The sequence below is a fragment of the Myxocyprinus asiaticus genome, chromosome 4, assembly GCF_019703515.2.
Source record: "Myxocyprinus asiaticus isolate MX2 ecotype Aquarium Trade chromosome 4, UBuf_Myxa_2, whole genome shotgun sequence".
Classification (NCBI taxonomy): Eukaryota; Metazoa; Chordata; class Actinopteri; order Cypriniformes; family Catostomidae; genus Myxocyprinus; species Myxocyprinus asiaticus.
In genome coordinates, this window is record NC_059347.1 from 30,514,376 (window position 1) to 30,732,126 (window position 217,751).

At 37.6% G+C, this 217,751-nt stretch overlaps 3 protein-coding genes and 2 pseudogenes across 4 annotated transcripts; 3 read left to right on the forward strand and 2 right to left on the reverse strand.

Annotated features, from left to right (window-relative positions):
- Positions 1-340: 340 nt before the first annotated feature.
- On the reverse strand, positions 341-35,106 carry LOC127438168 (chondroitin sulfate proteoglycan 4-like; annotated as a pseudogene).
- Positions 20,515-25,423, forward strand: LOC127439738 (uncharacterized; annotated as a pseudogene).
- On the forward strand, positions 28,324-153,215 carry LOC127438155 (WD repeat and FYVE domain-containing protein 3-like). Of its 2 annotated transcripts, XM_051693505.1 has the most exons (65): positions 28,324-30,345; positions 54,406-54,616; positions 56,157-56,280; positions 59,354-59,463; positions 68,259-68,420; positions 70,078-70,270; positions 70,864-71,050; positions 71,740-71,906; positions 75,235-75,702; positions 76,183-76,281; positions 78,481-78,674; positions 80,909-81,366; positions 81,827-81,910; positions 83,714-83,885; positions 84,163-84,377; positions 88,169-88,281; positions 90,597-90,831; positions 92,436-92,536; positions 94,580-94,798; positions 95,583-95,764; positions 98,000-98,231; positions 98,472-98,632; positions 99,501-99,612; positions 99,787-99,977; positions 100,422-100,574; positions 100,966-101,039; positions 101,402-101,563; positions 101,849-101,943; positions 102,156-102,276; positions 102,631-102,848; positions 103,233-103,423; positions 104,737-104,871; positions 105,149-105,328; positions 105,497-105,730; positions 105,955-106,054; positions 107,757-107,917; positions 108,560-108,789; positions 111,312-111,421; positions 111,597-111,779; positions 112,254-112,411; positions 112,545-112,622; positions 113,927-114,154; positions 116,054-116,222; positions 116,635-116,795; positions 117,044-117,192; positions 117,480-117,600; positions 117,716-117,801; positions 117,897-117,977; positions 118,080-118,134; positions 118,214-118,333; positions 118,511-118,628; positions 118,712-118,818; positions 125,170-125,323; positions 125,541-125,632; positions 126,227-126,439; positions 126,558-126,705; positions 127,117-127,271; positions 128,092-128,250; positions 129,389-129,568; positions 131,359-131,541; positions 131,667-131,757; positions 133,487-133,852; positions 147,054-147,165; positions 147,349-147,546; positions 150,254-153,215. In XM_051693505.1, exons 1-65 carry the CDS (start codon positions 30,278-30,280, stop codon positions 150,372-150,374), a joined length of 10,608 nt encoding a protein of 3,535 aa, XP_051549465.1. In that variant the 5' UTR covers positions 28,324-30,277; the 3' UTR covers positions 150,375-153,215. The 2 variants fall into 2 exon arrangements, with proteins under 2 accessions (XP_051549465.1, XP_051549473.1); XM_051693513.1 differs by lacking the exons at positions 28,324-30,345; positions 54,406-54,616; positions 56,157-56,280; ... (6 more) ...; positions 76,183-76,281; positions 78,481-78,674 and adding an exon at positions 80,382-80,653 and having other exon boundaries at positions 103,233-103,429.
- A 1,180-nt stretch (positions 153,216-154,395) lies between these two features.
- On the forward strand, positions 154,396-185,328 carry cds1 (CDP-diacylglycerol synthase (phosphatidate cytidylyltransferase) 1). Its single transcript, XM_051696252.1, has 13 exons — positions 154,396-154,693; positions 174,187-174,335; positions 175,364-175,460; positions 175,855-175,952; positions 177,902-178,041; positions 178,554-178,612; positions 179,429-179,511; positions 180,113-180,200; positions 180,395-180,463; positions 180,597-180,749; positions 181,240-181,359; positions 181,766-181,869; positions 182,087-185,328. The coding sequence occupies exons 1-13, from the start codon at positions 154,631-154,633 to the stop codon at positions 182,220-182,222; spliced, it is 1,359 nt and encodes a 452-aa protein (XP_051552212.1). The 5' UTR covers positions 154,396-154,630; the 3' UTR covers positions 182,223-185,328.
- A 68-nt stretch (positions 185,329-185,396) lies between these two features.
- On the reverse strand, positions 185,397-193,189 carry tmem175 (transmembrane protein 175). Its single transcript, XM_051696564.1, has 10 exons — positions 192,936-193,189; positions 192,665-192,703; positions 192,455-192,552; positions 192,291-192,342; positions 192,133-192,168; positions 191,828-191,911; positions 191,519-191,683; positions 189,108-189,189; positions 188,844-188,979; positions 185,397-187,538 (listed from the first exon to the last, which is right to left on the reverse strand). Exons 1-10 carry the CDS (start codon positions 193,134-193,136, stop codon positions 186,869-186,871), a joined length of 1,563 nt encoding a protein of 520 aa, XP_051552524.1. The 5' UTR covers positions 193,137-193,189; the 3' UTR covers positions 185,397-186,868.
- Positions 193,190-217,751: the final 24,562 nt, after the last annotated feature.

Below are 217,751 nucleotides of genomic sequence, written 5' to 3' on the forward strand. Positions count from 1 at the left end.
AATAAACTGAGCACAGCTCTTATCTTGTCTTTAAAGTGATTCAGAATGACATTTGTATTAACTGAGTATCACAGCCATTACATCCTCAAGAGGCACCTTACTGTTTTTCATCTTTGTGTGCCTTATTAACTTCCAAAAAGCGGTGAGAGACTCTAAAGGCAAAAAACACAGGAAAAAGACACAAACACAATCTTAAAAAGGAAAAAAAAAAATCCCAAATGTCTAAAATCAATGTATTTCATTTGATTGCTTTATATAAAATGAGTCAAAACATTGAACACAGAATATATCTCAATATGATAAAATTTTGAAGATTTGAAAAGGAGTCAAGATCTGCAGTACATGCGCAGTTTATTGCCAAATAGAACTATTCAGTGCATCATACAAAGGATATATACATGAGGAAAAATAAAAAACATTTCATTTTTGAAAAAACGTTGAACTTTGCTGAAAGAGCAGAAAGATACATACTGTAAATAGAGTATATTTAGTTTCAGCACCAACCTCATATTATGTAAATCTGTTCCATGAAACTTGACTTACAGGTTGTTCGAAATCCAAGTTGCATGATTTGCACAATATGGGGGTCACAGCGGGCATAAAAATACATGTTGCATTTTTAATAACTAAGCTATAAATACACACCACCACATGCCTAAATGTAGTGAAATACAACAATAAATGCACTCTGACTTTGATCACAGCTGCTAAAATTAATTACTGTAATATAACACAAATGGATTTATTCATTTGGACACTTTATGTAGTTCAAAAGTAAAACACAGTCTTTTATTAACCACAAAATAAGAAAAATCAGTGGCAGGAATCCAGTGGTGTTATCACATTACATAATTATTCAAAGAGTTACAACCTCCATGCATGGTATTACTTTTGTAATATTTCCTGATATAACAAAAAAACATTTACATAAACATTAAATTATAACACAGAACAATTAAGTAAAACACACCCAAAATACAGTATATGCATTACCGTTCCATTAAAATGTGCACACTGCTCATTTTCACTTATTTTCTCTTAGTGTCAGTATAAATGTAATTATAATATTTAACAAAATCTATAAATAAATATCCTTGAAGGTTTAAATATTTTCAGTATACAAAGATATATGTACCACATAATGTTATCCCATTTAAATGGTTTCAGTGTCATATCATCACAGTGTATTTTAATTGCTTTTCTGATCTGAGATAGACACAAAATCTACTTTAAACGCCTAGTCTCTCTTGTGTCTTGACTTTGTGTATTCAGCAAGCAAACAAAAATCCAATATAACGGTCTGCCAATGATTATAAAAATAAAGGTAACACTTTACAAAAATTGTTTTCATTAACATTAATTTTACAACTTCAGTTAACATGAAATTACAATAAACAATATGTTTACAGCATTTATTAATCTAGGTTCTTGTAAATTTCAACATATGCTAATATATTTTTTCAAATTAAAAGTTGTATAGTGTACGTTAATGCATTATGACCTAAAAATTAACTTAAAAAAAAAAACATTTAATCAAGATTAATAAATGTTAACAAATACAATATTATTGTAAAGTGTAACCAAATTAAAATCAGTTAAAATACTGCGTCTTCAGCTGGCCAATGTTTTCTCCATTAGTAGTAGTTGGTTTCATGTGGAAATATTAATTGTGTACAATATTTGCAAAACATAATGGTTGATATCAATATGTAAATACATGTATAAGCTTATACATGAATAAGCAAAAACCATTTAGATATACTGTATATACAGTATGATATATATAATGTATATACTGTAAATTCCACTATTCATGGACATGTGGTCATTTTTACACAAATGTAAATTCCCTATGGAATTAGCATTTCATTTCATTTCATTAGCAGAGAAAACAGAGAATGATGAATCTGAAGCTTTGAGAGGTCTGTACTCTAACCAAGGTCATAGGTCATACCCAGTACTGATTATTTCACAGGGTGGGGTTGGTGGTCCTGTAAAGCTGTGAAACTTCAGGCTCCAGGTCTCCAAAAGAGCACAGAGATGAGGGCTGACCATACAGGGAGTTTCCAGCTCTGGTTTGCAGTCTGGTTATGGTAGAACTCCCAGAGGTGCTTGGGTTGAGAGGAGTGACAGTTATAGTGGGGACTGTTGCATTCCACTTTGGCTGATCCTGATAGGATGGGTCAACTGGCTCAGGTACTGATGTACTCTTTAAAGGCTTTTTCCTCCAGTTCCGCCTTAAGAGCAGCAGAAAAGCAAGTAGAGGCAATAGGAGGATCAATGAGTTTGAGAAGCCCGTCTGGGTTACTGATTCCACTTTCACTGGGGTATTATTTACAGGATAAACCTCCTCTATCCCTTGTGTTGGTTTTGGGATAGCGGTATCAATATCACTGCTGTCTGAGTTACCCCATCGGTTCCGACCCTTGAATCTTGATTTGGTCACCCGTCATGTCGATTGCACAGAGCGAAATGTTGAAGATGGAGCAGAGCCCATCACAGTGGTTTAGATAAGAAACACAGGTCTGATTGTGGATACTGGGATTATTGTTGACATCACAAAAGTAGGAAGATAGGGTATGATGTCGAAGGTGAAAACCCCCTGGCAGGTTGGACATTATTAGCTTTAAGCACAAATCCAAGAGAGTCATTTACTTCCTGGACTCCTGTCAGATTCGCCCTCAACTCAATGGCCAGTCTTTCCTGCTGTAGCTCACTGAAAGTGAAAGACTTCACAGATTCAGCTTTCTTCCCATTGCTGCCAGTTGCCCGGACAATCCTGGGGATGACATAATTTCAAACAACGGGTCACTGCCACTCAACAAAGCCAGTTCAGACACATTCAGAAAGTGCGGCTTCAGCTTAATTCGAATTCCATTTGGAATTTTTGCTCCTTCTGTGTACTTAATTAGGGGTTTCACAGTAATATTCACTACTTGATTAGTTAGGTTTGCCTCTGTTGTGAAGGCAGTGAACTCAAAGTTATCATGAGAAGACACAAGGTTGACCATGTGGTAACTCAACTTCTGCAACTGGAGATCTTCTTGACTGAAAACATTGACCTCTTCGTTGTCCAGTAGAAGTTTACCGTACTGTGGTGGTACTGTAATTTTATAATGGACAGTAGAGTTTTTACCATTGGTCATGGCAGTTAAGTGTGACTGTGTGAGTACCACAGAGGTGTGTCCTTGGTCCAGTAGCACCTCTGTGTTGTTTGCAAGCGAAACTATGATCTCCATTACTTCCAGGTTGAAGAGTTTATACAACGGACGATGATGGCCATCAGTGACGCTGAAGTAGAACGCTCCAGATGCAAGACTGCCATCATGGACAAAGTACAACTCTCCATTATCGATCTGAGCCTGAGAGAAGGAATCCACTGACTCATTTAAGCACTCTGCGATGGCAAGGAAACCATTACTAGTTTTACTTATGACAGTGTACTGGATTTCATTGGGTAGATTATCCGAGTCTATCACATGCAAGTTGTTGGATCCGATAGCCACGGTGTTGCCCTGGACAACTTTAAGGCTGGGGGCTTTGGCCTTCAGAACAGGTGGCTGATCATTTACAGGGGTAACAGTGATGTTGAAAGATTCTGACACTACCTCTGAGTCATCTAGGGGGCCTGTTGGTGGTTTGCTCTTCAGAGATACACATCAAATTCAAAATGGTCATGGGTGGTCTCAGAGTTGTCATGATGGTACTTGATTCCATACTTGTTGAGAATGAACTGAGAGAAATTTGTTTTTTCTTTTGTGAGATTTCATTCTCCAACAGTGATGACACCATGCTGTGGTAGAGTTGTGACCTGGTACCAAATCTCATAAGAACTGCACTTTGATTCATGCTGCTTAGTTATGAGATTGGACGCATCCAGCATTGATTTGTCAATCAGCACGTTATCCCCCTCAGTTACACCCACACCTGTATATATATATATATATATATATATATATATATATATATATATATATATATATATATATATATTTAAAGAAAGATGAATTGTTATTTTCTTAGACAAATGCTTACATTTAACTGGTGCAAAGATCATTTTTGGTGGATGGATGAGGTGCGAAAATCACAAGTTCACGCAGATTTTTCTTGCAGAGTAACTGCAGTTGAAGTTCCTCACATAAATTTTGGTTATGTCCTACTAAATCTGACTACCAGAAAGTGTCCAAATACTTATATATATAAAAAAAAAATGTATCACTTGAAACTTAAAACTTATTTTTGTTAAATGTTTTGCTTGAAAAGTGTGTTTGTGCTCTGTTTCTTTAAAATAAATGCCACCTGGTTTGATATTTTGTTGTATAATGCAAAGTCCATATACTTTTGGGGGGCACTATATTATGTTTTGTCCAGCAATTCATTTTTAGTTTTTACTTGTCTACTAAATTACAATGAAAATAGATGGGTTCTTCTTACAGTTTGGGCTCTTTAAGCACTGTGAACTTCTAGAACATAAATTCTTGTTAAAAAAAACATTTCACACTATTTCCAGCAATATACATCAAAAGAGATTGTAATTTTTGTCAGTTTTTTCTCAAAGTCATGAAAATTCCCACCACAGTTTAATTTTCACCACATCTCAAATTCTATAGTGTGTCTAATAAAATTCAGTATCGCAAATGACAATGATGGAAATTACATTTTTAATGTTTTTGGAATAAATCTCATTTATAAATAATAAAGAATAAAGACTCCTTTGTCTTGCTAGGGCTAATTTCATAGCTAACATTTGATGTATCCTAAATACACATTATTAAATAATATTTTCACACTTTTTGCATCATTTGGCAAAATTACATCTTAATTAGAAATGATGCCTAATGAAAATATCCTCCTCACAAGTGATATTTACTTTGTTTTTTTCTTCTTTTTTTCTTCAAACATCACTTCCAAAAATATTTTTCAAACATGTAACAGTTTATATTTTTATAATGAATTTTCAAAGTTTTAAAACTGTAAAATCTATAAATAAAATTAATTTGAAAAGTATCAAAAATAAATGATTGATGCCTGGTAAAAAGTTTACATGTTTTAATGTGAACTTCATGTTAAAAAAAATTACAAATATTGAAATTTGTTTGTTTGAATAAAAATCAACCCATGAGACATGAAATCTTGGAAAGAAACACCACATAGAATTTAAATAAATGGCTGGATTGTTACTTTCTTTATGCTTTGGAACTGGACTTTGTTTACCATCAACCAGATAAGATTGTCAGACTGTACCTTTGTTTTTGAGGAGCACAGAACTTTGTTCAGGTCCAGCATTTTTGTATGAAATGTCAATGTCAAATGTCTGCATTTCAAGCGTAGCAGGAGGGGATGACATAGTAAATGTGAACTTGTCTATTGTTGTCCATCCCAAAGAGGTCACATGACTCTGCTCATATGCCACTTCGCCCTCATCCACCTGTAATGATGACAGTTTGAGTGAAATAGATTTTCTCCAAAAGCATGCAAAGCACAAGTAAACATGCCCTCTAATTCCTGGAATAAGAAATGACTGTAAAATATTATTTCCCGGTGTTTTCCACATACCAACACAGTGTCATAACCACATTTGGAGAGTCAGCACAAGCATACCCATACCTATTGCCTTACTAACTAGGACATGCAACATTTGCTTTGAAGTTTGATGTGCTCTCAGACTATGCTCATAGTAAATGTATAATTTATTGCCCTGCACTCTGCTATGCATGGCATAGATTTAGAAAGAGGAGTTGGCAGCACTCACCATTTGTTGTGTAAAGGATGAGATATCTACTGTGGACTTGTCTGCCTGTACATTAACTAGTTTTCCAAATTTTGGAAAATTGATTACAGTAAAATAAATGGTTCGATTTGAGATGCTGTTATTGTCATTAGTTACTGCCTGAAGAATCTCTTTTGAAATCAGGGATAGGGAGCCTAGATGAAAAAAGAACATAAGAATTACCCTGGATGAAACTTGGCAACTGGAAACTTCCAAAACAACAGCAATTGTCTGGCTTGTGCTATAAACAAAACCACTTTTTTGGTGCATGGTAGCTTAGATGCTTTGAAATTTGAATCTTTAGCTTTTTTGCTGCAAGTTTTACAAAAGTGAATCTAAGTGTTTCTAAGTGTGCAGATGAACCAGAAATTACAAGCAATTAAAAATGGCAAGTTACTTCTATATTTGCTAAACACAGGCAGAAAGGTATTTCAAGATCCTATTTCAGATCACTTTTAGGTTTAAAGCACAGTAGAGGTACTGCTTTGAGATGAATTTGAACTATAAAAACAGGATTTTGCTAAAATACACTACTGATTCTGTAATAAGAATTTCAATAATGGAAAGTCATTCGTTCTGAATGAAATGTATTGACATTTTCCTGTTGTGTTTTACCAATCAACTGAGGCCATGACAACTCACTCAGCACAGTACCACAAGAATAGCTTACAGAATGTGGCATTGAGAAGCACTTGTGCTCACACACATGGACATCAACAATTCTATACAGAATAATGAGTCTTTTGGGCAAACTATAAATAAACAGAATTGTTTAACATTTTCTGTGAATGCTATTTTATTTTTAATTTCTGGAACTATTCCAAATTCCTGCCTGTGTTAAACAACAAAAGCAAATGAGGAATAAAGGCCCCCCTCCCCCCCCCAAAAAAACAAACACACACAAGAGAATAACTTCAGGGAAAAACGGAAAATAAACCGTAATGAACTCCATGAACACATACATTTAGTTCATTAAAAGTTGAGCACTTTTGTGAACATGACTTTTGTGATGCTACCTTTTAGTTCAACGTTGCTACAGTTAGCCACAATTGAGAACAGACGCAGCAGCTGTTAGTGAAACTGTCTCAGACAAAGCAACGTGTGGAAACTTTTTTAGCTCTAGTATTAAATCGGGCATATGACTAAGTGTTTCTAAATTAAGGAAATGACTGTAGTCTAATAACTTTAAGGACTTTTTACTGAGATCTGTTCTACCACTGAGCTATTTATACCTTGACAGTTAAAGTAGTTTTGTTATTACATGGATTGGTTGCACAAGGATTAAGAAACCATTAAACGATATGTTGATGGTCAGACAGAGACAAAGAAGTCTTTACTGGCTACAAGTGGTTGGAGAGTCATGTTTGTTGACTTTATACTGAGCAGAAGGGAGGTGTCATATATAGTGCACTGACTTGGCACGCAAATGAGCCATTTCTCCAGATGCTAAACTCACTACTGTGAAGAACATGAAATGTTATTTTACCCTTAAATCCATAAAAAGGGATGCAGGAGCTAATATGTTCTAATAGATCAAAACTGACCAGGACTAAATATAAACCTTGGAATAAAAACATGGAGGCCTATTTGTTTTGTCATGAGATTGATTTCTGCTTTCATTCTTATATCATCCACAATTTGATATTATAGATATATTAAAGGTGCACTCAGTAAGATTAGTTGAAGTTGTGCGGATACCTAGCGGCATAGATGCAACATCACACAAAAGCTTTCAGTTACTGATGTCATTGTAAAAAATGCTCTATTTGCAGTCAGCCTTCATTAATTTATTCTGTGAGTGACAGCATCCAGTAACAAGGGATTATTTAAATAAAATTAGCAATATTCGGCTGATCATATGATCTCAACATGGCGGCACTCATGAATGTGTGTTCAGCACCATATAGAAGGCAGCTACCTATTCTCTAACACTGAAATGGCTAGAGTCTTCTTCTCATGTGTGTATATATTATTTTAAACATATTTTTCTTTTTTAACATATTTTTCAACAATGAGGTTCTACTATTACTATTTCTTTCTTATTACAATTTTAGTAATATGCAAAAAAAATAAAAAAATAAATCTCCATAAATCTGGTCACTGTGTGTGACAGAATAGTTCAATTTAGTGCTTAAACATAATTTACTGTGTGCTTGCAAGAGTTAATCAGTGTTACCTGGAACCACCTTGAGAGGTCCAGCCTTCTCTAGAGTAAGAACCAGGGCACGAGCTGTAATACTGAATATCTGCCTGGAAGCAAAGTTCATACCATCATTCACTTGGAAGTTAAAGCCTCCAGACATAGGACCTGAGAAGCAGAACAGAGCAAACACTTGTCAGGAATTTAAATAGTTTACAGTGCACTGCACCATGAGTATAAACTAAAACCTTGTCACAAAATGTAATGACTCATTATAATTTGATAACATCTCATGTTGCCCACATCTTTAAAACAGCAGTTTAACATGCAGTCAGAAGGATCATTCGAACTAACTCTAATTTTCCTTCATACCTACCTTCTCTAGGTCAAAAATACCTACATTTAGTATTACCCTCATTTAGTAAGTAAACAACAGACTGCATAAACCAAATCTGATTGGTGTAAGGATCACTAAAAGATCACTGCACAAGTCATAATTATGACTATTTTATTTATTTATTTATTTATTTTTGTTTTTGTAATTAAATTTTTTTATTAAATCTTACAATAATAAAGAAAAGCAAAAACATATATATATATATATATATATATATATATATATATATATATATATATATACACACACACACAAACAAAATTGACTATTCCCCACATCGATGACCGCCCCATCACCCAAAACACAAAGTTTGAGGCAAAATGAAACCCGAGTGCCCAACACGTCACACACAAAATTCTGAACCATCAACCAGAATTTCTTGATCTCATTACACCACCAAAAAACATGGGCCATGTCTCCATCCTCCGATTGGCATCGCCAGCAGTGTCTTTAATACCAAGCCTATACAATCTAGAGGGGGTCCGATAAAATCTATGTAAAATCTGAATTGCATAAGACACACCCTTTGCATCTCTAGATGCAGACTTGATGTTTTTAAGAATCCTAGCCCACACTCCCTCCTCCAATACCAAGTTGAAATCTTTCTCCCGTAATCTCTTGATAGAAGTTAAAGCTCCGCCCCCCCAGACACTGAATTAGCAGGGAGTAATACACTGATGCCTCATGACCTTTTCCAAAAGCAGTAATCAGCACTCCCAGAGTATCTGCCGCTTTAGGGGGGTGTATGCTACTCCCAAAAATAGTACAGAGTAGGTGGCACAATTGTAAATACCTATACAGAGATCTGGGGATCCCAAAATGTTGAACCAAATTTTTAAAAGATCTCAACACCCCATTCTCATATAGGTCACCGAATGTATTAACCTCCCTCACAATCCACTCTGACCAGCAGAAAGGGGACTTTTATTAATACATAATTTTGGGTTCTGCCATATGCTCAAGGCAACAGTTAAATAAATGTCCGAATTAAACACTCTGGACACGTCTGTCCATACCGAGTGCAAATGCGAAATAACGGGGTGTACCTTAACTTCTCTGATTAGATTGACAGAGAGGCTTTGCAATGGCGAAATAGGGGCAAGAACTTCCTGTTCAATACCAAACTAGGGAGGGGCTCTCTCAGGTGGAATTGACTAATGAGCCAAATGTCTGAGACCGAATGCATAATAATAAAACAAAATCTTGGGTAGGCCTAGCCCACCATTGTCAATTGGCCTTTGTAACTTATTGAAATGTAATCTGAGACACTTACCATTCCAAATGAAGGACTTTGCTATGCAATCAAATAGCTTGCAATAAGAGAGGGGTCATCTACAGGGAGAGATTGTAGCAGGAGGTTACATTTTGGAATACAATTCATTTTAATAACATTAACCTTCCCAATCATAGATAAATGTAATGAAGCCCACCTGCCCACATCGCTTGAAAACCTTTTTATTAGGGGATCAAAATTAACTAACTAAATCAGACAAATTAGCTGGGAATAAAATGCCCAAATACTTAATACCCTGTTTGGGCCACTGGAAGGTGCCCGGCTGGAAAGCCATTACTGGGCAGTATGCTGTCAGAGCCAAAGCTTCGGATTTAAACCAATTAACTCTGTATCCTGAGAAATTAGAAAAGGAATTAATAATTCTGTGGAGGCAAGGCATAGATCTAGTGGGGTCGGAGACGAATAAAAAGCTTATGTGCCACACCTCCCGCCACCACCCCTGGAAAATCATCTTCCCTTCTTATTGCGGCTGCTAATGGATCCAGGGCAAGACAGAACAATAATGGGGAAAGAGGGCAACCCTGCCGGGTGCCCCTATCCAGAGTAAAATAATCTGAAATTAATCCATTTGTTTGTACCACCGCTACAGAGTGTCTATATAGTAACTTAATCCATCTAATAAAAGTATTCCCAAACCTGTATATTTCTAAAATCTTAAAAAGATAATCCCATTCTACCATATCAAACGCCTTTTTGACTCTGGCAGCAACCAGAGTCTGATCATTCACCACTGACCACATAACATTGATGAAACGCATAATGTTATCAGAAGAGCTGTGGCCCAGAATAAACCCCACCTGATCTATATGTATAAGAGATGTCATAACCTTACTTAATCGATTAGCCAAAATTTTTGACAACATTTTTACATCTAGTTGGATCAGGGAGATTGCACGGTTTTACACTCGCTTGGATCTTTGTCCTTTTTAAGAATCAGACTGATCCGGGCTTGTGTCATGGTTGGCGGAAGCTTTCCATTATTTAATGATTCAGTATAAACTTCTAACGAAAGTGGAGCCAGTTCTGTAGCATAAAATCGAAAAAATTCAGCGGTAAAGCCATCTGGCCCCGGAGCCTTGCCTGTAGGCAGGGCCTTAATTACCTCGTCAAGCTCCTCCAAGTTTATCTCAGAATCAAGATCATTTTTTTGCTCAGTCGTCAGTTTAGGGAGATCTAATGGTTCCACAAAGTTTCTAATATCTTCATCAGTAGACAAAGACTTGGAACTATAAAGATGAAGATAGAATTCTTTAAAAGCATTATTAATATCAATAGCTGAGGTAAAAATTTCACCACCAGCAGATTTCACTGAGGGAATGGTAGAAAAAGACTCTCTCTGCTATATATATCTAGCCAAAAGCTTTCCTGCTTTGTCCCCCGACTCAAAGTATGACTGTCTTGCACTGAATAGCCAAAACTCCACCTTCCATGACAAAATAGTATTATATATGTATTTCAATCGAGTCAATTCTCTGAGGCCATCAGACGACATTCGGCACTTCAGTTCTGTCTTGGTACTTTTAATATTCTGTTCCAACTCCACGAGTTCTCGTGCTTTGGATTTTTTGATGAATGAGGCATACTGAATGATCCGACCCCTAAGAACAGCCTTAAGTGCCTCCCAAGCCATGCCCACAGAGAATACTGAGGACCAGTTGGTCTCCATATAAACACTGATTTCAGCCTTTAACATTTGTTGGAAATCAGGATTTTGAAAAAAGGGATACATAAAAGCATCAACTACATGATTTCTTTTTCTCCATATGTGGCAACACCTTTTAAACTCACCAGGGCGTAATCTGAGACTAAGATGTTTCCAATTGAGCAATCAACAACCGATGAAATGAGGAACTTAGATATAAAAAAAAAAAAAAAATCTATTCTAGAATAAATCTTATGGACTGATGAAAATTTTTTATAGTCCCTAACAGATGGGTTGAAAAGTCTCCAAATATCTGTAAGACCAAGATTTTTACACATCCTGTGAGGTGTCAGTTTTGCTCTAGGGGACTTGCACACTTTTGCTTCACTATGATCAAGGACTGAGTCCATCAAAAGATTAAAGTCTCCTCCCAATATTATATCATGAGGGGTGCCAGCAGCTTGCAACTTCCCTTCAAGATCTATAAAAAAGCCCTGATCATCAGTGTTAGGTGTGTAAATATTAGCCAAAATCAACCTTTGCCCCTGAATTTCTGCTAAAACTATAATGACTCTTCCTAATTTATCTTTAATCTGTTTGAGACATTTGAATTGTTGATGCTTACTTATCAGTGTAATGACTCCCCTGCTCTTACTTGAGCCAGCACTAAAGAAAACATGTCCACCCCATATCTTCCCAAATTTTTCAGCTTCCTGCAGGGAAAGATGCATTTCTTGAAGAAATACAATATCATATTTCTTACGTTTAAGAAAATAAATAACCTTCCTTCTTTTTATGGGGTGCCCCAACCCATTTACACTCAACATGGAGAGAGACAATCCACTCATATTAACATCTGACATTTTGACATATTAGAAAAAAATAGATTGTGTGTCAAAAATAAAATTATAAAGACCACATTCCAACATTAGTGCCACAGTCAAACCTCGAACTTTCCCCAAAACAAAACAAACAGAAAAAAGAAAACGTGAGCATTAATCCCACGCACGACAGACCAACGGTGGCCATCCCACTATACTCAAACAGTCCATGTATGCCTGCAAGAGCCCCCGCGACAACTTTGCCATTGGATTGCTCAAGTCCGGTGCTTCTGTACAAATTTTGGGAGACAGAATTACATAACAGAAAATCACAAAACTGTCTCAAAGGTGTGTTCCTCCACAAAAAAAAAAAAACAAAAAAAACATTCCAGCTACTAGTGGGACCAGCACACAAATAAATAAATAAATAAATAATAAAGCCGTTCAGTTTCCTCGAATGTTTAGTGAGCCGGCTGTTCATGAGTGCAGGAGATGACCTAATCATTCCAATGTCAAAACAAAACAAACTCCATCCAATAGGAGGCATAAGCACAAAGAACGAGCAGATTCATCCACAACTGTCCCGAAGGAGTGTTATTCCACAAAACAAACTCCAGCCGCTAGGTGGAACCAGCACAAAAAGAAACCAAAAAGGCACCCAGCTTCCTCGGACGGTCAAATGTATGTTCAGTGAGACAAGCCCACTTGGAGGCACGTGAGAAACACACCATGACTTCCTCAGTCCATTGATTTTATGAAAGACATCGCTTGTTGTGGGCATGTAAATATTTTGTGGCCATCCTTAGTGTTTATTCTCAATTTGGCCAGGAACTTCAGTGTAAAAGTGACCCTTCATCGATGCAAAAGTTTCTTGAAGTTGTGTTACTACACAAAACAAACTCCAGCCGCTAGGTGGAACCAACACAAAAAGAAACAAAATGGCACCCAGCTTCCTCAGACAGTCGAGTGTATGTACAGCGAGTCAAGCTCACTTGGGGGCCACATGAGAAACATCAAATGGTTTACTCACCCATTGTTTCTATGAAAGACAATGCTTGCTGTGGGTATGTAAATATTTTGCAGCCATCCTTAGTATCTATTCTCAATTTGGCCGGAACCATCAGAGCAAAAGCCATCTTCCCTTAATGTAAGAGTTTCTTGCATTCCTTCGATCACGTGTCTCTCTTGTCGAATTCACAATATCTGGGAACAAGAAAATGCTGTGATTCTTCCAAGAAAGCTTTCCTTTGATCCTCGCCTTGCGCAACATGAGATCTTTATTGGATGATCTCAGAAATTTGGCCAGAATTCATCGGGGCCTGTCTCCCTCAGCCGATCTCCGAGCCGGGACTCTGTGAGCTCGCTCAATTTCCAGCTTATGGCCTGTTATGTCGAGCAGACTCAGGAAGAGCTCGTCTAGGAATTTCACCATATCTCTGCCTTCTTCATGCTCAGGAATTCCAACAATTCGGACACTGTTTCGCCGATTACGATTCTCAAGGTCTTCCAACTTTTCCCAAACATGCTGCAAATCTACTTTGGTCGCTAGCGGATTAGCAGCTAATTCCCTCTCTGATGACTCCAGACAATCGATCCGTCTCTCGATGTCCCTGATTCTTGTAACCAACTCAGAGAATTTATTTTCCATCACAGTAATCGATCGATGTATTACTGCAAGATCCTCTAAGTCAGCAACAACTTTCATCAGCATCACAGACATGCTCGCCAGTTGCCGTTGAATTTCTACCGCCGCACTTTCCAAACCAAGTCCCTGGTCTGCGGGCCCAACAGAGGCACCAGCTTGAGCATGTAAGTGTCTTTTAATGTCTCCAGAGCCCAAGGATTTTGAATTCTTTGCCATGTTGACTTCAAAGAACAGATATGTAGCAGGGTGTATCGAATCTCACTGGTTTATGACATAAAAATAATTAAAAACTAGCAAAGTGCGCAGAGCTATCCATGATTATGACTATTAAAATTAGACCTCCAATAAACCAAAAAGTCAGTTTTGGGCCTTCTAGAGTGCCATCAGCTTGCTTTAAAGAAAAGTTTATCTATAATAGTAAGACAAAGCACTCATGGCCTTTTCAAGTACCTTTTTGTATAAATACAGTTTACAAACTCTGACCATTAGAAGAGGTTGAAATTCCATTTTCACTGCTTTCATTAATAAATACTTAAATTTTATTCTGTACGGAGCATGTGGAATAAAGTATATGTAAGTATATCTATATTTATGTCTAAAATGCATAAACTAGTTATTCTGTGCCACTGTTACACTTTTCCCTCTTTTCTCAAAAAAAGGACAATTCTGTATAATGATTTGATGCGCACTGCTAAACACTGTTTCTAGTGGTTAGAGGTGTCATACTATAACACAGACCATGTCAAAACATAGGACATAAGGTTGTTTTTATATATCTTAAGAAGGCTGCGTATGATATCTCTCACCACTATGCATGAAAAGCAGCTTCCGCTGGTCAATGTGAGCTTGAGTAAAGTTCATAACTGGCCTGTTGGGCGCACTCTTCACAGCCAGATGCCCATTGCTGGGTTGGGTAATGATGTACTCCAGTTGCTCAGGGGGTGTGTCCTCATCTTCTGCATTCAGATCCTCGGGGGTGATCTCTGTGACTGACTCAACCCACACCTGAATTGATCATACAAATAATGAAGCACATTTTAGTGTCGGAAAGGTTGGTGGTTGATACAAATACCCTGAAATGTAACTGGCATATTGTTAGATCAAGAGGAAAATGTAAAGTTTAATATGTTAAATACAAAGTTTGAAACCCCTGAATAACATGCTTCAACTGGGACACTCTTCTAATCTTAGAGGTTTATGCCACTTTATTCATGTGAAGTCATGTACTGATTGAATCTTACACCAACCATTCACAGTTTAGGGAAAACAACCCTCATTCAACTAATCATATTTTTATCTCCATATATGACTATATATGACTTTCGTTTACAAAGAGGAATGAGATAAGCCTTTTTAAATATTTAAATACAGTTAAAAAGAAACATTCGTTCTTGAATGCATGTTTGGATGTAATCTGGTCAATTAAAATGGGTTTGTATGATTAATTGAAAAAAGTACAAAAACAACTTTTAGTAGATTTTGATTTTGCAAATTCAATTTCATTCTTTTTTTCATACAATATAATTTAACCAGGGACCTTCATTAGTCATGAGGGGTGTAATATTCTAAACCCCTTTTGAGCATTACAGTAAGTAATTAAATAAAATATATCTGATTGTCATCATTCCTAATAAAACTGAGCACACTGTACCTGCATTTCAAAAGTAGCAGTAGTGAGCCACCTTGTGGGCATTATAAATATTTAAATGCAATTGCATTTTAAAGCATTTCTTATAGCATTTAATGATTTCAGTTCTTTTTTCGAGTCAGACTAGGCTAGATTAACCTACTATAAGCACACTGTTTTAGCTTTAGCTTTAAACTATTTCTAAGGGTCTTTCAGCAGACAAATCTCTTAAGTTCAAAACCATGACACTGAAATTTCTTGAGGAATGTGAAGCATTTGTGGCAGCCATTCTGGAGTCCTGCGTACTGTCTGTGACAAGAGTCTTTAAGTTAAAGCCAATTATTTACATGTATAGAAGTAGTGGCATGGCCTTATGGGTCTCAGAAACAACTGTGTACTTGTCTCCATTCCTCTATGACCAAAGATCAACAACATGGAGACCAATGAAAAAAAAAAATCAATTTGTGGGCCACTTTACAAAGACAAACACTAAAGTATTGAATAATTACACAAATTGTGTACATTTAGTGCTCCACAGTTAACTTACTCCATAACATGTTCTTAGGATTGGAACCTTTGCTGACCTCAGTATGGGAATATAAAAAGAGCGAGGTTTATATATAGTAATCTCACCCTGAGGACGCTGTAGGCTGTAATGACTGGAGGCTCATCATTTACAGCTGTGACTTGAACATACACAGTCCATGGTGCACTGTGTTTTCGCAGGTCTGTGTCATTTGCTGTGACTGTGAAGTGGTCTTCTAAGGTCTCTGTGTTGTCATGGACATAATAAATAAACTTCTGCTCCACCTAAATCAGTGCCATGTAAGAAATAAGAAGACATTACATAAGTAAATCTTTAAAGGCTTGTTGTTAAGAAAAACTGACTAACTCACTCGCTCGCTCGCTCACTCACTCACTCACTCACTAACTAACTAACTTTATCTTCCCTGCTGAAAAAAACAGCTAAGACCAGTATGAATTACCATATTGGTCCAGCCTGGTTTATACTGTTTAGTGCTAGTCTGGTGCTGGTACAGCTGATGGATCTGCTGTTCACAGATAAACTTATAAAGCTGATAAAGCTGACTGACCAGCACGATCTCTCTGCTGAAGATGGCTGACCAAGAAAGTCTTGCTGGACACCTAATTAGGCGAGGACACCAGCATCCAAAACACAATATACAGTATGCTGGTAGTGTTGTTGGGTAGTAATGGACTACATGTAATCTGGATTATATAATCATGTTTAAAAAATCAATGTACTCATAATTAGAATACATTCAATTTTCAAATGTGCTTAATCAGATTACAGTTACTTTTTCATAACAGTACCTACCAGTTTTGACTTACAAAGCATTACCAATGGAATTCAGGGACTGACAAATTGCAAAAATCTTTTTTGATGTTTAATGAAAGTGTTTAAAGGATGTTAAATTGGTACTTAATATGCTAATCAAGTTTTTTGACCTTTTAAATTAATTACTAATCACCATTTTCACAACTAAGAAATAAATGTTTATTGTGAATGCAATTAACTATAAATTACTATAAGAATGATTACAAATGAGAACATGTGTACTTATAATATTGTTTATGAGTTTTGAGTGATTGTTTGTCTCTTTTCATAGCCCATTTTTCGATACAGGATGTTCAGTTTGGGGAAAATGTTACCTGTTTCCTTGTAAAGTAGGTTGTAGGTATCCCTCTAAAACGTGAATTCTCAATGCGGCCATGCATGGGACACTCTGAGATATAGTAAACAAAATTGAGGCCAGAGAAATGTGGGTTGCTTATTCTGATGATCTCCTCTGTGAGTGTTTTAGATGCTCCTTCCTTCAGAGTGATATTAGACACCTCAATGGGTATGAGGCGTGGGATGATATCCACAGACATGATGATGTCACTGACCTCAGCGACCCCGTTGCTGGCCTCCAGAGTGAGTGAATCACTCATTTGGCCAGGCTCCACCTGGACATAATGAATGTTGCCAGCATTAACATCCTGTTGGGAAAAGGTAACCAATGGGTCCTCTTGTGTTCCTTGGTACTGGTCTTCAAAAGAACGATGCAGATATCCATTAGATGGAGCAACTGTGACGGTGAAGGTTATTTCCGAGGGTGAACTAGCCTCATGAGTGACCTGAAGAGAAACAGACAGTACAATATTTATATATAAATATTTATATATAAATATATATGTCTATATACTGTATTTCCAGCAATATAACAGCTCACAAACAGTAAAACCTATAACAGAATTCCCTTTATGCAGCAATATAAATCATTATGACCAAATTCTCCACTATAAAGGCTAGGGTATACTTAGTTTTTCTGCGTGCTGTTTATTCTCGTACATGGTCAAGCGCTCAGCCTTTCAAACTACTCTTTTGACCGTAAGCCCATACAGATTTCTTTTAAAGTATATGCACTATGACTGCTTTGTGATATTTTTAGTACAGTCAATGGCAGGCACATGTGCAGGACTGTCCACATGTCTGAAAAAACTAATCTCCATATTGACAGTCCACAGATACTGTGCTGATGACGAAATTTGCGTCTTGTGCACTGTGCGAGGCATACCGGCACACAGAAAACGAAAGTATACTTTGGCCTTTAGACATCTATTTTGTACAATAATGGCACAAAAAAAAAATGTCAAATAACAGCTGTAATTGAAATTGACAATTACCTTTAATCTACTGCTCTCAATCTTTACTGGTTTCCCCTCCTCCACCAGTAATGTTTTGTTACGAATGATGACAGGTGGCCTTTGATAACTTTCCAGGTACACCTTAACATGGATTTATCATCATGCTGAAGGTCCTTTGCTTCTACTAGCAGTGTAAAAAAGTCAGCCAGGTTCTTACTGTTGTCATGGTGATACGCCAAGTAGCCATTCCTCAGGTCATGCTGGGTGAATGACTCAGTTTGGCTGTCTTTTAAATATAGCCGTCCATGTTTTGGAGCCTCTTGAATCCTGAGTATGATTTAATTGTCATTGCTGATGTCAAGATTTGTATCCACTCTTAAGTTAGCATGACTAAGTGTTTTGGCTTGTCCTTTCTGAACCAATAAGCCTGTGTTGTTGCCAAGTTTTAAATAAGCATCCTGTGCGCTAATATCCAACAGAGAGGAGACATAGTGCTTGCTGTCGGACACAAAGAGGACAAATCGGCCAAAGTCCATCCCATGGTGAACAAACAACACTCGTATATGTTCCAAGTCCTCTTGACGAAACTGATACAGTTTATGTGAAATGTCATTTGCAAAAACCAAATCCCCTATTGGGATGCCATGCCTGGTGTAGACAAGCTGCCCATCACTGATGTCTGAGTCTGCGTCATGGTAACACAGGTCATCGAGGGTCAATAATCTTTGTCCATTTTTGGCAACATGGAACACTTTATCTACAATACGCATGGGTTTTTCATCATTCACCAATTGTATAGAAATGTTTAATATGCCTTCCTTGGAGCCAGTGTCATTCTCTGTCATAGAAATCTTTGTTATGGGACTTGCAGAGGCTCTGAAGGTAAAATTATCGAGAGCTGTTTCACTGTCGTCGTGAACATACATAATGCGCTCCTCCAGAATATCCTGATTGGTAAATGACAGAATATTGTCAAACTCTTTGGTAGAGTTAGACAAGTTGATTCGTGTTAGCTTGCCATTTTCTGGAGCCTTTGTGATGGTGTAGTACATTTATTTAGTGCTAAGAGTTTCGGCAAACAATTCGTCTTTTGTGATGAGTTTTCTCTCACCTTTGAGAAGTGACAGCCCAATTACATCATAACGAATGTCAACTACCTGCTTCACTGCATTCGTCCAGACTGCCAGTTGGTTGGTGCTTAACAGAAACATCTCTCCTTGAGTGACTTCCAGACCAGTGTTATTGGAAATTTTATACTCCAGTCCCAAAGCCATGATTCTAAGCACCACTGTGTTACTCACCTTCTCTCCATCACTGACTCTCAGAACAATCCTGGAGTTCCTCACTCCTGTGTGGACATAATTGATCCTACCCTCTACGAGAGCTGAGTGGGAGAAAGAGATTACCGCAGCACCCGGATTGTCTTCATTTTCCAAACGCCCAGCATCAGCATTAAGATTCCCTAACACAGAGTAGATAAGGTCTGTATAATTGCTGTCAATGTCTATGGCCTTCAGCACATCAGTGGTCAGCATCTTCCTGGAGTTCTCGAGAAGAATCAATAAATTCCCCTCAGGCAGACTTAGTTCAGGGGCATCGTTGGTTGGTGTAACAGTCACATTAAACCGATACAACTTGTGTCGCTTTAGATAGTTTGGGACCTCCTTTCTGCTACTGGAGAACACAGACAACATGAAGAAGTCCTGTGGATCTTCAGATCCACCATGGATGTACAGCACTCTGCCGTGCCACAAATCCAGTATGCTGAAAGTATGCTCCGCCTGCTCCTGGTCCACATCAAGCCTAAGCTGACCATGCACAGGCTGCTCTTCAATCCTAAAGAAAATCTGAGATTGGCGGATACCAAGCTTGTTGAAATCAAGGTTTACTTTTATATGCTTTGAATCCAAGGATGCCCGACCACCTTCAGGGACAACAAGGTACCTAAGCTGAAGAAAATTATGTCAATACTTTTTCACAAGACCCTTAGCTAGAGTGGACACATCAGTGGGGGGCAGCTGAGTGACAGAGCCAACAATGGTCATGGTAATGTTTGCTGGGCTTACTGTAGCACTGACCTCTAGCTCCTTTTTAGGTTCACAGCAGCCAGAGATGTCTTTAGTTACCACAGCATTTGGGAGACCCATTTTAACATAATTTACTTTAATGTTCTTGAAGCATCCTTTAAAGGAACCACCTTTAACACGTTTCCCTGCTACCGAGGAAAGGCCCACCTTTCTTACTTCAGAGTGTGTGCTATCATCAATTCCACCAAGAAAAAGGAAACCTTTCAGATGAAACATTTTTGATCTGGAGCTAATGTTGGACTTCACAGTCTCGCCGTCTACTGTGAGCTGGAGGCTTTTCAGGGTAAAGTAGAGCTTAATGTCTTGCCATTTATTGTCACTGATGAAGGTGAGAGAATGTAGCTCTGTTTTAAGTCCATCTTTACCTAACACAGCAACAAGCAGACCTTTCTGGATCTCCATTGTGACAAAATCTCCCTGCCATGCTGAGTTGTACATAATGATCCCCTCCTCGGCTGAGGTGTGGACAGAGCATTCAAGAGCCCACTCATGCTGTGCTATCCAAGGTGGAAGGGATATGTAAGCTTTTGAGCTGAAAAAACTGATCAGGTCATCCTCATTTGCAAAAAACTGAGGGCTGCATCCAAGGGAAACCTCATAGACATTCTTAAACCCAGAGTAGGGCCTTAGTGATGAGAGGAGGTTGTGCTTCATCAAGGCAACCACGGAAGCCGTGGAGATCACTGGCTAGATAATCCTTATCCAAACCAGCTGTGTCACCCACATATAGACCATCATTGATGTGCAGCTCCTGTTCTGGGCCTGGCATTCAAAGGCTGCTTTGGGAATGGTGGTCTACGGTCAGTTTTACATTGTAGAACTCGTGGAGAAGCTCTGCAGTGTGCCAGGCCAGATCATTCAGCTGGGTTCCACTTTCTGAGAGAAGGACCTGCTCTCCAGAGCCAAGATCCAACCTTACCTGTGGATGAAAATAATAAATAAAAAACAACTGTCCATAATTCTATAGATAACACAAGATTTTTTTTTTTTTTTTATAAATTTGCTACATTAATCAAATAACTTAATTTAAATTTCTTCATTTAATTTATGTTCAGTATAAATTACACTACTACATGCCCACTATAACTGCAGTTCTTATGAGGTTACCTGAATAGTAAAGAGAATGCTTACAAGCACTTTTATTCATATCCATTTAATTATCTTCCTTGATGATAACAGAGAGTTGCAACCACTAAGATTTTTGTGGACAGCAATTTAATTCTGCCCTTAAAGGGAAAGTTCACCAAAAAATTAAAATTCTGTCATCATTTGCTTATTTTGTTCCAAACCCATAGTTATATATATAAATTTTTAAGTTTAATTGCATGTTACATTGAAATATATACACACACACACACATACATATATATATATATATATATATATATATATATATATATATATATATATATACGTTTAGAAGGGAAATACATTTACAGTGCAAATTATGGTTACTCCAGAGATGCTTGCTTGTGCATCAGACGCTGGTAATGTCCCACCCTTTACTGAAACGGAAAATATTATTGGTTAGCAAATATCCAATCGCGTCTGAAATGATCGTTCTGATTGATGGATCAGCTTAGTCGGGCTGTCTGTCATGCCAGTACCATCAGTTGCATTCCCGCAGCTCCGTGCGCGTTTAGAGAGAATCTCTGTACACTTTAAAATAAATAAATAAATAAATACACAATTCACTCAACGGTGCTGCGGCATCGCGTTAGTAGATTGAAAAATGTCCCGGTCAAAAGACGGCCATACGTATCACTTATTTCAGGGCATACGCAAAATCCTAAAATAGATGGACATGTGTTTTGATTGGACATCAGGTAAATCCTTTTAAATGGCAAACGCTTACACCAATGAGAGAGAGATGGTATGTTGAGATATGGGCGAGCAACCTATAAAAATAATACATGTTTAAAATATATATTAATGAACAGTTAGTTCCTATATGTCCATAGTACGGTAATAAACGCGGACTTCAGGTTTATTTATTTATTTATTAATTATTATTATTATTATTATTAGTTTAGCTGCAGTTGCGTTAAAGTCCGGTTGAACGTGCATATCTGTCCTGCCCAAGTGAACCAACGAGCCAATCGGAGAAGACCGTAAACTGTCATCTGTGCATGCAGGAAGTCCATCAATCATGCAGCGTATGCACCCGATCTTGGGATACAGGACACTGATATGTTATCTTTCAGGTGATGTACCTTTACATAATGCACTCTTTCCACCACTGATGTTCTGATATATGTAAATATATTATTATCTGCCCTTTTTATACGTAGATAATCGGGGAAACAATAATTCCTTAATAGACGCAATGTCAACTTTGTAAATGTTTTTCCCTGCCTGCACTTTTGCTGATACTTTTGTACAGCCTTGCTTGCCAACTTTTAGTTTTTTTACTTCCTTATGGAAAATTACCTGATATAGACCGCAAACGTACCTTCACGAGTTAAAAACGTTAAATTACGCACTTTGTAATTTTAAACTTTGATATCGCCAGGTCTTTACAAATCTTTACTTTAATGCAGTTTTGATATTTTAAACGTCATTGAGCAGGGTTCCCGCGGGTCCTTAAAAAGACTGAAATTCAGTTTTCCCAAATTTAAGGTCTTAAAAATCTTAAATGATACAACAAAAGTCTTAATTTTGATTTAAAGATGTCTTAAATTTGGGGGCGGACAGACTAATGTGATTATCAGACTTCAAAAGAATATGATTTAATTAAATAAATGCATGCGCTGTGTTCCTCGGAGTGAAAGCATAGCACTGTTGTATTTTCTGCAAGCACACGGCGGCTTGTGAGTATTTTCAGCTGTTGCAGTTCACAATCATTAAGCCATATCGGACATTTCTGTTGATCAACTGTTGATGATGATGAAATATGACTATACTTAATTTTTATATTTTATATCCCTCATTTGTTTAAATGAGCAGCTGGAAGCAGTGAACCGCAAACATTTCAAAATAAGAGTCCCCAGTGTATTTCAAAGTTAAAGTCCTTTAAAGTTAATAGTTCCACGCTACGAATCAAATCTGCAACCCTCTTGGAATGCATCTGGAATTTAATTTAATTAAATGTGGACTCTTGTAGCTTCTGTCTGGCCCTCCCCATCACAGAAAGATAAGACTAAGAACATTCAATATAGGCTACCAATAAAAAATTTTTTTAAAAAAAAATATATTGGCCGATAGTGTGAGATCCTGCACACTGTTTCAAGTACTGAATCAATCCTATTTCCAGTAGGCGGTGTGATATCTAAATAAATACATCATAAAAATAATAGTTGTAATAATAATAGTAGTAATAATAATAACCTAATATTATGTAAATAGATTTGTCCATTAGTATCTGCACATATACATTAGGTAAATGTTTTTATATCTTGTTATTTTTTATTTTTACTTTTTCTAATTGCTTTAGGTATCAAGTCTGACAACCAGCCGGCATAAAAAATATGTCAGTAGACTATCATAAACAGTGCACCTAAATAATAAATATAATTAACGGACATTATACTGTAATATTACAGCCTAAACAACATACGCAATGGCAGATATACTGTGTACTGAAATAGCTTTCTGTTTGTTTTCAGGATCGGGTTGAAGTGTTATCTCTCTTTTCCAGTGGCAGCAGGGGCATTATTTGTGGGCCTCACTTAAAGTATCTCTCTGGCTCTATGGCTAGCCCAATAAACCAGGGTACAAAAAATATATAGAGGCTCTCAAACCAAGGTGCCGTAGCAATAACAGTTTGACCTATGTTACTTTTAATATAATTTTGTTTGTGGGTTTTTTAATGATTTGGATGTCTCGACTTCCATGCAGGTGCATATACTGCTTGACAAGAGCTGTGCTTGAGATGCTGAAGTATATGCAGTATGGCAAATTGTATTTTCAGTGGAAACTGTGATACAGTAACGACAAAAATAACAAGCATTATGTGAAAGTTAGTTCTGTTTTTGTATTTATGTTACATATTGACACAACATGTGGTTTACTTTGCCACAAAGAATACAGAGTGCTTTGCACTTACACAGAAACCATTTTATCATACAAAGCTACAAATAAGATAAAAATACTTATTATAAATTTAGAACATTGGTGATGAAACATAGACATATCTGTAATAGAATATTTTGATCATTCAGGCATTCCTTTCTGTTGTGCTGGATTACAACATACAGTATCTGTCCTTTTTTAGGACACCACCTTTGGTCGCAGAGGTAATAAGCTAGATTTGTACTACTCGCCAAGCACGCATAATTCAAATGCAGCTCCTGTGCCGGTAGTTGTTTTTGTGTATGGAGGTGTTTGGGGTCAGGAGAAAGATCCATTTACTGTCTGTTAGCCCTACAAATGGCAAAAGAGTTTAATGCCTCTGTAATTTGTCCAGATTATTCCATATATCCAAAGGTGAGCCACTTAATTTATATTTCTATTTACTTTTATTGTCTACATATGGCATTTTTAATATACTGTATATAAGAAAAACCTGTGTTGTGTTTTTAGGTAAATGTTTCAAATATGGTTCAAAACATTAGTGACAGTTTGCTGTGGGTGAGAGAAACAGGCCATGCATTCAATCTTGACCAAGTACATTTTAAACTTCAGTCCACTATCAACTTCATCTGTTACAAAGTGTAAAAACTGTTAAAGTGGCATCACAAATTCCACAATAACAGTTCAGCATTACTTTTACTAATGTACTGCAAAATACTTGGTAAATAAATGTGTTTCAATGTATTTTCTAAACATTATAATTGAGACAAAACAATTTCACTTAGGTTAAATCTATGTATATGAAAATATATATAGGTGAAAAAGCATTTTAATCCTGAATTTTTTTTAATATACAGGACGACATAGTTTTAATAGGTCATTCTGCAGGGGCTTATCTGTGTGCTCTTACCACACTGTTTCTGGTGAACAGTGTTGAAGAGCTGTTCATTGAGGCTTACAAACAGAGAGATCTTACATCTGCCATTAAAGGAATTGTAGGTAAATGCTATATGTTTATTGCTATTATATATCTTGTATTCTTTTAATAGGTCTGAGTGGAGTATACAGTATAATGGATCATTAAAAGCATGAGGAAATGTGGGCTGTTGAATATGTGTCCACTATGCACAAAGCTATGGATGGCATGGAGAACTTTGATTATTACTCAAGAAATTGAATGAAGATCAGTTGAAACGGTATGAAATTGTTATTGCTTATTCCTGTTTAGTCAAACATTATCTAAATTTCCTTCTGAGATCACCATTACATTGAGGCCAGACATAGTGTAATGGTCGGCATCAGCAAGGAAAGTTATAATGATTGAACTTACTGTCCCATGGGAAGATGGACTGGAAGCAGCCTATGAGATGAAGAAGCCAAAATATGCTGATCTGGCTGCCGAGTGCAGGGAAAATGGCTGGAGGGCTGCCATTTACCCTGTAGAGATCTGGTGTCAAGGGTTTATGGGAACATTAATGCTGCACCTGTTGAAAGACATTGGTATCTTTGGATCAGCGTTGAAGAAGTCTCTGAAGAAAATGGCAGAAGAGTCAAAAAAAAAGGGAGCTTCTGGCTATGGTTAAGAAGAAAGGATGAAAGGTGGGGTGTGCAGAAATTAGGAATACGGAACAATTGTGAATTGGGTGTGTTGAACCCTGGTTGCATGGTTTGTCTCGACAAGAAAGAAGGAATGTCTCGATGGGAAAGCAGGAACGATCGGTGTGCAGCTGCCGGGGGTGGCAGTGAGATGTCCCTGACCGCTGCCCCACCACCAGGAGATATTCCGGGATTAATGGGGTAAAACATCCACGATAGGTGGCTCCCGGCTGATGACTCCGTAGCTGGATGACTGAAGGCACTAGCGGAGGTGCGGCAGGCAGTAATGCCCAGCAGGTTTAGACATCTACCTGTGCATCTGATTAAGATGCAGTGTACAATTGGCGTAGCAGCAAAACATCACATTGTTATTTATAATAAAGTCGCTTAGTTGACTTTTGTACTGCCTCTATTGACCTGCAAGTTGTAGTGGTTGCCATTTGCTTGTTAGAATACAAATGCAGTTTACCAAGTTAAAGTCACTACAGTACAGAAAGGAGCACAGTGCTCTCTTGTTTAAAACTGAGCTACTATGGAACAGAACAATGAATTTCCTTGACTGGGACTGCCATGAAGAAAATGTGCACACATGAATTACAGTGAGTAATAATAACACTGTCAGTAGCATTTCTTAACAATTTTAAAATTAGGAGTAAGCTATTTTTATATTTGTACAGAGTTCCTCCAGTGGCGTTACTCCATGGAAACAATGATATCATAGTTCCGGTGGAATCATCAGTTAGATTCTCTGATCTCGTCCCTTCATCTAATACCCAGAAATGAACCATACTGAGATGGTCACTGATCTTATGGCACCAGACAGGCACTTTGTGGCCAAGTGACCATGCTGAAAAAAACATGCTGTTTATGGCTGTATTAAACAGGAGTACAGTAAATTTCAGGGTTGTTGATTCATACTTTATCTTCATTCACTTGAAAATATGACAGTCAACATCCCTCAGTATTGTATTTTTACTAATGTTATTGTAATGTAAGTTTACATTCCAATTCTAATTCTCCTGAAATGTTGATGCAGAACTTGCTTCATTTCGAAAAATGTGTTTAGTATCCCATTGTACAAGATAGTGAAAGCTCTTTGCTTGTTGTGTTGAATAATAATTTTAAAAATACATATTTTACTGTTTAATTCTATGTAAAGAAAGAAAAGATTGTGTTACAATTAAGACAGGAAGAAAATGAATAAATAGCTACACAATTATGTCTCCTTCATGCAAATGTAATATGAGAGAAGATTGTATTGTTACCTATGTTACAGTTCCAGCATTATCTTTAAGTGTAACATTTATTGATTTATATAATGCCTGCATGTTAATCCAGTATCAAGAATAAGTGAGCATAAACCTTATGTAGCATTCAATTGAACATAAATATACTTTGATTTTTTGTTTGTTTTGTTTTTTTTGGCAGTACTCACAAACTTGTTTTCCATTCTGGCATATTTATTTTTTCTTTTTAATACAGCTTTTTTTCTTCCGATTAACAGTTTTTAATGATTCACATATTAAACACAGGAAAACAAAACAAATATACACAGAATCAACAATTAACCCCCACTATTACCCCAACCCCACCCTGGCCCCCAACAACATCCCAGTGGTCATACATGATTATAGACACACACACACACACAAAAATATATAATAACCACACATATTGACAGCTACACCTCTCTCTCCATTGCCCCTCCCCAAGAGCCCTCCAAAAACACCAGATATCTGCCCCATTTCCCCACAAACAAGTCCAATTTTCCCAGTCTTCTAAATGACCCTTCTTCAAAGGCTGCCACCATCCCCACCTCCGAGCACCACTTCTGGAATGAGGGTGCTCCAGCTGACCTCCATCCCCTTTACTCCTATGATTGTTGAATGCTTTTACCCTAAAAAGGGCAAGAATATAAAGGCATCTCAGAAAATCAATTAATTGCTATTTTTCAAACACAATAAAGAAATTGTTCACCCAAAAATGAAAACTCTCTCATCATTTACTCACCCTCATGCCATCCCAGATGTCTTTCTTTCTTCTGTTGAACACAAATTAAGATTTTTAGAAGAATATCTCAACTCTGTTGGTCCTTAAAAGTTTTACAAGTGAATGGGTACCAAAATTTTGAAGCTCAAAAAGCAAATCTATTTCTACAGAAGCGATATAAGTATGGTTGACAAACAGATCGATATTTAAGTCTTTTTTTTCCCTTTTTTTTTACTATAAATTCTCCTCCCTGCCCAGAAGGTGGCAATATGCACAAAAAATGTGAATCACCAAAAACAAAAGAAGAATGTCAAAGTGAAAGTGGAGATTGATAGTAAAATATATATATACTGTGTATAGATATATAGATATAGATATAGATATAGATATATTGATCTGCTTCTCACACACCCCTATCATATAGCTTCTGAAGACATGGATTAAACCACTGGAGTCATGTGGATTACTTTTATGCTGCCTTTCTGTGCTTTTTGAGCTTAACATTTTTGGTACCCAAAATTGTGAGGACCAACAGAGCTGAAATATTCTTCTAAAATTCTTTGTTTGTTCCCTTTCATGTGTTGAAAAAATAGCAATGAATCGATTTTCAGAGATGCCTTTATATTCTTGCCCTGTCTGGGGTAAAAGCATTCAACAATCAAAGGATTATATTTGTCATTGTAACTAAATGCTACATACAGTTGAAGCCAGAAGTTCACATACACCATAGCCAAATACATTTAAACTCAGTTTTTCACAATTCCTGACATTTAATCGTAGAAAACATTCCCTGTCTTAGGTCAGTTAGGATCACTATTTTATGAGTGTGAAATGTCAGAATAATAGTAGAGAGAATGATTTATTTCAGCTTTCATTTGTCATTTATGTTTACATACAATTTTAGTATTTGGTAGCATTGCCTTTAAATTATTTAACTTGGGTCAAACGCTTTCATTAGCCTTCCACAAGCTTCACACAATAAGTTGCTGGAAATTTGGTCCATTCCTAAAGACAGAACTGGTGTAACAGAGTCAGGTTTTTTGGCCTTTGTAGGCTGATTTCTTTTGATTTTCCCATGATGTCAAGCAAAGTAGGACAGAGTTCAAAGGTAGGCCTTAAAATATATCCACAAATACACTTCCAATTCAGTACACCTCCTATCAGAAGCTAATTGTCTAAAGGCTTAACATCATTTTCTGGAATTTTCCAAGCTGCTTAAAAGCACAGTTAACTTAGTGTATGTAAACTTCTGACCCACTGGAATTGTGATATAGTCAATTTAAAGTGAAACAATCTGTCTGTAAACAATTGTTGGAAAAATTACTCGTGTCATGCACAAAGTAGATGTCCTGAAAGACTGGTCAAAACTATAGTTTGCTAATATGAAATCTGTGGAGTGATTAAAGTTAGTTTTAATGACTTCAGCCTAAGTGTATTGCTCCCTTATTCTTGATATTGGATTAACATACAGGCATTATAAACTCAGCAAAAAAAAAAAAAAAAAAAAAGTCCTCACTTTCAACTGCTTTTATTTTCAGCAAAAATAACATGTGTAAATAATTGTATGAACATAAAAAGATTCAACAACTAAGACATAAACTGAACAAGTTTCACAGACATGGAGGGATTGTGCGTTCCTGGTGTAACTTGGGCAGTTGTTGTTGCTGTTGCCATCCTGTACCGGTCTTGCAGGTGTGATATTCGGATGTACTGATCCTGTGCAGGTGTTGTTACACGTGGTCTACCACTGCGAGGACAATCAGCTGTCCTTCCTGTCTCCCTGTAGCGCTGTCTTATGCGTCTCACAGTATGGGCATTGCAATTTATTGCCCTGGCCACATCTGCAGTCCTCATGCAGCATGCCTAAAGCACGTTCACGCAGATGAGCAGGGACCCTGGGCATATTTCTTTTGGTGTTTTTCAGAGTCAGTAGAAAGGTCTCGTTAGTGTCCTAAGTTTTTATAACTGTGACCTTAATTGCCAACCGTCTGTAAGCTGTTAGTGTCTTAATGACCATAACACAGGTGCATTTTCTTTAATTGTTTATGGTTCATTGAACAAGCATGAAAAACATTGTTTAAACCCTTTACGATAAAGATCTGTAAAGTTATTTGGATTTTTACAAAATTATCTTTAAAATACATTGTCCTGAAAAAGGGACGTTTCTTTTTTTTGCTGAGTTTACAAATCAATAAATGTTACACTTAAAGATAACGCTGGAACTGTAACGTCCACATAATAAAACATTGATCTATGTCTTATTATTTTTCGGGTCTGTAAATTAGATTAAACCAATGCTAAACACTGCCTGATTAGATCCCGAATATTATTAGCTTTCTGAGCAGAGTAAAAAGATATCCTTTAAATCAAAGCGTGTCGCTGGATGTATCAAACTGTCTTTGAATCGGTATGGCCAGCAGGTGTCGCTGTTTCCCGTGTAATTGACGCACTATAGCGCGCACTGAGAGGCAGCGTCTCGCTGAAAAGTAGCGCTGGAGCTGGGACGAGCTCAAACCTGTGTTGTTTGGGATGTCGGGATTAAATATGGCCACTAGCAAGCTGCTCTTACAGTAACAGTAACCACTTCAGAAAGCCGTGACATATGGATGGAAAGGGCGCAGGAGGATCTCTTTAGAGCTGTTCTCACTGAAGCCGAAACACATAGGCTGCCCTGGTGAGTTCTCATGGATATGCGATTACACTGGAGACATGCAAAACACACACATCCACACACACTGCCCACTGGCGCTAGCTTCCTCCAAAATGCAGCTCCCTTTCCTCATAATTACATTTATCTTAAAATGTAAAGATATTATTCAGTTTATATAAGTGATATTGAACGTGAAATGCTCAGTCAGAATTGTATTTGTGTGTAGCCGGGCTAGCTGTGGCTAGGATAGACGAGGACTCCGTTAGCCTGTTAGCTGCAGACGTAAAATCAGAAAAATGGGATGCAAATCATAAATGTCATCGTTTATTGCTATAGTTTAAGAGTTAACTCATATTTGTGAATATTATGTCTTATCTAAACGACGGTTGCTCAGCTGTAATGTCATTGTTAGTTTATTCTGTCACTGAAGAAATCGCTTCATCCTCGACTGTGCTGGATTTGTTTGTGGTTCCTGTCAGTTTGTAAACACATGTACCGGGAATATTATACTTATATTTTCTGGCTGGTCTGTTTCGTGTGTGTTTTCCTCGTTTCCCCCTTTTTTTAGGTCATTGGTCATTTTACCTGGTCATTTGTAAAGCAGCACCCCCATGACTAAATAAAGCCTTTATAGACGTTTCGTGAATAACACTACAAATGAACACCAACTGAAGGCTGAATCTAATCCCAGTAACGTCATAATGATATAGAGACACTGGTGATTGATTAGGATACAGTGTGATGGTGATGTATTGGGCAGGTGTGTGTGCGCGTGCGTGCGTGTGTGTGTGTGCGTGTGTGTGTGTGTGTGTGTGTGTGCGTGTGCGTGTGTGCGCGCGCGCGCGTGGCCTCATCACCTTCAGACTGCTCATTTGTACTCTGTTTAAATCGCCTTGTGTATTTTTATAAGGATATACAGGACTTATTTTTGGAAAAAAGATTAGAGACCAAGTATGAATGTGGTTTTATCCCTTAGGGTTGCAGCGGTATACCGGTTTCACGGTATACCACGGTATGAAAATTGACGGTTTTCATACCATGTACATTTGCTTATCTACGGTATTGAGAATAAAAATGCAACCGGACGGAGAATCTCACCTGCGTGTGCGCATCTCCTTTCCTCCTGGACTGTCTGACTGACTGTGTCGCGGACAGCAGGGAAAGAACAATGGCATGGTTCTCCCATTGAAGATACACTATATTGCCAAAAGTATGCGCTCATCTGCCTTTAGACGCATATGAACTTAAGTGACATCCCATTCTTAATCCATAGGGTTTAATATGACGTCGGCCCACCCTTTGCAGCTATAACAGCTTCAACTCTTCTGGGAAGGCTTTCCACAAGGTTTAGGAGTGTGTTTATGGGAATTTTTGACCATTTTTCCAGAAGCGCATTTGTGAGGTCAGACACTGATGTTGGACGAGAAGGCCTGGCTCGCAGTCTTCGTTCTAATTCATCCCAAAGGTGCTCTATCGGGTTGAGGTCAGGACTCTGTGTAGGCCAGTCAAGTTCTTCCACACCAAACTCGCTCATCCATGTCTTTATGGACCTTGCTTTGTGCACTGGTGCGCAGTCATGTTGGAACAGGAAGGGGCCATCCCCAAACTGTTCCCACAAAGTTGGGAGCATGGAATTGTCCAAAATCTCTTGGTATGCTGAAGCATTCAGAGTTCCTTTCACTGGAACTAAGGGGCCAAGCCCAGCTCCTCAGAAACAACCCCACACCATAATCCCTCCTCCACCAAACTTCACAGTTGGCACAATGCAGTCAGACAAGTACCGTTCTCCTGGCAACCGCCAAACCCATACTCGTCCATCAGATTGCCAGATGGAGAAGCGTGATTCGTCACTCCAGAGAACGCGTCTCCACTGCTCTAGAATCCAGTGGCGGCGTGCTTTACACTACTGCATCCGACGCTTTGCATTGCACTTGGTGATGTATGGCTTAGATGCAGCTGCTCGGCCATGGAAACCCATTCCATGAAGCTCTCTATGCACTGTTCTTGAGCTAATCTGAAGGCCACGTGAACTTTGGAGGTCTGTAGCGATTGACTCTGCAGAAAGTTGGCGACCTCTGCGCACTATGCGCCTCAGCATCCGCTGACCCCACTCTGTCATTTTACGTGGCCTACCACTTCGTGGCTGAGTTGCTGTCATTCCCAATCGCTTCCACTTTGTTAATACCACTGACAGTTGACTGTGGAATATTTAGTAGCGAGGAAATTTCACGACTGGACTTGTTGCACAGGTGGCATCCTATCACAGTACCACGCTGGAATTCACTGAGCTCCTGAGAGCAGCCCATTCTTTCACAAATGTTTGTAGAAGCAGTCTGCATGCCTAGGTGCTTCATTTTATACACCTGTGGCCATGGAAGTGATTGGAACACCTGAATTCAGTTATTTGGATGGGTGAGCGAATACTTTTGGCAATATAGTGTATTTCGGCGGTCGCCCAAGTGATAGCCTATTTAGGACTGCAGATTTAATGATAATCTCGCAATCAGCTAAATGCTTTTCATCAGGGGCCGGTTGCACCAGCTATACATAAGTTACAACTTAGCCTAGTTGTGGCGTAAATGGGCACTAAGTCACAATTTACGCACTACTAAATATGAGCGTTGCACCATTAAACTTATGTAGGACGTAACTGTATGTACTAATATTTACGGCAGACTCTGACCAGGATTAACTGATGGAATAAAAAAGCAGACTCATTTAATGACATCAATGAGCTCATGTTTTGCGTGACAGGCATCAGTCCTTTCGACATATATGATGATGTTGGCATTTACACTCGTTTACATTTATGAGAGAGAGAAAAAACATACTTTTAAGCAGCTCTTCAGCATGAAACCGATCTAATGGTGCAGTGTCAACATATACGAAATATATATGATATTTAAATGAATAAATGTATATTTTTCCAGCCTGTTGTTTTAGTATTTATTTATCAACCCTTATTTATTTTAGATACAGTTCCTATTTATTGTTATTTACACAGGGCAAATATACTATTTATCAAATGTAATTTTTATTACGTATTGTATTTTAATGGGGATATAATTTATTACAGCTGACAATTACGTGAGCAGACAAGGTTTGAACATCAACCGTAATGAGATAAAACTGAAATTCACAGCTTTTTAATACTTCTGTGTACAAATTTGAAGGCTGCTTATTGGATAAATACGGGTAAACGTCATTATGCGACTACTCATCACTTTACGGAGAGCTTATGACCTACTAGTTAAGTCTTGCCTTAACAACAGGTGGTGCAACCAAATTAAGCACTGACTTAGTTACAAACTAACTTGTAGTTACTAAGCCCTTGGTGTGAACTTTATATCCTAACTTACGTGAGAACTTACGCACAGCTGGTGCAACCCTACCCTGGACTTTTGCACGAGCGTAACGGAACCAGCTCGTGATCATGATCTGCTGTTCTCTCTGGCGCGCGCGGGCAACAACTGGGCTTCCCTCGATATTGCGGAGCACAGACCTCAAAACTGATGTGACCAGTTTAAATTCTAGTGAGACTTTTCTAGTTTAAAGCATTACGGAGGAAGTCAAGTCAAGTCAAACCTCTTAAACAGTAGGCAGCCCTGACATGCCAAACAGCACTGAGGAGGAAAAGAGCAACACTGAGCTATGCGCTATTTTTTTTTTTTTTCATTATACATCACCTTTACAGAATTGTTTCACGATTGTACATGAGTAAAAGTAACTGTTATATTTCGACAAAATGTTATAGTTTTATATGAAATAATTTAATGGCAGAATCTATTAGACCTCATTTTATATCAACAGTGGCAGTTGTAGTTAAAGTTTCAAGATGTGTTTCAGCTAGTACTTATTTTTTCATAAATAATATAATTTGTTATTATTATTACTATTATTTAAGACTAGCTACACTGACCTAACCATGGCAATGAGGAGCCTTTCCTCCTGTGTAATATGCATGTTCTGTTTGAATTATGTTTGAAATTAGGAAACAAACGGGATAATAATGGGCTCATATAAGTAAATATGCTCTTCAATTTTTTAAAAGGGGGGAGAGAAAACTTCCTGTAGCTTTTGTTGTTGACGTCAACAACACAAATAATGTCACTTGATGCATGCCCTTGTACTTGAAAACCATGAACAAATCTATACAACATAAATAATTCGGTTTATTATAATTCTGTTAGCTTTATTATTTAGTCTCTTTATTTTATTTTCAAAAGGGAGACTTTTGTTTTTACACATACTTCCATTAAAAAAATGGTTTCAAGTTTCTATTATAATAGTGTTTGTTCAACCAAAAAAAAAAAAAAAAAAAACCCTTCTGTTTTCACTCCTTTAAGGTTTAATTGTAACTGGTAATAATAATTGTGTAATACAGTATACCGTGAAACCGTGATATTTTCTGAGACAGTTATCGTACCGTGAAAATCTCATACCGTTGCAACCCTAATATAAACCCTATACAATCCCTATATAAACAACCCAACGGTTGTATTGTGCAAGTCGTTGAACCCATGTGATTTGATTCCAGCGTCATCATAACACTGGCCTGGGTCCATAGCAGCCAGACATTACCTAAATCACCCCCTTTTAAAGGCTATTTGTCCTTTTACCTTTGTTTGGTGTACACATTTAAAAGATTAAAAGTGTTGACTTACTTGTTTTAGGTCAAGCTTGTTTGCAGAACTGTAATTTTCTTTGTGTGCTGCAGTTATGATCTGTTCCCTCGTGTGTTCTCTATTCTAGAAAATTCCATGTTGATGCAACTTCAGTGTCATTGTTTTTAGTGTCATTGGAATATTCCGGGTTCAGTACATGTTGAGCTCAATCGACAGCATTTTTGGCATAATGTTGATTACCACAAAAAATAATTCACACTCGCTACTCCTTTTCTTTAAAAAAAAAAAAGAAAAAGAAGAAGAAGCAAAAATCGAGGTTACTGTGTAACATTTACAATGGAAGTGAATGGGGATAATGAAAGTGACTGTGGCCAGTTTTTGAAGGGGTTTAAACAGAAATGTTAAGCTTATAATTTTACAAAAGCACTTGCATGAATTCTTCTGTTAAAACTCATGTATTATTTGAGCTGTAAAGTTGTTTAAATCAGAATTTTTACAGTCATTTTAGGGTTTAAGGTTTTGTTGACATTAAATCGTCATGGTAACGAAGTTGTAAGATTGGCTCTAACTTTCCACAAAGTTAGCAAGTGATTTAATCACACTAAAATCATGTTTACACACTGTTGTGGCTATACTTTTGAAACAGTGAGTATTTTAACGTTTATGGATTGACCCCCTTTCACTTACTCATTGTAAGTGCCTCACTGTAACAGATTTTTTTTAAAAGAAAAGGAGGAACGAGTCCAAATAAATTTTTGTGGTAATCAACATTATGCCACAAATGCTGTCGATTGAGCTTAACTTGTATTGAACCTGGAATATTCCTTTAAGTAATATGCGTCTTATGTAAAATACAAACAAACATGTGGAAATGGAAGTGAATGTTCTTTTTTTGGGGGCAAATTGTGACTGACAATGAGTTCACACATCATATATAACTCACACATTTCACATGTGATATTTTACACAATAGGCTTAAAACTGTTAGTGTCGAGTAGGCTAAATTACGTTGTTGGAAACGTGACTTATATTTTGTAAGATCTCCAAGCGAAGCATTTTCTTCCTGGATTCAATGCAAATAAAATCCTGTCACCTGGTTATACAACGGTTCTGTACTTTCTCTGATTCTTTTGTTTGGGTTGTTTGTGCCATTACTCTTCTGTTTATATCTGTTTGGAAAAAGCTTTTGCATGATATGTCATATATGGAGGGTATTTAAAATTTTTTACATGTCTTCTCCCATTGTTCTTAATTATTTCGCATGTATGTACTGGATTGTAAACTTTTAAACAGTCTAGAGTGGTTCAGGCTTTTTTTTTTTTTTTTGCCATTGTTTCAGACCTCCGTTAGTTCAGACTGTGTATATCTTTGAATAAGATGACTAAATACCTAGCACTCTCTTTTAAAGATTATAGAATGACCACCCTGATCTGTTGATCAATTAATATATTTTTTTTTATACAATAATAATAATAAAAAACACTTGCTCTCTGAATGTAATTGATAGACCCTCTCCACCCCTATGCTGCCAATGTGGTATCTCCTGGTATGTCGGTGGTCACCCCCCCACCCCACCCCGATGGTGTAGCCACGTGGTAAAGCTGGTGACAGGGAGGATCAGCTGTGCCAGTTCCTGCAAGCTGCTTGGCTCTGTGGTGCACAGGTCTCCTGGCAGTGCCAGTGAGAAGCGTGAATCGGCGCTCACTCCCACAACGTTCTATAAATGGTCTGCCTTCTCTCCTTTTCATAGCGAACACTGCGCAGATTAAGAACATTTATTTTCACTCTAATCTTTCGATCGAAGTTGCTTTGGTAACAACAAGGGATGCTTGCAGAGCACCGGGAAAACAGTAGGTATGGAAAAAAACATGTTTGATCAGCTTGTCTCCATGGTGACATTGCATTTGTTTACAGGTTGTAGCTCTGTGTCATGGATTTATTTGCTGCAATGGTGGTCTTGAAGTGGCTTCTGCTGGCAGTGTTGTGCTGAGAGTTGTCTTGAGCCAGACACCAACATTTTGGATGCCATATGAGATTCTTGTATGCTCTGTGATCATTGTTTTGTTGTAATTGAAGGCTACTGAAGGTAAAGCAGATGAGTTAGCTAATGACAGATGGCGTTACAGTGACACAAAGATGCTGTTGTTGATGTGGAGCAACAAGAGATTGCTGTGAGTTTCAGATGGAAGAATGTTATAGGCCTATCTCTTGGTTTGCCCATTTTTAGAAATAATAAGGGTCTTGCAGCAGACGTTGCTGTAAATGGTTTCTTAACTGATTTATCCGGGCAGTCATCCTTTTCCGGGAATTGTGATTTTAAAAGACCTCAAGCACCTCATTGCAGGTCAGAACATGTTTGAAACCAAGGGCTTCATTAAACTCCGATTCATTCTGCAAAATGACTTCAAGAGAAGTTTAAAGTATGGTATTCAACAAATTTGGAATATTTGGACCATCATTTAGTAGGGCTGGGCGATAAAACGATCCTGATTTTTATCGCGATTAAAAAATACACAATATCGATGATAAGCTTTTGATTAATTTTCGATATTTAGCCTATGTTCTACATCTAGACGATCAGGTGTGTGTTGCTTAAAACGCAAGCGGTTTGTCTTTCTCAGACTGTATGAAGTTGTTATACGTTAGCTCCCTTGCTAACGATTATGCTATGCCTGTCACCGCTGTCTGGGTCCGGACTCCGAGTTGATTCCATCCGGACCCGCAAGACTTCATGACGACGGTTGCGCCCTCTTATCATCTCTAGTGAGCAGCGCGACAAAACAACAGTGCTGTGTACACCAGCTCTGATCTTTCTGTACTGTATTCTTGAATATTTTTCTCTAGCACCGAACACGCCTCATTTATGCCCTATCCCGAGCCGCATGCGTTGCCTCCTTTCCTCGCATATGAGTAGACAAGTAGTTCCAAAGTGCCTTTAGACGATAATTTTTTCTTTCTAAATTTAGCTTTATTAATCAGCATGTTACGAGCCTTTAATAATTTAGTGAAAATGAATCAGATGTCATCATCCCTGGCATGGGTGACAAGGAAAGACAATAACATTTCTAGTTAGTAGCCTAATCTTTCTCACTTTAATTAAAACTCACTTTTACATTTTCTAAAATTTCTCTCATGGGGATACCCCTGAACCCCCATACAGTATCATTGCTCAGTCACAAGGGCTTCTATGCACCCATAATTGGTTATCTGAATGTAAAGAAATATAAAAATATATCATTTGAATGGAAAAATATTCAAACAAATACTGGACTGCTGTCATTATGGTTCAAAATGAACAGATGATATTTTAACATTCATATCCAACTGCACTTGATTGATAAACTCTGTAAAATATTGTAATATTTTGGTAGAAGATCCCTCAGACCCCACTGCTTTAGCTGTCTCTGTGTCCCCAATGCAGTTTTGTAGAGACTATTTTGACTATTCAGGATTTTTTTTTTTCTTCTGCCAACTTGGCAATTTAAAAAAATAAATAAAAAATTTGCAAATGCGAATGTATATCGTGACAAATATCGATACCGAATGATATGAAAAAGAATATCGTGGTAATATTTTTGGCCATATCAACCAACCCTATCATTTAGCACCTTCTACCTTCAGTTTGTGGTTCTTGAACGGTCCCTGTCATACTTGCCTGTTTACAAGTCCTCCTTAGTTGTAATTTACATGATTAACGTAGCTAATTGGGTTCAGAAGATTTCAATCAAATGTAGGTTGATGGAGGTTGTTGCTGGGGAGACAGAACGGTACCTTCAGATAGAACAAATGTTTTTTGAATTGTTGCAACAAACAATATCTTTGTAAAGGTATAAAATGTAATAATAAAATGGTTTCAGAATATTTTTAAGTAGTACAGGGTTTTTCCTGCATTATACATTTTTGGGCAGCCACCCAAGTGAAGTTCCAGACCACTGAAACACACTGAATGAAATTCATCTCGCATTCTGCACTTGAAGCTAAATATGCGTCTCATCTGTTTATCCAGAGAAGTAAAGCTTTTGACAGACGTAAAAAAAATCCAATGGTGTTTATTGGCAGAGGTGGGTAGAGTAGCCAGAAATTTCTTAGTAAGAAAGTATCCAATAAAAAGAATACTCAAGTAGTGAGTAACTAGTTACTTTAACATGTAACATGATGGATGTTTACTCTCCTATATTCCAGTACATGATACACATTTAACATGCATTACAGAATGATTATTATTATTATTATTAATAATAATAATAATAATATTAATACCATTATTAATATTATTGTTAATAATGGAAGTTGTCATCATTCACCACCATGTTGTTCCAAACCCATATGACTTCTTTCTTCCATGCTTCAAATTAAAGGGATAGTTCACCAAAACATTTTAATGCTCTCATTTTCTCACCCTCATGCCATCCCAGATGTGCATGACTTTCTTCTGCAGAACACAAATGAATGAGATGAAGAATATCTCAGCTCTGTTGGTCCATACATAGCAAGTGAATGGTGATCAGAACTTTTGAAGCTCCAAAAAGCACATAGAGGCAGCATAAAAGTAATTCATACGGCTCCAGTGATTTTCAGAAGCAATATGATAGGTGTGGTTGAGAAACAGATAAATAACTATAACTTCATAATACATAAAGTCCTTTTTTACTATTAATTCTTCTCCCTGCTCAGTAGGTGGCGATATGCACAAAGAATTGAATCACCAAAAAAACAAGAATGTAAAAGTGGAGTAAAAAAGGATTTAAATATTTATCTGTTTCTCACCCACGCTTATCATATCCCTTCTGAAGACAAAGGCTGAACAAGTGTCATTTGAATTCCTTTAATGCTGCCTTTGTGCTTTCTGAGCTTCAAAGTTTTCGTACCCATTCGCTTGTATTCTATGAACCAACAGAGTTGAAATATTCTTCTAAAAATCTTTGTGTTTAGCAGCAGAAGTAAAAAACATACACATCTGGGATGGCATGAGAGTGAGTAAATGATGCAAGAAAGTTCAATTTTGGGAAAATTATTCCTATAAGGAGATGTTAGACTGAATGCTAGCCTTAATCATCATTTACTTTCACTGCATGTTTTCTCTCCATATTTTGAAAGGGAATGGTGGCTGAGACTGTCAGTCCCTAACATTCTGTCTAACACCTTTTGAGTTCCACAGAATACAGAAAGTTTCACAGGGTTGGAAGAACATGAGGGTGGGGAAATTATGATATAATATTAATTAAAGGCTGAACTATCACTTTAAGGATGCTTCTCAGATTTGGACATATCTGTCAGTTAGAAGAGACGTTTGGAAACTTTTTTCTAGTAATTATTATGGTGAAAAATGTGTACAATGTCACACAGTCCCAAATTATTTATAATGTTTAATTACACACTGATGCAAGATCCTGCTTTATTCATGCCTTCTGTAGTTATTTCACAGCTTTGTACGTCCTGCGTGCAGTATCGCTGCTCCCTATACACATATTACGCAGTCTGCGTAGGGCAACAGCTCCCTAGAGGGGCACTATCTTACCCTAGCATGGCACCAGAAACTCCACCAGCTGCCCTTACTTGCATGTTATACGTTATTCAAGGACCCGGTAGCAGTCGCAGAACACAGTCGATCGCCTCACGCTTGCATTTTCTCACTGTGCCTCGCGCCAACCTTGCATGTGCAGAAATGCTCACAATCGCGATAGGCAGGGCAAAATATTTGCACTTAACGCTGATGTTTACAAGGATTTATACGGTAGGCACTGATATGTTGCAGCACTGATATAAAAATATAAACTTAGAAACTGAGGTCATAAGATCCCATAATTACAGATTCATGCTGAAAATGAATGAGTATCACCATGACACAGACAAGCCCACATTATTACAATCTCTAAAACTTACCTCACCGTGTTTTCTTAAGTTGGAGCTGCAATTTTAATCTTGAAATATAATCTTGTCTTGGTGTAATAAGGCATGTGGAGTGAAGAAATGTTTGTTTTGCGTGCTTGCTGCTATAGTGTTGAACGCATAGTGTGACTCGAGTGACAGCGTGCAACTGCGAAGTTCCGCTGTCCTAAGAGTCCCATTAAAAAATCTCAATAAATTACGCATTTATTAACACTTATTAAATTAAAACCAGTAATGTAACGACAGGAATGCTACCCATTGTAACAAAGTAAAAGTACACTTTTTTTCATCAGAAATTTACTTAAGAGTAAAAAGTACCCACCATAAAACATACTCAGAATAATTTTTTTTCCAAAGAGTTACTCAAGTAAATGTAACAAAGTAAATGTAGCGCATTACTACCCACCTCTGTTTATTGGTGGTTGGCATCCAGCTTATAGTGAATTACCGCCACCTACCGAGCTGGAGTGTGGAGTCAAACGTCCGCTGAAGATTATGAAATTGGAGAAATTTAATTGAAAAAAGTAATACACACCTTGTGTAGGATTAAATCCTAAACCGAGTATCTTGAAAGGTAGCTTACCGTCTGGGGTTTACTTGTCAACAAACAAGTTATGTTTACATTCATTCTTGAGGTCTAACAAACATGTGGAATGCATTTCCTCCTCCATTAATGGCATGAAATGTATATCGTGATAAATATCAATATCGAACGATATGAAAAAAATATTGTGATAATATTTTTGGCCATATCGCCCAGCCCTAGCATTGAGAACTGTGACATTTCACTGGTATCGGTACTGACTGAAATTTTGGTATCTTGACAACACTAGTTTCATATTATATAATCTTTTATGTGGAATCTGTTAGATGTTAATTTTATTGCATCTGTGGCAGTGGTAGTTAAAGTCTAAAGTTTCATAGCAAATACTATAATTTATCATTATATTATAAAAAAAGTCTGTGATGAATTCAAAAGGTTCCAGATGCGTAGATGACCAAAAATAACTCTTATTCAATGTAAAGATGAAATGCAATTAAGTAATTATGTTGTATATTAATTAATTGCAATTATTTTATAAACTAACTTCAAGCATCTGGATTAGTGGTCGACTGATATATCGCAGAGGCTGATAAATCAGCTGATTTTCTGACTTTTATCGGCATTGGGCGATACATTTTCCCATTTGGCCTGTTTGTTTCTTGAGGGTGCAGAGAATCGCCTGCTTGCATGTGAAGCGACTGAGACATGTAAACGACCACTCATGGTTCATTTTGTTGTTACGTGCCATCGTTTTACTAAAATAATAGACTCTGTGCAACACAGTGTCATTTAAACGGTCCGTATATCATAGCCGTGGCAGACGCGTTTGAGCTCATAATGTTAGTGTTCATCTGTTTCATTCTCCCTCTCTCTCCTCAACAGTCTTGTCCAATGATAAAAAGGAAAATATCAATTAAAACCAATATCATATACCATCTGCAAATATGCACATATCTGGTTTAAACAGATGTAATAAACAAACCTCACAAAACTTCAGCAGATCCAGCATCCTTTGGAGTGCTCCTTTATTTACCTCTAAAGCACGTATTCTATCAGCCTCTCCTCAGCAGTTCCCTGTCACTTTTAACTTTTCTAATGATAAAAGGCAAATATCAGTAAAACTTCTATTATATACCATCTGCAAATATGCAGATATCTCGTTTAAACAGATGTAATTCACGAAAATCCAGTATTTTCTTCCCATCGAGCGATCATCTAATATCTTCCTCTGAAGCACGCATTCTGTCAGCTAGAATCAAAACTTCAGGATCAAAGTTCCTCTGATTCACAAATGATGGTTAGTCTGTGACTATTCAAACAGGCGATCCAGGCTGTTTAAACTGTCAGGAGATTGCTGCTTGTGCTGGATCAGAGACTATTTAGCAGAGACAGGCCACTTCTATTAAAATGAATGGGATAAATTGGAACGCCCAACCAAGAGGCTCTAGCGCCCAACGGTCAACAGATGTAGAAAGGAAGTCCCGCCTTACCGGTAAAAGAGCCAGTCACCTTTTAGATACAGACATCACTTGTCAATCATCTCGAGAACATGCATGTGCGTTAGCTAGACAAGTCGGGAATTTTTTTTTTTTGTGTAATCTGAGGTAAAGAAGCAAAATTTATGTTACCAGCATTGTCAGTATGGCTGCAACTAACGTTTATTTTGATAATTGATGAATCTAATGATTATTCGACTTTAGACTAGCTTTAAGAGAATGTATCTTAAATATAAGTGTATTTTGTATATAAGTGTATTTGTTTCACTTGGTTATACTTCTGCGAGTGCAGTAAAGACAAAATATACTTATATTCAAGATCTAATCTCTAAAAGCAAGTATAAATATCTTATGCTTCTCAAGTAAATGTATCTTGTTTTAAAGGATTTTTAGATATTTTAAAATATATGTATTTTTAATATTATTTTCAACATTCTCAGATAAAAAAATTTCTTCTGCAGTATAGCTACTAAAGAAAATGTACGTTGTTTTAAAGGAGTTTTAGATATTTATATTGGAAAACAAGCCAAAACAAACACAAATCAAAAACATATTTTGTTTCAGTGTGTAATGGGGCAAAGACTATCTCTCTCAACTTTCTGTTCACTTCAATCCATCTTTAACTCACAAAACAACAAACTCTCTTATTAATAAAGCTGCGTATTGCCAATTTCCTTCACGATAAGAAATGCACAGTGACACATATACTGTATATTCAATAAGTCGCGAGCCATCACGTTATAATCTAGCTGCAGGGACGAGCTTCTCCACGACAGAGTGTGCATCAGCCGGGTGCAGTTTCAGTCTCTTTCCCCCTTAGATTGGGACATTTGCGCAACATGATCTGCTTCTGTATTATTTGAACGTTTATTAAAGTTATAATGCATTAAATATAACTGCATTTAATGCCAGAGTGTTTCCTTTAAAGAGCTCCGGCTCCGCTTATTCCACAACGAGAGTGCTTTTGTATTTACTTATTTGGTATTTTTGTATAATTTCCTCATACTTTGCGATCTACATCACCTGAAGCGGTTTTGAAGGTTTGGAGTGCATCTGGACTGTGAGCTATATAATTCTTCCTCTCCTCAGTCAGGCGCGAACTGCAGTGCTGCAGTGCGTCATCATTAGTTTAATGTGATCCCATGTTACGTTAAATTAGATAAAATGACTATTCGACAACGAAAATTTTTATCTACAATTTTTGACTAATTGTTTCAGCCCTGGTTGTCAGATTTTACTGCTGTTTTGAAATATTTTCTTTGATCGTAATCTTGAACTGTTCCAAACGTTTTTAAGATTTCAGTGTTCCCCCATTCAAGTAGATAGGAGCTGCACTGGTATGATTGGAAATAGTCTCCCTGGAGCATTTCAAAGAGCCAGTGGACTGACTTGCTAGAAAGACTTTGGTTGGATCTGCACGGGCACATGAGTGGATCTTCAAAGTAAAAGCGCTTCACGTGTGCTATAAGTAAATGTCTTATTCACTATGCACTGTATTTATAATTGGATTGATTCGATATTTGTTTGAGAAAATGCGATTGCTAACGTGGACATGCCATCCATGGTTGCTGGACTACTGTGTGTACTGTTATTTCCTTCTTCCTAATATATTAACAATTTCTTCATGTGCAAATAAATGACTGAAATTTGATGACTAAACAGAAATCAGAAGAAACTGCTACAGTTGAAGTCAGAAGTTTACAGTGGTGGTCAAAAATATTGGCACCCTTGGTAAATATGAGCAAAGAAGGCAGTGGAAAAAAAACTTTTGATCTTTCATTCATCCTTCTTAACCTTTAATTGAAGTAAAACATTTGAAAGAGAGGAAATATCTCAGTATTTTTATAAAAAAAAAAAAAAAAAAAGTGTTTCTCCCAATTTGTAGTGCCCAATTTCCAATGTGCTTTTAAGTCCTCGTGGTCGCGTAGTGATTTGCCTCAGTCCGGGTGGCGGAGGACGAATCCCAGTTGCCTCTGCGTCTGAGATCGTCAACCTGTGCATCTTATCACGTGGCTTGTTGAGTGCGTTGCCACGGAGACATAGCGCGTGTGGAGGCTTCACGCCATCCACTGCGGCAACCACGCTCAACTCACCACGCGCCCCACCGAGAACAAACCACATTATAGCGACCATGAGGAGGTTACCCCATGTGACTCTACCCTCCCTAGCAACCGGGCCAATTTGGTTGCTTAGGAGACCTGGCTGGAGTCACTCAGCACGCACTGGGATTTGAACTAGCGAACTCCAGGGGTGGTAGCCAGCGTCTTTACCACTGAGCTACCCAGCCCCCCGAAATATCTCATTATTAAATAAATATTTTTCTCCAAAACACGTTGGCCACAATTATTGGCACCCTTAGAAATTCCAATGAGTAAAATATATCTGAAGTATACTCTCAATCATATTTTACATTTTTTTTTTTAGTGCACCTGGGTGACTAGGAACATGAAATTGTTCAGCCATGACTTCCTGTTTCACAGGGGTATAAATATGTGGTAACACACAGGCTAAATTCCCTTAATCATCAATCACAGTGGGTTAGACTAAAGAATATAGTTCTGATGTGCAGTAAAAGGTTGCTGAGCTTCACAAAATGGGAAGTGGCTTTAAGAAAATAGCCAAAGCATTGAAAATGCCCATTTCCATCATCAGGGCAATAATTAACAAGTTCCAATCAACTGGAGATCTTAAGAATTGGCCTGGAAAAGGATGTGTGTCTATATTGCCTCCACACACAGTGAGGAGGATGGTTCAAGTGGCCAAAGAATCTCCAAGGATCACAGCTGGAGAATTGCAGAAATTAGTTGGGTCTTGGGGTCAGAAAGTCTAAAAAAAAAAATATCAGACATCACCTACATCACCACAAGTTGTTTGGGAGGGTTTCAAGAAAAAAAGCTTCTTCTCTCATCCATCAACAAACTCAAGCATCTTCAGTTTGCCAGACACTACTGGAACTTCAAATGTGACCGAGTTCTATGGTCAGATGAAACAAAAAAAAGAGCTTTTTGCCAGCAAACACCAGAGATGGGTTTGGCGCACACCGAGATGAAGTAGTACCCAATGCCCACGGTTAAATATGGTGGTGGATCTTTGATGTTGTGGGGCTGTTCTTGTTTGGATACATGGCATCACGGACTCTATCAAATACCAACAGATAAAAATTCTAAACCTGGCTGCTTCTGCCAGAAAGCTTACAATGGGCCCTGGTTGGATCTTCCAGCAGGACAATGGTCCAAAACAAACATCAAAATCAACACAAAAATGGTTCACTGACCACAAAATTAAGGTTCTGCCATGGTCATCCCAGTCCCCTGACCTGAACCCCATAGAAAAATTGTGGGTTGAACTGAAGAGGAGAGTCCACCAACATGGACATCTGAATTTGAATCCCTTGCCAGGTGTTCTCCAACCTCATTAGGCATTATATAAGAAGACTCAGAGCTGTTATCTTGGCAAAGGGAGGTTGCAAAAAGTATTGAATAAAAGGGTGCCAATAATTATGGCCAATGCATTTTGGAGAAAAATATTTATTTAATAATTACATATTTCCCCTGTTTCAATTGTTTTACTTCAATTGAAGGTTACATTTTATTATTATTTTTATTTGAATGAAAGCATAAACAATGCAGATTTTCTAATTAAAAATACATTTAAAATACATTTAAGCTCAATTTTTCACAACTCCTGACATTTAATCGTAGAAAACATACCCTGTCATAGGTCAGTTAGGATCATTACTTTATTTTAAGAATGTGAAATGTCAGAATAATAGAAGAGAGAATTATTTATTTCAGCTTTTGTTTCTTTATTACATTCCCAGTGGGTCAGAAGTTTACATACAATTTGGTAGCATTGCCTTTAAATTGTTTAACTTAGGTCAAACGTTTTGGGTAGCCTTCCACAAGCTTCTCACAATAAGTTGCTTGAATTTTGGCCCATTCCTGCAGACAGAACTGGTGTAACTGAGTCAGGTTTTTAGGCCTCTTTGCTGATTTCTTTTGATTTTCCCATGATGCCAAACAAAAAGGCACTGAGTTTGAAGGTAGGCCTTAAAATACATCCACAAATACACCACCTATTGACTTAAATTAGCCTATCAGAATGTAATTGGCTAATTGCCTAAAGGCATGACATCATTTTCTGGAATTTTCTAAGCTGCTTAAAGGCACAGTTAACTTAGTGTATGTAAACTTCTGACCCACTGGAATTGTGATATAGTCAAATAAAAGTGAAACAATCTCTCTGTAAACAATTGTTGGAAAAATTACTTGTGTCATGCACAAAGGAGATGTCCTAAACAACTTGCCAAAACTATAGTTTGCTAATATGAAATCTGTGGAGTGGTTAAACAATTAGTTTTAATGACTTCAACCTAAGTGTATGTAAACTTCTGACTTCAACCGTATCAACCATTTAAAATACAATATTGTTTTTTAGACAATTGTTTACAAAGTTAAAGTTTTCTGTGAAATTGAGTTAATATGCTAAATAAGAGTTTGTAAATTTTTGTAGCAATTTTATATTTATGTTATTTACTATATTAAATAGTGTGATATATCGGCATTGTAACGGCCTATCGGCCACCCTGCTCTCTGGATATCGGCATCGGCCATTAAAAAACCCATATCGGTCAACCACTAGTTTATTCAGGAATGAGACAACTCACACTGTAGCCTCTTGTTTGCTTGCCCTTATGCTCTGGTCAGTGGAAAATGCTCACTCTTAATTCTGCACTTCTGTCACCCGTAACAGTGACAGAGATCTGAAGTTTTTGTGTTTGTGTCACTCTGTATTCCCAAGAGACTTTGAAAGGCTTTTAGGAGGTAGAGGCTGTGTTTTTAACTCCAAACAATCCTTTGGAGCTTTGGTTTCTCAGACAGTCACTGGAGCTGGCAGCTCTCTAAGAAACGCAATAAAAGACTTAAAGTGTAAAAGGCTTAGCCACATTTTACTGAAGATTTAATGTTCCAGCAACCTTACTCCCCACTGATTTACATCAAATCTGCCTTAATATATGTCCCAAGGTAGGATTATTCACTGAGAGATGACAGATGACTCAATGTTCAGTTTTGAAATACCTGTTAAACATTATTATTATTATTATTATTATTATAACAGTTAGTGTCAAATGTAAAAAACACCGAGTTTGTACTCAATTCAAATAGTGTACATTTGCTCTTTCCAAACTGGGGTGGGAAAGAAAATATTTGTAATGGCAGAACATTGATTTCAGTCAGTGAATGTTTTGTTTTTTTTTTTTTTTTTTTTTCACATTACAAACGGTTCTGATAGTTATCCTCTTCAAGCACAAAATTACTGTTCCTCATCCTGTGATTTTAAATGCTTTTGTTGTCAAACGGTTCATTTTTATAATTGGTGTAAGCTGACAGTTACTTTCCCTACGGGAGCATACATTCCGAGTCATTCTCAAAAATGGCTTACATAATTCATGAGAACAATTCAAGGGTAAGGTGTCCACCATTACTCCCAATTTTTGAGCATCTATCTAAATAAAATAATTATTTAAGATTAAAATGTATCTAATTATTTTTTGATACACAAAGAGAAAATGTTTCAAGTTGCATTTTGTAATTATGGTTAAAAATGCAATTATTGCTCTGGCTATTCCTAGGTTTTGGTGAGATTAGGGTGCACAACAAAAACCATAGATACAGAGGGTGTGCACGGTCAAAAGATCTGGGAACGACTGGTTTACATTATGGAAACATGAATAAATAAAAACATTTGTCAGTGAATTTTGAGAGCATTGTTATCCTTCCAATTGATCTATTCATTCTATTGGCTGAAGATATGATGCAGGGCATCTTGGGTGTTCCAGCTCCAATAATAATCATTAGGCTGACTGACATCTCAGAAATTAGTAAATGAGCACTGAATGTTTAATGACTAGAGTAAAAGGAGGTAGGCTTACTCTTCTGAAGATATAAACACCGTTGTACCTTATTACCAAGTGAAAATTGTGGTACTTCAGATATTTGAAAAGTATGTAACTCCAATGGGTTAATTCATGTCTTCTGAAGTGAAAACCTTTTTTTTTTTTTTTTACTAAAAATTCATGAGGGTCGAGGTCAAGAGGTTAAAAAACCCCCCGGAAATGCAGTGTTGTTTACAACAGAGGAGCATAGATATCATACATAGATACCTCATTCGGCTGGTTTGGATAAGTCTTCTGCGGTGCCATCTTAGAACGGTCAACAAGGGGAGCTGTTTGAATCGGTTGAAATGCAAGTGAGTGTAGATGCCTCAGACCAAACTCCTTGCTCAGACTGCTGCATAAATTGCTTTTGTGTGTAAACAGTGTCAGGGTCCATATAAACAGCTGCTAATAAGGTAATCTATGTATGAATATCTATGCAGAGTAGGCTTGCGCTCTTGTGTCACGCGAGAGGCAGTTTGATCTCCAACCTCGTCAATGTACAAACATCAAGCAGGCCAAAAGTGAAAATAAAAAAAAATAAAAAATAGTTTTAAATATTGATTTATTTCTTACACACATCTAGCATTTCGCTTCAGAAGACATTAATTAGACCACTGGAGTTGTATGGATTATTTTATTATGGCTATATGTACTTTTTGGAGCTTCAAAAAGTTGGCACCCATTCACTTGCATTGTATGGCCCTACAGAATTGAGAAAAACTTTAATTTGTTTTCTGTTGAAGAAAGAAAGTCATACACATCTGGGATGGCAGGAGGATGAGTAAATCATGAAAGAATTTTCATTTTTGGGTAAACTAATCTAATCCTCCCATTTTCATATTTCTCAATTTATGTAACCAAATTAACTTAAATTAACTAAGTTGATTCAACTAAGAAAGTGTCTTTTCAGCTTTACTTAATCCATATGGCAGAGGATTTCTAGTTCCCAGGATGCTTTGCATGGGACTCGACAGGGAGAGAAAATGTTAAAAGTAAGTGTTATTTTATGTGTCTTGGTGCAAGATGAATTTAAAGGGGGAGAATTGTTAGTGTTTAATGTTTGTTATGTTGAGATTTTGAAGAATTTCTGTTAAGATGTTTTGTGGGTTACCATCATGGTGAAGAGTGGAGCTTGAGCTTAGGTTGAGGACCAATACAGTTTGAGTATTCTACATATTGCTTTATCTGTTGAGCAATTGCTGTGCTAACTAGGGGTGTGCACAGATAGTCAACATTCGGTTAACCGAATGCACTGCTATTCGAAAATCAAAATCACTATTCGGTTATTCTGCACGTGCAATACAGGTCTGCAACCTGACCCAAGCTCGATGAGTTCCGGGTTTGGGTCAGTTTTTCAAGTATAGGGCAAGTTATGTGCTGTTGAAACATGCTTCTGTGTGCATCTGCGCTGTTTTTCTATTATAGATGTTACGTCCCGTGTTATTTTTGTATGTTTGTTCTGTGCTTTTTTTTTCTCTGTCTGTGGATGTGTCTCGTTTGCATTGAGTGTCTGTTTGTTTCAGGTGCCGCCGATTCGCAAATTAGCTCCAACTTGTGACAGCGATTGGTGGTTCCTGAAGGCGCGCTTTATAAAATCCCTGCACTGCCTCTCAGATGCGAGTTGTCACGACTCTGGGCCGGTTGTGCTGTTCCCGGCTCTCCGCCATCTGCCAGACCAAACCCAGAGTGTTCTTCTCTGCTTTGTTAGTTCTGAGAGCAGTAACTTTATAAGCAGTTTGTGATTTAACGCTTGAAACCACGACTAGTGTTCTGCCTTTAAAGCAGTCAGGTTTGTAGGGGTGACCTGCCTGTTTAGTTGAATTTAGTTTACTTCTGTTTTTGTTAGAGTAGGTAGGTAAGTTTTTCTGTATTTTTATTTTCATATTTCCAGATTATTTATTTCTCTTTTATTTTCTTAGATTATTTTGTTTGTTATTCTGGGCCAGGGGTCATCTTGAAGTCCTTTTTCCTGCTGCTTTTCAAAAAAATCTGTTCACAGCAATAAATCATTGTCGAATTTATACTTTGTGTCTGCTAATATTTGGTCTGACGGCTGAGTGGGAGTCGTTCCCTTTTACTTTTGTTGCATCCTACCCCTATGGGGATGTAACAATATATCAGTGATACTGACATGAGCTGGATGGACGAGCTTTGACTGTTGTGCTGCCTGAATCCAACTTTTTTCTTTCAGCGCCTTGCGCTGAATCGGCACATTACCACTCGGTAGTACTCATATCGGGCCGTTACTGGGGGGTAAATACTCATAATCGGTATCAGTGTCATCATGTTATATTTCCAAGTACGAGTACATTAATATAACGACGTGATTGCACATGTGTGCATAGGGCTTCTAAGACCAGTTTGAAAACATGAGAAACATTTTAATTTGTTTAAACCATTTAAATCTAAATCTAAATCTTTTTATTTTATCCATATTTACCTGATATAAGTGGATTCTCTCATGTGCAAGCACCTTTTCTCTCTATCTCCCCATCCTGTGTGTGTGGTGCAAGAGCTCACATTCCCAGGTGCATGCCAGTCATCCCGGATTTTTTTTAACTGATAATTCCAAATGTCATATTGACAGATAAATGATAGCAATAAAAGAAAGAAATCATTTTAAACTAATGCGTGAGTTTTCATTTTATCCGCCTTCTCTGTCTCTGCACATTTGTGTTTGAGGGAGAAAAAAAAAAAAAGAGTGCTTTGATCAGACTCGCACGAGATCTTCGCGCCAGAAACATCGCAACTCCAAAAATCATTTGTTAGGCTTAAAGACAAGCTGCAAAAATTGATGGTAGTTACTGTCTGTCACTTTAATTCAGCCCAATAACAACACAGTATAAAGCAATCGAACAGATGTCGAACTCAGTCAGGCTCAATGCAACGAAACTAGAACAATCAATCAATACTGAAGCTGCACTGTCTTCTCCGTGAATGTACAGAACAATATGGATAAAATAACAACAAGCCTGAATAACGTGTACATGTTAGCTGTGATACTTTTAAAGGTAAGCTGCACCCTATTAAAACAGTCCTGAATTGTCATTTTTAATTACTGAAAACACTGATGTTGGCAATATCAAGATATCAAATCCATATAGAATGGCATATGTTTACAAACACAAAACTACTCGTATTGGTACTCTGTATCAGCCGATACCCAAATCTAGGTACTTGTATCGGCCTTCAAAAATTGGTATCAGTGCACCTCTAATTTTTAGACAGGTTAAAAAGATTAGGGTGCATCTCAATCAGCTCCCTAGTTCAGTAGTCAGGGCACTGATCAGTGAGTCATCCATTTTTAGGGCTGTCTCAATCACAAAATCGTTCCAGTGCACTGAAACGTTCGCTCCCTAAAAAAAATCCCACAATGCACCGTAAAAACCAGGGAGTATCATTGCTCACTATGTTCCCTTACCGGAAACGTCATCATGTCTTCTTAAGTCTCTCAAGTTGTAAGAAGACAAGCACAAGTGTAAAACTATGAAGTCCAAACCTTATTTTCTCTTGAAAAGAGCTGATGTTTGTGATGTTTTTCATTCATAATTACCATGAAAGTGAAACAATCCTTTATTACATACATCTGTATATTTTTATTTCTTTATTTATGCCATTTATCTGTTATAATAACACCGTACGTTTGAATATCTTCAACGAAAATGAATGATAGTGTCATTTATATAGCAATGGTGCTGATTAGTAACAGCTGCGCTTAAATGCTTGAGCTTGATAATGTGTTGCAGATAATTGAGTCATAAGTGTCCCAGTGTTCAGTGGATGAATACCCTTGCCAGTGCCCGAATTCGTGTTCTCGATATACTGATTCACGACGTAAGGAACTAGGGAACTGATTGAGACACAGGGTTACATTTTTATAAATGCATCTTGCATTTCTTAATGCTTTCTTAAATATTTTTACCAAAGAATATTTTTGATATTATTATTATACATTGTCATCAAATTCTAGAAATGAACACTGAGAAAATAAAGAATAAATAAAAATACAATAAATAGCCAAATAAACATCAGTACTGTATGTTTAGTATCAGTCAGTTGCTGACCATTTAAATAAAGAATATATAAAAATAAAATAAATAGCTAAATAAACATCAGTAGTACTGTTTAGTATCAGTCAAATGCTGACTATTTTAATACTGCCAGTCAATTATTGGCAGGTTGTAAAGCAAGAAGCATTTACACCTGCCGAGTCAAGAGATAAACTACGGCAGCAGTGTTACACTGTATTCTGCTATACAAGCTCAGGGGAAACTTTCAACGGTGGAAAACCAGACTTAAATATTCCATTTTGTAAATGCAACGACTGGAATTGTTCGGTTGAAGGGGGTACCAAACTGTAAATCCTGAACTAAACAGTTTGGTGAATACATGTTTGCACATTAGCTTCCATTCAGCTGACAAACAATGAAAGTAGCTACGTGGTTAGCTAGTTAGCTATAAGCTCGTTGCCACGGAGAGTAAAAGATGGACTTTATTTACTTTACAGCATTGCGTCTCACCAATTAGGTAACCACGTAGTGTGAAATCAACACTCAACAGACACAATCCACCACCACACTGTTGTCTGTTGAGCTGCAAAAAGATGCTCTGACAAACTATAGCTGGCTAACATAGCAAACAGATGTGATAAACATGAGTGACATGGTTGTCAGGGACAGGGTTAATGTTATATTAGTTATATTGAAAAGGGAAAATTATGGGGTCATTGTTTATTAACATTGCATTATATATTTCACAAACTAGTAAGCACTGCACTTAACACTCCACTTAACACTGCACTGTCTGCAGAACCACCGTCAGCTCAACTCTGTAAACATGATGAGTCGGAGTGCACTCTGCTGGACAAACTACATTATGACACCAATTCTAAAGCATTGTTTTCTGCATTATATGTTTTGAAAAAAGTTTTCATATCTGCGCATATTGGTAAAAACATACGCCGATACCGATATATCTGTCAAAGGCTAATATCGGCCGATAATATCGGTCGGATTCTAGTAGTAATGATTAAGTAACTATTTGCAGCATGGTTATACATGTTTGGTTTGTTATTTGCAGAGGAGCAGAGGGGTTTGACTTTGCTGGTTAGCAGTTAATGTTAATGTGTTACTGTACTGTATCTACTGTGTTTGACTGTAAATAGTATGCACAGTTTGAAATGCAGCAAAAGATGACTGAAAAGAGAGAAATACGAATTAAAACACAAAAAAACTTCTCAATAATATTTGTGCCAAAGCTTGGTTCGGTTTTATACAGCACTTGATGCTTTATATTGAAGTTCACCACTTTGACTGTGTCCTTGAAATATACTCAACAATATCTTGGATCCAATTTTGTGTGTGTCCTGCAGTATTTCTGTACCTGCAGCAAAATCATCACTAGAGAAACTTGCAGCCAGAAGCAGTTGACTTAAAAAATAAATAAATAAATAAACGAGCTGAATTTGATCTGCAACTTGAAGCTAGCATATCACATCACATTTAGACTCCCATAATCGACAATCAATTTCCCTGACATCTTGTTATTTTTCCTCTCGCCCTCCCCTTTTCATTTCCTCTGTTTCTTTCTCAGGGCTGGCTTCGGCCTCAAAAAGCCTCTAAAGATGAATATGGTGAAGAGGATCATGGGGCGGCCGCGGCAGGAGGAGTGCAGCCCGCAGGACAACGCGCTGGGTCTCATGCACCTGCGTCGCCTCTTCTCTGAGCTCTGCCACCCACCGCGCCACATGACACAAAAAGAGCAGGAGGAGAAACTCTACATGATGCTGCCTGTTTTCAACCGGGTGAGAGAGAGAGAGGGCTGATTACTTAAAGAGACAGCATCCCTATCTAACATGCGTCAGGAAAACTTTTTTTATTAAGAGACTGAGGGAAAGAAGAGGGACTTTTCTTCTTAAAGGAATAGTTTACCTTAAAAATGAAAATTCTGTCATAATTTACTCACCCGCATGTCATTCCAAACCTGTATTACTTTTTTCTTATGCAAAACATGAAAGGAAATGTGTTGATGAATATTGCGATCTATCCTTTCAGTTCAATGGCAGTTGATTAGTGCCTGTGAAATGACAGAATTTTAATTTTTGGATGAACTATGCCTTTAAAGATACAGCCTCTCTAGTCAAGCTGCATTGAAAAGAGAAGACAAATGTAATAGAAACCGTCTGCTCCACATATTTTGGGCTGATGTAATGTTATATTTACCCCTTTAGTTTTTGTATTTATAATTTTTTTTTTTCTAATAATCATTTTTAACTTAATGTATTATCCAAAATCCACAACAGATGCTGTCCGCACACTGAATGAAGAACAGACCAAGAAGGTCTATCAAGAATACATTTTTTATTTTAGATTGGCATAGCGAAAAAGTGCAATGTGCAGTGAGTTAAAAACAGACCAGTAAGCAGACGTTTCAGCCCATAGCTTTCTTCAGCGCTCCTTTTTTTTCTCTCTCTATGCATCTGAGGATATACGAGTCCTATCTGAGTGCAACAATTCTCTCTACCTCACATAAAATAATGTATTGAAATGTGAATAATTTTCATGATGCTTAGCTGTAATATATCCTTTTCTTAAAGCATCTGACTTCTAATATTATACTTCATGAAAGGTTTTACACTATGCTTTTATTATTAAACAAAGAGAAACAATAGAGCACCTTCTGTGACTAGTGCTTCATTTACAAAGGCCGAGTAGTTATTATGAAATCAAGTGATTCTCAGAGCCTGGTGAAGAGCATGATGGTGCTAATCATCCACCATTGATATACAGAAAGATTGCAGATGACCTCAGTTACAGCTCATTGTGCACGAAAGAGCGCTGACCTGCCGCTGCCTGTGTGCATTTGGAGAGCACTTGTTGAAGTGGGATGAAACAGGCTCTTTACTTGTAAAGCTGTCATACTTGATCAAGCGTAATAGACCCAAGTGAAATGCTGTGTTATATTAGTATTAACATTGCATGTCTCTGTAATGTGTCTTTTGATTTTTATTTCTTTAAAAAGTGAGAGCACTGACAGTCTAGACTTGAGCATGGCAGTCCCGCAACTCTTATAAATGTTTGTGGTTCACACTAATGTGCTTAGACACTCCACTTGTGAGCCATATGCAGAAGGGTATTTTTATGCTTCTTTTGAATGTCTTATACGTGCTGTTATTAAAACTTGCGCATCACTAGAAATTAAGCATATGGCTCTTCGGACATCCAGGGCGTAAATGCTGATAAAATCTCAGCTTGAACTCAACAGGTCTCTGTGTTTGCAGAAAAAAAAAAAAAAACATGAAAAGAGGGTATGAGCTCTATAAATGGTTTGTGTGTGTTTGACAGGTGTTTGGGAACGCTGCACCGAGCACAATGAATGAGAAGTTCTCAGACCTGCTGCAATTCACCACACAGGTGTCAAGGCTAATGGTGACAGAGATCAGACGGAGAGCGTCCAATAAATCAACAGGTACTTAATCACCTACACACAAGCCCCAGGTATATTGTAAATGAATATATACTGTATTACAAAGGCCTGTTGAAATGATGAAAAGGTCAGAAGAATTTGTTGGTATGTTAAATTGTAAGACTTTTACATGTCATTGAAAAAGCAAAAGATTGCTGTTTTTGTTTTAAAGGTTAATAAAGTTATCTAGGATCAGTTTAAGCCTTAACTTGCAAACAAATATTTGTTTACACATTACATAGGCATAAAAGTGCTGATCTTTGATCATTCTAGCTTAAAGAAATATTCCGGGTTCAATACCAGTTAAGCTCAATCGACAGCATTTGCGGCATAAAGGTGATTACCACAAAATTTTATTTTGACTCGTTCCTCCTTTTCTTTAAAAAAAGCAAAACTCGAGGTTAGAGTAAGGCACTTGCAATGGAAGTGAACGGGGGCCAATTTTTGAACATTGAAATAGTCACTTTTTCAAGTACAGCCACAAGACATAAACAATATCTGTGTTAACATGATTGTAGTGTGATAAAATCGCTTACCTTTTCTGTGTAAAGTTATAGCCAATTTTACAACTTCGTTACCATGACGATGTAGTCAACCCTAAAATGACTGTAAAAATGACAATTTAAATAACTTTACAGCTCCAAGCCATGTAGTTGTAAATGGTTGTCAGTTCCCAGATATGTGTTTGCTCTATTATAAGGACATTGTGACATTATGGGCATAATTGACTGCTTTTGTAAAATTATAAGCTTCACATTTCTGTGTTTTAAAACCTCCAAAAATGGTCCCAATTCACTTCCATTGTAGGTGCCTCACTGTAACCTCAATGTTTTTTTTTTTTGTTTTTTTTTTTTTAAAGAAAAAGAGGAACGAGTTGAAATAATTTTTTTTGGTAACCAACATTATGCCAATAATGCTGTCGATTGAGCTTAAATTGTATTGTACCTGGAACATTCCTTTTAACTGCTGTATAAAGCCATATTCTCTAAGAAGATCATCAAGGACATTTCGACTCAATCCAGGTTTTTTATGGTCCCAGATTTTTCTCTGCTGCCGCACACTGAAGTCTTGGCACATAACGTGCCGTAATGTTATTTTTGGTAATGAAATCCACCACAGCATATGCTACAACCCACAAACACTAGACTTGGCATCTTGTGATACAGTGAGAATATAATAACAAATGCTTAAGCACTTTAGATATCTAACACATTTATTTAACATGACTTTTGTTAAATACTTGCTCTTTAAAGAAAGAAAAAACATCCTGGGATTCAAAAGAACAAGAAAAAGAAAGGAAGGAAATGTTGATTTTGAGTCATAATACAAGTACATTAAACAGCATATTGTAAAATGTTATTTATATTATTCTATGTTATTAATATGTTATTAATATTATCTGTTGTGAAATTCTATTGTATTTTCAGTTATTAATTTATTAATTTATCATATGTTCATTAAATTTTAGTTGGAGCAGAAAATAATAAACTTCTGTGTAAATGTTAGGGCTGGGAATTGCCGCAGACCTCCCAATTCGATATTACAATGATATTTCCTAGCCGATTCCATATTTATTGCAATATTGCAATTTTGTAAGTGTTGTGATTAGATGTTTTGATATAAAAACTTCTTAAAAAGATCCAAAAAAACATTCACTTCTTTTTCTCAGAAAGAAATGTCTATTGAAGAACAGTTGTGTCTGAATTGACAAGTGTTTTCACTCTGTAATATATCATTTGCAGGTAAAAACTACCAATTTAAAACTACCAATCGACCATTCAGTGCGTTATCGACTGGCTACTAGTCAACTAGTTAGTGCAAAGGAACCCATAAGGCTGCATTATGTCCATTTGTATTCAACAAATAAATATATACAAGATATCATTTTAACTTATCATACTAATTTTGTTATTTTAGAATATGAAATATATATTACTATGAATTATGACGCATGACAATTAACCTGTAGTCCCAGTGTCACTGCATGTTTTTTTCATTTGCATCCTGAGATTGTGCATAGGATCTCAGACTTTCTCATAGACAACACTATTCTTACACATTGCTCCCAGATGACTGACAGAGGAAAAAAAGTGAGAACTCACAGTTTGCGCGTTTCGCGAGACTGTAGCGCTGTGCGTGTTGGTGCCAAAGCGCAAATCAGACATGCACATCCCTGGCATTTCTTTCGTCTGTTCTTCAATATATAATCAGGTGTGTTTCCTCAAGAACATGTCTTTGTGTTTATTCTTGTCAACATTGGCGGGTAAATGTCTGAAATTACCCGCCAAGGCGCATGAATACACTAGCTGTTAGATTATAAATATTGCGGGGTCGCGACATGTAGTTTGCGCCATCCAACAGTTTGATAAGCCTTTTTTACTAAAGCAGTGTCGGACAGAATCTGCAGAATTACTTCTGACAAATATTCTCCACAGCACCTCTCAAATAAACTTTAGGATTATGCATAATAACAGGAACATTGATCACAGCAGAGGATTTTGACGTCCGACAGTGAACAAACGGCGCTTTGATGGATCTAGCAGTGGTGCATTAAACTTTAAAGGACTAAACTTAAAAAATTAAAGAGACAAAACTTCTCAGAGAGAAAACCTGTTAGTGTGGAACTCTGAATCTGCACAAATATAGCATCCTATATTTATCGATTAATCATTGTAGCATTAAGATAAAAATGAATTTTTTAATTTTTATTAAATAAAACAATCTATTTTTTCAAGAGGGAGGCGATTTTAAAATCGGTTTGCTCAAGAATCTTGATTTGTAACAGAATAGTTTTTTTCCCCAGCCATAGTAAATGTAGTCCTTTTTTAAATTCACTGGGGTGTCACAGCATTGCATCTCAAAAAGAGGCAGCAATGGATGAAAGGGAAGAGAATCTGCCTGCATGTCATCACCTCTAATTGACTCCTTTCCCAGATGAGGCCAGTCACACACAAGCTGACTGTGAAAATGGATTTGATCCACATGCACAGATTGTTAAATGTCAGTGATTCTATTTGTGTGTGTGTGTGTGTGTGTGTGTGTGTGTGTGTGTGTGTGTGTGCGTGCCCTCCCGCAGAGGCTGCCAGCAGAGCCATTGTGCAATTTTTGGAGGTAAATCAGAGTGAAGAGGCGAGTCGGGGCTGGATGCTTCTGACAACCATGAACCTGCTGGCCTCCTCCGGACAGGTCTGTGTGTGTAATGTGCATCAGACAAAATATAGCACTGGATTTACGTACAGCTTTTGCAAATGAAAACCAGCAGAAATTCCTTTAATCACCTTTATGTGCACAAGACAATTTCAAATGGATAAAAACAAATCCTGACTCAGACGCATCTGATCAAATGAGGAAGTGACACACATGTCCTTATATGTTTGTTTTTTTCTAACAAGACACACAAAAACCTGGACCTTATATGGTGCATAAATCTTTCTTGAAATACTTATTCAATTGTTACATCAGTTGTTTGATTACATATTAAATATGATAAATTCACTGAAAGACAACAACAGAACCACATATTCCTTATACATAAATACTGTATATACATAAAATTATTTGTGGATTTTGCAATTAAATTCATGCCTACATACATGCTATAAATTAGTAGTTTTTAGGTCACTTGCATAACTACCTTGAAATTATTTATCTAACTCAGGTAAGCACCTTAAAAAGATTTTAGTAGAATGTGCAAAAAGTCATCAGACTTGAACATAAATCATATCCAAAGCTTGATTTTCAGTTTTAAAATCATAATCTTAGTTTATACATGCTAACCAAACCCTGAACAAAACTTATTTAAAAAGTTTCTACTAATAAACATCTAAAGATTTGCTTTGTGTCATTGGTTTTCAAGGTGCTTAAAATTTGTCTTTTGCATTTTATTTCATTTATGTTCTAACACTGAAAAATCACAATACATTTTACATGTTATTGTAATTATTCTAAAGAACTGGGATTTGAGTTTCAGATTTAATATTTGTTTTCATTCAGTCAGTATTGCCTTGTGTAACCTGCTGCAGGTACTTTTTTTCATAATCGAAAGGCTAATGACACAAGTTCTACAAGTAACCGCACCCGGTGAAATAACTCTGTGGCTTACATTCGCTTGTGAAGTTTGATAAGGTCCAAACTATCCAATTAGCTACCACAATTGTGTGACTGTGGATGTCACCATCAAGGGTTTGAAGGCCTGTCCTTGTCTCATGGCCTGTGCCCATGTAATGTCTAAATAAATACTGAAAAGGAACTGCCTGTGTGTTTTAGAATCATCCATGTTAGTTTGGCCCTTTCAGCACCGTGAGCTTGTGCGTACTGTTCCATTTCTTGAATCTCAAGCAGCAGTTGCAATTTGAGTGTGTTTGTTGTAGTTTCACTGCTGAGTAAGACCCCATATGTCTTCAGTTGTGCTGCCCTGACACTGCCCTCTCTGATATTAGAGAGGTGTACTGTAATCTCCTACACTGGGAGATTTGGAAACCACGTGGAGGCCAGGAGGACCAGTATGGCAACATTTCATTCAGGTAATGCAGGAGATTCTTTGTGCAGAAGAATACTCTCATTTCACTCTATGAAAGATGACTTCTCCAACAAAGGATTCAGAACTAGAGCCCAGCCTGGAGTCCAGACTTTCAGCTTCTCCAGAATCTCCACTGACCGGTGAAGCTCTGCTAAGTAAGGATGGTGTCTAGTTTCTAAAGATGTTCATTGCCTCCACAGCTTGGAATGCAAGTTCAATATGTCTGGTGGTGCAGACCTAGTATGCCATGGGTCACTATATTTAATGGTAGCCTTGTGTGAAGGAAACTGTCTGAAAGAGGTGTGGTCAGTTGCACAGACTACCCTTCACATAAATTAGCTCAAATTACCAGTTGTTTTTCTAGCCCTGAATCACTTCCTCCCTATACTGAGAGACCAACATGTATTGATCAGACAGACAGTATGCCTGTGATGTCATTCATCATTAGATTTTCTTTCTTCTAAACGCTTTCAAACATATTGCTCACTTTTGATGTGATGGGGCAAATTATCTTTTGTCAGTCAGGATGACAGATGCTCCAGGTCACTTGATTGGAGGTGGAGATTTTCTATCCAGGGGAAGTCACCACATCAGGGACTGTTGACTAAATGCCCAAATGGTCTCTCTTGGATTTTGGACCACTTGGTAGGATCAACATTGGAAGTTATTCATCACGAGAGTGTGTATTGATCATGGTTCTTCTCATTAACAGACAAGAATGCTCCAGTTAGGGGAACAGGACCCATTCCAACCAATGGAGCTGATTCAGCCCATGAAGTTTAGAATGTGAAAGAAAGACTTGATGCGGATTCATGTGGCTGTCCGTAGATCAGCAAAATGTGATCTCCAGGCATTGTTTCCCTATTGACTGTCTGGTTCCGGAAGTAAAAGTTCCATTTGATTTCTAGATAGGCCAATTTCATCTTCATTTTATTTTTTATTTTTTTTATTGTGTTAAATAGAATGGGAAAATCAATTCCAGAAACAAGATGGCTGAAAAAATTGGTGGGGACGGTTGCACTCTATTGTTTGGGACATTATGGTGTCTTCAACTATGCAAAGATTTGCTTTCACAGGTGTACAGGGAGATCCTATACACAATGTTGGACTGTTTAGTAATTGTTTTTTAATTTTTTTTTACCAATTGCACTGGATTATAGCCTATGTCCAAGCCATGTAGTTATAAATGGTTATCAGTTCCCAGATGTGTGTTTGCTCCATTGTAAGGACATTGTGACATTATGGGCATTATTAAAAGGCTGTCTGTGGATGTCCTAGTCATGTGTTGTATCAGCTAAATAGAAACCTTAATGAACTACTGTTCCCAAAATAATGGATCCCCTTCTAGTTAACCTGTGGTGGTACCATGTTTCAGTGATCATGTTTACATGGTACTCCAAGGTAATTGAAAGAATACTATGGTGTTATCATGGTGTGTATGATAAACCTATGATATTACCATAGCATATGTTAAAAAAAAAAAATATGATAATATTATTGAACCATAACTAAAAGCTACTTTTTTTTTATCCCTGAAAGAGTGCATGTTGTTTATTTGTTGGCCTATTTTTATAAAGCAGGTATCTCATTAGTTAGCCAACAGGCTCACATCTCTCTGAGGCCTGTTGTTAGCCACAGCTCTAATTTTATTTTAGATCAGTATAATCCTTAAGGATCATTTACCATCATAAGCTGAAAACAACTGCACAAAAATATTGAATGTAGAAGTGTAGATTTCCCGTGCTCTGAGTGCTCTTACACACACTACCTCTATTTTTACTTCCCTCCCTTTTTTCTGCTTTAGTTGGAATATATAATGAAAGCATTTTCTTGTGTTCAAGCTCCTGATATCATCTCCATGTGGCTCTGTACATAGAGCCAACAGCACTCTAATATACCGACACGTTTCCACTATCTGAAAGCTGACCTCTTCAAATACAGTACATATCCAGTTGGAATGGCACAGTTTATAATGGCTTTCCATAATTAATTCAGCATGCACCACCATTTCTCCAGGCAAGAGTCTGTGGTTCTGGGAGGTGCAACAAGTTTTTGAGGGATGAAATACGTTTGTATTCCAAGCTGTGAGATGCAGACAAAAGTGCTGTTCCTGGCAACATCGCCTGCCCCTCAGAAACAACAAAGGTCTTTTCTTTTCTCTTTATAAGGACGCCCTTCATGCTCAACATTCCCAATGCACCCTCAATTAACCCTCACGGATGCCATTTCTCTTATCTCATCTTTTTTTATTTTTTTCAGCTGTGACGACTTGCGTTGACAGTCTGTGAGAAGTCCTCCAGCTTTTCCCCACTTTCTATTGACCACCAGTCAGGTGGTATTTTTCTGTTTCTGACATTATCATTTAGTGGCTGTTGGTGTCATTTATACTAAACTCCAGGCGACGCTGTCTGCTAGCACAGTGTTCAGGCAAACAACCACAGAGAGAGCTATTCCTAGCCTCAACCGTCTGCCATAACAGAGCCAACATCTCTTGCTTTGTGGAGTCCAACTGTGCTACCAATTTCTCTCACACATGGACCTTGATTTACTTTGCCCAGGAGGCTGTATCAGTGTGACCTGCCTTTGTTCACCTAAACTCTTTTGACTATTTGAAGACTCAGAGACTATTTGAATGAGACAGCCAATACATTTTTCTAAAGGGACTGTGTTTTAGGCTTGCAAAGAAGTGGTATGATTTATTTCTTTGGACATAGTGTGTTTCTTGGAATAAAATTCAGACGTTTTGAATCTCTTCTGCTTTTTGCTTATACTTTCGAATTCTGATGAAAGCAGTGAATGTAATAGTGTTGTAATGCATGCTCCATTTAGGTTTAGCACTATGGGAATTCTTTGGCTGCTCACTGTCTGCTTTGGAATTTTAATAATGGATTTAGCTCTTTCTGACCTAGTGTAGGGATCTTTTTTTTTTTTTTTTTTTTTTTTTTGTGGTAGAATGATTTTGTGTGGTAGATGGTGCACTGATTCAGACTGCATCTGTAATGAAAGAGGTTTAAGTCTAGTGCTGAGTCTGAAACTTCTTACTCGTTCACTGATTCATTATTCTCTATTGCCTATAGTGAATGGCACTCATATAGAGAGGGGAATCTTAAGGAAATGAACTATTTCCTCTTTAAGATTTTGATTCCTTAATGGTTCCATTGACAATTCTTTCGAGTAAGAAATATCTGGAAATGAGAAATGCAATTTTTATTGTGTTTACTGCCTTCAGCATTGTTTTCAAGTGATGAGATAATTTTAGATTTCATCAGAGCAGATGAACCAGCTCATAAGAGTTATTCATTCGGCAGCCGCATTGCACTGGTCAGACTGTAGATTCAAAAGAACCGGTTTATTAGAGTCATTTATTCGGAAATCAGAGTACACTTGTCTCGCTGTATGTTCACTCTGTAGATTAAAAAAAATTGGCTCGCAAGTCATTCATTCGGGAATCGCACTACAATGTTCATATTGTGTGTTTCGCACTATAGATTCAGTAGATGGACAGTGTTGCCACTGATTAGCACAGCAGTAAACAATGTTAGAGTATTACAGTATGGTGCTCTGTCCGCATCAGCAGGAAAATGCATATCAAGTTAACGGAACAAAGTTATGAAAACCATTCGGTTCTGGTATTTTTTTTAAATTGGAACTGGATCCAAATATGAACCAGTTATTGGTTCCCAACCCTACACATATTGCAGTGAATGGGAAAGAATTGAATGAAAAAGAGTGAGCAAATTTGGATGCTGATGTAAATATCGTGTGCTGATCTTAGCTGTCGCACAAACAACTTTCTCATTATTCATTGCTCATTATCAATATTTTTTAGCTTGCTATATTGTAATAATAAAAAAATTTAATCAAATGATTACTTATCAAAGAAAGGAAAGAGTAGTACCATCACAAATCAAAGATAGCAGGAATAAAAGGAGCTGCAAGCTATTTTTTTTCCCCCCAGCTTTGTATTTCTTTTGCATTTATGTATGAGCAATATAGCATCATCTGGTGTACATCAGCTGTACACTATAAATCAGAGTAGATTAGGTTATTAAAGAGTTAACTATATATATGGAATGATGTTGTTTACTCAGAATTTGGAAAACACTACAAAAAAGGGCAGACATGTCATTTAGTGCACTCTGTGGGGACTAGGAGAACGTGTGTTATGTGTGTGTGTGTGTGAAATATGTGCCAGCTTAAGCTGAGTCCTATCTTTTCCCATCATACTGCAATTGATAGGGTTTTATCCTCTTCCTTCAATGTTTCATTGGCAACATTCACAGGATCCTGCTGTGATTATTGTCAGAGCCGAGACTGCAGCAGGTGACAGGGCTGGGAAAAGTGAAGCTCTGACCCACCTGCAGCACTTTGTTTCAGTGATGTCCACCTGAGCCCCTTTAGAGCTTAGGGATGACATCACCGATCTCCCATATATGGTTATTAGGATTTAACAATGAATGGCCTTAGAAAAAAGAACATGTGCACATTATAGAAATACACAATTTATTTAATAGCCTCTTTTCATCAGTAATTTCCTGTTGTGTTGATTTTGGCAGCATCCGTTCACACTTTACCATTAGCTTTGCATTTGTATATGGCCACTCGTGGGAGTGTTTATTTTAGTTGATTGAGGTAATTGCGGTACTAATAAATTCATATAAGTATCGGTAGTTAGTTGAACAAAATAGAATGTTTCAAAGATACATTAACATGATACAACTTAATAGCAACAAATGAGATAACACCACTGATATATAATACAAATGGATCGCTGTTGCAATGTTAAACTGCCAGCAGGAGGTGAAGCCACCGAAGTGTTCGAGCGGCCATCTTTGTATGCCCAAACTCTAAGACAGCTGTCACAAAGACTGACAGGCGAAAACACCCGTGTTTCACCATTTCTGACCTGCAGATTAGTGATGGGAAGATCGGATCATTTTACTGACTTGGATCTTTGAGTCTCTTTCAGAAATATGAACAAATCTTTATTCAAGTAATTTCGTTCATTTGAGCAGAATAACACGTCTACTTATGCAAACTTTGATTATAATCCCAATAAGGAAAAAATGATAATGCAGCCAAGGACAAATTATGAGAAACAGAAAGATTAGTTCACCTTTCAACTCTTTTGGTCCGAGTCCTTTGTTCTTTTGTCACGTGACTGTCGTATACGCTATGCATTGCTCACACAGGAAACTGAAATTATTAGTTCACCTCTCGAGTCATCTTGTCCAGGTCGTTTGTTATTTTGTCACGTGACAGCCGTATACGCTATGCACATACGGCTGTCACGTGACAAAAGAACGAACGACTCCGATAAGAAGATTCCAGAGGTGAACTAATAATTCCAGTTTCCTGTGTGTGTGCGCGCGTGTGTGTGTGTGCGCGCGCGTGTGCATAGCGTATACGGCTGTCACGTGACAAAAGAACGAAAGACTCGGACCAAAAGAGTTGAAAGGTGAACTAATCATTTCTGTTTCCTGTACAGCGCCTATATGGTTTTCATGTAACAAACGAAGGGAGGTTGCGCAATGCGCATGTGCGGCCAACACAAAATGAACGAATCACTCTCTGAGACTACTCATTCTTCTGAGTCACATAAAAGATTTGTTCAAAATGAACGAATCGTTCATGAATGACCCATCACTACTGCAGATGCGACAGTTGCATTTCGCCCTCTAGTGACAATCATGTTTAATGTTTGATTTGCTTGTTATGGATAATATTCGTTATGTGGGAGAAGATATACGCGGATCATGAGAGCATTCGCCTGCCCTGGTGTTCAGTCTATCATTGCAGCACAACAATCACCAAAGGAAGTGGGAAAACTGACCACAAGTTGTAATGTAAGTAGGATAAGCTGTAATATCTGCTCGTTTAGGGTGACAATACGTCCTTTCCCCCGCAAGGGACTTTAAAAAAGTCAGACCGGGATTTCTAAATCGCCATAAATGCCCAAGATTTGCTTGTTTTCACATTGAAGTGCTCTCTGTAGTCAGTTTAATTCATTGTCCTCCAGTCTAACCCGTATCAGTTTAATTTGAACCAGCTTTGCTTTGCACGCCCGCTGCGTGTGTGATAGAGGGGGAGAGAGTGCGCACTCTTATACAAGTGACCACGAGAACAAGGCACTTTTTGATAAAAACATAAAACAAATAACTTCGATGATCACAATAAATAAGTCTGAAAATGTCTGTTTGTATCTTACCTCAGTTTCAGTGAACTTGTTTACATTCAGCTGATCTGTTCGCTGATGAAGTTTGTTAGAGGTGGATACTGTTTGATATACAGTAGATATACATAACTTGCTCGGGCTTTCAAGAAACCGGAAAAATTCCAGACTTTAAAATTAAATAAATAAATACATGTGTAGGACGTTTGTGTTGTAGGGATGATTTACTATTAAGTCAATAGGGACATTGGAATGTTTGGGCATAGCAATATGGCGGCGCAGTGGCTTCACTGATATGACGTCACGAGCAATCCAGTTTTATGTATATATCAGTGGACAACACAAATGATGCAAAATTGCAGAATTTAAATGAATACTTTACACAATATTTACTAAAAATTCACAAAAACAAAATTGAGAACAAACATTTTATATTATCCATTGACAAGGCTGTCTTTAGAGTTATTCATTTGGCAGACGCTTTTATCTAAAGCGACTTACAAAAGAGGAATACACTGTGAATCATCTTAAGGAGGCAATGGTACGGAAAGTGCCTTATTACAAAGTTTCACTAGCATCAGAAAAGTATTCAAGACAGATTAAAGTGCAATAAGAATTTTTATGTATTTATTTTTTTTAGTGACTGGTTAAGTGCTCATGGAAAAGATGTGTCTTTAGCCATTTTTTGAAGATAGAAAGTGAGTTAGCTTCACGGATGGAGTTGGAAGGTCATTCCACCAACGTGGTACGATGAAACTGAAAGTCCGGGAAAGTGTTTTGGTGCCTCTTTGTGTTGGTACAAGTTAACATTTCTGTTTTTCAAAATGGCTAAATTAATGCTGATATATTGGCCAGTCAATACTTACAAGTAATGAACTGTTTCAATAACCTACAGTATATTTTAAGTAGGCTACTTCTTCCCTACTATAAGATAAGAGTCAGTTGTAATCTTCAGTGTAATTGTGTGTATATTTTAGAATTTAAACTGAGGTTCCAGTAAGCTGACAGATATGATGATGCTTTGATCATGCTCTGAGTCACAATTTTGCCTCAAAACACCCTGACATTTAATCAAAATTCACTCATTGGTTATGTTTTTCTGTCTCTTAACATACTCTAATCATCAGATTATTTTAGAAAATTAAACAATTCATAAAATCTTTCAGCTATACTTGATATGAATCTTTGCAACGCAGACTGCTTAATTACATACATGAAAATGTTTTCATTAATTAAGAAATCCCTGGTTGTTACCTGACTTTGAATCTTTTCCGTTCTGTGTCTCTGAAGAAAACGGTGGACTGTATGACCACCATGTCGGTGCCCTCCACGCTGGTGAAATGTCTGTACTTGTTTTTTGACCTGCCCCACATGCCCGAGGTTCCTGCTGCCACCCAGACTGAGCTTCCCCTGGCCGACCGCAGAGCTCTGCTGCAGAAAGTCTTTGTCCAGGTCTGTCTAAACTTTGAAACAGCATTTTCTCCACTAAAATACCCATAAAACATGCTTTTTGCTATTTTATTTCATATTTGCTGATTAGATGTAATTTTATATTAAAATGCTAAAAAGATGTTAAATAATGACAATGAGCTTAAAAATTAACTTAAATAAAAGCTTTAATGACATTTTGGCCTTATAATTAGTAGCACATTGTAATCATAGGCCCTGTTTCCACCTGGTATTAAGATGCATTTTTGGTGATCCGATCACGTGGTCAGCTGAGATGCATTTTTGCTTCCACCTGTTTCCATTGCATCTCCTGTGACCACTTGTGTTTCGGATTTCGAGGGGAGGGTCTCTGATTTCATGATGACATAAATCAGTCACTGTCAGTGTGTGTTACTGCGTGATAATAAACCGCAAGAAGTCATAAAAGACAGTGAAAGCGCAAAAAAATGGCTTACTGTTTCTCCCAGATGCAGCTGAAATGTGATCTAAGCACAAACGCAACTTTTCGAGCAGAATTTTCCATTGTTTTAGTATTAACCTGAGCTTCCGATGTGTGTACTTGTCATCTGTGTCTCTGCATGTTGATGTCAGACACACTGAAGAAGTTCTGTGAAGTTCTTGTGCTTGTATATGTATTAGCTTTTTCACATTTTCAGATCAGACAGTTATTTCCTTTTAAAGCTGCACATTACCGGCAAAGTTTAAACTCTTGTTTAAAGGGATAGTTCACCCAAAAAACATTCTCTCATCATTTACTCACCCTCATGCCATCTTAGATTTATATGACTTTCTTCAGCAGAACACAAAAAAAGATTTTTAGCTCTGTATGTCCATACAATACAATGCAAGTGAATGGTGATCAGACATTTGTAGCTCCAAAAATCACATAAAGGAAACATATAAGTAATCCATAAGACTCCAGTGGTTAAATCTGTATCTTCAGAAGCGATATGATTGGTGCTGGTGAGAAACAGATCAAAATGTAAGTCCTTGTTTTGCTCTAAATCTTCACTTTCACTTTTACATCTGAAAGTCACATGTGGTGCCTGTTTAGTGGAGATTTAGAGTAAATAAGGACTTAAATGTTGTTCTATTTCTCACCCACACCCATTATACTGCTTCTGAAGATACAGATTTCAACACTGGATTCATATGGATTACTTTTATGTTTCTTTTATGTGATTTTCGGAGCTACAGATGTCTGATCACCATTCACTTGTATTGTATGGACCTAAAGAGCTGAGATATTCTTCTAAAAACCTTCATTTGTGTTCTGCTGAAGAAAGAAAGTCATACATATCTGGGATGGCATGAGGATGAGTAAATGATAAGAGAAGTTTCATTTTTGGGTGAACTATCCCTTTAAGTGCAGCAGTTGATTGATAGGTGAGGGGTGGTGCTTTGCTGCTGTCCAGGACACATTCGGAACAGATGAGCGTTTCACACCTCAAATGCTATGTGGTCACATGCGTTTTTGACTACCTCCGTATGTGGTTTCAGTGATCCCCATTTCCACCTGTATTTAGCACTGACCACTTTAATCGAATCACCAGAAATGCATCTTGTTACCAGGTTGAAATGGGGCGATAATGTATTACTCACTCACTGACATGTACTTTTAGTGATTTATTTTCCTGTTTTTCCTCTTTGTTCTACTCAGATCCTTGTAAAGCTGTGCAGTTTTGTTTCCCCGGCAGAGGAGCTGGCCCAGAAGGATGATCTACAGTTGCTCTTCAGTGCCATCACCTCCTGGTGCCCACCCCACAACCTGCCCTGGAGGAAGAGTGCAGGAGAAGTGCTCACTACCATCTCTCGTCATGGACTGAGCATCAATGTCGTCAAGTATATCCACGGTAAATTGTACTGATGATTTGACTGAAGCTTTCTGATTGAGCCTAATTGCTTCTTCCACTGTGGTTCTCAGCCATGCTTATGCATGGATGCGTAATACTGACAATGTTTTGCTGCTGGCATCTTATGAACCCTAGCAACATTTTAACCTTACATAACCAATTACTGTCACAGTTGTGCTTTTAGTATTTTTGGAGGTCAGTTTAATGTGTGGTGCTAGCAGTTCTTGGCAGGAATTGGTTTGCAATTAATGAAAGAACATTCAAATATCAGTACTTAAATTTATGGTTCATCCAAAAGTGAAACTTCTGTCATCATTTACTCAAAGTGAATAGTGACTGAGGCTAACATTCTGCCTAACATCCCCATTTGTGTTCCACGGAATTGAGAAAGAAAGTCTGGAACAACAGCAGAATTTTCATTTCTGGGTGAATAAGAGTCTGAAATCAAAGCTTTCCATTTGAAAACACAAGGTAGGTGTTACCATAGATGTTTATGGGAGTAGAGATGAGTTTACTCTAAATGCCCTGCTAAAGTTAAAATATCTCGGATGTGCACAACCATCATAACACAGTATGATCTGGATCTCTTACAGATAAAGAGTGTTTGTCGACGTGTATCCATAATATGCAGCAGTCAGATGACCTCTCCCCTCTGGAGATTGTAGAGATGTTTGCTGGGCTCTCCTGTTTCTTGAAGGACTCAAGTGATGTCTCACAGACACTGTTGGATGACTTCCGCATGTGTCAGGGCTACACCTTCCTCATAGATCTGATGATCAGGTCTCTGATGCATGATTATTCATTGCACGTCCAAATCTATAGGATTTTATATTCATCATTAATCAGGGCTCAACAATAAAGAGGTTTTTACTGACCCCACCACAAAAATGTACATTGTATATTTGTTTTAAGCATCATTATTAGATGTCAATTTTCAATTTAGTTTCCTTTACAAAAGAAACAAGTTGCAACAAGTAATTCAATAGGTTTCAATTTGCAACAGTAGCTAATTTGCATAAACGTACATATACACACTATTGCCTGAAAATGATCACTGGTGACTTGTTTATAACCTTCAGCCTATTCCTACTGATGCTTCTAAGACTATTGCGCATCATTTGCATAATAATAAAAAAAAAAAAGCTAAATAACTTTACCCTGATGACATTTAAATTGGCAGAATTCACAACAACAATTTTAATACATCACAGAAAACCAACATTTGGCATAAGAACGCATGCATATGATGATAAACTTAAGATGCAGAAACAGCATAGCACTGGCTCAATTGGGCAAGTGACAGTTCTGTCAGCTGGCCTGAAACTCTCAGACTGGTTTTGGGCAATTTTTTTGGTTTAGCCCTGTTAATAGTTGTATTATGTAGTGGAAATAAGAAGCAGTATAATTCTGTAGATCTGTACTATTGAACCGTTGTCATAATCCTCCATTGGATTTTTTGTACATCCTAGGTTGGAGCAGGCCAAAGAGGATGAATCCAAAGATGCTCTAATGGACCTGGTCAACCTGGTGACCGCTCTGACCACATATGGTGTTAGTGAGCTGAAACCAGCTGGCCTTACCACCGGAGCACCCTTCCTGCTTCCAGGTTTTGTGGTCCCACAACCTTCTGGGAAAGGTCAGCCCTCTGTTAAATGACAAGCTTAACTCTTGACATGTCACAGCACAGCTGGGTGTAAATGTTGGTAATGTTGAACTTCGGCCAGGAAACATTGAGAAATTGAGGTTTTCAAAAACATTCAGATGGCATGCCAATATTGAGGCTTAACAATCCAGCCTTGGTAAAATACTTGGTACTTTTACTGTATATTTGCATTCATTCTTATTTTTACATAATTTGGGAGTCTTTTCTTGGTTCTGATTCAGGATTTATATTCTAACTAACAAAGAAACTAAACTGACACACTTTGCCTTCACCATCATGCAGTGACTTTCAGCTCTGCTGTTCTTTTTTAGATAAAGATTTTGTATTTATTTTTTAGGGAATGAGACTCAACTGAAATCTTTTTAAAGGCATGCATTGCCCAAAAATATGAAAATTCTTTCATTATTTACACACCCACATGAATTACTTTCTTATGTGGAACATAATAGGAGATGTTAGGCAGAATGTTAGGGACTAACAACCTCAGTCCCCATTCACTTTCATTGTATGGAGAAAAAAAAAAACAGCTTCTCTTGTGTTTCCCAGAAGAAAAAAAAGTCTTATAGGCGTGGAACGACAAGAGTGAGTAAATGACAGAATTTTCATTTTAGGCTGAACTATCCCTTTAAAAGCTTGCAGGATGAATTAACCAAGATGTAATCAATGGTTGTCCAACCCACTGAGTGAGATTAGCAGTGTTCTTTCGGCATCGTCATTTCATTTATTAACCTCCTCATCGGTGTCTGCTGCAGCTAGATTACACTTTTAATCACACAGAGGGAGTAGAACGGCCTGTGGTTTCTGAGGGAGAATTAAAACATTAGTGTTCAGTGACTATAAATGGCATTAATTGGACAGGAGGCAAGCAGCAGACACCTACTGTGTAATTTGGTTAGGTTATTTGTTTGCCTTGTCTTATGCCTCACCAAGAGCCATTAAATGCTGTAATTAAAATAATAGCGCCATATAATGTTGTTTGTGCACCCAGTCACATTAAGACTTCCTCTTTTCCAACAAGCCAATCAGAAGCACAGCTTATTCCCTGTGTCGTGAGAGACTTTAATGAGAGTGCATAAAGGTTGAAAGCACAAGAATGTGTTTTAAGCTGCAGGGTTAAAGGACTGACTTGTTATTTTGCTCTGCTACAATAATGTGATGGGCAGACATTTCTAGTTAATATTGCATACCCTTTGTTTTCATGAACTCTAGTTAAAGTGCATAGTCTCTCATCAGAATCAGCCAAAGAAAGGAATGAACTAGCAGTGCAAATGCTAAATTTAAAATCTGTTAACAGGTATGACACCAGCAAGAGGGAAAGAAAAATGTAGCAAGGGCAATTTGTTGCTGACCACATACTCGCTTTTTGATGAACAAGCCATTTGTCATCTGTATTATGTGTGACCTATGTGCACTCACTGTTTACTGTGGTTAACAGCAGAATGACTTGGTGGTTGTCTTGTAGGGGTGTAAATCACAAGTTTCATCACAATACATTCTTGTATCAATTCTTTTAGCCAGTGATCCGATGTTTGCAGATACCTCAAAGTCTGTTGCGATGCGATTTCGATTCAATTTGATTCAGGGGCCTGCGATCAATATTATGATATTATGTGCCTATTTTACACAAACAATTCCATTTATTATCTCACAAATGCAACCAAAATATAATTTAACTATTTTATTGAGCTATCTGAAAAGTTAAAATTCAATATCCACATTGGGACATCCACAACAAAATATAATGCAGAAAAATAAATAATATAAAAAATAAAGTCACGTACATGTGATGATCATTCGTTTGATGACAGCTCATTGCCATGTGGAATGAGGAAAACACTAAAGTGACAATTTGTCATCTCTACAACAGTCAAGTAAGTCTTTCAATCCAAAAAACATACATACCCATGACAGGAGAGTATGTGCTGTCCATGTTTTTTCTTGGCTACAAAATTATTTTACATTTTACTGTGAAAAATGTTAGTAAGGGTGTTGATCTTTAGATGTGAAAAGTCTTGTAATTGATGCTGGTGCAGGTGTTTTCTCTTTCCCTCATCAGCACCGTTCAGAATATCATGGCTGTTTAACCATTTGACATGGTTAAATTGCTCCATAGTGCTTTAAAATAGAAAATTCTCATGTGGAATTCAAATGGGTCGCATGCGCCATGATATCGAGGGAAGCCCGATTTAATCATGCATGTGATCAGGGCCTGGGTAGTTCAGCGAGTATTGACGCTGACTACCACCTCTGGAGTCATGAGTTCAAATCCAGGGTATGCTGGTTGACTCCAGCTAGGTCTCCTAAGCAACCAAATTGGCCCGGTTGCTAGGAAGGGTAGAGTCACATGGGGTAACCTCCTCGTGGTCGTGATTAGTGGTTCTCACTCTTAGTAGGGCGTGTGGTAAGTTGTGCGTGGATCATGGAGAGTAGTATGAGCCTCCACGTGCTGGAAGTCTCCGCGGTGTCATGCACAACGAGCCACGTGATAAGATGCGCGGATTGACTGTCTCAGAAGCGGAGGCAACTGAGACTTGTCCTCCGCCACCCGGATTGAGGTGAGTAACCACACCACCATGAGGACCTACTAAGTAGTGGGAATTGGGCATTCCAAATTGGGGAGAAAAGGGGATAAAAAATAAATACATTTAAAAAAAATCACGCTTGTGATCGGCTCTGCACTCTCCTGTCACCGGAGCTCTCAGCCCTGTTGATGCCTGCGCACAGATAGACAAGGTGCAACTTCAGGCTTCAATCACTCTGTGCACATCCTTGTCCCACAGGAGAAAAAAATGTGTGCTTGTAAAGCAAGATGAACATCATAAGGTTGCTGCAATGCCTGATGGAAATGCGTACGGACGTGGCTGACATGAGAATGTCAAAATAAAGGTGCATCTAAAATGCGTTGAATCGATGACATCGCATTGTTGGTGATTAGATCGATGCAACAATCCAGATAGATGGATCGTTTCACCCCTATTTTCTTGTATTCACATTTCTGCTTTTCTAAATTCCATTTAGAGGAAATGAAAAATAATTATATTATATTTAAGCAATAAGGTACTAGAGTCTGTATTGTATTGTAAAGAGGTTGCAACAAGAATAACGGTCAGCTATGGGTGCTGTGCAATGATAAATAGAAGCTCGGGGAAGAGGTCATAGCTGTGCTTTATCGTGAATAAAGGACAGCTGTTGATGACCAGTTATCATTATTATTATTGACCCCTGGCTAGAGAGTTGTTTGTTAAAAATATTTAGTTTTTTTTTGTTTGTTTTTATGACAGTTTTTTATTTCTGTTTTCAGGCCATACAGTCAGGAACATCCAGGCCTTTTCTGTGCTTCAGAACGCCTTCTTGAAAGCCAAGAGCGGTCAGTTAGCACGTATGATTCTTGAAGCCATTGCCAACATCTATGCTGCCGACTACGCCAACTATTTCATCTTAGAGGCACAACACACGCTATCACAGTTTGCCGAGCGAGTAGCAAAGCTGCCTGAGGTGCAGACCAAGTACTTTGAACTGCTAGAGTTTGTTGTCTTTGGACTCAATTACATACCATGCAAAGAGCTTTTTAGTGTTAGCGTGCTGTTAAAGTCGAGCACTTCCTACGGATGCAGCATCACAGCTACTCGGACTCTTCTCAAGCTTGGACGCCACCACCCTGTCTTCAGTGATGTCTTCCGTGAAGTTGGACTGCTTGAAGTGCTAGTTAACCTGCTCCACAAATATGCAGCACTTTTAAAAGATCCAACACAAGCACATAGCGAGCAGAGTAAGACTTATCTTTGGAATCTCAACCATTTAAAATGAAAGGTGCTCAATAATGCTCACAAAAAGTATCATGGTTATACCAACTTTTATTTGACATGTACCATAGTAATACCATGTTTTTGGGCATGTACAATGGTAGTGCCATGATATTCTTTGTAGTGCCTTGGAGCACCCTGTAAATACCATTACACATGAATATGGTAATCATTTAGTACCATGGTGTACAGTATATACGGTGTAGTATAATACCATACCATTACTGTACTATGGCACCACAACAGTGCTTTTTCCAAGTGTAATATTTTATAAGTTTTGTCAATGTGGAGCTATGCTATATTTGTTTATCTGTCTGCCTAGAGGGTTCTTGATTAGCATGCTGTGTTTTGAAAGCATTAGCGATACATAAGACATTTTTGGATAAGGCTGTACAAATACTAGTCATCGTTTCTGTGTTTACTGATTGTTCCTTCTCTGTGGGTAGGAGATGCAAAGAACAATGTGGCGGAAGAGCAAAAGCAGCTTGCCTGGCTTGTCATGGAGACACTCACAGTCCTTTTGCAAGGCTCAAACACCAATGCAGGCAAGTGTGTATGACTGTTTCCTGGAGTGAAGTTAGTTCAGATTCATTTGACTTTGATATCAAAACAGACTGGATTTATGATCAGTTGTTCTGAGGATTTAGTTTGACTCCCTATTCTTTTTTCTTTTGCTGGGTTTTGAAAGAAGAAATGGCAGGCAATAGGCTAGGATTTAGATCGACTTTGCTGTCACTGTCTCCTCCTTGTAGTTAGCTCTTTCTGAGCTTGAGAGACTGTGCATCTATTTCTATTTTAGTTTTGTCTGTATTTCTTTCTTACTGACATTGTCCTCTTGGTGGAAGCATATGGGGCAAGTTTAAAGGTGCACTAAGTAACTTTTTGTTTGTCATGTTGGACTTACAGTGACACCTAGTGGTGTGGATGCAGCATCATTCAAACACAGTAGTTTTCAGTTACAGATGCCATTGTAGAAATTCACTATTCACAATCAGCCATGATTAATTTAATCCAAGAGAGAAAGTGTCCAATATCAAGACGGTTACTGAGATTAAGTGAGTAGTATTCAGCTGGTCATGTGATTCTAAAATGGCAGCCAACATGAGGGCACCCCTCCCCCATGTAGAATAAAACAGCTTTTATAAGGTTACTGATATGACTAGAGTCCTCATCTCATGTGAGTGCTCATGATTGTATACATATGTTTCAAAATGACAGAAAATTTCTTTAGGACTAAATCTTTATTATTGGGGAAAAAATGATTGCTTGCACCTTTAATTAACCTTTAAACATATGAGTAACACTTAACAAAAAGTTTCCAGGGGGCATGGGTAGCTCAGCGAGTATTGACGCTGACTCCCACCCCTGGAGTCGTGAGTTCGATTGGCCCGGTTGCTTGGGAGCATAGAGTCACATGGGGTAACCTCTTCGTGGTCGCGATTAGTGGTTCTCGCTCTCAATGGGGCGCGTGGTAAGTTGTGCATGGATCGCGAAGAGTAGCATGAGCCTCCAAGTGCTGTGAGTCTCCGAGGTATCATGCACAATGAGCCACGTGATAAGATGTGCGGATTGATGTTCTCAGAAACGGAGGCAATGGAGACTTGTCTTCCGCCACCTGGATTGAGGTGAGTAACCGCGCCACCACGAGGACCTACTAAGTAGTGGGAATTGGGCATTCCAGATTGGGAGAAAAGGGGATGATAATAACAAAAAAAACAATAAGGTTCCATTCTTTAACATGAATTAATGCATTAGGTATCATAAACAAACAATTAACAGTATATTTTTACAGCATTGTTTAATATTTGTTAGTGTTAGTTAATAAAAAATACAGTTGTTAATGTTATTTCATATTGCATTTTGATTTAAAAAATGCATATGTTAAAACTAACCAAAACTAACATTAACCAAGATTAATAAATGCTGTAAAAGTATTGTTCATTATTAGTTCATGTTAACTAATGTTTGAACTAATGTTTTCAAATGGAACCTTATTGTAAAGTGTAACCAAACTATGTAACTGTCACACTATTTCAAAAGAAAAACCATGACTTTATACTCGTTTGCATGAGACTGTTGTAATAAACCATCGAATGACCATGCAAATCCTCTAACTTTTACATGAAATCCATGCAATGATACCAGGAAGGAATCTGACAAAACTTAACATCAAGCATGATTTAGACAGTGTTACAACTTTGTTACATGTTACCTTTGGTACATCTGCCCCATAGGCAGCCTTTTTTAACAAACAAGGGGACGTGTGGTCAGAATTGTTTCCTATGACAACTGACTGCATCTGTGGCATGCTGTGAATTAACACAGAAAATAATTTTAACTACATGACAGAGCTTAAGTTGTATTTAACCTGGAATACTTCTTTAAACCCTGCTCTCAGGCCCTGCAGTAGTCTCACTCTTACTGTTGAGTCAGGTCTCTGGTTATGGAAATGCTCTTAACAGCTCTGTAATCATTCCTATTCTCTCATGTCTGCTGCTCCGTCTCTGAACACTCACTCTCACAGATGCTCTCATGCCTTAGTCTTTGTTAGCCAATCAGTTTTCAGTGTAAAACATTACTTGAGTGATTCCAAATGTTTAAATGTGGCACTACCACTAAGATGATCAATCATTTGTGAATCTCAGTGCAGCAAATTAGTGTCTTGATTTACTGAATATTTACATATTACATCTAACATAACGTTTACGTCTGACAATAAAATCGTCAAATGATCTTCCTGTCAGGTTTGTTCCGTGAGTTTGGAGGTGCACGATGCGTGCACAATATCGTGAAGTACCGTCAGTGTCGTGAGCATGCTCTAATGATCATTCAGCAGCTGGTTCTGTCGCCGTCTGGTGATGATGACATGGGCACGCTGCTTGGCCTAATGCACTCCGCACCGTCAACAGAACTACAGCTCAAAACTGACATATTGCGGGTGAGTAGGCACATTCATAACTCTAGCAAACTAGTCTTCACTTTTGTGGTGCAAAGAACACTTTTTTTTTTTTTTTGTTATTTTGCCATCATATTTCCATAAATTGGGTTAGGAGCATCTTGATTTATAATGAACTTTTAGTCCTCACAATTTAAAGGGGTCACGATATGCCTCTTTGTTATTATTTTAAGATGTTCCTTGATGTCACTTAAAATATTAGTTACGTTTTTTGCTCAAAAAACTGTCATCTATTTGTAAAACGATAATTTTCCACCCTCATTCTGACCCTCTGTCAGGCTCTGCTGCTTCTCCTTTAAGACTTGACAGTAAACGCCCACTGTTATGATTGGCACTCTGCTCTTGACTGACCTGTCATCTTACTGCTCACCGTTACAGTGTGGGCTACGGAGGTGATAAGGTAAATTAGGAGTTGGTGTGTTAATGTGGAGGCGGTTAGATTCAAATGTCTACCACAGTGTGACATCACAATGTGGAGGAAGTAGAGAACGAGTCATTTTGGCAGCATGGTTTCAACAAATGTTCTTAAAGTGAGGAGGAAGTTTTGCATTCTGAAACGTGCAGTATGTTTTATATTAAATGTTGAGATTAAGGCAATTTTGATTCCTCATGTCATGACCCTTTTAAAGTCCCCATAACATCTCTTGACAAAAGCAGTTTTATTTCCGGTGTTATTAGATTTTCTATTGAAACAGGAAGTTTGGGTGTGACATTAAAGGGTTGCAAAAAACTTTGCTAATATTATAAGTAAACCTCAAGGAACATATTAAAATAATAACAAAAAGGCATGTCATGACCCCTTTTTCCCACTAGGCTTTAGTTACATCACAGCCTTGAACCATGTTTTTTTTACTTCGCTAGCTAGCTGGTATTCAATTCTAGAGAGCAGTTGATTGGATAAAAATCTGTGTCAAATCCTGAGTAATAAATATTTTTGGTCCGTTTTTTTTCTGTTAGCGACTAACTTAAGTTTATTGCTATATGCGAATATCTGCCAAAGGTAAGTTTTGTCAACGTTTAGGAGTACTGGCAAGGAGTACACTAGTATATACATATGGCTAATAGACGTATAGGCCTTTATCACAGTCCAAATAGCAGCGTACATTAATCAAACATCCGCCTATAGATCGGTCTATGGAGGATCGCCAGTTTTTATAAATAAATGAAACTAAATTAGATGCACTTGGCAGTAAACATCAACCGTTTCAGTTGTTTATTTGAAGTAACACAGCACTTCACTATGTCTGTCATCTTCCACTTGAATGTACAATAGTATTAAAATTTCCCAGTTCATGAGGAGCTGCGTGCTTTTCAGGTTACTCCCAGAGGATTGTGCTCAACTTGAGTCTGAAGAGACTATGTTTAAGTCTTTCAGTATTATTGTTTCACTATTGCAGCTTGTTAATCTCCTGTTTGTATTTTAAATATAATAAAGTTGTCGACAACGTGACATTTTCATCTTTATTTTTTATTTATGTTGCATTTGGGCACCAGTGAATGCTTCCCCAGACATCACACTCACACCGCAAGGATACAACTACACATTTCCAATGATTAAACCAGTTATATTCTGTAATCAGACTCTGGGATGGATATGTTTCTTTATTTGAACATTTTAAACATTTTATAACATACCTGGAGATTATATTAAAAAGTAAGTACATGAAAGCAATATGATTGTGCATTATCGTTGCGCATACTCTGTACCAACTTTACTTGGAATAAGTTATTTTCTTTTGTGACATATTGTATACTACTGTCTTGTTTTAATGCTCTTTAATGTGTACATGAACTCATGTTTGTTCTGTGTTCTTGCATTCCTCTCATAAAGAATGTATGTATACTCTGTGAAGTGCTGCCTACTTGCATATGTACTTTCCTTGAAAATCATAAAATGCATCTGATAACATGACACCGTTTTACTTTGTTTCATCATCCCTGAGCAATTATTGGAAAGTGAGGTAGGTCTGTTTCGATTAATTGTACATAAAATAGACCATGATAATTCCATTCTATGGGCACTGCCATTGAAACATACTTCAACTGTAGTTGTTTTACGCTTCAAAACGAAGGTTCTGCTGTGCGAATGCGGGAGTGTGATTAAGGCCTATAGACATGGACTAAAAGCCACAAAACATCAAATTTGATTTCATGAGGTCTTTTAGTTCATTTGAATTCACTTGACAAACTTGTTCATTGTTTCTCTTTAACTTAAGGCTTTGCTAGCTGTGCTGCGCGAGAGCCACCGTACACGTACTGTCTTCCGCAAGGTGGGCGGCTTTGTGTACGTGACCTCACTGCTGGTTGCCATGGAGCGTTCTCTCTGTTCTCCACCTGTCAGCGGTTGGGAGAAGGTCAACCAGAACAAAGTCTTTGAACTTCTACACACCGTATTCTGCACACTAACAGCAGCCATGCGTTACGAACCTGCCAACTCGCACTTCTTTCGCACCGAGATCCAGTACGAGAAGCTGGCTGATGCAGTGCGACTATTGGGTTGTTTTTCTGATGCTAAGAAAGTTGGTCCAGTGACCGTGTTCCCCTCAAACGCCCAACCATTCCAGCGATTACTTGAGGATGAGATCATACCTCCAGAAAACGTGTGTCCCACACTCAAACACTGCAGCAAGCTGTTCATTTACCTATACAAGATGGCCACCGATTCATTTGACAGGTGTGGATACTCATTTGACGGTTTTTGTTCTTGATGGATGGAAAGGTTCAATGTGTTTTGATGTGAATTTCTCTGGCTAGATTGTAATATAATGATTCTCTAGAGGTCTGTAGAGGTGTGTAGTTACCATTAATCTAACATTATCAAAAGTCATTTCTTTCTGAAGAGACACACATGCCTTTACGTGCCATCTGAGTGTAGTTATGCTTTGGGCTTGTGTCTGTTTTAGATTTGCATGAACTGTAGTTCATCTGATAAGTTCTGTGTGCTATGCTCTGAGCTGTATATTTAAAGGGAACTAACTGCTTTCCTTTCTTGCTCTTTCTCATTTCTTTTTGTCTTGCAACCTCTGACATTGCCTGGCTGCACACGCGGGGGTGTGTGTGTGTATGGCTGTGTGAATGTTGGGTTTCTCGGTATGTTGATTGTTGGGTCATGACTCTGCGTGTTCTTCGTGTAGTCGTGCTGAGCAGTTGCCTCCCTGCTTGACTCATGAGACCTCACTGCCCTCTCCTTGGGGCACGCCAGCAATCTCCAGGAAGAGGTACTGCTTTCTGCCACCTCTTCCTTTTCTCCCTGTCTTTTTCTCTTTTCATTTCCTACTCTGCTTGTTCAGAGAATTTCTTTTATACTCTCTTCCTTAAGTCACCTTTTCCTCTCTTTATCACTCTCTTCATTTAATGTTTTTTTAGAAATGGGTACAAGTACTCAGGTGGGTGATTATGATGAAACCTTTCAAGAAAATGCCCTGGTCCTACTATTACTTCTTAATAAAAAGAAGAAAGAATGCAAAATGAAGCCTATTTTTGGGGCCATCCAGATTTTTATATTGTGAAATTATTTTCATTAACATTACACACATTTTACCCCCCAGTTCTCATTATTGCATTGCAAGAAAAATAGGGTCATTATAATATCCTCATTAACACATGGAATGTGAAAAAGATGATATAGTATTAAAATTGTAAATTATTTATACATCATAGTAGTGCTCCCTTGGTACTGCCTTTTAATTTTTGCTGATTTAATTAAAAGCAATCAAAGTACAATAGCATCTTTTATTTTTATGTAAACAGTAACAAAAATAACTCTTATGGTAATGAGAATCAACACTGAAAATGAGAATAGTAAAAGTAAAACGTCCAGATGTTACAGTAATGAGAATTGTGGGGTAAAATGTGCTTAGGTGTCCTGAAAATAATGTCACAATGCAAAAAATTACAATGGTCCTAAGTGTAGGCTTAATTTTCTTTTATGTAAAATATAATATCATGGGTTTTGTTTTTGTTTTTGTATTTGTTGTTTTGTTTTTATATTTATTGAGGCATTAAATATTGCCAGGACCTTTTTCTTTCATGAGAATCAGTATTTGGAAGTAACTTGAAGTGAATTGACTTTTTTAAACTTCAAACCTCACTATAAAACATGGTGTCAGAAAAGGGCCTCAATTTTTAATTTTGTGTTTGGCTACAGTGTCAGTTTCATAGGTATCTTGTAGTCAGGTTAATCAGACAGCAATTTACATTAACACTGTTCACAGTGACTTTCAGTCTGGGGTAGTAACAGCATTCAGTACTCTAGAGAGTATTAAAGTGCATTCAAACAGGACTAATTCCTCATTTAAAAATGTTTAGATGGAGCGCAACTGAATTAAATGGATTGCTTGAGTTTTGACTTGTTTTTATAAGTTTGTTTTTTAAAAAACTATTTTTATCTTGAAATACCATCTCAAGTTAAACGAGACACAGAAAACTCAGCAAGACCCAGACATGTACAGAATGTACATAGGCAAATAATTTAAGAAATACCCCCAAATACTGGTTGATTTATCTGTACTGTAGTAGACAAAATTTCCATCCTGATTTCTTTCTCACGCCTTTTTTCTTGATTTATTGTGTTTCTGTCCTGTATTCATCTACCTCTCATCAGATCCATCTCCTCTTACTTTTCCTCTACTTTTCCTCTTGTTATCTTTTGTTCTCCTCCTTTCTGCACCTCCTCATCTGCCACGTTGAGCTACTTTGCTTACACGCAAAGCTTGCAATTGCAAAAAACGTCCCCCTCTGGTTGAGCTGCCAGCTTTTTTCAGCTCTTTGCTTTTCTCAAGCTCTCTGCGGGGAGTTTTAGATTCATAATTAACATTATGTGAAAGCTAATATTCTAAATTTGACATTTTGGTGCTGTAACCCAAAAAGTTGTACTGATTAAAAAATGTCTAAGGAGATACTGCAAAGTCAAAATACATAAAAGTATAGCATAACATATGAAGATTCATTGCACTGCTGTAGTTTCCAGACACAGTACTGAAACTTGATGAGTGATTAAATGATCTCTTCTTTTCAAATAGACATGGCTACCACAGCTCATCCAACTCTGCTCCCAGTAAAGCCCTAACAGACCTAAAGCTGCACTTGGGAAATCCATTGCAACACTCTTCAGACCCTGTAGTCATCCAGCCTGGAGCAGTGTTGGCAATGCTCGACCTTCTACCCTCCGTTTCTTCTGACACACAGCCTGAGGTATGAGCTGCTTGTTTGTAGACATAGGCTCTGAATCACAACCTAGTCAGCAATCATTTTGTATGTTTAGGTTTGCTGACATCTTTGGAGGCTGTGATCTAGTTCTGGGTTGACTCAGAGAAGTTAGCAAGAAGCCCAAATTTTTTTGCAACTTTAAACTGCTATGAAGATTCTTTTGTGTGTTTAGCAAAGCTCTCAAATCTTAGTTTCTATTCAAACTGAAAGTGTCATCATCTCTGAGGCCTGAAGCTCACTTCATCCTCGCTCTGCTTCTCAGCATGCTCTGGACCTTCAGCTAGCAGTTGCTAACATCCTGCAGCTGCTGGTGCACTCAGAGAGAAACCAGCAGATCCTGTGTGAGGCGGGTCTGCACTCACGCCTGCTTCAGCGCTGCAGCTGCGCTTTAGGAGATGAAGATCACCCACTCCACCCACCGCTGCAGAGGATGTTTGAGCGACTGGCCTCCCAGGCCCTACAGCCCATGGTGCTTAGGTGAGTCTGTGTTTGTTCATTATATAAGTAAATATAAGAAAGGAAATTGCTGACTGTGTGAGGAGACTAATGAAGCATTCAAGACCATGCTGTTCAGGTAAGATTAAAAGAGAGCGGTGATCTGGTTTATGGCCTGCAGCATTGTGGCTTATTGCCTTTTTGTAATGCATTTAATCAGTTAAACATTTACAAAGGGTGCTCATCAACTTTATAAAGAGTTTCAATAATTCTTGAAATAAGGGACTAAACATGTTTTAAGGAGCACCTATTATGGTTTTTAAACATGCCTAATTTTGTTTTAAAGGTCTCATACAATAGATTTACATGCATCCAAGGTCAAAAAACACTTTCATTTGCTCATAATTTAAATTGCAGCATTACCTTTTTTTCCCAGTGTCAAAAACGACTCGTTCAATGAACCATTCTAAAGGATTCATTCTAAACTCCTCCTTTAAGAGAGCCTACTATGCTCTGATTGGTCAGATGTCCCAGTCTGTTGTGATTGGTGTACCGCTTAGTGTAGTGTTTGAGGGTGGGTCAAAGCTGTTCGCGAGCAGCCAATGAAGACCAGAGGCGGGATTTTTGTTACCAAATTAGGTAGGTTAGAGGAAGTAAGTCTGGAATTACTAACGACTCGGTTCTTTTTTTAACTCCATTTGTCGTGCACTTTGATTTTTGAAACTTTGCAGACTTTTTTACATTCACAAACAGTTATATAACACACTACATGAAAGATAATATTTGAAAAACCATAATAGATGCCCTTTAAATCTGAGTTTTTGTTATTTGATACTAAAATTAATTTGAAATGGTTATATTTGTAGACAAATGTCTCAGCTAACAAACCATGTAAGGGAACAGGTTTTTAAAAAACTGTTTTTTTCTGAAAATTGACATTTATTCACTTCGTAATTTACTGTAATTTGCATCAACTCTGTCAGACACACTATAAAGCATGCTATTTTAATTATATAATAGTAGTGTTAAGTAAAGGTGTTAATTGCTAAAATACATTCTATATATATATATATATATATATAAAAAAAATTTCTGTTTTCACACTATTCTGAATATTCTGATAGAGTTGACAAAACTGAATATTTTCCTTCTGAATATATCCATCTAAACCATGTGTTGTACACTGGAGCCATTTTTTTTTCTTTGCTGAAGCTGCCTCTATAACCTAAACTAAAATGTAAACATTTATCCCACAATTCTTAACAGAAATTATCGTAATAGGAAGACAGAACTGACATGTTGAAGCTGTGACCACAGAGACTTAAACATTGTTTGTTTAAAATATTAAAAAAAATATACAACTTACCAGACCATGTGTCCTACTGTTGCATCCACCTTGAGCAGGAAGTGTGAAAGGGGTACTCAGAGTTACAGCTGACCATGACATTGTCACAAAGTTGACACACAGTGAGGACACAACTTTGAGGGCAGTTTGAAGGCAGTTTTTATGGAAAATATAATTTAAAGTTTACTTTATAAATTGTTTGATATCTTACAGATTTCATTTAATATTTAAATGTATTTTTAAACACTTTGTTTGGCAGTATAACATTGTGACCTCTTGCTCAGGCCAGGTTAAGTTACATGTGCTTTAAAAAAAATCTAATAAAATTATGAAAAAAATATATAAGTCAGTATACACAATTCATTTAGATTGAACTTTTCAGGATTTTTATTATTATGAATTTCTTGATTTTTAACATAAAAGGGACTTTTGTATGTAGGACATGTTTTGTCCCTTATCTCAAGAATCTGTGGTTTATAATACATAGAATAAAATAGAATAGAATAGAACCACACAGGATGTGAAATCTTTTATTGACGCAGCCGGGCAAAGTGCATGTGGATGTGGAATTGTACAATATGACATATCGTCATAACCAGGTGAAAATGCTACTTGATATGGCAAAATCCCAGCCAATCAGAACACATTTGAATTTTAATAAAAATGTATTTGGAAAAGGATTTTTGACCAATGAGATTTCACTGTGGAAACAGCTGTCTAGAGCGACACAGCAGAAATTGAAACCACAGCAAAAACAGAGACCAAAATGCCCTGTCGATTGTCACAGCTAGTTAGAACAAAAGCTCAGATTTGCATGGAAGTAGTAGCTTTTATTGATTGTCACAGTGTTGTACAATACAATACATTAAAGGCAATAGTGTACTTGGACTGTGATTGAGTACACATCCAATAGAACTGTCAGACGCCCAGCTCTTTGTCCAGTACATTTCAAGGCCTTAGCAATATTATTTATTTGATTATATTAATACATGTTTTTGAAAATAATATCTTTATGGAACATGTTTCTATCCTCAGCTCTCTGTTGGCTTGCCTCCCACATATGAGCTCTCTTTGAACTTCTGATTTTGTTTATAGCAAGACCACATGAGTCAGTTAAAAATCTGTTTTGCTCCTGGGGATCCTGCATGATTGGGTCTTTTTTTATTTGATCTTATCATATCTGCAGGTTTGCTTTAAAGCAAACTGACATCTCAATATTATTCAAAACTCTCCATGGGTAGTCTGTAAGTAAAACCACCAAACGGATTAGCAATTTCAATTTTTCGCTTGGCTGATCTGACGTGATGGTGGTTGCAGACTCCCTTCACTACAAAATACAAAACACAGCAATTCACCTCAGCTTATTTGAGGAATCAAACTCAGCCTCATATCTTGCCTTAAAAACAATGCTGAAATGCTGAAAAATGAATGCTTAAAATTGCTCCAGTTATTAACAAATATGGTAACACTTTACAATAAGGTTCCATTTGTTAACATTAGTTCACAACATAAGTTAACATGAACTAACAATGAACAATACTTTCACAGAATGTATTAATCTTTAGTTAGGTTAATGTCCTGAATAATTTCAACAAATACTAATACATTTTTAAAATCCGGAGTTGTATTTGTTAACATAAGTTGTTGCACTATGAACTAACAATAAACAATTGTATTTTTATTAACTAACATTAACAAAGATTAATAAATGCTCTAAAAAAATATATATAAGAAAAAAATTGTTTGTTCATAAAACCTAAAGTATGAACTCATTTTAATGAATGGAACCTTTCTGTAAAGTGTTAGCATAAATATTAAATGAGTTTTACATGTATTATCTTATTCATACAGTGGGGTTAAAAAGTCCACTTGTGAAAATGTTCTATGTAGCTTTTTTATTATTATTATTATTATTATTTAATAGTTTTCTGTAATCACAAATTTTAATATCAGTATAACAAATTGAGCAAAAATTGGAAATGAATTGATTTGCACACAAGCTGATTTTACAAATTTGTGTAAAACCTGATGATCCATGTTACCCCTTTGATTTTAGAATGTTCTAAAGAGCATCTTTTGTGCTTCAAGGAAAGCAAGGAAATCTGACTTTTTGTACAAAAGAGTTAACATGGAAATTGTAAAAAAAAAAAAAAAAAAAATAGCTTATTTGATTAGTGACCTATACATACTGCATAATCTTAAATATTTCCTCCTAATTTTGTGTCATAATGTTTCTTTCGATTTACAGTTTTCAAAACCCGAAAACTTTATTTCCAGGTTTACATTTTTTAATCAGGTTTAAATTGAGTATTTCAAAATGGACTCTTGAAAGTTTTGAACCTCACTGTAAATATCTTAACAAAATTGATGTTTACAGTCATTTTCTCGATTTCTAAAAGTTGTTGTCATGCTGGAAGATTAAGCGAACGCTTGTGGTGTGATTTTTAATGCTGTCTTCATACAATGCTCTTTTAATATATATTTTCAGGGAATTTTTGCGGCTAGGGAATCCTCTGAATTGCGGTGCCTGGGACAAAAAGCTCCTGAAGCAGTACCGGGTCCACAAGCCGAGCTCCCTCAGCTATGAAGCTGAAATGCGAAGTAAGAAAAAAAAGGGGGAATGCAGAAATACTGCTAGAAGTGTCACTGTGCTTTTGTACCATACCTTAAATCGTTTGTGGCAGTGTTGTGTGGTCTTGTCTCTGTGGTTTCTCTGTGGGCCGATGAAAGAGAGGGACATTTCTTCAGGCTTGACTGACTGTGGACTTGGTGAAATGCTATCAATCAACATCAGACTCAAACAAAACAAATGATTCTCTCGCTCTCCTCAGCTCTGCCAGCACAGAGCAATTCAACTGAACAGGGTTTTGCCGGAGATGAATTCCCAGTTTCCCTAATTACCAATGGAATTACTTTTCTCCAAGCTCAAACCATGTTCAGCGAGTCCTCTTTGAACTTGCAAATTTAAAGGTTTTCTGCTTGCTTAATGGAATCCCTTTATTTGATTCTGCAGTCAGTCCAGGGTTCAGTACAAGCAGCTAATTTTATTGGTTATATCCACAACAGAAAAAGACCTAAAACAGATTGAGAGGGAATTTGACCAGACAGGAAGTTACCTTCTACTCCCAAAGTGTCAGATTTACGACATTGAACACACATGCATTTTCTATCTTCACATTCCTTTTTTTAACCTTTTGCCCTTTCTGTTACACTGGTTCACTCTTTAAACACCAACAGAAACATTAGATAAAAAAAATGACTAATTTTACACACAAAAAATACCATGTGTATTATTTGCATAAATAACAGTGTCTCCAGCAAGTAATTGGAAACTTAGGGCACACTGAAAATTTTATGAATTTCATTGCATTGATAACAAAATACCAAACCAATCTGCAAACAAATTGTTCTAGACCTTTTTTCAGAACTAAACTCACTTTTCTTGTTTCTGATATTTTGTTATCTCAGAATATTTCCACAATTTTTTATCAGCTAGGATTGTTAATTAGGTGAAGCGCAAATTCTTACACTTGCTGTAATAAATCTTATCTAAATTACATCATGATTTGCAATCAACTGATTCTAATCTTGCATTAGTACTGTTGTCTCATATTTATCGTGCATTCTGATGTAATACTAACAGCAGCGGAATTTCCAACTTGATCTCATAGTGAAAACGTGACTCTATATACATTTTTGCAAAACTTGTTATATGTGTCTCCAGGTACAATTCCCTGCAGTTTCCAGGAGAAATGAACAGTAGAGGCGCAACAACAGCTATGTGTTTTATTCACTTTCACTCAAATCATGACTTTAATGGCTGATTATGACTTTATAAATACTTGATTTCTCTCCGTTACTCAGAACCTGCTATTTTATGAAATCGCACATATTTGTTGGAAATCGTCCAACATGATTAGCTTGTGTGGTAACTCACCTGATAGGGCGTTGGCCTTGGAGTCAGAGGACTGCGGTTCAAGTCCAGCCAAAAACTGAGTCATAGAAGCAGCACGAAATGAGGTGGTTGCTTCAGAAAATGTACTTTTTCATTTCGCTTCTGCATTTTAAAACACTAATGGTTAGGTTCAGGCATTGATAAGGTAAAGATGTCTTTTTTTAACGTCTCATGTATATTTTAAAACACTAATTGTTAGATTTAGGCATTAATAAGGTAAGGATGTCTTTTTTTAATTCTCATATATATTTTAAAACACTAATGGTTAGGTTTAGTCCTTGATTTGGTAAGAATATCTTTTTTAAACGTCCCATTTATATTTTAAAACACTATTGGTTATGTTCAGGCAAAAGTATTAAGTTAGGGAGCTGTGTTTTTTTTATTTAAAATTCACCTTAAAACCTCGTCTTAACACGACACAATTTTACTCTCTTTTGGCGCCCCCAGCTGAACATTTCACTGGAAACCTGCAGCCAAACGTGTTATACAGCTTAAAATTGTGAATTGCAAAAATGTTCACGTAAATTTCATGAGATCAGGCTGAGAATTTACTAGGCGAGCCTGACTGTATCAAAACTTAAAAGCATAGTTTACCCAAAAATGATAATACTGTCATATTTCACTCACCCTTATGTTATTCCAAGACCATATAACTTTCTTTATTCCATGGAACACAAAAGGAGATGTTGGGCAGAATGTTTGCCCCAGTCACCATTCACTTTCCCTTTTTTTTTTTTTTTTCATACAAGACAGTGAATGGTGACTGAAGTTGTCATTCTGCTTTTCATCATCTTTTGTGTTTCACGGGACAAAGAAAGTCATACAGGTTTGGAACAACATGAGAATGAATAAATGAAGGCAAAATTTTCATTTTTGGGTGAACTATCCCTTTAAAAGTGTTTTGCAACTTTATAGTGTATGTAGTTGTACCCAACCAATATTTGACCTTTTGCACTTCCAGACAGCATGACCTTGTCCATGGAGGGTTTTGGGCCGGACAGTGTGTTCACTATTAATGAGAACAACAGCCAATACCGAATCAGCAGAAGTCTGGTTCGCTCGGCCGAGGGTAGCACCGTTCCCCTCACCCGAGTCAAGTGCCTGGTCTCCATGACAACGCCCCATGATATCCGTCTCCATGGCTCCTCTGACACGCCTGCGTTCGTGGAGTTTGACACATCATTAGAGGGATTTGGGTAAGGCTGACAGTGTCTACTCTCTTTTGAAGATCAAAAGATTATTTGTTTACATAGTCACTGTTTGTAAACAAGAGATATCCATTTACTTGTTAGGCATCAGAGATTTATTGCATTTACCAAATGCTTTCATTGATTAAAAATAAATTCAGTGATGTGCTTTTAAAAGCTTGACCTAGTTTAAAGCTCTCAAAAACAGAGGCTTGAAATGCGCTTAAATCTCTCAACGTATCACAGTTCAAAGCGCAAGAACGAATCCACACCGAACCTCCATCTGTTTCTGTTCGACATAATCCCATCAGGATGGAATGTTAACTGAAAATAAGAGATCTTTTAATATGTCAGTGTTTTCATTAATTATTAAAGCACAATGATTATATTTTTGTCTTCTTTCCAAATTATTAGAAGGAATGTTAATATTTCTGAAATGGGCTGAATGTTCTGTTTTTTTGCATCCAACTGTGACCCACATGCTTCAAATACTAGTTGTATACAGACTGAATTTTGTTACTGTCTCATAAAGGCCTTTCTGTCAGTTTAACAGTGCTATTACACAGCACATCTACTGCACAGTGGACTTAAATGCCACAGATTTCCATTCAACCTGTACCAGCTAAACAGAAAAACTAAAATGTGAATTTTTTATGCATCTTATGCAAAATCCTCCAATGTCCTTAAATTCTCTCTTACTGTACGTCCGAATAGGAGTACAGAACATAGAAACATGGAGTTCACAATAATTGAAGATGTAAAAATCACTTGTACTGGCTCACATTTCATCTCACAAATACTGAAAAATTTGTGCACGCACACACACACACACACACACACACACACACACATAGTGTGCTCTCCATCTGCCTTCATGAAAAATTCATGTAAACACTTTCCGTATTGGGGCATGTGGAATAGCCTAATGGTGCCGTCACATCTGGGCTTGAAGCTTTTTGGGTTCCGAGGCAGTGCTCAGGGTGGAGGGGTGGACACTAACCCCCTCATAAACACACACACACACACACACAAATACATGTCTGGTGGGGGAGTGTTAATGTGTAACTGTGTTTGGGTGGGTGCTTGTATGGTTGGTGTTGGGTGGGATATTCATTAGGCCACAGCTTTTTTTAATAATGAAATGTCATGTGAGGCTTCCTTTGTCAGAGTTGATTAGCCTCCATAGAGACTCCTTTAGAAGCTGTTCTGTTCTGAGTGACACTGGGTTTTCTGTTTATTTGATGAATCACAGAATGCTTAATGAATTAGAGATTGACAGCAACATTGCATGGGTGCGCACCCATTGTCATATGTGTTTGTAAACCTTCAAACATCATGAACATTTAGTCTGATTGCCTGTTTTTTTTTTAAAATTTTTTTTATGTGGTATAAACAATGTAATGCAGTGCTGTTGTGATGAGCACATTGTGTAAATGTTAAATAAAGCATGACACCCTCAAAAATAAATCCACATCTCGTCTTTAAGCCACAAATGTGAAATATTCTCACATTTTTTGACTTAATTAAAAAAGAAGAATACAATCTTCAAAATGCTTGGCTCACAGGTATTCCTGATAAACTGACATTTCCTTCTTATATTCTGCTCTCTCCAGCTGTTTGTTTTTGCCCAGTCTGGCCCCTCACAATGCACCATCCAGCAATGCCAACACATCAGGAGTCAGTGATGGGGCGGTGGTCAGCGGCATGGGAAACGGTCTGTACACAAACACACACAAACTAACCCCCCTTGGTTTGCATAACAACAGCCAGCAGCCTTTTACTTTTATGAGGAAATGCAAATCTTGATGAAGCCCAAAATATGAATAAAATGTACATTAAATTGATAAAGTATGCTAGTTATTCATCCATTAAAGGTGCACTCAAAAAATGTTTACTCCTAAAGAAATTAACTGTATGAATTATACATTATAAATGCTGTTTTATTCTACTTGGGGCATGCCATCTTAGAATCACATGAGCAGCTGAATATTACTCGCTTAATCTCAGCAACTGTCTTGCTATTGGACACTTTCTCTCTTGGATTAAATTAATCATGGCTGATTGTATATAGTGAATGTCTACAATGGCATCTGTAACTGAAAACTACTGTGTTTGAATGATGCTGCATCCACACCACTAGGTGTCACTGTAAGTCCAAGATGACGCAATCAAAAAGTTACTGAGTGCACCTTTAAAGGTGAAGAGTGTAATTTCTGCACTATTAGCATCACTAAACAAAATTCATCATTCTGCCCACTGGTCGGCCAAACAGATGCCCCTTCTCTAAACTCGCACTATGGGTTGCACTAATGTTGCAATGCTGTGCTTGCGGGTGTTTACATTTTCAGGAAAATCAACTTACAAATGGCTTATTTCTGGTTGTCCCTGCATATTAAGCCATGGAAAGAGAGAGTATTTAAACATTAATATATGTTGTTTGGGAAAAAAGATGGAAAAAAGGAGTTTGTTTATGAGTTATTAAGGCGGGATCTCAAAGGAGGTCATAGCAGCTTGACAGAATTTGGGAAGAGTGTCGGTACTTGACAGGCAAGAGGTAGAGAATGAACGAGAGCACAGGAGTGTGACTGAATCTTTGCAAACATGCTGGAGTCTAGAGAAAAGAGAGAGTGCAGTGAAACTTGACAGAGCAGATACAGAAATTATGTGTGTGTGTTTGCATCTGTGTGAGCATCACAGTCTCACAGCAGCCTTGAGTGGGCGTAGAAGTGCCTATGTAGTATTAATGAGGTGATTCAGGCCTCGCTGACTCTCCAACTCTCTCCTTTCCTGTCTTTCTCTCTTTGTTTTACTCTCTTTTGTTCTTCCGCCCCATTTTCTCCTCCTCTCTCTCTCTCTCTCTCTCTCTCTCTCTCTCTCTCTCTCTCTCTCTCTCTCTTGAATGTAAATGGATGATTTCAGTATTTATAGATAGACTACTGCATCATGTCCTCTGACCTATTTTTGTTGATGACATCATCATTGCTGCTTAGAGGGTTTCATTCAGATCCCTTGCAGGCTGGTCCACTGTTCCCATCTTTCTGTCAGGGGTGTCCTGGGTGTTAGGGTGCTGGCCAAAGTGGATTTGGTGCATCTATGTAGCTTGGGTTAAAATCTCAAGAATGTGCACTCATCGTGAGTAAGAGGTTATTATACAAAAAATAATTCCAGGGATGTTTTAGTAATAAAGTTGTTCACATAATGGGATAATTCACCCAAAAATTCTGTCATCATTTACTCACCCTCATATTGTTCCAAACTAATATAACTTTCTTTTCTTGAACACAGGAGGAGATGTTAAAAAGAATGTTTAGTCTCATTCACCATTCAATATCATTGTATGGGAAAAACAGTTTCAGTGAAACCAGTAAATGGTGACACCAGTCTGCCTAACATCTACTTTTGTGTTGTAAAGGAATTTTCATTTTTGGGTGAGCTTTCCCTTTAAATAAAGGCTTTAATATGGGACCATTGAAAACACTGTTTCAGTAAGGTGTGAAATGCTATATATGTTTATAGAGTCGACTTGTTTAATAACACCACTTGAATATTCCCTTTCCAACAATTCAGTTCCTGTTCAAGCAACAGTAGAATTTAAGAGCAATCTTAACTGGCCAATAAAATGCAGACATTCATTTTTATGCATCATTGAACAGCTAATGTTATATAACATTCTGTATCCAGAGGATATTGAATGAAAAATACACTTGTAGTTCGTGAAGAAAGTAGCCCCTAATGTGAAAAATTCTCATCTCTCTAGGCGAGCGCTTATTTCCACCCCCATCCGGCCTGAGCTACTCGACATGGTTTTGTGTTGAACACTTCAGCACGCCACCCCAGAGCCACGCTGTACGTCTTCTCACAGTGGTGCGAAGGGCCACCTCGTCTGAGCAGCACTACGTGTGCCTAGCCATTGTGCTCTCCGCTAAGGACCGATCTCTCATTGTGTCCACCAAGGAAGAGCTGCTTCAGAGCTACAGCAAGTGTTTCTACACCTCTTTCACTTTCTGTTCTACTGCTTCATTTTGTGTTGATGTCTGCGTTTAATGGTTTAATATAAATCAAATGTTGTGGGATGCAACTTTTTTTTTTTTTTCGAATCAGATGTTCATTTTTAGCCTTTTTATCTCTGTACGCAGGCCAAGAAACTACAAACATTCACAATACTTTTTTAATACTGTTGTTTGTGAATATTAAAAAATCTATTTAAAAATAAGAATAATTATACTAAATTTGTATTTCTTAATGGAAACACCAGTGCTTCCAAGGCAGCAAAAGAATAGTGTTACTGCTCAATTAAAGTTTAGGTTTTAAGCTTTGATTGCAATGTAAAGGCATTTATAAATGTTTGTGTATATGCAAGAAAGATGAGACCAATCACAATTCAGAATGCTAACAGATGTAAGAGAGAAGACTAATTGCAATTCATTATCTATTAAATTATCTACAAAACATTTGAATGGAGTTTGTACATATAGTGGTTCTGCTTAAATTAATTTGTAAAGTTTAATACTTGGAGTTAGAGATTTTGAGCAAACCCTAACTAGAATGTTTGAGGAATATCAATACTGAGATTCCTTACAAGCACTGTAAATATTTTGGGCTTGTGATGTCAACACATTAATGTATTGTGGGCAAACAACAATTCGACAAATTAAGCATTTATATGTAGGGTTATAGAGATTGTTCCTTATGAATTGCAGGGGAAAAGTTCCTTTGTCTGAGGTTAGTGCTCTGACATCATTTCCTCTCTCCTCTTGCAGTGGATGACTTCAGTGAGGAGTCCTCCTTCTATGAGATCCTTCCCTGCTGTGCTCGCTTCCGCTGTACTGACCTCATCACTGAGGGACAGTGGCACCACCTGGTGTTGGTTATGAGCAAAGGAATGCTGAAGAACAGCATGGCAACTCTCTACATCGATGGCCAGATGGTCAGCACAGTCAAGGTGTGGCCTAGCTCCAGAACTTTTGGTTTTGATTAAAGTGATGGGAAAAGTTGATGTTACATTTGTTTTCATTGTCTTAGCTAGCTTCGGCACAAAAAGCTTTGCGCTTGTAAATGAGGACCATGGAATTCTTTAAGGACATCTTTCATAGTGAATTAAAGAGAGAGTTCAACCAAAAATGAAAATTCTCTCATCATTTACTCACCCTCATCCCATCCCAGATGTGTATGACATTCTTTCTTCTGTAGAACACAAATTAAGATTTTTAATTTGCTCTGTAGGTTCATACAATGCAAGTGAATGAGGACCAGACTTTTATAGCTCCAAAAATCACATAAAGGAAACATAGAAGTAATCCATAAGACTCCAGTGTTTAAATCCATATCTTCAGAAGCGATATAATAGGTGTGGGGGTGAAACAGATAAAAATGTAAGTCCTTTTTTTACTCTAAATCTCCACTTTCACTTTTGCTTTTACATCTGAGTCACATGTGATGCCTGTTTAGTTTCACGTTCACATGTGGAAGTGGAGATTTAGAGTAAAAAAGGACTTAATATTGTTCTGTTTCTCACCCACACCTATTATATCGCTTCTGAAGATATGGATTTAAACTGAATTCATATGGATTACTTTTATGTTTCCTTTACGTGATTTTTGGAGCTACAAAGGTCTGATCACCATTCACTTGCATTGTATGGACCTACATTGCTGAGATGTTCTTCTAAAAATCTTCGTTTGTGTTCTGCTGAAGAAAGAAAGTCATACACATCTGGGATGGCTTGAGGGTGAGTAAATGAGTGATTTTTCATTTTTGGGTAAACTGTCCCTTTCAAACAAACCAGGGTGTGGCCTTGTGTGAAAGAGGTACGTTAAGGTTGTAGTAGAGTACTTACTAGAGCATTGTACATGTTGCTCACATCGCCATTTCTGTGGTCAGAATATCCTGCCCCGTTTCAGGTGATTTCACTTCTTTCAGCATAACTCAGAAACAACATGATTAATCTACATGAAACATTGTACTTAACCTGTTTCATTATATGGACATATATATGGTGATGCACTGCAGATCTTGTTTTGAGTCCTAGAGAGAGTTGCTATAACACATGTTCCCAAGACTCCCTGTAAATAATTATGCATCTGAACCTCCCTATCCGACAAATTAGCCACATAATCTGTTCATTACCAGTTCCTGACACACGTGCAGATCACACACACGTTTGCTTTTCTTTCAAGGTGGGGACTTTGCATTAACATCTATAATTTTGTACTGAACTAATGATATTTTCTTTATTTGCTAACCCCTTAACACAAGCCTTTTTGCACTTTTAGATTTTAATTAAATGTATATGAAACATTTATTAAATGTTTTAGTATGTTTATTAAACCGTTTTCCTTGTTGGCACAGTTGGCTGGTCCCCATAATGTACGTGATCATTATCCTTTTGGAGACATTTTTGATGCCCACAAACAATGTTGGAAAAACCTGATATTACGAACACGTCATCAAAAAAAATGCTGTGGTAAACCAATATTTCTAAGATTTCCATTTTATGCTCGTGTTTAATTCCACCATTGACGCCCTCACCACTGCAAGCTTTACAGTAAGCAAAATTGTTTGAAAACAACTTCTTGTTTAGAGACCTATAAGGGGTGCTTCTCATTTCTGAAATTGTTCTAAATTGTCCTCGTTTCCTTTCCTGGCTTCCTAACTCCTCCCTCTTTGGAAACAAGGAAAGAATGGAAGGGAAAGAAACGAGGACAGAAGAATCAAAGCAAGATGGATTCATAAAATGAAATGTCCTGCTCGCTCAAGCGTCATTTCAAAGCACCTAGGAATGCTTGCCGTTAAGTTGTTGAAACTTGATAAATTAATAGTCATACAAAATCATAATAATTCAAGATGCACTGGTAAAGTATGTGACAATTATGGGTTATTTAAACCACAAAGGTGAAACATGAATTAAAACTGTTGTGTGAGATATGGAGGGGGAGGAGAATTTATGCATGTATCAGGTGCTTCAACCAAAAAGTCTTCCACGTAGAATTCTCCTGTGCTTCCTCACTCAAGTGTCCTCAAAGCTTCCTCTGCACTCAGTCATCGCCTTCTCGCTGTGCATTTAGAGAATTGATGCATTCTTCATGATGGAGGACTTTGATCGGTTTCTGGGTAAAAAATGAGAAGCACCCATAATCTCACTCGCATCTCTTGTTGTTCACTGTGCTTGTCTTCATAGCTACACTATGTTCACAATGCTCCTGGTGGTTCTGCCTCCACAAACCCACCTGTGCTGAGCACGGTGTACAGCTACATTGGTACACCACCGGCCCAACGCCAGCTCTCTGCGCTAATCTGGCGACTGGGGCCCACACACTTTTTGGAAGAGGTGCTGACTGCTGCCAGTGTGGCTGCCATCTACGAGCTGGGGCCCAATTATGTGGGCAGTTTCCAAGCTGTTTACTTGCCCTGTAAGTACCTGTGTTTTCCCAATGTGGTGAATAACTAGGGACTATGGAACTAAACAAAGATTGACATTTAAAGCAGATATCTTTTTTACTGTAAATTAATGGACATTGTATTCTTTAAATGTTTTAGTTTGCATGTGTTGTCTAGTAATGTGTATGAATTGGATCCTGTGGTTGCTTGTTGTGGCTTATGACAGCAATCGTGAATAATTGTAAGCTTATCTTCTCATACTGTATGTCCAGGTAAAGACTCAAAGACTGAGGCTGTGCCGTCCTGTCCTGTTGCATTGGTACCCGAGGAGAAGGTCTCCTTTAGTCTCTTTGCACACTCAGTCTCTACTCTCACTGTGGCCAAAATCAGAAAGTTCTACAACAAACTGGACAGCAAAGCCATCGCCAAGCAGGTAAGCACCCTTTTTTATGGATTTTTACAAATTATTTTTGTTTCTTGAAATGTTTACATGTTTTTACAAATGTTTACATTTGCAAAAACATATTTTCATATTTTGCCATTAAATGCAAAATGACCATATTCTTATGACACTAAACAACTTTTAGTAGTGACCCCAGTTTAATTTGTCCTTTACTTTATCTTTAGTGATTATTTATCTCAAAGCTGTCTAAAAGAAATCCTGGAGCATGATTAAAAAAGCCAGCAACCTGAAGAAAAGGAATTAAAGGGAAATTCGCTCATCATTTGCGCTTTCTTCTGCAGTACAAAAATAATGATTTTTAGAATTATATCTCAGCTCAAGTGAATGGTTGCCAGAACTTTGAAGCTCAAAAAGCACATAAAGACAGCACAAAAGTAATCCATATGATTCCAATTGTTAAATCCATACATTCAGAAGCGATATGATAGGTGTGAGTGAGAAGCAAATCAATATTTAAGTCCTTTTTTACTATAAATCTCCACCTTTGACCAGCCCCCAATAGTAAAAAAACAAAAGATGAAGAATGTGGAAGTAAAAGTGAAAGTGGAGATTTATAGTAAACAAAGGACTTAAATATTGTTCTGTTTCTCACCCACACCTGTCATATTGCATTTTATTAAAAAATGTTTGTGTTCTGCAGAAGAAAGTCATTCACATCTGGAATGGCCTGAGGCTGAGTTAATTGAGAATTTTTTTAAACACTTTTCTCAAAGTTTGGGACAGATCTGCCTGCACAGGTGCAGCTAGATTAACCAGAGAAGGACAGGGCATGTTTTCACAACCGTCTACTTTACTTATGGAAGTGTTCACTCATAGTGATATTTTCATCCTCTTTCAGTTGGGGGTTTCCTCTCATGAAAGTGCCACACCAGTCAAGCTAGTCCATAATGCTGTGGGGCATCTCAATGGACCAGCCAGAACCATTGGAGCAGCAGTCATTGGTTACCTTGGTGAGTGCTAACTCAGTCATACATGTGTTGTTTTCCCCATTGGGAAACCCTAGGTTTGTGGTTGAATAAAATAACACATTTTAAGAACATGAATGAAAAAATGTGTGGCACAGCTTATCCAGTAATCCAGCTGTTTATGGTATGCTTTCATATCTGCAATCTTGTTCTATAAAGGTGTGCGTGCTTTCGTAACCAAACCAGTTGCCACCAACCTCCAGTACACTGGAGGGGCTGCAGCCATTTTGGGCCTGGTTGCCATGGCGTCAGACGTGGAGGGTCTTTACGCAGCAGTTAAAGCACTAGTGTGTGTCGTCAAGAGCAACCCACTAGCTAGCAAGGAGATGGAGCGTATCAAAGGGTACCAGGTGGGTTACAATAACATGTACACTATGACCTTTGAACTAAGGATGTCCTGGATTCCCTTAGCTATATCTGTAGGCTGTTATGAGCCAATGAGGTGGCAAGTTAAATGATAACAGTGAGCCCGGTCTGTTGTATAATCTGGCACAATAAGGGTGGGGCTGGCTGGGATAGGTTTGCTGAGAACGTACCCTTATTTACTCCCCTGCTGCTTTTAGTAGGTCTGTAGATATACTGCAATATTTCATGGTGCTTTAAGAGTGTTTGGTTGTATTTGAAATTAAACTTCTGATCACTGAATCCTGAAATAAGGATGAGAATATAGCAGATCATTCTTTCTAATAACCAGAAGTGCTTTCTTGTATAAATTTAGCGTCAGTCTATTTTCTGTATTATACTCTTTGTCCAAAATCAGTTTCAGAACTTTAACTGATCATCTTCTGTTACAGCTGTTGGCCATGTTACTGAAGAAGAAACGTCCTCTGTTGAACAGCCATATCCTGCACTTGACCTTCTCCCTGGTTGGCACCGTGGATAGTGGCCACGAGACCTCCATCATCCCAAACACCACAGCCTTTCAGGATCTACTGTGTGATTTTGAGGTGTGAAGCTGATATGGGGAGCCTTGGTAGTAGAGCTGTTATAGGTGGGCCGTTCTGCTCTGGACCCAATGAATAGGCTATAACATAGAGGGTTGGTGGGTCCCAGGACAATGCTTTTATATTATATTTAAAAATCAAAGCAGATCAAAATTAGATATGGATAACCAAAATGAAAATATTTTAACCTGGTCTTTTTTTTTTTTTTTTTTTTAAATAAAAAACTACCCCCTTTGCATAGTTATTATTAGAATTATTTTTTTATTTTATTTTTATTCGATGGGTTTAAGATTTTTTTTTTAAGATTATTATTTTATTTTTTAATAAAATAAAATACATAAAATAAAGATGTGTAATTCTTTAGAGTTTAGATTTTTGTTTTGTGATCTTTCAGGTTTGGCTTCATGCTCCTTATGAACTTCACTTGTCTCTCTTTGAGCACTTCATTGAACTTCTTACTGAATCCAGGTAATCCCTCTGTACTCCAACACTCTTTATTGTATCATTGATTCAGGACAGTTGATTGAAACTTTTCTGCAATGTAATGGCACATGGGCCTGTCTTTAATATTGAGCTCTGTAGAAATGTTTTAGAGCACACTAAAACACACAGTGGTTATTCGGCAGTATTAAGCAGTACTTGAAGAACTGAAGTGCTTAACATGGTATGTGAAATATCTGCGATCAACTGCAACATACAGAAGGGGGATAAAGAACATGAGAGGAGATGTCATTTTGATCCGAGTTTCAGATTAAGAACTGCGATTTAATAAATAATTTAGAATCAGTACTTGCATCATTACAACTGAGTCCATTTGTTTGTATTCTCAGTGAGGCTGCTAAAAATGCCAAATTGTTGCGGGAGTTCCAGCTGATCCCCAAACTGCTGCTGACACTGAGGGAACAGTCTCTGTCTCAGCCCACCATTGCTGCCATCGGCAATGTCCTCAGTCTGCTACTGCAGGGCTTTCCCAACTCATATGACCTGCTCAGGTAAACACAGAGATGTGCACCTTTTTAAAATACAGTATATGCTATCCAAACCCCATAAAGAGAACACTGAATCAGAAGTGACAGATTCTGATATAGGACTATTTCAATACTCCACAACATATTGATTTAAAAGTAGAGGTGACTTGACAGGGGTCTTGCTTGAGGATTTATTTGATTTGGCTAAGATACGGTACCTTTACTGTACGTGGTAAAGCAGCTTTCTTGTATGTGCTTTTCTAGATGGCTTTGTGTTTACTTGTGATCTTTTTTTTTATATAAATCAAGATTTGGGCAGTTCACCTCTTCAACATTGCCGACATTTGCAGTCTGTGAGAAGTTTGTCGTTATGGAGAACACCAATGAGGAGAAGATTGACAGAGGTGAGTCATCTTTCCAAAGCTTGCACGTATCAATACATTAGCACCATGTTGTTGGATCAAGACGACAACATTTAGCATCACCTTGTTAACAAATCCAACCCATAGGAAATGTAGCATTGTCACTTATTAGGTGTCTTGCACAAGGAGCGAAAAAGACCCCAAAATATTAACTGTATCATTTCACTTTTCAATGATTTTATGTGTGTTTTTAGGAGTTGATGATGAGTTTGGAGGCCTCCTGTCATCCAACCTGATTCTTCTAAGGAACAGACTCCTGGACATCCTGCTCAAGCAGCTCTTCAGCTGTAAAGAGAAGAAAACTGTTAATGCACAGTAAATGATGCTCCATATTAAATTGTTTCAAAGATTAGACTTCATTGCACTGCATTATAGAGCATCTGCAGCATTGTAACTGTGGCGAACTGGTTTAGGGTTAATATCTGGTATTGGTAAAAGATGGAATTGGAGACATTCATTCAGTCCAAGTGTTTAACATTAAATTGTTTCTAAATTAAGGCATTGATGAATTGTTTAACAACATTTATTATATTACATTATTATACTTATATTTACAGTATATGCTTTACATTCATATTTAACACTCACCATAACAGTCTCAACCCCTTAAAGAATTTGTCCCTAAATTGCCTCTCTGCTCAACCCCCCCCCCCCCCCACCCAAATGCAGGGCATGCGAGGAGCTTGTACGCACCTTGGGTTTTGATTGGTTGCTGATGTTTATGGAAGAGCACATTCACTCTAGCACGGTGACGGCGGCTCTCTTGATCTTGGTGGTGTTGATGAGTAACCAATCCATCCTGAACCGGTTTAAAGAAGGTCTGTCTGGTGGAGGCTGGCTGGACCACACTGACTCTGTGCTCACTAATAAGATTGGCACTGTTCTGGGTGAGTAAGAGGCCTAGCAGCGCCCTAATGTTTAATTACTAGTGCCACTTAACCAAATTGTGTCTTGAAAAATGTATCATAGATTTGTTCTTTTGATTTGTGAGGAATTGTTATGAGTTAAAGAGCAGAAAGTCTGTGCTTTTAAAGTGCTATTCCACCTTTTTCCTACAATGTTTATGTACATTTGTTGTAATCAACCTTTCATTAGTTGTTGATGGCTGCAGTGGGTGTTAATGTTGGTGTAAAAATAAAACAAAGAATGGAAATGAGCAAAAACTTTAAACAAAACAAAAAAATTTAAAAGTGGGTTGTTTTATAGTTTTTTTTTTTTTTTTTGTAATATCTGTCTGTTTGCTTCTTTCCTCCTCTCCTATCCTCTCTCAGGCTTTAACGTGGGTCGCAGTGCAGGGGGCAGGTCAACAGTGCGTGAAATCAACCGAGATGCCTGCCATTTCCCAGGATTCCCTGTGTTGCAAACACTACTGCCCAAACACACCAATGTCCCAGAGATCTACTTCCTGCTCATGGCCCTCTTCCTTCAGCAGCCAATCACAGAGCTGCCTGACAGCCTGCAGGTACATGTCAGTATGCAACCCTTTTTTCCCTACCAAACAAATTTAAAACACTTTTCACTGTGTTGCATGGGATCTCACAATGCAATCATCATGCTTATGTATATTAAAGGGATAGGTCACGCAGAAATGAAAATTCTATAACACTTTACTAAAAGGTTCCATCTGTTAACATTAGTTACTGCATTAGGAATCATGAACAAACAATGAACAAGATATTTTTACAGCATTTATTAATCTTTGTTAATGTTAGTCAGTAAAAATACAATTGTTCATTGTTAGTTCATGTTAGTTCATTGTGCATTAACTGTTAACCTTGTCATCTTTTGATTTTAAAAATGTATTACTATATTTTGAAATGAATATTAAACAAGATTCATATATTTGATAACACTTTACAATAAGGTTCCATTTATTAACATTAGTTAACATAAACTAACAATGAACAATACTTTTACAGCATTTATTAATTTAGTAAAATTAATTTTAGCTGCCATAAATTCTGTGAAAATATTGTTCATTGTTAGTTCATGTTAACTAATGTTGTTAACTACTGTAAATAATGCTGGTAAATAATGGAACCTATGTGTAAAGTGTTACCGAAAATTCTATCATCTATTCACCCTCATGTCTTTCCAAACCCATATGATTTTCTTTCTTCTGTGGAACACGACAAGAAATGTATGCAGAATGTAAGCCTCAGTCACCCTCAACATTCTTAGCATTTTTTTTTTCTTCTTTTTACATACAATGAAAGTTAGTGGTGACTGAGGCTGTCAGTCCCTGACATTCTGCCTAACATCAATTTTTGTGGACCATGGAAAAGAAAAAGTCATACAGGTTTGGAACAACATGGGGAGAGGGTGTGTAAATGATGGCAGAATTTTCATTTTCATTTTTTTGGATGAACTATACTTTTAAGGCGACTTGCACTTTGCTAACTAGTTACCAGTGTTAAAAGATGAAAAAAATAAAAATAAATCTTATATCATTTTATTCATCAAATCACCCATTCTGTCACACATACTTTATAAAATTGTAACCATCTAACACTAACCATCTACACTTGTGACTGTTCCCTATGTTTGAGACCATTGTCTCTGTACATCTGTACATTCTATTAGAAGTCATTTTTTAGCAAAATCAATAAAGGGTAATGTTGCATTTAGTTTATTTGTATTCATTTTTGTTTTTTAATTGATGTTGATTAATTACAGCTAGTTGTCATTGATGTTCTGCTTCCACATCCACATTCAGTGATTTTCAAAATGCCATAATAAATGCATGTAAAGTGACATGACCCTATCTTCCCACAGTTTGACCTGGACTCTATCTGGATGTTTATATTTGGCGTCCCAGCCTCCAGTGCTACAGTGGTGGGTTCCATTCACAACATGTGCACTGAAGCAGCGTTCCTTCTCTTGGCCATGCTGCGCAGTATGCTCAACCTGGTGAGTCTCCAACCCACCTGCCAAAGAAATATGACTCCCAGGAGCAGCTGTTGTCATAGTGATGATTGTTGTGGTTGTCATTGGTAGATTATAAAAGATGTTTAAGCTGTAACTGATAGGGGTTAAGAAAAAAATGGGGAATAATAGTTTCATTGAGATGAAGTCTGTTAGAATATAAAATGTAAGTTGTTCTCATTACCATAGTCTTCTCAAAATAAGATGAGAGCAGAAGATGACATAGCTTTGGATATTTTTTTTTATCTTTTCTAAATCACAGCCCTGGCAGTCAGAGGAGGAGGGATCGTGGCTGAGAGAATATCCCATCACGCTCATGCAGTTTTTCCGTTACCTCTACCACAACATTCCAGACCTGGCACCCATGTGGCACAGTTCAGACTTCCTTTGTACACTTGCTGCTACAGTTTTCCCTTTCAATATTCGCCCCTACTCAGAGATGGTATGCTGTTGTGATTTGATTGTGACATTATATTAAACCATATTAGCAGCTTTACACATAACTGCTTTTAAATCCTTGTACAATTTGTCTTTTTTAAGACAAAAATTATTTTGAAGTTAGGTGTTTAAAAAGTTAGTGGTTTAACTGAGAAATATCTTGTTTTCTCAGGTGACTGACTTGGATGATGAAGCAGGCTCACCTACAGAGGAGTTCAAGGCTTTTGTGACAGATACAGGCATGAACCGCAGTCAATCAGAATACTGTAATGTAGGCACTAAAACCTACCTAACCAACCACCCAGCCAAGAAGTACGTCTTTGACTTCATGAGGGTCCTTATCATGGACAACCTATGCATGACGCCTGCCAGTAAGCAGACCCCCATCATTGACCTTCTGCTAGAGGTAAGAGGTTTCATTTGTTGCCAGGAATGCTACATGAAGCATTCATTCCACATCATCCTGACTTTATTATGTTTAAAGTGTTTTGTATTTTATACTTTGCAAATGTAGTTATTCCCGCAGCAATTCCCTGCTAGAGATTTTGAAAGTAATGTTGCTTGCCAGAAATCATTATGGGAGTGTCCATCAGAAGGTCTGAAACACTTAACATTACGTTCTGTCACCAGGCCTCACCAGAGCGCTCCACCAGAACCCAGCAGAAGGAATTTCAGTCCTACATCTTGGACAGTGTGATGGAACAGCTCCTCGCTGCAGATGTTCTACTGGGTTAGTTCATTATCCCAACTATCTGTATTTGGGTTTAAAGCAATAGTTCATACAAAAATGTATATTCTGTCATCATTTACTTACCCTCTTATTCTTAAGGAGATAAAGTGCAGATTTTCATGGCTGCTCTTTTCCATACAATAAAAGTAAATGGACACAGGGACTGTCAAGCTCCAAAACACAAAAAAAAACTGTAAAATTATGCCATACTATTCATTAGGGGTGGGCGATATGACCAAAATCTTATCTCACAAAATGAATAATTTTATATCACAAAAAGGATATATAATGTTATAGTAATTTTTTTCAAAAAATTTTTTTTAAATAGTTTATATTATAAATAACCATATTGTAAAGCCTTTTTTATATATATATATATATATATAATCTAGTCAATTAAATAATTACTTTATATATTAAAGCTACTTCCTCATATCTAAATATTTTCTTTATTTAGAACTTGACTAACAAAGTAAAAATAAAATATATTTTTGTTTTGTTTTAAATCAACCTTACTATAGGGCTTAATCTCACATTGTCACATTTCAATCTGATGTTGTTGACTAGTATTATAATTATTATAAACTTAAGAAACTCTGCATCTTCTCAAAGCACTGCAACAAAGGAAATAATACATAAGGAAGAAAATAACATAAAGGGAAATAATCATTTCATTAGACTCTTAATGATTAAAGTAATCTCTGTAGAGAATATTTGAAGGCAAACATGGCCGGTTTGTTTCCTAATATCTAACATCATTCGAACAGAATATTATTAAGGGTTATGTGCTGTTTAAAAACACATGACAAATTGTATGTTGTTTTACTCATCAGTGGTGGTTAGAATGTTGGGCTGTCTAGCCGTTTGAGATGTTTGAAGATGTTCCAAATGGGACAAACGGGAAACCTGCTGGACAAGTACGCACTTGCATGCTCCAGAAATAGTGACAATCACGTGAAAGATGCACATGTCAAATAAGAAGCCTATTTAGAATGCAAGATGAATGCTTTAGTGGCCCGAAATATCACTTGGGCGGATGGCGAAAAATTTTCAGAACCTGAAAACCCTGTCCATGTTTCTTCAGTTGTCTTTTTCAAGTCTCACGTGAAGCCGCTCCACCTTCCGCTTCCATTTCTCTGACAGAATGTGGACATACTTGTAACATGAATAGATTGAGGTGCACATTTCTTGCCACGCGGTGGTGATTTGCCTAACCGTGAAAGAGACGATAATCCAAAATGTATACCAGTTGTTAAATTTCTACCAGTTTATCGTGTATACCGGTATCATGCAAAATATTACAAGTCTTATGAAGTTATACGATAGCTTTTTTTGTGTGTAATAGACTGAAATAATTAGTATTATTATTAACATTATTCACTGAAGTCATTAATTCACTAAAGCTCTTTTACGTTCACGAAAATATTGAAATAAGCTTCTCATCAATGATGATCCGTCATGAAACACGCAAGAATGTAATTGGCATAAAATGTCTGGATGTTCCATGAGTGACTTAAGGTAGAGTAAAAGGTGAAATAGTTTTAATTTTTAGGTAAACTACTCCTTAAGCTGTCGGTGTTCCCTCAAAGCTATAAGATAACAACATTTCCTATTAATGTAATTTTCCATAAGTTATTATTATCTCAGAGAAGCAATTTCTTCATTGCACATCTTACCTGTGTGTGGGCCTGTCCTCCAACAGGTGAGGAGGCATCATTGCCAATAACAACTGGAGGAAGTTACCATGTCTTGGTAAATAACGTCTTCTACTTCACCCAGCGTGTGGTGGATAAGCTGTGGCAGGGAATGTTTAACAAAGAGTCCAAGCTAGTGGTGGATTTCATAGTTCAACTGATCAACCAGGTGAGAGCAGTCCTATGACCTCATACCAGGGGTTGCCCAGGTAACCTCCAATTATGCTTTCACACCACCTACAGCCATGAAAACAACCACGCTTGTCCCAAATCCAAAAACATCTCTTAAGAATTATAAGGGGAAATTGAAAATTGACAGAAAATCAAGGCAATACAAAGACTTGCTTTGGACTATATATGTGGTCTAATTTATCATAATTGATGAACATTCCATACTTTCATACAAAGTACATTTCATTCAAAGTAGGTTTTATTGGATGTCGAATGTTTCAATAAAAATAGTGTATAAGCATTTTCATGGAGAGGTGAAAAATAATAACATCTGTTGAAATTACTGAACATTATACATTAAATACCTTGTGCCATTTTATACATGTATGATCAGTTTACTCATCTATGGATGCAACAAAACCACGATAATGTGATGGCAACCACATAGAGAGTATCCTAGAATTATCCTGTTAATATAAACATTTATGGTAGTTTTACAATCCACTACACACTCGCTTTCGCACATTCCCATGAGAGACTTAAAATTGCATTCCCATGTGACTTACAGCAGTGTTGGTTTATCAACAAATCTCCTTTTCTCCCTTCTGTTTTCCCTCATTGCTCATTTTTCCTTCAACAGTCCAAACGGCGATCTCAGGGTTTGTCTCTGGACTCAATCTACCATTGTCTGAACAGAACGATCCTCTACCAGCTCTCCCGACCACACAAGACGGTTCCACAACAGGTGACACTGCTGGATTCACTGCGTGTGCTGACGGTAAACCGAAACCTTGTGCTGGGACCTGGCAACCACGACCAGGATTTTGTGGCCTGCTTGGCCCACTGCTTAATCAACCTGCACACGGGGAGGTGAGAGATAAACAAAGAGGTGGTAATTTTTTTAAGGCACTTTAGATGAAATCAAGGGTTTATGATTATGTGGATGGTTGGATGGATAGAGGGATACTTTGGATTAGGGGTGGGGGAAAAAATCGTTTCAGCGATGTATCGCGATTCATACCCAAACGATTCTGAATCGATTTTCAAAAAAATCAGAATCGATTCTGAGTTCAGTTTAAATCATGGCAGAGCAGTGGCGTGTGCCAAAGACAGATATAGAAACAAAGATGTGAGATAAGTGCATACACTGAAGTCAAGTGCACAAACGCGACTGTTTGCAGATGAGCTGTATCAAACACATGCCCATTTGTGCCCGAATGAAACTACGATCCCGAAATTCTTTCACAAACCCACGCACGTAGCAACGGGAGAGTTTATTCATGATAAGAAGCCAACAAACAACATGAAAGATGAGCTCGCACCCATTATTGCACTGATTTGCACACAACGGGGGAAAACACAGAAGAAAATAATGACGAGGCAGTGGTTCGGGAGATGTTGGTGATGTTTTCATTTAATTTTATTTATTTTTTTCTCGATGCTGTTCTCTGCTCTTGCGCGCTCTCCATTTCATTGGCTTTTGCTATATTGCCGGTCATTGCCGGTCACTCGCTTGTCAGGACAGTGCGCACACCTGATGATAAAGATATGAAATGCATCGTGGCTTTTGCGACAGGGTCGTGCGATCTTCTACTCGCAGAGCAACCAGATGGAACAGTGCATACGAGACGCTTGATAAATTTCTGGAGCAACAACTGCGCTATTTAAACCACTTTACTATCACCTGTGCAGGAGAGGAGAGGAGAAGCTGACAGCTGCACTCTCATAGAAGCAGATATATCTCTCATCCTGGACCAGTAACTTCCAGTTGTGGTTAAAAATTAAAATGAATAGCATGGCATAGATTAATTTTAAATAATAATTAAATACTATTAAATAATTTACAATGCTTAAACAAAAATAAAAAAATATATATATATAATCAGTTGAAGTAATGGTATTCAGTGTGTTTTGATGGAGAACCAATATTTTTTTCTTATGCTGTTAAGAGATTTTTTTTATAAGGTTCTAAAGAAAGAAACTGAAAAACTGAGATACTCTTTTAAACTATAGAACCATTTATTTAATCTTGTGGATGTTCCATGTTTTGTTCACAGCTCATACTGAATGTAAAAGGCCAGTTTATGTAATGTGACTAATTCTGATTTTTTAAAACCGCTGTTAAATAAAAAGCTGAAAGGGAAAATATAGAGAGTAAAAAATAAATTTTGAAGAAACTGAAAAAAGAAAGAAATTGAAGGACAATATGCATCTTGATGCATCGAGAATCGTTTTATAATCAAATCGTTACCCTTTGAATCGTAATCGAATCGTGAGGCCAGTGCAGATTCCCACCTCTACTTTGGATGGATGGATGAATTGATGGACACAATGGATGGATGGATGAATACTATGGATGGGTGGATGAATTAATGGATACAATGGATGGGTGGATTGATACTATGGCTTGATGGATACTATGAATTGGATGGATGGATGGATGGATATTATGAAGACTATGAATCGATTGATACTTTGGATGGATGGATTCGATGGATGGATGGATAGATGGGTGAATGGATAGAGCGATACTATGGATGGATGGATACTATGAATCGATGGATACCCTGGATTTATGGATATTATGGATGGATGGAAACCAAGGATTGATGGATGGATGGATGGATAGATAGATAAATAGATTTTTTCAATCTCAGCAAAGTTTGTGTTTGTGCACCTCTCTAAATGACTTTGCTGTTAATGTGTGTGTGAGTCACTGTGAGACTTGAGGGGGAGGCTTGCGTTGTCATGACTCTGTATTCAGGCTTACTCAGAACTTTGGCTTCAGAGAGACTGAGAAATGAGAGCAGCACAGAATGGTGAAAAGAGTTAGTGCGCTGTGCTGGTGAACTGAGAATCTGCACTCCACTGACACAGGAAGATCAATAGCCTGAACTGATTTGATTTAGAGTGTCTGATGATGTGCTGAAATTATAGATTATTATCCTTGCTGCTTGTCATCTAGAATTCTGACTCTTTTTTTTTTTTTTTTTTTTTTTTAGTAACTGAATGATGACCTTCAGATGATGTTTTGTAACCTGCACTTGCCATATGACATACAGGATGGGTTCTTAAGGGAATAATTCACCCAAAAATGAAAAATTTGTCATCACTTACCTCCATATTGTTCCAAATCAATATTATTGACAAAAATAAAACAATTGTATAAAACAAAAGTGGATGGTGGTTTTATTATCTAAACTCCAAAAAAGATTAAAAAAGAACAATACAAGCATCATAAAAGTAGTCAATACGATTCATGGAAGACTTCTGATGTTATATGATTGCTTTGTGTGAGAAAAAGACCCAAATATAAGCTGTTATTTACTGATAATATTCCCCTCTGCCATTGCTCTTGAATATAATTTGATTATGCTGATCTTCTGTTACAGTAGTGTGGAGGGCTTTGGTCTGGAGGCCGAGGCCAGAATGACCACCTGGCATGTCGCAGTTCCTTCTGAGAATGAGTCAGACAACGTCCATAGCCAGGATGCTAGCGAAGGTTGTTGTTCAGTTTTTCTCCTATCACTTCTGCAAAAAATGTTTAATAAATCTGTGGTGCTGGATTTAAGTGTAAATATTTAATACCTCAAACTTTTCAGAAACCTTCATAAGAGCCAATTGATATCTGACTGTTATTCAGTCTTTTTAAACCTTCTTTGGGATGTGTTTGTCAGGTCGTCAGTTGCTGCTTAAGGCAGTGAATCGTGTGTGGACTGAGCTCATGCACAGTAAGAGGCAAATGCTGGAGGACATATTTAAAGTGTCTCTACCTGTCAATGACAGAGGACACGTGGACATTGGTACTGCCCGACCTGCTCTGGAGGAACCTGCTGCCAAAAGCTGGCAGAATCACTTGGGTGAGGAAAACATCAAAACACACACACTCAAATTACTTCATATTTCCAACACATTCTCCCACATATCTGACAGTTACATTTTAGCTACTTGCTGCTTTCACACTATATTTATCTATATATCTTTGTCACTTTGTGCTTATTTTTTCTTGTTACACGTGCTTGTTAAAGGGGAAGTGTGTAGTTTCTGCACCATTAGTGGCATAAAATGGAATTGCAAAAATATTGACTGCTTTCAAACACATTTCAAAAACTCCCCGTTTCTCATTGGTCGGACAAGCTGGTATTCCCGCTCCAAACTCACACCATTGGTTGACCCAGTGTTATTATGTCTGGCCCAATCTGGCTGCTCAAATAAACAGATTGTGTTTCCTTTGGTGCCACAAGTGGCACAGAATTACGCACTTCACCTTTAAAAATGTCACAGTGACACATCATTTCTCCTACTGTGTCAAACCTTCTCTGTTCTTCCTCTAGTCCATGAAAAGAAATGCATCAGTAGAGGTGAGACTGTTGCTCCAGTGAATCAGTCCAAACTCTCTCGAGTCAGCAGTGGCTTTGGTCTGTCAAAATTGACCGGTTCCCGTCGCAGCAAGAAGGAAAGCGGAATGAACAAAAACAACCTCTCTGCTCAGGTACCTAAACCAGACCAGAAAACTCTCACAAATGGGAAAATTATTTCACATCTGATAAAATCTAATTGACTTGCACAGGCAGCTGGTGTTCACACTTATTTGTTCTAGAGTGTTCTGTTTTACCTGTCCACAGGAAACCTTCCAGTGGATGTTTACGCACATCGCTGTGGTTCGGGACTTGGTAGCAATGCAGTACAAGGAGTATCAAGAGGTAACCTGCACCTTAAGTGCAAACTGGGCAGTTGGATATACTTTAACCTCCTGAGACCCCCGTGTGACTGCTGTGTGCATTTTCCATTTCCCTTTTTGATTTGTAACTAGTGGCACCTAATAAACAAGCAAAAATTCGAGATCAAATGGTTTTCCTAAAAATGTATGTCCTCACATTTGTCCACGACAGCGGGACTAAATTGTGAAATTTTAAGTAATTTCAAGCTATAGAAAGTCTAGAAGGATTTTTTTTTTTTTTTTTATCAGTTTATTATGTGTCCATGAGTGTTGGTTATTCATGTTTTTGAGAAGTTATAGACATTACAGCTGATTTTCTATAAAGCTGAATAAATAGTTCTGATTAAAAGTAATGGCCAGCATCATCAAATCACTGCAAACCATGTTAAAATAAAATTTTGCATTATACAATTCTGAATCTATGTACTGATTATCATTGTCCCATGTCTGCCAAACATGTTCAGTGGTCCAAACATCATCTGCAGCATGAAACTGAATTTTTGACTAGATGTTAGAAGTGAATGCACTAGGCTGCATAGGAAAGCTATAGGATGCTCCCTAATTAGTGAATGACTTAACTTCCAGTGTGCTGTCTGTCTTCACTGGTCTCAGAACAGTTTGAAATGCACCTTATTTTCATCCTAACTCCATATACAGTCTTTGAAAGCAACATTTTCCAGCTTTTGGATACGTCCATTGATTCTAAGTGTGATAATGCACAGTGAATGTAGGATTTTTATGGAAAGTTAGTTCTATTGTCCAAGTACGTGGACATTGTGTTTAGCAGTGTGCCGTTCCACGATAAATCAATGTAGTTTTTAAAATGGCATAGCGGATGAAACTAGAGACACTACTCTTTTGACTCAAACAGGTTTTAATGTGAAAACTTAAGCTGGTTTCTTACCAGATGTAGTTTTGTTGCTGTTTCTCCGAAAGACGAACTCGGCTGAGATTGGCACCATGTTGTTTTGTCACATGACTTGCGCTGAAAGTTTAACCCTTAAATGACAACCTAGAGTCTCCTGAACTGAGATCAGTTAGTTTTAAAAGAAATTTAAGCATAGCCTATAGCGAAGCCGAAACAAAATGTCCACGCATGTGGATGCGGGGTCTCACAAGGGTATTGTAACAATACTAATTCACAGCCTCAGCTGGTTAAACTCTGTTGTTAAACTTTTTTCCTACAAAATGTTTTTAATTATTTCCTAATCCTTGTATTGGTACGACTTGTACAAAAAACAAAAAAAATGGTTTTGATCCAAATATACATTTGTTTTTTTCTCACAGAGGCAGCAGAATGCTTTGAAGTATGTTATGGATGAGTGGGCAGGGATTGAATATGAGCTGCTTCGGGAGAGGGGCCTCTGGGGTCCTCCTATTGGCTCCCACCTGGACAAATTTCAGTTGGACATGACTGAGGGACCCTGTAGAATGAGGAAGAAGATGGTTCGGAACGATATGTTTTACATTCACTATCCTTATGTACCTGATCCCGAGCCTAACACAAGCACTCAGGTAAGTGTGAGTCTTCCCCCCTCCCCTCATGAGTATTGAGATACATTTAGTGTAGTTTTGTCCCAGGTAAGTCTGTATTTTAGATTGAAATGTTGGATTGGATTGAAATGCAGATTTGTGGAGAACAGAAAACAAATACATTTAAATTAAGATAGTCAGCCACAGCCTGCTTTCTGAGAAATCTGGAAATATCACAGAATTTTAAATTCTGGTTTTCAGGCTTTGAAAGGAGAGGTTTGTTGGGAAAATTACATTTGTCTAGCAAAAATAAATTTTTCAGGTTATGCTCAACTATAAATTATTTCATTGTTTTGATAATATTTTTGCAAATACATTCACCACAAAATTAATATCAAGAAATTCTTATTCCGTAATAATGAATGAATGGAAAAGCCATGGAAATTCATTGGTCTAAGTGTGTTTGGGAACCATGGTGAATGAAAGAACATTCCATAAACACACAACTGCCCAAAATACAAAACATAATTGGCTTTAATCATAACATTGTTTACCCCATTAACCAAAGCATTACTGAAACCAAAGTGTATACAGCACTAATAGTTCATAATCTGCACTGAATGAATCTTTTGTGCATTCTCGAACTTGAATTAGCTACAGCCAGATGTTAATGACTTCACATAAGTGGCCTTAAAGGGGAACACCAGCTTTTGATTTGTACATTTGTGGCCTTATCACTTGTTTTTCCCCTTTTCACTCAGGTGCCTTTGCTGGGGGCAATGGTTGGCATAACAGTCCAGGGTTGCCTTGCTATTTACTCCTAAACAACTGCATTACTAAATGCTCAACTGTCTCAGACAGTAGCTTATTTATTTTTTTTTAGATGTGTTTGTCTCATGACAGAGATACACTTAAATGGCCGATTGAATTTATGCAACAGCACAGCTCCTGCAATGCTCGTTGGAATTGGTTCCTCTGCTATCATTCCTTTTGAATATATTTCATACACAAAGACATCTCTAGAAAATAGGTTTACAACAGGCAGCTCCTTCCCTCCCATGCTAACAAATCCCTTATAATCCATATCCTTTTTATGAAGTTGAACAATATTTTGTGACAAACGAGTGTTGTCTGTCATTGTTAACAAACTAATTTTATCATATGTTATAGATAAAGTGTATGATTTCTGCACCACTAGTGGCACCAAACAGATTTGTTTTTTTTGTTTTTTTAATTTTTTTTTTTTATCAAGTTTCAAACAGGTAGTCCCACCCCAAACTCACACAATTGGCTGAGCCATTGTTACTATGTCTATTTGGCTCACTCCTAGACTATTTGCACAGAAATTACATACTTTTATTGAGGCTTTTGAGAGTTAATTATTATTTTTTTTTTTAGACCTTTTAGATATTTTAACAGTCACTCCTGTAGATGGTTGTAAAAACCTGAGACCCTTGTTTCTCACATTTCAAATTTGAGGCCTCCTGTTTTAATGGGTAGCTTGCAAACAACATGTCCATGCACTTTTTCTTTCCAACATCAAGATTTTAGGTTCAAATTTCCATAAGGGAAAGTGTGTATTTTAGGTGTTTTTAAGAACCTTCCACCAACAGTCTAGCAGTTGCCATTACAAATGACTGTATTTGAATTGTCTGTGTGGGTTTTTCTCATGAACTGATGCTTTAAAGAATTTTGTTACCAGCTCCACCAGCACAAGAGGTTATGCCTAGCCAAAGTGTGTTTTCATGCCTCTGACTGATTTCTTCTGCCTGTCACTCCCTTGAAATATTGTATTTTTCACTGAAATGGTTTTCATCATAATGGATCTACAGTACATAAATCCAAAATATGTATTATAAAGAGATGTTTTCCTTAATGAATTAATAATTTTAAATTAAACAGAAGTTGAACAATATTATTTTTATATTTGAATTCTTTCAGAAACCAGTGCGTTACCGGCGAGCGATCAGCTATGACAGTAAGGAGTATTACATGAGGCTGCTGTCAGGGAACCCGGGGATGTACCAGCACTCTATAGAGCAAAACACAGAGGGAGAGACAACACAACAGGAGCCTGAACATGGAGAGGACACCATTGCAAGAGTCAAAGGTCATTTTAACATGATTGTGCTCTCTATGATCTGTTACACAGTGAATAAACGACAAAGTTTGTAATCAAATATAATTTCAGTTTGTCTGTGCTCCCAAAATGTGTGGAATTCTTAGTGGTAGCTGTTATTTGGAGACAAGGTTATTTGGAGTTTATTTGAGATAGAAGACAAATACAGTGTATTATCAATACAGTGATGTCTGTCATTGTTCATAAGACTGACACCCACCAATTCTGCCGACTTTTGAAAATTATATGGGAGTTTGCTAAAGAGTTTTTAGTATAGCTTAGTAATGATGTGTGTCTATCGATTAAAAATACTAAGCATGTAGTGATGATATGAGTGTTGAATGCTTGACTCACTGTACTTACAGTTATTGTTTGGATTGTGCTTGTCTGGGTGGTGTTTTAGGTCTGGTGAAGGCTCCGTTAAAGCGGTCCCGCTCCACAGCAGATGGGGCTGATGAGGACAGTCAAGACCAGCTTCAGGAGTTGCTAGAGTCAGGAGCCATGGACGAGGAGCAGAAAACTGATAACACCACACTTCTCCGTCTGCTGGAGGAGGGAGAGAAGGTCTGCAGCCCTACAAAGCTCCACCTCTTCTTTCTCAACGTTCTATTCACACTTCAACACTATTCTAATTAATATAATTCTAAGAGGGATCAGTCATATTCTGATCAGATTATCCACCATTAATATGAAGGAGGTATTTAGTAATATCAGTCTGGTTGGATGATTATGTTGTTTACTTTATGGTGCAGAGAATTTGGACTGATTTATATGAACAGTTTCCGAATTGTTTCCCATGTGTTTTATGATAGATCCAGCACATGTACCGCTGTGCTCGAGTTCAGGGTCTGGACACCAGTGAAGGGCTGCTCTTATTTGGGAAAGAACATTTCTACGTGATCGACGGCTTTACTATGACTGTCACCAGAGAGATTAGAGACATTGAGACACTACCTGCAAAGTAAGACTTTAAACTATGTAAAAAGAGAAAAGAAGCCTGTAGTAATTTAAAAGAGACAATTGCTCCACAAGTGAAATACAACACTCTTTCCTATTAGACCTGAATTCTGTTTTTTTTTTTAACCTTATTGTAAAAAAAAAAAAAAGAAAAGAAAAAGAACAAACTAAATTCTAGCCTTTTGTTGTCTTTTGGTGACCATTATTTTATTTTTAAAGAATTTCAGAATTTATTGTTTCTTTAGTGATTATACTGGGTCTTTAGGCTGCTTGTTTCTGTGACGTTCGCAGTATGCATGAGCCGATCATTCCTCGGGGGGCCCGGCAGAGTAAAAGTCAGCTGAAAAGAACCTGCAGCATCTTTGCTTATGAAGACATCAGAGAGGTGCACAAACGTCGATACCTGCTTCAGGTGTGAAATAAAATAATAATTCGGCTCAGTTGATTATCTAATAGCACCCATATAAAACACAATTCCACTTTTATGTAAGACTGATGAAAATGATCCTGTGCTGTCTTCCTCATAGCCAATGGCAGTAGAAGTGTTTTCCGGAGATGGGAGAAATTACCTGTTAGCTTTCCAAAAAGGAGTCCGGAACAAAGTCTATCAGAGGTAGAGTGAACACAGATGTCTCTTAGCATAACACATTTCCAAACTTTCCCAGAGTTTCCGTTCAAGGCGATTAAAAGCTAAATCTTGTTTTCTAGATTCCTGGCAGTCGTTCCCTCACTAGCCGACAGCTCAGAGTCAGTTTCTGGACAACGTCCCAACACCAGTGTAGAACAGGGGTATGTTCCCCAAATATAACAAGTCCTAATATTTACAGGATCATGAAGTACTGTATTTCGGAGTCCAATAAAATTTTATTGTGCCCGTTTCTTTGTTTACAGGTCTGGCCTTCTCAGTACGCTTGTTGGCGAGAAGTCGGTGACCCAAAGATGGGAGGTATGCTCTCTTCTCAGTAAAGAATTTTTTTTAATGTTTTTTTTTTGGGGTGTTGCTCATAAGATCTACTTATTTACAGAGAGGAGAAATCAGTAACTTCCAGTATCTGATGCATCTCAACACATTGGCCGGAAGGTCATATAATGACCTGATGCAGTATCCAGTCTTTCCATGGATCCTGGCAGACTTTGACTCTGAGGTACAGACGTGTCCTTGTCTCTTCCATACAATTATTACTGCAGCATGAAAATTTGTTTTACGCTCTGAAGGAGGATTGGTGCTAGTTTAGTGTCATTCTCTTCCTTGGAAAGATCCGGTTTTGCAATGTGAGTTTTAATCTTCTTTAGAAAGTTAATGATGTTGAGTTATTCCACAGGAACTGGACCTCAGCAATCCAAAGACATTCCGAAACTTATCCAAACCTATGGGAGCTCAGACAGATGACAGGTTGATCCAGTACAAGAAAAGATTCAAAGACTGGGAGGATCCTAATGGTGAGTCAAAGGCCAATGTGGATGATGTTTGAGCTCTACTTGTTGTGTAGAAACATTTAAAACATGTATTAATTTCTTCCCAGGGGAGACTCCAGCATATCATTATGGCACTCATTACTCCTCTGCAATGATTGTGGCCTCATATCTTGTCAGAATGGAGCCATTCACACAGATATTCCTCAGGCTTCAGGTTAGCTACGTTTGATGTCATACTTGTTTTTTTCTCTGTCTTGGTACTTTGTTGCTTCTGTCATTTTTTTCTCTTTACTTTGTGCTTTAGCTGAGACTTTCTTACCTAAGTTACTTATAACAAAGCGCAAAATTCACATTAACGCCAATTTCCAGCATAAATAGATAAGAATAGAGAATGCATGCTGAATGAAGCAACCTATACTATTTTCAAATATGTTGGACTTTGGATCTTATTGCTTCTAAACTAATAGCTAACCAGGATTTTGCCAGAGAACATCTCTTAAGATGGTTCAAGACAACCAGCCCAGAGCTGCATTTCCCAAAAGCAACACAAGCTTAAGTTGATTGTAGAGACCATTGGCGCCAATGGTTTCTACGATCGACTAAGGCTTACGATGCTTTGGGAAATGCAGCCAAGGAAAGTTTTAGTGCTGGTGTGGAAACAACAAAGTTCTGCCGGTTATTGGAAGTTCTTCCAGCCAATGGAGGGACAAAGATGGACAAATTTTAGGACTTGGAAACTCTCATACAGAGTGAAAACTAGTGTAAAGATCTGTGTATGGACGTTATGAATGTTACACTTAATAAATAGTGCTTTTTTGACACTGCACTCAAAGTGCTTCACATAGTGAACAAGGGGTTCTCCTCAACCACCACCAGTGTGCAGCATCCACCTGGATAATTTAGTGGCAGCCATAGTGCGCCAGAACGCTCACCACACACTAGCCATTGGTGGAGAGGAGAGTGAAACAGCCAATTACTGAAGGGGGATTATTAGGAGGCCATGATGGATAAGGGCCAATGGGGGGAATTTGGCCAGGATGCCAGGGTTACACCCCTACTCTTTTAAGAGAAGTGGCCTGGGATTTTTAATGACCATAGAGAGTCAGGACCTCAGTTTAATGTCTCATCCGAAAGGCGTGTAGAGACAAAACATGAGAGACAAACAGTGAAGTAGAGTTGTGGTCAGAAAAGGGCTCTGTTTTCCTTATGTTGTGGGGCATTGAACAGTAGGACATGGCAGTTTGACAAGAAAGCAGGTTTTCTCGGGTGACACTAATACCTCCTACACACTACACGACTTTCAAAGACGACGGATTGTGGTACCGTTCATATTACACAACTGTCTGTGTTGTCATGGAAGTCATAGGGTTTTCAAATTACACAAGGAATCGGCAACAGGGGTGAACACATTACAAAACATTTCACTACTGATGAATCCCCGACGACTCTGCCTGGACTCTAAATTACATTTCACAACAGAGTATACGTGAGAAATGATATGAGAATTACACAAGAAAGAAAACAAATGCAAGATCATATGTTATGCATTTCAGAATATGATGTGTATGTTTTTAATCACCTTTACATAATGTGAAAGGCATCATATATTTTATTGGTTACAGTATGAAAAAGTACCTCCTACTGAAAAATCTACCTATTTGCTTACCTGACTGTCCAAGAGAATTGGCAATTTCTCTCCAACTCTTCTCTTTCTCCACCCGGTTGTGGTACAGTTCAGAGGAAATGTCATATAGGCACTGGTGCTCCTGTCAATGTTCCACAAATTTTTCCTCCATTTCTTCGGTCCAGTGAGACTTTCTTGATACCACAGCCATGCTAGTTAATGTTCTGTCGCAGGTACATTAGGACTCTTCCCACTGAAACTTTCTGTGCCCCGTTTCTTGCTCTCTCATTGGCTGTAGGTCAACGCTGCAGTTGTATTCAGTCAAAACACATTTCACATGGCGTGATTTAGAATGGCAGACAGGTCCAGATATTTAACATTCTAGATATCTCGCTGACATCGGCGACGCGTCAGCGCTTCTCTCATATCGCGTCTTTGATATTCATACATTGCGTTCGTCGTTCACGGGAGCGAGCTCCGATTTGTCTATGATTTCGGGCTTTTGTCAGCAATCTCCACAAAACTGTCGGCGAGAGAAAATCGGGCTTAAAGTCATATAGTGTAAACACGGCATATGTTTTGCAACACAGCTGGAGGCTACAATTGTGTGTCCTTCAACTGAGATACTGTAGGGATAAGGGATTGTAGGGACATCAGCGATGTCTTGTGCGGGAGAAGGAAAGCCTCAATCATGTTAAGATAGTCTTGTCATTAAATTTTTCAACCTTCCTCATTTGTCCCCCTTTTTAAAGCCCTGCACGGGCTTCAAATCTAGGCCCTAGCCCGGCCCTTGTCCGACAGCTTATCGGAATTCTCGGCCCGAGTCTGACTGGAGCCCGTGTTTTTTATTTATTTTTTTATTTTATTTTATTTATTTTAGCCTATGCTACTATTGCAGCCATTAAAATAGTTCAGTTTTGCTTGTAATGGCAAAGTAGTTATATTTCTTTTAGTTTCTTTATCAAGTTAATTTAGAAAATGTTTGGAGCATTTTTTGTTTGTTAAATTAAAGTTTTTGTTTTTTAAAGTGACGACCAAGCGGCCAGCAGCCGACAGTGAGTTGATCACGTTTGATCAATTTAGCCTCTCAAATCAACACTTGACTTACCTACAGTAAAATCCATAGATATAAAACACTTTAAGCATATCACACAATGTTAGTTTAAATGTTTATTATCACCACCACAGTAAAAAGCAGAAAAACGAACGAACGGGCTATACAATCTAAACAAATAAAATAAAAAAAAACATGCAGGTTATCTTACCTCAAAAATCAAGGCTTCACCACAGAACATGGCCATTCTTATTTCCAATAGTTTCCAACAGTTAGACTAATGAAAATAAAGTCCTCCTAGTCTTAACATGGCTACAGCCAGAAGAACAGTCTCTTACAGATCATCGTGGAGAAAAAGCACAGCATCCACGGTGGAAGGTTTCAGTCCAGTCCTCCTTCTATAACTCTTCCAGCTGCGCTGAAGGCACGCTCACTGCTACTGCTACTTGCGGGGAACTAAACACCGTGCGAGCCAGTCTTGACAGTCGCGGTAGCATGGTCTCATGTTGTTTCCACCAGCGCAGCACATCTCTTCCATCACCTTCCATGTTGGGATTGAGGCGCAGTTAATGCTGTACTTCATTATCCTCCTCCTGCTCCACAATGTTTTCCCACTCTTCCTCAAACTCGGCCAGCGCTCTCTTCTTTGCTGCTTGGCCTGCCCGCTGCTGCATGAATCATAATTATAATTATTAGTTAGGCCAAGGTCAAGTAGGCTATGATTAATACATTAATTTAGAGGCCTATTTAATACAAGGGAAGTGACTTGATGTTGTTGCCGGTGCAAATAAAGTGAAATAATAATAATGATAATAACAAAACACATAAAAGAAAATCTCACCGGCTGGTTGATCAGCCCCTTGTGCCGCCACCCTCTCCTCTCTGAAGCGGGCTATCTGACGTCTCACCAGCTGATGGATGTCATCCCTCTCGGCGTTGGTGAACATCCTTAATTGACTGAACTTTGGCCATAAGAATATGGCCAGTTTGTGAAGTGGCTGGATGTGGACTTTCTTCATTATGCACTCAAGGTGTCGTTGGCGGATAATTGCTTGGGAAGGAGTGTCCGACACATCTGGCTGGCAATGATGTTTCAGTTTGTGTAGCCAAGGCACGACAAGGTTCAGTATTGGGTATTTATCCCCATCCAACTCCCTTTGTGCTTCATAGAACGGGTGCAGTAATTGCACCAGGAAGGCCAGCACATCTGGGGACACATCGTGTAGTCGCTGGCTCTCACCACGGCTCTGAAGTATCTCCTGTAACTCAGTGTAGACTGACACAATTGACTCCAGGGTGAGGAATATGCTGCTGTATCTGGTTTCTGCCATCTGTTTGACAGTTTTTGACAACCGGCTTGTCAGACCTGAGTGCTTTAAATATCGGACTAAAGCCTTGGCGGCCTGCAGGATATCTGCTACTTCTGGGACTGTTTCTGCAAGCTCGTCTGGGTTCAAGGCATGCCAAGAGGACAGTGTTGTACAAGTGGTCTTGACAATCCAGGCGCCGGTATGGACGGAGAGCGGCAACAAAATTAGCCCCCTGATCGATTACCCAGACAACATTATTCATCACTAATGCATCAAAGCCAAGGACTGAGACTAATTGCTGCTGCAACTCTTTTCGGATATTGTCTCCTGTTTTGGCCTTATTTGGGAGGCTTGTTGTGGTGAGTACCCTGCGCTTCATGTCATATTGTGGTGTGACATAGTGACATGTGATTGACATGTAGCTTATCTTACGGTGATCATCCGTCCACATGTCAGTTGTCATGCCCACATTTATCAACGACAAGACCCCCTTGATCTCTTCAACCACGTCCCCTCTCTTAGCAGTCGCCATTTCTTTGCACTTTCGGGAGATTGTGGTGGGGTCAGGGAGTAAACTTGTAGCTGACAGACGGCCGTGGGCTGCGCCTACATATATTAGCTCTTGTGCTAACTGGATGAAACCATTCCCTGCTACTGTTTCAAATGGCCGAATGTCCATACAACAGAAATTCACACATTTAGCTGTGATGAGTGATTTCACCATAGAGGGAGTTGGTTTGGCGAGGAAATCACTCACCCTCATTTGTTTGCTGCTGCTGGTTGGTCTGCTACATCCTCCATGCTCAAAATGTCTTTGTAAATGAGATGATCCCGTCTTCTTACTATTGTAGCTTAGCACAGCCTTGCAAGTTGGCATTGTGCATAACCAGTAGGCTCGTCATTTAAGGTTGTCACTACTTGAAAAACAGCCCAGAAGTTTGCCTTTCCTCTTGTGTTTTTCTCAGTTTTAAGTTTCTAATAAATTTAAATTTTTCTCTGTTCTCCATTGCTTGTGAGGTGAATCGTGGGTCCATGGGAAACCTGTGTGTGTGAGCAGACTGTGTCATGTGTGTCAGTGTGATAGGTTATAAAACATCTTTCTATGTTTGTTTTACCATCATCAACTTATTATATATTCTTTTCATTAATTCATGTCTAAAATATAAAAAGGAGGAGGAGCCTAAAACAGGTCCGATGCCTGGCCCGCGTGTGAACTATGACATGAAAATTTGCCCGAGGGGCGTAAATAAGTCAACCCGTTGGGCTCAGGCTGAAATGCAGGGCTCTACCCCTTTTACACCCATTATTATAAAACAGATGACTCTAAACATTCTGATTGGATGAGACACACTGGTTATTAAAGGAATATTCCAGGTTCAATACAAGTTAAGCTCAATCGACAGCATTTGTGGCATAATATTGATTACCATAAAAAAACTTTTACTTGCCTCTCCTTTTATTAAAAAAAAAAAAAACTTACCGTGAGGCAATTACAATGGAAGTGAATGGGGACAATTTTTTTTTCTGTAAAAATACTAACTTTTTCAAAAGTATAGCCACAAGACAAACAATATTTGTGTTAACATGATTTAGTGTGATTAAAATCACTTACTAACTTTTTCTGTGTAAAGTTACAGCCAGGTTTACAACATTGTTGCCATGACGATGTAATATCAACAAACCTTAAAACGACTGTAAAAATGACTATTTAAAAAAAAAAAAAAAACTTTAAAGCTCAAATAATACACCCGTTTTAACAAAAGAATTCATGTAAGTGCTTTTATAAAATTATAAACTTCAAATTTCTGCCTTTTAAACCCTTCAAAAATGGGCTCTATTCACTTCCATTTTCTCACTGTACCTCGATTTGTACTTTTTTTTTTTTTTTTTTTTAAAAAAAGGAGGGAAGAGTCTAAATTAATTTTTGTGGTAATCAACATTATGCCAGAAATCCTGTCGATTGAGGTTAACTTATATTGAACCCGGAATATTCCTTTAACACACTTGTGAGCGCACATTCTATATCAATGTGCCAGGTTGCTACGTGGCTTGGCAACTGTGTCTCCCCTAAGGATAATGAGTTACATGGAAGAATATTTTATTATTATAATTATGAATATTAAATGTATCTCAGTATTGGTGTCTTTTAATTTGGTGCTGTTGCCACTGTTTTAGAAAAGCAATAAGCTACTCAAGTCCACTTTGTGTCATGCCTAAGAACACCTCTTAGCTTTGGTAAAATCACTGTCACACACGGCCTCTCTGGCTTATTGTCTTAATAAATGCTCTATATAAAGCCTCCGCAGAGCATTGCAAACAAACTTGGCCTCTCCACAGAAAGAGAAACAGACTAGCACAAGAAGCAGAACATCTTCCACTCAATCACAAATATTTATATATGACATTATTTTCCCACCAGTTACAGTACTGTTTCTACAAGGCTAAAACAAGCATGAAGTTGGATATTCCTTAGTTTCTGACAGAATGTTATTATTGAAGGGCAGATAGAGTTAATTCGATGCTTGTTTCCATGAGAAGCCATGGGATTGTATGTGAGTTTCACCCCTGTACCCTCAGGGAGGACATTTTGATCTGGCCGACCGAATGTTCCACAGTGTCCGAGAGGCATGGCTCTCTGCTTCCAAGCACAACATGGCTGATGTAAAAGAGCTCATCCCAGAGTTTTTCTACCTTCCTGAGTTCCTGCTCAATTCCAACAACTTCGACCTTGGTGAGAAAACTAGCCACATCTGGGTGAATCTCACAAAACCTGTCAAGACCTTTGAAATCACCCTTGCTGTAATACAATGTCTTATTACTATAATGCAATACATATATTGCAGTATTGCATATATTGCAGTATTGCATCTTTACCCTGTATACTGCCTCTCTTTTTTGCTTTATATATGTATTATTTTGATGTTAAATTAAATGTATCTTTCTTGAAGGGAGTAAACAAAATGGCACCAAGCTTGGAGATGTGATTCTGCCTCCATGGGCGAAAGGAGACCCAAGAGAGTTTATCAGGGTTCACAGAGAGGCAAGTATTTGCATCAAAATACAACAACCCTCATGAAACCAACAGCCTGGAAGAAGAGATTATGTGTATCAGTGCTTGATACTGTTTTGACTTATCAAAGTTTAAGACATTATTTGAAACTTTCTCTTAATTTCACATTAGAGGTGCACTCTTTTTTTGTTTTTGTTTTTATTGCTAATTGCTAAACTTTTATATAGAAAGAAATTAATAATACTTTTGTAAAATGTTTAAAATGATGTGCCCTCACATAAGATAAAGACTCTTGTCATAGCAGTTTTACAGTAAAAGCTGCTTTATCTACAGTTTGTTGGTCCTGCAGTCATAAGCACCACCATGTCAAGATCATATGATTTTTACTGGCGTCTTTAATAATCTTTAATTTAAACTTTAATTTATGGAATTAGTCATGGCTGATTTCAAATAGTGCATTTCTACACTGGCATCAGTAACAGAGATATTTTACTCTTGGGTGATGCTGAATATTTGCCGCTAGGTGTCAGCACAACAAACAAAAAATAACTGTGTGCTCCTTGAAAGTATAAAAGAAGTAAATTCAGAAAATGCATAACCCTGTGGATGCTTGTGTGCTTTCAGGCTTTGGAGTGTGACTACGTCAGCGCCCATTTGCATGAATGGATTGACCTGATATTTGGTTATAAGCAACAGGGTCCTCCAGCAGTGGAGGCTGTAAATGTCTTCCACCATCTCTTCTATGAGGGCCAGGTGGACATCTACAACATTAATGACCCACTTAAAGAAACCGCTACCATTGGATTCATCAACAACTTCGGCCAGATCCCAAAACAGGTTCTCTACTGTACTTTCATAAAGATTATTAAATATACTGTATCCTTTATGTGCCTTCATTAGCACTAGTGTCTGTTTTGTCCACTGTCAAGTGTAACTGTTTCTTTTATCACTATAGCTGTTCAAGAAGCCCCATCCTCCAAAGCGGGTGCGCAGTAAATCCAACGGAGAGGTCCCTGGTGTGCCAGTTACTCTGAACTCCACCTTAGACAAGATCTTCTTCCATCACCTGGACAACTTGCGGCCCTCTCTCACCCCTGTTAAAGGTAATATGGGAGGTAACAGAGGTTTACAGTGGCCGAAGACTGACAATACATGCTCTGTGACCATATAACTGAATCAAAGCACAACCAGTTCAGATCCAAATACTTAAAATATGTGTGGTTTTGAATCTCATCCTGTTCTGTCTTTTGTCGTCTATTACCGGTCATTGCTTTTCATTTTCTGTGTCATATTTGCATAATTTTTGTATTATCACTGAAAAAATATCTTTAATAATGATTTAATAGTGATACATTTTTACATTTTTATCACTTTTAATTTGATAAACTTGTTTTGTTCTTATCAGGCAGAATTTGTTTTTGGCATCTAGGGTGTGGAATATCCTTAACTGCTGTGACCATACAGTGAAGAGCATTTAAATAAGCTCTGCGTGTGTGTCATTTCCTGTTTTACAGAGCTAAAGGAGCCAGTGGGTCAGATAGTGTGCACTGACAAGGGCATTCTGGCTGTCGAGCAGAACAAGGTGTTGGTTCCTCCTGCCTGGAATAAGACCTTCGCCTGGGGCTATGCTGATCTCAGCTGCAGACTTGCCAACTATGAGTCTGACAAGGTCATTAGCAACAGTCAAGTTCTTCTATTTAATTTCAGCATAGAGTTTAGCATCCGTTGTGTACTGTTGTCAGAAATGCACATGGGAAGAGAGCATCTGCAAGACTTTGCATATTCATAAAATTTCCAAAATGTGTTTGAGTTACATTTTATACTAATTGTGGTATTTTCTAGAGTAGTAGTTATAGAAGTGTTTGAAATGTCTTTTTCACTTTCTACTTTATTAAAAGGATTTCTAAATACAGTAAATGCACAGTGTTGCATGTGTCTGTCAGCAGTGGAAACATTCTACAAAATGTTTTTCAAATGAATTGCATTTAACTAGCTAGGGTTCCCACAGTCATGGAAAACCTGGAAATATCAGGACATTTTATAATTGTGTTTTAAATAAAATCTTAAATTTGATGGAAATTTGTTAGAGCTGTAGCCTTGTGGGCAGTGCTCTGACATTTGTTGCGGTAGAATCCCGGGCAACCCGAGATCGAGTCCCAGCTTAAGGTCCTTTCCCAATCCTGATCCCCCCTCCTCTTTCTCTCTCTCTCTCTAACCTATTTAACAAACGTCATTTCTTTTCAGTGAGTCGATTGAACCGGTTCACAAATTGATCTGAATGATACATTATTGAATAATTTAAATATTAAATATCCTTATTCAATAATTACAATGGAAAAGTCATGGAAATCAATTAGTCCAAAAATGTGGAAACCCTGGTGCAGTAGTGCCCAGTTGTTGTGCAGGTTTTTTTGTTTTTTTCTTAGCACACAACAAGTTTTATGTTGTTGGCTCAATTGTCTAGCTACAGTCACATGTTCCTCTCACAGGCGGTGGTAGTATATGAGTGTTTGTCTGAGTGGGGGCAGATCCTGTGTGCTATCTGCCCAAACCCCAAGCTGGTCATTACTGGAGGGTTCAGCACAGCCATCTGTGTGTGGGAGACCGGGACATCCAAAGAGAAAGCCAAGACCCTCACACTCAAACAGGTAACCATTATATGACACAATAAACTTTATTTTGTATTTAAAAAACTTCTACCTGCTAGCTTGTTTGTTTCCTTTACATATATTATTTGGTATTAAAGGGATAGTTTACCCAAAAATGAAAATTATCTTATTATTTACTTACCCTCATGATATCCCAGATGTGTATGACTTTCTTTCTTCAACAGAACACATTTGAAGAAAAATAGCAAGATATCCCAGCTCAGTAGGTCCTTAAAATGCAAGTGAATGGTGATCAGACATTTTAAGCTCTAAAAATCACAGATAATCAGCATAAATGTTATCGATACGACTCCAGAGGTTATATTAATGTCTTATAAAGGGACACGATCACTTTTGGTGCGAAAAGAGCAATATTTAAGTACTTTTTAACTATAAAACTTTGCTACCGGTCTGCAACAGTATACGCATTCATGAGAGCGCGGAGTTCACACTGTCTCTCGTGTGATGAATTCGCGTTGGCATGTTACGGACGTAGTCACATTTTTCTCTTGGTTGAGACATCCAGGATAAGCACAGAAATGCACCGTTGTGAGTAAACAAACAGATACAAATACAGATCTAAACCAAAACCAACGTAGCTTCTGTACAGAGTTCCTCCTACTCGCTTGTAAACAGTGCTGCTCTTCCTTCGCTGTTTCGCATGCCAAAGTGATTGTCACTCACATACCGCTGCTGACTGGAAGTGATGGTTTATTGCTCAAAAGTACTTCAATTGATCTTTTTCACACCAAAAGCAATCGTGTCACTTTAGGAGACATTCATTTAACCGCTGGAGTCGTTTTGATGACATTTATGCTGACTGTCTGTTCTTTTTGAGCTTCAAAATTCAGATCACCATCCACTTGCATTTTAAGGACCTACTGAGCTGGGATATTTTTCTGTTTTTCTTCAAATGTGTTCTGGTGAAGACAGAAAGTCATACATACCTGGGATATCATGAGGGTGAGTAAATGATGAGAGAATTTTCATTTTTGAGCGAACTAACCCTTTAATAACCAAAAATGAGTGTAGGTTGTCCTTTAAACTGCTTTGTTAAATCTGTATGCCCTTTATAACAAAATGTCATGGTTTGTTTTATGTCGATTAATGTAGTTAATGAAAGTACTTATGTTTCCAGGCTCTTCTGGGCCACACAGATGCAGTTACATGCCTCACAGCATCATCAGCTTACCACATTGTCGTGAGTGGCTCTCGAGACCGTACGTGCATCATTTGGGACCTGAATAAGTTGTCTTTCGTCACCCAGCTGAGGGGCCACCGAGCTCCTGTCTCAGCACTCTGCATCAACGAGCTTACTGTGAGTGCACACTAACACTTACTAAGAGAGCAGATGTACTGCCAGCAGAACTGAGTGAATAGTGTTGTAGTGATTGTATTCGAACTAGGGATGTGTGAGACCAGTCGACTAAACGGTTCTGATGCTGCTAGTCGACACTGGAATTACTCGTCGGTTAATATTTCCCCCCATTAAACTGATCAACATTTTTACACATTTACATTTGGCTTTATATTTTTACAGAGGCTGCACTTAAATTACATGTTAATGTTACATATTTTAAATAGAATTAATAATACAAATATTATTTAAAAAAGAGGATATCTGGAGCCGATTTTTTTAGAAACGTTTTAAAGTCCCTATGGATGTTTTCACATTTGAGTCTTCTTTAAATCTGTGTTTGCTTGTACGTAATTTTTTCGCTGTGCAGGCTTTTTCAAGTAAAGGATAGCCGCCTCAGATGAGTCCAAGTCCTGTCTTTCACCGGACCATGTCGACTTGTTCATTTTGCTTATCAAAAAATTTATTATTTTGAGTAAGTAGCATAGAAAATAACTGTTTTAGGCTAGGTATGCCATTTTTTTTAAATCTCCTGATTAAGAAAGCTATTTTCAACTAGGTGCAGACTGCTTAACGTGTTAAACTATCTTTTATTCTGTGTGCATGTTGTGTTTAGAATACATTAGGTTTATTTTAGGCTACATCACAGGCCTATTTTTTTCTATCCTATAGCTACTTTTTTTTTTTTTTTTTTTTTTACATCTTAACTGTTATTGGTTAATGTTTCTTACCGAACAGGTGTCATATTTGATCAATGGCTAATGCACGACTGCTCGTCGTGAAATAAGCGCAACTTTTTAGCGCATTTTTTTTTTTTTTCCTCTCGTAGATTTTGCTTGGCCTACCTGTTAATTATTTTCAACAATGTCCTGACTGTTTTAATATGATAAGTAACTTTTACTTGGTGAATTCCGTTTAGAACAGGCTGGGTTGCTCTATTGGTCCTGCACTAATTATTCAATTGTTTCAATAAATATGCCTGTTAAATATTCGCTAACATTGGTTCAGTGAATGTGTGTCATGTTCTATATTTATTGTACAGTGGTCATATTGCAAGGCGAGCATGTTGCAGATAAATGCCCCCTTTTCAGTGGAATTTAGCATTGTGTTTGGAATAGATGAAGGATTTTAAATGGGTCGCATAAACACTTTTTTTTTTTTTTTTTTTTTTTTTGACTGTTTTCTGAAGGTTGGTTTCTTTTTAGACTAGTCGACTTCAAAATGTTCTTTTAAACGCCAGTGAAATTAGTCGCTCGGCACATGCCTAATTCGAACTACATTCAGAATCATTTTAGTTTCGTTTTGTTGCAATTTCAATTCATTGCAGTTTCCTTTTCATTAGTTAGACTGTTACTTGTTTGGAAAAGAAAGATCCTCCTGCCTTTTATGATGCCTCAAAATGTCAGAATGAAAACTAGATTTGAATTTCCTGAAGGAAATACCAGTGCCTTCAAGGCTGTGGAAGATTAGTGTTAAAGAGGTATGCAATGATTACATCATCTGCTTTGGTTACATTTTGAATGCTAAACATTCTAACAATGTACTGTAAGTCAATAGGAGATTTTCAAATAACTGAAATTATCTTAAAAACAAAGTTTGAATGGAATCTGTACATTAATTGCAGTTTAATACTTGGACCAGAATTTCAAAACAACCGTGTTTCAGGAACATAAATGCAGTGCTGCCTTTTGAGCACTGTAATAACTAAAATGACTTGAATATGGCTCTAAAATCTTTGTGTCTGTTTATAGGGCGATATTGTATCCTGTGCTGGCACATACATCCATGTGTGGAGCATCAATGGAAGCCCCATCGCCAGCACCAATACGTTCACAGGCCGGAGCCAACAAATCCTGTGCTGCTGTGTCTCAGAGATGAACGAGTGGGACACACAGAATGTCATCGTCACAGGACACTCCGACGGTGTAGTCAGGGTAACAGTCTTCTCCTTTAACTTGCCTTTATTTCCCTTTTCTGTTTTTTTTAAAGCATTCTGATAAATACTTAAGAGCTATTGGTTGTTGACAAGTGACTTGATCTTGTTGTCTTGTTTATCTAGTTTTGGAGAATTGAGTTCCTGCAAGTCCCAGAAACCCCTGCTCCAGAGCCTGTTGAGCCCCCCGATGTGCCAGACTGCTGTGGAGAGATTGGTAAAACATCCCCATATATAGTGCATTCATAAGTTATTCAGACCCCTTCATTTTTTTCAAATTTTTTGTTGCAGCCTTACGCTAAAATGCTTTAAATTATTTAGTTTTTCACATCAGTCTACAGTCCATACCCCATAATGACAAAGCAAAAACCAGATTTTTGATAACATTGCAAATGTATTAAAAAGAAAAAACTGAAATATCACATTGACATAAGTATTCAGACCCTTAATAGTACTTGGTGTAAACACCTTTGGCAGCGATTACAGCTCAAGTCTTTTTGGGTATGATCCGACAAGCTTTGCACACCTGGATTTGGGGATTTTCTTCCATTCTTCTGTGCAGATCCTCTCAAGCTCTGTCAGGTTGGATGGGGACTGTCGATGGGCAGCCATTTTCAGGTCTCTCCAGAGATGTTTGATTGGGTTCAAGACCGGGCTCTGGCTGGGCCACTCAAGAACATTCACAGAGTTGTTCCTAAGCTGGAATTCAGGCCAAACAGTTCAATCTTTGTTTCTTCAGACCAGAGAATCTTGTTTCTCACAGTCTGAGAGTCCTTTAGGTGCTTTTTTGTGTCTTGAACCGAGGAGAGATTTCCTTCTGGCCACTCTGCCATAAAGCCCAGATTGGTGGAGTGTTGCAGTGATTGTTGACTTTCTGCAAGTTTTTTCCATTTCCACACATGATATCTGGAGCTCAACCAGAGTAATCTCTCTTGGTCACCTCTCTTACCAAGGCCCTTCTCCCCTGATTGCTCAGTGTGGCTGGGTGGCCAGCTCTAGGAAGAGTCCTGGTTGTTCCAAACTTTTTCCATTTAAGAATTATGGAGGCCACTGTTCTCATGTGAACCTTCAATGTAGCTAAACATTTTTTGTAGCCTTCCCCAGATCTGTGACTCGACACAATACTGTCTCTGAGCTCTACAGGCAGTTCCTTTGACCTCATGGCTTGGTTTTTGCTCTGATATGCATTTTCAGCTGTAAGACCTTATATAGACAGGTGTGTACCTTTCCAAATCATGTCCAATCAATGGAATGTTCCACAGATGGACTCCAATCAAAGTGTAGAAACATTTCAGTGATGATCCAGAGAAATGGGATGCACCTGAGCTAAATTACAAGTGTTATAGCAAAGGGTCTGAGTACTTAAGTCAATGTGATATTTCAGTTTATTCTTTTAATAACTTTGCAAAGTTATCAAGAATCTGGTTTTTGCTTTGTCATTATGGGGTATGGAGTGTAGATTGATGTGAAAAAATAATAATTTAAAGCATTTTAGCATAAGGATGCAACATAACAAAATATGAAGAAAACAATTAAGGGGTCTGAATACTTTCTGAATGCACTGTATATATACACGCACAGTATATTTCTATAAGTGGAATTTTAAACATTGATTATTAATATCTAATTACTACTTACAGCAGTTATACGAATTAGAAAATTCCTTAAATTCAAATTCAAATTACAAGTCTGTATCCTGTTCACTACCTCAATTCAAATTCAGGAATTGAATTGGAATTTAAAAGTTGTTCTCAATTTAATTCTGAATGGCGCACAACCTTGCTATACAGTATACTTTGATCTAGTAATATAGCAAAAATACATATTTATTTCACAGATGTCAAAGTGATTAGCTTGATGATATACTGTTTTAGCCCACCTACGGAACTTTAGTAATTTCCATTGACTTGATCTTGACTAACTAACCTCACGTCTTGTTCTTAAAGAGGGACGTGACGCTCCAGATGATGACAGCAGTGAGTCTGAGGGAGAGGAAACCAGCCTCAGTCAAGACCCCAAACCTCGCACTTCAAATAGCCAGCCCAGCAGCACCGTCCACAGACCTAAACCCCACAATGGAGCCTCCTGGTCGGTGGGCAGCAGCTCTGACGACTCCCGCCGCTGGTCGGACACACTCAGCATTGACGAGAAGGAAGGCTTTGTTTTCGTAAACTACTCAGAGGGCCAGATTAGAGCAGGAATGCCCTCGCACCCACATTCCCAACCCCACTCAGCACCCCCACATGGGCCAGTGCCACAACCCCTTCAGCCCAATACTATGGAGGCTCGGTCCTACAACAAACTCAAGCCAGGTACTGTAGATTTAAACCAATATTATTATTTCCATGTACTCAAACATTATGTTGCCGAAAGTTTGTGGACATCGTATGTGTTTGATGGACAATTAATTTCAAAACCGAAGGCATTCATTCCCCCTTTGCTCCAGTAACAGCTTCCACTCTTCTGGGAAGGCTTTCCACTATGCTGTATTTAGTAGCAATCACAGATTGATAGTATCTTTATCAACCTATTATCTCCTTTCTCTTGGATTTCTCTAACAAAACAACAAGGCACCAATAATTTTGTTACCACATGTTTACCTGACCACAGACATAGTTTACCTGGTTCAGCTGAGCATTTGTGCTGAAGATTCCCAATGCTTGAAATAGTTTCTCTGTTGCCTCATGTTCTTTCTCAGTGCAATTGTCTGCTGTAACTCACTATGTTGTCTCTGCTTCATACTATGTTTATTAAATACACTACATCTCTGACCATGTCATTGCTTTGGCATTAATAACATTATTGTGGGGGAAGATGGCAGTATCGCGGTGAGAGAGAGAAGAGTTTGCGGTGGCAGAAAACAGGCTAGTAGGTGCAAAAGCATGAGACTGTCTACCCGATAAAATGGAATAATTACGTCAGACACCTATACAATTCCTCAAGAATCTATACATGAATCCCTACCAAAAATTCACAAAAAATTCTATATATTTATTAAAATGAGTCATTTTGATATTTTAATGAGTTGTAAGACAAGAGGAAGATGTTAGGCTTAATAATAGACATATAATATAATTTTAGAATTTAAATATTGGTCACCGTGGCTGAGATGCGTAGTGTATGGCAGAGTTAGAAATCAGAAGTAGATCATATGTACACATTAACATACACCTTATTGAATTGTTGTTGCTCGTCATGGGCACAGCATAATAAATAGACAGTTATATCTCCATATAGCATTTATGTAATAACTTTACAACTGTTTGGTCATGAGCTGACATGTAGTGTTAGATTAATAATTTCATTCATTTCATTTCATTTCATTCACTTCCATTGTAAGTGCCTCACCAGGGCCGGATGTAGGCTTTTGCAGGGGTGTGCTGAGCCCACCCAAACGTGAGTCTTGCCCACCCGATCAAACATTTGGGAAACACGGTTTTAAAGAAAATTGTTAATTTTTTCCGGTTTGTGTATTGGTTAAAAGCAATATGGTGGCGGGCTGTGTGTTTCAGACATGAAGGGCCTCAAACCAGAGAGTCAGAGACGTCACATGAGCGAGGACGGTAATAAGAGATATTTTTGTGCAGTGCATAGGTTTTAGTTCCCATGACTCTAGCAGTGACCATGTGGCTGCTGTTAATGTACCACAAGCTCCCTCTTATCAAATATCTCCCTCTCTCTCCACATCAGCTCCCCAAAGTCACGCTGCGGGTGTTCGTGAAATACTGGACCTGAATTATAAAGTATAGGTCTGCGCAGGATGGATTGTCCCGCTCCCATACGCAAAAGCCTGCTGCTAGAGATCTACGCAATTTATTTAGTTCCGCCCCCCTAAGATTCTGTCCCGCTCCAGTATCACAGGCAATTATTTGTATTTATTTTTTTACAATTCCCACCCGAGAAAAAAAAAAAAAAAAAAAACAACAGAAAGAGAGAGAATAAAAACATGTTTTGATAACACTCTAACATGGCCAAATATCTGGTTGACCTTTGGTTGGTTTGAAAGTTTTGTTTTGTAACTTTTTATATATATATATATAAGCATTAACATCCATAGCACTAATTTCCGCTGCATGGAGTACAAGGAAGAATTTGTATGAATTACAACCAACCATGCGCTTGTAAATCATTTTATTTTTATTTTGTTGCTCTTGCGCAATAGACTAATGACACGAATAACATTCTGTACCTTAAATACATAAAATAAATCTGAGGAACTTCTATTTTATTTTTTTAGATATTTATATTTTGTCCCTCGAGTCACTTCTTTCTCCCACTCCCACGCACACATCATCCCACCCGCACCCGCACTCAGCAATCAAAACCTGCGCCGCACACTGTTGCGCTGGGTCTCGCAGATTCCACGGAAGTCCCACGGGAGTGCGGGCCTTTATTATAAAGCACCATCCTAGCCAATTGGTATTAACATTTAGTGGTATGGCATATTAAGTTTTGGTGCCTCTGGCATATGCCGCTGGAAGTTGTGGCACATCCGGTGGCATATCTGCTTGTATGTGGCATGTGCCACACTGCCACTAGTGTTGTGGCTTCTGCCACCTCTGTGAGACATCACTCTTGAAGTCTTGGGGTTTTGATGCCAGAAGATAGACTTTATTATCAGAGATAAAAAAGCTGAGTTGTTCCCATCACAACAACTACTACAAAATGGTTTGCACCTGCTTATATACATATCATCTACCAAGGAGTGGCCAATACATTCCATACATGTCACCATTCCTATTCTTTGACTCCAATCTGTTTATTTTAAGAAGTGGACAGGAGACACCTGTGGAGAAACCTCAACATATATTTTCTCAGCAGTCATGAGAGCAGTTTACTATATGTGAGCACATTCCTTTCCTACACAGGCTTCTCACACACACACACACACACACACACACTAAGATTCATGCTTGACCATCAGAAATAATTGTAAATAAAATGGCTATATTAACATTGATTATACTTGATTAATTTCTACTCAACTTGATAAAAATATTCTACACTAGAAGTTGTGGCACATGCTGCTGGATTTTGTGGCACATCCAGTGGCATTTCTGGTTTGGAGTGGCACGTTCCACTGAATTTTGTGGCATTTCAGGTCGTTAGAGGCATGTGGCACTGAAATTTGTGGCACGTTTGGTCGACTGACACATGCCACTGTATTTTAAGGCATATTGTAGACGCTGTCAATGATACGAGCTGGTTTAGTCAATGGTAGTGATCATGCACTGACATACTGTATAAAGCACGTTGCTTCCAGACATTAGCTTTTAGCAGGCTACCCGCACCTAAATTGAATAGATAAGCAAAAATAATTGTTTTACACTAGTTTAGGTCTGTCTAGTGTTCCGCTGTAACATACGTTATGCATGAAATTTATTTTGCTTTCTTGTAATAAAGCCATTGTCATTTAATAACGCATGTTGGGGGGGCCTGGGTAGCTCAGCGAGTATTGACGCTGACTACCACCCCTGGAGTCGCGAGTTCGAATCCAGGGTGTGCTGAGTGACTCCAGCCAGGTCACCTAAGCAACCAAATTAGCCCGGTTGCTATGGAGGGTAGAGTCACATGGGATAACCTCCTCATGGTCGTGATTAGTGGTTCTCACTCTCAATGGGGTGAATGTTAAGTTGTGCGTGGATCGCGGAGAGTAGCATGAGCCTCCACATGCAGGGTTTCCGAGGTATCATGCCCAATGAACCACGTGATAAGATGCGTGGATTGAGGGTCTCAGAAGCGAAGGCAACTGAGACTTGTCCTCCACAACCCGTATTGAGGTGAGTAACCGCGCCACCACGAGAACCTACTAAGTAGTGGGAATTGTGCATTCCAAATTGGGAGAAAAAGAGGATAAAAAAATAAAAATAAAAAAAAACACATGTTGGTCTTTTATTACTTTGCTTAAACAACATTTAATTTAGCGTTTTATTTAGAAAATTGTCACTGTGCTCTGACAGCTTAACTATTTAAACTGCTTAACTTTTCATTATATTTGTGTGGTTAAGAGATGTCATTGTGATCACCAATGTGTGATTGTATTCTTCTGAGTCTATGTAGAGTGCTGGCTACAACTGTACAATTTAAAGAGAGAAAAAGGACAATTACCACCAAGAATTTACCATCAGGTTTGGCTTAGATCATTTGTAGACTAGCAATGTGAAATATGACATGATTATACAGTGGTACCTTTTGTCTTTGTCTGGAATCACATATGAAAGGCACCTACAGTTGAAATCCTGGACATCTATGAACTGGCACCTCACAATTCTATGTAAACTGGTCTAGAGATGCCATCTAAAACCAAAAGGCTGTTCATCATAATGTGAATACAGGATGACAAAAATATTAATATCCGTTTAACACATTGTCTATTCCAGAATTAATGCCTACTTTTTAATGTATACTTCCATTCCTCTCACATTGTAAAAAAGAATAGCAAAAGAGCAATATATATCTTAATCCATCATTCTCCAAATTGTTTGCATAAATGATATTTAAATCCACCAATATTTAACCACATATTAATTATCTTTGATTTATCTGTATTTTAAATTAACTTGTAATCATTCCTACATTGAGACTCCTCCATTTAGCCAACAGTACTTCCATTACTATACTGTATATAACCTATCCAGCAGACATGAAAAGAAACGGGTGCAAGAAATGTATATGTAAAATAATATTTCACTGTGTGTCAATAAGAACAGAGTACCAGTTTTCTGGGAGTCGAGGTTGAGGAGAAGAGAAGTGGGAGACAAATTTTGGGACACATGCGTTTATTTATCTTCATCAGATCACACAAAAAGAGATTATGTGTCTTCACACATGGAGATGTTATCTGTGCCTTTACCTGTTCACACACACATAGATGTTATGTATGCACCTTTGTCAAATGCTTAAGAGAGAATGAGTGCTTAATACACAGTTTTATGTATACTGTTGCAAAAACATTCAGTGGACATACAAGGTACACCGTAAAAAAAAATCTTAATTTTAATGGTAGAAGACTGTAAAAATGCTACAGTAAAAAAAACTTTAATTGGTTAACGGGTAGTTACCTTAAAATGTACAGTAATTTTTTTAATATATATATTTAAAAAGACAATACGTGTAGTATTACGGTAAAATGTTGTAAAAAGAAAATTTTTTAATGTAAAAAGTATGATTTATATTATGTTTAACAAGAGAGTACATGTACTTTTTTATGGTAAATTATTGTTAAAATTATGGTAAAAACAGTAATCGGGCATTCCCAGAATTCCCTGCGTGACCCATCACATTTCATATATTTTATGGGAATAGTTATGTTTCCTCTTATTTTTAATATCACTTATCTACACTGGGGTGTTCTGTGTTATATTTGATGTAGTTTAGTTAATGTTTATTGCATATTTTAATTTCACAAGTGTTACCCTGATGGTGTTTAGTGTTTGTGTGAGTGACACTGAGTACTGTCTCTACATGTTTATTGGTCATTGCTCCTGGAAGAGCCACTATTGATGAACTTCATGTCATCATGTGCACTTTAGTAATTACTACTGTAATTAACAATACAAGTGAAAAGCAGATTTTTACAGTTTCAGAAGGTTAATATATCAAGTTTATTATTTAATAATATAAATGATGGTAATGCACCGTAAAATATACAAGCATCAAAAAAGCCTGAAACGTGGTTACCGTATTTTTTACGGTGAATGATGTTTTTTTTTTACCGTAAATTTAACTGAATTTTACAGTGCCAGCATGGTCATGCTAATTCAGCAGAAAAGGGCTGTTGGATTTACTGGTTTAAAAGTGTTTTTTTGTTTTGTTTTTTTGTAAATTGCAACAGTTTTAAACTGTAAAATTTACAGGTTTTTCTGTAAAGTTGTTTACATTTTTACTGTATTTTTTACATAATTATTCTGGCAATCACAGCTGCCAGTTTTGTTTTTGTTTTTTGCAGTGTAGACATTGTTGCGGAGAGACTTTAGTTCATTTTCACCTCTCCCTAACTGTGAGCAGTGTCTAAACCAAGAACACAACATCAAATAAAGTGTTCTCTACAAGAGGAAAACAAAATGCCATCATGTCCATGTCAGCAGAGGTCTCACAGTGGTACCCTAGAATTTACAGATAAATTAAAAATGGTTCAACTTATATAAAATAATTTACATACAGTGCACATGACAGCATCCCTGATATTTTGAACAGCACTGGAAAAACCTGCTTCTAGAAGAAGTCTTGAATGTTGACATCACAGCTGGTGGTGTGAGGAAGGCCACTTTCTGGGTCTCATAGATCACACAGCATAGATCAAGATCTATCAAGCCCTCATAGATCAAATCTATGTAAAAAACAAATATAACTCAAAGAAATAAACATCATTTGTATGTTGAAATTTAATTGCATTCATATTTACAAACTAGAACCTTTCACATCCTTAACCTTCTTTATACATTTACAAAAGCAGTGAATGTGAAGAGACTGTGAATGTTTTAAAGTGAATTAAGTTTTATTCTGTTGGGTTGGAAGCATTAAATTATTAGTTTTACAGATAATGGAGCTGTCTCTTCTTTCAGTTTGTAGAGCCATACAGTACAGACAGGGGCATAGCAGTCATTTTAAAAGTGGGGGGACACAGCTGTCAGTTGGTGGCTCGCACAGACCCAACACTTGCAGTGCAGAATTAATATATTACAATATATATTAATATATATGTATTATTTATTTTTAATATTTGTATTTTAAAGATTCAAGTATTGCTAAATTAGCTGCAAAAATAAAGGGCATCTTGTGGAGCACTTGCTTCTGTCTCACACATGACAATAAAAGTCTGAGCACAAGCCGGTCCTGAATAAATTATTTAATCAAGTACAATAATGTCAATCGTGCATGTGCACAATTTTATTTTTTACTCTGTGCTTTTTGGGATTTAAATGTATCCAAGTGGCTCAAATGTTTTGACTACGTTCACCAACATTTGTTCAGATCCATTTAATGATTCAGTGACCATTTCTGGGAATGCCAGAAGGTGGTGACAAATGAGTGGCTTATGTGGAATTACTCACTGAATCAACAATCAAAAGAAAATTTTAAAGCTCAACTAGTGACTAGTCGAGAGAGTTTAATATAAATAGATTTTGGTCAATGCAGCATTCTTTGCATGCATTTATGTTTTGTCCGGTTACAATAAATTAAACCTTACTTTGCTAAAGCCCATTAGAACTTTGGCAGGAAAGTGGCAGATTTTAAGGTTTCTGAGCTAGATCATGATCAGCATTGTAGGGTTGCATCTTACTGTCAGTAACTCCAGCAGAATCAGGATGCAGCCAACCTAAACATGCATCACCCTTCATCCTTGCAACACTTGGATACAATGACCTGTTAATGTGAGATAAAAAACAGAGTTAAAAGTGAATTACCTTAAAATCCCAGAGTGATTTGGTCTGCTCTTGGCCCACTTTCTAGAAACAGCATGCATGCCAGTCACCAGTGATGCACTTTAATAACCTTTTCCAGTTTCTTCATGTTCTTCATGAGGTAAATTGTTAAAAGGTAATGAACTTGGGGGGCCTGGGTAGCTTAGCGAGTATTGACGCTGACTACCACCCCTGGAGTCACGAGTTCGAATCCAGGGCATGCTGAGTAACTCCAGCCAGGTTTCCTAAGCAACCAAATTGGCCCGGTTGCTAGGGAGGGTAGAGTCACATGGGGTAACCTCCTCGTGGTCGCTATAATGTGGTTCTCGCACTCGGTGGGGCGTATGGTGAGTTGTGCGTGGATGCCACGGAGAATAGCGTGAAGCCTCCACACGCACTAGGTCTCCACGGTAACACGTGCAACAAGTCACGTGATAAGATGCGTGGATTGATGGTCTCAGATGCGGAGGCAACTGAGATTTGTCCTCCGCCACCCGGATTGAGGCGAGTCATTACGCCACCACAAAGACCTAGAGCGCATTGGGAATTGGGCATTCCAAATTGGGGAGAAAAAGGGGAGGGAACTCGCAACCGGATATGCCACAACTTCCAACGGCATGTGCCAGAGGCATCAAAACGTAAGATGCCATACCACAAAATGTTAATACCGCTACTGGAATATTAGCTGATAGTACCGTTCGCGACCATAGCTGGATACAGTGTTTTGCGGGACGTGTGCTTCTGTTTCCCCTGTTGTTAGTTTGGTGTTGCTAAGAGATGCTGTCTGTCTTTTTGCGCCTTACATCTAGAAAATAACCTTTGGTGCTACCATGGCATTACTTTCCATCCATCCATCCATCCATCCATCCATATACCTGTATATTTCGCTAAATGACTTTCCAAATGTTTAGTTTCACTGGTAAAAATATCAATATCTTTTACTACCCTACAAAGGCCATTTTTTCTGCCTTAAAATGTCTGGGCGTCAGAGACCGTAAGTCGTGGAGACACCAAATTTGGCAGGATGATCCCAAATCCCCATCACAACACGGGCGCACAATTGCACACCCATCTGACCCTAGGTGCTGCTATAATAAACACTTTTACGTTTTGGTGCAAATCTCTGCAACCGTAAGGGCTAGAATCGCTGATTCTTTGAGTCAAGCCCTACAAAATGTATCTCCTATTTTATTTTCCTCTATATTGTTTTCTGCCATTTTGAATTTTTTGATAAAACTACTTTTTCAAACTCCTCCTAGACCATTAGTCCAATTGGCATGCAATGTTGGATACATCATCTACAGACCCTCCTGACAAAAAGTTATCAAAAGAATTTCGAAACGTCAAATCTTTCCGAAGATGTTAACAATACAATTCCTTCAGTTTAACGCGATTTGAGTAACTGATCAATATCTAATCATCGCATACTCCAAATGTAACCAAACTTGGTGCACATAGTCAACAGGACGTTTAGAAGATGTCAGCAAAGTTATATACAATTCCGCCCCTAGGGGGCATTACAACTAAAAAACTGTCATAACGTTGCAGCCATTTGAGCAACAACGTTCCAATTAAATATGCATCTTCTTTGGTTCAAATGCTAACATATTCTTAAAAAATCGATTCGACAAATTAACAAAAATGTAAAATTTCAGCACCTTCTAATTCGTATTGGGAATGGCCGAGGGTTATGGAAATTATTATACACAAGCAGAGTGTCAACTCGAAGCTGCATTTAAAATGTTGTGACAATCGGCCACATGGTGGCAGTATAATTAGCTAATTCCAATTTTTGCTGATAACTCCGGAAATGTATAGGCTACAATACAAATTTGTAGCTTCTCTGAATCCACCAGTGCCCCACAATGATATGGTCACTTTATTTTCCATTTCCACAATTTACTTTTTTTACAATTTCGATTATCATGAAACTTGGTATATCATCTACAAAGCCTCCTCACATAAGGTAATTTTGATATGTCAAATCATTCTGAAGATATAAACAAATATGTTTTGGGGCATGGCCTATAATGACTAATTAGCCTGTATCTTGTGAGCGAAATTTTCAAACTTAAAACCTTTTACACGAGGACAAGAAAACACTCTGAAGAAACATGCAGAGTTTCGCTCATTTGTTATGCTAGGGGGCACTGTAACTTAGGAAAATCCTATTTTTGCAGTTGAAATGTCACACCAAAATAGTTGTCCACAGCATCCACAGGATTTTTTTTGTGAAATTTGATTATTTTGATGATAAACACCAGGACAGTCTGAAGACACATGCTAAATTTCACCAAAAGTGAATTACAGATGCAGATGTTGTACCAATTTTGCCACAGGACAAGAAATCCTTCTACAAAATTCCCTGCTTCGACATGCAGTCTGTCTACATTAGCGCATGCAAAAGATTTGGTTTGCAAAGGTCTCCTGGCTTCTTGTTTATTTGTTAAGGAAACTTCTGTTTTTCTTTATCTGGTGCTGCTGTGCGTGAGTAATATTCATCACTTTTTTAAATGCATTAATTGATTTTACTTGAATTAATTTTTCCATGGATATAAGTATGTAATACTTGTAATGATTATAGACTCGACTGATTTCTCAGTTATTTATCATCAAAGGTGTTTATTCATCTTCACAAGTTTATTATTTGTTATCTGTAAACAGAAAGCTTAGTTAGCTCTTTAGTATTATAATGAGCGCACCTGCAGGTCTCTGTACAGAGTTCAAGCCTGTAATCCGACATCTCATGTCAGCAAGAGACTTTCTGGCTTTAATATGACTGTATTTTGCACTTATATAATATCATGTGTATAAGTGGTAGCCTGCATGTGATGACACTTGACCATAAGTTACTCATGCTCAAAATAAAAACATCACAGTTCAAACATTTATTTGTCAAATTCACAGCATAATGCAGCATTTTCTGACATTAATAAAATGTTCTATAAATATTCTGTTTTCGATACATTCAGCCGTAACTACACAAACATTTCCTCAGCATTTGCTGTATTAGCAACATGGACTGGAATAATGCAGGTCATGTATATGAAGGTAAATAATGCTTTTTATAAGGCTACTGATGTATATAAAATATAAATGTAGAAGTGCATATCAATGAAAGGGATTAGATCTCATTCTCCCTTGTGTTTTAGTGAAAAACTGGGGAAACATGCCTTCATTATTTTTAAATAGATTTAGCCATTACAGAGGAGATTCATAATTATCAAGATTGAATATCATCAGTAGCCTGAAAATGTTTTAGATACTTTTTGAAGCCATTGTACCCAACCCTAGTTTATTGCACCTCTTTAAAACCTGTTTTGTTTAAGTAATATGACAACATTTATTCTTTAAAGTATAATTGCTTTGCTGGATTGTCATAATTAGTTTTGTACTGCTATTTATTGTGCTGATTTCAGATGTTCTCACATAAACCAAACATGCACAGTCTTTACTTTACAATATACTTTTGGAATATACTCTAGAGTAGCTGCCATTCTTTCTAAAAGAAGAATTGAGCAAATTGGTGTACAAGCAGTCCTTTTTATGTAAAAAAAAAACACAAAAAAAAACATCAGTATAATGCATTATAGACTTACAGTCTCTTCAACTGCATGTACTGAATGAAGCCATATAAAGGTCTTAGATCGCATCTAATATTCACAGTTTGTTGCTTTGGGGAGTTTGTTGTCTACTTATTTCTGAAAAATGCTATTTTTCAATGTTTTGTCCACATAATGATCGAAAACACTTTAAACAACAATACAACCCATTGAGGAGACTGTAAGATCCCTGTCAAAAAAACATACAGCTCTGGAAAAAATTAAGAGACCACTCCAAATGTTCAGTTTCTCTGGATTTAGTATTTATAGGTATGTGATTGAGTAAAATGAATTTTTTTGTTTTTTTCGATAAACTAATGACAACATTTCTCCCAAATTGCAAACAAATATATTCATGTAGAGCATTTATTTGCCGAAAATGACAACTGGTCAAAATAACAAAAAAAACGACGTGTTTTCAGAACTCGAATAATGCAGAGAAAACAAGTTCATATTCATTTATAAACAACATAATACTAGTGTTTTAACTTAGGAAGAGTTCAGAAATCAATATTTGGTGGAATAACTCTGATTTTCAATCACAGCTTTCATGCGTCTTTGCACACTTTCCACCAGTCTTTCACATTTCTGTTGGGTGACTTTATGCCACTCCTGGCGCAATAATTCAAGCAGGAATTCAACAGACACTGGAATGGAATGGCTGCCATACATGTAGAGATGCTTATTTGAGAAACATTTGGAGTCATCTCTTAATTTTTCCAGAGGTGTATATTCAGGGTTGGGAGGTTTACTTTTGAAATGTATTCCACTACAGATTACAGAATACATGCTGTAAAATGACATTTGTAAAGTATTTCGTTACAGATTAGATTACTCAAGGTCAGTAACGTATTCTAAATACTTTGGATTACTTCTTCAACACTGGTAGATTTTTTTCACTTGTTTTGACTATAAAAACTCTGCCAGTACAGTAAGACAAAATACACAAGTTAAAAATACATTCTCTGAAAAACATAAATATTTTATGCAGTGTTGTTTCTAAAACAAGATAAATCGAATTGATCTTGTTTTAAGGATTTTTAGATATTTTTACAGGAAAACAATACAAAAATTATTATCAAGAATATGATTTTTGCCCTAATATCAAAGATCTTACTAGAAAAAAATTATGATACAACGTGAATTTTCTTGATAAAAAATATGATCGTGCCTGGTAACATGTGCATGTAAAATGGCTAGAAATAGCATTTTAGCATAGCTTAAAGCTGACAATTTACACAAGGTTTATTTCTATTTCTTCTGCACCAAACTTACTTCAAACTTACTTCTCTGTCTGCTCGTATGAATGTAACACATCATAAGAAAGTGTTTCACTGCTGTTCAAATGCACTTTGGATCACATTATTTATTTGTATAAATGTTTTCCATCTGAAAGGACTAAATATTAAATGAAACAAATGACAATAAAATGCAAAGTAATCTCTTCAGTAATCAAAATACTTTTTGAATGTAACTGTATTCTAATTACCAATGATTTAAACTGTAACTGTAGTGGAATACAGTTACTTATATTTTGTAGTTTAAATACGTAATCCCGTTACATGTATTTTGTTACTCCCCAACCCTGTGTATATTGCACTGTGAAAAAGGTCTATGCCTGCTTGGCCCCCGATGATTGCTGCTTACGGCTATATTTGCTTATTACATTTCTGTCAAACAGAAAGAATTGTCATCATTTAATATTATATAATTCTTTAAGCGGTTCCCATCTTTGTCAAATTTTAGGTTCTTAATCTTCTGTGTTATTGATCTCTCCATTTAAAATATTTTCTTTCAATCCATCCTTATTTTCCTCCTTGATATTATTTCTCTCCACTCCATCTTGCATACGTGGAGACTCTTATTTGTCTTTGTAATTTGCTGTAAGGCTGTAATTCTAATTACTCTGAAAGTGTATTGGTCTTAACAATTACGCCATGTTAAACCAATTTAAGACATTAAATTAGAAGTCATCCCTATGATATCCCCCAGCCCACCCCAGCATATCTGGCAGGAGCCGGGCCTGTGCCTCACTGTAACCTCGATTTTTGCTTTAAAGAAAAAGAGGGACAAGTCAAAATAATGCCACAAATGCAGTCGACTGAGCTCAACTTGTATAGAACCCGGGATATTCTTTTAAGGTTTTCAACATTTGTGCGTGTGCATTGCTCTGCAACACATAACGTTGATCATGCTTTGACTTTTTTATTTTTTTATTTTAAGTAACTGTTTTACTTGTTGTCTGGAACTGTTAGTGGAGTGAAAATAGAAAAAATACCTGTCCATATTGTTTCTAATGTAAGTTACTCAATATTAACTTCTTGTTTATGAAATTGTTGTATAAAAGCAATATCAAACTCACAATCATGCTGTTGTAAAGACAGTCAGCGTGGCTGTGATTACCTAATTTTCATTCAAGTGCTGTTCTCTTGTGATGGAGGATTCTTATATTGTTTTTATGTGAGCAACTTGCATGTATGTTGCCGTTTGCTTTGTCTCCTGTCCAGGCTACAGATGGGAGAGACAGCTGGTGTTCCGGAGCAAACTCACCATGCACACAGCGTTTGACCGCAAGGACAATGCGCATCCTGCGGAAATCACTGCACTTGCCATTTCAAAGTTAGTGCTCTCTCTCTCTGTTTGTGTGTGTGGTGTATTGAGGCTGAGATGAAAGAGAGAAGAGAAACTGAGGGACTAAGTGTGATTTGTTATTAAGATAACCGTGTTTAATAATTGGAAATCAAATGAATTGTCTCTAAATATGACGGTTGCCTCCATAACAAGCTGTTGTTCTGTACTCAGAGACCACAGTAAGATCCTGATAGGTGATGGCCGTGGCCGAGTGTTCAGCTGGTCTGTCAGTGATCAGCCAGGACGCTCTACTGCAGATCACTGGGTGAAGGACGAGCAGGTGGACAGCTGCTCTGGATGCACTGTACGCTTCTCCCTCACTGAAAGACGCCACCACTGCAGAAACTGTGGCCAAGTCTTCTGCCAGAAGTAAGACATAGATTATATGCAGTAACATTTACAATACATCAGGGGTCCCTCAGTTATGAAAACTGGAAATGTCATGGAATTTAAAAAATTTGGATTTCCAGGACTGGAAAATCTCTTTCCAAAGATTGGTACTTCACAAAAAAAAAAAAAAAAAAAAATGGAAATCTACCCCTCTAATCTCTATAAAGTGATTTCTAAAAATGTTTAGTAATCATGATGAATGACTGGAAAGGTCATGGAAAAGTCATGGAAGTGTATTGGTCAAAGAGTCGAAACACTGATACATGGACCATAAATACATTCAATTACTTTTAGATTAATTCAGTAAAAAAAAAAAATAAATAAATAAATAAATATATATATATAATATATATATATACAGTTGAAGTCATTAAAACAAATTTTTTAACCACTCCACAGATTTAATATTCTGTATATTAAACTTCAATATTTAAGTTGTTTAGGACATCTACTTTGTGCATGACATGAGTAATTTTTCCAACAATTGTTTACAGACAGATTGTTTCACTTTTAATTGACTATATCACAATTCCAGTGGGTCAGAAGTTTACATACACTAAGTTAACTGTGCCTTTAAGAAGCTTGGAAATTCTAGAAAATGATGTCAAGCATTTAGGTGCCAGATGGGCTGGTTTGAGTATTTTTGTAACTGCTGATCTCCTGGGATTTTCACACACAACAGTCTCTAGAATTTACTCAGAATGGTGCCAAAAACAAAAAACATCCAGTGAGCGGCAATTCTGTGGACAGAAATGCCTTGTTGATGTGAGAGGTCAACAGAGAATGGCCAGACTGGTTAGAACTAACAAAGTCTATGATAACTGAGATGCGGGTTGATGCTGTTTTGGCAGGTGGTTTTAATTTTGTGGCTGATCGGTGTGTGTGTGTGTGTGTGTGTGTGTGTATACAGTGCATCCGGAAAGTATTCACAGCGCTTCACTTTTTCCACATTTTGTTATGTTACAGCCTTATTCCAAAATGGATTCAATTCATTATTTTCCTCAAAATTCTACAAACAATACCCCATAATGACAACATGAAAGAAGTTTGTTTGAAATCTTTGCAAATTTATTAAAAAGAAAAAACTAAACAAAAATCACATGTACATAAGTATTCACAGCCTTTGCTCAATACTTTGTTGAAGCACCTTTGGCACCAATTGAGTATGATGCTACAAGCTTGGCACACCTATTTTTGGGCAGTTTCTCCCATTCTTCTTTGCAGGACCTCTCAAGCTCCATCAGGTTGGATGGGGAGCGTCGGTGCACAGCCATTTTCAGATCTCTCCAGAGATGTTCAATCGGGTTCAAGTCTGGGCTCTGGCTGGGCCACTCAAGGACATTCACAGAGTTGTCCCGTAGCCACTCCTTTGTTATCTTGGCTGTGTGCTTAGGGTCATTGTCCTGTTGGAAGATGAACCGTCGCCCCAGTCTGAGGTCCAGAGCACTCTGGAGCAGGTTTTCATCAAGGATGTCTCTGTACATTGCTGCATTCATCTTTCCCTCGATCCTGACTAGTCTCCCAGTTCCTGCCGCTGAAAAACATCCCCACAGCATGATGCTGCCACCACCATGCTTCACTGTAGGGATGGTATTGGCCAGGTGATGAGCGGTACCTGGTTTCCTCCAGACATGACGCTTGCCATTCAGGCCAAAGAGTTCAATCTTTATTTCTCATGGTCTGAGAGTCCTTCAGGTGCCTTTTGGCAAACTCCAGGCAGGCTGTCATGTGCCTTTTACTGAGGAGTGGCTTCCGTCTGGCCACTCTACCATACAGGCCTGATTGGTGGAGTGCTGCAGAGATGGTTGTTCTTCTGGAAGGTTCTCCTCTCTCCACAGAGAAATGCTGGAGCTCTGTCAGAGTGACCATCGGGTTCTTGGTCATCTCCCTGACTAAGGCCCTTCTCCCCCGATCACTCAGTTTGGCCGGGCGGCCAGCTCTAGGAAGAGTCCTGGTAGTTCCAATCTTCTTCCATTTACGGATGATGGAGGCCACTGAGCTCATTGGGACCTTCAATGCTGCAGAAATTTTTCTGTACCCTTCCCCAGATCTGTGCCTCGATACAATCCTGTCTCGGAGGTCTACAGACAATTCCTTGGACTTCATGGCTTGGTTTGTGCTCTGACATGCACTGTTAACTGTGGGACCTTATATAGACAGGTGTGTGCCTTTCCAAATCATGTCCAATCAACTGAATTTACCACAGGTGGACTCCAGTCAAGTTGTAGAAACAACTCAAGGATGATCAGTGGAAACAGGATGCACCTGAGCTCAATTTTGAGTGTCATGGCAAAGGCTGTGAATACTTATGTACATGTGAGTTTTTTTTATTTTTATTTTTTATAAATTTGCAAAGATTTCAAACAAACTTCTTTCACGTTCTCATTATGGGGTATTGTTTGTAGAATTTTGAGGAAAATAATGAATTGAATCCATTTTGGAATAAGGCCGTAACATAACAAAATGTGGAAAAAGTGAAGCGCTGTGAATACTTTCCGGATGCACTGAGAGATATATATATATATATATAAAATTCTTCAAATTGGGAAAAAGTACTGCCCCTGTGACTTTTATTTTACAAAATGGCTTGAAATGGCTTGATGCCTAAAATAACATTTCAGTGACTATACAGCTTTAATTTCAGTCTTCATTGTTAAGAAATCAGAATCTGTTGCTGTTCCCTCAGGTGCAGTCGCTTCCAATCAGAGATCAAGCGGCTGAAAATCTCCTCTCCTGTGCGTGTGTGTCAGAACTGTTACTACAACCTGCAGCATGAGCGGGGCTCTGAAGAAAGCCCGAGAAACTAGATCTTTCTCTCCCACATCACACTCCAAACCCTATACCCCAACCACCCGCTAAAAAAAAACATTTCACTGCTCCTCATGCAAAAACCCATTTGTATAGCATTGACGTAGACCAAAATGGGATCACTAATCCTTATAATTTCATATATTACGGAAGTGTGACCATTAGAGAAAGACAATTGTAGGTTTACTTTTTCCATTTATGCAGTTTCTTTTGCAGTATGCTCAAGTCATCTTTGCATTGGTATCGTCCACAAAGTTTGCAACGTTTAGATTTTAGAAAAAGCAATGTGTATAACACACTTCCTCATAAAATTAGATGATATTTGTTTATATTGTATATACTTGCAATGGCCTTTTTAACTATAAACAAACAAAAAGTCATTTAAGAGATAAAAGAACAAAAATCAAAACACAACACATTGCTTGTAATATAGTATTATGTTAAAAATCACTCCTGGCTTTAAAAACAAAAATGTGCGCGTGTGTAGTCAATGTCACAAGTCACAGCATCCCAGTGTGAATAATATTGGAGACTATGAATGTTGATAATAAATGTTTGTGGGTTCTAATTATGCAAATATGATTAATTATTTTGTTTAATTATTCTGTTTTATTCTTATTTGTTGTAAGGAAGTGTTGCCCACAGTATCAGCTTGTTGCCATAGAACAGCAGACAACTACAGAACTTGGTTTTAATGTAAAATTTTGTTGCCAAGCTGCCTTGATCTGTAACTATTATCATATATTTTTACAGTCTTATAGGGCAACGGTAGTATGTACATTTTGAATTTAGAGTAAACACAGCTGTTTTTTAACTGTTCTAAATCGTTTTTTAAAGACAGAATTTAGATGGAAGCCTTTAAATCATTTCACCAAAATTGTTATGATGCATTTCTAAGACAGAAGTGTTTGTAGACAATTGAAAGACTAGAATATGAAACATGTTTATGTATGTCTGTTCTCTAAATTTTGGGTCGTGTGGGACTTATCCATTATTTATTACTCTCTTACACTAACCCAGCTCTTAAAAATTAATGTTTTTTTTTTTTTGTTTGTTTTTTTTTATTAAAAACAGCCATTTCATTCTTTTTTGTATTGAAAATCTCACAAAGTAATGTTAAGTTTGAATCGTTTGCAATGTTGCACCAATTTAAATGTTTGTCTGTAGATAATGAAAGCAATAGTTACTGATGTTTTCACTCCACGTGCATTTTAGGAAAGAGTGTACCTTGAAAGTTATTGTGTGTAATGAAAAAAGGGATGAACACTTTTTAATGTATAATGAAAGACTGGAAGCCTAGTGTCTTTATACTTTAGTTTAGACTATGGAAGAGAAAGTTTGTTGTTTTCATCTATTCATTTGTCAGTGATACTGTGGGCAATACCCTATTAAAAGTGCTGCTTTTCATTAATAGAGAGAATTCTTTTCTCTTTCTGTCTTTAAAGTCTTACATTTGCATCCTTTTTAAAAGATGAAAAATGTGTTACACATGCAGTTGTTTTTATTCATTGTTTTATGATTTTGGTCATTTGTGATACAGCCTAATATGCACTCGTTATAGTTTAAAGAGCACCTATTATGGTTTATCAAATATTATCTTTCATGTAGTGTGTTATATAGCTGTTTGTGAATGTAAAAAAATCTGCAAAGTTTCAAAATCAAAGTGCACGACAAATGGAGTTATTGACTCACAATATTTTGAACGATTCTGAACACCTGAAACGAGTTGTTAGTAATTCCAGACTTACTTCCTGTACTAACCTACGAAATTTGGTAACAAAAAACCCGCCTCTGGTCTTCATTGGCTGCTCGCGAACAGCTTTTACCCGCCCTCAAACACTACACTAAGCGGAAGACCAATCACAACAGACTGAGACATCTGACCAATCAGAGCAGAGTAGGATCTCTGAAAGGAGGAGTTTAGAATGAATCCTTTAGAATGGATCATTGAACGAGTCGTTTTTGACACTGGGAAAAAAAGGTAATGCTGCAATTTAAATTATGAGCAATGAAAGTGTTTTTTGACCTTGGATGCATGTAAATCTATTGTATGAGACCTTTAAAACAAAATTAGGCATGTTTAAAAACCATAATAGGTGCTCTTTAATTATTGTTCATTAATGTACTGTAATTCAGTGTGCAATCGTGACATCAAGCTGTTGGAATTTTGCTGTCAACAAGCAGCTTAAGGATCAAATGGCTAGATCAATTTGAAATTATTTGTGCACCTTGACATGTAGAAGGTAAAGAAAGACAAAGTAATCATTGTTTTATCAGATGCATTTTTATGTTGTGGGACATTATTTGAAAGGAGTATACATTTCTTTACATTAAGATGAACTGTACAAAGTATTTATGCAATTACAATGTTTTCTTTTTGTATGATTGTGATTTATTTTGTAATTTCTCAGCAAGTTTGCTTACTTGTTGCATGTCTAACACAGCTGTTAGTGTATTGTACATTTTCTGGCATTATGTTTTATTTGTTTTCTCTTTTGGCTCATTTTTATGGCATTATCTAATGAGTTGATCCTGAAGATTTTGTGTACAGTTTAGGCAGAAATCTGGGTTGACTTTTATACTGTGTATGGATGTTAAGGACCGATCCCAGGACAGATTAAATACACACAGATTGTCCCTTTTTCATGGTCTTGTGATAGACTGCATAACTACAGTATATAGTGTGCAAAACTGTGGTATCTGAATGTTCATTGTATATTTGTGTTGAAAAACAATAACATGACCCCTCCCCATAGCGTAACCCTATACATGTTATTATGATGCAATAGATATGGTACTCATACTTTTTAATTTAATTTCAATTAAAAACTTGCTGTTTACCACCACCAGTATTTTCTGCTCAGATGAGTTATTTTCATCTTTAGTTACAATGTAGTGCACAAATATGACATTTGAAATGTCAGGAACTTGCTCTTGCATTTGGATTCATGTGTAAGATTTTTAAGATTCACCATTGTAATCATGCAGTGAGATTTCACACTTGAATTGACAAAATTGCATTTTACCAGTTAAATGCATATGTTTACTCAATATAATCAATGACTCCTTTAAAAGACACTTGAGTAAACGCATACCTAATAAATATATATATATATATAAGGAAAACTTATTACTGCACAACTCAAAATACAAATGTATGTATTAACCAACATCTTGGCCTACAGCCTTTTTTCAGTGTACACTAAAACAGACCTCGTTCATTGTGTTATAATCTCATGCAATGTTTGTCCAGATTTTCTTCATGCATAAAAGAAATGTGTCTCTAATGCTCAGCTACAACAAAACCTGCTATTACACCTTTCTGATGAAGCCATTGAGGTGTTTGATTACTGGTTTCCAAGAACACCACTGAACGGTCATTTGTTTGAGAAACGATCCATTCAAGTGGAACATGAATCCCTGAGTCTCCTTGCAAAATGCATGTTTAAATTTGGGTATCTACTAAACCGCCGTCTTGAGAAAGCTATTGAGAGACTGCCTTGCAATCTGTTGACAAAGTGACATACCAAAACCATAGGTCTGTTTACAAGAATGGGTAACACTTTATAACATCTTTAATTAACATGTTATTAAAAAACATGCTTAACTGATGAGCAATTTTTAAATTTTAAAGTTTCGTAACGTTTCTATATGAATGTATAATAACTAGTATAATGTAATTACATATAACAGTCATACAACATAATATAATTTAATAATCAATATAAATGTTATTAATGAACGTTATAAAGTGTAGCATAATGCACCTGCCTTCCACAACACTACCATGGCCAAACTGCACTAAATTCTGTTAAAAACATTCATGTCATCACCATACACAGTAATATCTATATGGATGGAAGTGACTTTAAAGTGTGCTTAAAAAACCCTGTCAAGTTCCTCATCTGATGTGGGACCTGCAGAGAAGAAACTGTCACTCTTGCGCTGGTGTGTGCAGACCTCTACCGCAGAGTGGAGCAGTGTTTCCTCTATGTTGAGTCAGTGAGTGAGAGAGGAAAGAGAGAGAAAGAGGTTGGTCTCTCAATGACTGCACTAACAAAACAGCAGCGCAGATCTGCGGGCATAAACAAATGCACGCAGGCTGTCTGTCCCTCACCTGACGCGCGAGACACTTTGATGATCGCTATCGTTGAAATTAACCGGATTAACGAGACCGACCGCAACCCCGCTTTGCTGCTTTCTAACGCGGACCTCCGACGACATCTATGTATTATTTAAACTGAAATAGCCGAAAATGACGGAGCTGAGAAGGCGAGGAGGAGGAGACCCTGACAGCACAGAAAACATCAGTGACAAGGTAATTTATGACGGAGACTTTAATTCGCGGGGTAATCGACTGCGAATGACCTTCTAGCTAAGCAGCTAACGCAACCGGTCAAACCACTTCAACCTGAGCAAATGTTGCACATAAACAACTCTCATACAATAATATTAGGCATGTTAAATTTTCTGAATGGTGACATTGAAAAGACTTCATCTTTAAACTGCCCGGTTGCCTAGTGCAGTGTGTGAAGTTGCTGAGCCAAACACTGCAAAGCCAGGGAGTCAAAGGCTGTTTCAACACAGTGAGCTGCCTACCTACATAGACAGCATTTTTGAACATAATGGGCGCGTTTGAAAGCATTTTGGCCATCATATAGGCACGTTTGTCATCCCCCCCAAAAAACTTGGTTGTTATTTGGCAGTTCATTATGTCAGAGTCAGCTGGTGTGTCAACTTGCCATACAACAGTAAAATGTTTGTTAGGTGTTTTCTATTAGGCTAGTGTTCAGAAGCCAAATCATTTAAGGTCAAACCAGGGCTAATTTAAGATTTTACCCAAAAGCAGTTATATTTTAACATTAACATTATTACCTTACCTATATTATTAGAATTTATCCTGCTCAAGTATTTCTAATTATCAGCATTTATCTACTGTGAACATTCTTGGACACTGTGTAAAAGGCTTAGAGGTGCAAACTGTAATTACAAGATAGTAAACTAACTTGAGCTGAAAAGTCAATTTAGAGTTTCAGAAAGATACTGTTTTGGGAGATATTAGTAAAAGGTAAGTTCTAGGTCAGCTCTGTATCGGCTGTGTGTACTATTAGTGGTTTTTATCAGTTTAGAAATGACTGAATAACAAAAAGTGTTGCGAAAGTGTTCAAAGTCAACTTTTTGCTGTCAGTTATCAATTCGTTTGCTTTTTTGAAAAGCCTTGACACCTGGAATTATCTCCAAAAAATATGTGTACCTTTAACAAAGTCTCTTGTAGTAATTCAATGTTGCATCCGTTCACAAGCAGGTTGTTTAAACTTTGCTTTAATAATTGTTATACTGTGTGGTTTATGGTATTGTAGATATCTTAGGAGCCTTTTCCTCATCCCTGCAAATTATGTAGTGTTGATGAAAGCTGAGTGTTCAATTCAACAAACAATCTTTAGTTTGCTATAGTTTGGCTGCGATCCTATATCACATATGAGGGAGGTCAACAAAACACTTGGCCACAGTTTGGAAAAGTTGTGAAGAATGGAGTAACCCAGTGGTAATCCTGGAAATATATGTATTGTGCATATAAGCACATGTATGTTTTTCCAGAAAACAGTTACAAACATTTTAGTCACAGACAATGCTTCTGAAGGGAAATCTGTTCCCTTTCATGTCTTCACAGTGTTAAACTGTTTTAGAGGAAAGTTTACCATTGAGCATCACATATTCTGTGTCTGGAAAAGTTCTCAACAAGTGATTTGTGGTTAGACATGGAGTGTCTGATGGGCCAAGGGCATCTTTAGGATGCCAACATCGTCTTCAACCCAAGAATTTACATCCATCCATCCATTTTCTCCCGCTTATCTGGGTCGTGGGGGCAGCAGTCTGAGCAGGGATACCCAGATATGTATATATATACACACACACACAGACACACATTGGTGGCCAAAAGTTTGGAATAATTTTGCTGTTTCAGAAAGAAATTTGGTATTTTAATTCACCAAAGTGGCATTCAGCTGATCACAAAGTATAGTCAGGACATTACTGATGTAACAAACAGCACCATCACTATTTGAAAAATGTCATTTTTGATCAAATCTAGACAGGCCCCATTTCCAGCAGCCATCACTCCAACACCTTATCCTTGAGTAATCATGCTAAATTGCTAATTTGGTACTAGAAAATCACCTACCATTATATAAAACACTGCTGAAAGCTATTTGGTTCGTTAATGAAGCTTAACATTGTCTTTGTTTTTGTTTTTGAGTTGTCACAGTATGCAATAGGCATGTCTTAAGGTCAATATTAGGTCAAAAATGGCAAAAAAGAAACAGCTCTCTCTAGAAACTCGTCAGTCAATCATTGTTTTGAGGAATGAAGGCTATACAATGCTTGAAATTTCCAAAAAACTGAAGATTTCATACAAAGGTGTACACTACAGTCTTCAAAGACTAAGGACAACTGGCTCTAACAAGGACAGAATGAGTTGTGGAAGGCCAGATGTACAACTAAACAAGAGGATAAGTACATCAGAGTCTCTAGTTTGAGAAATAGACGCCTCACATGTCCTCAGCTGACAGCTTCATTGAATTCTACTCGCTCAACACCAGTTTCATGTACAACAGTAAAGTGAAGACTCAGGGGTGCAGGCCTTATGGGAAGAATTGCAAAGAAAAAGCCACTTTTGAAACAGAAAAACAAAAAGAAAAGGTTAGAGTGGGCAAAGAAACACAGACACTGAACAACAGATAATTGGAAAAGAGTGTTATGGATCTTAACCCCATTGAGCTTTTGTGGGATCAGCTAGACTGTAAGGTGTGTGAGAAGTGCCCGACAAGACAGCCACACCTATGGCAAGTGCTACAGGAAGTGTGGGGTGAAATGTCACCTGAGTATCTGGACAAACTGACAGCTAGAATGCCAAGGATCTGCAAAGCTGTCATTGCTGCACGTGGAGGATTTTTATTTTATAAATATTTTGTTAACTAGACTCTGGATCTTACGGTTTCAAAAGAGCCTCCTGTTTTTGGAGGATATTTAGTGGCTATTATGCTGGAATACTGTTTTTGTTTATTCATGAATAGCTACATCAGTATAAGCTGCTTTTAACAAATAAATGTACACTGGCGTAAGTGGTAACCTGCAATTGTTACCTCAAGTACTGTATTGATATATAATTATTTTAAAAATGTTATTGTTTTAACCTAATTTTTTCAGGTAAATTTAGTCAGATTAAATAACTAGGGCTGGGTAAAAATATTGATTTTCAGATGCATCGCGAGCTTGATTTGAACGATATTGATTCTGAAATCCCAAAATCTGTCTTTTACTCTATGCAATAATCACTCACATACGCGACCCATTTCCGCGCTATGCGACTAAAAATGTGTGATTAGCCTGGTAAATGTTTAGATTTCACTCACCATTGATTATTAGTAGTAGTAGTAGTAGTAGGCTATAGTGTTGTCAAAATTACTGGTTCTTCGGTACTAAGTCGATACTAAAATAAAAAAAAAGGTGTAACGATACCAGTGTTTCTGCAGTACCGGTAGTACCGAGCACCGACTCAATCCAGTACCAGCGTTCAGTATGACTGACACATGACAGCTTTAAAATGTGCACAGGCCTATTTTGAACGTGTGCTCTGTTACTTCTTGTACACTGAAATGGACAGTTAATAAAATTAAAATCGTGACATGCCCTAATGTGATTTATTAAACAGTTAAAGGCTTCAATCTTACTGTGGAAGAGCTGCGTACTTTAAATAAATCCAACCGCTCAAACACTGGAAACGCAACAGACATTGTCATCTGATACAACGTGATAAGATTAAGAATAAGAGCACTTATCCACTGTGAACCATGCAGCACATGTAAAATATATATTTATATAATTAAAATCAAAGCATTTGCACTTTTATCTCAACTCAACTGTATTTATATCGCATTTAAAACAACAGAGTTGACCAAAGTGCTCCACAGTAATACAATTTAAAACATAACAACATTTCAGAATGGCCACACACACAAACACCAGTAATTTAAATACAAACACTCCAAAACTGTGTCCTGCATTTCATTTGTCAGACTCAAAGGCCAGTGTAAAGAGATGAGATTTCAGACATGACTTAAAAGTCTTCAATGTTCACATTGCGCTGTGACCCATGACGCAAACTGTTTATCTGGAAAAGTGAAGCATCCGGCATAAAACACACGTCATAATAAAAGCACGATTCAAAATAAAATCTAGATGCCTGGAATTGAAGAAAAATATTTTACAACTGTGTAGTAAAATATTCACTGTAATAATAATAATAAATCAAAACATCACAAGCAAGACAGCTGTTGAATAAAAGTTCGGCAAAAAAATGCAATGACCTGTTGAAAAGTTCTATTTTCACTTGTTAAAAGTTTTAAGAATTTATTGATTAGACACCATTTTGATGATGAAATTAAACTTTAAAAATGTTCTGGAAAGTTCTGGAAAATAATTATTATTATTAAACTATAATTATTAAAATAATAATGAAATAATTAAAAATAACTAAACTGGTGTGTTCAATAGCACATTATTATAGTAGCATATTTTTGCTGTGGTATCGAAACTGGTATCAAGAACCGTGAAATTTCACTGGTATCGGTACCGACTACTGAAATTTTGGTAAATTGACAACACTAGTAAGCTATACTGGCGAAGAAGGGTAGCACCGGGATCCTTTCACTGCGTGTTGACAGTGTAAAAAGTTTGGTTTTGGTTTGACTCGTTCCATGCAATAATCAAAATGTTATGTGTGTACAAAGCAACACGCAACCCCTTTGCCATTGAATGTCCCTTTTAATATCTTTTCTGTTCTTTACAGACAATTGTTGATCAAAAACAACCAAAACCCCATTTAATTCTAAGCACATATAGCACGGTTGGGTAAAGAAGCTATCGGAGTCCTCTCTTGCCTGTATGTGTACGCGCTATCAAAGCACAGAGATGCTTAAAGAGACAGTGCCTTTTTTTTTTTTCATGTGTTCTACAAATCAATGTAAATACTCGTAAATATTACAAATTGTGAGTAAAATTTCTACAATTAATATTTTCGTAATATGCCAATAGTTACAAAGTCTTCTGTACACTACCGTTCAAAAGTTTGGGGACACTTGCATGAAAAGTTTCTCATGATCTTAAAAATCTTTTGATCTGAAGGCGTATGCTTAAATGTTTGAAATTAGTTTTGTAGACAAAAATATAATTGTGCCAATATATTAATTTATTTAATTACAAAACTAAAATTTTATAAAAAAAAAAAAAAAGTTTTTTAAATTGATAACTTGGACCGAATAATTAAGAAAAGCAGCCAATAAGTGCCCAACATAGATGGGAACTCCTTCAATAATGTTTAAAAAGCTTCCAAGGGTGATACCTCAAGAAGTTGGTTGAGAAAATGCCAAGAGTACATGTCTGCAAATTCTAAGCAAGATATGACTACTTTGAAGATGCTAAAATACAACACAGTTTTGATTTATTTTGGATTTTTTTAGTCAGAACATAATTCCAATATTTCTATTTCTATTATTCCATAGTTGTGATGACTTTACTATTATTCTAAAATGTGAAAAAATAAATAAAGAATGAGTAAGTGACCCTAAACTTAGTAGTGTATATTAACAGCATTAGCTGAGAATAGAATATTTTTCATATACAGGCAAAGTGGACATTAGAATTGAAATATACCCATTTATGAATCGATATTGAATTGAAATCCAAATCTAATCTAATCGAGAAATTTGTATCAGTACCCAGTCCTATAAAAAACATTTGTTAATTGAATAAAACCATGAAGCACATTTTAGGTTACCTTACAAAACATTTTTTACAGTGCAGCGCTTGATCTTAGCTCTGAAAGAACAGTAAGGCATAAGCAGTTGTTTCCTTATAAGACTAGCACAGGCTGAGCTGTGCTTTGCCTGTCCATTCAGAGCCCCTCAGCCAGTCTTCTCAAGGTCAGTCTCTCCATCACTCACAGCATCAATCAGTGTTTACAGCCCTGTACTTTCACTCATTCTTCCTACTTTCTCTGCCTCAGAGATTGATGTAATCTACAGAACTCAGTCCCATTATTTTCAGTGAATATCTTATTTTCTTTTTCTGTCATTGACAGAATCATCATTAGCTTCTATCTTTCTAGGCTTTAGGATAGTGCTCTGCTAAATGTACCACCTCAGCAGCCCTCAGAGTTCAGTGGCCTGTCACAACCTCTGTGCATACATATCCTCCAGCCTGGCGTGACTGATAGATTCTCTCCAGCTGTCTTTCTGTGGTCATGGCCTACTTCTGCAATTTCCCATAGCAAACTGGTTACTCAGCACCTTTTGTATTCACCCAACTCATAGGCATTTTAGTGCAGATATGATCATATATAATGTACAAAAAATATTTAAAAAAATAATTTGAGTTACATTGTTCTGTTAGTGATTTTCTTATTTTTCCCATTGAGAAAACTAGCTTGGACAAGGACGAATTTCCATGCGGGTCCAGTTTTTTTTATTTTTTATGCTGGTCTAGTTGGTAGACCAGTATATCCATGCAGTTAAATAGCAAAATTTAAGTTGCTTTAATTTATTTCTGCTAGGGATGCATAGATACATAATTTGGTGGTTTGTTTGTTGGTTCTGCATTTTTATGCTTCTTTGTTTCAAATCACTGATAATTACACAACTTCGAAATAAATTTTAATAATAACTTTATTTTCTGTCTCTGCATGTCTTCAATCTTTTCGAGGAACTTGTTCACATTAACACTCTCAACTCACATTAAGGGTGCTATATGTAATATTTTTACTGTACTAAATCATAAAATTACCATAATATGTCATTAGAGAATTAGGAAACATGCTAAGTTGAATTACTGGCTTCTCCGATAACAAAACTACAGCCAGTATATTCTACTTTGAAGTTTCCATTCCGGGCCAGAATTTCTGTTTATGTTTTGGCCTGTGTGATCCCACCCACTGCCCACTCACCAATAGTATTTCGACACTGCCAGGTTGCCAGATTTGAACAAGTTTCAAACACTGCATGCTGCAGCCATGGAAGCCAGCAAACGAACTGGATCAGAGATAACAGATTCCACCTGACCTAAAAAGCCTCGCCATCCGTCTAAAAACCACCATGACCAGAGGCGTAGTAAAACAAGGATAAATACTGGAGACATTTTCAGTTTCGCTCATTCCTGTTGCAACCCGCATGAACTTCGAGTCTGGGGCAGGGCACACAACTCTCCAATATTTTGAATTTGGACTGCAGTATCCATTTCAAACGCTTGTTGTCAATCTTACATAGCACCTTTAACTAAATTCGGAATAGCCTCCTGGTAATAGGCTCACATTAAATTGGTAAGATTTCTTAATTTTTGGAATGTTCTTAACTCATATTAACTGAATTGTGAATGATGAAGCTTGTCCCTTTTTAGCTGAAGCAGCTTCCACTTTAAATTTAACAAACTTCATATTCCTGTACTTTGAGGTTATTAATCACATTAGTTGTGTTAATAATTTAATGGTAGTTCCACCTTGTGAAATTCTATAGTGCAAAAATTGCAACTCTGCTGTCATTGTCACCCAATTCCACGCAAAAGACACATTCTCTAATTGTCTGACACGTTTTTTCCGTGCCCCCCTTTTGACAGAAAATAATCGGCTCTGATCATTAGCTGTTTTTAAATAATCGTTAATATATCTAATAGTGCAGATAACTGCTTTTATCGGCCGATACAGATGTTTGATAAATATTTTGTTGCATCTCTAATTTCTACACCACTAGCAGCACCAAATGGATTTAAAAAGATAATGACTGTTTTCAAAGAGGTCTCCCAAACACTCCCCCATCCTCCAGTGTTTGGCTTAACAGGTAGTCCCTCTCCAAAATCGCAGCATTGACAGAGAGCCTCCTTCAAATTTTCTGATTGGCTATAACTTTGAGGCTGTGGTCAGATCCTGATTTGCTGTATACGTACAAAGCCTCAGTTTTGTCACAGAGACAAGTGCAATTTCTAAGAACACCTATTTCAATAATATCTGTTTGGTAGTAGAGACATGTTATGTGTAGTTTTGTAATTCAGCGCAGCATCCCATCCTGGGTAACAGCATCCAAAACACCATATGCCAGTAACCAACTGTGCTTGAATTTTCAAAAATAAAATAAAAATCCTATAATGCAACAGTGGACTAATTTGCACAGTACTCAGCACTGCATTAGGAATTCTACTGTCTGAGCTCTCCCACATCCGCTTTGGACTGCAGCAGTGAGTGAGTCCAATTTGGTATTAGCTGCACCAATAAGAATTCCTCATCAGCCCATTTTTTGCCATCCCTGTAAAGCATGTAAAGGGTCATGAAACACTACAACACATTTTTTGAGATGTTACCAGTATATATGTCTTGCACACAAGGAAAGAGAATGTCAGCATTCCTTATTTTTGATTTCAAGCGGAAAAAAGTTAATTTAGGGATTTTTCAGGCTATTTTCGTCTTCCGGGTTTGAAATTAAACATAGATTCAACGTCACAGGATGTGACGTATAGGGTTTAGCTTTCTATTGAGTAGGCACATTTGAGATGCCAAATGCCTCACCTTAAATGTAGATGAGAGTAGATGGCTGCAGTCGGGGAGGAGTGAAATAAGAGCTGTCAAGTCAGACAGTTCTTACATCTCGTAGTGGATCAGACACCCACGAGATCAGAGGGAGATATCGCGTGATTCACATTCATGCGCTGTTGCTGATAAAGTTGATGTAATTTTAATTCTGTTGCTTTTAAATTAACATAAATATGATGAACAAGATGCTCAATGTACCTGTTGTTTAATTTCCCCATAAGATGTGTCTTTCCATCCATTTTTAGTTTAAAAAAGACACATATTTGAGATATTTCAGAAATATAATAACAGTCACATAACCTGTACATAGATTGCACTGTCAGAGTGTTGGGAATAATCACACATAATTTATACACATAAAAACATGATCTCAGAGTTTAAAAATCAAACATTTTAGAAGAGAACAAAACATCATGGTTGTTTAAGCCAATGAGCATTAAGCCGTGTCGTCAGCAAGTCGTTTCCCATCATGTTTAGTCAGTGCAGTTGGAGGAGTGCAACTGCGCCCGACTGCACTGCCTGGCATGGGCGCCTCGCCATCGCGAGAGTTTTCTGCCATTGTCAGCATGACTTCACAGCAAGTCGGACCACACTTGAACACATTTCTAACCGGCATGCACCTTTTGGTGATCACCGGTGATAGGTCCTGCACAGATTTTGCTCATCTCGAACAAGCATAATTTCAGTGCCTCTACGTCACGGGTATTCTCAATATTATTCATGAGAAGGCGTGGCTTTTGCCCTTTGACAAGCGAGTACTGCAGGTTTGTCAGTGTGTCGTTGCCATGCACATGACCAGCACTTCAAACTCTCAAGCACCTCAGTTGAGAGAGTTGAAAGCACCCTGACACCAGTCCATGGCTGTTAACTGCATTATTGAAATAAAGCTGAGTGACTGGATCAGACAGTTGATGTGTTCACTACCCCTTCTCCCCTCACTCTGCTGCTGATCATGCCCAGTTTGGGTGCATCTTTTAAAAATGTGGTGAGAGCTCAACTGTGCTGAAAGAAGGGGTGTTGTGACCCTTTAAATGGACAGTGAAAGCTGAGACAAGGTGTCATTCATACCCTGGAAAAATCCCTTTACTGAGACTTTATTTTCACCCTTGTAGCACTTTAGAGAGGATTTTTTAGGGTCCTTACATGACTGCTTTAATGGTAATTTGGCAGGTTTTTTGACAATTCCACTGTTATATGATCTCTGTACAGCATGTTCAGTTCCAGATACTGGCTCTGCCAGTAGGCACTGAATGAGCAATGCGGTCATTCTGGCTAGGTCATTCTGCCTTTGTGTGTTTGTGTTTTGGTGTGTGCCTTTCTAGGGTGGAGCTGGACTGGAGCTTTTCCCTCTCCCAGGGATTAGTGTAGTCTCATTTATGGAGCAGCTAATCAGAAGGCTAGTCTGCTTATCCCCTTTCTCACTGCACTTTCATAGGCAGGACGATACATGTGCAGAGCCAACAGCTCTGAAGGACAGCTATTTGACTCTCTTAAAGGGATATTTCACCTAAAAATGAAAGTTAATTCATCCTTTACTCACCCTCATGTTGTTCCAAGCCTGTATGAGATTCTTTCTTCTGTGGAACACAAAAGTAGATGTTAGGAGGAATAACAGCATCAGTCACCATTTACTTTAATTTTATGGATGGTAATAAAATTCCACAGAAGACAGAACAATAACTGGAACAACGTTAGGGTTAGTAAATGGTGAAATGGTTGAAATGTCCCTTTAAAGGCTAAATATCATGATTTTCCTTGCTCTTAAAAAAAAAGATGAATTTGTTGTGATATATAGACATAATGTTTTAAACGGAAAGATTCTTCCCCAGTCCACCCTGACCATTTTAAATGAAGAATGGTAATTCAGCGCGGCGCCATGCAAGGTTCGGACACGTGAATGGCGAGCTCTGCGCACTTTGCTAGTTTTAATACTTTTTGTGTCATAAACCAGTGAGATTTGATGCACCCTGTTCCAGAAGTGTTCTATGAAGGCAATATGACAAAGAATTCAAAATCCTCAGGCTCTGGAGACATTAAAAGACACTTATGTGCTCAAGCTGAAGCCCCTGAGCAGCAGGCCGAAAGCCTGGGACCCAGTTTGGCCAGTGAGGTGAAAGAGATTCAGCATCAACTGTTGGACATGTCGGCAATGCTGATGAAGGTCGTTGCTGACTTGGAGGATTTTGCTGTAATATGTTGATCAATCACTGCCATGGAGACGAAGTTCACTGTGTTGGTTACAAGAGTGGTGGATATTGAGAAACAGATTGATTATCTTGAGTCATCAGAGAGGGAATTACCTGCTAACCTGCTAGTGACCAAGGCAGACTTGGAGCACGTCTGGAAAAAGTTGGAGGACCTTGAGAATCGTAACTGGCGAAACAACGTCCAAATTGTTGGAATTCCTGAGGACGAAGAAGGCCGAGATATGGTGAAATTCCTAGATGAGCTCTTCCCATGTCTGCCCGACATAACAGGCCATAAGCTGGAAATCGAGCGAGCTCACAGAGTTCTGGCTCAGAGATCCACGGAGGGAGACAGGCCCTGATAAATTCTGGCCAAATTCCTGAGATCATCCAATAAAGATCTCGTGTTAAGGAGTAAAGGAAGGCTTTCTTGGAAGAACCACAGCATTTTCTTGTTCCCAGACTTTACGAATTGTTGGCGCTGTCGTGCACGGGGTTAATGCACATGTTTTTCTTTTTTCCATTTTTTTTTTTTTTGTTTTGTTTTGTTCTGGGGGATGTTCAGGGGTTGATTGTTGCACCAATGTTGGAGTGTGGTCTTTATAATTTTATTTTTGAAACACAATCTATTTTTTCTCATATGTCAAAATGTCAAATGTTAATATGAGTGAATTGTCTCTCTCCACGTGGAATGTGAATGGGTTGGGGCACCCCACAAAAGAAGGAAGGTTATTTCTTTTTTAAATGTAAGAAATAGGATATAGTGTTTCTTCAAGAAACGCATCTTTCCCCGCAGGAAGCTGAAAAATTTGTAAAGATATGGGGTGGACATGTTTTATTTAGCGCTGGCTCAAGTAAGAGCAGGGAAGTCTTTACATTGATAAGTAAACATCTACAATTCAAATGTCTCAAACAGATTAAAGATAAATTAGGAAGAGTCATTATTGTTTTAGTAGAAATTCAGGGGCAAAGGTTGATTTTGGCTAATATTTACGTACCTAACGCTGATGATCAGGGCTTTTTTATAGATCTTGAAGGGATGTTGCAAGCCGCTGGCACCCCTCATGTTATAATATTGGGAGGAGGCTTTAATCTTTTGATGGACTTTGATCATAGTGAAGCAAAAGTGTGTAAGCCCCCTACAGCAACAATGACGCTTTACAGGATGTGTTAAAATCTTGGTCTTACAGATATTTGGAGACTTTTGAACCCATCTGGTAGGGACTGTACATTTTTTTCATCAGTCCATAAGATTTATTGTAGAATATATATATATATATATATATATATATATATATATATATATATATATATATATATTATATCTATGTCCATCATTTCATCTGTTGTGGATTGCTCAATTGGAAACATTTTAGTCTCAGATCACACCCTGGTGAGTTAAGAGGTGCTGCCATATACGGAGAAATAGAAATCATATAGTTGGCGCTTTAATGTATCCCTTTTGCAAAATCCTGAATTCCAACAAATGTTAAAGGCTGAAATCAATGTTTATATTAACTGGTCCACAGTATCCTCTGTGGGCATGGCTTGGGAGGCACTTAAAGCGGTCCTTATGGGTCGGATCATACAGTATGCCTCATTCATCAAAAAATCCAAAGCACAAGAACTCGTGGAGTTGGAAGGGAATATTAAAAGTGCCGAGGCAGAGCTGAAGCACTGAATGTCGACTAATGGCCTCAGAGAATTGACCTGATTGAAATACAGATATAACACTATTTTGTCACAGAAAGTGGAGTTTTGGCTAGTCAGGGCAAGACAGTCATACTTTGAGTCAGGGGACAAAGCAGGAAAACTTCTGGCTAGATTTATAAAGCAGAGAGAGTCTTTTTGTACCATTCCCTCAGTGAAATCTGGTGGTGGTGAAATATTTACCTCAGCCATTGATATTAATAATGCTTTTAAAGAGTTCTATCTTGATCTATATAGCTCCACGTTTTCATCTACTGATGAAGATATTAGACATTTTGTGGAACCATTAGAACTCCCTAATCTGATGGCTGAGCAAAAAAAAAAATCTTGATTCTGAGATAACCTTGGAGGAGCTTGGTGAGGTAATTAAGGCCTTGCCTACAGGCAAGGCTCCGGGCCAGATGGCTTTGCCACTGAATTTTTTGATCTTATGCTACAGAACTGGCTCCACTTTTGTTCGAAGTTTATACTGAATCATTAAAGAATGGAAAGCTTCCACCAACCACGATACAAGCCCGGATCAGTCTGATTCTTAAAAATGACAAAGATCCAAGTGAGTGTAAGAGTTACTGTCAAATTTCCCTGATCCAGCTAGACATAATTGATTAGCCAGAATTTTTGACAATATTTTTAAGTAAAGTTATGACACCTCTTATACATATAGATCAGGTGGGGTTTATTTGGGTCCACAGCTCTTTTGATAACATTAGGCATTTCATCAATATCATGTGGTCAGTGGCGAATGATCAGTCTCCGGTCGCTGCCATCTCACTTGATGCTGAAAAGTTTGATATGGTAGATTGGGATTATCTTTTTAAGATTTTGGAAATATACGGGTTCGGAAATACTTTTATTGGATGGATTAAGTTACTTTATAGACACACGGTTGCGGCGGTACAAACAAATGGATTCATTTCAGACTATTTTACTCTGGATAGGGGCAACCGGCAGGGTTGCCCTCTTTCCCCATTATTGTTCTGTCTTGCCCTGGAACAATTAGCAGCCACGATAAGAAGGTAAGATGATTTTCCAGGGGTGGTGGCGGGAGGTATGGTGCATACGCTTTTGCTTTACGCTGATGATATTTTATTATCCGTCTCCGACCCTACTAGATCTATGCCTTGCCTCCACAGAATTATTAATTCCTTTTCTAAGTTCTCAGGATACAGAGTCAATTGGTCTAAATCCAAAGCTTTGGCTCTGACAGCATACTGTCCGTTAATGGCTTTTCAGCTGGGTGCTTTCCAGTGGTCCAAACAGGGCATTAAGTATTTGGGCATTTTATTCCCAGCAAATCTGTCAGATTTAGATTTAGAGTTAATTTTTATCCCTTAATGAAACGGTTTTTTTATCTATGATTGGGAAGGTTAATATAATTAAAATGAATTGTATTCCAAAATTTAACTACCTGCTGCAATCTCTCCCTGTAGATGTCCCCCTCTCTTATTTCAAGCAATTTGATAGCATAGCGAAGTCCTTCATTTGGAATGATAAGCGTCCTAGATTACATTTCAGTAAGGTGCATAGGCCAATTGACAAAGGTGGGCTAGGCCTACCCAAGATTTTGTTTTATTATTATGCATTCGGTCTCAGACATTTGGCTCATTGGTCACTTCCACCTGAGAGAGCCCCTCCCTGGTTTTGTAGTGAATAGGAAGTTCTTGCCCCTATTTCGCCATTGCAGAGCCTTTCTATCAAACTAACCAGAGAAGTTAAGTCACACCCCGTTATCTCGCATTTGCACTTGGTATGGACAAAAGTGTCCAGAGTGTTTAATTCAGACATTTATTTAGATGTTGCCTCGAGCATATGGCTGAACCCCAAATTATGTATTAATAAGTCCCCTTTTTGCTGGTCAGAGTGGATTGTGAGGGGGGTTTACTACACTCGGAGACCTATTTGAGAGTGGAGTGCTGAGATCCTTTGAAAATTTGGTTCAACATTTTGGGATTCCCAGATCTCAGTTCTATAGGTATTTACAGCTACGCCACCTGCTCTGTACTGTTTTTGGGAGTAGTTTACATCCCCCTAAAGCGGCAGATACTCTGGGAGAGGTGATTTCTGCTTTTGGAAAAGGTCATGAGGCATCAGTGTATTACTCCCTGCTAATTCAGAGTCTGGGGGATGGAGCTTTAACTTCTATCAAGAGATTATGGGAGGAAGATTTAAACTTGGTATTGGAGGAGGGAGTGTTGGCTAGGATTCTAAAAAACAAGAGATGCAAGGGTGCGCCTTATGCAATTCAAGATTTTATAAAGATTCTATTGGACCCCCTCTAGATTGTATAGGCTTGGTCTTAAAGATACACCCACCTGCTGGTGATGTCAGTCAGAAGATGGAGACACAACCCATGTCTTTTGGGCACTCAAATTTTATTTTGCCCCAGACTCTGTATTTTAGGCGATGGGGTGGTCATCAATATAGAGAATAAGCACATAAAAAATTGGGTCCTAACCAGTGTCATGATTGCCTGACAGATAGTTTTAAAGGGATGGAAGTCGGCTGGAGCACCCCCATTTCAGGAGTGGTGCTCGGAGATGGGGAGGGTGGCAGCTTTTGAAGAGGGGTCATTCAGAAGACTGGGGAATTTAGACTTGTTTGTGGGGAAATGGGGCAAATGTCTGGTGTTTTTGGAGGGCTCTCGGGGAGGGACAGTGGAGAGAGAGTTGTAGTGGTTAATGTATGTGATTATTATATATTTTTTGTTTTGTTTTGTTTTTTGTTTTTGTGTGTGTCTATAATCATGTGACCACTGGGGTGTTGGGGGGTGGGGTGGGGGTTAAGTATTGATTCTGTTTGTATATGTTTTGCTTTTCTTTGTTTAATAGATGAATCAATAAAAATAAAAAAATCATAAGAATGGTTATTCAGTATTCATCATGGTACTGAAGTCAACACTGAGCATATTAACATACTGTATGGCCTCTCATATTTACAGTTTACAGCAGGAAAAAGTATGTGAAACCTTGGATTAACCTGTATTTCTGCATAAATTGTTCATAAAATGTAATCTGATCTTCAACTATGTCACAACAAGATACTAAAACAGTCTGCTTAATCAACTCACAAACACCGATACATTGTCATGTAGTTATTGAACAAGCTATTTAAACATTTATAGTGTAGAGTGGAAAACATATGTGTGAACCCTTGGAATTTAATACCTGGTTCATCCTCATTTGGTAGCAATAACCTCTACCAAATGCTTCCTGTAATTGCTGATCAGACCTGCACAACAATCAGGAGGAATTTTGCTCCATTCTTCTTTACAAAACTGTTTCAGATTAGCAATATTCTTGGGAGGTCTGGTGCAGAAATCCAGATAATTCTAAATGTTCACATATTTTCCTGCACTAATCAACGCCTATTCAGCAACTTCATCTGCCCTGATAAATGACCGTGGGAACTAAACTGTATGCAAGAGGTTAGCCAATCATAACCAATATCATTTACATAGTCTTAAAGGTAAAGTAGCAAAAACTACTACACCTGTTTTTTGTGCAAGAAACGTTAAAGGGATAGTTCACCAAAAAATTTTAATTCTCTCATCATTTACCCTCCCTCATGCCATCTGACTTTCTTCTGCTGAACACAAAAAAGATTTTTAGAAGAATATTTCAGCTCTGTTGGTCCATACAATGCAAGTGAATGGTGGCCAGAAATTTGAAGGTCCAAAAAGCACATAAAGGCAACATAAAATACATACAAATCCAGTGGTTAAATCCATGTCTTCAGAAGCAATATGATAGGTGGTGGTGAGAGACAAATCATATTTAAAGTCCTTTTTTTCTATAAATCTCCACTTTCAGCTTTCACATTCTTCTACTTCTGTTTTTGGTGATTCTTTGTGCATATCGCCACCTACTCGCCAGGGAGGAGAATTTATAGTAAAAAAAGGACTTAAATCTGTTTCTCAGCCACACCTATCACATCGCTTCAGAAGACATGGATTAAACCATAGGTTTATGTTTCCTTTATGTCCTTTTTTTAGCTTAAAAATTCTGGCCACTATTCACTTGCATTGTATGGACCAACAGAGCTGAGATATTCTTCTAAAGATCTTTGTTTGTGTTCAGCAGAAGAAAGAAAGTCATACATATCTGGGGTGGCATGAGGGTGAGTAAATGATGAGAGAATTTAAATTTTTGGGTGAACTATCCTTTTAAACGTTCTTCCACCATCGGGCTGAACGGTTCTGAGCACAGTAAATAATGGTTCCAGTAGCATTTTCACTTGAATGCTGTTCAGTACGGAACAATTACAATCTGTTCCTGGCCCGGATCAACATGGTTAGCTAACTCTACTCAGGACAGGTAACTGTGCTGGTGGAACAGCTTTAGTACTTGGTGTCTAACGATTAGTCACTTGCTTAGTCAGTCCATTTAAATCTTGCTTTCGCAGCACCACAGTGGAAAAAGAAACCATAACCTGCCAAAAAGCCCAGATCAGTACAGAATAGCTCAGTTCCACAACGAGAACCTTTCAGGCCAATGATGGAAAAGTGCCTCTTGAGTACAAAAAAATAAAAAACTGAAAGTGTAGAATATGCTCCTATAAAAGTAAATTGTTTCAATAATTTTTAGGTTCTAACAGTTGTAGTTGTTGGCCACATTCACACAGCAGCAAAATACAGTTGTCAGACCTGTTTTGAGTGCTTAATACGGTTACATTCACACACAGGATGGTTATTAACGTATGTGACAACAACATTCTATAACCGAACTGACATCCGCAAATTTTCAGGTCTCACAACCGCATTCTCGGCAAACTTGTGCTGTGTGAACAGAACCGTATTGGACAACTAGTTGTTAGTTGCGTCATGTACAGTGAGAAGCACACAGCACTGTACATGCGTGTCTCGTGTGTTTCATGTGGTGTTTTGTTAACTCACGGAGATGGAGAAATGAGCTGCGTGTCTGCCATGTCATCCGAAGATTCAACCGATGTCTTCCACCGGCTGCTCATAGGCACGAGCCGCACGACACAAAAGCTGTGCTCTGCATGCGGTTATAAAGCTTTCAAAGCTGCTGTCGAATAATTATGATCTGATGGATGAACTCGCACCTCGATTGGACTCATTTAATAACGCGGCGGCAATTGTGATAAGACATGCCGGTGTTATGGACATCGCCATCATTTAGTCACTGTCATTTGTTACAGCTGTTAGAATATGGTTGTGACTTAAGTTGTTCGTTAATACAGACAGAATTTGAGCATCTACTGTACGCTGTTGTATGAATGGGACTTTTCAAGACTCACACCTGTAAGTAAATATGGTTGTCAATCCCAAACACTGACTGTGTGAACGTAGCCATAAAGTCCAAAGACTGTTGACCACCATTCAAATGGTGAAAATATATCAGAGCACATTATTTTATAACACTGATTGTTTTTCTTCATTGCACAGCAGTGCTACTAGTTTTCTGTTTAGTGAAACCCTCAGGCCTGACCGAAGCAAGGTAATCTGGGCCCCCTGACTGTACATTGCTCTGGGCCCCTTTCCTATTAAAAAATACAGTTTAGAATTTGTTGTGGGGCCCCCTGGACCTTTGGGCCTCTAGAATCATTACCACCTCTCACCCCACTAATTACGGCCCTGACCTCAGGCTAAAAATAGGCCCAGTCATCTGTGGCATTAGGAAACTCTCTCTCTTCTCATTTATCTTTCGTACTAACAGAGTAGAAAGACAGATAAAGTTAGTTTGCTTATTGCCTTATTTTTTAACTCACATTTTAATTTTCACAATGCACAAAATCAGTTTGATTGCGGTGATAGCTGATAGTTAAATGAGTATATTGCTCGGGCCTTTAATTTTCCACGAATGTTTTCAGGGGGCCTGAGTGTGCCCTCATTAAAATGTTAGTAGAAGGTTTCTTTTACAAGCCTTAATCTGAGCCTAGTTTGAGACATGAGTGACCTCTCAACTTGCACCCAATTACCATCTGTGCACAGCTTCTTAGAATCATGCTACAAAGGCTTTGGTCCATTTGCTAATTTTGGAAATTGGTCTACTTTTGTTTGGTTCAAACATGACCAAATTTGGTATTCATTAAGGGGTTCAGGAATTGACAGAAACACTACCAAATGCAATAGACACTAAAGCTATGAATAACAAAGCCTGCACATGGATAGTTTCGCATGGGCCAGACGTTTGACTGGCATAAACTCTGGTGCACATTGTATCATATTTGGGCCAAGAACCACCCTCTTAAAAGAATAGTACACCCAAAAATTATAATTTTCTCATAATTAATTCATCTTTATGCTGTCTCAAACTTGTATGACTTTCTTTCTTCTGCGGATCTCAAACAAGGATATTTTGATGGAGATATGACCATGTGAATATATCCATACAACGCAAGTCAGTGGGGTACAAAACTTCCAAGTAAGGTGATCCATATGATGTGGTTTAATCCATCCAATCGGTTTTGGGTGAGAACATGTGCTCTGCCCATATACATGCACTGTACATGAGCTTCAAATCATGAATTATAATTTTTGGGTGAACTGTTTCATAAAGACAGGAAAGGAACGTCTGACCAACATTTTAAGCGACCAGCTACAGTTTGTATATTTCAGGTGACCAGGCAGGTTTGAACTTCAGCCTGCTGTACCGCACCTACTCAGGTGCCATGTTCTCAAGCCAGATTGATTTTCATCAGAGGCATTTGTTTAGAATTTGCATAAATTATGCTGACTAAAGTCCTATCCACCATAACTCTCCATTACTTTTGTAAATCTATGATTTCCATGGAGGGCTCCATTTCATTGTGATGGCTCAGGAGAATTGATTTACTGCATTGGGAGTTTTGAGTCTGTCAAAAAGTTTTTGACTGCTCTTTCACCTAGCAAGTTACCTATCCTTGTTTGTTTAGTGTCTGTTAGATCATGTATGTGATAATACACATGCACATCTAGTTTTCTCTTTAACATTTTGTGCTGAAAGCAAAATACAGTTTTGTCCTTTTGTCCATTTTTTCAAACCTGCGTTGACTTTCTTTCTTCCGTGGAACACAAGATGTTAGGCAGAATGTTTGACTCAGTCACCATTCACTGTCATTTTATGGAAAAAGATGCCCTACATCTTTTTGTGTTCCATGTGGGGAAAAAAATGTCTAAACCTAATATGTAGGTGAGTAAATAATGCAGAATTTTCATTTTTGCGTGAACTATCCCTTTAACAGCAGAAAATTGTGTGATGTTTGCCTCTGTATTGAGTGCATTAATTATCTAGTGTATATGTCTTTGACTCCAATGTGTATGTGTTTGTGTGCTTACTGCAGGAGGCAGATGGAGATGACAGGCTTGGCTTTCCCGGTGAGGGGGAAGGAGACATGGAGGGCGACTCCAAAGCAGACACACCGGACGTGCCACCTTCCACAGATAGCACTCCAGAGTGTCTCAACAAAGCCCTGGAGGGCTTGTCATCTAGGTACTCTACTGATACTGGACTAATAAACAACTCCCAAAGCATCAATGTAGGCAGTACGTATACAGTAGATGCACATATTCAGGCCTCAGTAGAATGTATACAGGCAACTATGAAGAGTCTGAAGTCACCTATAACACAGAAACATGAGAATACTTCATCAGAATCAGGATGAGCTTTATTGCCAAGTATGCTTACACATACAAGGAATTTGTCTTGGTGACAGAAGCTTCCAGTGCACAGACAATACAATAACAAGACAGAGTTAATAAAAATAATAGAATAAAAATAAAAATTATGAACTGGTTTAACCTGTTTACACTCATTTCTCATTCTGGGAAAGGAAAGGAAAAAGGAAACCCATGCACAATATTCTCTGTCTCTTAACATACAGCAAGTATTGCTCACTTGTACAAATCGATTGTGATCAATAAGAGAGACTCTAGTGCTATCTTATATTCAAATGAGGTTGGGGGTAAATCAACGGCATATTGGGTCCTTCAGTGGTTTAAACAGAATCTTTTTTCGGGCGGTCTTAATCCTCAGTTTTGCTGCACTGTTGGTGGGATTTGCTGCAGCAGAGGCGCTGGTCCAACGCAGGCATGCCTGCATGTTGGTGCGTAGCTAACCACACTTTGTGATGGTGCTGCGCTTTTTTCCTCTCTCTCTCTTTTCTCTTCCTCTCCATTCAGCTGCATGTGTTAGTTGTGGCACCTGCTCTGTTCCTGGCCAGCAAACAATTTATGACACACTAGTACAGAAAACTAAGAATCGATTCACATCTCTGATGGAGCCTCATTTATTACATTTATGCACTGCAGCAAAAATCTCTCACATCAGTTTTGTTCTCACAAAGCTCAGAATATTAGAAATGCAACTTTTAAGTTGAACATTAAAGCTTAAATCAAACTGAAATCGTAGATATATTTTACATAAACTGTCAGTCCCGAAGACTTTCATGCAAAAGTGAAGTTTCTTTTGATTCTTTTTTAAAATACAACTTTATTAATACATAAAAAATATCTTTACAGATGGAAGAACTGGTGGATAAGAGGTATATTGTCAATGACGATGATAGTTGGCTTTTTCCTCATCATCTATTTGGGACCTATTATGCTTATTTTTGTGGTAAGTACCACACAGACACAATTAACATGACAAACACACTGACCACAGGCAACCTAGTGTTTGTGGTTCCTAGACCAAGCATTAACAAAAAATATTCCAGCTATCCTCTCACAAACCCTGATGTTTGGGCCTCGTTTGGTCCATCTTGCTGTTTTTAAAATGCCCATACTAAAGGATGACCTACAGTCATTCATTTATGATGTATTTTTTCATTATTTAAAAAAAATGCTCTTACTTAAACTTGACATAAATATTTTAAAACGAAAGCTAATTTGAATCACTACAGTGCTTTTAAAAGGACATTTTACCTTTTAAGTAATTAGCAATTTTAAAAGGTGCTATTTGAATGTGTTTAGCTTTCAACAACTTGTTCATTTTATTATTAATTTTCTAGGTCATGAGTGTTCAGATCAAATGTTTTCATGAAATTATCACTATTGGCTACAGAGTTTACCATTCCTATGATTTGCCGTGGTTTCGAACTCTCAGCTGGTGAGTACAATGCAGACAAGGCAGAGTTTAAAGCTTCTCTTTCACCCATTTGCTCCCCTCTGTCTCATTCTCTCCACCCTCCCCCCTCGCTCTGATTCATGTACTTTACGTTCATCTACACCAGAGGTGCCTAAACTAGGGCCCGCGTGCCAAAGTTGGCCCGTGATGACCCTTGATTTGGCCCGCCTTGCCATAGATGACAAGAGGAAAAAATATAAAAAAAACTTTAGCTTAGTTAAAAAGTAGAGAGTATGAGTGATTTAATTTTTAAAAATGTAGATGTGTACTTCAATTACCTTTAAATAAGTGCTGTTGGAAAGTTCGCTCCATTGGCCATCCCAGGTGCCACCCCAAAATCTTCACTATAATTGGCCATCTCCAAAGTCGGAGGTGGGCATTCAATACAGAACCTAGTTGGTTTAAAACGGAGCGGGAACTGAAGCAGTGTCAAAAAATGACAGGTAATGGACTCGCAGAACAGTGTGTACAGTCATCCGAAATGAAATATGGCTTGAACGCGCACTATACGTTGTGCAGCATTTCATATCCACTTGAACACGACCACTTAATCACACCATGAAGCGGGTTTGATAAAGTCAGGTGAGGGAGCATTTCAATAAACAACGGTTCCATTCACTCCAAACACCGCACAACATTACAACAAGCAAAACATTTTACAGCATTGTTTAATTCAATAATCCTGTTATATATGGCAGTCCCAGTATATGGTAATACTGAGTGAAATCCAGGACAATGTGTAGCCTAGGTCTGTGATACGAAATATCTTTAATATCTTAACAGTATGCTACTTGATAGTATTACATCATGCCATTGTATGTTCATCTCTCCAAAACTCTGCAAAACTGCACAGATCTACCATATGTTCAATGTGAGGAGATACGCTGTTCTTAAAGAGACAGTAACCACGGGGGGCCTGGGTAGCTCAGTGGTAAAAGACGCTGGCTACCACCCCTGGAGTTCGCTAGTTTGTATCCCAGTGCGTGCTGAGTGACTCCAGCCAGGTCTCCTAAGCAACCAAATTGGCCCGGTTGCTAGGGAGGGTAGAGTCACGTGGGGTAACCTCCTCATGGTCGCTATAATGTGGTTCGTTCTCGGTGGGGCGCGTGGTGAGTTGGGTATGGATGCCGCAGTGGATGGCGTAAAGCCTCCACACGTGCTGTGTCTCCGTGGCAACGTACTCAATAAGCCACGTGATAAGATGCGAGGGTTGGTGGTCTCAGATGCGGAGGCAGCTGGGATTCGTCCTCCGCCACCCGGACTGAGGCGAATCACTACGCAACCACAAGCGCATAGGGAATTGGGCATTCCAAATTGGGTGAAAAAAAAAAAAAAGAGACAGTAACCATGCTTTAAGAGACACTCACATTTAGTCGTTTAACAGACATTTGATCCAAAGTGACTCACAAATGAGAAAGAAACACAACATACATAAAAATTAGTTAGAAATAATTTATGTGCATTGTGCAAGGACACTTGATGATTTTAAATTCAGAGTTCTGTGTGTTTTGCAGTATTAATATTTAATTATAAAATAATATGATATATGCAAAGTTTACTTTTTGCCCACTGCCCTAAATCAAGTTTGATTTTTGGCCCTTCATAGGAAAAAGTTTGGGCACCTCTGATCTACACACTCAACAACAAACAAACACACACCTGCTCTCTCGCGTTTTTCCACAGTCACCTTTTGTCATAGATAAAGCAGTGATTAACTGGACTTGAGCAAAGTGCACTTCCATGTTGGAAGCTAGCATAAAGTACACCCCACGTGCATGCTTTGTCCAAAGGAAACAGCTCCTCCATTAAACAGGACAGCTGAGCAACTAACAAGGCCATGTATTATTAAACCCCAACACAGTTTCCATCAAATACATGTTTTTCACTCAGTCATCAAATCTTGACATAAACAAATGCTCCCTGTATTTCAGGTACTTCTTGATTTGTGTGAACTACTTCTTTTATGGAGAGACAGTGGCTGATTATTTCGGTGTGCTCGTCCAAAGGGAGGAACCTTTGCAGTTCCTCGTGCGTTATCATCGTTTCATTTCTTTTGCACTGTATTTGGCAGGTGAGTCTGACTGACTGCTTTTATAAAACACACTCCAAGGAGACCTCTGACTATCAGAGACTTTTATGACTTTAGGTCAAAGGCTTATAATAGACAATTGGCATTTTTATATAGGTTATTATAGTTTGAATGGTGTTCGAAGCATTGTGTTCATAATATGAGTTCACAAGACTTGATTGTTTGCTTGTTCACATTGACATGCGCTTTGACATGTGTAAACGTACAGTATTTGCCCAAGACTAACAGAGTTATTGAGAGAAAAAAAATCCCTTACATTCTTGAAAATTATATATATATATATATATATATATATATAAAAATAGAACTAATATCAAGGATACTTACCATCCCTTGGATACTAACATTAAGTAAAATTGTTCATGCTTCACTGCTGTCTCTAAGGTCTATGTTTTAGATGGAAAACAGTATGATAATGTCATAAACTGTTGTAAATTTGATAGTTTTCTCCATTTTTTTCAGGAAATTAACTGCATGTTATTTGCCTTTTACAGGTTTCTGCATGTTTGTACTGAGTTTAGTGAAGAAACATTACCGCCTGCAGTTTTATATGGTGTGTATCAGTAATGTATTTGCCAGCCTTAACTGAACTGTCCATTCCATTCACAATCATGTTTATATCATTTTCGATTGAACATTTCACACTTGGACAAAAGTTCCATGTCATATTGTTTTTTTTTTTTTTTTGATGTTTTAGTACATTGGGTATTTTGAAATTTGAAAGTTTTGAGTCATTGCATGTTATATATTTAAAGAGCTTACAAGACAGCACTTTATTAAAATTCCTCCTCTTCTGGCTGTTGGGTTAACTCCAGCAACAGCGGTTCAGCATCTCTAATAATAGGCACAAACTGTGAATTATTTCACTCAAACCCCTGATGTCAGCATGAAAATTTTTATTTCCTTTGTAAGTGTGGTCATACCCATTCCAGCCACCACACTTAAGGACTCAGCAGCAAGATATTCAACAATTGATCATCCTTCCAGTAAAGATTACTGTAACAATTAGTCTTGTTAACTTTTTAGAGCATTTAATTTTCACATTAAACTTGAAGTTATTTTATAGACTTAGTACAGGATTCTGAATCTCTAAATTAACATTTGAGAACATTTGAGTCTCCCATGGCGAGACAGAGGAATAATATTAACGGTATATTATAAAATATATTATAGAAAAATCTCTTTTGTGGCAGCTCACCGCACAGCCTTGCCTTAGTGCTATGATTGTGATTGCTTTGATATGTGCTGTAACTCACTGTGCATTATCATTATTATTGTTTCAGTGAACAGACAACATTTCATTCTGTTTTTGTGTATGTGCGTGCGTGTGTGTTTTTTTTTTTTTTTTTTTTTGTGCTTTTCATTCCAGTTTGCTTGGACCCATGTGACCTTGTTGATTGTGGTGACTCAGTCACATCTGGTCATTCAAAACCTGTTTGAGGGAATGATCTGGTAAGCTCACCTGACCTAATAGACCTACCTGAGGTTTCTCCACACTACACACTCCTACTTGAGTTTGTAAACTGCATTTCTGTCTTTCCTGATGTTCAACATGATGAGAGCCGAATAACTATCACAGCTGAATTGTGTAATTTATTTCAATGGTACTTTCTTCTACCCCAACTTAATGTGTAAAGACATTAAGTCATTCATTGGTTGGTTTTCCTGAAAAAAGCTGTATGATACTGTCAAAATATTGCTCTATTTTGTTTGAGAATCCCGACCAGCACAACATAACAACACTGGCATAACCAATGGCGTGAGTTTGAGATGGGACTATCAGATTTTAACCAATGGTAGGGGGTAGAGTTTGTGAAATCTGTTTGAAAACAGTCATTATATCAGCAATATCACCTTTAACCTATATGAACCTTTCAGAAATTCCTCATCTTTTAGTGGATTTTCACAAAATCTCATGACTAAATAGCTAAAAAATTATCAGACCCAAATCATTTTTTTACTAAACTTTCTTCTCACCCAGTGGTTCTTTATACTTTGTTCACTGCACCTTGTCTTCTGTGCCTTAATTAAACTCTGTAATTCTGTTCTGTAGGTTTATTGTTCCAATATCTACTGTCATCTGTAATGACATCATGGCCTACCTGTTTGGCTTCTTCTTTGGAAGAACACCGTTGATTAAGGTGAACCTGTTTTGTGGTCATATGTAGATGACACATGTAGATGACATATGTAGTGGTCAACATTGTAGATGTTGCCTAATAGCGATTTTGTGCTAGATTCCTTTTTTATTATTTTTATTATTTTGTCATAGGAATGATTGTACTTGAGAAACATCATTTTATTTGTGTACTTAAACCTCTGTGCTCCCCCTCAGCTCTCCCCAAAAAAGACCTGGGAAGGATTTATTGGAGGATTTTTTGCAACGGTGGTCTTCAGCTTCTTTGTAAGTCAGCCATTAGACCCTTCTTAATAGCAGACCATTAACATTGACCAATATCAACAACTCTGTTCACAAGATATTGACAACCCACATGCTAAATACTGACGGAAACCTCCATGTTCTTCTCTCATTCCAGTTTGCGTACTTGCTATCCCAGTACCAGTACTTTGTTTGTCCAGTGGAATACAACAGCGAGACAAACCGCTTTGCAGTGGAGTGTGAGCCCTCAAATCTGTTTGTAATGCAGGAATACACACTGCCTGCAGTGGTGCAGAATGTGGTCAGATGGGTGAGTATAGGACAGGCTAGTTCTACATAGTGTAAAGCCGGGTACACATGATTTTTTATCACAGTTATCTTGGTTAAAAGCTTTGGTACACTGTGTGACATAATGTCAAACTATACGATACACATCATATCCAAGACTGTCCCAAATCGTCCCAGTTGACAGCTGACTGGGTGCTTTATCTCATTTGGATGTCGTAGAAGCAGTCACAATGCATGACTAAGACACAAATTTTCCGACACTGTCAACTTTGTCAAAGGCTAAGATTCACCTTTGAAATTTGACTCAGACAGCAAAATCTTGGCTTAAAGGGATTATTTGTGGTATTATAAAGCTCTGGTCAATGTATAATATTTTAAGTATTTGGAAAGAGGTGTTTGTAGGCATACTGCATTTCAGAATAATTTAGAATGATGATGATTTCATAAGATTCAAGATTCTTAATGTTGTAATGGCTGGGTAATGATGTTTGTATCTTCTCTTTTGTCTGCAGAAAACCGTGAACCTTTACCCATTTCAGATCCACAGTATTGCACTCTCTTCATTCGCTTCTCTTATTGGACCATTTGGTGGATTCTTTGCTAGCGGCTTCAAACGTGCTTTCAAAATCAAAGTAAGTTAACATTCAGTAAAAGTCATATATACACCCTAGATTTGTATATTTTCACAGAATTCACTCACTTGAATAATAGAATTAAAATGATATTTTTAAAGGCCTGGATTTTCATGTTCATTGAAATAACTGAAATCCTTCTGAATAGTTCAATAGAAAAATCTACAAACGTGTACAAAAGCACTCTCTATTTTGATGTATAAAGGCTCCTTACTAATATCATACTTTTAGTTCACACCAAGATATACATTGTCAAATGCTATAACCTTACTCAAAGAACAAAAAAAATCCAACAACTTGGTTCAATCAACAACTGAGGAAATTAAGTCTCTATGGTAATTGAAGGCAATTTTACTTGCTGCTTATTTGCAGTTGCATTGTGAACTTTTGCTTGCTCATTCTGTAGGACTTTGCAAACACCATCCCTGGTCATGGTGGGATAATGGATCGCTTTGACTGTCAGTATCTGATGGCCACGTTTGTTCATGTTTACATAGCAAGTTTTATCAGGTGAGGAAGTGACTTCCTGAACATATCTTTCCCTAGTCAAGAATTAGATGTAATCGTATTACTTCTGATTGATTCTGATTAAGTTCTTAGAACTTTTTATATAATATTTTGATAAGATATCAGCACTTCTGTGTTTGCTTTCCCTGTAATACCATCAGTGTGCATAAAAGAAGCAAGTCTGCTTCTTGTTTTTGATGGTGGTTTCTCTCTAACCCAGGGGGCCAAACCCCAGTAAGGTCTTACAGCAGTTGCTGGCCCTGCAACCAGAGCAGCAACTCAGCATCTTCAACACGCTGCACAACCACTTGCGAGAAAAGGGCATGCTGCCCCCTGCTGTGGAGGAGGCCCAATGACGGAAACCTCCACCATAGCAAACATCACCAGATGTTGAACTCTTGAAGCATTCACCCATGACTGTGATTGCACTTGCACACTCCCAATTAACTCTACACTGACTGCAATAATAGAGAGTGAGGTCTGCTACAAAACTTTCACTTTCAACCCATTGAAAACTCACCAAATGCAAGAGTAAAATGACCACAAGGGGGAGGTGTGGTTCTCTAATGTTAGAAACAAAATATCTGAGGTCTTCCAATCAAGGAACATGCTAAAGAAAAGAGCAAAGCACATGGTAAGTGAATGTATAACACTGTCCAGAACGGGTCTTTAATGGAGTGACATTGTTGTATGGGTTCTGAGAGTGATTCTGGCCTAATTAAGGAGTGTGAGATTTCAAGTGGAAGTGCTTTGTGACTGCAATAACTCATGGTGGTGACTTTGGATTTTTGAGATGCCATAATTCTTATGGTTAACATTAAATGTGAGCTTAATTTATAACAGGTGTCCTAAACTCAGACCATTCAAAACAACAAGTCTGAAACAGAAGCATGTTCTCAAGTCCTACTGTTACTGCTGAAAATAGCCATGTTTTCTTTTCACTTCCACATTGAGTGTCTTTGTGTGAGTGTTAGAATAACAATAGCAGTGGATAAGGTGTCCACTGCATACTCACTTGTGTACATATATCTTGAGTTATTGTAAATAGATATGATATACTAGATCATGAATAAATAGATTATACATATATTTAAAAATATAAAGCTTATTGAATTCTATAAAATATAGAGTTATGAATATGACATGCAAAAAGACCTAGACTTGTTTTATTGACTCAAATCCAGCATGATTAAACCTCTCTAGGGGTGGAGAATAACTTGAGTGGGTGGTCTTTCGGGGAGAAACACAACAGCCTTTTTGAGAAAGATGATCTTTGAATAATTTGCTGTTTTTCCTCTACTTGACCATCCGATTTAAGCCCTATTCAGATGGGATTAGTTTTATATGGGGACAGGGAGTAGGCTACTGTGCAAATCGTTTTTTTTTTTTTTTTAGGGAGTGCACGTTCCCATGCTGGTTTTACCTACTATAAAACACCCTGTAAAAATAACCCCTGGTAATATTAATCCCATCCTAATAGGGAGTTGCACTGTAGCTACATGCCTCCATAGGCTCAGTTTTAACTCTTTTAAATTTGCTGTTCAGGTTTTATCTACAACACTGGTGCTTTTAAGTAGATATCTGATATTTAATCAAATTCAAACATGCTCTTAGATTCACAGGAATTTAATAAGTAGATGTTTATGTGCATTTTATTTTTTGCTTTGTCCTTTCTGCAATGTTTTGTTTAGCTTCTCTTAAAATAGTCTTTTTAAAACTATGGATTTTCATGTTCATTTAAATGGGCTGAAATACTTCTGAATTGTTTAGCAAACAAATCTTCAAATGTATACCAAAGCACTGTCTAAATTTGTTGTATAAACACCCTTACTAATGTCACATTTACTTCACACTAAGATATACATTGTCAAATGCTAAAACCTAAAGAACGAAATCCAGCAACATGGTAATCAACAATTGAAATTAGGTTTCCATGGCAATTAAAGGCACTTTTAAAAAAACAGAAGTATAATATTACTCTTGACAGTTTCACCCTGCTAAAACAAGTTTCTAGTGAAACTATTTCCCCTAAGTGGATTTATAATAAACTGTGTCCATTACTTTTGCCCAAATTACACATCAGGAGTGTAATTCGGGACCAGTAGTGTGTATTGTAATACATAAAAGTCATTGTAGGGTACAACGGGGCTAAAGGCTCCGCAGGGTAAAAGGCTCCATTGATTTTATTTTCTCCCAAAACACTAAATAGTGCCAAAAACTACCATAGCACTTTCTTAAATGCCTGTTTGTCACTATGCACTGCACTGCAAAAAAAAAAAAAAAAAAAAGATTCTTTGCGTGTAATGTCTAAATTTTGATTTTGAGGCAATTGGATCTAATTTTTATAATTTTTTTCAATGTTGCAAATTTATGTAGCTAATGAATATCCCTGAAGTGAACACATTTCTTTTGAGACAAAATAATAATTTAATAATAATATTTTAAAATAAATAATATTTTGTTTAAGTTCATTAAATCAAAACATTTTCAACAAATGTCCAATAAATGTAAGGATAGTGTTTGGGGTAACAACCCCCATGTTGCAGGGGCTAAAGGCCCCTATTAAACACATTGTTTTTCTTAAGTGGGCGGAATAGATTTAAGAAAAATGTTCAAGGTGGGGTCACATTGACTCATCTGATAATAATAGAGATTAGTTTGTTTATAAAATACTTGATATGTAATACAATGTCAAATGTGTTGAAATTAACAGGAAATGGTTGACTTTTTTCTGAAGTAGTCGTTTTGAGTAAGCATCATAATTTGTTAATTAAAGCATTTTGCTGTCTCAAAATGATTTGCATTAGTTGACAAATTGTACCCTATAACTATAGCCCCAGTATCTACACGATATCACTTTAAACCCCCTAGGGGCCTTTTACCCCATGTGAAATTTCCTTAAGGGGTGCCTATAGCCCCATTGTACCCTAAGACCCCTTACCTTATTCATTCCTGTCTGCAATAGGTTTACATGTTCCTTTCCTCTACATCCACTGCCCTGTAGACTTTAAGATTGCTCAACCAGCTTTATCACAGACATTTTGCAGCCATGTAAGAATGTTGTATGTCTAGTAATCTAAAACCTATCAGACCAAAAAGAGAACACACCTCCTCTGCCAGGTGTCTATAGCTTGTTTTGTGGCTGTCACAGTTGTAATACCAATTTAGTTTAAGAGCTGCTGTACGATTTAAGTTGTTACCCAATGTTTAATATTGTGCAACGTTGTATTGTTGAGATGTTTAACAGCAAATGAGTTTCAAATTATTTACTTAGCACGATTTGTGTTATTCATTGTTTTAAATTGATAACTTTTCAATAGTAAATATTCACCAGAAGAAATGGTGTACAAAGTAACAAATTATGGGCAATACTGGGGAAAAAGCAAACAGTATAAGCTATTATTGTTATTATTATTATTTCAGTGCTACATTTGGTGAATAAACTCTTCACTTTTGACCTATTCTCACTTTGGTCACATTCATGATTTCAGTATTTCACCAAGATAACATGAAACTTCTGCAAGCAGCAATTGAGTTTATTCTCAAAATTGTATCTTTGTTGTACTTTAACATACTGTAACATTTGAACAGACAGTTATAATGCCAATCAGTCTGCAAAAACAAAAACCGAAGCAGACTGCATTTGAACAAGTCCGAAATATAAGTAAAATATAAAGAATCCGTAACAAACAAACAATTAAAATGTTTTACAAGTGCGCTTAACAGTGACATCTTTATGGTAGTAACATTTAGATGAATACCAATAAATAAATAAATAATCTCAAACACCATAAAAAAATTAAATCATCAAAAAAATAAAAACATCCAAAAATTCTTATAATGGCTTATGCATCTTGATGCTCATCAAAGACTTCTCTATACATGCTGGATCCAGATTAGGCTATATGTACAGTAAAGTGCAACGGGGACCTTATTCAAAGGTGCTTTACTGGTTTCATATTCACGTGACATGTAGATTTCATACATTTCTGACATTGACAGTTTGAGCATTCATCTCATTAACTAATGCGTGTCTTGGAAATGTGGTGGCTGTATGACTGATTTCTGCTACCAGTTACTGCCTTGAAGACCTCAATCACAGCTGCTATAGATCTTCAGCCTTGTAAAATGTGAAACCTAAGACCTCCTGTGAAATCCTACTAGCTGCAAATCTAATTTTCTTGTATAAATTGCTCACCAGCTCTTTACAGGTAGTCATATTTCCATTGCATCAAGTTAAAGAGTAGTGCTAATTAAATAAACTAAAATAATAATAATAATAATAATAATAATAATAATAATAATAAAATAATGCTAAAAAACAACATATCTGATCATGGTCCCTAAATCTCTGCAACATTTGTAGTTCATATTAATAAAGTGAAAACCACAGGGTACTTTAATGTAACACACAAAAAACAACAACATGAAAACATTTTATAACATTTTAGCATGCTAGTAGAAACTGAAAGAGGCTAAAAACGGACCAATTTTTGATTGCTTTGTGCATTTCTGTAAAGAGAATGGTCACTGCTGTGAGATCAGAAAACACCTTAAAGCCCGATGCACCCTGTTTCGGCCTAATCTTACATCACACTCCATCAGTCCTTTCTCTAGCCTACGATACAGAAGAACTGGAGAGATTTTAACAATATGAGGGTCTTATACAGAGAAAAATCTGTCAGTTGCATCATTTATTATAGATTATGGGCCTGGAAAGAAAATCTGAACTGGGCTTCATTAGCTATCATATCCTTAGAAGTTAGTATAAGGGGCTGTTCACAAAGGACATGTTTTTGCTTTCAAAAACAGCTAAACACAGACAGCTAGAATGGAACAGAATGCAGGATCTCGAGAAAAAAATCAGTGCATCGTCATGGTCAAAGACGTCCGTCTAGTGCATGTTTACTTATACAAACAATTAAAAAAAGCGCAGACCCATGCGTGTGCTGTGTGAACAGCCCCTAACAGTGGAGGGAACTGTTGTCTCCTCCATTCACTGCTAAGTAACTATATCATTAATGGGCAACTGTGGATCCACTTCCTCTACCGGAAAGCGGTCCACATCAGGCCTCCCAGTACAGAACAGCCATTTCAGCAGTATCAGCGTCACACGGACCAGCAGCCTCAATAAAAGAAAAGCAAACGGCACACCTATCTCCATCATGTGAAAGATTGGCGCACTGAAGCGGCTGAGAATACAGGTGAGAAAGAACGTCCCGAGTGCCACACAGGGGTAGAGTGAGAGCTTGGCCAACATGAAAGCGTGCTCTCGACCGCCATAGCGTACATATGGGTGTAATGTCTCGCGTTCGGTGAAAAGCGCCACCACCCACATAGCTAGCTGGAAGAGACCGGCAAAGAAGATAATGACACAGCTGACCTGCACAGCTTCGAGCTCATTGCGCGAGCCTCTGGGAAACTCATGTGTGAGTTGGTATGCCAGTGGCAGGCCGCCCACAAAGGCCAGAGAGAAGGTGTTGAAGAGGCCCATGAGGCGTGTGGCCTTCGTCACATGCAGGAAGAGAGAGTGGTGAACGAACCAAAGCAGCCCAACTGTGGCAAAAGAACCAAAGTAGGCCAGGTACTCTGGACCGTACTCCCGAAGTGCAGCGGTGAGATTGTTGTCAAACTGCTTTTTCACAACAGAGGGTTCAGGCACGTTGTCTTCGCTGTTCACAGAGGACAGCAGAGAATACTTCTGTAAGTATCTACAGTAGTTTCTCAAACAGAATTTGTTTAAAGAGTGGTAGTGAATTTTTGCTGTAAATCCTGCTTGTTACTTTACAATTATAATGGCAAAACTTTAGAATAACAAACTAGTAATATATAATTACATAATGCTTAACAGATTATCAATGTACAGAACATTAAAATAGCTAACAGAAATGTCATGAAACTTAAATTCACACCTTCATATTTAAATGCACATCTTCTGATCTTTTAAGCATTATTTAATGTTTGTTAATGATTTATTAATGAAAGCTACTGTATTAAGTGTTTCTGCGATAACCTTTAATAGAGCGCACCAGTGCCCACCCACCTTTTCAGCCGTTTTTTCAGCCGGTAGTGTTTTTCCCATAAAAAAAAATATTCCGGGTTAATACAAGTTAGGCTCAGTGGACAGCATTTGTGGTATAATGTAGATTACCACAAAAAAAAATTTCATAAATTATTATGAGGCACTGACAAAAGTGAATGTGGCCAATTTTTTAATGTTAAAATAGTCACTTTTTCAAAGGTTTAGCCACAAGACATATAAACAGTATGTGTAAACAGGATTTTAGTGTGATAAAATCACTTACTAACCTTTTCTGTGTAAAGTTATAGCCAAGTTTACAACTTTGTTACCATGATGATGGTCAACAAACACTAAAACCCTAAAAATGACTGTAAAAACTACGATTTAAACAACTGTACCACTCAAATAATACACAAGTTTTAACAGAAGAATTAATGCCAGTGCTTTTATAAAATTATAAGCTTCACATTTCTGTGTTTAAACCCTCCAAAAAGTGTCCCCATTCACTTCCATTGTAAGTGCCTCACTGTAACCTCGATTTTTGCTTTTTTAAAGGAGAGATGAGTCGAAATACATTTTTGTGGTAATCCGTATTATACCACAACTACTGGCGATTGAGCTTAACTTGTATTGAACCTGCAATATTCTTTTAATGAAAGAGTTCTAAGCCATGAACCAAACCAACCAGCTCCATAGTGAATCACAACATTACAAAGTATCGGGCAAAACCATGAAAAATCAATTCCCTATTGAAAAAAAAAAGAAGGGATTTTTTTAACTTCCGGAGCACGACTGTTGTGCTCTATTGCCAAATTTCACTTACTTGCAGAAACATTAACAAAGCCTTGTCTTTCATGCCTTGCAGCAGTGATTATAATACTGTCCAATGCTGTTAAACAAGTAACAGTTTGTAACCTGCTGTCATGACAAAATTGAGCAATAGAATAATACAAACCAAATATCTAAAATGAGCAGCGTGGCTACGATGGCGTACACCCCATCACTGAAAGCCTCCACTCGCTCTTTACTCAAAGGTTCGCTGGGGTGGTAGGTGTAGAACAGCATGGAATCTGGACTATTATCCACCTGACCTGGGTTTATAGGAAATGTGATATAATAAAGGTTCAAATTAAATCATTTACATTGCCCTAATTATAGATTAAAAGAATGACAAAATACTAGAATAATGGAGTAAACTGTTTTCACGTTTTGTGCTTACCACCAATGGCTTTACTCCATATCCATTTCAAAGACTGAGAGATATAGGGCAGGAAAATGACGATAGCCAAAAGGACGTAGGACTACCAGGGGGAAAAAAAAGTAGTAGTAGTAATTAAATGTAAATATGGTATACATTTTGTCTCTCTCTCTCTCTCTATATATAAATATATATATATATATACACACACAGGTGCATCTCAAAAAATCAGAATATCGTGGAAAAGATCATTTTTTTCCGTCAAAAAGTGGAACTTTCATATATTCTAGATTCATTACACAAAGTTAAATATTTCAAGCCTTTTTTTGTGTACAGCTCATGGAAATCAAAAATCCAGTATCTCAAAATATTAGAATAAAGAATTTATAATACAGAAATGTCAACCTTCTGAAATGTTAATTTATGCACTCAATACTTGGTCGGGGCTCATTTTGCACAAATTACTGTATCAATGCGGCGTGGAGGCAATCAGCCTGTGGCACTGCTGAGGTGTTATGGAAGCCCAGGTTGCTTTGATAGCGGCCTTCAGCTCGTCTGTATTGTTGGGTCTGGTGTCTCTCATTTTCCTCTTGACAATACCCCATAGATTCTCTGTGGAGTTCAGGTCAGGCAAGTTGGCTGGCCAGCCAATCAAGCACAGTAATATCATGGTCAGCAAACCAGTTACTAGTAGTTTTGGCACTGTGCCAATTCCTGCTGGAAAAGGAAATCAGCATCTCCATAAAGCTTGTCAGCAGATGGAAGCATGAAGTGCTCTAAAATCTCCTGGTAGACGGCTGCATTGACTCTCGACTTGAGAAAACACAGTGGACCAACACTAGCAGATGACATGGCACCTCAAATCATCACTGATTGTGGAAACTTCACACTGGACTGCAAGCAACTTGGATTCTGTGCCTCTCCACTCTTCCTCCAGACTCCGGGACCTTGATTTCCAAATGAAATGCCAAATTTACTTTCATCTGAAAAGAGGACTTTAAACCACTGAGCAACGGTCCAGTTCTTTTTCTCCTTAGCCCAGTTAAGACGCTTTGATGTTGTCTCTGGTTCAGGAGTGGCTTGACACTAGGAATGCGACACTTGTAGCCCATTTCCTGGAAACGTCTGTGTGTGGTGGCTCTTGATGCACTGACTCCAGCCTCAGTCCATTCCTTGTGAAGCTCCCCCAAGTTCTTAAATCAGCTTTGCTTGACAAACCTCTCAAGGCTGGTCAACTTTCCATGAATATGCTTTGATACAGCAATTTGCGAACAGCCAGCCCTTTCAGCAATGACCTTCTGTGGCTTACCCTCCATGTGGAGGGTGTCAATGAGTGTCTTCTGGATAACTGTCAAGTCAGCAGTCTTTCCCATGATTGTGTGTACTGAACCAGACTGAGAGATTAAAGGATCAGGAAACCTTTGCAGGTGTTTTGAGTTAATTAGCTGATTAGAGCTCTTCTCATGTCGATATTTCTGTATTATAAATTCTTTATTCTAATATTTTGAGATACTGGATTTTTGATTTCCATGAGCTGTAAGCTGTAATCATCAAGATTAAAACAAAAAAAGGCTTGAAATATTTCACTTCATGTGTAATGAATCGAGAATATATGAAAGTTCCACTTTTTGAATTAAATTACGGAAAAAACTTTTCCACAATATTCAAATTTTTTGAGATGCACCTGTATGTGTGTGTGTGTATATATATATATATATTTGTTGTATATATCAAAAGGACACTGCTGTAACAACGTAATAATGATTCCTTGTGTTGTACATGTTAATATACTATTTAAAGGGGTAGTTTACCAAAAAATGAAAATTCTCTCATTTACTCACCCTCATTCCATCCCAGAATTGTATGACTTTCTTTCATCTGCTGAACTCAAATTAAGATTTTTAGAAGAATATCTCAGCTCTGTAGGTTCATACAATGCAAGTGAATGGTGACCAAACCTTTGTAGCTCCAAAAATCACATAAAGGAAACATAAGTAATCCATATGACTCCAGTGGTTAAATCTGTATCTTCAGAAGCGATATGATAGGTGTGGCTGAGAAACAGATCAAAAGTATTTTTTTTAACTTTTACATCTGAAAGTGAAAGTGGAGATTTAGTGTAAAAAATGACTTAAATATCGTTCTGTTTCTCAGCCACACCTGTTATATCACTTCAGAAGATATGGATTTAAACTTGATTCATATGGATTACTTTTATGTTTCTTTTATTTGATTTTTGGAGCTACAAAGGTCTGATCACCATTCACTTGCATTGTATGGACCTACAGAGCTGAGATATTCTTCTAAAAATCTTCATTTGTGTTCTGCTGAAGAAAGAAAGTCATACACATCTGGAATGGCATGAGGATGAGTAAATGATAAGAGAATTTTCATTTTTGGGTAAACTATCCCTTTAAGTACAATTCACCAACCAGTTGGAAAAAGATTAAAGAAAAGATGCTGGCAAAGAAGCACATGATCGGAACCCTCATGATGACTTTGAGGATGTGCTGCTTGTAATAAGCCTGATTCTGTGACATCTGTATATGGTCATTCAGGAGGAAAGGGCGGCTGAATCCATACAAGACAATCAAGGCCTGAAGACACAAAGTAAACATATGAATGCCTAAAAAAAAGGTAAAGGCAATTTGTCATCCACTGTGATATTAAGGACCATTATTAATGATGGAGTTAGCTCAAAGTGTCTTTTGTTGGGTATTGGTACTTTGTGGCTCCCTCACCTGAATTAAACCAATCACCATGACACAAGCACAGAAGAGGAGGATGCCAAGAATATTCTCAGGAAATGTCGCCATGAGGGTAAACTGCAAAATAATGAATAAACATTTAAAAAAAAAAAAAAAAACATTCTAAACAGACACAAACATTTTATTTTCCTTTCAACATCTTTAGGTCAAACGTATTCTTATAATCTTGAGACAAAGGGGCAAAAGGTCAAATGCTTGACTAACAGGACAAAACAACAGCAGAACAGTCAAATTGTGTTGGACTAGCAATACCATTTCGTGAAGTGAATATTACTCACTGTGTATGGTAGAAAGGTTATAAGCATCATACAAGCCTGAAACAGAATAAAAATGGGAAGTTGCAAAGTGCTGCACACTTTTAAAATAAAATATACAGCTCTTACTTTGCATTCATCATTCTCAGTCTACATCATTTCGGCTTTGTTGGTGCTCTCACCAGGTTAAGCAGAGCAAGAGTGTCGTCAATGCGCTCAATGACCTGAAACAACCTGATGACAAACAAATTATAGAAATAAATCATTAAGCAAGTGGACAAAGGGAATGATTACAGAAAAAGAACACATGATGCATTCTACTGTGCAAATGCTTAAACACCCTCACCGGATATGTGCAGCCCAAGCAACAGTGACAATCAAAAACGTCATCAAGTACACAGCAACCTTGGTAGTGAGCAAAGTCTGGATACTCTCTTTCAGCTCCTGCATATGAGAAGATAATATCATTTCAAAGTTATAATGTACTGTACAGCAAATTGTATTACATTTATATATTCATATATTTTATGAAGGCTATTATAATTTGTTGTCACACCTCATTATCCTGAAATTTTGTATGTGCGACAGGCAATATCTGTGAACACAAACATTAATGACATATTAATTTTTCACATGCTTAATCATACATCCATTTCATAGTCCAAGGGGCCCAAAGAAGAACAGGTGACTAATAGACAATGAGACAGCAGCTTTAGATTGTATTCTATTCGTGTGGTCTGTCATATGTGATATCTATTCCAATGTGCATCATGATAAACTCTATTTTCCACATATTTTGAGGTCAATGTGGATTTTCCCCCCCTTACCATTACAGTGGCAATGATGGAGATGAGTGCATCACTGTAGGCGAGCAGACGGTGTGATGACTGCGTGCTGCTGTGGCTGTCTTTCTCCGACGATGTGACGCTCTCCACAAGCGACTGCGAGTGATTTCTCGGCGTCCTTCTCTTCTCCATTTCCTCATCATCGTGGTGCTCGATTATTTCGCTTTCATCATTTTCTCCCATGGCAGCAGTGGTGTGTGATGTCAGTGGACGGTGCAGACATGCAGACACGGGAGTTTTGTTTGAAAACACTGACGACACATTATCAGCTGACCGGAAATCACTGGTCAAATAAATGAAACTAAAAACAGTCAAACGCGAAACCACACACTTAAATACAGTTTTCTTCTTCTTCTTCTTCTGTTTATATATATATATATATATATAAACCTTTAAAAAATTATATAAATAAAAAGTTTGGATAATTGATTTTCCTTGCATAACCATCAGATTATTACTTGGTTACTCTGTGTAAAAGCGAAATTACGAATAATAAAAAGAGAGAGAGAGAGAGAGAGAGAAAGGCTTTTTTTCAAATAAAAAAATCTAATTAAAAATACTTATTTGTTAAATGTGAGTATTAAACATTAATCCATTTATTTATTTATATTTTCAGTATGAAACAACTCAAGTTTTGGTCTAATTTATAGCCTATTCTCTTTTAGTTAAGCCACCCCGAAATTGCCCAACCCTTTAATTTAAAAGATATTATCTGCTACTATAGCAACACTTCCAACAATTATACCAACTATTCATTTGAATATATTGTTATCTATTTTATTTTGTATGGGACATTTTTCATGCATAAGCAAAGGTTTTCTAACTCGCAGCCTAATCTCTCGCATTTTTGTGATTGAAATTGATTTTGAATTGAATTGAATTGAAAAAATTTGTGACAGATTCCTGAAACACTATGAGATATGTTTTGGTTATACCACTGATGTTGTATAATCTGCTTTCCTCTGAATGTACTGTATATGTATATTATTTATTTGTTTTGTGTATGTGAGAATTATCACAACAGAGGGAATATATGTGAGAAGTAAGAAATAAAACAAACAAAAAAAATGTACATTGTAAATACAGTACGATCATTTAGATTCACACTCTACAATATCAGGAAGATAAGGCCCTTCCTCTCTGCACATGCCACACAACTTCTTGTCCAGTCACTTGTCATAACTAGACTGGACTACTGTAACGCTCTCATTGCAGGCCTCCCTGCATGTGCAATTAGACCCCTGCAAATGACCCAGAATGCAGTTGCACGTCTGATCTTTAATGAACCAAAGAGAGCGCATGTTAAACCGCTCCTTGTCTCTCTCCACTGGCTGCCGGTTGATGCACATATCAAATTCAAGGCTCTGATGCTGGCATACAGAACAGTCACTGGGTCTGCTCCAGCATACCTAAAATCATTTCTGCAGAGCTATGCACCCACTAGAAGCCTGCGGTCAGCTAAGGAACGGCGCCTTGTTGTACCAACACAAAGAGGCACCAAAACACTTTCCCGGACTTTCGGTTTCATTGTACCACATTGGTGGAATGACCTTCCCAACTCTATCCGTGAAGCTGACTCACTTTCTGTCTTCAAAAAATGACTAAAAACACATCTTTTCCAAGAGCACTTAACCAGTCACTAAATAAAATATGTTGCACTTGTTGCACTTTAATCTGTCTTGAATACTACTATTCTGATGCTAGTGAAACTTTGTAATAAGGCACTTTCCGTACCATTGCCTCCTTAAGATGATTCACAGTGTATTCCTCTTTTGTAAGTCGCTTTAGATAAAAGCGTCTGCCAAATGAATAAATGTAGATGTAAATGTAAATACTTCATTCATAAGAACACGTTTCTTGATACTTTGCCCAGATTTGAATTAAATATCCCATACCATAAAATATCTCAAACTCATAAATAATATAACTGATACAACAAATTTCTTGAGTCGTGATTAGAAGTAATTTAGTTGAAATACTAAATGCTATGTAGCCTATTAAATGGCAATAATAAATAATCTTATTAACTTATTAATTTTTTCCTGTGTTTCTTAAATGCAGTGCTCACTGTTCATGGGAGACAACTGGAAACGGATTGGTTTCAGTATCGACACAGGAGGCTCAGCCACCGAAATTAATGGTAAGGCATCAACATCCAATATAGCAAAAACCTTGCTGGTAATGCAAACTTCATTGGCTCATTACAGAACTTCCAAGTCTGCTTCTCTACTAATAAAAAGCTGGACACTAATTTCCTAAGGTTAAATCTCAGCTTGGGTAGCTCGCTGAACTATATTGTAATGTAAAGCAGCTCTGATGTAATTTCAAAAGTTTGGTTGCAAACTTCGCTTGAGAAATACAAGTGAATAGCAGAAATTTCTGGTGCCACTAGATGGAGACAAAACTGAATGTTTGAAAACGTATTCTGCCTAAGGACCCAAACTGATGGAGCCGGTGGCCTTTGCTTAAATACTGAGAACTTACTGCCAACGCATTTGCGGTTTATATAGATAGTCTTATGGTGTTAGCAATTCATCATTACAACAGAGGCAGCAGAAGTTACCCTTACTGACTTGCATAGCCTACCGACACTGCACTTAAATGATACATATGACAAATGTAGGCCTATGCAGAAGACGGTTGTGTCACAGCAAGTATTCAGTGGCATCCAAATCATGAAGCATATCTCAGAAAGACTACATGGTCCTGAAATTTGTTGTGTTTAACAGGGAAAGTTAAAGAGAGAAGATACAGAGAGTCTGTTTTCACTGTGCCTTTTCAGTCTCTGCAAATCAAACCATCCCCAAACAAAATGTTGCGAGGCTGCAACACAAGGGCTCCTTTTGTTTTAATGGAATTTCAATCAAAGTGCACAGTTACAGAATGGAACAGTAACCTAGCAACTAACAGCCAGTCATACTCATTATCAAATGACTGCAAAATTTGCCAAATATAACATTTGACATGTTCATGCACAAAACATTTGCATGTGAAAACACATTTATTTATTTTTATTTAAAAGTCAATAAAAGTCAATTAATCATTGCACAAAGTTTCTTTCTCTTTTGGCCTGTCTTGAGAAGGAACCATTAATTATAGCTTTGCCCCAAAAGTTAAGAATATGAAAATTATTTCAAAAATTCCAAAAATGTAAGAATGAACAGATCAAAATGTAATTCTCTGATTAAAATAAATATATAAAAAATACACCCCTCAATTTACTCGTAATTTTCGTAAACATTATATATTTTATATTTTTTTCATATTTCCTGTTCCATTAAGTCTGTTTTAATGCAGTTAGGTATTTTCTATAGTCTGAATGAGACATTTTCATATGCCATTTAAGTAATAGCATTTAATGCTAAATCATTATTCAAACTTGTGATACACCCAAAACCAGTGGAGTTGGATCTTGCGTTCCCCAGTCGGGCACGCATGGGGGGCCTTGGTCGTTTTTCATTACCCCTCGGGCCCGTTGTCACTTTTTTTCTTTTTTTTTTTTTTGGTCGACTGTAGTGGGTCTCTCTTACCCCGGGCTCTAGGGTGGCTGCCCACTCTGCCCTCCCTCTAGTTACAACCCTGCCCAAAACACATTAGGTGTTCCAGTGCTTTTGGTGTTGTCGTAATTTGTATTATTTATGTGATTTGTATTTGTATTTGTATTATTTCACCTAAATAATACAAATTACGACAACACCAAAAGCACTGGAACACCTAATGTGTTTTGGGCAGGGTTGAAACTAGAGGGAGGGCAGAGTGGGCAGCCACCCTAGAGCCTGGCCACTGAGTATCATAAGACACAAACAGGGAATACCAATGTCACATCACATATCTAAAAAAATATGAACATACTGTATATGGCAGTGGTATATTGAAGCAAATTACTGTACTGTATCAAAATTCGCATACTGTGTATTTGGCAGAGAATAATGTATTGCTCTAGAAAGAAAACTCTCCATGTCTATTATTTTTCTCCTTTTTTGTACCGTTCCACCAGTTACATTTGAAGGACACAATTTATTTTTACTCAACATTATTTTTACAAAATTCCCATAGGCTTTTCCAGGCATAAAGATTAATTAAGTAAAGATTAACTCATTAATTCCTTTACAGTTCATTGTTTTCAGCTAGCATTTTGTGTTTACTTGACATAACTTGTTCATCTATCAACAGTGTAGCACATGTAGTTACACAAACTAAATAGTGAAAAGCTAAACTTTCCATGTGATTGATTAGAAAATCATAACATTTTAAATCAAAATTTTTGATGGGCTTTGACGCCATGCGAGGATCGGACGTGTGAACGGCAAGCTCTGCACACTTTGCTAGTTTTAACACTTTTAATGACATAAACCGGTGAGATTCGATACACTCTGTTCCATAACTGTTCTAGGAGGACAATATGTCAAAGAATTCAAAATCCTCGGGCTCTGGACACATTAAAAGACACTTACGTGCTCAAGCTGACGCCCCTGAGCAGGCCGCGAGCCTGGCATTCGACTTAGTCGGGGAAGTGCGGGAAATGTGGCGAGAGATGCTGAACATGTCGGCAATGCTGACGAAGGTCATTACTGACTTGGAGGATCTTGCTGTGATATGTCAATCGATCACTGCCATGGAGGCAAAGTTCACTGAGATGGTTACAAGAATGGGGGATGTCGAGAAACGGATCGATTATCTGGAGTAATCAGAGAGGGAATTACCTGCTAATCCGCTAGCGACCAAGGTGGATTTGGAGCATGTCTGGGAGAAGTTGGAGGACATGGAGAACCATAGCCAGCGGAATAATGTCCATATTGATGGAATTCCTGAGGGCGAAGAGGGACAGGATATGGTGAAATTCCTGGATGGGCTCCTTCTGAATCTGCTCAACATAGCAGGCCATCGAAGCTGGAAATCGAACGAGCTCACAGGGTGATCCGCGGAGGGAGGCAGGCCCCGATTCAAATTTCTGAGATCATCCAATAAAGATCATGTGTTATGCGAGGCGAGGAGTAAAGGAAGGCTTTCTTGGAAAAACTACAGCATTTTCTTTTTCCCAGAATTTGCGAATTCGACGAGAGAAATGTGATTGATTCAAGGAATGCAAGAAACATTTACATCAACGGAAGGTCGCTTTTGCACTGATATTCCAAATTGAGAATAGATGCTAAGGATGGCCGTAAAACATTCACATGCCCACAGCAAGCAATATCCTTCATAAAGTCAATGGAGTGAACATGTCATCTTGTGGTACTTACGTTGCAGCCAAGTGGACCTGCGCACTTTTTTGTGCTGGTTCCACCTAGTGGCTGGAGTTTATTTTATAGAGTAACACACCTTCAGGACAGTTTTATGGATGAATCTACAAGCTCTTTGTGTTTATTCTGCCTATTGGCTGAAGTTTGTTTTATAGATTATCTTTTGCCGCGTAATTCTGTCTCACAAAATTTGTATAGAAACACCAGACTTGAGCAATCTGACTGCAAAGTTGTCGTGGGGGTTCTTGTAGGCGTGCATGGACTGTTTAAGTTTAGAGGGTCAGACTCCAGTTGGCACTGTCATGCGTGGGGTTAATGTGCACGTTTTTCTTTTTTCTGTTTGGTTCTGAGGGATTTTCGGGGTTTGATGGTTGCACTAATGTTGGAATGTGGTCTTTATAATCTTGTTTTTGGCACACAATCTATTTTTTCTTATATGTCAAAATGTCAAATGTTAATATGAGTGGATTGTCTCTCTCCACATGGAATGTGAATGGCTTGGGGCACCCCATAAAAGAAGGAAGGTTATTTCTCTTCTTAAGCGTAAGAAATATGATATTGTGTTTCTTCAAGAAATGCATCTTTCCAAGCAGGAAGCTGAAAAATTGGGAGGATATGGGGTGGGCATGTTTTCTTTAGTGCTGGCTCGAGTAAGAGCAGTGGAGTCATTACACTGATAAGTAAACATCTACAATTAAAATTTCTCAAACAGATTAAAAATAAATTAGGAAGAGTCATTATTGTTTTAGCTGAAATTCAGGAGCAAAGTCTTATTTTGGCTAATATTTATGCACCTAATGTTGATGATCAGGGCTTTTTTATAGATCTTGAAGGGATTTTGCAAGCCGCTGGCACCCCTCATGATATAATATTGGGAGGAGACTTTAATCTTTTGATGGATTCAATCCTTGATCTTAGTGAAGCAAAAGTGTGCAAGCCCCCAAGAGCAACACTGACACTTCACAGGATGTGTAAATATCTTGGTCTTACAGATATTTGGAGACTTTTGAACCCATCTGGCAGGAACTATAATTTTTTTTTTCATCAGTCCATAAGATTTACTCTAGAATAGATTTTTTTATATATCTAAGTCCTTCATATCATCAGTTGCTGATTGCTCAGTTGGAAACATTTTAGTCTCAAATCATGTCCTGGTGTGTTTAGAGGTGTTGCCACATCATATAAAAAGAATCATATAGTTGGCACTTTAATGTATCTCTTTTGCAAAAATGAATTCCAACAAATGTTAAAGGCTGAAATCAATGTCTATATGGAGACCAACAGGTCCTCAGTATCCTCTGTGGGCGTGGCTTGGGAGGCACTTAAGGCGGTTCTTAGGGGCCAGATAATAAAGTATGCCGCATTCACCAAAAAATTCAAAGCACAAGAACTAGTGGAATTGAAAGGGAATATTAAAAGTGCCGAGGCAGAGCTGAAGCACCGAATGTTTTCTAATGGCCTCAGAGAATTGACCCGATTGAAATACAGATATAATACTATTTTGTCGCAGAAGGTGGAGTTTTGGCTATTCAGGGCAAAACAGTCATACTTTGAGTCGGGGGACAAGGCAGGAAAACATCTGGCTAGATATATAAAACAGAGAGAGTCTTTTTCTACCATTCCCTCAGTGAAATCTGTTGGTCGTGAAATATTTACCTCGGCCTTTGATATTAACCATGCTTTTAAAGAATTCTATCTTGATCTGATCTGAAGAGGATATTAGAAACTTTGTGGAACCATTAGAACTTCCTAAACTGACGGCTGAGCAAAAAAATTCTCTTGATTCTGAGATAACCTTGAAGGAGCTTGGCGAGGTAATTAAGGCCTTGCCTACAGGCAAGGCTCCGGGGCCAGACGGCTTTGCCGCTGAATTTTTTAGATCTTATGCTACAGAACTGGCTCCACTTTTGCTAGAAGTTTATACGGATTCATTAAAGAATGGAAAGCTTCCGCCAACCATGACAGAAGCCCGGATCAGTCTGATTCTTAAAAAGGACAAAGATCCAAGTGAGTGTAAAAGTTACCGTTCAATTTCCCTGATCCGAAAAGGCATTTGATATTGTAGAATGGGATTATCTTTTTAGGATTTTGGAAATGTAAATGTTCGGGAATACTTTTATTGGTTGGATTAAGTTATATAGACACCTGGAATTGTCTCTAACCCTACTTGATCTATGCCTTGCCTCCACAGAATTATTAATTCCTTTTCTAAGTTCTCAGGATACAGAGTGAACTGGTCTAAATCCAAAGCTTTGGCTCTGACAGTATACTGCCCGGTAACGGCTTTTCAGCCGGGTGCCTTCCAGTGGCCCAAACAGGACATTAAGTATTTGGTTGTTTTATTCCCAGCAAATTTGTGTGATTTATTTAGAATTCATTTTGACCCTTTAATAAAAAATGTTTTCGAGCGATGTGAGCAGGTGGGCTTCATTACATTTATCTATGACTGGGAAGGTTAATGTTATTAAAATGAATTGTATTCCAAAATTCAACTACCTGCTACAATCTTTCCCTATAGATGTCCTTTCTTATTTCAAGCTATTTGATAGCATAGTGAAGTCTTTAATTTGGAATGGTAAACATCCCAGATTATACTTCAATAAGTTACATAGGCCAATTGACAAAGGTGGGCTAGGTCTACCCAAGAATTTGTTTTATTATTATGCATTCAATCTCAGACATTTGGCTCATTGGTCGCTTTCGCCTGAGAGAGCCCCTCCCTGGTTTTGTATTGAACAGGAAGTTATTGCCCCTATTTCGCCACTGCAAAGCCTTTCTATCAAACTAACCGGAGAAGTTAAATTACAACCTGTTATCTCACATTTGCACGCGATATGGACAAAAGTGTCCAGAGTGTTTAATTCAGACATTTATTTAAATGTTGTTTCAAGCATATGGCTGAACCCCAAATTTTATATTAATAAGTCCCCTTTCTGCTGGACAGCGTGGATTGTGGGGGAGGTTAATACGCTCAGTGACCTATATGAGAGTGGAGTGTTGAGATCCTTTGAAAATATGGTTCAACTTTTTGGGATTCCCAGGTCTCAATTCTTCAGGTAATTGCAGCTGTGCCACATGCTTTGTTCTATTTTTGGGAGTAGCATACACCCCCCTAGAGCGACTTACTGCTGGTGATTACTGCTTTTGGAAAAGGTTGTGAGGCATCAGTGTATTACTCCCTGCTAATTCAGAGTCTGGGGGACGGAGCTTCGGCTTCTCTCAAGAGATTATGGGAGAAAGATTTACATTTGGGATTGGAGGAGGGAGTGTGGGCTAGGATTATAAAAAAGTCAAGTCTACATCTAGAGATGCAAGGGTGGGCCTTATGCAATTTAAGATTTTACATTGATTCTATTGGACCCCCTCTTGATTGTATGGGCTTGGTCTTAAAGACACACCCACCTGCTGGCGATAACAATCAGAAGATGGGGACACAACCCATGTTTTTTGGTGGTGTGTTAAGATCCAAGAATTTTGGTTGACGTATTAGGTACTCAAATTTCATTTTGCCCCAGACTCTGTATTTTAGGTGACAGGGTGGTCATTAATATAGGGGATAAATGCATAAAAAATTGTGTCCTAGCCAGTGTTATGATCGGCAGACAGATCATTCTTAGGGGATGGAAGTCGGCTGGAGTGCCCTCATTTCAAGAGTGGTGCACAGAGGTGGGCAGGGTAGCGGCATTCGAGGATATGTCATGTAGAAGGCTAGGCAACTTAGATTCATTTTTTAAAAAATGGGGCTGCTATTTGGCCTTTTTGGAGGGCTCTCGGGGAGGGGCAGTGGAGAGAAATGTGCAATTATATATATATATTATTTTATCTTTTATCTATTATCTTTTTTTGTGTAACACAATATTTGATATTTGTTGAGGGTCAGGGTGGGGTTGGGGATTGGGAGGGGGAAAGGGAACAATGAGGGTCATATTTGATTCTATGAATATTTGTTTTGCTTTTCTGTTTCAAGTGTGTGAATCAATGAAAAGTGTTAATCGAAAAAAATAAAAACATTTGATGGGATTAACAGTAGGGATGATCTCCTTAACAGTTGGGATGATCTCCTCAGACCTTAAAATCATACATTTCATAAATGATCATCATTGAAGGTGACATACAGTATGTACAACCACATGTCAAAATAGCTTTAATAAGTAATTTATGACAGTGTTGTAAAGACACTGTACATGTAGTACTAACTTAAATCCCAGCTCTACAGAATATGTTGACCTTTCTTACTGACAGAGCACTCTCCTGCACTACATAACATATTATTGATCAGCTTGTTTGCAGTAGTGCTCTATGAGTGAATCACAACGAAATTCAATTTAATTGCACCAAGTATGTTTTGTGTCAACACAGCTTATGCCTTGGCTGCTGTGGCTTGAGACCAATAATCCCTCTGCCACCTTCTGGAAGCATAGGTCAGCAATTTCTTATCCTTGCTGGATAACACAAACAAACTGATGCAGTGTCATATACTGTAAATGGGAGATGAAAAGAAGGGGTCAGGATGGAAGGAAGATGCTTAGCTCACAAATTCATGGTCACATAGTTAAAATTATGCAGACTTTTCTAGAAACAGGGGTTGGTTTAATTTAGGTTCAACATACCCACTGGCACATCTTACCCTACTCTTTGATGCATTTACATTTAAAGGAACATTCTGGGTTCAATACAAGCTAAGCTCAATCGACAGCAGTTGTGGCATAATATTGATTACCACAAAAAAGTATTCCTGCCTTGCTAATAGTGTCCCTACCTTTTCTTAAAAAAAAAAAACTTTACACATTACAGTGAGGCACTTACAATGGAAGTGAACACGGCCAATCTGTAGACGATAAAATGCTCAGTTTCTAAAGTATAACCACAAGATGAAAACAATGTGTGTTAACACAATTTTAGTGTGATAAATCGCACTGTGTAAAGTTATAGCCAACTTTACAACTTTTTTGCCATGTATGCAACACTGTAACTGTAACACAGACTCCGGAGAACAGAGGTTAAGATCCATATGCGGTTTAATAGTAAATGTGCAACTCATCTACTCAGCAGTCATTGAGTCTGTCCTCTGCACTTCAATAACTGTCTGGTTTGGTTCAGCTAGGAAATCAGACATCAGAAGACTACAAAGGACAGTTCGGACTGCTGGGAGGATTATTGGTTGCCCCCTGCCCCCCCTTCAAGAACTATACACTTCCAGAGTGAGGAAAAAGGCTGTAAAAATCACTCTGGACCCCACTCACCCTGCCCACTACCTTTTTGAACTGTTGCCTTCTGGCTGACGCTTCAGAGCTCTCAGCACCAGAACTGTCAGGCACAGGAACAGTTTTTTCCCTCAGGCTATCCATCTCATGAAGAGTTAAATTGGCCCATTGAGCAATAACTATGTGCAATACACAGTTTAGTCTTTCTTATATTTATCCAACACATCCAACCTCTTCTGCCATTTCATTCCTCTGAAAAAAAAAAACATTTGCACAGTACATAACAGATTTGTACTTGCACTGTACATAACAGATTGTATTAGATTTGCACTACCCATGTGTATGTGTGTATGTATGTATGTGTGTGTCTGTACGTAAATGTGTATAATTAGTTTTATTTTTTATTTTCTATTATTATCTATGTCTTGCTGCCTGTGCCTTATATAAGACCCATCCCATATTCCATGTTCATGTGAAAGTCTGTGTAAAGATGACATTAGATAAAGTTTGCTATTGAGATTTGATTTTCTTTATCACTTTTATTATGAATCATCTAACATGTCATGTGTAACAATACTCACATACAGTAACTAACTCAGACTTTTCCCACGCTATTTTTAAAGGCTTTATTAAATATGGCGCTATGCTGTGACATAGAAAAGTTGATAAAAGGTGATAATATTAACATTACATTTGCTTGCAGATGTCTTTAGTTATGAACCCAAGAGCATCATAGACATATTGGTGCATTATATGTCTACAGCGCCTATATTGTAGGCTTTCTTTTATCATAAGATATCACTTACAGAGCAATACAATTTAATTACAGTATACGCCTATAGCACCAAAATACATACGCTCAAAAGTAAAAAATAATAATGTTCTTGACAAATTGAGAGCGTAGTGGGAGAGAGAAAATAATAGACTTACAAAATTAAACATTACATCATCATTTGTGTATTTCTATATATACTTATATTTTCTATTCGCTTTTTATTTTTATTATATTTTATTTTTTTTGTTTTTTATCTCCGTCTTGTTGTTGTATTGTTTGTGCACTGGAAGCTTCTATCACCAAGAAAAATTCCTTGAATGTGTAAGCGTTCTTAGTAATAAAACTCATTCTGATTCTGATCATTTTCTAAATGTATGAATCCAAGAACATGATATAAAAAAGGTCAAGTATATTGCCTATCCAATATCGGTATATCCCAAGCCCATAACTGTAAAATACAATTAAAATATGATCAAAACAAGATGGTGGTGGGTTTGAGTAAATTATGGATTAATGAAATTAAACATTACATCATGCTTCATCATCGAGATATGAACCTCAGTACGCAGTGATACACAGGTACAGTGTATGCCAGTGCCTATTTTATTTCAAATAATCAAAAAAATCTGAGAACATTGTGCCATGGAGGGACTCGTACACTAAAGAAGTGAGCAAAACCACCATATTCTGATGTGTTATATTTGAAATATGATCCCCGGAACACCGTCATCCACAGGTACAGTATATGCCAATTGCGCCAATCTGCAGAGTCCATAACAATTTTTTTTCAAATATTCTAAAAAAACCAGACCATAGTGGGTTAGATAAATACATTCACTAACAAAATCATGCATTATGTCATATTCTGATGTCACATTATTCAAAAATTATCACCAGAACACAGCCATCAGTGCCAAACTACATAGCCCTGTTGGGCCTCATGTATTCAGATAGAAGACAAAGGCAGGCCTAACACAGTCGTAAAACCTAACTCAGGCCCCCTCATAAATCTTACTGATAAAAACCACGCCAAAATCAAACAAAGGGAGTCCAAAACAGACTACAAATCCCATGAAGCCTTGCTCACTAAAGGATCGAACTCTCAACTCCTATTGGATGAGGCACACAACAGAACGTCCCTCAAACCATGACATCATCAAGAGTAGAAATACCTCTGAAATGCTTCCGGGATTTGCTTCCAGCAACTTTGTTCACCGTGTATAGACGTAGCTCATCGCTGCTCTCAGGTGCAACTTCGTGGCACAAGGAAGTAACGTCCGACTTGAAATTGTGGCCATACAATCTCCATCTCGCTGGACGAGTTGAGATTACCTGTGTTCAACCGAACACTCTAACAGATCCGAAGGAGACCGCAGAGCAATCCGCATCCTCATCTGTTTGCCTGCAGAAGTGAAGAGATTAAAGATTTCTCTTCCATCTTCAATCAAGTCGACATTTCTGAGTTCTCTGACAGCCCCCCAAGAATCAGCAGCCGTGCCCGCCAACAGAGCGAGGAAACGGCCTCCCGTCATCACCCGAGCCTCAAGGAACCGGGTCGGAGTTAAAGGACGGATGAACACACTTTCTACGTCCTCATACGATTCAAGCAAGAGGTTTATGTCTGGGCAGAGATAGAATATTATAGTGTGTTATTCTTGTGTTTCAAGGTTTTTGCTTGTACAGTTTACAGACCGCCATGTCTGCTCATTATTAATACTCAGGGTATTAATTATCACAAATTTGTTTTCTGTATTGTGGTCCAACCAAACTGGACTGTTGTGCATTTTCGCCATCGCGGGTTAGACCGGCAAACTGAGTTTATCCATTAAAGAGTCAAAGAACACGGAACGGTTTACGAGCCGTCCACCGTGTCGCTGAGTGATAAACTAACAGCTGCTTTCTCTCCCACAATCGCAAAATCGGCTTTGGGGCCGTCACTTAATTCTCTCTCTCTCTCTCTCTCTCTCTCTCTCTCTCTCTCATACTAACCACACACACACACACACACACACACACACACACACACACACACGCACACACACGACCCCTCACAAACACACACACCCTCATGTGTTATAGGATTATTTTGATTTCCATATCTAATCATATCACTGTTTAGTTTGTAGTTGTAAGTCGGAAGTTCATTGACTGCATTGTATTAATTATTAATTTATATTACTGCATAAATAAACTTTGTTATATTACAAAGAGAAGTGTTTTGGTTTGTTTTGCATATGCCTGTGTCATGCTGACGGGATGTCAGTGCTCGGATTCAAGCCTTCATTCATTGTTTTTTTCCCCGAAAATCGATATTCTTCGGATGTCGATTTTCCTAAGAAAACAATCTAATATTGAGACAGTTATACTATCTGGTTATTAGTCCCTGATTCCAGGGTGGTGCCCCGTCAATGTTAATCCTTATTAATATTCTGGTGATTTTGATAATTGATAATTATCTTTGATGATTGTTGAATGTGAATGATCAATAAGCTAGTGTTAATTTTAATTAATGTTTCATCGATGTTAACAATTAATGATTATCTTTGATAATTGTTGATTTAAAGGATTAAAAAAAGCTAACATTGATTCTCATCAATGTTCTATTGATTTTAATAATTAATAATTTTCTTTGATAATTATTAATTATTGCTAATAACCAAACTTGCTCCTAAATGTAGCGCACTACATTTACTGGAGCCCCATATGAGGTTTTAATGAGTTAGATTCAATTAATTAATTTAAATATTAATTAATAACTAAAGAAATAATTATTAATTATTTCTGATAGTAACACTGATCTAAACAACCAATAAAGCCCTACACCCATAACTAATTTTTTCAAATGTTCTCAAAAATCCGAGACCGTAGTGGCCTAGATAAATACATTCACTAACGAAATCATGCATTACGTTATGTTCTGATGTGTTATGTTTGAAATATGATCCTCGGAACACCGCCATCCACAGGTACAGTATATGTCGATTGCGCCAATCTACACAGCATATAACAAAAACTGGCATACACTGTACCTGTGTATTGCTGTGTACTGAGTTTCATATCTCGATGATGAAGCATGATGTAATGTTTAATTTCGTTAGTCCATAATTTACTCAAATCCACCACCATCTTGTCTTGATCATATTTTAATTGTATTTTACAGTTATGGGCATTGGATATACGATACTGGATAGGCAATATACTTTACCTATTTTATATTATGTTCTTGGATTATGATAAAAGAAAGCATACAATATAGGCGCTGTAGACATATACTGCACCAATATGTCTATGATGCTCTTGGGTTCATAACTAAAGACATCTACAAGCAAGTGTAATGTTAATATTATCACCTTTTATCAGAGGTGTAAAGTAACGAATTACAAATACTCACGTTACTGTAATTAAGTAGTTTTTCCCAGTTTAAAGTTTTTATTCTTTTACTTCTACTTGAGTACATTTTAAGTGCTGTAACTGTACTTTTAATGCGCTATTTTCCCACCGTCTGTGTTCTACTTCCCTGTTCTGATTTTATTTTTATCTATCAACATGATTGGCTAGAGAGAGTCTCGTGACTCCCGTCAAATCAAATCACATGTAAAAACTTGAATGGCAGCTGTAGATCGGGCGCAAACTGTTATGGATGTGGAGGATGCCTCAAATAGCAGTTCAACACCTGAACATCCACGGCCACACCTGGAAGGGATTTTCGTAGTGAAAAAGGCCAATTGCATGATTGGGTCATGTGAGTTTAACTTGCTCAAGACAGATATCAGCATTAATCCTGCCTCTAATTTGAAGAAACATATCAAGGTAAATTTCATATTTCTGCTTACTAGATTCTGTGTCTATAATGTAGCCTGTAATTTAGCTATCTATCACTGAGATTATTTGGTTGATGTGAGAGATTAAGGCAATGTTATCAATAGGGCTGGGCGATAAAACAATCTTGATGTTTATCTGAAAAAAACAAAAAAAAAACAAAAACAAAAGAGAGATGTCCTTGATATCGGTGATAAACTTTTGAGTAATTTTCTATACTTAGCCTATGTTCTACATCTAGAACAGGGGTGTTCATTACATCGATTGCGATAACAAGACAACCACTGGTTGGTTGATCTAGATAAAATATAAAGATTGACTTTTTATAGTAGCTGCGCACTATTTGATTGACAGGCGGCTAATGTTTGTGCGCTATTGCGGGTACATGCCTAAATGGTCAAATACACTTTATAATTCCGCCAGTGCTCGTCTTGGTGAGGCATTAAACGCAGTCGGTTTGGTCTAAAGTGAACATAAACAGTGGGACAAAAAGCATATTTGCATCAAAATGTCGGACTTGAAGTGTACATGTAACCGAGCACTGTCTAGTAGGCTATGTCATAAAAAGGCTATTAATCAAACAATAACAAGGAAACAAGAAAACCACTCACTACTTTTGGCTGAATAACTTGAGTAGCTTTAAAAGTATTATAAACATTTTTAATAATACAGTTTTTTTAATAATATTGTTTTTATAATACCGACCCCTGATGTAAATTTGTATAATAATATATTACAGGAAAGTAGAGATAATAAAATAATTTATAATTATGCTTAGACCTTATCAAGATTTTTCTAATGCCTGATAGAAAAGTATCAAACTTCGTAGAGCAATACTTCAGGCAGAATAGTCCCATCAGTCACAAACTTCAGAAAATTGTGCATCATGCATGAGAATGAGAACACAAGTGTTGCTGGGCTTAAAAGATACAAGAACTAAACATTGTACATTGTATCTCAAAAGGAGTACAATGTGGCCCCTCATGTGCTACTTAAAGAAATAATTCACTCAAAAATGAAAATTCTCTTATCATTTACTCATCCTCATGCCATCCCAGATGAGTATGACTTACTCTCATCTGCAGAACACAAATGAAGATTTTTAGAATATCTCAGCTCTGTAGGTCCATACAATGCAAGTGAATATTTAAGTCCATTTTTGCTAGAAATTCTTCTCCCTGCCCAGTAGATGGCGATATGCATGAAGAATGTGAATCACCAAAAACAAAAGAAGAAGAAAGTTAAAGTTAAAGTGGCAATTGACTGAGCAGGGAGGAGAATTTATAGTAAAAATGTATTTAAATATTGATCTGTTTCTCATGCAACCTATCATATCTCTTCTAAAGACATGGATTTAACCACTGGAGTCACATGGATTAGGCTACTTTTATGCTGACTTGTGTGATTTTTGGAGCTTCAAAATTTTGGCACCCATTCACTTGCACTGTATGGACCAAAAGAGCTGAGATATTCTTCTAAAAATCTTATTTTGTATTCTGCTGAAGAAAGAAAGTCATACACATCTGGGATGGCATAAGGGTGACTAAATGATGAGAGAATTTTCATTTTTGTGTGACTTATTCCTTTAAAGCCTGATGTGGCCCCTGTACCAAACAACTGCTCTACCGTCTCTATTGTGCTAGACATGACATGCCAAGTGACCCTGCTTTTTTAGTGTTTTGTTTTTTGTTTTTAGTTTTTTTGCATTCCTTGCATTGTTTTGAACATGTTTTATGCACAACAATAACTCTCTTAGTCAGAATTAAGAGAAATTTAGACCCTACACATAAACTGATTTTAATGTAATTGTTTCATACATTATGATATTGAAAATAACTTTTTCATCTTTTCATTTCTGTAATCATGTCGCCCTTTTATTTATTTTTTAAATCAGATTCATGTAGTGTTTACAGTATCATAGATAAGTGATGTGTTTTAAAAGTTGTCAATCACAAACACCTATAAAATACCTATATTTTTTATTCTTTCTGGCAAACAGCCATAAAAGGGAATGTAAATTACGGTATGTGTTCTACATTTTTAAACTGCAGCATAGAGTTTTTATTATAAAGGGGCATAGCTTTCACAATTCAGTACTCAATACTCACTATTCATGAGTACTTTTTAATGCAGTAGCGGATTTAGGCATGGGTGACATGTGCAGTTGCCCAGGGGGGCACGAGGCACCCACACAGAACCCCCACGTCAACAACTTTTATACAATCCCCTTTGGGGGCATATTGAAGCGGGTTTCGCACAGGGCGCCATACAAGCTAGAACCGCCACTGTTTAAATGAGCTACTCTTTTACTCTTACTTGAGTACTTTTTAGGACAGATACTTTTACTCTACTCAAACTACATTTTTTAGGACGTAACAGTACTTTTACTTGAGTATTATTTTTCAGTACTCTTTCCACCCCTGCCTTTTATCAACTTTTCTATGTCATAGCATGGCACCATATTTAATAAAGCCTTTAAAAATAGCATGGGAAAGTCGGAGTTAGTTACTTTATGTGAGTATTGTTACACATGACATGTTAGATGATTCATAGTAAAAGTGATAAAGAAAATCAAATCTCAATAGCAAACTTTATCTAATGTCATCTTTACACAGACTTTCACATGAAGATACAGTATATAAGGCACAGTCTTCCTTAGCTTAAACATGGTCACAGGTGCCTTTTATAGAAACGTTCAATTAAAAATGACACTGTGAAAATAAATTTACTAATGTATGTCAACAGTCTATTCAAATACCTGCTGATGCAGCCTCAGATTTTCAGTGAAGCTGTACCTTTAAAAAATAAAGCCAATGAAAATAAGTGGGAGGTCCTATATGCCACCCACCATTTTAAGGTGGAATGGTTATTTCGGTGAATAAGGCTGCGTTCCATTTCAAATTTTTATCCCCTTCCCTTGCAGACTTCACTCCGTCTCATGGACTCGGATGTACGTCACTGCTTACGTTGCGCGAGTGTTCACTACTGGTGGAAGATGTGCAATGGGTTTAACTGTAACACCGTTAATCCTTGATCACTTGGAGCATGTTGAAGGCTGATGTCAATTTGTGAATTATTTAGTGATTTTTGCACCTAAGAAAACAATGTTTTTGGAGATTGATTTCAGAGGCTTAGGCCTATGTATAAATCGCTTATGTTTATTTTCATTAGAATGATTTGTTAGAAAGGATTAATCAAGATTTACACAAATGAAAACAACATAACATAACATAGGCTATAACTGTGTGATAAACAGTTTAAGGTAGCTACAAGTATTATGCTGTTAAATCTCAGTATAACTTTTCTAAACTGCTTTTGACCTAACTTCACTTCCATCATACATTAGAGTTGTGTGGGGGTGGGGTTTATAAAGTGCAATCTGCTGTCACATCATAATCGAGTTGCATTGTGGGATATGGAGCTGCCTGAAGCGTACATCAGAGTAGACTCGCTCCCTCGGTCAAAATCGAGGGGTTGAGGGTCTGTCTACAGAAACTTCCCTCGCTCACTGAACTAAGTGAAACAGACTTCCAAAATGGCGGCGGGGATTCCCCCGAGGGGAAGTGCTTAGGGGAGTTAGAGAGTGGATGTTAAAAGTGAAGTGCAACGCAGCCCAAGGAGCTGTGGCACAATCAGTGTTCCCATGGAAACGCCGATCATGCATGCCGGCTGCGCCTGCAAGACATTTATTTATTTATTTATTTATTTAATAAAATATAAGACAGATACATATATGTTGCCAGGGTAACAAAAAGGAAACTTAAATTTACACCTTATGAGGGCACAAAAGATGAATATAAAAATACAGTTTTCGTTGCTTTAGGATTAACAGAGCTTTGGATAGTTTCCATATACATGTCTAGATCAACTTTGAATAAAGAAAAGAGAGGTTTAGAGCTAGTACATTTTTGTTTATGTGTGTGAAATTTAGCTAGTAGGAAGCATAAATTAACTATGTAATATTTTCCTGTATTCTCTTTTGAGTATTCAAACAATCCAAAGAAAACATCTTTAAAACGGAAAGAAAAGTCACTTACAAAATTAAGTTGGATAAACAGTAAAAATATCTGACCAAAATTTCTGTGTGTGGGTACATAGCCAAAACAAGTGAATAAAAGTTTCTCCAGAAGAGTGACAGAAAGAACAATTTATATCAAAATCGGACTTAATTCTCCTAAGAAAGGCTTTAGTTGGGTAAACTTTATGAATCAATTTAAATGTTATTTCCTTTACTTTATTGGTAAGCAGATACTTATGAGGCAAGGACCATACTTTTTCCCAAGGAATACTCTCTACAATATTATTCCAATATGGTATTATGTAAGGAATTGTTACTATCTCTATCTGGAAGAGAGCTCTGATTTTACAGTTATTTTTTTGTTGCAAAAGCATATTCTTCCAATCATAGTGTCAGTTAAGTTTAAAGAAAAGGTACATGGCCATGGAAATGTAGAACCATGCATCAATAGAGACATTCCAGAGGGAATGGCATTGAAAACAACAGCATATTCATTAGCTGTTATGGGAATTTTATATTTCTGTAAAAAATCTAAATAGTTATAAAGTCTGCCCTGTGGGTTAAAAAGCTTTCCAACTAAAATAAGATTGTTTTCGAACCAGCTGTAAAAGAAAAGTGATTTATTTTTGTAGAGAATATCTTTATTGTTCCATAAGTAATATCTATGTGGGGAAAAGTTGTGTTTATTTATTAGAGACCAAGCCAATAGCATCTGCAACATTATAACTACAAAATATGAGAAAATCCAGCCCACCAACTTTAGAAAAAATATAATTTGGGATAATATTCCAAAGTGAAGAGGGATTATTAAGGAAATTCCTAAAACAGTTCATTTTAAAAGTGTTGTTTAAGGTAGTAAAATCCAAGTAATCCAGACCCCCCTGTTTTATTGGATTCATTAGTACTGATTTTTTAATAAAGTGGGTTTTATTTTTCCAAACAAAATTATTTAACATGCTATCAATTTTTTTAAAAGTTCCTTTATCAACCTCCAAGGAGAGAGCTGCATAAGTGAGACAGCCCTTCAGCTTTAGAGAGTAAGATTCTTCCTCTTATTGATAAGTCTCTTTGCAGCCAAGAATTCAGTTTCTTTTGGGTTTTTATTATTAGAGGATCGAAATTCAGTTTACATCTTGTTTTTTGGTCTTTATTGATTATAATTCCTAAGTATGTAATTTGATCTTTCACAGTGATGTTGCACATAGAGGGAACGTCACAGTTTTTAATAGCCATTAATTCACATTTGTTGATATTTAAATAGAGACCCGAAGCTCTGGAAAAGGAATCAATCAAACTTAAAGCTAAAGGGATTTGAGAGGCATCATTCAAAAACAAAGTGGTGTCGTCAGCCAGCTGGCTAATAATAATATTTTGTTTATTGTCAATTGTGATACCTTGTAAATTACTACTGGAAATATACAGAGCTAAAAACTGAGAGGCGATCAAGAATAAATATGGAGATATAGGACAGCCTTGTCTTACCCCACGTGACAAAGCGAATCTCGGTGAGGTTCTGAATTTTAATTTAATAACACTATTATTATTTCTGTATAATGTCCTGATGGCTCTACAAAAATAATCTCCAAATCCAAGTTTGACAAGAGTTTGAAATATAAAATTATGTTCGAGTGAATCAAAGGCTTTGTAGAAGTCTAAAAAAAGCAAGTAACTGTCATCAGGGGTGAGGTTCTCGTAATCTAATAGATCTAAGACTAATCTAATGTTATTAGTAATGTGACGTTTTTTCATAAAGCCTGATTGTGATTCGTATCTGCAAGACATGAGGAATAGTGACGGGAAGTCCGATTCTTTTCCGCGAACCGGTTCTTTCGGACGGTTCGTTTCAATGAACTGGTTCAAAAAACCGATTCACCAGTTCATGTACGTCATCACGTAATGACGTCATTATATATAATGCTGATACGCCGGCGTCGTAGAATACATGCACAAACACATTCAATAAAGCCATATGTAAGGTCATATTGCTGATTATAACATTGTATTTAATTAAGTTATAATAAAAAGAATGTTTATTGTAATCAGTGTTTAATTCAGTGATCTTACAATACATCCTACATTAAAGTTTTGCACTTAAAGCACCCAATACTGACACTGATATACAAACATGGATGTTCTACACATGTTTGAAGCATAAAAAGTGATTAAACTAGTCTTCAGATTACTTAAGATATAATCTGCATGCACAATACTCAATAGTAAAATTTGTTTACACCTCTCGACTGAAACGTTTCGCCCCCCATTCAAGTCCTCAGTTCACACATGCTCATCAGCTGCTCCCTGTCAGCAGTTCACAGTATTATGTCGGAAAGAGGCGATTCAGTTCAGTGTACTGGTGACTCGCAAACTTCTGTGAACGACTCAATGTACTATTTTGACTCGAGAGCTGCTGTCCTCGGATCAGTGTACTGTTGACTCAAGAACTGCTGTGATCGACTCAATGTACTGTTGACTCAAGAGCTGCTGTCCTCAGATCAGTGTACTGTTGACTCAAGAACTACTATGATCGACTCAATGTACAGTTGACTCAAGAGCTGCTGTCCTCGGATCAGTGTACTGTTGACTTGAGAACTGCTGCGGACGACTCAATTTACTGTTGACTCAAGAGCTGCTGTCCTCAGATCAGTGTACTGTTGACTCAAGAACTGCTGTGATCGACTCAATGTACTGTTGACTCAAGAGCTGCTGTCCTCAGATCAGTGTTGACTCAAGAACTGCTGTGATCAACTCAATGTACTGTTGACTCAAGAGCTGCTGTCCTCAGATCAGTGTACTGTTGACTCAAGAACTGCTGTGATTGACTCAGTGTACTGTTGACTCAAGAGCTGCTGTCCTCGGATCAGTGTACTGTTGACTCAAAAACTGCTGCGAACGACTCAGTTTACTGTTGACTTGAGAGCTGTAGACTGGATCATCTTCATACGTTGATAAAACGGTAATACAATCAAGTCAAAAACATATTTCCAGTATGTTTTATTTGTTACACTCTCTGTTGTTCAGCAAAATACACCAGAAACATACATTTCACCCCTTAATCACGCACATGCTCAGTGTCAGCAGCTCATCAGTTCTCAGTATGTCGGACACCTCCGAAAGAGGTGATTCTTAGTTCAGTGTACGGTTCACTCGAGAACTGTTGCGACCTGAACGTTCAGTCCGATTTGTGAACTAGTTGGAGCGGTTCATTGCAAAGAAGTGTTGGCAAAAGCAGATATCACCAGTTCTAGGATCATATTACTCCTGGTTATCGGCTCATTTCGATTTGGAGTGTCAGGCACATCTGAGAGACATGTTAAGATAGAGTAACTTGTGGATCAGTGTTGACTCGAGACGCGAACTGTTTCAAATGATTCAGTCCGATTTGTTGAACTAGTTCAACTCTTTCACTAAAAAGAAGCGGTTCAAAAGAACGATCGTTCACGAACTGGACATCACTAATGAGGAAGAGAAAATGACAAAACATACAAAATAAACCGACAAACTCACTGGAGCCGTAACAACATCAGAATCGCTGCTAAAAATAACTGTTGTACCATTTATATAGGCTGGGTCAAAAAAGATAATGATTGTTGTCATTCACACCCTTCATTCTGTTGATGTGAACGTTGCTTATTCATCACTGAAAGGGAGAACCCTAAAACAATTTACAGCACACTAACTACAGTCTACTAAGTCTATTGTCTATATTACCTACTGCTGGCCCAATCTGTCCAAATAGTAGTTAAAAGAATAGTATTTTTATAGTCGATAACAGTCAAACAAGTTATATTCCATTATTTTGTTGCCAGCATTTCAAGCCAGTGTATAGTTCTAATAATCATCCCTATAGTGTTACTTAACATCAAAGTGCATCTAGTGCATGTTTTTGATTTCCTGAGAGAGTAATCCCTAATGTAAAGTTAAACTGAAATACATTGTAATAACTTAGAGTCATCTTCGTTGAGAGCAACAGATTAAATCTATGTAATCCCTCCCTGGTAAATCAAGGTCAAGTGTTCCAGTTTAACACAGGCTACACCTCATTATACACAAGTTCAAGTTAGTTCATTTTCTTAATTTTACTATCCATAGAGACTAAATGTGGAGCTTTACAGGATTAACATCGTCACCAGGTCATGTCAAAATCGAGCCATTGCTTTAAGTCAAGTCAAGTCAAGTCATATTTATTTGTATAGCGCTTTTCACAACACACATCGTTTCAAAACAGCTTTACAGAAAATTATACAATAAAAAAAAATCATGCTATTAAAGTCCTCATTGTAGGATTATAATGAATTATAATGAAATTTTAAAATAAAATGACGATATTAAAATCATGCCTTAAAAATTATAGTCTTTAGGCCCCCGTTGGGCAAGCCGAAGGTGACTGTCAACTCCATTAGTTGTATAAAATGGAGAAAAATAACCTTGGGAGAAATGAGACTCACAGGTGGAGTCGGTTTCCTTCTGGCTAAACAACGCCAATATTCTTAAGACAATAAGTCTTGTTTTAAGTAAGCAAACTGAGGATATGGTGGTGGCCACTGCCTGTGTTAAAACTAAAGTATTTTGTACAAACTTTGTCAAGTCAAGTCAGATTATTTTTTTTGTATAGTGCTTTTCACAACAGACGTTGTTTCAAAGCAGCTGTACAGGAAATTGTGCTTTAACAGAAAATAAAGCCAATAATGTCTTAGTCATCATTGTAATTTTTTTTAATGAAAATATGATTGTTGATTGTGCCTAAATTAAATAATATTTATATTTAGACCCCCAGTGAGCCAACCAAAGGCGACTTTGGCATGGAACACAAAACTCCATAAGATGTTGGTTAATGGTGAAAAATAACCTTGGGAGGATTAAGGCTAACTTTGGATACGTTCTGACTGAACAGCATCAGAATCAGAATCAGAATCAAAATCAGCTTTTTTGCCAAGTATGCTTACACATACAAGGAATTTGTCTTGGTGACAGGAGCTTCCAGTGTACAACAATACAAAAACAATACAAAAACAATACAGCATGAATATAACATCAATATCAATTATGATTAGACCTAGTTATGGTTTAAATTAGTAAACTAAGTATGTGTTGGGGGGTCAATGTTTAAACAAAATTAATTTGTATGAACTTTAAGTTTGGTGATAAATACTTGAAGTCATCCCGTAATAACTGTGGAAATACATGTTGATGCATTGTCCTTTGATATATGGCCGATGAAGGCTTTTCTTAGTGGTTAATTCATTTTCTATGCAGTTCATTATTTTTTAAAAGGGAGTTGTCCCTCCTTTGACCAAGTTGATATAGGTATCATTCAGTGAGGAGCATCGCAGTCCGGCTGGAAGCTTATGGCAGGTAATTTTGTTGAACTTCATCCTGAGCCCAAGCTTCAGACAGTAACTCATGAAGAATCCCACGTCTTGGAGTTTGCATCAATTAATCCACTGTGAAGTCCGTCATAGTAGACTGAAGTGGTCATCATCACTCAGCGACACCGACACATAGCAACGGGAGTCGGACATCAGACAGGACCTGAGCTGGATCTGGTGGGCTTTAGAAACCTCAGGATATACTGTATATCCCGGGGTTGAGACAGGGAAAGAAACAGAATAAAACTTAGAATGATTACTTGTCTATGAATTCCATCCCAAATTGTTTGCAGAAGTGCACGTAGATGCTGTGTCCATTTATCTGGCTTATGAAGGCTTTAGTTGGAATGAATTTATCATCTATGAATTCTATTAT

Bases quoted from the DNA above. Each gene is read 5' to 3' on its own strand.
- cds1 (XM_051696252.1), top strand. From the start codon at position 154,631: ATGACGGAGCTGAGAAGGCGAGGAGGAGGAGACCCTGACAGCACAGAA. The intron at 174,336-175,363 runs GTACTCTACTGA...ATATCTTTACAG, and splicing joins CTGGAGGGCTTGTCATCTAG to ATGGAAGAACTGGTGGATAA. The intron at 180,750-181,239 runs GTGAGTATAGGA...TTTTGTCTGCAG, and splicing joins TGCAGAATGTGGTCAGATGG to AAAACCGTGAACCTTTACCC.
- LOC127438155 (XM_051693505.1), top strand. From the start codon at position 30,278: ATGGAAAGGGCGCAGGAGGATCTCTTTAGAGCTGTTCTCACTGAAGCC. The intron at 30,346-54,405 runs GTGAGTTCTCAT...TTTCTTTCTCAG, and splicing joins GAAACACATAGGCTGCCCTG to GGCTGGCTTCGGCCTCAAAA. The intron at 103,424-104,736 runs GTACATGTCAGT...ATCTTCCCACAG, and splicing joins AGCTGCCTGACAGCCTGCAG to TTTGACCTGGACTCTATCTG.
- tmem175 (XM_051696564.1), bottom strand. From the start codon at position 193,136: ATGGGAGAAAATGATGAAAGCGAAATAATCGAGCACCACGATGATGAG. The intron at 192,343-192,454 runs GTGAGGGTGTTT...GTTTGTCATCAG, and splicing joins GCTTGGGCTGCACATATCCG to GTTGTTTCAGGTCATTGAGC. The intron at 188,980-189,107 runs GTAAGCACAAAA...CTATAAACCCAG, and splicing joins ATGGAGTAAAGCCATTGGTG to GTCAGGTGGATAATAGTCCA.